Below are 288,358 nucleotides of genomic sequence, written 5' to 3'. Positions count from 1 at the left end.
TTGGGCAGAGGGCAGATCGAAGGGACGGCTGTGTGCGCGTTGTTTGGAGACTAGTTGAACGACGGTGCAAGCGAAGCGGGTTTTGAGAAGACAGCGAGCGGCAGTCCGTTCAGTGCGGGAAGATGTCAGACGTCCCGACTGCGGCGTCGCTTCGTGTCTTCGAACGTGTGTGTGCCCAAGAATGACGGCGGTGCCGAGGAGTATCGCCAATGCCATCCAAGCCACACGGATTTCCTCGCCTCTGCCGACCACGCAAGTTGCCGCTTCGCCCCCATCGCTGGCGGGACCCAGGTTCGCTTCTCTCGTCCGTGTAGTATTTTCGTCTGCTATTGCCTGTTTTTGGCCTGTGTCTAGTATTTTTTTCGTGTTGAGAGATAAGCAATCTGGTTTTATTAACATTGTAGACAATTTGCACCGAGAATCTGTGCGTCGGTTAGTACTGTGTCAGCGCCGAGGATGTGTAGCATTTGAGTTCATGTGAGGCTGCCGCAAGTACGAAAATAATAAATTGGATGCCGAGTTGGCTTTTCTGACGAGCTTGGCTTTTTTATTCTGTGTATTAATTTAAACAGGTTAAACTGGTTGGGAAGTTCACCAGCATGACCAGTTTAACAGCATGACCAGCATGCCAAACTGGGCATGCTGGGGCAATAACCCAGCTTGAAGCTGGGACCAGATCAACCATCATGACCAGTATGACCAGATCAACCAGCATGACCAGCATGCCAAGCTGGGCATGCTGGGGCAATAACCCAGCTTGAAGCTGGGACCAGCTTAAGCTGGTTTTTTCAATAGGGCAGTACCTCCACCTGAACATACGATTACAGCTGAGCATGACCTGCAGTGTCCCAGAATAGTGAATATTGATAGAAGATAGGACTGGAACAAGGATCCGTGACAGTATAACAAAACTAGCAGAAGAGAATCTATCCTGACCACTGAAGAAGCTGCATTGCTTTAGTGGCATTCTGTCGGAATAAATCCTCTCTTTCGGGGTTTGGCGACTGCCGTGGACGAACTGAACTGAAATGGATGTGGGACCACTTTTCTGGTAATGAGCCACTGCAGACTGTTGCCACAAAGCGGCGTGAGCTGGGTACGTAACACGCTCGGTGAAATGTCCGGACAGCTTGCAGTTCGCGTAACGAGTGTGGATGAAACGTTTGTGTTCACGAAACGTGCGACAGACCAGCGGGATCAATACCAACTGAAACACCTGTGCTCCGTGAAAGTGCACGTCTACGCCGGAACAATTTCGGAAGCAGCACAGCATCACCTAAAGCATGGCACAGGAACTACCAGCTTGAAGGCAGCTCTTCGGTGCGCCGCACACCTGTGCTCCGTGAAAGTGCACTTCTACGCCGGAACAATTTGTAAGCAGCACAGCATCATTCAGCACGGCACGGGAACTACCAGCTTCAAGGCAGTCTTCCGGTGCGCCGCACAACCGAAGTGAGCCCTCGGTCATTTGATCGAAGCTGCACCGCGATTTCACACCGCCAAGCACGACTCAGGCAATTTCCGTCGCTAAACTGTGTATCCAAATATATTGCACACGCTTCACTGCAAACCTCGAAGATTCCGATGGTCAACGAGAGCACAGAAACGTCGCCTTAAATTTTATCCTAGCGGTATCCGAATCAATCCGAGGTCCGAGCAACGTAGGTCAGATTGTCTCTTCCGTGGCAATATCCCGGTCGGTCACCAGCGAAATGCACACCGTTTCTCCGTATTTTCACGTTATACCTACGTCAAACACCACGCTGAACTCTGAACTCGCTTTCGACCGGCCTCATATGACGGCTTCCGCGTCTGAAATCAACTCGCCGAGACGAACGACAACCAACAAAGCATCCGACAAGCTCCGGCCCAGGTGGGGCCAGCTGCTGCATGGGCGCTGCCATCTTTCCTGTGACGTCACGTATTTGGTTTGGTCATGTGACGTGTGGTCAAATTTGCGTACAATGGCAGCCTCCTTATGGGGGTCACTTTCGAGTGCAGACCGGAACCCCGGTTTATCGCTCTAAGCCCCTCTACCTCGTTGTAAGGAACCCAGGTTTAAGAGGTCGCAAGCAGTCGCAAGAGTGTGAACGGGCCTTGAGTTTCGGTTGCCGGCCAACAGATAGTGGCCGTTGTCCAGGACATTGTTGACCCCCCAGATATCCTCTTGCAGGCCCTTAATTGCGCCAACATTCCTTTAGACGTTCCAGTCTCACCTCCATCTTCCTTGGCCCCTTCCTCGTCCTCCTCCCCCCTCTCCTCCTCGGAGACGGAGGAGGAGGACACTTGGGTCCTGGCGGCCGATCGTATCTTACGTTGGCTCCATGACCAACACTCCGATGAGCCCTCAGACGGGGACGACGAGTCACCCGAGGAAGACTCCCGCCTTCCCATCTTTCCTAGCCCCACGTGGCAACCTGTTCGAGCCAGTGCTCCCCCCCCCCCCCGCCCCCCCCCCCCCCCCATAGTCGACTGGGACCTCACTTCTAAGACATTCGGGTTCTTCCCCCCAGCCGACTATGGCAATCTGAGGATACGTTGTGCTGCAACCTCGGTGGTAAACAACCGTCCCCCCCCCCCCCCCTCAGACCAATTGCCGGTGCTTCGTGCTGCAGTCGCTTCCATGACCGCTTCCGGCATTCTGAAAAGAACTTGTCGCGGCCCCTACCTTAGCCCGATACAGTTAGCTCCCAAGTCCACCACTGAGTCGCGTTTCATTTTGGATGCCAGTCATCTAACACCGCATCTCCTTGCGCCACCCTTCCGTATTGACCCACTACCTACCTTCCCACTAACGCATACTTCAATAAGGTGGACCTGGCGGAGGCCTTTTATCATGTTTCCCTCCATCCTTCTGCCCAGAAACTCACTACCTTTCGCCTTGATGGCACCTACTTTTCTTTTACACGGTTGCCGTTCGGCCTCCGTCCGGCCCCGTTTTTAATGCAGTCTTTGGCAACTGCACTTGCACGAACTCTCCGTTCACGCGGGATCTGGGCGTGGGCGTATATAGACAACTTCCTACTTGCACACCCAGATCCCTCGTTCCTCCAAGCACAAATAGATCTTTTTGTGCGCCAGCTCACTGCTTGCGGTTTTCAGATTAACCCCAAGGACACTACCCTCGTTCCTTCCCAGTCCATTAAGTTTCTGGGCTTTCGCCTGGACACCGTTGCCTCCACCATAGGGCATACCCCCCAGCGTATCCAGTCCCTCGCGGACACTTTACCTCTTTTGCGGTCCCCATGTTACCCAGTCCAGTACCGCCGCCTTGCCGGCCTCTGGGCATTTTATTTTTCGTTGTACCGCTCAGGCTACAGCGCCCTTCGGCCTCTCTTTGAGTCCGCCCTTACATATAAACCTCCCCCCCTCCAGTGGCTTCTTGTGTTCAAGGAACTTTGGCGTTCACTGCCACACACCCTACCGCTCGTCCCCCAACACCCTGTGAACGTGCTTTACGCCGAAGCGTCCAACCACGGACTTGGTGTCGTCACACCCACCTCTGCGCTCGCCATCCTGACCTCCCCTGACCGCCACATCTACCTGAGGGAAGCTGTGGCCTGGACTCTTGCTGCTCTTCTCGCGCCCACTGCGTCATTGATCTTCACGGACAACAAAGCCCTCCGTTGTGCCATCACAAGTGGACATCTCCGTGCCCTGCCCTGGACCCTCACTGTAGCAATGACCTGTCTGTCAATAAAGAAGGACCTCAGGGCCAAGTGGCTCCCGACTGCGCAGAACCCCGCCGACATGCCCTCACGCCTTCCGCTCTACTTTTCCGCCCATTCCCTCTCGGGATTGGCTGGGGGCATGTCGGAGGGGGGAGAGGGGGCGATCGCTATATAAGCAATCGCACCTCTCTCTCTGCCAGTTGGTTGCTTCGGAGGCGGCACACTCCCGTGTCGCTCCCAGACCCAAGGTTTGAAACCTTGGGTCTGGGTATAGAGATAAGACGTGGCCTTAGGCAGGGGTGCCCGTTATCGCCTTTGCTGTTTACGTTGTATCTGAGAGGATTGGAGGATAGACTAGAGAAGAGTGGGCTTGGATTCAACCTTTCTTACAGTAAGCTAGGCCAAAAATTTCAGCAATCCTTACCGGGATTGATGTATGCGAATGATATCGTACTAATGGCTAACAACAGGACAGAGTTGCAGGAATTAATGAGCATCTGTGGTAGGGAAGGAGAGGAATTAGGTTTAGAATTCAGTAGCGAAAAATCAGCAGTCATGATTTTTAACGAGGATGAAGTTGAGAGGCTGAAGATAAGAATATTACAGTTGAGAGAGCTAGTAAATACAAGTATCTAGACGTATAGATATGTGATGGTGCAGAATATCTTAGAGAGCATGAAAAGTATATAATAGGTAAGGGCAACAGAAATGCAGCTGTAATGAAAAATAGAGCACTTTGGAATTACAACAGGTACGAGGTAGTGAGAGAGATTTGGAAAGGGGTCATGGTGCCTGGCTTGACTTTTGGAAACGCAGTGCTATGCATGAAATCCGAAGTGCATGCGAGACTAGAAATAAAACAGCGCGGAGTAGGTAGACTGGCTTTGGGGGCATATTGCAAAACGCCAAACCAGGGAGTACAAGGAGACATGAGATGGGCGTCATTTGAGAGCAGGGAAGCGGTGAGCAAGATCGAATTTGAGTATAGGTTGAGGCAAATGGATGGGGAGCAATGGGCACGAAAGGTTTTCAGCTATTTATACATGAGGAGTGTAGACACAAAGTGGAGACAGCGCGCTAGGAAATTAAGAGGAAAGTTTTTGGGCTATAGCAAAGATACGGAAGAGCAAGTCTCAGTTAAGAAGAAAGTTAAGGCCACGGAAAGAGATCGGTGGCTAGAGGGAATGCAGACAAAGACGGCTCTGGAAAGCTATAGATTAAACAAAAGAGTTATTGCCAAAGAAAGCATTTATGACAATTCTAGGGGAAGCTCATTGCTGTTTGAGGCGAGGACGGGTGTTCTGCGAACCAGAACATACAGAGTGAAGTACCAGGGAATGAATACAGTGTGCACTGTTTGTGGAGAGGAGGACGAGACGGCTGAGCACTTGATACTCTACTGTAAAGGGCTTCACCCTATGCCTACCGAACACAAGATAGATTTAATAAAGTCATTGGGTTTTAGAGACAGCGAAAAGAGAGTGTATTTCAAGACTGTAGAGATTACCAAGCAAAGATTAAGTAAATGGTGGCAGAAATCGAGAGAAAACTAGGTATTTTCTTATTCACTGATGGCAAGGGGTTTCATAGCCTCACTTTCTTTGCACTGCGGAATGAATATAGATTTCACATTTAAATATTCTAAGCTTAAATGGTAAAACAAAATGGCTAGGTGGCGTAAGCTACCGCCCGATCCAAAGGGCTCAGCCGTATTCATCCATCCATCCTGATCACCCAGCAGCAGTTGCGGTGAGCGGACGTGTTTCCTGGTTCTCCTCGAGCATCCGAAGCTATGTGCCAGTTTTTCTTCTTTTCTCTATCTTTTTTTTTTTTGAGAGTTGATTGGAAGTGACTCTGCGGTAGCAGTATTAGGTTTGAACAGCAGCAGTTAACGTTAGTTTCGCAAAGTAGGCTCTGTTTGAATTTTTGGCGGGAACGGACGGTTTGTTCCCGGACTTCGTTTCAGCTTCCGTCCGAGCGCAGCCAAAGCTACGTGTGGCCTGAGCCAATCACACGTCGGCAATAGGTCACGTGATCTTGCTTGCACTTTTGTATCACTCCGCTGCGCCGCTGGCTGTCCACGCCGCCCGCGCTTGCCGACTATTTCGTCTGCTACAGGTGTTTCAACGGTATCATCTGCTACAGGTTTAAAAAGTGCCCTTTCCCGTTCTGAAATTTAGTCACAGGGGATGTCAGTACATAGGCTAGCCGCTGGCGTCTGTGTCCGAGCTTTCCATCTGTTCGTCATTTCGGCATAGTTTCGAGATGTGAATACACATTGCAAGGTGCCCGATGACCCGGCCGTCGATGTTTCCTTGTATTGTCTGTATGTACCAAGCTCGATGCGCAGTGCTTTCCACCAGCTTCTCGGCGTTCAATGTGATCGGCCAGTAAAGGGGTGCCCTGATTTCGCCGCGTATCAGTGAATTGTAGTGGCCCAGACGCTTTTCTTGTTTACAACAGATTCGCGGCCAGAGTCTCCCGCCGGGTTTTAAAGTAGGCGTTCATCACGACCTCTCGCGCCTGACGCCCAAATGTGCCTTTGCGAAAGGACGTTTTGTAAAGACTCGGTGAGGAAAGCAGCGAAGCACATGATTCGGCCAATACCGGGAACGAAATCACACAGAAAAACCGAGCGCTGCAGCCGTGTTTTTATTTATTATTTATGAATACTGTTCACCCCAAGTATGGGGCTTTAACAGGTGTGGGGTATAGAAGAGCACTGAAACATACAACATCAGGTCTACAATACAGTACACATTCAGCGACATTCACTTAAAATAAAGGGGCTGAAATAACACAAACATTCAATATATTATATAGCACTCAACAAAATGAACACTCAGCACTCGAAATCTTTAACGAAGTTTCCAAAAAATATTTAACTACTATTTATCATTCCAAACCAGTCATACTCAAAAGGGCGCTCTCAAAATCATCTAAACAGTCCAATGACAATATATTTTGTGGGAGATCATTCCAGTTTTTCACAGTTCTAGGGAAAAAAGAAAACCTATAAGCGTCAATATTACATTTGGGTACTTCAAACTCATTAGTGCTAACGTATCTGAGTTCTCTCGATGCGCGATGAGTTAATCTATAATCCGGGTTAATGTTATACAGGTGATGAGAAAACATAAAGAAAAACTTTAGTCGAGCAATTTTTCGACGGACAGAAAGTAAGGGGAGGTTGAGGTTGTTCAGCATATCTGTGACAGAATCAAGTCGCTTGTATTTGGGCGTCAGGCGCCCAAATACAAGCGATGTTGCCAGCGGATGTACGCGTTTTCACCAAACCACAGGCATTTACATATATTAATACAAACATACACTTCAGATATTTAGTTCCTTTCGTTGCAAATGATTCTCAGCAGTACACATCTGGAATGTTGCGCAATGTTAAGAGGGCGCGGTACCTCTATTTATTCGTCCGTTTCAGCCACCAGATGGCGCGCGGATCGTAACGTGGTTGAACGAGCAACTTCTAGATGGCGCCAGTATCGAAGTCTGAAAAGGCCCGCGTTATCCGCTACGTGAAATAGATCCCCAAAATGTGTCGTGTTCTCCCGGCGGAGGAAGTTTCTCCCTCCCTCGCGCGCGCTTGGTACAGACAATGGTATGTCTGCGGTCAGTCAGCTCAGAGTGCATAGCATCGGACGTCAGTGATAATACGCGCGGTGGCCGAGTCCGGCCTCTACTCTGTGTGATGCAGTGGGTGGCGCTCGTTTCTGTTCGGAGGTAGGAATAAAAATGTCGGTCCCCTTTTTTACGACGCTCGTTTCTATAGCCTAATTTTTTTTTTTTTTTTTATTTCAAGTGACCTAGGGTACCGCCTCTTCGAAATCGTCCTTTGCGGCGAGCGATTGAGAGTCAGGTTAGCATTTTATTTTGGTCAGCACTACACGTCCAATGAAGACCTCGGGCGGCGATGTAATTATGTATTGCTTCCCAAAGTGTGTCCAAGGTGCGCAGTGACAATTGGAAATGGTATTGAAGGCGCGCGACCGTCGGTTGGTAAAATACGTGCGTTAGATTCACTTATTCAGTCTAATCATTTTTGCCAACGTCTTTTATCTGTTTCGACAAATGACATGGTCGAGTCTATTGATAACCTTAGCTAGGTTGGACGTACGGAGTGTCCGGGCTTTAAAAAAATTTGCTTCGTTTATGTGAATGAATACCTGTTTTCTCTTTTCCGTGCTCGGTGCTATGCAAAATCGCTTAGATGTTATGGTAGCCTAGTGTGGCAGCGTTTTGCACGCTGACTCTCTACTACATTCGCTGTGCACAGTTTGTGTTCAGATGGAATGTGTCAAATCGTATTTCCGATCGATATGATGGATTTACTTTGCTACAGTGTTAATTATAATTTCCTGATTTACACTGGTCTGTCCCTGATTTAAGCTAAGTTCAAATTCGAGGGTGCAGCCAGACTTAGCGTCGTAACAGCCGTAATGCGCAGAAATAAATTAGTACCATGAAAGAAAAACAGAAGGATAGGAGACGGCTCGGTATTATAAAAGTAATGAGTGTACGATCGAATGATGCCATCGCACGCTTTTTTCTTGTTGAACGGTCTGCATCGCTGGGAAACGCTCAAGGTACCAGCGAAGACAACGCGCAGGCGTGAAATTTCGGAAAACAAGCGTCACTTTCATCATGCGCTTTCATTTCGATATGACGCAAATTTCGCGCGAAATAGTAACAGGTAAGGCAACAAAAGGTAGACGTTAGGTCTGGAACACCACCAGACTCAGCCGTGTTGGGAGCATCTCTCGCGAGTCAATACGTGAAAGGTATTGCGCGTCGAACTGTACGAGCGAGTTATCCATTTCAGCGAAACCTTGATTTTGCAAAACTATTGTGTGTTAGAATATGCACCGTGTTAATCAGCTATGACCATATCCAATCTCAAAAGTTGCGCGCAGTACTTGGAAGCCACGAGCGAGAAATAAATAAAAGTTGATATTGTAGGACAATCGCGACGTGGAGACCCATAAAAGGGGATGAGGACGATTCGTCACATGCGCACTTGGCACAGGACAATTGGTCACATGACGATTCGTCACATAGGAACATTCGTCACAGGATGACTCGTCATGCGGGCAACTGGTCACATCGATCGGGCAGGAGACGATAGTAAATTGTAAATTTCAACAACTGCCCACATTCCCTGATGAGGAGTTTCACGACTTCCCACTGTCACATAAACGACTGGTTAAAAAACTAATCGTACAATACTCATCCGCTTTTCCTTGCATTATATTACGAGTCTTGAGCAGGTTGATCTCAGTTGCTGGCTTGAACGAGCAATAATGCGACTGGCAGCGAAATCAGTTTTTACTTTTGCCTTGCCTACACCTATCCGACAAACCCAATACGTATCGGAATTCTTTCTGTTGAATGTGTTCGAGTACCCTCGTGCAGCATCATGGCTCTACCTCTCTCTGTTGCGATCACCTCCATCCTTTTGAATGTAGTCTGAGTTCAAAATTAGTCGCTCTCATATGGCCTCCGCATTCACCGTTCGGGACGGACCCAGAAGTAAAACGTCTGTTACGAATTCTTTGACCTTGGGAAGCGAAAGACATACTAAGATAAGAGGTGACCCACTTTGTCAGGCCGAACCAACATTCAATGTTCGCGACCGAACCAGAAGCTAACACGTTTGTTACAAATTCTTCGGCTTTCAGAAGCTAAAGACATACTAAGGTATGAGGTGAGCCACTTTCTTCGCCCGAACCAAATTGAGCAATACATTTTGGGGGGGAGGGGGGGGGGACGAATTATCCTGGGACCGGTTGGCCGCGTGACGAGTCATCCTATGACGAATCTTCCAGTGTGACGAATCGTCCTGTGACCTATCGTCCTGTGACGAGTGTGCATGTGACGAATGGACCGTATCCCGCTTTTCAACGTTGCAAAACTGTCAGACGAATATTTGCACACAAGTATACACTGTTTGCAGAGCTATCTACAGCGCTAAAATTCAAAAGTGCTGTGTTGGATTCGGGAGCTGGTGTAGGTTTAGCTAATGAACTTTCCAGAGAACGATAGCTTAGTTTTCGGGGTTCTAGGCGACCGGACAGGCCGCAATTATTGGTTCATTAAAAATTGTATTTTATAATCACAATCGTATCATCAAGGGCACGCCATTTCCTCATCACTTCTTCTACGAACAGAGTTGCTGTATTCGTAGCACACGTAGACGGAAACGGAGACTGTGCCCAAATATCTTCTTTTGGCAGGTACTGCGCAGCGATTACACACAATGCCTCTAACATAAACATGCTGCTCCACATGTGTATTCACAAGACGCGATACATCGTTCTCCCAACTTCGTTGAAATGGGCATGAAAGCGCGTAACCGCCACTTGGTTGAAGTTCTACTTAGAGGTGAAGCGTTTACCATAAAAAAGCGTTAATAATTTGTTGTTGTTTTTTCGTTTCACTACAAGACTGGGTTCACTTCAATTTTTTTTTTTTCATGTCGTCTTCACAGCGTTTCTACGTCGGTACTTTCGCGTTAGAAAACATCACATAATGTGCGAGAAAAAAACTGTACGAACGATGCTGCATAGCCTCTTTTTTTTTGGACATTAAAAAAAAGTAGTTGGCTTCCCTTCGCACTGCATGTTTTAGCATGGAAGTTCCTATTTAATAATGATGTCTTCACTTCCTTAAAAAATATACGGTTATTTAAATTACCGAATTATAAAAACGTCGAAATTGCATAATTGTTTTTCGTTGGGACGCCTTGGCAACAGCGACACTTGCGTTCGCTAGTGCTTTTCGCCAGCATTTCTACGATGAATCGCCAGGACCGCGACAGACCACAGCATGACACTCCGGCTTCTGTGACGTCATTTTTTATCACTGCGGGACCACTTTCAATGTGTGGGCGGGATAGAACGCTAAACACACTAGTCGGAAACGCGCTCCAGGTGCCATAGAACTGCTCCTAAAAGTAGCTGTCACGTGCTTTGGTCCGCGACTGTGATTCCCTCACAGCAGCTCTAACTGAGGTTTGCCAAATTACGGTGAGACGGAGTATAGACAAAACAGACAGGAAACGAGCTGCAAGCATACGCTAGTCAAACTTACAACAAAAAGGATTGGTTTTTCCCCAAGCCGGACGACATTTATCGGGCATCTTTAGAGCTGCAACGACCAAAATCACGCGTAATCAATAAGATTTTTTTCTCTCGCGTGTTTGTGATTGTTACAACGCCCTGGAAGCAATACATATATATATATATATATATATATATATATATATATATATATATATATATATGATGAAGTCCATCTGAAGGGTGTGGGATGTTTGCTAGCTACCAACTAACACAGGTACCGATAGAGTAACCAAAGGGTTGTCTCAACAGCGGCGGCGATCTCAAAGGAGCCGTCAAACCTAGTAGCCCGCGGTCCCCACATCTCCGCGGCAATAATGTAGACGACGTTTAGGGCCACATTACCGCGGGTCGGTACGATTAATTACCTCCGTCGGTGCCAATGATCGCGCCCGTACGAAAATGTCAGATATGGCCCTGATATATTTTATATACGTTCAGATATGATAATATAAGCAGTCAAATAGGGCTGTATTTCGCCAGATATGGGTGCTAATACGGCCGTATTTCGACATATGGGTGGGCAAATACTGCCAGATCTGGCCGTATAAGTGCGTAAATAGGTCCATATATTACCATATACCCGTGCAAATATAGCGCCCCTGATAATTATATATGGGCCCGTTTTAGTCGTGCAAGCAACAAGTTATATGTACTCGCTAAGACACTCGTTGATTGATCTATATAGCATGAGTCTCATGTAATTGGTTAACTATTGTCAACATCCTGAACGTGAAGTTATTCCAGGTATTTGGAGCAATTAATCAATTGCGCAATTTGAAGATTGAAAGACAAATGAAATTTGGTTGTATGTTTGATGTGTGACAATATGACGAAGTGCGATCGGAGCGCCAGTTAATCAAATAATGGATTTTAGTCGCAGCTCTTAGGCACCCGTTTCCGAGTTAAGCGGTGTTGGCGTCGCCATCGGTGTAACCGCCCCGCTAAATTTAGCGAGAACGTGAATTGGTACGTATGTCACGTGACGTCAATTTTCCCGCGAAATCTGGCAGTGAAACTATTTTTTTTTTTTTTTATGTTTCCCCGCTAAATTGAGCGGGTAAACACGAACCGTTAGCTTACTCAAGATGCAAGACGCTACTTCGCCGTCCCGAATCCTTTTCCCTTCGAACGGAAGCCGTTGCGCCCGGAATACAATACGCAGCTCTTTCAAAACCGTTCGCGCAGCATCGCATCCGTTCGTTTGCGAGCGTCGGCGATTCATCGCGTGTTGAAAGTCGGAAGATGTGCTGTCCGTGGTGTCTTTTATGTGTAACTCTTTCGTAAGAAAATCTGAAACAGCGTACACGTGATTTTAAATTTATTGGTAGAAATACATATATATATATATATATATATACATATTTATTTATCCATTTATTTGTCGACATCATGCACAAAAACAGAGTCGCGTTAATTTTTTCATTTAAAATTATAATGGGGTTTATACAGCGTAAAACATAGTATCTTGAAACTTGCATCGTTTTGAGTTCAAAAGCTAGACTTCATAGAGCTGTATGTTCACTCGGTATTGACAGCAGGGCAGACGCTACGCGTGTTTTAGGCAAATCGTATCTCCGGTTAGGGTCACGTGACTACAGTCTAGAATCTGGTGACAAAGCAGGACATAGCACCTGCCTGGCGCCCAAGGCCACACATAGCATTCACAGCACTGTCAACCTTCGTTACAAGTGACACATCTCCTGGTTGTGGCCCCAAAAGATAAGCCTTTTGTTCGTGAAACCCCGTTTTGGCCGCTCCTTCGATCCTTTTCTCTCTCCCTAAGCTGAAAGCGTTGTAAATGGTGAGTGGTCACGTGGTTTGACGGATGACGCGTTAGCCGTTGCCGACCTCGGAATGCGTTTAGCCGGACCGATGTGGCAGATGCGTACGTCTGCTTCTGAAAGCGATTTCTTCAAAGAAGCCCAAGAAATTTTTGTGATGCGTTTAAAAGTTCGGTTCTACAAACGACAGCTTGTGTTACATCGTGTTGAATCTTCACGGGCACCTTCTCGTTTCTGTGTTCGAGTGGTGGTTTTGCCGTGGCCGTGTCGACATCTCCCTCGTACAACACCTTTCAAGTAGCGTCTCGTCAACGTAAGTGCGCTGCAACCTACTTCGTGACAATTGATCGTTTTTCCTAAATGCATTCTTCCAGATTACCTCTAGATTTAGGCCGTGTCTATCTCCTGGCAGCCTGGAGAATCATTGTGCAGAATGTTTCGGCATTGGTGCGATTGCGCTAAAAGCAGAAAGTTTCGACATGCCGCCGACAAAAAGTTTTGACGTGTCGCCAAAAAACAACAGCAGCACAGACTCTTAATTACGCGTTCCAAAATTTGACGAGCGGCTTTAGGAGTCGCTTGTATAAAGATTGTTACGGTTTTGCGAAATACTGGTAAACAATGCTAGGTCATCCGAGGGCGTATCCCTCTCCGCCCGCTTGTACTTTCTCTAACTTGACGGACACTCTGTCTCGCGGTTCATGCTGATGAAACGATCGTCGGGATACCGGGTAATTGCTACAGCCGAGCGCGGCACAGTTTACCAATGCTCCCGCTGTGGAGGGTCGAAGAGTCAACTACCAGCACGGTAGATACCGTTTTTTTTTTTTTGCTTTTATTCTTGCAGATTTGTTTTAAAAGAAGCCGTGAACGCTACACTTATGCGGTTTGTGCGAGAGTGATACGCCCAGGGGGACGTTATGTAGTTTGCTAATTTTTACGATAAGTCGGCTAATTAAATAAAATTCATTAATTAACTTTTAATTAGTGAAAATAGACATATGATTTCAATTAGAAACTTGCTGAGCGTCGTCCAAAACCCCTAAACCAGTAATTTTCAGAAAGGCTGAGCGCGTGTGAAGCGCAGTGGTGCGCTGAAGTTACCACTTGTGGACCAGGTACAAGGCTGGGGCGAGATAAGAGACAGAAAAATTGCGCGGTCGCCTTACCGAAACCGCTAGCCTTGTACCTGCTCCACGAGTGGTGGCTTTAGTGCGCTTCTCACGCGCTGAAAGACTTTTTGAAAATGACTGATTTAGGGATTTTGGACGACGCCCCGCTAGCTGCTTATTGGAACCGTATGTCTATTTTCACTAATTGAAAAGTTCATTAGTGAATTTTAATTAATTAGCCGAGTAATCGCAAAGCTTAGCGCCCACGTAATGTCCCCCTGGGCGTATAACTCACTCGCAGAAACCGCATAAGTGTGGCTTTCATGACTTTTTTTGAAAACAAATCTGCAAGAATAAAAAAAAAAAGCACCCTGATATGGGAGGCAGATTTGCCTCCCATATCAGGGTGCTTTTTGGCAGACCCAGATATGGATGTATAAAAAATTGGGCAGATCTGGTTATATAAGGCTTATATAAACTGATGTGCTTGATATGGCCAGATCTGCCCAATTTTTTATATATCCATAACTGTTTTTTTTTTATATAAGTCCAGATCTGCCATTTTCGTAAGGCCGTCTACCTTGTCTCACTCTCTCGAATATAGCGGAAGAGAAGACACACGTACCAGAGTAAGGACAGAGCCCAAGAGCATTTATTGGAACACTCTTAAAATGAACTGTTATATCCCCATCCAAAATGCCCCCGCGCCGGCAAGGTAAGAAAAAGGTCCTTACCTGGCCAAACGCGGGGTTCCGGAGAGCCAAGACCGGGGAAGCGTCGGAGAAGTCGCCGACACACTTCCTATCTCTTTCGCGGTCACCCGGACGACGTCCCTTTCCCGAAAGCGGGAAAACAAGAGGCGAGACCTCCTCGCCTGTCGGCAGTGATTCGCATCCGAGCGGGGGACGGAAAGAGGTCCCCCCGGGAGAGAGTGAGAGGAGAGCCCCCCAAGCCAGGCGGCCCTCCGCCTCACGAACAGGTCGGAGCTCACGGCGAAGAAGGCCGAGCGTTCCGACCCGCGGCCGTTATCACAGCCATCGGGGAAGGGAGACCAGAGGAATCCCCACAAGGGGTACCGATAACTGCGAGCCACGAACATGAAGGGTTCGCTAACATCCGTCAGTAGTGCGAACGGTAAATCGTCACGCAAACATATTCTCACAGGCTGCAAATATTTATTTGGCTTAGCAACTAGAGTATACTAACGGCGCGTGATTATTATAACCCCCCCCCCCCCCCCCCCCCCAAGATACTATTTCTCGGTTCTTCGAGACCATTTCCCTAGTCTTCAACGGCCGCGGCTGCATGCCCACGCCCCTGCCCTCGCCTACGGAGGTGCGTGGGCGAGGGCAAAAAGCCATGCCCTTGATAGACCACGGAGCTATGTCGTGTCGTCCGCTACTGTACCGCCAACAGGAGAGCGATAGCTCTGTGTGTTCCACATATGCGTGTTGCAGTATGACTCTGTACGTCTGTCCTGGAGGAAGATAAGAATATAGGGTATGTGACCCCCTCCTAAGCTAGCAAAAACAAACAGTGTGAACCAGCCTATAGAGTTCGTTTTGCATTTTATTGCGGTGCAGCACTACACGCTGGCTCAAGGACGTAAACATGTTTTGGTCCCCAAAGTGTGTCCAAGGGGCACAGTGGCGATTTATTGAAAAATCGTATTGAGGGCGCGCGAACGTTTGCTGGAAGATACCCGCGTTAGACTCACTTTCTATCCTAATCATTTTGGCGATGACTTTTACTTGTTTCAACACATGACATGGTGGACTCATAAGCTTAGGTGGACTGAAACCACAGAATGTACGGTCTTTAGATTACTTGCTTCGTGCATGTAATTAAATAACTGTTGCGTCTTTTTTTTATTTGACGATGTAACAACCGTAATGCGAGAAATGCCACGATGTTATGGAAGTAATGAATATACGACGAATGCTATCGTACACTTTCACTTATTGGAGGTTTTACAAGTTGAACGTCGCGTTTATATCCCGTTGAAAATAGTATAACATAGACAAGGCTTCTACATCTATTGAAGGAGCTTTTTCAAAAGAACTGGTGCTCCTACTTTGTTTGTGGTATTTGACGAGCTCGGTGGTTTTACAGAGCCGGGCGGCAGAGAAAAGTAGGACTTTGCATTGATGGCTCTTACGAGAATCACGATGGTCTGCATCAAACATAGAGATCATATAATAATATGGAGGAAAAGGCCCAGCATCTTTTTATGCTTTGCTGTCATAAACGCAAAAGCTGGTAAAACATGATTTGCAATGACAATATTTAGTGTCCTTTTGCTTTATTTCCGCAGAAACAACCGGCGAAAGTCATTGTATCAGAAACAAATCACGCTGACGAAGAGTTGAACAAAGATGTAAAGCCAGCTCGCTTCGCCTCGCTCTGTATCTCGGGACCGACGATGTCAGCGTCCGCATTGAATCCCCCCTCTCTCCGCTGCTGTCTGCCCCGCTGACCTCAAACTAGACGTGGTAACCGAAGTCACATTTTTCCCTCACTGCATGGCAGCCTTCCAAATACATCACGGCTGGAGAACTGCGGTGGGTTGCTAACTCCATAAAACAAATCTATTTACTATATAAAACATAAATCTCGGGACGCGCTGCAATATCCTGAGTCATTACCCACCCCAATTTTTGCGTCTCTTCTTTCAGCTAACGTTCAAAATCGAGAGTGAAGTCGCACCTGTTGCCATAACAACCATAACGCGCAGAAAGAAATATGAACGAGGAAAGGATAAAATACGAGGTCCCATGGTGTTGTGAAAGTAACGAGTGTACAAATTAAAAATAGAATATTGTTGTGTTGCCGCAAGGGAGCGGTTCCTTGTGCTTCGCTGGGGTTATTTGACGAGCTCGGCGGTCCTACGAGGCCACATATATTGGAGAGAGGTAGAAATTTTCTTACGACTCTTGTTACGAAAGAGGTTGGGTGTGTCACTCAAGTCTAAACAAAAACGTTCAAGAGTTCCTTCTTTCTTTTCTTTTTTTTTTTCTTTTTCTCTCTGTTTTGAGAACAACTAGGCACGAGACCCCAAGGATTAGTAGGCCACTTCACTAAGCGAAGCAATGGAATGTTGAGGGTGCTTAATTTTCTGTTAGGCACACAGAAACTCCCCACTTTGAACTTCTTTGTGCTAACTTCGGGAAACCGATAATCCGCAGTGCGAACAAAAACGACTTATCGGGGTGCCCAAGACATCGCTTTTGACCGCGTTGTAGATTATCATTTGCGTGGGCCAGAGTTTGAAAGGAATCGCGATCGTTGAGGCGTTTGCTATGCGTCGCTGCAAACATAACATATGCAGCACCACCTTCATGAGCATTTCTCGAAGGGAGGTTGATTTTCAACGCCCGGAAAGTTTGGCCGCCGTTTCGTCTGCGTGGCGTTACCAGTCAGCTTTGGAGATAGCGAGATTCAGCAGGCCGTTTTTCTCCTCCGTATCGGTATCCTCAAAGAACGCGTCGCAACTGAGCATGCACGCCTCCAGTCTTTTCTGCATAGTTCAAGGTCTCGTGGCGGATGACGCAGAGCTAAACTGGCGCTTAGCGGGTTGCGGAAACGATCTGCTGAAAATCCTTATTCTCCTCACTCTATTCTTCCGAACTACCTTTCCCCTCCCTTCCCTTTCATTCTCCCTTCTTTCTTGCCCTCGTCCAGTTTGCCTTGCAGAAATACGTTTCGAAGTCGAAGTAAATAAATATTGTTGCAGTTCAGGGTTGCCTTCCGGCGCTTTGGCCTTTTAGCAACTTCATTATCGTGTGTTCAGCGTTTCGATGTTTGTTATTTTGATAATGCGAAGTTTTGAACTCAACAAATCACCTCTACTCACCAAGAAAAAAAAAACACATAGTTTTAGGACAAACTTTATTATTCTGAGTTGATAAACATCCGCCGGTGACAAAAATACTAAATTGGTTACAACCGAAAAACTCAGGTGATTCGAAATATTCTATTCGGCCTGGGTAAAACCAAAACACTCCAGTCGGTGACTGTTCCCGCCCTAGCGACGGCTAGTTTCTTCGAAACGCCTCCTCTGTAGAAGTTTGTGAAACATTTTATCTCGTCAATCCTCCATCCTTCCAGTGCCTATTCAGTGGTCGGTGTGGTTCTTGGAAGACAACGTCAACAACATTAGTGTCGTCCGGAACCATTGACCTTAGAAACGCGCCTCTTCGCTTGGGGAATTGAGATCCGTTGATCGTTATTTGTTTCTTTTGCCTACTACAGACCATTCAAAAACTCATAGAAACTCTGTGATTTCACAGGAATAAAGAAGACAAAGAAGTAACGCCATTTTGTGTTATCGCGAAATCTGCTGGTTCTAGCGGGCAACAAGCTCCGCACATTGGCCAACCTCTCTCAGTATAAACGGCTCTGAGCCGGGGAAGAGCTTTGCACGCCAAAACTCTCAGAGGCCATGCTTGAGCTTACCCTCTGATTGCGAGCGATTTAACCTCCCTTCACGCTTTGCGATATTTTCTGCTTACCGTGCAACAAACCAAGTAGGTTGCTTCGAAATATTTATTATAAAAACGACTTTTCATTTCCCGAATGGTAATTACAACTCTTCGGTGATGTGTGGTGCTCACGAAGGAACTGTGGCTCCAGGAATAGGAAAGCTAAGACGTAAAGTGTGCGAATTGACTGGACATCGATTGACTCCGTCCAACATCACAGTGTCGACGACGAAAGAACTGATTCACTGCGTCGAATAGCAAGTTGCCTTATCTGCGTGGGTAGGCGGCTTCGACCACCAACACAATTCATGAGAAGCTCACGTTACGTCCTGTGTGCTGCTCCTGTTGCCTCCCGAGGCAGTGATTTTAAGCATAGCGGATTGCCGCTGACCTATCGATGGCGTTAGCTGTGGCTAGCAGACCCAGCATGCATCTCTAAGATCCGACCATCATATCGGCACTAGCGCGTGCTACTTCTGAGCTTTGTACTAAATATCCACAAACTACTATTCAGGTGTCGAAAAAACCTCCCAGAAAGAGGCTTTTCTATCGGGCTGCACCTGTCCGCTGCTCGGACCTTATTGAGCAAACTCCTTGCCGTTAGACACTTAGGAAAACTGATACTGTTGCATGCGGAAGAAAATGCGTGTCCGTTGTCTCCGCTGTTTACCGATTGATGCGGCGCGTTGTTAAGGAAATTAGAAACACCCTTCACGGTTTGTTGATGTCCAAACGATGCCATAGCGTGACAATGCTGCGGCGATATCGTTCGGGCTTTCCTACGTCATTTTTTGCAGAACCTCCGGTGTCGATATTCTAGAGTGTGTCCCAATCTTTCGTTATATCTTAACTATATGCTTGTTTCGAAGACGAGTGTATAATTTAAATTGTGATTCTTCGTCAATGTTTTTTTTCCCTGTTGTTTTATGCAGAATGTTTCAGTCGGTATCAGATTCGATAAGGAGACGTCCACACATGCGAATCAGTCAATAATATGCTAGATATATACTTATATATAAAAGGTAGCAACGGCGCTTTCTCCTCCCTTCTAGTGACGCCCTTCCCCCTCCCCTCCCCCTTCTTTTCCAAGCGAACACGAGAAGGGAGGAACGCGACCTTTTCTTCTCCTTCCTGCAGGTGGGAGGAAAGTTCCGCCCTCCCCCTTAATCTTTTTAGAGCCCAGCTCTTAGGCGCCCGTTCCCGGCTTGATCGGCGTCGTCATCGGCGTAACCGCGGTGACCTTTCGGCATGGTGACGCTTCGGAACGATGCCGAAACTTCACAAGTGACGTCACCGGTGATCTTGGTGACGTCGCGAGGGCCGTCACCAGGGTCACGGGCGGCGTCACGAGGGCGACGTTTCGGCATTATGGGAAACGTCCCGTAATGCACCGCGGTGACGTTTCGGCACGGCGACGTTTCGGTACCATGCCGAAAAGTCGGGGGAGGGGACGAGGCTGGTAGGAGGGGAGAGGAAGGGGGAGAAGGATGAGGGGGAAGGGAAGGAAAGAGGGGAGGAGAAGCGATGAGGGGGAGGAGAGAGGAAGATGAGAAGAGGGGAGGAGTAGGAGGTGAAGGAGGAGGAGGATGAGGAGGGTAGAAGGAGCAGCAGGGAGGATGAGGACAAGAGGAGGAGGGAAAAGGGGTATACCAAATACATTACGAGGGAGAATACAGGACAGTCCCCGCGAATACAATGGCCTCGTGGACGACAGGTTTTGCGCACTTCGAAAGGGTGGATTTGTCATGGGTTTGCGGTTTTCCCCTTTAGAATCGGGTGGTGAGTAGCGCCGTCTCTCGGTGCGGGATATTTTTCTACCGGCCGAACTTCTTTCAGTGTGTGCACGCTGTTCGGTGGCGGCGGCGTAGGTCGTCTGTTGAATAAAAAAACCTGCGGACACTTTATTGGTGACTCATTTGGAGGGCGTGTATACGTAGGATGAGCTCTATGTCTACGTTCTTTTATATAAACCGCACGCATGTGCGGTTTATATCAGCGAGTATCGAAATTTGAATGGGCGGTTTTGGAAGCTGCTCTAGTAAGTGTGGTTAGTCGCGGTCGCACTTCAAAGCAGTGCGAAGCAACTAATATTAAGGAACTATGTCGACACGAGAAGCACGTTTAGCAGACACAGCCATGTATTGTCATATACTTCACCGCAAAGTATTTGCTACTATGATTATCGCTAAAGCGCCTGAGAAAGCACCTTGAGTAAACGACCCTATTTTTGCGAGCTCGGTATTTCGGGAATTTTCGAAAGTGCTGGTTTCGGTAATGTCTGGCTGGCACAAAATTCTGATATCAGGAGTGGGGTTCTGTGTAAAAGATATGAGATGATTTAACCCAGTGATTCAATTCTCGCTATTTTCAAATTGCGAATAGATGGTGCTTTGCAGCAGCCCAAGGCAACACAAAACATATTCAGATATTTGGGAATATTTTTTTATTACTTCATGGATAGTCAACATTATTCCTAATAGACCATGCTGGCCTCGAAGAAAGTTGGTTTGGATTATTTTAGTATTTCTACAATAATATTTGAAGGTGCGAACTCAGATTCCACTCATATATTGCATTCGTCAATTTTCTGTTGAAACCCTATTTATTGCACCTTGAACAAATATGTACAGCTTTGCATTCAGCAAACACAGATCACTGTTTACGCAGAAAATAACACTTTGTACAAACATATACAGCTCAGCATTCAACAAACACGGATCATATATATGTTTTACATACACATTTTGAATAAGGAAGGTCAGCATGAGAAAGGCGACGCCGAAGTTGTTCACTTACGTGATTTGATCTGGAGGGAACCGAAAGAATGACAGTTTTTTGCCCTGTTCGATTCTTGCAGCGAAGAACGGAGCATACTGTCTCTCCTGCCATCTTCACTGACTGTTTGCAGCGGCGAACGCGTCATACTTGGTGCACTACAACAGGACACTGTGCCGTGTCATCCGCAGAGAAGGACGCCAGCATCCACATGCGGTGACAGGTCGCGTAATGGTGGCCGCTGATAGCCGTCGCGCCCGACCTACGCCGGCGCCCGCGTGATCGCCCGCCCGTGTTTGGCATCGTCAGTGACGCATATCGGTCACGTGTTCCGGCGGGAAGAGAAAATGGGAGAGGAGGGGAGGGAAAATAGGGAGAGGGACACACCCAAATTATCCCGCGCCACCAGAGAGGAATTGGCGCGGCCATCGCTCCGTCTAATGCAAATGAGCGGAGCGTCGTGTGTTCCCCCTAGTGAAGTATTTGGGTATACCTTCCCCTCAGTACACTTCCCTCTTTCTTCTCATGAGCTGCGCTCTCATTCGGTGTTACAGGGTGTTGTAACCCTCTTTAACCTTTTTTAGTCTCTCTGTTCGGGCACGTTGAGTTCGTTGATTAATTTACGTTGTTGAGCTGATTGAGCATCATGAGGCAGCGAAGGCCGCCTGTAATTCCATCTCCCAATCCATACGCTTAAGGCATCTCGGTTGCATTGACATTTTAGTGTGCAACTCTTAGGCGCCCGTTTTCGTCTTGAGCGGCGTCGCCGTCGGCGTAACCGCGCGGTGCATTATGAATTGCATGGCGTCACTGGTGACGTCACTGATGACGTCATCAGTGACGATGATGATGACAATGCCGATGACGTCACCAGTGACGATGACGTCATCAGTGACGATGACAGCATCACGATGGCGATGACGTCACCATGATGATGTCATCGTCATCGTCACGTGCCCTCACAGGGGTTACGTGACGCCTCGGGGGTCACGTGAACTTTCCTGCGCGCTTTTCGATCTTTACTGCTCACCGTGCAACGAACCAAGTAGGTTGCTTCGAAATATTTATTTTGAGAGCGGCTTTTCCATTGCTGACCAAGGAATTGTGGCTCCAGGAATAGGAAAGGTAAGACGCAAAGTGCGCGAATTGACTGGACATCGATTGACTCCGTCTAACATCGCAGTGTCGACGACGAAAGAACTGATTCACTCCGTCGAAAAACAAGTTGCCTTATCTGCGCGGGTAAGCGGCTCGACCATCGATGCAGTTCGTGAAAAGCTCATGTCACGTCCTATGTGCTGCTCCTGTTGCCTCCCGAAGGCAGTGACTTTTTCACATGTGTGCGAAGCTGCCGACTGCTTTGCTTGCGATAGCTGCATGCAAGCACTGAAAGGGCGGGGGTGACGGTGGGCGGTGGGGGGGGGGGGGGGGGGGGGGGATGGGGGGCGCTAGTAGTGCCGTTAATTCCTATTGAAAAACCGTCTCTGGGGTCCACTCAGATTTCTAAAACGTTTTGAAGTAACCTTTCGAAATGTTTGGGGGTTTGAGATGTTCGTCAAAGTTTTCTAAGGGGCCTGACGTACCCGTTAAGAATTTCTCAAGGGTGTAAGAGACCCGCCATAGTTCTTTTGGAGACTTGTGCGGCCTGTCCCAATCTTTTCCGCGAAAGCACAGCATCCACCAAGATCATTTTAACGGGTCTGTGGGAGAGCTCACGTGACCCTTCAGGATATTGTCACGGGTGGTGACCAAAAAGCAATAGATGAACAGGAAGAAATAAACGTTTAATGTGGCGAACTTGTGCCAAAAATAAAAGAGTACAAAAGATAATAATCGAGCGTCGCGGGCGTCGAAATCGGCGAAACCGCAGGATCGAGCGCTGGGGCGAGACTGACTGCGCTCGCCTGGCGGGATCCCTTATGTACCCTCGTGGGTTTCTGGATCGTTCGGCGCAGAAGGTTCGGCGCGTAGATCATTCTAACCGCGAATCAACAAGACGGTTCTCGAATTCACCAGAACATCAAATTACACTCTCAACAAAAATGTGTAGCCGCTGCCAGGAATCGAACCCTGGCCTTCTGCGTGAGAGGCAAGCGCGATAACCGTTAGGCCACGCGCGCGCTGCCTACTTGGCCAGCTGCGCGCGCGGCAATATAAACGTCGGGGAATCCGCTTGACCGTTTGTATCGGGCGGCCGCAACGAGTGTCGGAAATTAAGGAGGCGTTGCCCCGTCCCTATCCTGCCGTGGCTAAAGGCCGACGACCAGACTTGAGATTCTGCAAGGCAGAAGATCCTTCACACAATGGGGGAGAAGGAAACAGGCAGCGTGGACAAGGTAGAAGGGGGAGAAGAAGGCGCCAGGGAAAAGTGGAAAGCGCGAACTGGTCGTCGGTCTTTAACGCGGCCCCATTGCTGTGTGTGTGTGTCCTGCGTACGTTTCAAGGGGTGGACAGGGGACTCCCAAGGACGCCAAGTCCTCGCGCACGAGGGAGAGAGGGTGCGTGGGGAAAATAGGTAGGGACTTTTTGCTCTTTGTTTGAATGTAACCTGTTTTTAATCAGTCGAAATGCAGCCTTCGTCAGTTGCTGGTCGCCCCATTTTTTTTTTCGTCAGCGAGCGAATACTAAATGCGGAACAACTAGCAGACGTTCAGTGTTGGTTTCCCGTCCCATGCGTTGGACCTATCTTCCAGGGCAACTCGGTGTACGGATCAAAGGGCTCTCCGTGCCCTGTTTTTAGAGTGCAGCTCTTATGCGCCCATTCCCGGGTTTCGCGGCGTCGGCGTCGCCGTCGGCGTAACCGCGCTTGATTTAGCGGAAAAATTGACGTCACGTGACCTGGACACCGTTTCATCTTCCGCGCTAAATTTAGCGGGGAAAATGAACTCACATGACTTGTCGTCACGTCACCTATGAACAAATTCAGTTCCTCCGCTAGATTTACCGGGAAAATTGACGTCATGTGACCCTAACAGCAATTCCATTCCCCGCTAAATTTAGCGGAAAACATGACATCACCTGACTTGGTGGCACGTTAGGTATGAACAAGTTTAGTTTCTCCGCCAAGTTTGGCGGAAAGTTGACGTCACGTAACCTCAGCAGCAATTCAATTCCCCGCTAAATTTAGAGGGAAAATCGACGTCACGCGACCTCAACATCAATTGCTTCCCCGCTAAATTTAGCGGGGAAAATGACGTCACATGACTTAGTGTCACGTCATTTATGAACAAATTCATTTTATTCGCTAGATTTAGCGGGTAAATTGACATCACGGGACCTCAACAGCAATTCAATTCCCCGGTAAATTTAGTGGGGAATGGAATTGCTGTTGATGTCACACGACGTCAACGTTTCAGCTAAATATAGCGGGGAAACTGTGGGAGGAGGGGAGGCTATGGAGGAGGAGGAAGAGAGGGGATGGCACAAAGGAGGAGGAGAGAGAAGAAAGAGGGGGAGGGGAGAAGGAGTAGGTGAAAGGAGGCAGGGAGAGGAGAGGCAGGGTAGGGGAGGAGGAGGAGCAAAGGTGGAGAAGACGAGGAAATGAAGGGAGGACGAAGAGGGAGGAGAGAGTGCCAAGGGGCAGGAAGGGCATATCCTCCTCTCCGTACCCTCGCCTCCTTCTCCTCAAGAGCTGCGCTCTAATTTCGCGTTACTATAACACAGAAAACAAGCATCGGAACAAAGACCAAGTAATAGGCGGATTTACACTACAAATGTAGTATAAAAAAACAAGCCTCGGAGTAAAGCGCCAGAGGAGAAGAGGGAAGTGAATCTCGCTTTGTTTTAATGCCGAAGCAAACCCACATTTCGCACTTCAAAGGAGTGCGCACGAATGAACGTGGAAGGCAGCAGGGTTGGCCGCCTGCTAAACAACACGCCTCGAACTATAAGAAAACAATACCTAATCATCTTTCGACGGCGCCCGAGTCAACGAGTTTTCAGAGCTCTGCGAGTTATAAGTCGCTTCCGCTCCCAGATCTGTCTCTGCGCGCGCGTGCATTCTACAAACCGTGGCAACAACAACAAAAAAAGCATTACAAGAAGGACGATGAGGAGTGCATGGCGGTTTCTTTCTTTGCCACTCCCTTTTCTTTTGCTTGGTGCTTGGTTTCTTGTTTCGCTCTCGTGTAACGCCATCGAAGCCCGACGCCTGCGCGTTAGTGAAAGGCGCCACGTTACCCCCCTTTCCCCTTTTGCTCTTTGCTTTGACACTTGTTTTTTGTCTTGCATTTTTTTTGGCGTATAAGTCTGTTAGGGCTCCACGCGGGCTAGCAGTTTCCCGCTCATTTTATTTCTGAGCAACTGACCCGCTGACTGGCTCGGTTTAGCTAACCGTTAACACACACAAAAAAAAGAAGAACTGTGCTCATTTCATTCCCATTTCATTCCGGGCGAAAGGCACCTAATTCCGTTCCCATTCCATTCCTCTCAACGTTGCCGCCATTCCATTCCCATTCCTTTCGGGGGTCGTGAAAATGCGGAATGATTCCGGAATCATTCCAACTCCGGAGTGGCAACTCCGCGACCCTGGCTTGTACATCATACAAAAGACAGTCTGCGAACAGATTCACACTCGAGTCACCACGAGATCTGAGCTTCGAATGCTTCGCTGCCCTACACACAAGCCGCTTAGGCTTATCTGGGGTATGAATCTCAGTAAAATTGTATGTGGAAAAGATGAAATAAAGATTATTATTATTATGCCGTAAGGCAACGAGTTCAATTAGACAGTTGGCACGCAGCGTTAGAGCCACGGATATCGTGGTGACTGATATCTGCAGACAACACTAGCTCAGAGCTCCATAAATTGGAGGGAGGTCGCAACTTCCCCATCTGTCACGGGCCGATGTGGGGGGATGGCAAGGCCTGGGGAAGAGTCCTGAAAAAATATATACGCCCGAAAGTTGCTCAGAATAGGTGGTGTGGGGGTCACCAAACGGCGTTCAGATTCTGAAGGGATTGCGAGCCCAAGAAGTTTGCACACGACTGCACTAGCTTAATTTCTTCAAGCGTCCACTGTTTTTTTTTTTTAGCTTATGAGTTATCAACTGCATATACATTTCAAACAGGCTGTTTGTGAATATAGCCCTGAACTTCTGCTCCAGGTAATAAAAAAGCAGTAGTCTTTACATATGAGCTAGGGGATTATTTTCGTCATTCTTGTCCAGCTCGCTTGCACCTTTGCATTTAATTGCATTATATTATAACATAATTCTATTTCATCAGGTTGCTAGCTACCATATACATGGGGTGATAAAAAACTTCCGGGACTGATTTTGTAGCGTAGAAAGTGAGGGCAGTACAGTGATGCGCGCGCAGCAGTCAAAGTAAAGAACCTTTGTGTCTCGTTATACCAAAGGGCGTCGCTCTGTGAACATTTGGTGCTGCGCTACACTAGTTTGTTTGACCACATGCACGAGCATGATGGCGATCTTTCCATACAGTGCAAACCAAGGCGAGAACGAACCTCAATTTTACGTCAAGCTCGGCAAACATAAAACAGAGACCAATAAAATGATTGGTCATGTAAAAAAAAAAAAAAGTGAAGTGTGCGAGGTGTTTTGAGTGGCACTCGCGCCTTAAGAATTGCAGAACATCACCGAAGTCAAGGAGACGTCGGATAAAGTTGCCCTACCACTCTTCATCTTCCAGCGATGTTCTGTCTGAAGAGCGAGTCCCACTTAAAAAACTTGGCGAAATTCACTGCTTTTTTACACAAGCCTGCTGAATCATTTCGAAGGTCTCTGCTTTATATTTGTCGAGTTTGACACAAAATTGATGTTCGCTCTCGCTCTGGTTTGTAGTCTATAGTAAAATCGCCATTGTGCCCATGCACATGGCCACGAAAGCTCGTGAAACGCAGCTCCAAATGTTCACAGAGCGGCGTCCTTTGGTATAACGAGACACGAAGGTCCCTTCCCTCGACCGCTCAGCGCGCATCACTGTGCTGCCCTCTCTTTTGACGCTACAAAATCATTCCTTGGACTTTCTGATCACACCTCGTATTAACACCAGGTGTCAAAAATATTTGTAACATTTTTTTTACATTATTGTAGGAAGGTAGGGCTCATGAAAATGCAAACAAAAACAATATTTCAAGGAAATAACATGAACCACTACTACCTAGGTGCCTAAATGCTATCTACTAGTGGGGCTATGACAGCTGTTTCTACAGCTGACTGAACTTAGATCCTGAAGCAAATGGTATCATAACGTACCCTGACAGTGATTAGTTTTTGGCATCCTGCTGTGATTTAGCTGAGAGTGCTGTAAATACCCGAAGGAAAAATCCATCAATGTAACCCTGTTTGGCAGTCAATGTTTTCTAGTGGACCGCTGACTGTGCCTGACTGTACGTCAAGCATGTCTGATTGGCCAACAGGTTACTCTGACCGACAGTCAAACTCCAGTCAGACCCCGCTAGTCGGCTTTCTGATGGTTTCCTGGTGGCAGTCGGCCGCCGCGAAATGCCATCAGGATGTCTTGGTGGCGATTCTGACTGTACATCGATTGTCTCTGACTGTACGTCAGAAAGCTTTGACGTGCAGACAGACGTACGGTCAAAGGACGTAAAGTTCGTTCGGATACCACTATTTCGTCAAATCTATGAAAACGAAAAGTAATCTATGCACGAGAAAACGATTTCGGGACGTGAGCCCATAAAACCGCTGACGTTAGAGATATTACAAGCAAACCGACCGACAACCTTGATCAGAAGCCCGCCGAAGCGCCGAAAACGACACTTCGCACTTCGCTTCGCCCATAGAGGCTTCGCCGAGCTTTCATGAACGATTGCTCTCGACTCGTTTTGTTTGCCCGCTTGCTCCAACCTGTCGATCCTGCCCGGGCTCTACAATGTCTTATGTTTTAGTAGAATTTCTACTCGACAAGACCCAGCCTGTTGTGAGTTCCGACGATGTAAAGTACTTTAGCGGTGTAGTTGAAGACGACAAGGTGTACCAGGTCTACTGGGCCGGTGACGCGCGAAAAGGATACGACGCGAAAGTGCTCTACATGGCAGGTGAGTAGAACTGAAGTACGGCGAGTGATGTACGAGTGCTTTGCATAACATGCTAAATTCTTAACTGCAGTTGCAACCGAAGCATCTCGTATAAAACGGATGGTGAAATCTAGTTCTCTAAGAAGCGCGGCGTAGCATAGCGAACGCGGTAGCGTGCGCACGTGGAATGGATCGCTCCGCTGTGAGCTCGATGACGGCGGCTCTGAGCCGCGGTGATGCCGTACGCGGCGATGTTCCCAACGACTACGCAGTGATATTGCCTACTCTGCCGACAGGAGAAGCCATGAAATGCAGCCTTGTGCTGCACGCTGATACCCGGGGGCGGCCGTACCGTGCTGAAGACTTCGTAGGACCTCTGAACCAGGAGTTCGCGAAGACGTAGCAGGGCTTGGCGCGTTTCAAATGGGGCACGTCTGGCTGCTGAAGCTGCACACCGCCTCCGCCAAAGAGAAGCTTCTGCGAGAGGGGACCATGCTGGTGAAGGGGCGACCATGCCTGGTCATTGATCCAGAAAAACGAGAGCTGAAGGTAAAAGTCCACTGGGTGGCATTCGACGTAACTGCAGACGCCCTTCGACGGGCCTTCGAGACATACGGGGAGGTCAAGAGTGTCACCCGAGAGAAGTGGAGAATCGAGGGCCTGGCAGACGTGGATTCCACTACCGTCATCGTCCGCATGGTGCTCCGCGAAGGCGTAACACCGGAGTCCCTGCCGCATCAGCTCCGCCTCTACGGAGGCCCGCTCCTGGTTGTCGTCCCCGGACGGGCGCCGGTGTGCCTCCGCTGTCGACGCACGGGACATATACGGCGCGACTGCAGAGTGCCGAGGTGCGAGGAGTGTCAAGCCTTCGGGCATGAGGCCTCGGATTGCGTACGGTCGTACGCTCGAGCTGCTGCCAGCAAGATTACCGACAGCCAGGACAGAAACCTCGTAATGGACGAGGAGGAGGCCGAGGCGGCGGCGACTCCAACCGCGAGGATTTCTTCGCAAGACCGTCAAGAGTCTGGTGAGCAGGAACACGAGCTGACGGCGATGCCAAAAGGCCAGGTCTCCACCGTAATGTTGACGGCAGAAGGCACTGTCGGTGAAAATCAGCCAAACGCAAAGAAGACCAGTGAAACGACACCGGCAGCTAAGGATGCGACTGACGCACTGGACGCCGGAGATGGTACAGCAATGGACTTCGCGACCGAGGCGATCAAGCGGCGGCTCAGCGACCCGGAGCAGAAACCGACCAGACGCTCCAGCAGACTGAGGGACCCTGGTTCATAGTGACGAGCAAGAGGGGACGACGCGCTGGCCGCAGCCGTTCTTCGTCTCTTCCGAGGTAGGGCGAGAGGTGACCCAAACGTACGAGGTCTGAGACTCGCTTTCCGATGGTTTCCCTGGAAAACGCCTTGCGCGTGGCTACGTTGAACGTTCGCGGACTTGCAGCCAGACGACGGCAGCAACAGCTCTACCGGCTGTTCACCGAGCATGACCTGGACATTGTCGCTATTCAGGAAACCAAACTCGAGAGCGAGGACCAGACCGACTGCATGGTGCGGCCTTTTCTGGCGCGGTATGAAGTCTGCGTGAGTCATGCTGTTGGTTTCTCGGCTGGCTGCTGCCTGTTCCTCAGAAAATCTCTAGGTGCTGCCGTGCAAACCGTCACGACCTGCCCATCTGGGAGGTTTCTCATGTGTGATTTTTCTGTTATGGGAAATGAATGGCGTGTCATTTGTGTTTATGCACCTAATGAGGCTGAGGAGCGCCAGGTTTTTTTCCAAAACGTTTACCAACATTGCCAGTCCGATCGTTTTCTGATCATTTTGGGTGACTTCAATTGTGTCTGCCGAGCTGAAGACAGGTCCAACCGAACGCGCTATAGGGATGCCAGTACCCTAGAATTAAATAATATTATTGAAGATTTTGTTCTGGAAGACGTCGCATGTTGTGTGCCTCGGTCAAACTGTATGCCTTTCACGCACTTTCAGGGTGTCAGTCACGCGAGACTGGACCGGGCGTATATTGCATCGGATCTGGTATATTTGTGTCGGAGTTATTCTGTAGACTACGTTGCTTTTAGCGATCACTGCCTTGTCACATTCCAATTAGGTAAAAAGAAAGAGGGGGCCAGTTTCTCATGGGAATTATGGAAAATGAATGCGAAACTTTTAAAGGATGAACCATTCCTTTCCTGTATTAAGACAATCTGGTGGGACGCGCAACTGAAAGGAGGCAGTGCAAGCGAGCGCTGGGAAACATTTAAACAGGAGGTGAAATTAACTGCACTTGAAAGGACATGTCTCCTAAAGAATCAGGAGAAGAGTCAAGAATTGGAGTACCGAAAAAACTTAGACAAGCTGCTACAGGAAGAATGCCGGGCACCCGGCGTTTTCATTGAGGATATTAACCACTTGAAAGCCAAACTCGAAAATCTCGATCGCGACCGATACAGGGGGGCGGCAATACGGGCTCGTTCAGAGCGTTTTTTGGTGGGAGAGCAGCCGACAAAAAGAATGGTGGCGGCGGAAAAGAAATACGCGCGAGCTAATGATGTAGTTGAAATAGAACACTTAGGAGTTTTGTCCAGCGACAGAAGTCATATCGAAGGGGCGTTTGTTCAGCACTATAAAAAGCTGTTTAGTTGTAGCGCCCCACCACTGTCAGGATTTAAAGACGACTTTCTGCCTCTACTGCCGAAGGTTGACGGAAACGATAAGGAATTTTTGGAGGAACCAATCAGCTTGTCAGAGGTAACAAAAGCGATAGATGACTTAAAACCCGGAAAATCGCCGGGGCCAGATGGCTTAATTGCTGGTTTTTACAAAACATTTAAACATGAAATTTCATCCGTGTTACTCGAAGTTTTCACCGAGGCATATGAAAGAAAAGCTCTCCCCCCCTCATTTTCACGCACACACACAGTGTTAATCCCAAAGTGTGACGATCCCGTTAAGCTTCGCAGTGTTAACTCCTACCGTCCAATAAGCCTTACTAATGTTGACTATAAAATACTAATGAAAGTCCTCGCTCGCCGCTTGCAGCGTGTGATAACGAGTGTTGTTGGGCCTCATCAGACATGCGGCATACAGGGTCGGACTATTTTGACCAACATTCATGTTGCGCGCAGTATCTTGGAGTGTTGTGACGGTGAGCTGCGCAAAGTCGCCATGTTACAAATTGACTTGGAAAAGGCCTTCGATCGCGTGTCTCATGACGTTTTAAGCCAAATTTTGAAGCATATCGATATAGGACCTATTATTCTTGAAGGTGTGCAAATGGCACATTATAATTGTACAACGAGTCTTATTGTTAATAAGCGAGTCAGTGAACGCATTCCTGTAAAATCTTCTGTTAGACAAGGCTGCCCGCTCTCGCCATTACTGTTTGCGTTGTATATTGAACCATACTGCTTAAGTATCATTCGGAGTGAACATGTTCGCGGTTTTACCTTGAATGCGCGCGAGGTGCGCATTTTGGCTTATGCGGACGACATTGCTATTTTTTGCACAGATAGCGAGAGTATTGAAAAAGCCATCGAAATCACCAAAACTTTTTGTACTCGGACCGGATGTTCAGTGAACTGGTCGAAATGTTCGGGGTTTTGGCACGGCCGATGGGCATCGAAGCCAAACTTTCTCGCTCAAATTGCCTGGTCAACCCTTCCCACCCGTTATCTTGGCGTACCATTGGAATACTATCGTGACAGCGCGGGTCTGTGGAGCGAAGAGACAAATAGGCTGCGCGAGAAAGCGGCCCCCAGTGCAGGCCGCCATTTGTCTATTTTCGCGAGGGCTACACTGTGTAACTCATTTTTTGTCGCTAAGCTGTGGTATCTTCTACAGGTCTTGCATTGTTCTCGATTTCACATTCAGAAGTTGCATCGTGTATTCGCCGTATATGTGTGGGCGTCCAGCTGGGAGCGCGTCAGCCGGATGAATTTGTTTCGGCGCGTACGGCATGGTGGTCTTTCTTTATCACATCTTTTCATGCGCCAAATTGTTAACCGTTTTCTTTTCCTGCGTGATCAAGAGGATCCCTTTCTGCGTACTGTTCTGCAGGTTCAATTGTCGGGTGTCTTACCCAATTTCATCGTTTCATCCAGTGATGGTGCTACGGGACCACTGAGTGCTTATTTGAAGGAAGTTGTCGGTGCATACAAATTTTTAACCACGCGTTTCTCTTTAGAATATCTCAGTACTGTCTCTCGAAAGCGGCTTACAAGAAATCTAATAGAAACGTCATTTCCAACCCCTTTGTATCGAGCTATTTACAGCGAGACTTCAGGTCAGGATGTACTTCGACGCGTTAAGAAAATGCTGGTCCCGGCCACAATGAAAACCTTTCAACTTCACAGCGGAACGCTTCCGGTTAAAACATGGCTGGACGAAAAGAGCATATTTGTTCACTGGACTGTGAACTGTATCTTGTGCAAAAGGCCCGAGTCGATAGAGCATGTGTTTTTAGATTGTTGGGACGCAGTGTTCTACTGGGATGTACTGCAGCGAACTCTGAAAAAGGAACTTCCTCTAAGCGCACACGGGATACGTTTTCTGCCTGTTGCCCCAACCGACTCTGTACCGTATGATTTACTTATGGTTATTGGCTTACACAGTATCTGGAAGAGCCGCATGGCAGTGCGGCATGCTGATGTGGATGCTCGACCAGTATGTCACTATTTTACTCAGAGCATTAGTCAGATTAGAGAAGTGTATAAGGTTTTGGGAGAAGTGCCTGATTGGTTGACTGTTCTAGACGGACTGGTCACTTTAAGATCATGTTAATCAGAGTGCGTCAGTCGTAAGGCAGCTTCACCTTTTTCAGAAGTGCTTCTGAGGGTGTATTTTGTGAATGAATAAAGCCTGGCAATAAAAAAAAAAGCGGCGTAGCATAGCGGTTACCGTGTCCGATTTGTACGCAAGTGGTCGCGGGTTCGATCCGCAATGGTCCTGCTTTTTTTTCTTTTTTTTTCTCGAACATTTTGTTTTATTGAGGCATTTGGCGATATTTATAACTAGTATCTCCTTTCCCTCTTTGAGAACGTTGAGACCCTTGGGGGGCGGTTTTATCGTTGTGCCATTCTATGTTGTTGCTAAATGAAAGATGTCCTGTTCCCGTCCTCGTCCTCTCTGTTTTATACTTTCAAGTTTTGTATTTATGAGTGCGTATAGCTTTACTCTTATATAAATGCTGCCCTTGTTGATGAAATTCCCTTGGCAGTGGCAGTCAGACGTCATCTGATGGACCATCAGATGACGTCTGATGGTCCATCACGTTCCACCAAGGCTGCTGACTGGCAGTCAGTGTCCCAAATTACGTACCTTGATGGAATTTTCAATAGGGATAAAGATTTGTTTCTTTCTTTTGCTCTAACTTTTCTCAATTCTTAAAATTTTTTTTTTGCTTTTGGTGAGTTTAATGCCGTATTTACTCGCAGAATGAACGCACTTTTTTCCGAAAAATCGATGCAAAGTTGGGGGGGGCGTTCATTACGCGAAGTACAATTTTTGCGGCGTCCGTGTTTACTCGCATAATGAAGGGGTCTTTTATCATGAAAAACCGAGGTAACTTATCTCTTTGCGCGAGGAGCGCGACCACGTAACCAAACTGGGCTGTGCAAAAAGAAAGAAAAAAAAAGCTCCTCTTTGTTTTCTTTTTCTCTTAGTTCCTTGGGTTGTTCTTTTTTTTTTTTTTGCAGCCTTTCCCAAGCTGTTTTGTTTGCTTAGGCGAAGGCTTCTCCGCTTATCTTTCTTATCTCCTCGCGCGCAGCGCGCAACAAAAGAAGAAAAAATAGCTCTTTTTTTTCTCTTAGTTCCTTGGATTTTTTTTTCTTTTGCCGCCTTTCGAAAGCTGTTTCGTTGGCTTCTCCGCTTCTCTTTCTCACCTCCTGTGCAAAAAAAAGAAAAAAAAGCTCCTCTTTGTTTTTGTTTTTGCTTAGTTCCGTGTTTTTTTTTTCTTTTTGCCGCTTTTCGCAAGCTGTTTCGTTTGCTTCCAGGGCTTCTCCGCTTCTTTCTTGCCTCCTGGCGCGCGGCACCAAAGTCCGGACTGCTCAGTGCAAAAGAAAAAAAAACTCCTCTTTGTGTTTTTTTTTCTTGGTTCCCTTGGATCTTTTCGAATTCTTTAACGCTTTTTGCGAGGCGTTTCGTTCGCCCATGCATTTGCGACTTCGCTGCTCCAGGATAAAAGTGCGGTCATTTCGCGCGCGTGGGGGGAGGGAGTCAAAATTTTGACGTCCGAGTTGGGGGGTGCGTTTATTACGCAAGTGAAAAAAAAGTCGAAATTTTGAGCCGACTTGGGGGGTGCGTTCATTACGCGAGTGCGTTCATTGTGCGAGTAAATACGGTATACTGTAAAACCCTTTATTTTCGCAGACCCTATTTTTCGCAAATAGTACACAGAGGACATAACCACAACCACTAGATTTCGTGAATTCCAGACACCTGCAGTAGTACGACTTCTCCGAGGCGGATGGCTTCCTGATCTCAATGTGGCACCCGCCAGTGCCGCAGATCATGTTAGGGAGGCCTCTTTTGTTGCTAGTCTTGCTCCCGGAAGGCTCTGCTGCTTCGAGCATGCTCCTCTGGGGCCGGCCATCGGATAGCATCTCCGCCAACGGAGTTTAAAAACTTCAAAACGCGTCCAATACAAAGTTTCGCCGGTCTAGTGGCATGGTCAAAGCCTCCTTGGCACGCGAAGCGGGCGCTCCGTCTCTATGCCTTCGCATGCTTGGATGCTGATCAAGGATCGACACCTTGTGGATGTGCTTTGCGAGTGCAATGCGCGTGAGGCCGTATGTGCTGCTGGCAGGGTATTGAACCGAACCTGAACCGCAAAACAAAAACCGCAAAAAAACACGTTATTTTCGCGCAAACCGGAGTTCACCCGGAACGAAGTCATTTCTGTCGCTCCGGAGCGGAGCCAATGTTTTTCATACGGTTTTCGGTTCATACGCGAAGTCAGGTTGCGTGAAGTGTGTGGCGAAAAAAACACAGTAAGCTGAGAAGTAAACCTAAAAATGAAAGAAAAAGATTATTTTCGCGTAAACCGGAGTTGAATTGAACCAAAATAATTATTTTTTCGTTCCTGGGCAAAATTGATCAATTATTTTGGATGTGTTTCATTCATGTGGGAAGTCAAAAAGGGCAAAAAACTGGTAGCGGAAAGCTCTGTAACGTTCCATCATAAGGTTTTCACATAACGGTCGTCTTCATAATTTATAAAGTTTGTCTCGAGAACTGAAACGAAATGAGCACAGTAACTATAAATTCTCTGGGATTTCTGGCCTTATGGATTTCTTTAACAAACGCCCACATTCGTCCCAGCCTTTTCTTGGGGACCAAGATGGCTTATCAAAGAAAATTTAACACAAGGACATATCCAATTCGTACGTCAGCAAAAGTGACCAATTAATGAGCCTGTTTGGTGGCAAAACGATGAGTTGGGCTAGCTGGTTTTTCATCTCTGACTAAACGCAAAAAAAAAGTCAAAGCCGTTTACAACTCCCTGTAACGCCGAATTAGAGCGCAGCTCTTGAGGAGAAGGGTAGACCCCTCCTCCTCCCGCTCCCCTCATTCTTCAATGTCCTTCAAGGGGGGGGAGGTCACGTGACCTCGGAGAGGGGGGTCAAGTGACCTCGGGGGGAGGTTACGTGACTTGGGGGGCACATGACCTTGGGGGAGGGGGGGTGAGTCGCGTGACCCCGGAGGGGTCGCATGACCTTGGAGGGGGGGTCACGTGACCTCGCGGTTACGCGGACAGCGACGCCACTTAAGCGGGAAACGGGCCACTACGAGCTGTGCTCTAAAAAAGGACAGAGGTATAGACAATACGCCCATTGTTGTCAATACCTCTTTTTGTCCTTGTTCTTTTTTTTGCGTTCAGTTTAAGCTTTGGTGTTTTTGTCTTTAATTTTGTAGGGCTGTGTGCAATTTACTTTAAGCACCTTGATTTCATTGTACAACTGATCGGATAAGAAAGCGATACAAAGGCCGATGATATTTTAGAACCTGCACTAGTCGCCATACTGTGGCGCATTCAATCTGCTTTCAAAAGAACTCAGCGGATTTAATAATCTGTCCAATATTAAAGTCTAGCACCGGGAAGGGGAGGAGGGATTTAATCAACCGTTACAGCTACAGAAAGCAGCTTCGATTTCTGGTAGCAGAGACTGCAAGGATCAAAACGTTTTCTCCTCAGAAACACAAACATTGAGCCGCACAGCACTTCTGAGCATTGCTAGACAAGGAGCCGCAACTTTCAAGGGACGCTAACATGTTACAGTTTTGGGAGGAGAGAAGGGAACACACTCTACCCATTGGCGCAAGTAGCCCCGAGAGTGCCTGCGACCCAGGTCAGCGTGCAGCGACCCTTTTCTGCACTGGAGCTCATTCTATCGTCTCGGAGGTGCCGTCTTTCCCCGGATATGCATAACGACGTCCTGCTTCTGTGGTCAGCAGCCTGACGTCGAACTGCGCTTTCACCCACGTCCCGAGGTGCACCAGCACTAGCTCGTTTGTTGCAAACAGTAATGTGAGCATTCGCTTTCTATATGTAACATTTTTTTTTTAAATATGCATTGTTTATCTTTGGCTGCCGTCAGTTGTTTTTGTAGCATGAGTACGAACCGGTTTGAACCTTTATTTCTTCACTCCGGAGTTGAACCAGAGCTGAACCGTTTTCCCTGAACCGAAACGAAAACCGGAACAAAGAACATTTCGGTTCAACACCCTGGCTGCTGGAGCAGCGTTTTACATTACTCTGACTACAGTATTTGTAACTTGTGGCACTCACGGTCCAGAAACAAGCTTGATCCATGGTCCAGTGGCAACAAAAGAGGGGGGATCCGGGTGCGTCTTTTTTTCGTTGTTACAGTTCACAAAGTACCGCACACAACAGCTCCTTGTCACTGATCAGTGCGGGCTCATTATCAACTTACTTTATTGCACTTGACGTTTGAGTGCGGCTCGCCTAATCGGGAGTGGTCAACAGGTTGCACACGACCGTAGGGCCCGCGCTTCAAAACATTTCATTCTCACAGTCTTGTAGTTTTGCCTTCGAAAACCCTCCTTGCACCACAGCGTTGCTCTATTTGTGCTGCCATGTAATCCATTAAAGTAGATTTGGAACATAGCAATGCTTAATAGTGCATAAGAGCAAGCGTACAGATTGTTTTCCCCTCTATATTAATAGCAACTCGCCGGAACAGCTGGACGGTCAAGAACTCCGTGGCCGATATAAGATACAGGCATCTACGTGTGACACACCTTAAAAACTTTGCCGTGGCGCCGATTCTTGATCGGTATCCAAGCGTGCGAACGCGCAGAGACGCAGGGCTTCAGCGTGCCAGCCAAGGAAGCTTTGATCATGCTGCGAAACCGGCGAATCTTACTTTCGACAAACTGTGCCTTTTTCCTGCGGCACTGCACTTCTGTAAAAATTTCCACGTGTTCTCAACGGCAAGTTTCACGGCTTACATAACGTTTTAAAGAACGTCTTCAGCGAATGACGACGAACAAGTAGAAAACGTGTCTTCAGCACACTGCCAGCCAGCCTCGGCAACGCTCCAAAAACGCAGTTTTTCGACATACAAGATGACCGTCCGGTGGCTTTACTCGCTGGAGCGGGAAGCGCGAGTGGTTGACGGAAGTAGCAGACGTATTTTCGAGCTGCGGTCAACTTGCGAAGCTGAACAGTTGTTTTTTTCTTGTTATTTTGGTGTTTAAAGCGTACATGGTATAATAGAGGTAGATTTAATTCGCGGCAGGGTACGGGATTTAAGTTAGCCAAGGCGGCCGGGCATCCATGAGAAGGTAGAGAAGAGTCAGTCCTTGAGTAGATTTTGGCGGGCTTTTTCTTTGTGATAGATGCGCGGTGTTTTTCAGTAGCTAGGTGATGAGTAGAAAAGGGAAGAAGGTCAAGGGGGACATGAACATGGTGGAGTGTGAAGAGTGCAAGCGGTGGTGCTATTTAAAAGGAACGGAATTCGGGAGCGTAGCTGACGCAGAGAAAAGTACCTTCGTTCGCCAACTTTGTGAGATGATCGAGGAAGGTTTTAGAAGGCTAGAACGAGAGTGGAAGAATCAATTCGAAGAGGTGAAGGAGGAACTGAAGGAGGAGCGGGAAAAGCGGGTCCTGCTCGAGACGCAGGTCACTGAGTTGAAGAGGGGGGAGCGTGAAATGAGATGGCAGGAGCTTACCGAGGAATGTGAAAACAAGCTAGAGCACATGGGGGCTGAGCTTAACGAGCTAAGGGAGAAGTGGGCAGAACTTGAGAAGCAGGTGGAGAAGCTCAGGCCAGGGGAAGCATGAAAGGCAGGGCTAGAAGAGCGAAAAAAGGAGTGTGAGAATAGAGTGCAGCGTGTCATCGGTGTAATTAGAGAAGAGAAGTGGAAGAGCAGGGAAAGGACAAGCAATGATGGCAAAATTGCAGGGTCAGTGATGTGATTGGCCAAAGCCGTTTTGGAGCACCTTTCGGAGCAGCCAAAACAGTGTTTTGGAGCAGAAAAAGTGGCCTTTGGAGCAGACAAAACAATGTTGTGGAGCAGCAAAAGTGGCTTTTCAAGCAGCCAAAACAGTGTTTCGGAGCACCAAAAGTCGCTTTCGGAGCAGATATTCTTAGAAAAATAAAAATATTCGTTTTAGGTGCTGGACAAACGAAGGGCACTTTGCTAGCCGAAATAAATGAATTATGGTCAAGTTCGATCCCCTAGGAGTCTTTCAGGGTGTAACTAAAATGTCAATGACATGACACATTTTGTAATGCTTTAGTTAAATTATACATATATATGTACCCACTATGGATAGATAAGAACCAAACTTCACATATTAAAATTTATTTGAAAACCAAACTTTACATATTAAAATTTATTTGAAAACCAAACTTTACATATTAAAATTTATTTGACAATGACCAGCTGAATAGTAAATATCACAGCATTAGGTTGACTAGTGATATAATATGATAAATGGAAGCAGTCTCCGACTGATGAAACACATAGCTTTTGCAGTGCAATGCAAAATTGCACAGAATAAAAAGGTGCATTACAACTAGCGGCGAAACTTTCTGGAAAGCTGTTGCAAGCTTCGCTTTGGTTTAGGCTAGTAATGAATGTCCACTTTCAATGTCTCCAAAGAGACATTGAGACATCCCACAAGTGTACAGTGCTGTACGCGTTGCCGAGCAATTCTGAAAACCGCTTGCCACCGTTTTACTGATTCCCGACGTGCCAGATTTTCGTCCAAAGTAAACGTAAAACAGTGGATTGCAAGCTTCCCGGCTTTTGCCTCATTCATGCAATCATGTTTGCATGCACGTAAAGGTGTATCCACACGACGGGCCAAATTGCTGTTTTGGTCCGCGGGCCGCGCATCACGTGATCTTACGTCACCGCTTTTCGAGGTCCGCCGGCGGTCCGCGGCCCGCGCTTGTGAGAAATGCCAAGCGCTTTTCTCGCCCGGACCTTGGCGGCGGACCGCGGCGTTTTTAGCATAATTGAAGTGCTAAGTCTGGCAACAAGCTGACTTTTGTTTGGATTGGAATCCAAATCCAACGTCGTCTTCTTTTGGCGCCAACTGTTCAAGACGAAGAAGACGAACCTTTTGTTGTGCGACGATGGCGGCATGGTGCGACGATGCAACTTTTTTACTTCATCGCGCTCGTGGAGCAATTCCCCGCTCTGTGGGACAATAGATGCATGCCCTTTTCGGTTCACTTAAGTCCTCCTCGTCCTCAATAGTCAACGCCAGGGCCACCGCGGCCAAACTTCTCTTTCGTTCAACCTCCATCTTGGCTCCTTACAAATAGCCTCAAAGCAGCTCGCTGCATGCATTTGGTGGAGCTGTGAGGTCGAGGGTTAGACCGGCCCGTTCACACTGTCGTCTGCTCTTTTGGTCCGCCGTGTGGATGCCCATTGCAGCCGGGCGGTCCGCGGGCCGCGCATCACGTGATCAATCGGTCCGCGGCCCGGTCCGTCGTGTGGATACACCTTAAAGGGGTATCCACACGAAGGAGAAATCCGCCACTTTCCTCCGCGGATCGCGCATCACGTGAGACATGCGTCATCCCTTTTTGACGCCTCGCGGCGCGTTCTCCTCCGTGGCGGAGGCTTTGTGCTGACAGCACGAAAGCTCCGCAAGTGCACGCGGCGGAGCCGGGGACGCAGTTTCCCGGGATGTTGATGTCACGACATCCGTCCGCGGAGTTCTCTTTCGTGTGGATACCAAGGGGTATCCACACGAAGGAGAACTCCGCGGACGGATGTCGGGTATCCACACGAAGGAGAACTCCGCGGACGGATGTCGGGTATCCACACGAAGGAGAACTCCGCGGACGGATGTCGGGTATCCACACGAAGGAGAACTCCGCGGACGGATGTCGTGACGTCAACATCCCAAGAAACTCCGTCCCCGGCTCCGCCGCGTGCACTTGCGGAGCTTTCGTGCTGTCAGCACAAAGCCTCCGCGCCTCCGCCACGGAGGAGAACGCGCCGCGAGGCGTCAAAAAGGGATGACGTATGTCTCACGTGATGCGCGATCCGCGGAGGAAAGTGGCGGATTTCTCCTTCGTGTGGATACCCCTTAAAGGGGTATCCACACGAAGGAGAACTCCGCGGACGGAGCTCGTGACGTCAACATCCCTCGAAACTCCGTCCCCGGCTCCGCCGCGTGCCCCTGGGGCTTTCGTGCTGATGGAATTAAGCCTCCGCGCCTCCGCCACGGAGGAGAACGGCGCCACGAGGCGTCAAAAAGGAATGACGTATGTCTCACGTGATGCGCGCTCCGCGGAGGAAAGGGGCGAATTTCTCCTTCGTGTGGATACCCCATTAAAGGGGTATCCACACGAAGGAGAACTCCGCGGACGGATGTCGTGACGTCAACATCCCGAAAAACTCCGTCCCCGGCTCCGCCGCGTGCACTTGCGGAGCTTTCGTGCTGTCAGCACAAAGCCTCCGCGCCTCCGCCACGGAGGAGAACGCGCCGCGAGGCGTCAAAAAGGGATGACGTATGTCTCACGTGATGCGCGATCCGCGGAGGAACGTGGCGGATTTCTCCTTCGTGTGGATCCCCCTTAAGGGGTATCCACACGAAGAACTCCGCGGACGGATGTCGTGACGTCAACATCCCGGGAAACTCCATCCCCGGCTCCGCCGCGTGCACTTGCGGAGCTTTCGTGCTGTCAGCACAAAGCCTCCGCGCCTCCGCCACGGAGGAGAACGCGCCGCGAGGCGTCAAAAAGGGATGACGTATGTCTCACGTGATGCGCGATCCGCGGAGGAACGTGGCGGATTTCTCCTTCGTGTGGATCCCCCTTAAGGGGTATCCACACGAAGGAGAACTCCGCGGACGGATGTCGTGACGTCAACATCCCGGGAAACTCCGTCCCCGGCTCCGCCGCGTGCACTTGCGGAGCTTTCGTGCTGTCAGCACAAAGCCTCCGCGCCTCCGCCACGCAGGAGAACGCGCCGCGAGGCGTCAAAAAGGGATGACGTATGTCTCACGTGATGCGCGATCCGCGGAGGAAAGTGGCGGATTTCTCCTTCGTGTGGATACCCCTTTAAAGGGGTATCCACACGGAGGAGAAATCCGCCTCTTTCCTCCGCGGAGCGCGCATCACGTGAGACATACGTCATCCATTTCTGACGCCTCGTGGCGCCGTTCTCCTCCACTGGTTTCCAAAAATGTATGCAAAATGTAACTGCCCAGCATGTGACAATAAAGAGTCCAGCGGCGCGTGCTTGCAAGGCCGGCAGGCGAGGTACAAGCTAAACATACAGAAAAAAAAAGTGAAAGCCGTTTACAACTCCCTGTAACACCGAATTAGAGCGCAGCTCTTTAGGAGGAGGAGGGAAGGGAGCTGGGGGGGGGGGTGAAGTGACCTGGGGAGGTCACGTGACAATGCCGATGATGTCATCAGTGACGCCACTGATGACATCATCAGTGACGATGACGATGCGGACTCCAATGACGTCATCAGCGATGATGACGATGCGGATGTCAGTGACGTCATCAGTGACGTCACTGATGACGTCATCCGTGATGATGACGGTGACGTCATCAGTGACGTCACTGATGACGTCATGAGTGATGATGACGATGCGGATGCCGGTGATGTCATCAGTGGCGTCACTGATGACGTCATCAGTGATGATGACGATGCGGATGCCGGTGACGTTATCAGTGAGGATGACGTCATCCGGGGTCACGTGACCCTAAGGGTGGTCACGTGACCTCGGGGGGGGGGTCACGTAACCCCCCCCGAGGGTCACGTGACCTTGGGGGTCACGTGACCCTGGGGAGGGGTCACGTGACCTTGGGATGACCTTGGTTACGCCGACGCCGCTCAAGCCGGGAACGGGCCCCTAAGAGCTGCGCTCTAAAATAACCTGAGCGCATCGATGCAGGACATCGCGAGTCAGGGTCAAAACGTTCTTGGAGCGCTTTGTGCAACGACCGGACTCGAGACAAACAAGCGCGCTGTGCGGGTTCAGCGTGCAGATATTTCCTTCTTTGCTTTAGCTCACTTCTCTTCACCAACTTTCTTTTGCGACAGATTTTTCATGTGCCGGGGTCCCTCTCGAAAGAAAGCCAACCAGGAGAAGCCTACGTAGTCAATACTTCCACACAGCAGTCTTTGAGTTAAAGGGGCGGTGCAACGATTTTCGGACTTCGGTCAAAGATTTTTGGAAGTTGCCCGCTGACACTTCTGAAGTAAAGAACAGAAAACCGATTTCGCCTGCGTGTCCTAGTTGTTGCGTAAAAAAAAGATAAAGATTGGCATTTCGGGCACCCCTCAACTCACTCCCAGTCTTCAGGGTCACACCTGGTCGCACTCCCAGTGACGTCATTCGGAGTGCCATGTAGCTTCCCGTGTGCTATCTCGGAGGACGCTTCCCCTCCCTATCTCTGCGTACATTAGCGGGCGCTATGCTGCAGCTTAGAGCCGAGCGAGGTCACGTAATCTTTCCGCCGCAGTTCCTTCGGCTGCCACTTGGGGCTGCAGGTGGGGGAAAAAGCTCGACTTTTGCTTTGCGATTATGCAGCGGAATCGCGACATTTTTAATGAAGGAAGTGTTTTCTCTATCCTCTGGGACACGATAAACAACGTAAAAATGACGAGATGGAAATTATTTTAATCATAAAATCGTTGCACCGCCCCTTTAAGAGATTTTGGTAGTAGCGTATGTTTTAAACAACAGGAACATGCGGCGGTCTTTATGTTTCAGTTTAGGAAGCTCCATATCTGTAGTGACATGCGGACTGGCCGGCAGGGACCAAATAGTTTTCCCACGGCTGTTGCTTTCAGAAGCGAGTGCTTCAGTTCAAAAAGTAACTCCCACCGCGCACAAACGTAATTTCGTTTAACAGCGTGACGGCATGGCTGGTACCCACTACGTTAGCATCGGAGCCTCCGCACACGCCCGCATCTATCGCTGAAAAAATTAAAAAAAACGCGAGACGAGATTCACGAGACGACGAGAGTGTGAAAGAAGAGACGGCGGAAAAAACAATGCGAGACCGGATGGACGATTGATGTAACTAAAGCAAGGGTGCAGGCGAGCTGGTTCAATACTGACATTGGAGTTTTGTGCCTGTCCTACGTCCTTTCTTCTCCCCGCTCCAGAGATACAATGCCACGATTGATGCAGGGTACTTTGTGTCGGACGGCCGCTTGCGCCACCTAGCTAACACATGCTTAATTACGGTACTCAATATAGTTTCGGTTTTGAAAGGCGACCAAAACTGGTCCTTTGGCGCAGGCTTGGCGCATATTACCCATATTTTGACAAAATGTAGCAGGATGTAGCAGGGTTAGCCACTTGGCGCAGTTTGGCGCAATTGGCGCAGCAATCACATCACTGCAGGGTATTCTCAGAGTAGGGGTCGAGAGAAGGGTCGACCTAGAAGCACAGTGGGAAGAGATGAAGAGGGAGTCGACGGCGAGGTTAGTGCGATTGGTGCAAGGGGCTAGAGAGCAGGGAGTGAGAAGTGACGGAATGAAGGAGGTTTCTAGGCTCTATAGTGAAGCCGCGCAAAAGGAGAAGGAAACAGCTGGATTGCTAGAGCCCAACCTGGTACCGGTGGTAAATGGAAGGGGTAGCAGCATAGTGCCAGGAGGGAGGGCAGCGGTCGGCAGGTACGAGAGTCCAAGTAGTGGGAGACTCCAACGTGGCAAGGGTCATAGAGGGAGCGCTAGGCAAAGTGATAGAGGATCAAGAGGGTGCGAGTAGAGGCCCAGTCAGGAAAGTACATGGTAGATGCCACTGTCAAAGTGGAGGGGGAAAACGTAGTGTTGATCCATGCAAGACTCGATGACGTGTTGAACGGGAGGAGCCAGAACCTGGGAAAACAGATAGAGGCAGGACTGGGCAAACTAAGAGCGGTCAGTGAGGGGGTGCATGTGGAAATATGCACTATCCCATGTGTCGGGGGACAGTCTCTTGACATAGAGAGGCGGGTCATCCAGGCTAACTGGGTGATTAAGGGGATGAGCGGACGGCTTGAGTACAGCGTAAAAGAGATAATCTTGGAAGTTTATCTGGCTGACTCCTGCCCTTTTACAAGGGGTGGAATCCACTACAGTCCAGACACAGGTAGGAGTGGGAGAGAGGCTGGGTCGGCATTTTGCCGCTCTTCTGGGGACCCACAGAGCCCGGAGAGCACTAGTGTAAATGTACCAGTACCATACGTACCGGTACCAGAGTCGGGGAAAGCTCCTGGGTGCAAGTACAGCAGGGAGAGAAGGAGGAAGCCCTGTAGAAGTAAGAGAAAGAGTAGGCTCAATATAGGGTTTACAAACATGCAGGGAGGTAGAAATAGAATTAAGTGGGAGGAGATAGGTGAACAATTAGAGGCTGAAAATTTCAGTGTATGGGGTAGCAGAAATGCACCTTAGAGACAAGAAGGAACCCCATACATAGCAGGCTACTTCTGGATGGGATGCAACCGGAGGGGAGGTGAACGCAAAGGCGAAGGGCATGTTAGTTAAAGGACAAGAGTGGGAAAGAGAGAAGGAAAGCTGCAGAGAACGCTTATGGCTGAACGATTAAGTAGTCAAGCAGCACGGATTTTGGCCAAGCATTAGCCAATGGCTGGCGATGGTCTTTTGGCCAATGGCCAAAGAGTGGCCATTCACTGGCAAATGCTTGGCTGATGGCCATTGGCCAGAGAAAGGCCAGTCATCGGCCAATGGCTGGCCACTGGCGAAAGGACCATTGCCAGCCATGTTTGGTCAACTCTGTGCTGCTTGGGTAACAGGTCTGAACACCCTTCTGGGGCTTGCATACCTGAAAACAGGAAATGACTCAAGGGAGAAAAAAGTGAAAGCCGTTTACAAATCCCTGTAACGCCGAATTGGAGCGCAGCTCTTGAGGAGGAGGAGTGAAGGGTACTGAGGGGAGGGTAGACCCCTCCCCCTTCTCCTCCCCCTCCCCTCATTCTTTAATATGCTCCGGGGGGGGGGTGTCACGTGACTTCGGGGAGGGGGTCACGTGACCTCGGGGAGGCGTGACCTGGGGGTGACCTCAAGGCCACGTGACCCCAAAGGTGACCCCCACGTGACCTTGAGGGGTCACGTGACCTCGGGGGGGGGGGGGTCACGTGACCTCAGAGGGGTCACGTGACCTGGGGGTCACGTGACCTTGAGATGACCTTGGAAGGGGTCACGTGACCTTGGGGGTCACGTGACCTTGGGGAGGCGACCACGTGACCTCGGGGGTCACGTGACCTCAGAGGGGTCACGTGACTTGGGGGTCACGTGACCTTCAAAGGGTCACGTGGGGTCATCTTGGGGTCACGTGACCTTGAGATGACCTTGGAAGGGGTCACGTGATCTCGAGGGGTCACGTGACCTTCATGGGGTCACGTGGGGTCACGTGACCTTGAGATGACCTTGGGAGGGGTCACGTGACCTTGGGATGACCTTGGTTACGCCGACGCCGACGCCGACGTCGGCGACGGCGACGCCAACGCCGACGGCGACGCCGCTCAAGCCGGGAACGGGCCCCTAAGAGCTGCGCTCTAAAACACAGAACACTCTACATGTATCTCAAAAAAACATCAGAGAAATTCGCCTTTAACAGGAAATCATTATTATATTCGCGACTCCAGCGACCTATAGGGGGCGCCACCACCAAACAAACATGGCGGCTGAGTCCAGGTCGCGTTGGCTCGGCCGGGCCGCCTGAATGGGTGGCGCAATCAATTTAACAATTATTCTTTTGTTGAATGCCCAATTTTATGGGTATTTGAACTGAGACAGTTAAGTTTAGCCGGTGCGCATAAACTTGCCGAGCATAGTTTTGTTTTGCCGGTGTTTTTTGTTCTTTTCATGTCAAACTTTCGCTGCGGAGACTTCGATCAAAACCGAAACTATGGGCTCCGGAGAAACGGTAATAGACTCAAATTAGTTTTGATCATCTAAGGAAAGCGGCGAGGGCTACAAAATTGTTCCACCAAGAGTAATGTTTAGCTAACTCGCATGCCTCGATCATGCGACTTACCTGTCCGCGAAATTGAGCTTTTGCGCCTGTCCGCGTTTCAAGAAACAGCTGCAGTCGTGTGCTCGGTCAAGAACACAGGCTGCAGGAAAATTAAGAAAATTAAGCAAGCGCTTCTTGAGCCAAGGAGCATGTCAACTCGCTGGCACTTCACTAAGCAGCTGATACTCGTATTTCAATTAAGGTTTTAGTAGCAATCAAGAAGCCATTTTGATGAATATGCGGTTATGTACTATATTAAATCAAATCAAATCAAATCAAATCATTTATTTGCATCTGCAAGTACAGATGCCGGAGCCACGAACAAAAAAGCCAAACTTTGTTGGCTTGACGAGGTCCGGGCCCCGAGAGCTTGGCAGATGGTGACAGAGATGCAGAAAAAATAATCAGGGTAATAAATAAATATGCACAACAACACGTTAACTAAAAGGTTAACATAACCCAATACATTTTATACAAAAAGTAGGTACATTGATTTGCGATTTAAACTATAAATGTCAAGATGATCTAAAGAATATTTATTGAGTAATGTGGGTAGGTTATAGTGAAGGGACTGCAAGCCATAATTTGTACGATAACGGGACACCCTCCATTCCTCTGAGCAACGGGTGCGGATGGTGGTTATATTTCTGGTTAAATTTGATGTATGTCTCAAAAAACCAATCACTTCTGGTGATGAAAAACAAAATGACCTAGTCAGAAGGTATTCATATAATCGATATATATTGATAATTTTGTATTTTTTAAATAATGATTCGGTATGGAATGAATAATTAACGTTTGCAATAAAGCGTAACACTCTTTTTTGAAGCAATAGTATTTTGTTTAGATTTGATTTTGTTGTCGTACCCCAAATGAGATGACAATACGTTATTTGCGATTTAAATAGCGCATGATATATTTGTAATTTTATATTTTCAGGGAGAATGAAACGACATCGAGCAATAATACCGACGATTTTGCATAATTTACTGGTAATATGATTTATATGTTCATCCCAAGACAAGTTTTCTGAAAATATAACACCCAATGTTTTATGATTTTTCACTATTTCAACTGGCTTAGAATAAACTGGAGAGTTTTGTTTAGAGTTACATGTTTATTGATTGATCTAAATAATATTGCTTTAGTTTTGGTTTCATTAATATTAAGCCCATTTGAATTTGACCACATCGCAAATTTGGAGAGCATGACATTTCCTTTGATTATTAAATTATCCGCATCCACGTCAGAGAGGAACAGACTGGTGTCGTCCGCATACATTATGAAATGAGTGTCTTCATCAGTATTCATAATATCATTTATATAAATATTAAACAGTAAGGGCCCCAATATGCTACCCTGTGGGACACCATACCTGATCGGCATAAAAGATGATAAATGTCCATCAATGCACACACACTGCATACGATCTTCTAGATATGAACACAAAAGTGAAAGTGAGGGACCACGAATGCCGTACTGGTATAACTTGTCAACAAGTATTTTGTGATTAATACAATCGAAGGCTTTGCTAAAATCTATAAATATGCCTAACGTGAAAAGTTTGTGTTCGATGTTATGTAAAATAATTTCCTTTTGTAAGAGGAGTGCGGATTCCGTCGACTTTCCCTTTCTAAAACCGAACTGAGACTCAGAAAGTACTGAGTGTTTGACAAAAAAACTATCTAAACGACACAAAATAATCTTTTCGAGCCCTTTAGAAAAAATAGGTAGGACCGATATAGGTCTATAATTAGACAAATGATTCTTTTCACCACCCTTATACAGCACTGAAACTTTTGCAAGTTTCATTTTCCTAGGGAAATCTCCGCACGACAAGCACAAATTGAAGATGTGTACAAGATATGGCGCAATAATGTCGATAATATATTTAATGGGTTTAATTTGGAGGTCATCAATATCACATGTTTTACTATTTTTTAGGCCCATAAATGTTTTAAACACTTCATCATAACTAGTAGGATCAAGAAAGATAGATTCATTGATCCCTCGTGAAATACCGTCCACAGCTGCCTCACAGTATGAGCTGGACGCCAGATTTACGAAATGGGAATTAAAACATTCAGCCAGCGCGGCCTCGGATACCAAACTGCCATCTATGCTAAGTTCTCCTATCGAACTGTACGATCTACCGCGCTGTAAGATTTCATTTATTGATTTCCAAACGACATCTGGACGTTTCTTTGAAGCCTCATAGAACAGTTTATTATAATATTCACGCTTTGCCCTCCTTAGATCTGCTGTCAAAGTATTGCGATATTTCTTGAAGATAACTAATTTATTTAGGTCTTTCGTAGTGATATAATCTCTGTACAACCAAGTTTTGTGCCTTATCATTTTAATGTGAACAGGCGTAACCCAGGGCTTACGAATTTTTTTTGATGAGGTAACTGTCTTATATGGAAAACATTTCTTATAAACAGTGTTTAATCTATCAAGGAAGTTTTCATACGCATCGTTGATGTTTATCTGTGACAGTATCGGCGTCCAGTCTATAGATGATATTTCATTTCTAAAATACAAGAGGTTTTGTTCTGATATATACTGGTAAGAAAAAGGCTGTTTTTTTACCTTAGTTATAAGATCTGTACAATGAAAGGAAACAAAAGTCGGAATATGATCACTAACGTCGCAGCAAATAGTGCCTGCGGCCTTAATCTTGGTGTTTATGTTTGTAATAAAGAGATCGATGACACTAGATGAGCATTCAGTGTCTCTTGTGGATGACATAATTACGTTTTGAAAGCCATAGGAAGCGAGGGTATTATTCAATTGAGAAGATAGACCGGTATTGTTTTGCATATTCACGTTAAAATCTCCCCCCATTATAACCAAAAAATTATTTGCGGACGAAAATTCCAAATAGCTGTCAAAAAAAGACAGAAAATTGCAGAAAATTGCTGATGGTGGGCGATAAACAACAGAAAAAATTTGATTTTTGCATCGTACACTCAAAATTTCATAATCATCAGTAATTTCGGTAAATGAAGGAAGCATTTCACACTGAAGGGCTTTAGTGACCATGATCGAAACACCTCCCCCTCTCCGTTCACTTCTGTTCAGAAAGAAGTTATTATAGCCTGGCAAAACAAACATATCCTGTTCGTTTCGACACCAAGTTTCGGAAAACATTATGATGTCGAACTTAACTTCACACATTTCAAGAAGAGTGATAATGTCGTCTATCTTGCTTTTTATTGAACGAACATTCAGATGAAACACAGAAATATCTTTCGCATCAAGACAAGTTTTGATATTTGAAGGCAAAATTAGTTCGTGGTAGTGCATCAGAAAAAAAAAAGAAAAACACAAGATACCGGCCTTATAATAGGCTAACAAATCTGATCAAGATCCTCTTCATTTGTAATTGATACAATCGGAGTGCCAACCGATTTTCGTGCCATTATCTTGCAGTTTCGAATCCAAACGAAGCGCCATTGGCACTCTCGCTTTTTTGCGTGGGTCATTCCAAGCAGTCGTTTCAATGTAGGGCATAAGTGTTCATTTACAAACACGGGTGTTGACTCATCAAAACCTAGTTCAGAAGCAGATAACCGCTTCTTCTTTGCCTTTTCCAAAACTGAATCACGCTTGTTCCTTTGTGCAAACTGTACGACAAGGTTACTGATTGCAGCGATTCTAGTTGGCACACGGTGGCAGACCTCAACGTCCGAGCCGGTAATCTGCTCACCCACCAGGTTTCCTATCTTACTAATTAAATGCATGACGTTTTCGTCATCAGTTTTCGGAATGCCCTTTATTTCCAAGTTACGGTTTCGGGAGTACTGTTCACACTGGGTGAGCCTCATTTCAACATCTCGGGCACTCTTTTTCATGATATCATATTTATGATATCATGATATCATATTTTACGTACTATGGTCCCACTAAAGCGATATTAGTATGTTCTTCGGGTTGAAATATGAACTTAGTTGACTAACTATTAGGGTGAACTGCTGAATAAAAGTATATTTGAGAGACAGAGAGATACTACTTAAACTTAGCCAAATGGTTCTAGCCGGTAGAACGGAGACGAAAGCGGACAAGCTGAGGAAAGTCTTCATCGGAGATTCACTCAGACCTCTCTGCATTGAACTTGACTTCGAATTTTAAACAAATAAAATTATTATTATTTTTTAGAGCGCAGCTCTTAGGGGCCCGTTTCCGGCTTGAGCGGCGTCGCCGTCGGCGTCGCCGTCGCCGTCGCCGTCGCCGTCGGCGTCGGCGTAACCGCGCGGTGCATTATGGGTAAATTTCCCCGCCAAATCTAGCGGAAAAATTTCCCCGCTAGATTTAGCGGAAAAATTTCTCCGCTAAACCTAGCGTAAAAACTTTCCCCGCTAGATTTAGCGGAAAAAATTCCCCGCTAAATCTAGCGGAAATATTTCCCCGCTAAATCTAGCGGAAAAATTTCTCCGCTGAATTTAGCGGAAAAATTTCCCCGCTAAATCTAGCGGAAAAAATTTCCCCGTCAAATCTAGCGGAAACAATTTTCCCGCTAAATCTAGCGGAAAACATTCCCCGCTAGATTTAGCGGAAAAATTTCTCCGCTAAACCTAGCGTAAAAATTTTCCCCGCTAGATTTAGCGGAAAAAATTCCCCGCTAAATCTAGCGGAAATATTTCCCCGCTAAATCTAGCGGAAAAATTTCTCCGCTAAATTTAGCGGAAAAGTTTCCCCGCTAAATCTAGCGGAAAAAATTTCCCCGCTAAATCTAGCGGAAAAAATTTCCCCGCTAAATCTAGCGGAAAAATTTCCCCGTCAAATCTAGCGGAAACAATTTTCCCGCTAAATCTAGCGGAAAACTTTCCCCGCTAAATCCTAGCGGAAAAAATTTCCCCGCTAAATGTAGCGGAAAAAATTTCCCCGCTAAATCTAGCGGAAAAAATTTCCCCGCTAAATCTAGCGGAAAAGTTTCCCCGCTAAATCTAGCGGAAAAAATTTTCCCGCTAAATCTAGCGGAAAAATTTCCCCGCTAAATCTAGCGGAAAAAAATTCCCCGCTAAATCTAGCGGAAAAAATTTCCCCGCTAAATCTAGCGGAAAACTTTCCCCGCTAAATCTAGCGGAAAAAATTTCCCCGCTAAATCTAGCGGAAAAATTTTGGTCACGTGACCCGGGGGGTCACGTGACCTGGGGAGTCACGTGACCCCCTCCCGAGGTCACGTGACCTCTGAGGGGGCACGTGTTTGCCCCCACGTGACCCCACCAAGGTCACGTGCCCTCGGGGGGGGTCACGTGACCCCCCCCCCCCGAGAACACGTGGCCCTCAGTACCCTCCCCTCCTCCTCCTCAAGAGCTGCGCTCCAATTCGGCGTTACAGGGAGTGGTAAACGACTTTCACTTTTAGAGCGCAGCTCTTAGGGGCCCGTTTCCAGCCTGAGCGGCGTCGCCGTTGGCGTCGCCGTCGCCGTCGCCGTCGCCGTCGCCGTCGGCGTAACCGCGCCCCTCCCTCTCCTCCTCCTCCCTCTCCTTCTCCTCCTCCTCCTCCCCTCCTCCTCCTCCCCCTTCTCCCCTCCCCTCCTCCTCCGTCGCCGTGGGCGTCGGCGTAACCGCGCCCCTCCCTCTCCTCCTCCTCCCTCTCCTTCTCCCCCTCCTCCTCCAATCCTCCTCCTCCCCCTTCTCCCCTCCCCTCCTCCTCCTCCCCCTCTTCCTCCTCCCCCTCCTCCCCCTCCTTCTCCTCCTCCTCCCCTCATTGTCCGGCTTGAGCGGCAAGGAGGAAAGCAGTGCGAAGGTGGAGGAGGGGGGAGGAGAGACGAGGAGCCGGAGGCGAGGGGGGGGAGGAGCTTGAAGGACGAGGAGGTGGTAAAGGAGAGGGAGTGGGAGCGGGAGGCGAGGAGGACTAGCAGGCATGATCACGAGGGAGGAGGAGGAATATACCCTCCACTCCTCCTCCTCAAGAGCTGCGCTCCAATTCGGCGTTACAGGAAGTTGTAAACGGCTTTCACTTTTTTTTTGTGGCCGGTCAATTTGAGCAATGTAGACGTATATTGCTGCTGGATTCGACAGGGGTTATAAGTATTGGAGGCGCGATAGATCCTAATGACGTGACAGCTTCTATCTTTGCGAGACGCGTCCCCCACCTTTTGAAAGCAGATAATTTCCCTGATAGACCACATTGAAGGAGTTGGGCTAATTTCGCAATTACTTGATTCAGGAAACCTGCTCGCTGCATATGATTAATCAGGGAAATTATCTGCTTTCAAAAGGTGGGGGACGCGTCTCGCAAAGATAGAAGCTGTCGCCGAAAAAGACCACATTGAAGGAGTTGGGCTAATTTCGCAATTACTTGATTCAGGAAACCTGCTCGCTGCATATGATTATTTTCGGCGAAAAGCCGCCAAGATGAATAGCCAACACACCGGCCGGCGTTAGTGGCTCAAATTAACCTGAAGCTAATCGAGCACAACCAAACTCAAGGAAAGCAGCTATCGAACCTTCCCATTCACTTGACTGCAACATTGGTGTCCCCTCCAGTGAAACACTTCGTCTGTCGAGCTCAGTCTACTGTTCTACATCCTTATAAAGAAACTGCTTCTCAGTTACCAAGCAGTCGTCACTTTGATTGCGATTAGAGACAGACGACAAATCAAAACGTTTTTCCGTGATTCCTCCCCATCCAAAAAATTGAAAGCACGCGATCGTGTGTTGTGGAATAAACGGGCTTTCAAACACGTGATGGAAAGAAACAATCTACTGAGGCTTCACCACACTAATGAACACTCAGGCAAACTTAAGAAATTTTCGGACCTTCGTCAAACTACATTGCTCGCCGCCGCGCCGCCAGCACGCCTCCGCGAAAGCCATCAGAGACGCGGCGGGGCGCGGAGCGACCTGGACCGGCTGGTTCCCGGTTTTCCCGCTTGGCGGCGTCCGTTTTGCTGGAGTCGCGAATACAGAGACACGAATGCCTCCTTAGAAGAGTTTGACGGATTCACAGATACAACCGGAAAGCTGATAGAAGATTGCTGTGATGCCCTGGACCTAGTGTTAGTTAATGCGCAAGTAAAATGCGACAGAAAAATAACATGGAAACGAAACAAGTCACACTCAACAATAGACTACTGCCTCATGTCCCACAAACTGTATGACAGGTTAGGAAGTATGAAAATAGGTGAGGAAGGTACAAAAAAATGAAAGCCGTTTACAATTCCCTGTAATGCCGGTTAGAGCGCAGCTCTTGAGGAGGAAGATGGAAGCGTACTGAGGGATAGGTGACTCCTTGAGGTCACGTGACCTCAAGGGGGTCACGTGACTTCAGGGGGTCACGTGACCTTAGGGGGTCACGTGACCTCAAGGCGGTCACGTGACTTCTGGGGGTCACGTGACCTAAGGGGGTCACGTGACTTCTGGGGGTTACGTGACTTCTGGGGGTCACGTGACCTAAGGGGGCCACGTGACCTCGGTGGTCACGTGACCTAGGGGTGTCATGTGACCTGGGTGGGTCACGTGACCTCGGGGGGTCACGTGACTTTGGGGGGGTCACGTGACCTCGCGGTTACGCCGACGCCGCTCAAGCCGGAAACGGGCCCCTAAGAGCTGCGCTCTAAAAGCCAACGGAGTGACCACAAAAGAATTAAGATTAAATTTGGTGCATCTGAACCAGAACAGCAAGCTCAGGAACGAGCGGGTAAGCCAAAACTAAGTGAAGCTCAAACACAAAATGTATTGAAAAGCATAGAGAACATAGTCTCGGAACAACCAGAGAGTGGACGTCTGAGGATCTAATAGGAATCTTTAAACGAGAATTAAAGAAGCATCAAATTAAACAAAGATGAAAGCAAAAACAAACACCCTAACCAAAAAGCTGGTGGCATAAGCCAAAGCAGCCATGTTGTGGCACCAAGATGCATCTAAGGAGCACAGGTGGGCAAAGAAAAGGGGAGCCTTGCCAGCTGAAGTAGCATCAAAATGGGAGAACTTCGAGGATCGGAGAAGGGAAGCATCAGCTTTAATACAGGCCAACAATGAAAACACAATGAATAATGGAAAAAAAATTTAAATAGGACTGCGGCACAAAGGTTTTGGGAGCACATTAAAGTGCAGGGGAGAAAGACGGAGGGTTTTTTACACATACTGACCACACAGAAATGCACTACCGGAAGTAAATTTTTTAATGGTTGCCGTCTGCTTTAATTTGCTACAGCACACTAGCGCCGGTTAAACCTTTAGCGTACATTATAACAACTCTATGATCCGAGCTCGGCGTTCTGACGTCCCCACGCATTCTCGTTTCCTCCTTTCCCTCAGTTTCTCAGCACACAGGTTCAAGAATGCTTTAGAGTCTCGTGCTCCTTAAGCGCGCACACATTGCCAAATCGTGCCAGAAGACAAGAGCGCATACTGGAAGCTGGACGTTCAAAAGACACGTGCCAATGTTCTCATTTTGTCAGCGATCCTACACATCTTTCTCGCCTTCAGCAAATCCAGGGTGGGCCCAACACCTTTCAACTCGGTACAAGCGGCAAACGACAGAGACTGTGCCATCAGACTTTGTACATGCATATGCTGTCATTTTACACATGCTCTGTAACCGTATACTATCTGCAGTGTTCCTTAAGCTCAGAAAACAAACGAGAAACTGCAACTTCTATGACGATAGCCAATCTACAAATTCTGGTGAAGAGAGCCAGGAGCCACAACTACAGCCTTCCAGGAACAAGCGCCTAGTACAACAAAATATTCCGGTCACATAAGTGAAAGATAGTGATGGCTGAAATGAAGGAACTCTCATTTAACAATTTGGAATTACGAAGATGCCTGTGCTGGGGAGTGTCAGCCCAATGAAATCAGTTCAGAGTTCTCCTAGACTCCCAAGTCTCTTTTTCATACTATTTGAGACTGCAGCATGATGTCTTCAGATGCATTAAACAGCCGTACACAAAACATGTCACCTCCTGCATAAACCAGCTGGAGGGCAGGAATTGGGCTATAGTCAGAACTGACTCCCAAGGCCGCCACTCGCTTAACTGCTACAGCGAGATCCCAGCATCAAGCAGGATGGCAAAGTGGGAACATTCTAAAAAGCTACTCTGCCCGTGGCACATTTGCTTCAGGTAAGGTATGCAATCGCAGAGAAAAAAAATATAACAACACTGGAAACTTGACTTTAGACCTTTATTTCTGAGAAACGGTTAAACAAAACTCTGATTAGATATTTATTATCCACAGATTTTGTTCAAGTCAAACGACATAAAAGTAAAAAGACAAAAAAATCACCACAATAAGGTTAGCCTTTGAAATTAATTGCACAATGTAACAATAAACACATACTAAGCAACAATTCAAAGGACCTCATAACCAAAGCAAATTCATGGCTGAGTTGGTATTCATTAAGACTTGGCTTCACCACCCCCTCTCACTCTAGTAAAAATATAAGAATGTCATCAGAGAAACAAAGATACGAACTACTAACCTGTGTTACACAAAAACAAGCAAAATGAATTTTCCAGCATAGAAGGACCCCTAGGTACATCTCAAAGCAGGTGCCATATAAATACATAATTGCAAAGATGTGAATGTAAAGAAGGAAGGCATAAACACTTATAAGCATGCTATTTCCAAATTTCCCAAAACCTTTGTCAATACAGTCCAAAGGGGCATTACACTGCATTCAAAATAGGTACAGTGCCAATTTAAAGCAAGACCTGTTGGTCACTGCGAGGGATATGCAACTAGTGATGTCCCATGGTAGCAGGTAGTATTTTGGTGCACACACACACTCGGCGATCAGTCCCCCACTGAGGAAACCGCTAGAATGAGGTCTTAGCACGGTGCAGGATGTCAAAATAATAATCTTGGAAAAAATTACTTCAAACTACTTCATGCCCGCTCACACACTTGCGTTTCACTAAGACCAACTGAGGCCGGTTTTTAAGCCTCTTGTGACTGCCCATGACAGGCTGCATAGCAATGCAGTCATAAGCCTTCACTAGAAGTTTAAAAACCGGTTTTTAGCCTCTCTGGACATAAGCGGTCGCAAGGGCGTGAACGAGTCATTACCTCAGTACCGAAATCCGCCACAGCTGAAAGAAACAACAATGTAAAAGTTAAAACTGCCGTTTTTTGTTTTTTTTTTTAATGAGCAAGATTAAATTTTGCTCACACATTGACTATGGCAAGTTTGCATCTTCCTCATAGATAGTAGTAGCATCAAGAAAAAACGATAAAAACATTTTTACAAACATATTAGACCCTGCCTCGAAAAGCACACCTCGAGTGAGTTTAAGGGAGCTTGGAACCAAAGCTAGAGCATGACCCAATGTACATTCAGGTGCAGAACACAAAGCAGCTGCTCTGCAAAACATTAAACAATGTCTCTTAATTCATTGACCCAGCCTCTAAATCACAGCTGGAGAAGAATCATTTACTACTCCCCAATACATTAGTGTGATGACAAACGAGGGCGTTTCGACGAGAGGCTCCAAACCAGGGCCAAACAATTTGGCTCTGTGTTTACAGTCTAAGTGTCCAAGCAAGCTGGAATTCCGATTCAAGGTTCTCAGATATTGCTGGAATTCGAAAGGCCCACTTGCTTCAGGCTTTGCGCAAATGCCTTTAGGGTTTGCTTACCTCGTGTTAGCATGTGCCCAATGAGGCAAGATCGTTTAGCAAATGGCCTGGGACGCTGCTGGTATTTGTGAGGCTTATAGCGCATAAGCACTTCAGTGTGGCGAGCTTAACTATTTATCAAAGCAAAGCCTTCGGGACCTATGTTGCACTCAGGCATTTGTAGACTTTGATTCAAATCGCATAAAGTTCTGCGCATGCGTTAAATGATCACACACAAGGCAGGTTCAACTTACAAGTCAACCAGAAGGCATTCTACACATGTGCATCTGGTTTTGGTGGATAAACTCCTATTTTGAGCAAAGGTTTTGGGGCTTTGTTTGTACCTGTAAGGTTTTTAAACACTGCATTTCATAATGATGGATGAGACTCCTATTATGAGAAAAGGCTTTGGTGCACTGCTTGCACTTAAATGGCTTTTCACCTGTGTGTGTTCGATTATGCCTTTGTAGACTGAAACTTTGAGAAAAGGCTTTGGGGCACTGTTTGCACTTAAATGGCTTTTCACCAGAGTGCAAATGATTATGGCTTCGTAGATGGGAAGCTTGAACAAATGTTTTGGGGCACTGCTCGCACTTAAATGGCTTTTCATCAGTGTGCAATCGATTATGCATTTTCAGCTTGAAATTTTCGGCAAAAGCTTTAGGGCATTGCATGCACCTAAGTGGCTTTTCACCGGTGTGTGTTTGATTATGCCTGTGTAGAGAGGAATTCTGAGCAAAGGCTTGGGCACACTGCTTGCACTTAATTGGCTTTTCACCAGTGTGGATTCGATTATGAATTCTCAGATTGGAATTTCGAACAAAGGCTTGGAGGCACTTTTTGCACTTAAATGGCTTTTCATCAGTGTGTGATCGATTATGCAATTTCAGCTTGAAATTTTCAGCAAAAGCTTTGGGGCATTGCATGCACTTAAATGGCTTTTCACCAGTATGTGTTTGATTATGATTCTTCAGATACGAATTTCGAGCAAAGGCCCTGGGGCACAGATTGCACTTAAATGGCTTTTCACCTGTGTGTGTTTGATTATGGTTTTGGAGTTTGGAATCTTGAGCAAAGGCTTTGGGGCACTGCTTGCACTTAAATGGCTTTTCACCAGTGTGTGTCCGGTTATGATTTCTCAGATTGAAAATTCGAGCAAAGGCTTTGGGGCACTGACTGCATTTAAATGGCTTTTCACCACTGTGAGATTGAATATGATTTCTCAGATCACAATTTTGAGCAAAGGCTCGGGGGCACTGCTTGCACTTAAAAGGCTTATCGCCAGTGTGTGTTCGATTATGCCTTTGTAGAGAGGAATTCTGAGCAAAGGCTTGGGGGCACTGCTTGCACTTATATGGCTTTTCACCAGTGTGCATTCGATTATGAATTGTCAGATTGGAATTTCGAGCAAAGGCTTGGAGGCACTGCTTGCACTTAAATGGCTTTTCACTCTTGTGTTTCTGAATGTTGCCAAGAACTTGGGACTTACAGCCAGACATGCGAGGATGCTGGATCTCGGATTGTTCATCACCATGGGCAGCTAGGTGGCTCACAATTACATGCTGATCTGTGGTGACATAGGTGCAGGAACAGCATTCGATCCAGATGTCCTCCGTGACTTTTAGTGTGCAGCTGGTCTCCCCCAACAATGTGGCTCCATCACCTAGACGAAAATACCAGACTGATTTAAACACAAAGAAAGCACAACCAAGATAGCCATTTATTTTGGAAAAGAGTAGCACTGATGCCATTTTGCCACAACTGTACAGTTCAATATTTTGTTGCACTTAGAGATTCACTTCATGGAAGCACTCAAATGCAACTGGCATCACCAAGGGGTGTCTGTAAACTTGAAAAGCAAAAAAAATCATATTTTTATTATTTGGATTTTTAAATCATACTTTACATATATTCTCACTTTAGATATTTTGTGTTTTCTAAGTTCCTTTTTGTCAGAAGAAAATGTCTTCACCCAGTACCTTTTGAGTTAGAATCTGGATCTGAGTACTTTTTGGGGGTTGGCTACTTTATTCAGAAAGTGTAACAAAAACAATATTTTTGGAGATTGTTAGATATTGTTTTCTAATTGTGATTGACTGATTATGGCAGGTCATATCAAGACTTCCTTCAAGTTATCAGTAAGAGAATTTCAGCTTGTGGTGCAGTCATGTCCTGTTAATATGGGCACCCTGCTATATAAAAACAATATTGGGGGGTAATTCCTCCCCATGCAGCTCTGCCTCCTGAATATTAAGAGGGCGTGGTACCTCTATTTATTCGTCCGTTTCAGACACCAGATGGCGTGCGGGTCGTCACGTGGTTTATTGCGGGACTTCTATATGGCGCCAGTATCGAAGTGTGAAAAGGCCTGCGTTATCCGCTGCGTGAAATAGATCCCTGAAACGCGTCGTGTGATGACGCTCTTCTCCGGCGGAAGAAGTTTCTCCCTCCCTCGTGCGCGCTTCATATGTCTCTGGTCAGTCAGCTCAGTGTGCATTGCATCGGATACAGTGATAAAACGCACGGTGGCCGAGTCGGGCCTCTGCGCTGTGTGATGAAGTGGGTGGCGCTCGTTTCTGTTCAGAGGTAGGTATAAACATGTCGGTCCCCTTTTTAAGATGGTCGTTTCTATAGGTTGAGTTTTTATCTCAAGTCAGGTAGAGTACCGCCTTTTAGAAATCATACTTTGCGGCGAGCGATTGAGAGTCAGATTAGCATTTTATTTTGGTCAGCACTACACGCTCAATGAAGACCTCAGGCGTCGATAAAAAAATGTGTTGCTCCTCAAAGTGTGTCCAAGGTGCACAGTGGCAATTAAAAATGGCATTGAAGGTGCGCGACCGTCGGTTGGTAAAATGCGAGCGTTAGATTACTAACTCAGTCTAATCATTTTTGCCGTCTTTTATCTGTTTCAAGAAATGACATGGTCGAGTCTATTGATAACCTTAGGTAGACTGAACCTATGGAGTGTCCAGGCTTTAAATAAATTTGCTTCGTTTATGTGAATTAATAGCTGTTTTCTCTTTTCCGTACTCGGTGTTATGCAAAAATCGCTTAGATATTATGGTAGCATTGTGTGGCGACGTTTTGCATGCTGACTCGCTCGCCGTGCACAGTATGTGTTTAGATGGAATGTGTCAAATTGTATTTCCGATCGATTTGACAGATTCCGATCGATTTGACACAGAAAATTTGAAATTATTTGTGGGTTCTAATTTTCGTGAATCGAGTGTAGCTTCCGCCGCGTTCACATATTGCCTGAATTGTTTGCGAGATATTTCTCGCGAATTGTAAGCGATTCGCAAAAATTAGGTCCTCGCGAAAATTTAGTCGTTTACAGTATACTGTTTTTATTTGTAAATACTGTTGTAGCACATCAATGACAGCAAAATAAAAGAACTGCAACCACACCAATCTTTCCACGCGTTTTTTGCGATTCGTTGTAACCGTTGTAACATAGCCAGAAAATGAAAAAAATCAGTAATAATAATAATAATAATGTATTTTATTTCCCATTCTGACTGGTACAAAAAGGGAGGACGTCAGGACAAAAAGCTGCGGTTGCAGCTTGACGAGGTCCTGGCGACCTAACACATTTCGGCGGGAAAGCAGCATTGTAAACACAACGAAAACAAACACAAAAATGGGCACTAAAACACAATCACGAGAATTCACATTGTTGTACTCAGTTGAAATAGCAGTCAGTATCCTGCATTGGCGACACTGGCAAGCTATGTATTTTACTTATACTTCGTTTCATCTTATGTTGAACCACAGTGGAAGGTTCAGAAGCCTCTACAGCCAATCAAGCGCAAGTCACAAGTAACGTCACCAGGCTCTTTTTGGGCGTGTATCAGTGCGTGACATCACCTCTGAACTGGCGCTTGATTGGCTGAGGGGGCCCCCAGCCTTCCGATGCGAAAGGCTAAACGTCATCCCCCCTCGAGGTCACGTGAGCTGCGTCGCAAGTGCCTGTTCTTCCTTTGATTCCACGGGGCTTTCAGATTCTCTGAGACGAAGAGGGGCCCGCAGACTGGACAATGCCCCGAACAAAGGCACACTACTGGGGCTTGGGGTACTGTTCTTTCCCGTGGAGCATTCCGTTGAGCAGAACTGGAATATGTTTAAGGGTCAAGTCGCCATCCTCACCGACAAGTGCATTCCACTGCGATCTATAACGTCTCACCCTCAATCACCTAGGTATAACCCATTACTGAGAAGGCTATCAAGCAAGAAAATGAAATTGTTTCGTGCCGCTAAATCTTCCATTACATGTAACCGGTGGCAATCTTATCACAACGCCAATGCAGTTTACAAAAATGCTATTCAAGATGCGAAATAAGAGTATATTAATGTAAAGCTACTGTCTATGTTAGCCTCTAACCCAAAGCAGTTTTGGAATGTTGTTAGTAAAAAAGAAAAAGTCGTGATTTCACTCAAGGCTGCGAACGGAGATGTAATTTCTAGCAATGAATAGGCTTCCATTTTGAATGATGTTTTTATTGAGTCCTTTCAAACTGTTATTAACATGCCTACTTGTAGATTTGACGCAAGTGATTTTTCGCCTATGGGACCCGTTCTAGTCGATCCTATTGTATTATTAAAATAAGCGATAAATTAAAACTTCTTCCTCTGCTGGCACCGGCAGCATTAACTCAGTTTCTCAAAAACACAAAAATGTATTGGTCTTTGATATTATCTCAATTTTTTTCCCAGTCGCTTTCACTTGGAGAGTTGCCTGCTGATTGGAAGATAGGGAAGGTGGTGCCACTCCACAAAGGAGGTGATAAATATTGCCCGGATAACTATCAAACAATTCACTTACTAGCATTCCATGCAAGATACTAGAACATATCATCTACTCACAACTAGTTCAATTTTTAGAATCTAACCTTTTCTTAAGCACCGCTGAGCATGACTTTCGTAAATCCTTCTCTCGCGAAACGCAACTTTTGTCATTCACCCATGATTTGCAACTAGCACTTGACCGAGGGTCCCAGGTAGACTGCATTTTTTTGGACTTTTCCAAAGCATTCGATAACGTTTCACACAAGCAGCTGCTATTAAAACTTAACAGTCTTAACACTGACGCAAATGTTCTGCCTGGATAACTTGTTTTTTCACTAATCGTTCCCAGTTTGTAACCGCTGACGATGAAACACTACCCCTCGCCTCCGTCAATTCTGGAGTACCACAAGGTTCTGTATTAGGACCGCTATTGTTCCTTATCTATATTAACAATTTGCCGAATTCAATCTCTTCTGCAATTGGTTTATTCGCTGGTGACTGTGTCATTTACAGAGAAGTTACTAATGCCTCGGATGTTCTGAATTTACAAGCTGACATTAACCATGTTTCAAAATGTGAAATATGGGGGATGGAACTTAACACGACTAAATGCAAAACCATGAGAGTATCGCGTAAATGTAATGTTCTTTCTTATTTTCTCAAAAATGTCCTCTTACTTTTTGTCTCTTATAAATACTTAGATGTGTATATAACCTCAGATAATTCCCGGCAAATGCATGTTGAGTATGTTATTAATAACACTAATCGACTGCTGGGTTATCTAAAACAAAACTTTTCCGTTGCCCCTTCATCTTTGAAACTCACACTACAAAATGCTTGTAAGCTCTAAATTACAATATGCTTCTTCTATCTGGGACCCCGTCATTCCAAACTAACGCCGTGGTATCAGTTCGGAATCGCTCTGCTCGTTTTATTAATAACTTTCATCGCACCGTAAAAGTGACCTCCATAAAAACTAGCCTATCGTTGCCTAACCTCATTTTGCGTCGTAAAATAGCTCACATATGCCTCTTTCATATGATATACCATACTAACTCATTATTTCATAGCCGACTGCTGAATCATCCGTCTTATATTTCGCCATGCATTGATCTTATGTATAAAGTATACATTCTAAAATTTAACACTAATGCACTCCGAGATTCATTCATTCCGAAAACTTCAGTGGATTGGAACCACCTTCCCGCATCTATCGCAACAATTGTTCCTGACCATAAATAATCTACACTGCTCAGATTGAGCTGCAAAGTGTTCTACTGCCACTAACCACCCCTCCCCTCTGTAATGCCGATGGCCTTGAGGGTATTTTAAATAAATAAATAAATAAATACAGTACTGGGATTCGAGGGAAGACACATGATTTATTCCGAAATTAACTTACTGAATGGTTTCAGGTAGTATGTTTAGGCTCAAAATATAGCAAGGAAATTAAGGTCAAACAAGGAGTACCACAAGGTACAGTCTTGGTCCACTACTTTTTAATTTATATGTTACCGAGATAGCACAGGCTAGGTTAATAAGTAAGGTCTCTCAATTTGCAGATGTAATTACACTGTAATTGCATATGCCCATAGAAATTATGAAGTAGTGGCAATAACGATACAAGGTGATATCCGTAACATCATAAAATGGTACCGTAGAAACCAAATAAAATCGTAAATGTTTCTAAAACGCAGGTAATATGCTTTAAAGATTTTAAGAAAACATATTATAAATGAAATTTCGATAAAAATGCATGATCAGAACTGCAACAACAGCTTGTGTGTCTCGTTAAAATACACTGACAATGTTAAATATCTGGGTGATGATGGTGATGATTGGGGTTTTATGGCGCAAGAGCAACTAAGGCCATATTGTGCCAAACAAAGGTTTTTCCAAGGGGCTTAGAGGTATAATCTAAAAGAACTGAAATCTACAGCTGGTGTAAAAGGCCAGTGTTATGAAGGAACTTTAAAACTCGATCGAATGGTATAATTGGTTGATCGCCAAGCAGAAAATATGGATGAAAGGGAAGGTGATCTCTAAAGAGTTCAGGAAAACATGATCGGCGCTCCTGGGTTAAAGCTTTGCAATGCCACAGGATGTGCAAAACAGTCATATCTTTCCCACATTTGTCGCAAATTTTAACATCCTCACCACACAGAAGGTGTAAATGAGTCAAACGGGTATGACCAATTCTTAAGCGGCAAAGGAGAACCTCAACCTGACGAACTTAATTTAACAAACTCTCCCATACTCTCAGTTGGGGCTTGATATTGTGAAGCTTGTTCTCTTTTAGAGCGCAGCTCTTAGGGGCCCGTTCCCGGCTTGAGCGGCGTCGCCGTCGGCGTCGGCGTCGCCGTCGGCGTCGGCGTCGCCGTCGCCGTCGCCGTCGGCGTAACCAAGGTCATCCCAAGGTCACGTGACCCCCAAGGTCACGTGACCCCTCCCAAGGTCATCTCAAGGTCACGTGACCCCCTGAAGGTCACGTGACCCCTCGAGGTCACGTGACCCCTTCCAAGGTCATCTCAAGGTCACGTGACCCCAAGATGACCCCACGTGACCCTTTGAAGGTCACGTGACCCCCAAGTCACGTGACCCCTCTGAGGTCACGTGGTCGCCTCCCCAAGGTCACGTGACCCCCGAGGTCACGTGACCCCCAAGGTCACGTGACCCCTTCCAAGGTCATCTCAAGGTCACGTGACCCCACGTGACCCCCAGGTCACGTGACCCCTCTGAGGTCACGTGACCCCCCGAGGTCACGTGACCCCTCCAGGTCACGTGACCCCAAGGTCACGTGGGGGTCAACTTTGGGGTCACGTGGCCTTGAGGTCACCCCCATGTCACGCCTCCCCGAGGTCACGTGACCTCCTCCCCGAAGTCACGTGACACCCCCCCCGGAGCATATTAAAGAATGAGGGGAGGAGGAGGAGAAGGGGGAGGGGTCTACCCTCCCCTCAGTACCCTTCACTCCTCCTCCTCAAGAGCTGCGCTCCAATTCGGCGTTACAGGGATTTGTAAACGGCTTTCACTTTTTTTCCAAATCCCAATCCAACTGCCATGAGTTGATAATTGATTTCTGTATGATCGGTTTCAAGTCTTGGTGAGGCAGACCAAGAGGCAGTTTTGGGTATTCTTTTGCAGAGGCAGCAAGCAAGTCTGCTTTTTCATTGCCAGAAATACCCACGTGGCTTGGGACACAGCAGAATTTGATCTCGTGTCCTAGTTGAAGCGCTCGGTTTAGCCGTACCCCAAGACATTGCACGAGGAGGTCCTTGCTGTCTGCTAAGGACAAAACGGCTAAAAGAACGCTCTGGGAGTCGACAAACAGAATTGCTTTCATAATATTGTTCTCTAATAAGTATTCAACAGCCATTAAAATACCGTACAATTCAGCAGTAAAAATATTTGCAAGAGTGTGGAGTTGTCAAACTTTCCTGAAGGTAGTGGAGTAAACCGCACACCCCACGAAAGTCGATGTTTTTGATCCATCAGTGTAAAAGTGTGAGTAGTCCTTGTACTTCTGTTCCAATTCGGCAAACTCCCGCTGAAGTACGAGTGAAGAAATAGCTCTCTTTCTGTACTTGGACAGTGACCAGTCACAAGAGATTGGCAGAAGGTCCGAAGGCGCAACTCTCAGTGCTCCTTCCCAAGGCGCAACTCTCTCAGTGCTCCTCACCAAAGCAGCCTCACTAAAGGGGAGATGGAGCGATGTTGCCATGCTCTGTACTCTGAAACTCAGGGGCCGAACAATGCTTGGCTTGTTTTCATAGAGTCGGAACGATGTAGAAGGTTGAAGGGCATCAAAAGTGGGATGTTGAGGATAGCAGTATATCTTGTAAGCATAACAAAGACTCAAATATTGCCTTCGTCTTTCCAAGGACATTTGATGTGTATCAGCATACAAGCTAAGTACACGTGATGTTCGAAATGCTCCCGTGGCAAGTCTGAGCCCCAGATGATGAATGGAGTCCAACATTTTTAGGGCAGACGGACCCGCCGAACCATAAACAATCGCGCCATAGTCCAGGCGGGACCGCACCAAGGGGTTATAAAGTCGCAAGAGGCACCGTCTGTCAGACCCCCAGGACGTATGCGACAATACTTTGAGGATGTTTGATGAACGTAGGCATTTATGTTTTAACTCTTTCAAATGGGGTATAAAAGTGAGCCTTTTATCAAATATTATTCCTAGAAAATTTTGCGCCTCCTTTACAGAAATAGCCACATCATTTAAATGCAACACTGGATCTGGAGACAGGCCACAGCGGAGTGAAAAGGGAACGCAGACTGTCTTTTCAGGAGAGAACCTGAAGCCATTTTGATCAGCCCACATGCTCATCTTATTGATTGTGAGCTGCAATTGCCGTTCACAGCTGGACAGGTTACAAGAGGAAAATGATATCTGCACATCATCCACATACATTGAATAGGATACAGATGGTGGTATAACCTTAGCCAAACTATTAATCTTCACGGCAAAAAGTGTAACGCTTAGTACTCCACCCTGAGGGACGCCGTTCTCCTGGAGAAAGACATCCGAAAGGATGGAGCCCAATCGCACTTGGAAGGTCCAACCCGTCAAGAAACTTTGAATACAGCGAAGCATGCGACCTCGGACACCATATGAGTACAAGTCTCGAAGGATCCCATATCTCCAAGTCGTGTCATAAGCCTTTTGTAGGTCAAAGAAGACAGAAACACAGTGCTGGCGATGGACAAATGCCTCCCGAATAGAAGTTTCCAGGCGGACAAGGTGGTCTATCATGAAACGACCTGCTCGGAAGCCGCACTGATTTCTATCAAACACACCCTCTGTCTCTAAAAAATGTACAAGACGGCGATTAATGAGTCTCTCATACGTTTTGCCAAGGCAGCTTGTCAGTGCAATGGGGCAGTAGCTCGTCGGTATAGAGGGGTCTTTGCTAGGTTTCAGTAGAGGGATTATATGAGCCTTTTTCCAACAGTCAGGAAAACAAGCAGCATCCCACAGTAAATTAAAAAAAGTGAGCAAATTGTTTAAAGAGTCAGGCTATGGTCTCCTTAGCATCTCGTATTGGATTCTATCCGGCCCAGCCGCAGATTTTTTTTTGACGCCAAGAGCCAATTCAAGCTCACATCGTGTAAATGGCTCGTTATAAGGAACACCCTGGGCACCAGAAAAAGAAATAGCTTGTTTTTCTGCTGTTGCTCTAAACCTCTTAAAGGATTCACTATAGTTGGCTGAGTTAGAGACTTCCTGGAAGTGTTCACCAAGAACATTTGCTTGTTCCTTAAAGGATGTTGCTGATGGAAAAGGGGTATCCTGAAGGACCGGTAGTCTCCCCTGATCTTTCTAAGACGATCCCACACTTCCTTTGATGGAACAAAACTACTCAAAGATGTGACATATGTTTTCCAAGAACTGCCTTTGGCTTGCCTTCGTGTCCAGCGAGCTTTGGCTCTTCTTTTCTTGAATTCAAGCAGATTCTGTGGAGTAGAATATCGTCTAAACGTGCACCACGCCCTTTTGTGGTGCAGTCCTCATTCCACCACGGCTTGCACGTATTGGGGAGTCGTCCAGTGGTCTGGGGAATGCTGCGTGATGCGGCATCTATAATTGTTTCAGTAACGTACAGCGTGGCATCTTCGGGGCCCATATTTGAGAGAACAGACAAATTAATAAAAGCCGATAAACAAAAAAGAGACCAATCAGCCTTTTCCAGTTTCCACCTTGGAAGACTCGTCGGAATGGAGGGAATTGGCAACGTGCTTTCTAAAACAATAGGGAAATGATTGCTTCCAGAAGGGTTATTTAAAACCTTCCATGAATAGCATGGAAGTAAAATTGGTGATGCAATAGAAAGGTTAATAGACGTGAATGATTGATGTGCTGCACTAAAAAATGTAGGTTCCCTCCCATTTAAAAGACACAACCCAGATGATAATAAAAACCGCTCTACGACACCTCCACGGGAATCCTGGCGAGCACTACCCCACAAAGGGTGGTGGGCATTAAAATCGCCTAAAATTAAAAAAGGGTGAGGTAATTGTTTTACAAGTGACTCAAGTTCACTGATATGCAGTGGAGAGTTAGGGGGCAAATAAAGAAAAACTACAGTGATCAAACGGTCAACAAGAAGGCGCACCGCTACAGCCTCTAAAGGCATAGAAAGGGGGACCTCCGAGCAAGCAACAACACTCTGCACAACTAGTGCCACTCCTCCCGACATATTAGGAAAGAGTCTATCTTTTCTAAAAACTTGGGGCCGACGTAAAATCTGTGTATGAGTGCTATTTAAATGTGTTTCCTGCAGGCTGAGTGCAATGGGTCTCAACTCGTCCATAAAATAATTTACATCATCTATAATTCTGATTAGGCCACGGCAGTTCCACTGCATAAAATGGAAATTGGTCATCGTTTTAAAAAGAGGTTAAAATATGAATAAAAAAGAAACACTGGGAAAATAAATAAAAGCTCTAAAGCTAAGCCACCGCATGTGGCAAAGATTAATTTACAATGTCACGTTGGAGGGATCACAGGTTTTTTGCTCTCGTGTTTACTCTTAGAAGTCTGCCACCCCATGTCGTCCTGGTCAGGCGCATGCGTCGAGACTTCTCTACACTCATCCATGGCCTCAGTTTCCTGAGGTGCTTTTCCTCTAAATTTGTTTGGGTTTGGGGAAAGGGGCGCCATGCCCCGCCCACAACCAGCCAAAGGGGCAGAGGAGGTGCTGGGCGAGGCGTCACCCAGGTCCATCCGTTCCTGCCCCTTAGGCGCAGCAGGAGCGGCACGAGAGCCATGCCGCTCCTTTGATGATGCTCTCTCCAGGGAGTGTGGGCGAGTGTCGACCCTTCTCCCAGGAAAGAGACTGCGGAGGAGGGACGGTTGCGGTAGCCACCGGCCCATCCTGGGTCTGGGAAACAGCCTGAGAGAATGAAGGCTGTTGTCCCGTTGGAGTACGAAGGTTCGCACTCTGGCTGGGAGGGTCCGTGGACCGCCCAGCCGAGATTGCACGCCCCGGAAGCTGAATCTTCAGCTGGGGCATGGGGGACTGCAGTGGCCTCCCACAGTCCAGAAAGGATGTCTGGGTGGCCGCTGCTACTATCAGTGGTGCAGGTCCCCGCTGCACCACCTGTGTAAAACTGCCTTTACGCAAGAATCCAAAGCGACGGCGTGCCTCTGGGTAGGAGAGGTTTTCCTTGACTTTAAGTGCAAGTACCTCCTTTTCCTCCTTCCACGTTCTGCAGGATCGAGAATATGCAGGGTGGGGATCACCGCAGTTCACACAGTGTGCGTCACTGGTGCAAGCGTCTGCGAGGTGGTCATTCTTGGCACGTTTTGCACAAGTGGCTTTTCCACGGCATTGCTGGGAACCATGGCCAAACCTCTGGCATTTGAAACACCTTCGAGGATTAGGGTTATAGGGCCGGACCTTGCAGTGGAGATAGCCAGCTTTCACGGCCTCTGGAAGTGTGGTGGACTCAAATGTTAGGACTATGTGCTTTGTCTTGTGTTCTGTGCCATCACAACGAATTGTGATTCGTCGTGCAGCAACAACTCCTTGGCTGGAGAGGCCCTCCACCAGCTCTGTGTCAGATGTGTCTAGCAGGTCATCCTCCGAGATTACTCCTTGGACGGTGTTCAGTTTCCGGTGAGGGGCGACACTGACTTTATAGTCTGACACAGAGTTAAGACCCAACAGGGCATCACTCTGCTGCTTTGTACTGATTTCTACAAGGAGGTCGCCAGACGTCATTTTCTTTGCATTGAAGTTTTTGTCAACAATTCCCTCTAGAGCCTTAGCTACAAGGAAGGGGGACAGTTTGCCCAGTGGCTTTTCATTTTCAGAATGAAGAACAAGAAACCTTGGAAATTTTTCACAAACAAGTGACTTTTCAGACTGGAGCGGTACTTCGGTGCGGACCCTTTTTGGGGCCCGATCAGAAGGTCTTTTAGTTTGCAGACCCATAAAGATGGGGAAGAAAATTCAGTGCCCAGGTGCACCGCCCACCACAAAGCCCAACAAGGGGGTAGGTAATGTGCCATAGCAAGAAAGGCTTGGCTGACACAATTACTCTACCAGTGCTGCCCGGGCACTATACCCTAGTGTGGTTGCAGAGACAGGACCTGTTTCCACTCAAGGTTGGCCCTTGCCGCCTAAGAAGGTGAAAAAAGAAGGAAGAGAGTATAGATAAAAAGAGAAAGAGGTAAGATAAAAAGTGAAAGAAGGAAGAACAGGGAAGAAGAGGCGACTGGCTGAATCATCCTGGTCGGGCCAAGCCAGGACACCCGTCTACGAGAAGCAGGGGCCGAAGCGGTGTATTGCCTCGCTCGGGGGGCCCCGAAGGGTCCAAACATACCCCGGGCTCAGCTCAACCACCAGGGTCCCCTTTTCCCCAGACACGGGTTAAGCCACGCACAGCCAGACGTGGGTAGGCAAACCCACATGGCTCTGGGTTCGTAGTGACGCAACTGACCAAGCACCTACTAAAGTAGGTGCCCCCTGCGTGCGGGTATGGTGGCCCACGTGGCTGGGGTCCGTGGTGACGCTACTCACCAAGCACCTAGCACCTAAGGTGCAAGCGCCCCCTGCGGGGCTCGGGGTCCGTGGAGACGCCACTCACCAAATACCTGCTTTCACAGGTGCCCCCTGCGGGGTAAATATCTGGGTATGCATATAGACAGACATATTAAATGGGATATTCAGACAGACCAGGTTTGTAAAAATTAAGGGTATTAATGACATATATGTAGCATATCCAAGACCTAGCACCCAATCCATACTTAAAATGACATACAACGCACTGGGGAAACCCATACTTCAATATGGAATAACACTTTATGGGCCATGTGCCAAATATTTAAAACTCAAGCTAGAATCAGTTAAAAATAGGATAGTTAGGGATATTGGTTACTGAAGCAAAGAAACTAATCTCTCAGACTATATGCATAAAGAACTGGGAATGTCACGTTTCAGAGGTCAAATGAAGTATGATAGTATTATAAAACATTTTTGCAACAAACATAGGCTGGAAAATGTAAAAGAAAGGACATTAAGACCGAATAAAAAATTTGGTGAGCCATTTATAAAGACAAAACACGGAGAGGCAACAAGGAAATATTAGTAACTAAGCTTTTTAATAAATTACGGGATGAGCTAGATATTGGCCTCGAGATCGACCTAGAGGTGGTGCTACTGTCGCGGCGCTGTCATCATCATCAAAGCGGGGATAGAAGCATGGCCGCCCCAAAGGCTCTCCACGTTCACGCGCGAGACGGCATAGGTTTTTGCGTTTATTTTGTCGCATAGTATCAATGTGAAAACAATTCTAGTGGAAAATGGTGCGGTACTGTTCGGTGCTTCAGTGAAGGTTGAATCGTGTTACCAGCGTACAGCTTAAATTTAAATAATCGCTTGTGTGGATGCGTCTGCCCTAGGCAGACGATAGGAAGCGCGACGGATGCCTGTCTCCAGATGAACTGCACTGTTTGTCACTTTTTTTTTTAATATATGTATCGGTTTACCAGCGTGAGAATTCAACAAACTTATGCATTCCAACCCGAATAACATAATGCTGGTACTGTGGGCTGTGAAAATACAGGTTCAAGGCATTTCTTTTACTTTTATCTTTTGCAGTAATATAAATATTTAGCATGAAGAGAAGTTATTGCTGTATTGGAAATTACCGTACTATTGAGTTCCACTGCAGCCAATGTTTCCCTTTACTGTGCCATAGTGTGGGTAAGTTTTTTGGAGTCTGAACAATTCTACTACACTGCGATGAGTAGAGACTGCCTCTTCTAGTTACGATCCGCAAACTGCACGTTGGCAGGACAACTGATAACAAATGAAACAAACTGTTCTAATACATCTGCCGCGAATGTAATAAACAAGTGTAAACGAGCAACGTAGTAGCGTGCGTGTTATTAGATGCTTTTCGCGGTAGTGTGCGTTCACCCGCTTCAATGCTCGTGGTGAAGGACGCAAATGTCAAGAGGCTAATACTATAAATTTCTGGCTAAATAATCTTCCATTCAAGCACAGTAGAGTCTGCAACTCCAACAAACAACCCGCACCACGATACAGACAGCATCGGCCGTAACAACACTATTCTACTGATGAGGGCTAGCGCCCTCCACGAGGCTTTCCGATCACGCTCCGTCCCCACCTAATGCATATTGGGAGTGGGCAGTTCATCGATTAACCTTCAGATTATTCAAATGATACATTGATTTTGATTTTTTTTTTTTCATTTAATCGGAATCTCGTGCTGGAGAAAGTTAGCAAAAAGTACAAAATGCCTGCTGTACCATTTCTAATGTCTTTATTTCTTTTATGACACAGGCTTGCACGGTAAACCACTTCAGCGTGCTTGTGATTGTCATTAAGGGTGATTGTACTGTATAAATATTAATTTAAAAAACGTTCAGCCTTTCCACTCTCGTGAAGAAGGAAGACCAGCGGAGCTGTACTCTATACACTGTGTGCTTCTTCTTCGTCGTCTGCTTTTCGCGCTCTTTCCTACGATGAATTCCCACCAACGCGCCCAACTATCCATTCTTTTGTTATACCTGGAAAGGTGGCCGCCATCTACGAATAACGGCAGAAACCATACTGGTTATGTGCTTGCCACCGTCGCTTATAGATGGCGGTAGCTGTCCAGGTAGGTTTGTGTAGACATGCACGGACACAATCCTGGGGAACCTAGCCCTTAACAGCTCCGCTGTGAAATTACTTCACTTTAAAAAGCTTCCCGTGTCAACATTTCTGTAGGAGTCAGAACGTGAAGTTTAAAATGGGAATGCAATATGCCATTTATAACATAGCAAAAATAGTAAAAAAAGGGTAGTTTTCACCTCTTTCATGCAATATGACAGGTGAAAAATCAAATAACGGATTTATCGTTTGATTAGTTTATTTAAAGGTAGCGATCAGTCGGGTAAATTTTCTAATCAAACCACAGCATTCCATGTTTTATGAAAGCTATGATTTGTGCAAGATAACAATAATACGTGGCACCAGCAGTTGTATGCAAACCAACACACTACGATTTTGGAAGCACCCGACCTAAAGGCGAAGTCCACGAATTTTTCGGTAGACTTCAATTTGGCTGAAAATTTGCAGATCGCATCAATAACTCTTTCTGAAATGCTAACCAAAATATTTTTTAAAAATAAAATTTTTCCATTCCCCACTTTTCCCTACCCGCGTACGTCACGGATGTGCAGCGGACGAGCGACTTCGGCAGCCGCGAAGTGGCTTTCCGGGCGCCAGCGATCGAGATTATTTTTTTCGCAGCTTCAAAATTGAAAGTTCCTTTGCAATAAGTAGCAATCTGTGCTCCACGATAGATTGTAGAAACAGTGCCGAGAAAAAGCTTCTTTTTTACCCTTGTTTTCGTCGGAGAAAAAAAAAAAAGAGTGTTCCCCGGCAGCAATAGAGGCCAGCCACGTCAAGGTGCTTTTGCGCGAGCTGTGTGCCGAGAGAACTAGTGTCACGTGAAACATACTCACTTATGTTCGGAATACTTTATAGACCCTTTCAGGCAACATTTCATGGGCGCCGCCATCTTGACGTCACGTGACCCTGCCGCCATAGCCGCCCTTCAGTTACTCGCCGTTCCTCCGCGTTGTGTGCTGCACCGGCCACTACCGGAGCGTTGTTTTCGCGTTCTTTTACGTTCCGCGTTGAAATAGTGTGTGTTCTGTAGGTATTTTAGATATTTTGGGCTTTCATTTAATCATTTGATATCTATATTTCAACATAGCTCTTGCATTTTCTTATTTATAAAATGGAATCGGACAGCGAATGGTTCGACGATACAAGATTATGGCTGCAGAGACCATGTAAATTCATCCCATTCTAACGTTTTTCTCGCTAATAAATTGCAGTCAACATCATTGCGACATTAGCGAATTTCAACTGACGCAGCAATTAGGCTCTCACAGTCGTGCTTCTCGCTACATGTGCGCGCTCGTTTCCGTAAAGCCGACCCGCATGTAAGCGATATAGCGTTCGACAAGACGAGCGACGGCGACAACGACGAGAGTCAGCAATGAAGATTTCTCACTGTCGCCTGTTACATCGCTCGGTTTTTTGGATTTCTAGAAAACGTCACTCAACGTCTTGGTCGCTTGCTCCCGTCGCTTCCATGCGGTTTGCCTCGTCGCGCGACTGCCCGAGCGACAGCGAAGCAGGTCATTGTCGCTTGTCTCGTTGCTCGCCGAATCGCTTGCATGCGGTTTATACTTAATATCGAAGCGCCAATGGTCCAAGGGTGTGTGCATGGAAATTAATTGAGCATAAACCGCATGTAAGCGATTTAGCGAGCGACCAGATAAGCGACGGCGACCCACTTCGCTGTCGCAGTCAGTCGCGCGACGAGGCAAACCGCATGGAAGCGACGGAGCAAGCGACCAAGACAGTGAGCGACGTTTCCTAGAAATCCCAAAACCGAGCGATGCGACGGGCGACAGTGAGAAATCTCCGTCGCTCGTCTAGTCGCACGCTAAATCGCTTACATGCGGGTCGGCTTTACGGAAACGAGCACGCACATGCAGCGAGAAGCAAGACTGTGATAGCCTTACTGCGTCAGTTGAAATTTACATATGTCGCAATAGTGTTGATTGCCCTTTATTAGCGACAAAAACGTAAGAATGGGATAAACTTACATGGTCATTGAAGCCTCATAATCTTGTATCGTCGACCCATTCGCTGTCCAATTCCATTCCATAAATAAGAAAATGCAAGAGCTATGTCGAAATATAAATATCAAATGATTAAATGAAAGTCCTAAATATCGAAAAGACCTAAAGAAAATACAATATTTCAACGCGCAACGTAAAAGAAAATGAAAACGAAGCTCCGGTAGTGGCCTGTGCAGCACACAACGCGGAGCACCGGCGAGAAACTGAAGGTCGGCTATGGCGGCCCGGAGAGCGCGCGAAGGGCGCGCCGACTGGTGGCAGTTCGAGTAACTGACTCGCTGCGAGTCGAGTATCCTTCAGCAGCTGGAACAGCTTCAAGAGTGGCAAGCGCAAACTCAAGCCGGCTGTGACCATTTCGACATCCGTTCAAAGAAGAGCGCGTTTATAATATTGAGAAAAATAGTGAAGTAACGTAGACCGAAATACAAAGAAAAGAACGGCCGGTTTATTCGTGTGTCATCATGTCTGGCATCCCCGATCCGTCGGTCACGAGCCCCAGGCGCGAGAGCTCATATGCTGGTCATTTGTGTCGGCGTGTCGGCCACGTGTGTCGACGCGGCACTGAACACATGGTCCTTCAAGCTTCGTCATAACACTCCTTCCCCCTTACGGGGAGAAGCGTTGAGGTGGTTGGTGCGTCCTTGTCGGCCTCCGGGGTAACGGAGTCTCCAAAGGTGGAGGCGTCGACCTCCAAAACAGCGGAGTGTCCGGACGTGAAGGTGGAGTTGCCTCTAGATAGTCCGACTGCGCGTCTCGTTCAGTTCCGATATTGTTGGTGTGGGGTATATTGGGCGGCTCACCCTCGGTGCCCCCAGTCTGTGGGTCCGAGGCCCGTGGGTTCACGTCTGCCTTTGTGGAAGTTGAGATGCTGGGAAAAACTAGCGACCTCATCTGGTTGTCATGACGCCTATGCGGGTTTCCTTCAGTGTCTCGCAGGGTCACCATCCGGGAACCTTCAGTTTCTTGGATTACTCCTGGTCTCCAGTTGTCTCCTGCTCCGTAGATCCGGTACCATACCGGCTTGCCAACATTGAATTTCCCAGCCGATGTCTCATCAGCAGGAAGTGTTGGTCGGGGAAATATGTTGTCAAATCGTGAGTGGATTTCATATCCCAATAACATTTCAGCTGGTGTCCTACCCCATGGAAGGGGTGTCCTATGATACCGGTGTAGAAACCTGGCCAACCGAGCCTGTAGGGATCCGCGCGTATTTTTCTTTAACCCTTGTTTACCGTACGTACCGCCCCTTCTGCCAAGCCGTTTGATTGGGGGTGGTACGGGGCTTTGCGCAGGTGACCAATATTGTTTTGGAGCACGAACTGCTTGAAAAGTTCACTAGAAAATTGAGGCCCCATTATCGGATACCAGCGTTCTTGGAAGACCGAACTGGTTAAACAGGGTGCAGAGGGCTTCAAGGATGGTCGCCGATGTTGCAGTCTTGATAACCTGTACGTTGATCCACTTGCTGTGAGAATCCATCACCAACAACAGCATGTGATTATCGATGGGACCCGCATAATCCACATGTAGCCTAGCCTCGACCACTTTTCCCCGGTTTCCGGCCACGGAACGGGCGTCTTTGCTGGTGGCATCCTAGCAGCTTGAATGCAAACCGGGCAAGTCTTTCTGAGGTTCTCGATGCCCATATCCAAACCCGGGAACCAGAAAATTGACCGGGCCAGTGTTTTCATTGCGGAAATCCTTTGACGTGTGTCATGCAGCAGCCGCATCATCGGTTCCTTGGCGCTTGCGGGAACCACAGCCCGATGGCCCCAGTATATCAGCCAATGACTGATCGTTAGCTCTTCTTTGCGAGCAAAATATGGTTGCAGCGCTTCTTCGTTCTTTCCTAACTTGTTTGGTCAACCTTCCTTGATACATTTCCGGAAATGGCAGAGCACCGCGTCTTTGGCGGAAAGGTCAGCTAACTTTTTGGCTGACACTAAACCATCGTCGAGGTGTTCGGTGAGTAATACATACTCTTTTGAGTCTCTCTCTCTTGCCCGTGTTGTGGCGTCATCAGGGCTCCCTTGAACCGGCAGCCTACTCAAGGCATCTACGGGGACGTTCATCTTGCCCGGCTTGTACTGGACTTGGTAGGTGTATGCGCTGAGTAACAGTGCCCAACGTTGTATTCTTGCTGCTGCCATCGCTGGATTGGCCTTCTCAGGGTGAAACAGCCATACCAGGGGTTTATGATCAGTTAACAGCGTAAACTTTTGACCTAAAAGGTACTCGCGAAACTTGGTAACGCCAAAGACCAGGGCGAGGGCTTCCCGCTCGAGCTGTGAGTAGTTCTTGTCTGCCGCAGACAGCACGCAGGATCTAAATCCGATAGACCGATCTGCGCCATCGACTCGATGATACAACACAATGCCGATTCCACAAGGGGACGCATCACACTCTAGATACAGGGGCTGCTTCGGATCGTAATGAGCCAAGAAGTCGGCCTTCTTCAGGAAGTTCTTCACCTGTATAAAGCCTTGTTCCTCGTCCCTGTTCCTGTTCCAAGAGACACCATTCTTGAGGAGAACATAGAGAACCAAAAAGGTGGTTGCAATCCCTTGCAAGAACCTGTGGTAGTACGTCACGAGTCCCAGAAACGATCGTAACTCGACGACGCATGTCGGACGAGGTATCTCAAGAACCGCGTCAATGTTCTCTGCCTTGGGATGCAATCCTTTTGCGTCAATGCGGTGTCCCAAGAAATCTACCGCGGCCTGTCGGAATTTGCACTTTTCTGGGCGCAACTTGACTCCAAACTCCCGGAGTCGCTCTAGAACCTTCCGTAGCAGGTTGCTATTTCCTCTCTTCTCTGCGACGATAATGTCGTCCAAGTATACTTGAACCCCGTGTAGTCCCTGCAGCAGTGCTTCCATTCGACGCTGAAAGATCGCAGGCGCAGATGCGACTCCAAAGGGCAAGCGGTTAAAACAGAACAAGCCCTTCTGCGTGTTCACCACGGCTAGCTGCTTGGCGTCGGCATCCAGTGGAAGCTGGTTGTAAGCATCCTTCAGATCGATGGTACTGAAGACATCTCCGGTATTCGGGTCGGCGAAAATGTCTTGAATTCTGGGCAGCGGGTACTGCTCCTGCCTGCACGCGGAGTTCACTGTGATTCTAAAGTCACCACACAGCCTGATGCCCCCGTTCGCCTTGACCACAAGAACGAGAGGGGTAGCCCATTCTGAGCTAGTCACGGGTGATATTATTTCGACGTTCACCAGCCTATAGAGTTCTTCGTCCACCTTAGTACGCAGCGCGTATGGAACGATGCGTGCCTTGTGAAACCGCGGCGAAGCATCTCCCTGCACTTGTAGGCTAACGGGCAGTCCCTTGATTAACCCCAGGCCTGGCTCAAATAACTCTGCAAATTCCGTGAGTAACCCTTGGATGTTTACGTTGTTTTCCGAGCGTACAGGGATACCGGGTTCATCAGAATCTGTGCTCACAATGTTGATTGGTACTCCCTCCAGATGAAACGCCTGGATGAGATCCCGCCCACATAGATTCGGTCCTGGACATCCCAGGACTATGCAGCGTGCCCGCTTTGGTCTGACCTTGGAAAGACACTTGAACGTCCAGTCGCCCTCGTACAGGTAGTTTGCCCAAGAAACAGGACAGCTGCAGTGACGTCTTGTGTAACCTTGGCCAGTCATCCTGATGCTTGATATACGTGGGCCACGTGACAGTCGACACAGGGGCCCCAGTGTCCAGTTGCAACTTTAATGTCACGCCCCCGCAGTCAAACACTCGGTGAATCGGCTTGACTAGGCTGACACAAGTGACCGTCGAGACCTGTCTCTCAAGGGTGCACAGGTCATACAAGTCATTGCCTGACGCCTCTTTTTCGCAAAGGCCTACCCTGTTCTTCTGCACATAGTCGCCATTTGGGCACATCCTAGCAAGGTGTCCCTCTTGCTGGCATCGGAAGCACCGTGAATTCCGAAAACGACAACGTCTGGCTATATGGCCGGTCTTGCCGCACTTCTCACACCGCCCGAAACTGTCATCTTTCGCATCCTGGTCGTGGTAATTTCCTTCCTTCTTTCGACGGGGTTCTTGTCGCCTTCCACGGAATGCACAGACTTCTTGGTCGCCATGCGTGTTCTGCGGTTGCCCCTCCATTTGCTGGACGTTCAGCGCAGCCAACTCGGATGCCAGGGCGATTTCCTCTGCTTCCTGCCTTGTTAAAATAGGCTTGGCAAGCAGTTTGCAGCGCACTCCAGAATCGTGGAGCCCGCACACAATGCGATCCCGCAGCATACGGTCGAGCACTTCCCCGAAGTTGCAGTTGTCAGCGATCTTGCTTATCTCGAGAATAAATTCCTTCACTGACTCACCCGGCCGCTGACTCCGTGTGAAAAACTTGTACGACTCTGCTATTTCGTTCCTCTGTGGTGAGAAATGATTGTGTAGCGGTTGGACCACTTCGGAGTATTCCAGTTCATTAATCTTTGTGGGCGCGCACCGCCCTGCAAGAACTTCAACTGTCCGGGTGCTGAGCGCTGACACCAGTAAGGCTCGCTTCTTCTTTACCTCTGCAAGATTGTGTGCCTCAAAGTAGGTTTCTAATCGAATCTTGAAGGCGTCCCATCTGTCGGTGGTGTCGTCGAAATGCGGCAGACCATGGAATGTAGCCATGCACTCGTGCCTCTCTTACGTAGCCGTCGTGGATTCGTCGCCACTGAAGTAACGTAGGCCGAAATACAAAGAAAATAATGGCCGGTTTATTCGTGTGTCGCCATGTCTGGCATCCCCGATCCGTCGGTCACGAGCCCCTGGCGTGAGAGCTCATATGCCAGTCATTTGTGTCGGCGCGTGTCGGCCACGTGTGTCGGCGCGGCACTGAACACGTGGTCCTTCAAGCTTCGTCATAACTTCGTCATAACGTGAAAATACTCACTTATGTTCGGAATACTTTATAGCTGCGTGCTGCGAGTCGAGTATCCTTCAGCAGCTGGAACAGCTTCAAGAGTGTCAAGCGCAAACTCAAGCTGGCTGTGACCATTCCGACATCCGTCCAAAGAAGAGCGTTAATAATATTGAGAAAAATAGTACACAATCTAGCACTATAGTCAACATCTTGTACAGTCACATTTGTTATTCAAAATTGGCTCAGTGATTTTTTAAAATTTTTTATAAACACTATATCTGTTTTGGACGTCGAATCTAGGTCGGGCTACTCTCGGAGTTCCACTCGCGCGGCCGATATGTTGAAGACGAGAAGTGAAACGTCAGTTCAAGTCTGAATTTAGACATGACTTTCGACATATTGCTATTCCTGTCTGCTATTACAGAGGTTTATGAAGCAGGTGTTGAGCTCCATTAATATACAACAGAGCCTTTGCCTGGTTTGTCAAACGGTTGGCGTGCAATATTCTCTGCAGAAGAAGTGATGAAAACGTCTGTAATTTATTCTATTGCCGAGAAATTTTATATAGGGATGAAAAGTTTTTTTTTTTTTTTAAACCATGAAAATATTAATGTCGTTGAAGGCAGGCATGCGAATTCACAGCTGATGGAAACTGTGCTAAACCAAAACTTAATTTAAAAAAAAGATCTTATATAGAATTACCCCCTCCCATATGCTTTTGTGGATGGGTGTTTGAACGCGTTGCAATCTACTTCAAAAGAAGAAGAAAAAAAAGAGGGAACACATTTTTTTTAGTAACTTTAGTTAACGTATATTGAATTAAAAGTTTTATGATGTCTTTCTGTACCTTACACACTATTGTATCTTCAAGCAAATATTCTTTATTTGAAGATGAAAAGCGTAGTTGTGTATTTTATACGCATTCCATTACACCTTAATGTTTGGCTTGGTCGTTGCAGAGTTCTTTTAATTGTCATTTTTACACAATCTTCATGACCGGTAACGTGCCATCTGATCTGCACGAATACAGTTCATTCCATTCTATACACTTTATTGTTTACGAGAATCACAGTCTACATGTGTTGGGTCCCAGCCCAGCGCGCACTTGTTCGTCACTTTGGAAGGCGAGCAATGTACGCGCCACACGCACAAGCCCTGGAAATGGCATCAACCAGAAGCGCTTTTCAGAAATGACTTACAGATCTTTTGCTAAATTACTTAAGCACCAAGGAGAATATTCATGCCACAAGAGTAGTTACACGTGCTGGTGCCTGCAACAGACCCTTTTCTAAAGGAACTCTAAAACGAATGGCACGTTCCTTCAGGTTATACGAGCGTGTGGGGCATTTGTACCTACATTTCGAGCATTTTCCGTGGTGCTTTGGCAATTTGTCGAAAAATGTATTGCGTGACTCTTTGACCTTTGTTCGCCAGCCATCTTGTAATAAAAAGAGAATGGATTATTAGCGATATCTCATAGCTTAGGACATAGGCCAAGGTCATACTTTGTGCAAATATAGATAATTGCAAAATATATGTGCAAATAACGTTTTCTCGCCTTTAGACGCAAGAAAGGCGGCCGCGCGCCTCGCTGCACGTCCCTGACGTCACGCTTGGGTGGCGGGGAAAACTGGGGAGAAACTGAGGAGAACGATGTTTCGGTTTCGGCAGCAAACAAAATATCACTTTTTTAATTAACTAGAGTGAATCTGGGAGAACGAGATAGCATTTCGGACTCAAGAAGCCAACCGCATTCAGATTATACCTTTGGATTAGGTAGCTCGAAAAATCGGCGGAGTTCCCCTTTAATAATAATCGCTTTGCTGAATTTTCGCAAACGTGACACGGTACAACACAACCTTTAGTAGGAAGGAACGACAACAAAAACAAGCGTTAAATGAAAAGGGCTCAGCTCGGCCGGGAATGGGCATGCAATGTCAAGATCCATGCTTCTGACTGTACGCCCGAAGCAGACGATGCTGAGCGGTATCCCCGCTTTCGCATGTTCCCGATTTCGGCCGCACGGTGGCGACACGGTTCGATCACGAGGCGAATACAATCCCCCAGAATAAAAAAAAACTAGCAAAAACATGAGTAAATGAAAAGAGAAAAGAAGACCCATGAAATGTAATAGGATCAGATAATAGAGTATTCCCGAAAACACGTAATAAAAAAGGCTCTCTTTTCTCTAGAATTACCTTGCAAGTCGCAAACACTAGTATTTTTTATGGTATGTAAGATTCAATATTATTGGACATGTTTTACATATATATATTTCTAAAGTTACAGGAATTAATATTAGCCGTAAAAGGAGGTGGAACTGCAGTAATTTATACTTATATTGGTGTGCTCTGTTGCTTTTATTATTTGTGCAATACCAGTGGCTCCTGTTCTGTCCCACGCAAAAGCCATTATTGGCTTATGTGGGCTCTATATTTTATCATTTTCAAAGAAAGTAGACAAAGATGGTTTTTGTATTGTATATCATTGTATTGCATAGTCTAGATGCAGCCACTGTCCGGTTTACAAAAATGGTGGAAAAAAAAAAGAAAACTCGCCTTGACTTGAGGACTGAATTGGTTCCATTCGAATCGCTGCCCAAGGTCAGGTTCGTAGGGTGTCTTGTAAGGTCAAGAGGGACGCACGGGACCACTCGAGATGCTAGGAACCAAATGCAATGAGCAATGACTAATTAAGAACAAAGTGAGCACACCCTCCAAGTGCATCAAGCTAGTCAGACACATATGAGAATAACATGCAAGAGAAGCCAGGGATTTGCTCATTTCGAGAAAACAATGACGAATGAATGAGGAAAGGAAATGCATGTGCGCCTAGTAAAGGGTGGTAGCCTGTAAAACCTGACCTAGTTTGAAGGTATGTCAAAACAACCTGTTTGTTTTTAGCATTGCCAGTAGGGTAAAAATACTAAAGGTCTATTCACACGATGCATCTTGATGGCGAATCTTCTGTCGCGAAACTATGTTTCGGGGAACAGATTCCCTGTCTGAACACGACCGAAAAAGTGGCGCGCCTCCGAAAAAAGTGGCGCATGTTCCTTGCTTCTGGAGCAATTTTTCGTTGAAACCTCACCGAGGTCTGCCAATCGCCCGAAGGAGAAACGCGGAGGCTGCCAATGGCCGCTCGACTTCGCTCTGACGTCTGACCTTCGAGGAGGAGCAAGCTTTTGGAGAAGTCTGATTTTTGGCCGATTCCGTATCCGAGCCAAAGCCGAAAGAAAAAACAAACATGGTATTAACCATGTTGAATTAACCTGAGACTGGCGTAGAAAAGAAGCATCGAAACGTAGAAGGGAGAGAAAATAGACAGGACGACATCTCAAACTCAGCCCTGAGCTGAGTTTGAGACGTCTCAAACTCAACTCAGCTTTGAGCTGAGTTTGAGACGTCGTCCTGTCTATTTTCTGTCCCTTCTATGTTTTGATGCTTCTTCTCTACCCCAGTCTCAGGTTAATTCAACGTGGTTAATATTCACCAGCTCGCCTGCACCCTCACGATTTTTTCTACAAACATGGTGAGCGACAAGCGGAGAAGCGGTGCGTATGGGCGACGAGGCTTGGTCCTACTCGGTTGCAGGTGTGTGAACGGCGCTTTGGCAGTACGGGTTGGTGGCACGGCGCAGACTCAACAACAGTCGCAATGAGTGCAGCCACCGCATATAAACATGATGGCTGGGGGTGACTTTTTATTAGCGGTGCAAAAATGTCCGCCATTCTTCGATATCATCCGCCTGTTCTTTGACGTTCGCTGCCTTTCCCGGGTTTGGCAGGAATAGTAAACCCAGTGAGCCGAATCTGACAAAGTTCATGGAGTGGTATTTATAAAACAGACTGTCTCTTCACACTGCGCATACTTCATATCATTTTGATGCGAAACCCTTGGTATTCCCTGTGCGGACGACAAGGTTTGGCGAAATTCTCGTGAGTCAATATGTCACGGGTTTCGCGTGTCAAACGCCACGTCTGAACAGGCCGATTTCGCGAAATCTCGGTTTTGCTAAACTGTGGCACGTTGAAAAGATGCATCGTGTGAATAAGCTTTAACAGTTAAAGGTCAACTCCGCTCAATTCCAGAAAAGTTTAGGCTTACATGTGATTTCATTTCCTAAAGCACTACTAAACAGCTCTATGGCTTCGGATTTGCAAAATGTGGATTATTATTTCTGTAATCTTAATTTAAACATGAGCAGATTCTGAAACTGAAACTTTGGTTGCGTCAGGCAACATTGGTCTTGTGTCATCACAGTCATGTCTACGTCACGTCGAACCATGTGGTCTTGTGACGTTCTCGGGGGCATATCTTCACCTTTTCTTGGGGGGAAGGCTGTTCAAATTTTGGAACAGCCTTCTCCCGTAGGCAGTTTTGGCACTGAGTAGGCCTGTGGACTCTGAGGCAAATAAATTAACACTTAAAATGAATAGCAATAAATTGTACCTACTGCTGTTAAAATAACTGTATTTTTTTTTCTTAATCTTTTTGAAACAAACGGCGCCAAAGTTAACACACGTCACCCGATACCCAGAGCGGGCGACTTCCTCGAACCGATCCCGAACCGCGCGTCCACCTGTCGTTACCGCTGTGGTCGTGGTTGTGGCGGCTGGAGACCCCCGAAGACCATTCTGGGTGTCGTGTTCTCGCGGAGGACGCCATAAGGAAAGTTCAAGGTCCCGTGGTACTTGCACGTCCCAAATTTTGCTTTGCCTTTCTTTTTTTTTTTATACTGCATTAGATGACAAGCGAAGAAGTTGTGGTCCGTCTTCTAATGATTTCACCTTCCCCTACCTCTCGACCAATGTACCTACCCCTATTTTTGTGACGTGTATGACCCTTGCTTTTTCCTTGCCGCTTTTTCGCGTCTACACTCTAAGAAAAAAGGGAGGAGAAAGGTAGCAAAAGCGACTGTTCCTCCTTGTTGCGGACAAGTTGCCCAGAGAAGGGAGGAACAGCAGTTTAGATGAAAGGAGGAGGGCGAGTTCCTCCTTGTTCAGTTGGCGCAGGGGTAGAACACCACGCCACTGACTAAGTGGTCAAAGGTTCGATCCCCAGAAAAGTGGTTTTTTTTTTTTTTTTTTCTTTTTGTAAAGTTTTTTATTTTTTTTTTATTTTTGTTTACCAAAACACAGATAAACAAACCCAGACCGATGAAAGGAAAATTAAAGTCCTTATTATTCTCCGAGACGTTTTCCTCCTCCAGGCAGACCGGAGAAAGCTTTCGCCCTCCCGACCCATCTTCTTTCGGTTTCGTTTTTCGAGCACATCGCGCACGTTGTTTAATAAATTAATGTTGAGTTGATTGAGCTTCAGCGGCGGCGAAGGCCGCCTGTAATTCCGTCTTCTAGTCCAAACGTGCAGAACATTTCGGTTGCATTGACGTTTTTACCACTAATTTTATCAAACGAGCTAACGAAGCCGCTAGAAACAGCGAAGTTCCGGAGCAGTGCCAGCAGCGCTGCATACACTGGGTAAGACGGCCGTCTCCAATTTGCGAGACACACGCGGAACTACAGGAGCGAAACCACGAGGAACTGTGTCGACGTTTTCGAAGTTATGGAAATCGCGGGAACTGCGTCCAAGGAAGGCAGGTTTTCCTGCCGGCTGCCTGGGTGCCTTCTGTGCTGAGTTCGGTTCCGTTGTCCCGTGCCGAGTGCCAACCGGCGTTCAACGTGATTCTTCTGCGTGTCAGCAACATCGTCAACGTGGTTCTGTATTTCTTCGTGTCAGCGACATCGTGATGGCAGTGTTGTGGGTTGTGAACAGAAGACTGGAATTATCGCCGATGTGACCGTGTGTTCGCGTATCAGTGGTGTAACAACAAGATGAGATGACGTAAACTGTCGGGCATTGATGCCGCTGGTCGGGCCGTTATCGGAGGGGCCGGGGTGTCGCAGGATGACATTCCGCTTTACATTAAAGAGTTTAAAACCACTTGAGGGATTAGGTGCAGTCGATCGACGTGTGGATAGTCATGTTGGAACGCTGGTCTGAACGGTAAGCTCCTATCGTACAGTGGCCAATGTGACTGTCGGTCCCCGAGAGCGATTGCGCTCTGGGGAAAAGACAACACTACGAAAGTATGACGGAAAGTACGTATATTTATAATGGAAGTTTAGCATAAAAAAAAAAAGACAGGCAAAATCGAAAAAAAAAAACAAAAAACGCTATCCTTTAATTTACTGTTTAAATATATTACGGTTCCTGTAGAAACTGTCCTCTAAGTGCCGCACTGGGATGAGCGCTAGAAGTTTTCGAACTCGCAACGGCGCAGCTCGCAAGTCGCGGCTTTGACTGCATTCAAGTTGATCGAAAAGCGATTTCTGTGCCCGTAAAGCATCACTTCCAGCTGAGTGGATATCCGCTCTACAGAGATTAATTCGAGACGGCAATTGCAGCTTTGCGCGAACAGCACAAATAGAAAAACGAACACTACAATATAAATACTGGCTACGAAGGGCCATGCGGGAAAACAAACTCATGGCTTGGAACCACATTGGAGCGGCTCGATTTATTGGCTTTCAAATAATTATGGCATGATCGAGCGTCTTCTTTTTAATAAGAGATTCATCCCCTGAGCCATTAAAAATAGCCTCAGATATATGACATTGCTGGAAAAAAATGAACATGTTCGGAATATTTTTTTTTTGCTTAGGGAGTCACCGAAAAATTCCGTACGTTCAAAACGACCACTATAAGAGACGGAAACGCAGGGCTCGGTAGTAGTGATCGGGGTAGTGTGCTGTTGTATTGATGTTTGTATGTGCGATGCCTGTGTATGCGTTAATATATGTTGACCTGATGTTTGTAGTGTGCGCAACGTGTCTACATGTGTTAGAGATTCCGAAGAAAAGGAAACGCAATTGTGGCGCAAGGAAATAAAAATATTTTTTTGTAAAACATGAATTGGGCGGTACCTAGCGCCACCTAGCCTAGCTACGTGCGATTACTCTGCTAGACCCTGCCATCTGGTGGCAAGTGATTTAACATCCTTTTACGCTACGCGGCTACGCCATAATTTCGTGTTACCGTGCTGAGATAAGCCAAGAGGTTGCTTCGGATTTGTTTTTTTTTGAGAGCGGCTTTTGGTTTTGCGGGCGAATGATTTTCACTCCTCCGTGATGTGCGGTTGACGCAACGGTTGACGAAGGAATTGTGGCTCGAGGAATAGCAAAGGTAGGACATAAAGTGCGCGAACTGAGTGCCGGTTGTCTCCGTTGAACATCGCAGTGCTGACGATGAGAAGACTGAGTGACTGCATGCTTTCGAAACGTAAGTTTCTTTACCTGCAGGGGTAAAGAAACTTCGGAAATAAATACTGTTCGCGGAAAGCTCGTGTTACGTTTTTATTTCCTGCTCCTCTCGCTTCGTGCAATAGACATAGTGTTCTCGTTAAGCCTTACCGAGCTCGATTTGCTCGATTCGTGGCCGCCATAATGAGATGCAGTTGACGGAGGAACTTTTCCTCCCCTGCTTAAGGGACGAAAGTTTCTCCCTTTCTGAAGGAACATATGTGTCAAGAGCGTTCCTCCCTTTAGGGAGGACTATACTGACCCTTTTTTCTAAGAGTGTATTACTTGAAGAAGGGTGTCTGCCCGAAACATTGTGTATACCTTCCTGTCCACGTATTTTTTAGAGTAGCACAACCATATATTTGCGTTTTCGTGTTTAAGCTCTGTGTTAGTGTGGGTTTCTACCTCCAAGGCACCGCACCACACACCACGAATGTTTCAGCTCTTCGTTGCACCAAAAAGAATGAGATCGCTGAAGTCAACGCAGCGCTGTCGTCTTGTGGCAGTTGTGGACCCTGCCAGTTCCTTCGCTTTCGAAGCACGCACAATGATTGTGAATGATACTTTCCATCTTCCGGGAACATCACAGGGGCACTTCTCCAGTCACGTCTTTGCTACATGTGCTCGCAAACCGCGGAGCTTCTAGTGTCCTGTCAGACCAAAACACTACCGGCGCCATGTTAAACGTGCGTTGTTCCCAGATTTTCTTCGACCAAACAAAAACAACGAAAGCCAACCGGCTCTACATCAGCATTGCACCTTGGCCAGATTTTCTTTGTTAGCTCTAACTTAAAGATACCCCACAGATGCAGCAAAACTGGTACGGAGTTTTCATATGGCGGCCAGCACAGAGCGCCGTCAATTCTGAGGAGTTTGCATGGGAAGCAGCAGTACCTTCCCCCCTCCCCCCCTTTTTGACCTGGCGTATCCTCGACAAGGCGCACCGGAGGTCGAGACGCTGCGTACGTCGTTCAACTCCGCAGCCAAGTCAATCCACGAGTAAATTTAAGAGTGAGGGGTGGGGCGTACTTCTCCGCGCGCGTCGAAAGAGTGAGAGTTTCAAATGTGAGAAGTCGTGACTCCGACTAAATTAAATACAGCAACATAAATATTGCTAAAAATTTTTTTTTTCTCCAAAAGATTTGTTTTGCGACATGCTTGTCCCAATTAGGCTGTTTAAAAAAAAAAAAATTTTTTGTTTGCAGTTACCCTTTAAGGACACGTTCCTGCTCACAACCTACGGGCTCCGGCTCCGGACAGAGAACAACAATTTTCGGTTTGTCTTTTCGGCACCGAGTATGATGTCAGAACTACGCCCCACAGTGGGTGGCTGACAGAGGTGGGAGAGGCAACAAATGTGCGGTAAATCACAGCAATAAGTATGTTTAGTGCACAGTCGGGGTGGTCTATTGCATTCCGCTGATAGGCGGCCAAGTATACATAGGCCAGACTTGCTGATCTGTGAATGATCGCTGTGGTCTCCATATAGAGGGCACCTTCCTTTACACAGTTCAACATGCAAGACCGGCTTTATAGAGGCGACCAGGTTACCTGAGGCTGTCCCAGCGCGATGTATTTGTTTTGGTAGTTTTGTACTTTTTAGTTCACTCAACCGCCACCGCGCCTTCTGGCACTGTAACTCGACCACACACGCAGACGCAGCGACAGCCGACTGTGTGCATGCGCCGGCAGCACGACCGGCAGTGGATACTTTGAGTACCAGTGGAGTTTGTTTTAAGCTCCAGGTAACCCCCGTGATTGCATCTAGGTGTGCTGTCATGTGAATAGTTTTTCTGCCATTGCCTACGCATAGCAGCTCGCGATGGTGTGCTGCTGCGCTCCGCTCTGCAAGGCGACCGGGAGGATATCAAGCGGAGTCGCTTGCCCCGAGTTTCTTGTAACTGAGGTGCGGAACCAGTGGTTCAATAAAACAAGCGTGTGAATTGAGACAATTCAATTAAACAAATGTGTTAGGGAATTGAGTATTCAATAATTCAATAAAACGCATGTGTTTGTGAAACGCTAGCACTATGCGGCCTTTATAAAATAACTAACCTTGAAATGTTTAATATTGAGTAGAGCTTTTCAAGATGACACTTTCCTTGTGGATTGGTCTAACCCTCCGAATTAATCAACCTAAAAAAAATGTGTGCTTGTTATTTTGCAAAAGAATGCGTAGGAGCACGGATTCAGGAAGCATCTTTATGGACGTACGAATGTGTTAACTATGCCATAGTTCACGTAATAGTATTGAGAGTATTTGAAACGTGGAAAAGAAGAAAACGCGAAAAAGTATTATGGAGAACCTAATTCACACGAGCCACGGCCGTGAGTACAGCCTCTAGGAGCTTATTTCAGAATTCAAAGTATCGTGCTCGAGAAAACTATTGCCTAAAAATTCAGTTGCACCTAATGCTGCCTGCAAGATAGGTTTTAATAACATTGTTTTGTTTATTTAATAAGAATGGAGACGCCTGAAACCAACCTCGCCTTCACACGCCCCTTCAAGATCTCATTACGACGTGCGTGCAGATGCGCTTTTCTGTGGCGGGGTACTGGCGGCCCCTTCCAAGTGGTCACGTGATATTTCTGGAGACGCGCGCCCCCGTAGTGGAATGCCTCCTCTATACGGCAATGCCTGTCACATGAGTGCTTTCCCCCGGATCATGCCCTTTCCTGTTGCCCTCTCCCATTTGCTAGAGTTTGCCGCGTGAGGCGCTGGCACCTGACACTCGCGGCGGGCAGCACGTCTCCTTTCCCGGACCAGGTACGCCACCGTCTGCACTGCTTGATCGTCGCACGTCAGGCCCGCTAGGGCACTGCACGGGCCCGGGCCAGCCCGAAGACCAGTCTGTCTATGCTGGAAAAAGCGATGAAGAAACTTCATCGTGACGTCGCCGGTGGGAGGAGCCTAATCTCAATCGGCGGCGAACTCAACTGGCAGGGAACTTCATCGCGGCGCGTTGATGACGTCGACGGAGAGTGGCGATTGAGTTGTAACTTCATCGGGATTTGTCCCCAAAATATGTCCCTAGAGGGAAATGCGCAACGCCGCATCGAAGAGTCTTGTAAAAGCAACATTTTTAACTTCTGAAAATGTATAATGCGGTACAATCTAAATATAATTACCGGTGTCAAGTCTAGGTCGCATGAATCATGTCTTTTTACGTAAGTGAAACAATTTAGATCGCAATGCGTGAGCTGCATCGCGATCGTGATGAATCGTCATGGCCGACGGTGGATGTCGCGCGTAAAGTGCTCGTGTGTCTGTACGAAGATTTGCCTCACTTTTGGAATTTTGCTGTCAAGTCGGGCTTTTTCACGTCGCGATTACCACTCGGCAGTCTGGTGGGGGATGTGAACCAAGTGTCCTCGCTGAACTCGAGGAGTAGGACAGAATCTTGGCCCATATGAGAAAGGTTCCTCGCTAAAGCGCGAAACACATGTACGACGAAACTGTCCGATCCGACGTCCGACCGCGCAATACGACGGTCGGAGGCGAGGGTTTTCGTAGCATCGGAGAGCGTTGAAAACCCTCGCCTCCGACCGTCGTATTGCGCGGTCGGACGTCGGATCGGACGGTTTCGTCGTACATGTGTTTCGCGCATAAGACACGGAAGAAGGCGCATGATTTCGAGGGCGGACGCGCCTCGTCCGTCGCCACACGGCATCTCGGCTGCAATGTCGGTAAGTGCATGGCATCTCAATGGGCGGTTTTAGCGTACCGTTGCCGTGCGCAGCGAAATTGCTACTGGGAGCTCGCGGTGTAACTTTGAAGCATGCTTTTCAGCGCGCTTAAAGCCTTACCTGCCGTACCGTGGCCACCGCAGAACACGGTAACGGTCTCCTAAAACTTGCTACTTGTAGTAAACAGACACTGTGTTGTTTTTGGTCTTATTGACTTTGCACGAGTGTGCTGCCTCGTGATGTTTCTTTGAAAGCTCGGATTGTAGCGCTCAAGCTGACGAGTTAATTTCTCTAGAGCTGTGCATGAGGCACTCCGACCGCAATCCGATACCTGAATTCTAAAGTGTAGGCAATGGGCATTACATCAACGCGGAACCAGAAAGGCTGCTAATTTGTTGTGCGTTAACTTGTGTGCTAGTGCTAGTGAGGACCCAGCACAGATGGCAGCTCCACCACCACCAAATGGTAGGTATAAAAAGCAGTCTGGATTCATCTCCATAATACGTGGTTTGTGCCTGTGTCAGGACATATATTATGCAAGAGTGCCGTCGGTAGCCTCATGCAAACATGTTGTACATGTTTGCATGAGGCTACCGACAAAAACAAACATACAAAGAGGTAGCATCACAGGCATCGAAGGTCGGCGGAGTAGCACGATCGAGAGCAAGAGCGAGACTCTCTCTGTATCGCCACGCAGAGCCCCTCATGTACATGCGTGGACTTCTGGAACAATCGGCATAGAAAGTTCGGTGCGTAGAACATTCTTACTTTGAACAAGCAATGGGATTCTTGAATTAAACCAGAATGCAACATTTACAGAAATAACAAAAAAGGTGCATGTGCGGCCAGGCATCATACCTCAGCCCTTTGTGTGCAAGCTAAGCACAATAACCATTCGGCCACAGGCAAGCTTGCTCGGAGACGTGCATGGCAACATGAGCAGCCTCTGCCATTAACCACATCTGACATGTACCAAGTGGTGGTCACCAACACGGTGCCCTTGGAAGTACTCAAAGGTCTTGTCTTTTATACTGACATGACATTACCTGCAAACCATGTATGCATGCTACTGAAACTGTGTCATGTCAGCTGTGCACCAGTCATCAGGTAGAGCTGCAGCGGAAAAAGATAAGCACAAGCGACCAACGACCGGAGCAGCAAAATCGCGACGCACGGTGGTGGCCGGCACAAAGCAGCCCATCCTAAAGCTTGCATTCCGAAAGCTGTCTTATCCCTCAATTTTCTGGCAGCCACCAACGTTGAGACATGGAACATGACTGGCACTTGCTATCGGCGCGCTCGGGAACAATAGCGCTGCCTGTCGCAATTTTGCTACTCCGGTCATCGGTCACTTGTGCTAATCTTTTTCAGCTGCAGCTGTACACTGCCACCCTGGATGGTGAGGGCCTGAAGTGCCCCCAGCTGCACTGTTTAGGACCTCTCGCCCACTCAGTGGGAGCAGCTCGTTGCATTGCACATGCTGCTGGGCACCCAACATTACAGCATGAGTGCCCAAGATGTAGAGAAGTGCAGTCAAGGTCTAAAATTGGCTGGCAAGCATTGTTTGGAGAACCGTGGGAAGAAAACCTGTGTCATATGGCACTAATGAATTATTCCAGGCCAAGTTTCTTCGTCCTTGCTTTATTGAGTTACATCCAGAGCAGATTGGGCTCACAGTCTTTGTTGTTTGCTCAATGCAATGCGGAAGAGCTGGACTTCCACAGCACCAAAAACATTGACGGGAACAAGAGTTAACTTATCATTGGGAATCGGTTATGACAGACAGTTATAGCATAAAGGAAAGTGAATGCAGGACTCTTCTGTTTTCGCTCCTTTTCATTTTCGGACCTTGTGTTGTGTTTCGAAGTGAGTGATTTCTAACTTTCCACTTTCCATTTTTCATATGATGGACAGAGCAGGCCTGTCTGCTGCAAAGTAATTGGATCATGCTAGGTGCACATTGCTCAAGGTTTCTTGCTTCATAGGTTGTGTGTTGTACTGGAAGAACCACAGCATGAGAAGAAAAGAGGCCACAAGGAGGCGACGTCTCCTTGTGGCCTCTTTTCTTCTCGTCCCTTTTCCGAAATACCCCAGTCTCGGGTTAAACAAAACTATGGTTAACTTCCACCAGCTCGCCTGCACCCTTACAATTTTTTCACAGCATGAGTTTGCTGGTCTGAGCAGTTCCTTGGTTAGGAAGGTGCCCGCATAAACACAATTTCTTTCAGGAGTCTTGCATTCTTGATATTTCCAGCACTGCATAAGAGTTCTAAAAGAAGGTAAAAGCAGTGGTATGCCATACACTACTGCTCACCATACCCCTGGGATTCTCTTGTTCTATGCAATTTCTGTAACATAGTCTTTAAAAATGCTTGTTTTTATAAACATTCACCCTTTTCATGTACTTTGTTTGCAGGCTGTGGAGGGACAAGCAGCTGCAGATACCCAGCAGTCATCTTCACTGGCCACACTCGTGCTGCCCCTCATGGGGGTGCAGAATTCCCATGCACAATAAAACATGTTCCCTAGACACCATTTTGCGTCTGTCATGATTTCAGTATAGCATGGAAAAAAGGTTTGCAGCACTAACTTGGTCATACCCGACAAAATTGTCATACATCGAATACAAATTTTGGGTCAGGAAATCTCGGTGCAATTGTTTATGTGCCGGGACTCGTATCTCGACTTCAGATGTCGATGTATATTTCACATACAGGGAACCAGAAATTTCACAATAAACGGTGACACGGCGGTGCAAGTTCAATCGTCCAGATACCAGCAACCACAGTTAATTCTTCACCTTTTCTTCCTCTATGCTTGGAACAATATACTGTTAGAGCCAGAATGCTTATGCAGTCAATGGGAAACAAGATGCCACCCATGAGGAGGCCCTCTTGTATTCTCTATTGTAATGCCTCGACGTTTCGCTTATGCGGTTTGCATTTTTGCAAGGTTACCCTGCCAAAAACATATTGTTAAAAAGCTTTTTCAGAAACATCAACTTATTACAAACTTCCATTTTTAGGTGCCATACGAAAACTCTGCTTGAACTGTCTTTTAGGTAGACCACTCTGCAGCCAAAGGGACTTACCGTGTCTACTTGATTTGGCAAGTTACAAAGTATGACAAAACATTGCAAGCGGATATACACAAGTATATTTCGCAGATGTGACGAGAGACAAAGCTCGTAGTAGCCTCAACAGCTGCCAGGCTTCAAGTTTGAGCAGAAAGACCCTGGTAGGCAGCACATATTTGCAGAGGCGGCCACCTCTCAGATTTTCAGCACTGCACAGCATGTCCTCTGCTGACAAAGCTTACACCGTCCTCGGGGTCGGACTCTTGGGGCTCAAGGGAGAGGCCCCGAAATAGAGCTATACAAGCCCGCATTGTGCAGAAAGTCAAATGATGTTGCTGTGCCTAGCACCTTTGCAACCACCGGCACCTGCTTTTTAGCATCCTATTCACTCCTCTACGACAGAATCCTAACCAATGCTTTTTGTTAAGCTTGGCCTCAGAACAGCAGAGCATCCATTGGGGTTGCGAGGAAGTGGTGTGCAAGCATGGCTTCAGGGTTTTGTCGCTGTCACCTGCACACAACAGTGAGGCGGGATCTGACATGAATGTTTCATAACCTTTTCAGTTGTCCAAAAGCACATCAAGACTAGATAGAAATTCTGTATGGTAATGCAGCCTCTGGAGATAGTAGTTGCATAGCATCCCAAAAAGGCTGAAAATGTAATAATAAAAAAGTTGAAAAAAAAATGGAGATATTCCACTTGTCTCGCACAATACCCAAAATTATGCCTTCAGAGCAAAGAGGTGTCAATTGAGTTTATAATCTCTTTATTTTCCTTTATATACAAAGGTGGGAGATAGGGCATATAATGTCAAACATCAAGCTGCATGGCTTGCAGCTTGACGAGGCGCCCTACCCGGTGTGGCAGAAAAGCAGCAGAAACGTTTCAGACAACACAAGCAAAAAATAAGATACTGTACCAGTTTGAACCTGCAATCGTAAAATGAAAACGTACACAACGTGCTGCAGCAGAACAATTTCCAGATGTTGAGGCCCGAGACATTTGGATGATACATATGCAATCACGAGTAAGCTTGAATCCGTGCGACTATCTCACACGACACTCATCGCGGTGAACGAGGCACCCGTTTTCTACCGAGAGCTCTCGTGCAAGCGCATTGAGAAAATGCGTATTGAGCACTTACCGACAACACCGCTGAATTCGCATCGCTGAACTTCTTGGTCGTCGTCTTTCCGTCTTCACTTGACGCGCGAAGCCCACCCACCTTCAGCCCCGGGTTATCGATTATCGCCTCTGTAGCATCCAAAGAATGCGACTCGCAGCACACCGACGCACGGTGACGTCTTCGTCGCAGCAAAATGTGCCGCCAGCAACGCTCAAGGAGAGCACTTGCTGTTCGGCGGTCACCATATGGGGCCCCTCGCGACGCCGCCAAAGCTTCCACGGCAAATGTCAGCACCAGCGAGTGTCGGGCAATATTCCCCGATTACGTCCCTGACGAACTTTGAACGGCAAACACATAAAAAACGTAGCGATAGTCCGTGAAAGCTCGATTTGGTCCGCCCCATCCCCGAGCTTGAACGTCGCCATCTTCATTGACTTTGGCAACTTTTGCTGCCCGACTACTACAAAGTTATCTCCATCGCCAAACTCAATCGTGACGACATTTTGACGTCACCGCGAACTTCATTATTTCACCAGCATAGCTCGAACTCCATCGGAATCCGTAGGGAAAAACTCAATCGCAACGTCACATCACGTGACCAAAAGGGCAGCCAATCAGCGACCGATTGAGTTAACTTCATCGTTGAGTTTGCGATCTAGCATAGACAGACAGAGCCCGGCCCGGCCCGCAGGACGTACTATGGCCGGGTAGCACGCATTTTCTCGGGCCCAAACCAGGCTCGGGCTTAAAGAAAAACAATTTCGGGCCGTGCCGGCCCGACCGTGGCTGGGCAGTCGTGTGCCGCAAATTCCTAATTGTTGATAACAAAAAATGTGCTCACTGATCGTTTAGGTTCAGGAAAACAGTACACGCGCCGTTCGACTCTCTTTCGGACGGCACTTGTAGGCTGTAGGCGCGATTGGAGTGCCGTCGGAGTCGGACGGCTGTGTCAGCCTTTCACTAAACGTTCAGTTGAAGTTCGACACTCGACCAGTCCACTAGTCCTTTTGCATTTTTTGCGCGCTGATACCAGTTTGTAATCATTAACCAACGCGCCTGCATCGCTACATTGATGCGCTACTCCTTTGCCTGCGAGTATCCTTTAAACTTAAATTGTTCCGTTTATTGTTAAAAATGATCCAAGCGAGCGCGCCGTTTTCACAGCTTCAGATGACGCTACTCGTACCATAGGAGGCTATGCTCGTACGTAAAAGCCCGAAAAGTCGACGTTGAAGCAGTCTCGCATAAAGCCACGGCCGTGAGCGGGGCCTTGTGAAGTTTATTTCAAAGTTATCGCCTCGCACCTAACGATTAAGTTTCAGGAACGGTACCTGTTTGTCGAGCAGAGAAGTCTTTGAACGTGAAATCAACTTCACTTTCACGCGGGCCCCTTGTTGCTGAATGAGCGATGGATAAAAGAACATGGCTAAGGCCGAAGCCCTTGAATCGGGCGGCCGCACGCGCCCTCTGATCCCTGCGGAACGAGCGTATTCTACGAATCGCCGTGAACGGCTGGGCGAATTTTTGATTCCTAAAAATTATTATATTTAGAAATGAAAACTAAGGCAGTTATCTAGCCCGTGGAGCCGGCGATCACGGTGTCAAGTCAGTGAATAAGCTTTGAAGCGAAACTGAAACAGCGGACAAGCGGCGCGCGTTGTGTCGGCGTCGGGGGCGGTACAACATCGAGTCCAGGCGCTCTGTCGTGTCCCCTCCTTCTCTTTCTAACCATTTGCGCTTTTTCACATCATGTTTAACCAACTAGCCCAACAGTTAATTTTAATTTTAACATCACAGGCGTCGACAGGACGTTTGACAGGAACCTACCTTGAAGAAGACTGTTTCGGTCATGACGGGAACGACCAAGGCCAGGGAAGACGGTGGGCTGGCCAAATGCGGGGACTGGGGAAGGTGGGTAATTTCGGAGGAAACGCCGTTTAAATGGCTGACAATACGCCTGCACGCTGTGCTTGAAGATTATACCCAAGAGGTGCTAACGCAGGCAGTAGGCGTGTTCCATTTACCTACACCTCCTGCACCGGTGCAGAAGTGTGGCAAGTGTAGCTCCGAGCGCATTAAATTTGAGGGTACAGCGGTACAGCCCTGGGGGTCTGCACCGCGCAGTTCGATTTACCATTTACCACGGCTCTGCCATCTACAAAAGTGTAGCTCCATTTCTTCACCTGACATATATACACTTTCTGCACTCGCTCGTTTTGGCGGTGTAGGCGGGTGTATGACAGCAGACGACGTTGCAGACGACAAAATGGACTCCCAAACGATTCGCACTATCATCGGCAACAAAGAAACCGTTCTGTCTCGCGTTCACGGAGAGGATAGCGAGCCTGCACTCGACGGCGGCTTGCCGCTTTTTGTCGCGGAAGGTAAGTGGCAGGTCCTATTGTCAATCGGAGCAACAAGTAAATTGTGTCGTGCGTTTCCTAGACGGGATCCGGGTCCGAGGGTGGACGTGACTAGGGTGGACGTGACCGAAGACTAGACGATGAAAGCGGAGGAAACGTTTCGGAGGACAACAGTCGAAATATCTGATAGAGATGTACAAAACTTCAAAAGGCCCTGGAGCAAAAAATAAAAAAGTAATAATTGCCGTGCAAGTTAGCCGGCATTTCAAGCAAGACCGTCACGCACCTGCAAGTTCAAAACAAATGGACAACGTTGGAGCGGGCCTTCAAGCGAACAAAAAAGTGAAACGCGACGTCTGCAAGTGATCGGGTGACGTGCAAGTTCGAGAAATACTTAACTTTGCCTCAAACGACCGGCACCATGACGTGTGCACGCTTGCGAGCGCGGGTTTCTAAAAAATAACCAGCTGCACGTACCCGAATTGACGCAGTAAACTCGCGACTGTTCTAAAGTGCTCTTTCAAGAAAGGCCCTCGCTTTATTTAAAAAAAAAAAAAAATTAAATATATATGTATACTCTTTTTTTGTATGCACACCATTATTTAACAATGTTCGGAAATTTATCATCTTACGTTACAACAAAGAACAAGGGGGAGAATGTTTGTGCAATATGCGAAAATGTTTTTTGGCATGAGAACAGGTAAGTTGCAATTACTTGAACCGACTCCTGCAGTCTGACGAATCTATGTTTCTATTTCGCGAAAATGAAAGGAAATGATAGCGCACTATATTAAGTTCTGCAATTTCATTTTACTTTATTTGTCTTCACCATTAAATTCCAATAGAAGCTTCCTTTAAATAATGGAGGAGAGGTTAAACTATCAAAGTAAGGCAGTTCTAAATGAGCACTGAATTTTTTTAACGCATCTGAACCTGATATTAAATAGCAATATGGACAGTGGTGATACGACAAATCTTAAAGGGCAACGCCGCTCAATTCCGAAAAATTTAGGCTTACATAGGATTCCAATTCACAAAGCACTGCTAAACAGCTCTGCGTCATCGGATTCGCGAAATGTGGAATATTATTTGTGTAATCCTAATTTAAACATCAGCTGATACCGAAACCGAAACTTCGGTTGCGTCAAGCAACATTGGTCTCGGGTCGTCACAGTCATGGCACGTCACGTCGAACCACGTGGTCTTGTGACGTTCGGGAAGGAGCGAGAAACAGGATACGCGCCGCGGCAGCCGCGGGCAGGCGGGCAGGTCGCTTCGCTTGGCGTGGACGGTGATGGCCCGCAGGAGAGGAGGAAGGGGAGAAGACGAAAGAGAAGGGGAGCGGAGAAACAGACCGATAAGAGCGCAGGGCAGCGCAAACTAGCGCATCCGCGTTGCGGTGATCACGTGAACGCCGTTCAGCCAACACCGGGAGGCATAGAGATCATATACTAAATCTAGAGGAAAAGGTCCGCCATTTTCCCATACATTCTGGCTGCCGCAAGCGTCGGACCATGCAGGCAGACCCTCTGGGTCCCAAACACGGTTACATCATCAGAGCAGTTTCGTGAACTTCAACAATCCACGAACTTACCGGTGGAAAAATACTCGCGTTCCTTTCGAAGGTTTCTTTTTGCATAGCGCGCAGATGTACGGCCTCGCGTTAACGCTAAACTAATCCATATACCCGGCTTCGCTGGTGGGGCGCGGCTGGGCGCGGTTGAGGAATACGAAACTGCGCAACCACCAGATTTCCGAGATTTCGACAGAAGGGAAGTTAATGCAGCGTAATGACTTTATTGCTTTTTATAAGCGTTAGAATAGCTCAGAATTTAGTTTACAACGTTAAATTATCACTGTTTATATTGCTGAGAGTTTACACTCTTCGCGTTTACCGCGTTTACCATGGCAACGTTGCTTTCTTTCTCTCGTGTTCTGTCGCTCTCTTTCGCGATTGTTCACTCGGGACCCAGGATGTCGGCGCACGGGATTTGCCACTCCTCCTCACCCACCTTTACCCCCCTGCCGGGAGGAGAAACTCATGGCGCCATCGTTCAATTTCGCTCTCAGAAGTAAAAACAAACAAAATGTGAGAATGACGTTGACATGCCTCTGACGTAGTGGCTCAATGTCGGCTGCTCCAACTCCGTGGCATTGACTGCGCTGACGATTGCGCCTCGCGCCGCACGCTAGATTTGGCAGATTTCGGCGACTTGGCTCACTTGAAGGTTTGCTGGCAAGAGATCGTAATATTTGACATGGGGTCTTTCTATATGATACTGAAGAGGGCTACATAGTTTTCTAAATATCAAAAATGAAGCGGAGTTGCCCTTTAAGTATCTACTTTTTTCTTTTTTTCAGAATGACCTGTTTGGGCCGACTAGTTGAGTTTTGAGAGGATGGTGAGTGTAAAGATAGATGGGAAGAGCCTACTAGAGGCATCCTAATTAGGAAGGATGAAGCGATCAGCCTGGTTTTGTGCAGCATCCAGATATAATTCCAGACCAGTGATGCATATTTTAGCTGAGGACTAATGAGTTTTATACTCTATGCCGTTTAGCTTTTATGTGACCTTATAAAGATGATAAAGATCTTTTGGCTACTTTTTGCAGCGGTATATGTATCCGAGATTTCCATGATAAGGTGTAGATAATTTTTCTGTCAAGATATTTGTTTGTTGTAACAGCTTCAATTGATATGCTGAACAGTGAATGACCAAACTGGGTACTTCTGCAGTAAGCTGAAAAATTTAGCTTTGCTATAGTTGATCTTCATCTGCAATTCTCGACGCCAAATCACTTTGTAAAAGGGCAGCCAGACACGTTAAATCTTTTCCTATGAATCACATGGTCCTCCGCATATAAGTGAATAGTGGTGTTAGAAATATATATGGGAGGTGGTTTCTATGAATTGGAAATAGTAACGGCCCAGCTCTGTTTTCTGCAGTGGCCAGTGTGCCTGGTATAGATAGCCTACAGAAGGAATTTTCAGTTCACGTGCTGCACATACTTGGTTTTACGAGCAGCTCTCATAGTAAAGAGAGACGAGACACGATTTCTCAAAGCGAAATTTTATTTCTCAGTTTTTGAAATGAAATGCCACCACGTTTCATGATTTTCTGGATCGAGGAATGGAATCAGTGGTCTCCCAGAGAAGCAGGTAAAAACTGAGTCTCCATTCTTGTGCATGTTTATTTCAAGCGATGCTGAAGAAGTGCTCGGAAAGGAGCACAGTGTGAACCCTGTATTCCTGCTTGGCCCTGGACGAGTGCAGAGCCATGGCCAGTGGGTGACTGTACACTTATCTTTAATTGACACATAAACCTGTCTTAGAACAAGAGCGACATACTGTGGGGTAAAGAGAAGCCTAAATTGAGTGATGTTAACACTTCCTGAGACAAGAGAAAATAGTGTCTCGAGGCTTTTCAAAAACATTTGGATTGGATAAAGAGGCATGTTGGTACTTCATAATTAGGTTCCAGCCTCCTTTTGTCAAAAACTCAAATCCCTGACATCATATATTATCGTGAACCACTGATAAGTCTGAAATGTAGGTTAAGTGAAATACCTATGAATGTATGAAACATTGATTGGGTTGAAAGGTACTTTCAGTTATGACTACTGCAACATTTCAGCATTATAAATATTGAGAACACTTCAAAGATTGTGACTACCTAGCTAAAGAAAGGATGTTACTAAAATTGAAATACATACTGGGCTACATACTTCATTGTTGGTAAGGACTAAGCTTCTAAAATAGAAAGAGTTAGGCAGCAAAATTATATTGGTAATAGAAAATAACTACACCTACAAGCATGGTTGATACATCTGTGCATAGCAAAAAAAACAACAAAAAAAACAGGCCAATTTATTTACACAGCACCTCATGAGAAGCAACTTGAGACGGTGGATTAGTATATGCATTAGACAGTTCAGGTTTCACTCCCACCTCTTTTTCTAGAGAAGGATGTGTTTAAATATAGAACATTGAAAGCGGATTCCTCATGACCCGACATATAGAACCTCATGATCCTCACATTCTCATAACATTCTCTGTTTATCAGAGAGTTATTTTGAAAACTTACATAAAATGATATTTCTGTAGCAAAACTTGACTCAAAAAAGGCAGAGACAACGAGTTCACGTGAAGTGCATGTTACTTCATCAATCATAACATTTATGTTTCTAGTGGGTAAACTTGTGTATCAGTTCTGAGCTACTTCCGGAACTTCATAAACCATATATGAGGTGTCATAATAATATGGTCATAGAAACCAAAACTCGCGTTATTAAACAAGACTCGCCCAGTGTGGCTCTCATAGGAAAGCAAACTTTAGCTGTTTTTTGTCCACATCAGTATTTCAAACATCATTTGCTTAGCAAATTATATTGTATGATGTGAAGATGCCAGCATATTCATCATAGCTGGTAGCCATAATGACCTCATTAACAAAGTTAACTTGACTTTGACAGTTCTGGGTACAAGGGACCAGAGCGTTCATGAATTAACATACACTTGAGGATGCTTGGGCCTCCATTTAGTTTTAATGGCCGTTAAGCACGCTACACCACAATGCAATCGTACACTGCAGAGCAGCACACATTAAAATGTGAAGGAGCCAAAAGAGGGAAGCAGGGGACTGCATGTGGCAAATCCGTAAAGGAAATGGAGCCAGCGTGAATAAATCTATTGTTCATAAAATGATTAAGCTCACACTATCTCACAGTGCCACTATGTAAAATCTAAAGCAACCATTTTAGAGGTCAGCGAGTATATTGATTCAAGAACAATGCTTTAACCTTTCTTCACAAAATGCATCATGTTGATCCTACGGTACGACCTCCTGTTTCTTTGTAGTTTCAATTCTGTTATAAAAAGCATGGATATATTTTGTATTGTCCGGAGTGTGTTACCTGTGGATTGAAGTGCAAATATACTAACAGCTGGCTTGTACGATTTGCCTACATTGGTTCACATCTGTTAAAGTGCAAGAGGGAAATGGTGCAAAAACAGTTGAGCACAGTGCTTTCATTACCTGTTTTATGATGGACTACCCACACACTTTTAAACGAGGCAGCATTAACCCTCCCCCCCCCCTATGTAATACCCTCTCACGAGGGCCTTTAGGGGTAATATGAATAAATAAATAAATAAAGTGTGGAATGATGCAAGAGCTACAGATAAATCGAAATAAGTTAATTGATAATTAACTTCTGACAGTTGCATACAATACTATGCAAGGTGAAAGCAATGCCATCATGCAGGAAACTCCTTGTCTGCCTCTGTCCATGTCGTTTGGTGTCCCTGGTGTATATTAAAACAACACTGCTGTTTTCTTTGACTAGTGTACTACACAAACAGATGTTTTGCACTTCAATAACATTGATAGGGCTCGAATTTGTATGAATGATTTGTTTTCGCAGGAACCCTGCAGACCAAGGGGCTGGTACAAGTATGAAGATTTCGGCCATGATGGCGCAGAGGCTGGCCGAGTGCCACCACCAGTCTTGGAGTACCTTCAAGGCCCCACAATAAGGCCTGGAAAAACACAGGCCACAAGCTGCTCACGGAGTCTCTTGCCAGGAATGCCAACATAATAAAATCACAATGCTCGCACTGTATTTTAACCTGGATATCTGGGAAATATCTATTGAAATATGTAATACCATACTGGAATTAGCCTAATAATGATATTCACAATTTTTGCACTTCATTTTCACCACTCTTTCCCATTTAATACTTCAATACTAGATTTGTGTCTGTACAGCGTGCGACACTGTTGGCTGGAAGTAGTGCTCGCCGGTCTTTCCTGTGTTCTGTTCGGGAGTAAAGGGCTGTAACTGCCTGTTCGGAGCAACTTATGCAGTAGAATTTCATGCAAAGCATGAACAAATGTAGAAGTTATGCGCAGAACAACATGCCGTTAGCCTGCACAACCTTAGATACTTTCACATATTTATGGCAAATGAAACAGGTGTATAAAAACAATTGTACCTCGTTATATAAAAGCCTAAGAGGAGGACTATAGTGCCAGAAAAATCAGCAGAGTTGTGGGGTAAACTCAATGCGAAGGGTTAGAACAACAAAATGATGAACAAACAATGTTATGTCGTTTCTTCTGTAAAATTCCATGCGAACATCCATCCAAAATATTACAGATAATTTTGAAGAAGTGGGGTATGGGCAGCAAATATGAAGAAGGGGTTCACAAAACAGGGTTGGCTTCACCGCATCGCACGTGCGCGCGTGGCAAGCTTCACCACTTAGCTACGGCGTGGTCAGAGAGCTGATGAGTGTCTCGGTTCGCTGGTTGAGCTCACAACTCTGGGGTAGGCACCTGATATGTTCATTGCTTTATTTTTTTTTTACTTTTCATACGTAACAGATGGGCACTTATTGTGGCAAGTGATCGTGGTGTGGTGGTCGGCTGTAAGTGGCAATAGAAGGAATACACACATTTTATTATAGTATACTATATGCAGCTCAAAGACTAAAACCATGTCAGACATTCAAATGACCTTCACTATTGCTTGAATTAAGCCTCCACTTCTAAAAATTCACAAAAATTGTAGAGCCCATCTATAACAGCTTCGCTGGAGGACCAGCAAAGCTGTTATCTTTACGACAACTTTACGACATCTATACGATTTACATATGATTGCAATAGGAGCTGCACGTTGAGTGGCGGCTCATTGTTCCTGCTAGCGTGCACTGCTGGAGTGCAGCCATTGTACATGATCAAAAGAACACACCAACATTCTAGTTTCTTCGGTATTCTTTCCAAACATTATTTTAGACTTTCTTTCTAACTATTTCCAGATGCCTATCATAAAATAATTATGTGCCTTCCTGAAAGCTGTGAGGCTATTGATGTTCCTTCTGGGAGACGTTGGTTTTACGGCTTTTGTATCCAATGACACTTTCATCGTATGCGCTCCCTAGTAGGCCATCGTTTCCCTTCGAACTTCCATAGTTTTTGTTTTCTTGCTTTTTTTTTTTTTTTTTGAAAGCTCTTCGTAAGCATAAGGTGATATTCAAAATTGCTTGAAAGCCAACAGCCAAACGCGCTGACGATGTCTAGGAAGGAATATGCGTCTCTCGCAGCCGTGGTTACTGTATTTACACGTTCGTAAGTCGACTCTAGTCAACCCCTCCATTGCACATTAGCCAAAAAAAAAATTGTTTTTCTTTGCTATTGCAGAGGATCAAAGAAAGATGCCGGCATTGTTGCTTTTTCAGCATTCTTTCAGAGTATCGATTTGCGCTGCTATGTTCTGCTTTGCTAACTATTTTTAAATACCTGCCATAATTTGATTATGTGCCGAGACGTCTTTTTTTTTTTTAAATGGACATTAAGCACGTATTAGGTTTGAGGCGGAACCGAGGGCAAAGCTATCCGTGTTCCCTCCTATCATACACTCGGTTTTTGTAATACCATGCGCAGCGAAGCGATTGGTTTGTACCGAGGCTTTCCAGGCGTCAATCACCAAAACTCTTACGACATTTGTCAACCAGCTTCTATCTTGTGCCCATAAAAACTGGAAGCAAGATTCCTTCAAGTATACTGAACCTTGGAATAGAGCAAATATCAGCATCAGTGGTAATGTGCTTCCTTTGCTTGCACCATGAGCGCGAATTAGGGTGACCAGACGTCCCTTTTTGGCCGGGACAGTCCCGCTTTTGAGGTTCGCTTCTGCCACCCCGTCTTTTTGTTCCAATAAAGAATCATGTCCCGTTTTCGGAGGAGTGCAGAGATTCGAAATTGGCACCAAGCGAGTTGAAGCAAACCGAAACTATGCCTACTCGTTACAAGTATATTTTACAAAAATGACCGTAGGTACTTTAAAATATTTACTTGAGAGTAAAATTTAGAACTGCTTTTGCCCACAAACATCTTCCGAATGGGTGCATGGAGTAGATTGTTGGGCTAGATGGTTTTGGATTTCGGAATACATTTTAGCGCTCTGTTTCGCGCCTCTTTGTCCCCGTTTTTTGGGTGCATGGAACGAACTGTGAGTGTGACTGTTCCAGGGCTTAGTGCACTATGGTAAAGTTTTGAAATCTCAATCTTTAATAACCCCCCCCCCCCCCCCCCCCCCCCCCCCGGCCCGGTGGAATGTCCCGTTTTCTGCCTTGAGCATTATGGTCACCCAGGCGCGAATTCTCCTCCTTCGAAACAGCAAAACATCCGTCGGTGCATGCCCCGGAAGATTGGAGGTCTCAACCTGGAGTAGGAGAGTTTGCTCCTGCCCATGGATGACGACGCCACACCCGCAAGGTGTATTATATGCGCGAGCAGATTTACGGAGAAATTTGATCGTATCAGCACTGTCAAGCATCACACAACAACGCAGAAACAGGAGCAGAAGAACCTTGCTTCGAAACACTCGGCTGCTCTCACGAAGTTCTTTGCTCGAGCGACTTCTAGCACAAAAGATAAGGTGACTGACTTCAGAACTGGGCACCATATTCGACGGTATCAAGCATAACTAGTTATGCAGCTAGCTTTAGGTCTAAGCACTAATCATACCAAATCGGAGGCATAGTTATTATAATGTACGCTAGAGGTTCAACTGGCACGAGCATCCATGTAGAGGTTCAACTGGCACTAGCGTCTATGCGACTTCCACGACGCAAATTGAAGCAGACAGCAACCAGTCTACTTTTGAGGTGCACCTGTACATTCCTATGAAAAAACGCATGTGCATTTTATCTCTTCGCCGGAAAAAGACATGAAAATCTTTTATTTGGGTGGTACCAAACAAACTTCGGAGTTTATCCGATAAACTCCGAAGTTAGATATGCCATCCCCCCGCCCCGTAAAAAAAAGACAGTATTTTACACTTTCATCAGCGCAGGGTCAATCGTTCTAGGAAAATGCCACCATAATTATCTTTCAAATCTCGGACCATTGTCATAAATGGTCTTACCGCTATTCTCGTCAAGGTTCATTCAGTAGGACAGGTCATTCATTGTCAATTCAGCTCACGACAAGAGCCACTGTCTTGGTGTCCTGTTTGGGCTATACTATTTGTGCGAGAAATTGCGTTTTGGTAATAGTGTGAAGCTGGGGACCATAGAGATTGCATAAAATTAGTAAGAGGGGCTGCACAAACTTCTCGATTACATCCTTAAAGGGGTACGGAAACGAAAATTGAGATATAAAAATTTCGTTCGGAAATGTGTCAAGCATGACGGATAATGACCACAAATGATAATCGCATGTGTGTATTTTGAACGACTGTCTATATTTTTCGTTCCAAAGGCTGCACTCCAGGAAGCGCTCGAAGAGAAGCCAACAGAGAGCGTGATGCATCATAGGGATATCCAGCTCAAACAAAACAAAGATTCCTCGCATTCGTGACGTAGTAAGGCTGGCGTGAATATGAGCTTTGCCGTTGGTTGCGTTGTCAGCGTTCTGGTGGTGTGAATAGCGTCAACGCGTTCCAACAAAGCCGTTGAAAGTACCCGTGGGGTGCCGAGTGAGTGGCTGGCCCAAGGAGCACGTAGCTTCCACAACACTGTCAGCTTAGGGGTGAACGGGGTGGGGCAAGCAACTTTTGTCAGAGTTTTGAGTGATGGGCTAATCTTCTAGGGGGAGAATGGTGCGATTTGTGAGTTGAGAAAGAAAGCTAAGAAAAACTTGAAAGATTGTTTCATGGCCGTTTTAAACGGTTGAGCATACTTCCAGAGTGGCACTGCTCCGATGTTTAGTGCGGCACTTGCTATGTCATGACCTACGTAGCAAGATCCCCAACATTGGTAGCATTACTAGATTACCTCCCAACTAAGCTTCACAGGCATCTACCAAGTGCACATTGAAAAATAAGTTTAATTAGCTTTAAATTTAGTTTTCTTGTGCCTTTCAACGAAAGACTGGTGTTTTTGAGGTTACGCTGCAAAATGCACCACATTTAAGCTAGAAAACGAGGGCTGAAATTTCGTTTCTCTACCCCTTTAAAGCCTGACGTACAAAAAGTTTTTCCGCAAAGTATAAAAAATCCTCCTTTCCACGCTTCCCTTTTCCCCTCTTCCAGAAGGGAAAGGGGGACTCCTTCTGTTGCTGCATCTCAAGGCTGGATAAGCCGAGATAAGCTCCCGGCTTAGCCAGCCCCAAGATACAGCAACAAAAGGAGTTCCCCCTTTGTCCAGATACTGGGGGAGAGGAGAAATGACGAAGGGTGGTGAGGAGGATACGGTAAATTATTTTGTAGATCGGTCTTTAACCACACCTTGGGCAGCCACCGGATAGATTTATGGAATAGGATGGGATGAATACGGCTTACTGACTTCCTCCAAGAGTTTGATATTAAGTAATCGATGTTTATTTCATGAAGCAACATTTGTATGATACTTTTGATGTGGTACAAAATAGTATTGCCAATAGAAATGGCAGCAACACCAAATCCGACTTAAGAAATATTAATACAAGCGCGTTTGACTTCTTTGTCTGGCATACGTTTACATGCGGATATTATTTATTTGTTTTAACAGAAAACACTGCGTCATCAAACACCGAATTTTGGAGAATTGGAAATCAAACAAAAATAAACTTAGAATGTTTTGCCACAAAATGAACTTTGAAAAGTGCCCCCCGAATTCGACAAAAAAATAAACTTCGTAAACACGGAACCCTAGTCATAAAGTATGTGAACTATGAAAGGTGTCTGTTTTAAAATTATTTTCTATGCCCGGCAGTTTTTATTACACTTTTTCACAAAGATAAAGACCAAACGGGTGATGTTTCAAACATAGGACAAGCATCTTTGCACAGAGCAGAAAAAAAGCAGGACTTACTTATTGAAAATCGGACTATATTACGTGGCTTCAGTTTACTTCGATTGTTCATGCACAGGGAGCTACTGATCCAGTGCTACTGTGCAATTCTTGTCGTCTCTCTTGGTTTTCCAGATGTCCTTAGTTTGTTTGGCACGTACGTCAATCATGCTTGAAAGCGTAGACGTCGTGTTCGCACTAACAGTGTCCGACAGTGCACATCCATACATGTAGAAGCCGTTTTAGCACAGTTTTTAAGGGGATAAATTTGAAAAAACAAAAACAAAAACGCTGTAACTGACCAATTATTCGTCAGCCCGACTGAGAAATGCTCCAAGCTATTTAAACGTAGGAATCATTCCGGATGCGTGCTCACTTTTTCGCATAGGAATGCATTACCGGAAGTAAATATTTGAGTGGTTGCTGCCTGCTTTAATTTGCAACAGCACACTAGTGCCATTGAAACTCTAGCGTACATTATAATAACTCGATGATCAGTTTATCGACGAGATCATCGATAATAACTCGATAATCTCGTCACCTCCTCACACTCGGTTTCTCGACACATAAGTTCGAGAACGCTTTGGCGTCTCCTGCACCTTGAGCGTGCACACGTTGCCAAATCATGCCGGAACACATGGAGTGCATGATGGAGGCTGGGTGTTCGGAAGACACACGCAGACATTCTCAATTTGTCAGTGATCCTACACGTCTTTCTCGCCAGGCGGGCACTCAAAATTTTCTTCAGCGTGGCAGAAGATTCCCCCTCTTTTCTTTTTTTCCTCCTCCCCTTTCCTCCTCCATTTTCCTCCTCGCTTTTTACGGCCTTCTCGCACGAGTGCTAGTGGGCTTACCGGCCCCCCGACAAAATCTCTGTCACCATTCAAGGTTCTCCTTCAATCCCAAAACTCGGGGATTAGTTCGGCAGGCTCGATAAGAGCTCGGAAGGGTGCGGGCTGGTTCGCTTTTCTCCATTTTTTTTTTTTTTTACTTTTTCTTTTTACAGCTTTAAAACATGCTCAGACACTTCCGCATGCGGCCACATAGGCTACAATGCCGCATATTTATCTCGAGTGAACGGAACATGAACATCACAGCAGAAGGAAAAAAAGGTGGGTATTTTTATACCCAGGGAGTTGAAAATTGGTCGTTCTAACAACGGCACGCTGAAGTGATTGTATCAGTATTTTTTTTTTGTTCAAAATAATAATCATGAGTAAATAAATACAAGTCAAAAATATTGCAGTAAGAGGGCGAAGCATGTAAAATTAGTTGCATTTTGACAATATATAGTCATGTATCGAAATGAAAACAGTCTGACCATTCCTGGCGCATATATAGACCTTTGCAAAAAGAGCGCTCTGGCCGCCGCCATTTTGCGAATCGAGCGACCCCTGTCAGCCAGAAATTTCTGGCACCCACCTGAGCTGTGGAAACCCGGTCAGCGTGACTCCCCACCTGCATTTTGCATTCGGAGTTCGCCGGCTTTTTTTGGAAGTTTTTATTTTATTCGCCTGTTTAGGATGCTTACCCTTTGTATTTATCTTCCACTGTGAGAGCCAGGGAATACCAGGGCTCGTAGCCCGCTCGGCCTTCGCAGGAAACGAACGAAGAGAGCGAACGTCAAGCAGCCCGCGACGCAGGCAGTTCGACGTGCTTGGAGGATTATTTCCGTCAAGATAATCTCCAAAAAGCCTTCCAGGCTGTGTTCCGGGTCTTCGCAAAAACTAGTTGATAGGGTCGGGTCCGGGGTGTGGCGACGGAATAAGCACGTTCGTTCATTTGCTTTGAAGCTGTGCAAAAAAGGAGCTCTCTTCTACATGTCCCCCAAAACACGCCGGATTCCGTCCGATCGTCGTGAAGTGACTATCGTCGACACTGTGTATTGGATATGCTGTGTTATTTGAGAGTTGAGACCTTTCCCAAATCCTGTTTGGATAACGCGGCACCGTGGGGTACGTACAATATAGTTTTTGTTCGATTGATGAGACTCATCGATTTTTATGTTGTGTGCGGGGAATATCCTTGCAGTACGGATATCCTGTGTGGTCAAATATTTTGACCTTTATAGATTGACACGGCTGAGTGTACGGTGCCGTAAAACAATGAACATAAAATGAAACAAACATTCCAGTTGCATTTGTTCTGTCGCGCACGGACTCACCAAAACAGCTTTCATTTCTTTGTTTTTGTTCCCAAAAATAGAGCACTGCTTTCTTAAAGACCTCTATATATTATGTTCGCCCCAGAACACAAGATCAAAAAGAAAACGCGGCAATTCAGCCGCCACCAGCGTCCGGAATTGCGCCTACTCAGGCTGCGACGAGAAACTCCACAGCTCAGCGCAGTCGGGCAACACTGACGTACACTCTCAAAACCAGGGACACGCGCTGTAAATCGCTCCGTTCGAGACTGCCGCTGGAAAGGTCTATAGGTTCGTACTACAGGTGCTTTCTAGAGCGACGGCCACCTCGTTGAAGCAAATAAGAAGAGTAAAAAACAAACTTCCATAAAAAGTGAAACGGTTTATGGTATATCTTATGTATCTTCAGATTTTGAAAAAAACATTCTTCGCGGCCAAGCGTGCATTTAGTTTCTGTCAACAAATGCAACTGAAAAGTCGACAGCAGATACCTGGCGTATCAGCAAAGAGAGCGGGAAACACGGAGAATGAACCGCAAAATCACAATTTTCTTCGCGTAAAATAGTGCAACTAGCAATAATAGCATATTATGCCATTTATTAAAAGACAGCAGGTATTACGAAGTTCTCATTCTGTTATGTTCCCATTCGTTCGCAGATTGGGAAATGGAATGCCCAGATAGCCACTGCAGCCCTTGCATAATTGTTCGGTGCTCTGTCAGGGTGGGCAAAGGCCAGCGACCATCTCCAAAAAACTAAGGAGTTCTGAAGGTGTACTACCGCAAGTTTTGGGGCTGCTTCGCCAATTTAAGCGCTTGGCGTTGCCCGGCCTACTTAGAAAAGAAGCTGAACAGCGGCCAGCTCAACGTCATCACCAAACGGGAAGTCATGCCGAAATGTGTCCTTGAGCATGTGCGAGATCTGTACCTGAACCCAGCCGAGATTCGCCACAGTTTCTAATTAATCTATGAAACAAACTATAAAAAGAGGGATTTAGCAATTTTTGAATATAGACATGCGGGCTAACTGCCCACAAGTACAGAAAGAAAGAAATGCAGTAGAAAGGAGAGCTGTATTGTGTTCTTTATGTCCCTACTTGTCTTTCGCGCCAATTAAAATAAAATCTGCAAAATCTGTAGATTATGCCTGGTTATGTTGACTCTAAAAGAAAAGTAATCAAGCAAGTTCGGCATCGTGCCATAATTCGTGCAAATACAATTTTAGGTGGAATTCAACGTCAAAACAGTACTTCCGCGGGAAATAATGATTCCGTCGTTCCTCGTCTTCCAGAAGCTGTCAACCACCGATCTCGGCTAGAGGACTTTTTGGTCCACGAAAAATCACGCTCAGTAGAATATTCGCCTTTTCCATCAAAAGTACTGGAAATTATATATTTTTCAAACAGGTCGGGTGGTGATGCGTTTGAGTGTAGGACCGTTGACTGGGCACTCGTTTGCGCCAAGAGTGCAGTGCTGCCTTTCATGCTGCCTGCGACGAGTGTTGAAACTTGCATATGGTACAAATAAAATAAAATAACACTCTTAGAAATATTTTAAACTTTCACTCTATTCAGGCATTTAGTTTTGATCGTACCTTTTATTCATTGTCGTCTTCGATGAGGGGACAACTTGCCGAGGAGGCCGCGCTGTCCGCGGATGCGGCTTGACAGATAAGGTCGCGAATGCTTTTCACGAATCTTTAAAGACCAAGCATAAAAATGAAAGACGTTTACAAATCTCTGTAACGAGAAATTAGGGCGCAGCCACTTTAGGCCAATGAAACCAACTTTATGTTGTTAGCAAACATCTTGCGAGAGTTGCAGTATTTTTAATTATGCCTAAAAAATTTAATGTTTAGGACTAATTACCCAACTTTTTAAATGTATTATGAACCGAAATGTCAATTAGAAAGTTGTAGAGCTCCTTGAGAAACACCCGAATTAGCTGTTTGCAACGTGATACGGCTCGAGTGGCTTCCTTCTGACCAGTAATAAAGCTTATGAAACATGACAAAATACCCAGTGATAAAGCGCCCGCCCCATCATAAACTCAATTTGGAATGTCCAGGGATTTGTTTTTATAGGCGGGCACGATGCCTTCACATGTATTAGACAGTAAAAGAAACATAATGTCACCTCCTGCATAAGCCAGCTGGAAGGCAGGAATTGGGCTATTGTCAGAACAGATACCAGAAGCTGCCACTCTGAACTGCTACAGAGAGATCTCAGCATCAAGCAGGATGGCAAAGTGGGAACTTTCTAAAGAGCTGCTCTACCTGTGGCACATTTGCTTCACCTAAGATCTACAATGGAAGACAAAAGGATAACAGCACTGCAAAAGCTTGACTGAAGACCTTTATCTCGCAGAAACAGTGAAACAAAAGTCTGATTACATATTTATCATCCGCAGATTTCGTTCAAGCTGAACAAAAAAGAGTGAAAGAAAAGAATCATTGCAATACAGATATGCTTTCAAATTATTTACACAATAAAAAAATAAACACAAATTGGGCAACAATTCAAGGGACCCAGTAACCAAAGCTAATTCATGGCAGTGTTAGTATTCATTGAGACTTCACCGACCCTCCTCATTCTAATAAAAAAAATAAAAGAATGTTGGCCATGAGTGAAGCAGAGAAACAAACTATTAACCTGTGTTACACAAAAACAAGCAAGAGAAATTTTCCAACATACAAGGAGACCTACATCTCAAAGTAGATGCCATATATACACGATTGCAAAGACGCCACTGCAAAGAAGGAAGGTGAAAGCACTTACAGTACAAGCATGTTAGTTCCAAATTTTCCAAAATTTGCGTCAATGCAGTACCAAGGGGGCATTACACTGTATTCAAAATGGGTACAATGCTAATTTATAGCAAAATCTGCCCGGCAGTGCGAAGGATATTTAACTAGCGATGTCCCAACCAGTAGCAGGTGTTGTGGTGCACACACACACATACTCGGTGATCAGTCCCCCACTGAGGAAACTGCCAGAATGAGGTCTTACCGCGGTACGGGACGTCAAAAGAAAAAACTTGGAAAAAGTTACTTCACACTACTTAAGGCCCGCTCACACACTTGCACTTCACTACGACCGATTGAGGCTTAAAAATCCATTTTTAGCCTATCCGGTCGTAAGCAGTCGCAAGGGTGTCAACAAGCCACTACTTTAGTACAAAAATCGGCAGCCGCTGAAAGAAACAATGTAAAAATTTAAACTGCCAACCTTTTTTATTTTTAATAAACAAAATAAAATTCTGGTCACACATTAACTTTTGTTACATTGTATCTTCCTTGTAGATAGGAGTAGTATAAAGGGAAAACTATAAAGACATTTTTACAAACATATTAGACCTCACCTCAAAGAAGTTCAAATGGAGCTTGGAACAAGAGCTAGAGCATGTTCCAATGTAGATTCAGGTGCAGAACACAGAGTAACTGCTCTGAAAAACATTAAACAATGTCTCCTATTCACTGACCCAGCCTCTAGATCATAGCTGGAGAAGAATGATTTACTACTAATCAATACACTAGAGTGATGACAAATGCTGGTGTTTGGACAACAGGCTCCAAGGCAAGGCGAAATAGTCTGGCTCAGTGTGCACAGTCTATGCGGCCAACCAAGCTGAAATTCCGATACAAGTTTCTTGGATACTGCTGGTGTTTGAAAGGACCACTCGGTTCAGGCTTTATGCAAATGGCCTTAGGGTTTGTTAACCTCGTGATAGCATGTGCCCGACGAGGCAAGAAAGACCATTTAGAAAATGTCCTAGGACACTGCTGAAATTTGTCAGGCTTATTGTGCATTAGGGCTTCAGTGTGGAGAGCTTAAAATTCGAGCAAAACCTTTGGGACCTATGTTACACTTAATGGACTGAAATGGTATAAACGTCTGCGCATGAGTTAAATGATTACACACGGGGCATGCTCAACTTACGGATCAACCACAAGGCATTCCACACGCGTGGTGGATAAACTCTTATTCTGAGCAAAGCTTTCAGCCATTCTTTGCCCTTGTGAGGATTTTAAACACTGTGTGTTTGATGATGACGGATCAGATTACAACTAAGAGAAAAGGCTCTGGGGCACTGCTTGCACTTAAATGGCTTTTCACCTGTGTGTGTTCGACTATGGCTTTGCAGGGTGGAATTTCGAGCAAAGGCTTTGGAGCACTGCTTGCACTTAAATGGCTTTTCACCAGTGTGTGTTCGGTTATGCTTCCTCAGATTGGAATTTTGAGCAAAGGCTTTGGGGCACTGCTTGCACTTAAATAGCTTTTCATTAGTGTGTGTTCGATTATGCTTTCTCAGATAGGAATTTTGAGCAAAGGCTAGGGGGCACTGCTTGCACTTAAATGGCTTTTCACCAGTGTGTGTTCGATTATGATTTCTCAGACGGCATTTATAAGCGAATGCTTGTGGGCACTGCTTGCACTTAAATGGCTTTTCATCAGTGTGCACTTGACTATGACTTTTCAGATAGGAATTTCGAGCAAAGGCTTTGAGGCACTGCTTGCACTTAAATGGCTTCTCACCAGTGTGTGTTCGATAATGCCTTCTCAGAGTGGAAGTTTGAGCAAAGGCTTGGGGGCACTGATTGCACTTGAATGGCTTTTCACCAGTGTGTGTTCGATTATGTGCACTCAGATGGGGATTTGTAGCAAAGGCTTTGGGGCACTGCTTGCACTTAAATGGCTTTTCACCAGTGTGTGTTTGATTATGTGCTCTCAGATGGAGATATGTAGCAAAGGCTAAGGTGCAGTGCTTGCACTTAAATGGCTTTTCACCTGTGTGCATTCGATTATGGCTTCTCAAATGGGAATTTAGAACAAAGGCTTTGGGGCACTGCTTGCATTTAAATGGCTTTTCACCTGTGTGGATTAGTTTATGGCTTCTCAGATAGGAATTTAGAGCAAAGGCTTTGGGGCACTGCTTGCACTTAAATGGCTTTTCACCAGTGTGCAAACGATTATGCCTTTGTAGATCAGAATTTTGAACAAAGGCTTGCGGGCATTGCTTGCATTTATATTGCTTTTCACCAGTGTGCACATGATTATGCCTTTGTAGATCGCAGTGTTGAGCAAAGGCTTGGGGGCACTGCTTGCACTTAAATGGCTTTTCACCAGTGTGTGTTCGATTATGAATTATCAGAGAGGAATTTCGAGCAAAGGCTTTGGGGCAGTGCTTGCACTTAAAGGGTTTTTCACCTGTGTGTGTTAGATTATGATTTTGCAGATAATAGACTTGAGCAAATGCTTTGGGGCACAGCTTGCACTTAAATGGCTTTTCACCAGTGTGTGTTCGGTTATGACAGGTCAGAAGGTAATTATAAGCAAACTCTCGGGGGCAAAGCTGGCACTTAAATGGCCTTTCACTTTTGTGCTTTTGAATGTTGCCAAACACTTCGGAAATACAGCCAGACATAGGGAGATACTGGCACTTGGCTTGTTCATCACCATGGAAAGCCAGGTGGCTCACAATTGCACGATGATCTTTGGTCACATAGGTGCAGAAACAGCATCCGAACCAGACATTTTCGGCGACTTTTAGTGGGCAGCTGGTCTCCCCCAACAATGTGGCTCCATCACCTAGAAGAAAAGACCATATGTACATTGACAGACAAGAAAAGCACAACCAAGATAGCTACTTAGTTTGGGGAAAAGTAGTCATTAATGCTGTTTGCACCCATGACGTAGCCTTGACTGCGCTGTTTGTTTCTCCTGCTCAAGTCAGCCGATTTCGGCAAGTTGCAAAGTTTGCCGGACCGTTTAAAAAACATTTACACAGAACTGCCCTGTAATATTTGATGTGTGATCTTCCTAGGCGCTACTGAAGAGGACTGCATTGTTTTTCAAAACCAAAATGAAGCGGAGTTGCCCTTTAATGCAGTTCTGCCGCAGCTGTAGTTTAATATTTTGCAGCACTTTAAAATTCGATTCACGGAAGCACTCAAATGCAACTGGCACCATTAAGGGATGTCCCCAATCTTGAAAAGTGAAAATTCTAAAAAATAATTAATTTTGTTATCTCGATTTCTAAATCATACTTTACATATCTTCTCACTGAAAAAGTTTCCTCATTTTGCAATTTTTGTTTTGTCACAAGAAAATGTTTTACTTAGTACCTTTGGATCTACAATCTTGATTTTAGCACTTTTGGGGGGCTAGATAGCTAATTATTCAGAAGGTGGAACAAAAACAATATTTTTGTAAATTGCTAGATGTCGTTTTTTAATTATCAATGACTGATTACGGCAGGTCAAATCGAGTCTTCCTTGAAGTTATCAGTAAAAGAACTTCAACATGTCGTGCAGTCCTGTCCTGTTAACATGGATGCCCCACTATATAGACAATTTGAAAAACCAATCCTTCTGCAATTCTGCCTCATGAATATTAAAACTCGCAGTGTGGGCTATGGACAGCTAATTTTGGGAACAAACTGGGTAAATAAATACAAGTTTTTCTCATTACTACGGACACAAGAGGGTCCACTAATAAACAAAGAGCTTAGTTAAGAGCCTGGGCTTCACTACTTTCAGCCATTGTTTACACTTCTTTCGAAAGGCATGACCTTGGCACCAAATGATTCAATTTATAGGGGCTTTACACACAAATATGTAACATTTCCTTCTTTCCTTATGTTCTTGAGGTTTGTCAAGTCGCCACTTTCTAGCATGTCCAGCCTCTTTCCTCTATGCACATTTACAGGCTACCATGTTTTGGTTGAAAATTAGTCCAGTAACCGTGGGCACACCTTGGCAAGGCGATAATTCCAGAGGGAGAACTTAGCTGGCTCAGGCTAGAGTTCCAGTATAGGTTCCCTACGGAAGCCCGAGTTGCATGTCTGTTTTCTGCGGACCGCCGCACCAAATACCATGTAAGGCAATACTGGCAACTCCCGCGGATCGCGGGTGAAAAGTGATCGCAGCGCCTCTGGCGAGCTCGGAGTTTCCGCTAGCAGACAAATTCTCAAGAACGCATTGGTTTCGCCTATCTCCATGCGAGGTGACCAATGAAAAAAGATTGCCATGGGTATTCACTCTTTTGGAATGTTAAAAATAGGTTCCACCTCATGAGTCAAGGACATTTTCTTCACAAGGGAAAGATGTCACAGCTTGTAGGGTGCAATTTTCGGGCTCTCCTGAAGAAAACACTCTGTCAGCACTTATGTAAGACAGGCAATACACAAATGTACCCTTTGCCCTGTTTCTTTGAAAAGGGCAATGATTCTTTTAAAACATTGCTATGTTTCAACTTTACTGTTCATATTGATCAATTCGTTTTGTTGTTGCAATTTTAATTTCTCATGAATGTCTTGCTTAAAACCGTTTCGTCGAATAGGTGAGCTGGCTAATCCTGATCGTCCCCGGATGAAGAAGCAAAAGGCAATTTCAAACCATGTACCGTATATTGCTGCGTATAAGTCGACTACGAATATAAGTCGACCCCCATAATATCTGATTCCCTCAAAAAAAAATTTTTTTTAGTGAATAACGTAAAATTGTTTAAAGAACGTTTATTCAAACACGGTGCACGCGACACACACAAGAGGTCTTAGGCCTCAGAGTCGTCATCATCGCTGGTCGACACAACAACGCAGTCGCTGCTTTCTGTGTCTTGAGGGTCACTGGGGCCGGCCGGGTGAGGCGGCGCAGAGATGGAGCACTTTAAAAATGCGTCGCGGATCATGTTGGCAGGCAGTCCATACCACGCATCGTTCAACCACTGTGCCACGGTGCTGAGAGATGCACGCTTCATGCACCCCGTTGGTGTCTTCGGGTTGTCGTCCTGGCTCAGCCAGTCGTTGTATAGGACGCCCACGCGGTCCTTGAAGGGCTTGTTCAGCACCACGTCAAGGGGCTGAAGGATGGATGTCATCCCGCCCGGGATAACGACCAGGTCACATCCAGCGTTGGCCACAGTCTTCTTTACGCGGTCGGTGATGTGGCCACGAAAGGAGTCGAGGACGAGCATGCTTTGGGCCTTCAGCAGGGCACCCGGACGCCTGCACCACACAAGGCGGAACCAGTCTAGCACGGTCTCCTTATTAAAGAACCCCTTCTCGTTCACCCAATGACTTTTGGCGGAAACTTCCCATTTGCAGGCATCGTCTTTCGCTTGAAGACGAGGAAGGGTGGCACCTTGTGGCCGTCCGCTGTACAACACAGCATGGCGGTGAAACGGTTGAGCTCGTTGCCCATCATCAGCAAGTGCACCTGCCACTCTACCTTCTCGGAGACGGTCCTCCTGCTGGGCATATCGAACCAGACAGGAGTCTGGTCCGCATTGCCGATCTGGCCGAGCATGAAGCCGTTTTTCGTTTGCAACTCAGCGACATAGCGGTGAAATTCGAGCCGCTTCTCTTCGTACGCGTCCGGCAAGCGCTGACACACTGTTGTTCGCCCCCTTAGGCTTAGGCCGTTACGCTTCATAAAGTTTGCGACCCACTTCTTGGATATCTTGAACTCGTTTCTGTCTATGTCCAGCTCGATGGTGACGGCGTGTGCCTTTCCTTCGATGTCGTCATACGACACGCTCAGGCTCTTCGATCGTTGCTCGCTAACCCATTCTTTCACTGCTTCTTCCACTGCTGGGTACTGTCCATGTTTGGAACCACAGAACGACCGGCGCGTACCAGCGCACGCAAAAAGCTTGTCTTGCTGCTGACGCCATCCCCTTACGCACTTCTCCGAGACTCCAAAGCTGCGTTCGGCTGCAACGTTGTTTTTTTCTTCGGCGTGCAGTATCACTTTGCGTTTAAAAGACGCGCTGTACTGACGACGTGGCTGCGGGGGCATTCTTGCGATCGCCGAGAAAATCAACAAAGGGAAGTTTGGAATTTCAACAACCGCACCGCACGAGGATGCGTACGACTGATGGAGGTTTTTTTTTTCTTAGCCTTTCTTCTTTGAATATCTAGGTACAAATCCCTACATTTTTCCCCACAGAGTTCACGTTTCAGTTTCGCCAGCAACAACCAACGTGTTTCCTTATCGGTGGAATATTTATATGTTGTTTGAACATATTATTAAATGTTAAAATCTGTTTATACTTCAAAAAACATAGTTACTCGGTCGTTTTCTTAGACAAGTAATACGAAACTATCTTTAAACTGGGGAAAAGTCCCTAGGACCTGCATTTGATTGCTAACCAGTCTTTTCTGACGTTTCCGACCCGCAGATAGCCCGACTCCGCGTATTAGTCGATTACTCCACGTATTAGTCGACCCCCCTAATTTCAGATGCTCACTTTTTAAAAAAAGGTTAACTTATATGCGGAAATATACGGTACATTACTGCCATGTCAGTAAGCTCTAGAAGAAGACAATTGTGCACATACAAATTTGACACTATTATTGAAACTAATAAAAGCGGAGTTACAAAAAGGAACACCCAATGGACGGTCGTGCACCTCCTTCCATTTTGCAGTCTACTTTCTTTTTATTTTTGAGGCGACGCTACGCCGCTGCGGTTTTTCTTCTTTCTGCGTTTATGCTTTTTGTTTGCTTTTTTCTGTCTTGTGCTTACTTGATTTTTGAACCATTGCGTATTTTGCTTTGCCTTGTTTGGCTTAGTTTTTACTTTATTTCCTTCGCTTCGTCACTTACTACCACTGGTTCGTCTGCTATGCTATGCCTAGATATTTGGAGGGCCATCCGCAACTTTGTTGTTGCTGTTGTTTTTCCACTGTCATCTGTGATAATTGAGTATCTGATCCGAAATCTTCATATGTACTTTTTGATACTCAAGAATGTATTAAGAAGTGCAAGCTACATTTCTATTCGGATTTTTGTTTGAGTAAGCGGTCACGTCTGCTATGGGTCATCATTGGTTGATCAACTGGCCGCCTTCGAGCGTACACCAGCGCATACTAGGAAATGGCAGGGATGCCATGTGCCTGCCATCTTCACTGCAAAAACAAGTTTTCGTGATGTGGTGGAAAATCCTTCTTCCGCTTCCAGAAGAAGGAGCAAACGTGAGTAATTAAGTTACTTCAAATTAAACTGGAAGGGCTATCCAAGTCTGGCTTCGAAATCGCCACTTACGCCTCAACAGACTAATATTGTGTTACAAGTGAACCGAACTTGCTTCCCACCGGCCAACGTTCGTCGGCGGCAAGCGGAAGCATGACAGACGTGCCACGGTTCCAACACAACACTAAGTGAGGGAGCCGTGGGCCCGTTTAATATAGAGCGCCACACTTCCACAGATCGTCACACTAGGCCACCAGGGGACCTTGTGGCGCTACATGCTGGCGAGGAATATAACAGTCCTCCCCTCTAAGGTACAAAGACAAGCTACAGCTAAGGGGAGTACCGCTGCACGGCCCTCCTAGTCCTTGTGCTACGGCGCAGCTGGGGTGGACTGATGCTTGTAGGATGAGGAGTTACCTCAGTGCTTGCGACACTGTCGCTTGCATCCACGCTTGTTTTGCCTGGCTCGAACAGAGCGCCGGGAGCACCAGCAGATTGACTCTTATTTAACACTTCCGGTTCCAACTGCACTGCAGCACCAACAGGTTGACACGTCTCTGCCTCGGCCGTAGCTGCTGTGGTGGCGTCATTCAGTCTGAAACGCAAGTGATCACCGTGCCGATGCCACAGTGTGCCATCTTCAAGGCGGACTTGCACAAGAGATTGACTTGAGGCGCCGACGACTCGAGCAGGCACCCAGGGCATACCCTGGCGAAAGTTCCTGGCGAACACGTTCTCCTCAGGGTTGAGCGGTGGTCCCTGTCGGCAGCCTTTATCAGTATAATTTTTGTTTTAGCTGCTTGAGCAGCACTGAGGATTGGAGGCTAGGACGCAGGACATCCAACGGCGTCTTGAACATCCTTCCCATCAACAACTCGCATGGTGCTCTGCCCGTGACCTTGTACGGAGTAGTCCTGTAATGAAACAGGAATCTGGAAATTAGTCTGAAAATCCCCAGAGCCTTTTTTCTTCAGTTTGTTCTTGACGGTTTGTACAACACGCTCCGCTGCCCTGTTTGACGCTGGATGATATGGCGGCACGAGCATGCGGCGTATCCCGTTGCATGTTAGAAAGTTCAAGTACTGCTCACTTGCAGATGCAGGCCTATTGTCTGACACAATCAGATCTGGTAGACCGTGCTGAGCGAAGGCCATTCGCAGGGCTGTTATGGTAGCCTCTGCAGAAGTTGACGAGACAGGAAACACTTCGACCCATTTTGAAAAAGCATCCACAACGACCAAAAAAGTATGCCCCATAAATGGCCCTCCAAAATCAATGTGAAGCCTGGACCAAGGCTTCTGGGGGAACAGCCAGGGCGTCTGTTGAACTGGTTGTGGAGCCCGCTGATGAGCTTGGCAAATCGAGGAGCTCTTCACATGGTGGGCTATGTCGTTATCCATACCCGGCCACCAGACGTGACTTCTGGCGATCATTTTGCTCTTCTCAATGCCTGGGTGGCTGGAATGAAGCAGATCCAGGACTCGAGCCTGCAGCACTTTTGGGATCACCACGCGTGCTCCCCAGAGCAAACAACCCTCATGCAGGCTAGGCTCTGAACTCCTTGCACAAAAAGGGCTTGTGTCTGATGCCAGTGCAAGGTTCTCTCCCCTGAGAACAGCGAGAACGACATGTCCCAGAACGGGGTCATTCTTTGTAGCTTGAGCCACAACGGAGGGTGAAAGAAGATTGGGATATCCGTGCTGTAGTATGAAGACGTCAGCCAGCACGTTCTTTTCAACGTTGCTCCCAGGTAATGGAAGTCTACTGAGTGCGTCAGCATGACCTAAATTCCTTCCTGGTTTTGTAGGTCGGCTGGTCCTTGTACGCTGAAAGCTTGAGAGCCCACCTGACAAGCCGAGGTGACGCGTGGACAGGAACTGGCTTGTCAGCACTCAGCAATCCCAGCAGCGGCTTGTGGTCTGTGAAAGCTTGAAAAGGGGTCCCCCACAAGTACTGGTGGAACCGTTCCACCCCGTAGACCAAGCCTAATGCCTCTTTGTCAAGTTAACTGTAGTTTTGTTCTGCTCAGGACAAACTCCTTGATGCAAAAGCAACGGGTCGCTCTCGGCCATCGGCTTCATGGTGCGCCAGAACTGCACCGATCCTGTATGGCGATGCATCACAAGTTAGACACACCGGCTTTTCTGGATTGAAATGAGCTACAACCGGAGTGGACGTCATCAAGTGCTTGCTTGTGGTAAAAGCCTCTTCTTGGTCTTTTCCCCACTCCCACTTCCTCCCGTCGGTAAGAAGCAAGTGCAGTGGCTGCAGGCAATCAGACAGGTTAGGAAGGAAATGTCTGTAGAAATTAATCAATCCTAGGAAGCTCTGAAGCTGCTTGACGTCACGAGGAGCAGGAGCATGAAGTATGGCCGCTACTTTGCCCAGGCTTGGAGACAGCCCTTCCTGGTTGATAATGTGCCCAAGATATTCAGAATGTTAAGTTGGGCTAGTTGGTTGTTCATGACTAGAAGGAAGCGCCGAAAGACGGACAAAAGAAGTAGGTAACGACGACACGTGGCGCACTCGCAACTGAAGGTTTATTGGAAAATACAAAGACTTAAATGCTATTTTTAGAGAGAGAGTGGGGTGGCAGGAAATGAAGTGGTTTGTTATAGCATTTAAGTCTTTGTATTTTCCAATAAACCTTCAGTTGCGAGTGTGCCACGTGTCGTCGTTACCTACTTCTTTTGTCCCTGTCTTTCGGCGCTTCCTTCCAGCCAAGATATTCAACCTGCGGCACAAAAAAAATGGCACTTGTCAAACTTCCACTTCAGTCCGACATCACAAAGGCGTGTGAGAATGGAACGAATTTTGTGCAGATGATCCGAGTCAGTCGCGCCGGTGACCAGGATGTCATCAAAATACACAGCGACGTGTGGCAGCCTTCGGAACAAGTTTTCCATCTCCCGCTAGAAGATAGCTGGAGCGGACGACATTCCGAAAGGAAGGCGGGTGTACTGGAACCCCATATGTGTGGAAATGGTGACATACTTCCTCGAGTCCTGCTCAAGAATCACTTGCTGGTAAGCATCCCTCAGATCCAACCTGGTGAACTTCTTCCCCCCAGACAGCATGGCCCACAGGTCTTCGATCCTGGGAATCGGGTACTTTTCCAGGGTGGCCACCAGATTCACGGTTACCTTGAAATAGCCACAAATCCTCACACGTACATCCTTCTTGGCCACAGGAACAATGGGTGCAGCCCAGGCTGATGTCTTGATTGGTACAATAATGCCCTCCCTTTCTAGGCGTTGAAGCTCCTGTGCAACTCCATCTTTGAGTGCGAAAGGTAGTGGACGCAGCTTAAAAAAAGTTCGGTGGAGCATTTTCCAGAACATGAATACTGGCTTTGAGCCCCTTGAAAGTACCCAGGTGTTCCTCAAACACAGCAGAAAACTCTTGAACTAGAGTTCTGACGTCAGAGAGTGAGTGAACAGTTACCTCCACATCAGAGAAGTTGAGGCCCAGCTGCCGAATCCAGTTGCGTCCAAGTAGTGCAGGTGACTCATCTCCAGTGACGAGCAATGGCAGCACGGCCTTCTTGTCATGAAACTGCACGCTGACGTCCACCCTGCCTTGAACTTGGGTCAGTTCACCGGAATAGCTTCACAGCAGCACGCCGGATGGCATGACTCGTATCGCAGGCACTAGCACCTGCAGACGTTTCTTGGCGATGACAGAGAAACTTGCGCCCGTGTCCTCCTCCATGCAGAGTGGCTTGCCACACACGTAGACGGCGACTGTGAACGGCGGTGACGGCGCGACGCTGTCAACTTGCCACATGTCGAAAACCTCGGACGATGCGCTGTCGTCCTCAGCGTTGTCATCGACGACATTCACTGGATGCGTCTCCGTTGCTGGGAACGGGCACGCTTGTCCCAGAAAGCGTTGTCTAGTAGAACTTTTCCTGGATGACTGGGCGCCCCTCTGCTTCGAATTGCACACTTTCGATAGATGTCCTTATTTTCAGCAGTAGTTGCACGTACTCTTAACGGGCTTGCAGCCGGACGCGAGGTGTCCGTCTCCGCAGCGGTAGCAGGTGACGCACCCCGCAGGTGCCGTGACTCGATGCGTTGTGAACGCGACGATGCCGGAGCTGGTCTGGCAAATCCCCCAACGTCCCTTTTCGCCGCTTCCATGGCCACAGCGGTCTGCACAGCATCATCGAACGTCAAGTCTGGCCGTTCCAAAAGTCTGGTCTGGATTGCAGTGCTGTTAATCCCGCAGACGACACAGTCCCTCAGCATGTTTTCAAGCTCAGCTCCGAAGTTGCAGTGCTCGAACAAGTTTTTCAACGCTGCGACGTAGCTGCTGTCCGTCGGCGCGGGCACGCGAGTTGAAACGGAAGCACTGGACGACGGCGGAAGGCTTCGGGCAGTAATGGTTGCCGAGGACGGACAGGACCTCACTCAGAGACTTATCTTGAGGCTCGGCAGGCTTGACCAGGTCCCGAAGAAGAGTGTGCGTCTTCGCACCGCAGCAACTGAAGAAGATGGCTTGCCTCTTTGCCGCGACATCATTCGCTGAAAAGAAAGCTTCTAGACGCTCGTCGTAGGACGGCCGGTCCTCTCCTCCCCCTTCAAAAGGTTCAATTCTGCCGAAAGTTGGCATGACGAGCAGAACTAGCCCGAGCAGAATAATTCGCGAACTTATCATTCGCAAGGAACCGTGACAAACTTTGTACGAAGAACAAAACGTTTCCCTCGTCGCCACTGTTACAAGTGTAAACCGAACTCGCTTCCCACTGGCCAACGTTCGGCGGCGACAAGCGGAAGCATGACACACGTGCCACAGTTCCAACACAACACTAACTGAGGGAGCCGTGGGCCCCTGTTTAATTTAGAGCGCCACACTTCCACACATCGTCACACTAGGTCACCGGGGACCTTGTGGCGCTACATGCTGGCGAGGAATATAACATATTGCACCAAGCAAAAGTTCAGCTGAAAATGCACTTGAGGTTGCTGAACGAAACTCAAAACAAAGGTACGGTGTGCAAGGATTGCCTGGACATGTATGCCAACAAGTACTGGAATGCACTTTTGAACTCCTGCGCCAAGCGAGCAAACAAACAACCTGCCGAAGTCACTGGGAAAAGAAATGCAAAAGCAAAAAAAGGTCACACACTGCTAGCACGAAGCAGATTGCAGAGTTCGACTCTTATTTACCGGGCAGAGTGAGCTGGACTACGTTATTCCTTTCCTGTTTTGTTCTTAGTTCCTACCAACGCCTCGAAGGCAAATAAACATACGTGTAACGTGCAGCTAAAAAAAAAAGTGAAGCTCTTTTTTTTAATAGTTACGTCGTGTTGCTTCCGCTTTGTTTGTTGAGTTCAAATGGCGAGCACCACCTGCTAATTTTCGATGCTCCTACCGACGCCCCGTGCAATTATCGTCGTTGAAGGAGGTCTTGATGGATGATTTGTATCTTTGTATCGTCCGCTAACTTCTGCGTTTAATTCGCCGTTGTTCGCGACTGTTCCCCATTTCTTTTTATTTTCGTCTGGGATGGGGACCCCATCTTTTCTGCAAAATTTGGAAAGTGCTTGCACACTCAAATTTTTTTTAACTTTTTTTTTTGTAATGTTGGAAAGGCTGGTGCGCTTGCTCTGGTAATTTTGACATATTGTTTGCGCATGTTTTAATAATCACCTATTCAGGTAAGAAATTATGACAACGCAATTTGTAACGGAAAAAGAGCAACTTCTTACAACGTAGTTTGAGTAGCGAAACGCCTTTTTTCCGCTCCCCAAATACGCTTCAAACGCGTGTAATGTCCCTGAGTGGCGTTTGAGTCCTCTTAATAAACTGCTCCATCTTTGTTTATGCACGCGTTGTTATTTGTCTGTCATTGCAGTTGCAATCAGTAAATTCCGCTTTGCAAGCGGACTGACCGTAATGAATTGTTTCAGCTCTTAGGGTGACGAAACGGGGCTCGCAAAGCCCGAGGACGTCGCGGAGCCTATACTTTTCCATTGTGTCGTCTGCTTCCGAAGACTCCGAGTCCGCTAGAGGCGCCACTGTCACGTTTGCCGCCGCTCCCCGACGTTTTCGGAGGAGTTTCCAGTATCGGCGAAGCTATATCGTATTTGGCCGCGCCACTATTCACCAAGATCCGACCACGTGAGGAGCAGACTGAAATGCCGTGTAGCGCGGTGCGCTGCTTGGCAAGACAATGCTACAGGATGAACGCAAAACTCTGACTCCCGTAGGGAGCCTATACAGGAACTCTAGCTCAGGCCAGGTCAGGTGTCTTAAAGGGGCCCTGCAATCCTATTTAAGCGTCTACCTTTTTTGCGGTTTCCACGTCCCTTGGGGTTCGGGCAAACCAGCGGGCATGGAGAGAGTAATTAAATAGCAATGCATCATATTTTAACCGGACGACGCGGAAACCTTCTCCACCGACGAGGGCAACCCGCGGTACCGAAAACGTGCAAAATGTGACGTTTTTGGTCCTGGGCTTACTACTGGTCAGACCCACTAAAAGCTTTTTCTTTAGTCGAGATACAAAAAATAAGTGTCGCGAACCGTTTCAATTATGTATTAAAGTAGTTTTTGTTCGGTATTTTAGATCAGAAAAGAAACAAATGCAGTTCATAAAGTATGCAAACAAGAAAAGACCCTTTGACAACCTGCCACTAAGCGGCAGAAAAAACGGCGCATACTAGAAACGGCTACTGGGATGAGGCTCCGACGAACGGCCAGCGTAGAAAGGTCCCGGATGTACGCGGCGGCGCTGCGGTCGTATACCGGCTCGAGGATCCGACCGGTTCCGAGCGTTCCGAAGGCTTTCGGCACGGGCTTGGCTGGCGATTTGGCCATTTGGTGGTACGGCAGCACGCAGAGGCTCCCATTCTGAACTGATCCTTACCACGTGTTTGCTGTCGTTTTTGGCCAATGAAGTGTTATGCCGAATTAGTCTTTAATCGCGCAGCAAATGCAACGCGAGCCGCCCCGGCCGCCCGTTTCATACAGCCTATCCAACACCTGCTTTAGTGGCGCCCTCTCGAGCCGTCGACACGGAGTGCGGTAGCCGTGAGCGCTCGATGAGCTCTCTACTCCTCCTCTAGTTCACGGCCACTCAAGCCAGGACCTACAACGTCATGAGGGAGGTTATTTTTTGCTTGTTTTTGTGATTCTGATTTGCCTACAACTTTTAAAATAAAGCGAAATTTGAGAAAAGAAAAGTTTCTTTAAGTTACTAGGTTCAGTGCGCTCAGGTTCGGTGCAAATTAAAAACCAGTCAAAAAGTCCTTGCAGGGCCCCTTTATAGGGACACTGACACACCCCAAAAATTATTTTTATGTTTTCCATTATAGTGTCAGAAGACTACCCAATCGATATTTTGTTAGAGCGTCATATATTTTTGAAAGTAAAAAAAGGCAAGTGCTCGAAACCAAAACTGGACTGGGGAAGAAGAAATATAGAGAAAATTACCGGAAGTGTGTGCCTTTGATGACCCACAACTTTGAGTATCCTTGATGGTTCTGTCTAAACCATAGAAAATGGCACGCGACCACTGTGTTGCGCTCTCGTGGGCACGAGAGTGCAACTCAAAACGGCCAGTTCTCGATCGGCGACTTTTGGGCGGAAAGAAGACGAATTTCGAGACGCAAATTGTGTTTTGAGTTGTTAAACTCTAATATGTCATGCACAAATAAAAACCTTGGCAAGCATAAATACCCTGTCAGTGTTCCCTTAAGAATAAACAAAGACAGGGCTAAATTTGAAAATATAGACAAAATGTGCACTCTATGTAAAGTGGAGGCAAACAATTGAACATATGATTGTTCCATGTAAAAATCTTAGCGCTGCCCTTCCCAAAGGGGTGACAGAAGTACCGGGGGCCTACAAAACAAATCAAGGTTCAAGATATCACTGGCAAAACTGCGAGTTCAAAAGAAGCAGAGATCATGACCTCTTTCTAAAATCTTTCAACCTCCACCTCTTCCCCCCTTCCACTTCTGCCTTACATTGTCACTCGATTCGTCAAGGGGGGTTATCTGGCCCCCACACTCAAATTAATTTGAGACCCCTGACCTGGATCATATGATGGCCAAGAATAAACACAGTTGCCCATTTGACCTTTGCGCCGAAAGTAATATGTCCCTATGCGACAATGCATTGGAAACTTGGCCATTTACATGGGAGGCATTTAACGTAGTTGTGGCAAATCAATTGAGTCGTTTCTAATTATTTTGTGAATTCTTGAACTTGTCGTGGCAGTGAGTGTTCAAGCTGGTCAAATGCTACCACCAGCTTCTGAGCGGGAATTCAGTGTGTTGGCTGCTTGTCAAGCAACCTTGTGCCCTGATGTCATCTCCGCCTGGAAGGAGGTTTCTTGTTAGTACTGTTACTCCTTTTGCCATGTCTTTTGGCTGTTTCTAGCAATTCTAGCACACGATTTCTGCTTGTTATTTTCATTTCATTTATTGATACCGTCAGCCCATTGGGCCATCACAGGAGGGGATATACAAAAACAAAAAGATGAAAGTAACCACTATACAAAAAGTAATTAAGGGGAAACACTGCTTCTTGAGCTTTTTTTTCAATTTATGGTCCAATCCAAATGAAATTTATAGAGCAAAATCATCTTCCCATTCTGATGACAAATATGTACTTTATTTTAAAATAACTTGGTTACTTTTGATAAAATTAACTATTTTATTTGAACATTTTATAGGCGAGGTTCCAAAAAATTATGAAGACAAAACTCAAAAAGGAATGTATCTCTGTAAACTAGAAGGTCTACAGAAACCAATAAGGTATAAATGAAGGCTCCATGATTCTTTATAACATCTTTACGGCATTTCGAAATTTTCAGTTCATAAATTAATTTTTACAATCTATATTGGAGGTGCTAACAAAAAATACTGATGCCTAGGTTGATGCAATTAGACCCCTTATTGGATACCCCACTTATACACCTACCAAAGAAAGAAAGAATTAGGAAGATCGGTTGTGTACAGGCCGAGATACGGCTTCCGCAAAATAGCAAACTGCGCAAAAAGTTCATTTCAAGAAAACAGTAAAAAACGTTCACAGACAGATTTTTACTGCTACCGGCGGCGAACTCCACTCGGGTGCGACATCCCCGCAGATCTTGCAACATAGCTTGAGTTTTACTGCAAGTCCATACTCGCGATCGCATTTTATGAGTTCGACATCGCGGCAACAAGCTTTACACTTCGCGAGTTGAAGAAGCGAGTTCACGACGTCGAGGCTTACGACGAAACTCTCTGTACTCTCGGGAGCCTCTTGATCGGCGGCCGAAATGCCAGCCATCAGGGCAGCTTTCCGCGTCGTAGCGGACGTCGACAAAAGTTCTTTGAGTTTTTCCTCGGCTTTTTTTTTCTTTCTCGTCAATCTCGGAAGCGCTGAGCATCACCGTGTCGAGCCGCACTCGCTTGCTTGAAGTCAGGATGTCGACGGCGCCGTCGATGCGACATCTTCGTGTTCGGGCTCCCGCACCTCGTCGTCGACGTTCAGGCTCGCGGGAGGTTGAACTGCGCCGTGGATTAGCTTCCTCGGGCCCTTTTTTCGTTTTTTGCCGAACTTGTGGGCTGTGTGAAACGTTCTCCGTGGAGTTGTTGTGATCGGCATGGTCAGAGACGCGCACGAGAATCAAACAAGATGGCAGATCGGAAACAACGAGCAGACGCTTCGTAACCCTAACGGCGAATGAGAAAGCGCCATTTGCACACGTGATCCGAAACAGCCAACCACGTGGCAAGATTTAGTTTTTTATTTGTGCTTCGTTCTCGGCGGCCAGTCGCCGTCTAGCATCTTGAATGGCGGAAGAAGAAAGAGCGGGAGCGGAGCTTTCAAATGAGACCAAGATGCCCCCCTTCTATCGCGTTGTTCTCGCGAGCTACCGGCGGTCAAATTGTACCTTTTTTTTTGCTTTTTTCGGAGAAGGCATCTCTGTTTCGATACTTCAAATCAATACCCCAAAATAAATAGGGCGTATTTTGCGATAATACTTTGAGAAAAGATGCGAAAATACCTGTAGATATTAAAAAACATAATTTCAAAAATGTGATTTTTTGAAAATCACATTTTTGAAATGGGATTTTCAAAAAATCATACAAAACTGAAAGCAGCACAAGTATGAACATTTCACAACAAAGCAGAAACTTGGTCCGTATTTGTACAATTTGGGCTTTTCACGAGTGTCACATTAAACAATATTATTTATATTTTCTAAAAAGGCATTAAGGGATGTTGACGAAACAGCAGAATCGGACAGCATATTCCACTCTGATGGTTAACCATGTTGAATATACCTGAGACTGGGGTAGAAAAGAACATAAAAGTCGAAGAAACAGAAAGGGAAGAGAAAGAGCCGAGTTTGAGACGTCATCCTCTCCCTTTCTGTTTCTTTGACTTTTATGTTCTTTTCTACCCCAGTCTCAGGTATATTCAACATGGTTAACATCCACCAGCTCGCCTGCACCCTTACTATTTTATCTTTTTCACTCTGATGGTTCTATGAAAAAAAAAACTGAATTTAAAATAATCATTTCGTACAGATCGACTACAAATGAACATGCTATGGCAATGCCTTGAGGATTTGTTAGTTCTGATTTTGAAGTAATCCGAGTTGTTCTTTATACAGTTTCGTATAATTTGGAAAAGAAATTTCAACCTCTCATACTCGGTTCTCAAATCCAAAGTTGGGAGGTTTGCGAGTTCACAAAGTCTTGTAAGAGAAAAAGCGCGGCCGAATTTGTTAAAGATGAACCTGGAAGCAAGTCGCTGAATGTTTTTCGAGTTTATGGCAATTGGTTACAGTATGTGGATCCCACACAATTCTCGCATACTCAATAATCGGTCTTACCAGGGCCGTACAATTCAGGCTTTTTATTTCCGGAGGTGCACTAGTAAGGTTTTGCCTGAGGCACCATAGTGCTTTCTTGGCCTTGAGGCAGACTTTATTAATCTGGGTATTTCAACGTAGCTCAGGAGTAAATAATAAACCTAGCTACTTATGCTCTTTTACTCCTGCAAGCCCAACGCCGACTTCTTTAAGGCTGCACTCATTGTGCTTTTGACAATTCCTCTCAATGATTTTTGAGTGAGCTGAGTCGTACTGAAGCAGGCCTTTTTTGGTTCTTGGCGAGTATTTCCAGCAAGTGTGCATGTCTTTGAACATCAGATGAAGATCTAAAAATTGAAGGCTTAAATTCGTTAGAGTCTCATGGGTGAAATTGAGCCCTTGCCCCTCGCTTAAGGCGAGACACTGGTTCTAAAATGAACTATTTTATTTTTGCAGCTATACTAATGAAAATCACTGTGCATATGTGTTCCTTCTTCCTCAATTCAAATATGAAATCAGTTTCAAAATATCTCAATTAGTTTTCAAGTTATAAAAAATAGTGTTGCCTAATTTGGTTAATTTCTTACGGGTCGTTAAGGCCATTTCGAACAAAAAATATTTTTTTTATTGATGTAGATGCATAGCTAAAGGTCTGCCATGCATTATAAAGCTATTTATATTTTCACAAAATTACATTATAATATAAAAATGTACTAATTATGCTAATTATGACACTAATGAGGTCGCATTATTTATCATAAAATTTTCGTTGTCATTATAAACTGCAAAAAAATAGCTTTACTCCATAGTCCAGTCCTTTCTGAATAAAACGGTATAAAAAGTTTCAAAATGCTACGATAAAAACCTCATGAAAACCCCCGTAAGGCTAAGCACGTTGACAAAAAACATGAAAATGAGAAAATCAAAGTTAAAGTTTTGACATTGAACATAGAAAATTGTGTGAACAATGATAAATAATAATTGCCACCAAGGTGTAGTGTAAGTCTTCATGAACAACTTGACATAAAAGATGATGTAATCCATTTATGGGAACATTAGGAAAAAAAATATGAAAGAAGTAAAGAACGAGTGAAATGTTGATAAAATCACAATTTCCTGTTTCGACGCTGACTACAATAAATTATGTGAAAACCCTTATGCAATAATAGTTATCAAGATGTAGTGTAGTGCATTCTGAACAAATCATTTTAAAAATTGCAATAATTTGTTTTTGAGAAGATTGCAAAAATGGTGAAGAATTACTGATATAGGCTAAAAATTGCTTCTAAAGTGATGAGCCGACAACTTTGGACAACGGGAGAGGCGAGCAAGAGTTTCAAGCTCCAAACGTAATTTTGTTTGGCCCTGAAAAGGGCCTTTGTTCCACATGGCACTGGAAAAAGCCATTACAGCTGTCCTGGGCTGTAATCTCGTGATGCTCCTGCCTGGTGTCGCTTGGAAAACCTTTCCTTCACGCTACTGCTGCTCTGGTGCACCGCGTTTGCTTTACGTAAACGGAGACTGTCCTTTTCGATGCTTCGGCGGACAAGGCAGTCACCGGTGGCGTAGCCCAGGCCTGCAGCAATGGACTCGTTGGTCGCTCTCCTTCCCTGGTTGTAGACAGCAACAGCTTCAGCCGCAGCCCTCTTCACGCTGTCCAGGGAGGCATTCGCATTCTTTGAAGTCTGCGTCCAGATCACCGAATGCAGGCTCTCACTGGCATTCTGCGTCTTTCCCTCACTACACCGTGCCAACAGGTCTTCATTGCTGAGCCTTTCAAACACTGGCTCAAGTGCAGCCCGAACACAATCCGGAAGAGGATTCTTGTGCGGCGGCGGAGGCTCACTGTTTGCCAAGGCCCTGTTGTACTTGCACCAGGACTCCGCTCCCTCGGGGCACTTGCTGTGGTCTGGGGCACTGTCTGTTGAGGTCATGTGCAGGAGTGTGGCTTCCACCGCCCTCTTCATCCCTGGAACGTCATGGCTGTTGCTCCTGAGAGCATAGCCGTAATAGTTAGTGATCTTCTTGATCTTTTCCTGTGTCAGCTTTCCTCTCCCACCAAGTGACTCGCCTTGTGCCTTCTTCTTCTCAACAACGTTGCGCAAGGCAGCTCCCATCCTCTTGTGGACGTGGTTCACTCAATCCTTCTTCTCTATCTTGATGAAGCCGTAAACCTTCGCTTCAGACAAGGCATGGAATGTCCGGCTGTCCCCATCCGAAAGGACGGTGGTGTAGCGGAGACCACGCTTGGTCAGAGACCTCTGGAACATTGTGAGCGCAGCCTCCACCTCCATACGGCCAGCATTGCAGTCAATGTTCCTCTGGCAGTCGTGGGTTGCGTACCAGTCGCTGTAGCCATCGTCCTCGGGCTCCGGTCCCAAGGCACATCCAAGGCAGAAGTTGGAGTACACAACATGGTCGATGACGAGGCCAGAGTACAACTCCACAATGCAGCCTACACCAATGTGGGAGCTGCGTCCTCGGGTCATCCATGATCCGTCGAAGATGACATCGATGTTGCCAATGGGGTTCATAAAGCCTGTGTAAAGCCCCTTGACGACAGCAACACTGGCGGCTTCACTGTCGGTTGCTGCATTCTCACATGCCCGCACAAGCGTTTTCAGGTGTCCCTGGTACGTCTTGTGGTGCAGGCCCCGATGAGAAATGTTCATGGAGGCACAGAAGTCTGCCAAGGCTGTCACTCCTTTGCCAATGGATTGGATCCCCTTCATGGCCCTCATGTTCACTTCAAAGGGAGTGATCTTTGCTGTTCCAGCAACCCTGGGAGAGGAGAACTGCTTCTTCTGGAAGTCGCAAGTGCTGCAGACGAGCACAAGCTTGACGGCCAAGCCGTACTCCTTGTCCGCGGCCTTGCTGAGCGTGAGAGATCCCACACCGCAGCTTCCACACCTCGCGTGCGCGAAGAGGTCGTTGAGGACTTTCATGTCGACGATGACAAACTGGGTCCCGGCATCGCTTGTTTGGCATGATCCGTTGACTTCAAGCAGATCGAACTTCCGCTGGGTCGCCGACTTCTCCGATAAAACGCGCTTGCTTTGCTCCGATCGCTCGGCGCGCTGCGCTTGCTCGGCCGTGGAGTAGTAGGTAGAGTCGACGCGAGTGGTGCCGGCAAAACTTGAGCCATCCGGACCAGAGCTTGAGGCCGCAGCATCGTCAACGGGAAGGCTAGCCGATGGTCCCGGCAGATCCAATGCGTTCGGCAGTGGCGCAGATCGTAGCGGCGCACTTGCAGGTGTTGTCTTCCGCTTGTTCCACGCACGTCGCGTCTTCCTCCCGAACGTCCGCCGCGTACTCTCTTTCAATCGAGAGTCCCCCGGCATCTCGATCGCTCGAAATAAAACTCCCGCAACTTCGTAGCGAGAAACCAACGATGTCCGACGCGAACGCGCGAACGTAAACGATTTCGAAACAACGTGCACTCAGCCGCGGAACGAACAAAGCGACGGGCCAAAACGAAGCAGACGACGCTTCTCCACGATCCCCTTGCGCTGCTGGAGGCGCGCGCGCCAAGAGGAGGAAAGGAGCAAAAGTGGAAAGGGGCGCGTCTTGGCCTATGACAGGCGCGCGCGGCACGACGTACCCGTGACGTACGCGCGCGGGCCAATGAGCAATCGTTATTCCGGTCGTGAAAACACGCGGAATGCGGACGCTCTCCAAGGTTGTCGCGATAGTGAGTGGGATGAGGACGTAGGGAAGAGAACCAGCTCTCCAACAAGACCAAGATGGCCGCGATCCGACGATCGGTCGTGAAGCGACGCGGGCGCGCAGTTTGACTATTTTTTGCGTTTGATTCGCGATTTGAGCGTCGCGGAGGCATCGTATTTATCGTTTTTTTTATACTTAGACGTCAAATAGGACATTGAAACTTGGCAGGCAGGTACTTCAGACTATATTCTATCCAAACATGTGATTTTTGAAAAACCCCAAATTTCGCGATTTTTTACCATTTTAAGACCCGCGTCTCGCCTTAAGACCGCGGCTGAGAGTTTTCAAGCTCAAGAGCAGCGCCTCAAGACATCTGGGTTCCCGAGTTCGATTTTGCTTGAAGTCGCCGAATCATTACTCACCAACAGTGGACAACGAGTGCGCACACGAGAGAAGAACCAACGACCAGCAGTGCTGCCATACATTCTTCAGATTACACACAACTTAAAAAAGATTGCTTCTAAATATCAAGTCCAAGTGGCACTCTCTGCACCAGATAAACTTAGGCGGTTGTGTCCGAGAATTAACCATCTCCAACCACAGCAAGCTAAGTGCAAAGTAAGACACCAGCAACAATACGTTCGACTGCCAACGAGGAGTGGTGTACGAAATACCTTTCACCTGCGGCAAAATATATGTGGGACAAGCAGGCCGATGCATCAATGAACGCTTACGAGAACATGCCTTAGCCTTGAGATCATCACCAGCCGGCCATCTTGCAATACATGCAAGGGACTGCATGTGCTCAGCAGTGTTTAGCCAAACCAAAATCCTAAGACGTTTTAGGTCCAAAAGAACACGCGAGTTGTATGAAGCTCAAACAATTTTGTCCCGTGGAGCGGTGTGCATCAGCGCCCCATCGATCGCCTTATCTCCAAAGGAACTTTACTACCTTAATCATATGACTTGACGACAAGCATTCAGCCTGCAACCTCAGGTTCCTTTTAAGTCTCAAACTTCATCTTTTTTATCATCTACGATTTCCGATCGTGTACCTCGGCAATTTTCTAATTTTGTTTCAAAATTATTGCTTCCTTCTTTCTTTCTTTCTTATTTCTTACGTTTTTTGTTTTTTTTCACTCACATACCTCATCAGCAACTCACCTTTTTCATACATTTTATTTTAAATTTTTACGTATAACAACTTTGAGGGTGTACGTTTCTTTCTTTTAAGCAAAAACATCAGTAACATCTTGCTTCTTTCTTCTCCTCCATTAAATATTAAATGTCAGTTGTCAGTTTAGCGCCCTTCCTGTCTACCTCGTCCTTCCTTCCTTGTTGTTTTGCGCTATTTTACTAACGATGAACGACCAACTAGCCCGCCAGCTCACCTTTTTGCATAAAAGCTAGCTATCGATGTAAAATAACGGTCCACACGTGCTTGATCACAGTCCAGCCAGCGCGTGCCAGCCAACTGCGGCGAGTCAGAAAATGCTCGTGCAAAAAAGCATAAACACAGCAATGAAAGCGCCCTGAGATGCGTTTTTGGAAAGGTGTATAAAATGACCTCAAGGTGCGTTCACTGCTCTGTGCGTTTCGCAGGAGCACTCTCTGGCTCGAGGCAGTTGTGAGCGCGTGCTCGCTGAACCGTCATCAAGCCCGTGTGGACTCTGAGCTCGCTGTCAGCACAGCTTCAAGGAACTGACCGTGTCAAGGCGGTTACTGAAAAGCGACGCGAGCACGTTGCCTGTCGAATGCATTGCACAAGCACAGGCTACACGACATACGCTCGGAGAGCGGAGTTGGCTCTCGTAGCTTTCTTACGCGCGCATCGAATTCAGATTGGACAAGCATGATCGGTAAAAAATTGAGAGAGGGGAATTAGTGCGGGTGATTTGTCCGCTCTTAGTTCGACGCGCTATACGAACGCATGCATGTCAAGGCAACCAATTAGGGTTGTGTGAGTGCTGCATTGAATCGAATAGTGCATAGCCATCGTTAGCATTAATACTGCAGAGAAAGCCGGCACGCCTTGGACTGTGAAGGCTATGAATGACTCTCTATTTGATTCGAAGCACTATTCGCAAACCGTTAGCAATCATATTAAAGTTACTTGTTTTTAGACCAGAAAGCTACCGCAGCCGCTTGTTGGAGTATACGCCACAAGGTTATTAAAAGTTTTTCAAAACCAGCAATTCAGAAAGTGGCGTTTAGCCGGTACATGGAATGCAATTTGTTATCACGACATGCTCATGCCCAATACCTAACTAACGAACGAGCTGTACACGAGGAATTTTTCTTGTCTAGCCTTGTTGCAGTCTCAGCTGCAACGAAGGCATTGCGAGGCCCTATAGCAAGCGCATTATGGGTGCATAACATTGACGCACGGGCTTTTTCCATTTTCATGATTTGTTATTGCAACATAATCAACAGCAACGAGAAGATGACTTGAGTGAATGCCCCCGTCGAGCAAGAGCTCACTGACTGAAAGACCAAAAATTCGTGAAATGGCGGATTACGTAAATAGATTATCACAGAGACGTAACTTGACGCTTTGACGTTGTTGCGGACTCCGAGTCTCGGTGTCTCTCTCTTTCTCTCTCCTTCGCTCGCTAATAAATTACTGCTTATATGTTTCACTTTACTGTAGACACGGCGCAGCGTAATGGCAGAGTGTAGAGAATATTCAATTTCCTTTTGATGCTTTGATGGTGTCGGATTCAACCCCGTCTGATTACACCGTATAAATGTATTGCGCAGATGGCACGAAAGCAGACCTTGCTGGACCTCTGGTCACCAACCGCAAAAAGGACCAAGCCACTACCAGAGGAGCACAACATGCACTTGGAAGCGAGTAAGAGTATGCCCGGACAATGCCCATCAGCATCAACCAGTTCAGGCCCTGCAAAGGAAAGATTCAGTTCTCCTGACGCTGTTTGTAGGATTGAAACTAAGTTTCATCCCGGAACCTCATTCAGGTTTCCCAAAAATGACAACAGGAGCTGCCAGTCATCTTGGTTTATAACGTATCAATGGCTTCATTATGATGGGAAGCAGGACTGTTTATAATGCAATTAAATGCAAAGGTGCAAGCGAGCTGGACAAGAATGACGAAAGTAATCCCTGGAGAAGGGGAACAAGAGGGACAAAGGACAAACAGAAAACTCCAAAAACAGCTAGGTGACTGGTGCGCGACCGAAAAGCAGGACTGTGTTTTCTGTTTTGACTGTGCTAGGGCGTTTGAAATGAAGGGCTTGAAGTCTCTCAATGGTGTCAAGCCGGCTTTTCTAAAGACAGGCTTTCGAAACTGGCGGAAGGGACCTCACAAATTCAAAATGCATGAGAGGAGCGAGCATCACAGAGACTCGATTCACCATATTATCCAGAGAGAGAAAGGGGCATCCATTGCAGCACTCATCTCGAAGCAGAGTCTTCAGCAGCAACAAGAGAATCGTGCGGCTTTACGGGTTATTGTAAGCTCGTTGCGCTTCCTTGCTCGAAGTGGTTTGTCCATTTGCGGCCACCTTTCAAGCAACGGAGACCTGGTGCAGCTTTTGGAAGAGAGAAAAGAAGACGTCCTTGCGCTAAGAACCTGGCTTAACAAGCGGGACAGGTGGCTTAGTGGCGACGTGCAAAACGAAATACTCAAAATAATGGCGCACAGTGTCCAGCGAATGCTTGTCGACAAAATCACCCAATCACCTTTCTACGCCATCATGGCAGACTCCACGACCGACACGTCGGGTCAAGAGCAGTTTTCCGTGTGCGTAAGGTACGTTTCCCCAGACACACTTGATGTGCATGAAGCGTTTTTGGGCATGTACAACCCACCTGACACCAAAGCAGCAACATTATTCTCCACGATCAAAGACGTACTGATCAGGCTGTCTCTTAGCTTCCACAACCTCCGGGGACATTGTTTTGATGGTGCTGCCAGCATGTCTGGAAAGATTAGCGGGGTACAAAAGCTAATCAAGGATGAGCAGCCAAAATCGACATATGTTCACTGCTGTAATCACTCCCTCGACCTTGCACTTCAGGAGGCGGGTCGCAGTTCTGAAGTCATTTGTACCACATTAACGATTGTGAAGGACGTGTCCAACGCGATCCTGAATTCGGCAAAAAGAAAGTCAATCTACACTGGTATCGTGTCAGCTCCGTGCCCATCAGAATGCGAGATGGACACTCCGGTGAAGCAGCTGTTACCTCTGTGCCCAACCCGCTGGTCCGTTCGCGTGAACTGCATGTCGAGGTTCTTGGATAATTATGGTTGGGTGCAAATCACTCTTGTGGAGATCCTTAAAGAGAAAACTTCTATTCGAGACGACCGCCGTGCTGCATTCCAGGGCTATTTAAAACGTCTGCAGCGGTTCGAGACGATGTTTTATTTAATTGCATCGATCAAGGTCTTTGGTCCTTGCGAGGAACTCGCCCGTGCACTTCAGAGCTCCAGTTGCTCTGCCACCGCAGCAAGGAAGTCGGCCGATGTGCTCGAGTTGACCCTGAGAAATCTGCGGAGTGATGATGCTTTCGATGAGATTTTTCTTCTTGCATCGGCCAAATCAGATATACTTAATCTCAAATTTCCTTCCGAGACAAGGAAAAAAAGGCCACCAAAGAGACTGGAATCTACAAGCCGTCCAGGTTCACCAGCGTCATTAGACTTGAAAGATGCCTTGAGAAAGGATTTTTTTGAGCTGGTCGATACTCTGACGGCGGAAATTCAGAGGAGATTCACGCAGCCTGGACTCAACGAGCTTGTTCGTCTAGAAGGAATTGTGACTGATGCCGCCAGGGGGAAGCCTCCCTCTGCCGCAGTCTTGGAAGAGGAACTGGGGCTCCACACTTCTGATTTCGACGTCTCCCGGCTTGCTGCACAATTGATAATGCTGCCGTCACTTGGAAGCAGCAAGTGCGACACCATCCAAGATGTTCATGCATTCCTGAAGGATCAAGCTCCAAACGTGAAACTAATTTTTAAGGAAGTTTTCAAACTTGTGCTTCTCGTTGTCACGGTCCCCGCGTCGTCGGCATCATCCGAACGATCCTTCAACGCCCTGCGACGTATGAAGACTTGCTTTCGAAGCACAATGTCACAGGAAAGGTTGACTCATCTACTCTTATTGCACGTGCACGGCGCGCTGACGGCCACTTTGAGCTTAGATTCTGTAATTCAAACCTTTGTCTCACGAACCGCGGAAAGGAAGTCCACGTTTGGAACAGCATGACTGTGAAATGTAAAATGCCTAAGTGTGTTTGTGCGAGTTTTAACCAGTTCTAACATCACTCAGGAGGGTATATTTAAACTCTACATTTATTACAAGTAATTGTTATTAGCACCAAGAAGTTTGAGTGGCTCCTTTTGGCGGCCTGCCAGAGTGAGTCAAGGAGACAATATTTCAGCCGAGTCAACTTGCGAACAGTTGGATATCGACTGCTGATAACTGGGAAGATCTTTTTTGCTTTATTTTTCGATAGCGTGATTGTATTTTGATTTGTGCGATCATAATCTCACGAGAAAAATCTCTGTTCTCCCCATGACATCACGGTGGAAACTGTAGCGACGCTTCTGTTCGTTTTTACGGCCAATATTGTTCATTTATTTTTCTTTGTTTATAAAGTATGCACAAGATATGTAAATTATGTTTATAATTGCATTGACATCATTTTCTCGCTGATAATGTAAAGGCACATTACTTTTGCAATGTTACTTTAGGTCTACGATACAACTATGCGCATGTTGTAATTTTTCCTGGAGCACGTTTACAACATTTGCTTGTTCGTTCCTCCCAGCTGACGGTATCTCACGCGGAATCTCTTTTACGTTTCATAATATCCTATTGTATGTCTGGAGTTCATATTGTGATTAGTGAAAATCTGTGGTACTGCTGACCAACCTTCCTTTTTTTTATCTACATATACAGTGTAGACCGCATATAACGTATGTCTCGGGAGTCGCGAAAATCCGCACTATAAGCGGTACCGCGCTATAACCAAAACATCAATTTTTCAGGCCAAAATACATGCCATGAAACAACTTACCTTTGTAAAAGAATTTATTTTTATGTTAGATGAAAAATAAAGCTTAGTTTGAGGAAAGTCTTTATTTCACCAGTCTAGTACACTTCTCTCTCAAGTGTGTCACACATTTTGAAAGAAATGAGCGGCTTTTGCCTGGCGCAGCCTTTAATGGCGTCGCGAGTTGCGGACGGACGTTGCGAGCGTTCAGGATTGCTAACCCTAATCACTTTTCTCCGGAGATGAAAACGCGTGAAAATTCGCATCCTTCATACGTACGCGCCAGTAATACCTTGAACTTGAGCACACGCATGAAATGCGCCAAATAAGAAATCCGGGCGATGTTCGAGGACAGAAATGCTTAGAAATCACCACTGTAGTCGAAGTAAACAAACACGACGACACGGGCGTTTCTGCCGTCTTCAGAGCGCCGCCACGACATCGCCGCACGAGTAGGTGGATCTTCCCTTCTAGTACTACGTGCTGGGTTATCACAGCGACACACAACGAAAATTCACAGTCAATGATAGCGCTTTTACGCAGAACGATGAGATGCACGCCGTCTACGACGACGATCACAACCGACGCCATGTTTACGGAGAGAAGCAGCCGGCCCGCGACCGGAGAGAAGGAGGAGGAGGAGAAGCGTTGTAAGAGAGGTTGGGGGGGGAAGGAGAGAGCATGCAACGCGCGCGAACACTTCTCCTCGACCTGCGATTGGTCTGTCATTGCGGTTGTTTGTTTCTTTGTTTCCAACGCAGCGGAGGGACGCACGCACGTGAACGACTCGTGCGTGCGTCCCTCCGTCGCTGAAGCCTCTCTTCGCTTCTGCCCGCTTTTTCGAGCAACATCCTTGCCCCGCTAGTGCAGCGTGCGGCTCGCGCCGTCAGCGCCGTTATCTAGTGTCGCACAGGGAAGCGAGCTCGCTGCTCCGGTCGTCGGCGCGGTCGGCGGGCTCTGCCAAAAACCGCACCATAACCGGTATTTCCCTTCGCGCGCCTGCATTTTAAGCGGTATGTAATTACATGGAGTTCTATGGGAGGTGAACCGGTGGTTTAAAAAAACCGCGTTATACCCGGTCCTGCACTATAAGCGGTTACGTTGTAAGTGGTCTATACTGTATATTGGGGCACGTGGGCTGGCTTGTGTGTACGTGTGTAGCTTTTATAACTTTGATGTTGCTTCCAAGGCTGCCTCAGCGACAGGGCTACCGTGTCATCGATTTATAGATTTCTCAATGTTACCTCTGTCACGTTTAACTCGACCACTAGTTCTTCCTGAAATTTCTTTCTTAGATTTTCTAAGCAACAGGGACTGCTTTGAATTAGAGTTAATTTGCGCCATTAATGCGCATGTATCTTTCATATATCGCCTTTATTGCCCTATCTCTTCTAATTACAGACTCCTCTCTGGTATTTGGTTTCTCCATAATTATGTTAATCATTTATGAACACGGGAGAAACGTCATTGTGTCAACTAATGCATGTACATAAACAGTCAGTGTGGTCAAATAGAATATCGGCAACAAAAACTTGAGAAAACGTCTCACAGAGCATACATTTTTGGTTCTAGCTTTTTAATTATCTGTCACAGTAGGTGCGCTCACCTGTAGCGTGTTTATATTATGGCCTTATGACCGTGTGTTAACTGTGTTTATTTATTCATGTAATCATATGTACGACCCCTGTATTCGCGACTCCAGCAAAACGGACGCCGCCAAGCGGGAAAACCGGGAACCAGTCTGTCCAGGTCGCTCCGCGCCCCGTCGCGTCTCTGATGGCTCTCGCGGACACGTGCTGTCGGCGCGGGGGCGAGCAATGTAATTTGACGAAGGTCCGAAAATTTCTTAAGTTTGCCTGAGTGTTCATTAGAGTGGTGAAGCCTCAGTAGATTGTTTCTTTCCATCACGTGTTTGAAAGCCCGTTTACTCCACAACACACGGTCGCGTGCTTTCAATTTTTTGGATGAGGAGGAATCGCGGAAAAACGTTTTGATTTCTGGTCTGTCTCTAATCCCATTCAAAGTGACGACTGCTTCGTAACTGATAAGTGGTTTCCTTATAAGGATGTAGAACAGTGGACTGAGGTCGACAGACGAAGTGTTTCACTGGAGAGAACACCAATGTTGCAGTCATGTGAATGGGAAGGTTCGATAGCTGCTTTCCTTGAGTTTGGTTGTGCTCGATTAGCTTCAAGTTAATTTAGGCACTAACGCCGGCCGGTGCGTTGGCTATTCATCTTGGCGGCTTTTCGCCGAAAAAGACCACATTGAAGGAGTTGGGCTAATTTCGCAATTATTTGATTCAGAAAACCTGCTCGCTGCATATGATTAACGAGGGAAATTATCTGCTTTCAAAAGGTGGGGGACGCGTCTCGCAAAGTTATAGACGCTGTCACGACATTAGGATCTATCGCGCCTCCAATATTTATATTATAACCACTGTCGAAGCCAGCAGCAATATACGTCTACATTGCTCAGGTTGACCAGCCACAAAAAATACTCATTTTATCCGTTCAGGATTCGAAGTCAAGTTCAATGCAGAGAGGTTCTGCGTGAATCTCCAATGAAGACTATTTTCAGTTTGTCCGCACTCGTCTCCATTCTACCGGCTAGAACCATTTGGCTAAGTTTAAGTAGTATCTCTCTGCCTGTCAAATATACTTTTATTCAGCAGTTCATCTAATAGTTAGTTAACTAAGTTCATATTTCAACCTAAAGAATATACTAATATTGCTTTAGTGGGACATAGTACGTAATATAATACGTAATCTGCATATTCGTCAAAATGACTTCTCGATTGCTACTAAAACCTGAATTGAAATATGAGTATCAGCTGCTTAGTGAAGCGCCAGCGAGTTGACATGCTCCTTGGCTCAAGAAGCGCTTGCTTAATTTTTGTAATTTTTCTGCAGCCTGTGTTCTTGACCGAGCACACGACTGGAGCTGTATCTTAAAACGCGGACAGGCACAAAAGCTCAATTTCGCGGTCAGATAAGTCGCATGGTCGAGGCATGCGAGTTCGCTAAAAATTACTATCGGTGGAACAATTTTGTAGCCCTCGCCGCTTTCCTTAGATGATCAAAACTAATTAGAGTCAATTAACGTTTCTCCGGAGCCCATAGTTTCGGCTTTGATCGAAGTCTCCGAAACGAAAGTTTGACATGAAAAGAACAAAAAACACCGGCAAAACAAAACTATGCTCGGCAAGTTTTTGCGCACCGGCTACACTTAACTGTCTCAGTTCAAATACCCATAAAATTGGGCATTCAACAAAAGAAAATTTGTTAAATTGAATGCGCCACCCATTCAGGCGGCGCGGCCGAGCCAACGCGACCTGGACTCAGCCGCCATGTTTGTTTGGTGGTGGCGCCCCCTATGGGTCCCTGGAGTCGCGAATAGTGCCTGCATGAGCCCTCAAGGAAAATAAATGATGATGATGATGATGATGACAATTATGGTAGTATTTTTTTTTGCTCCCCCAGGGAAAAAATAGTTCCGACGCCACTGGCCCTCTGTAATTCATGCCCACCACCAATAGAAGCCCAACATATAGCTTGCCTGAAGTCAATTTGCCGCTAAAATGAACCTCTCCTGAAATTCAATTTCGCTGCTTGCCGCCCTCTCTTCGAAGGAAAACCCAATCACCCCGCATATTTTCATATGGGCTATCAGTTCCCCTGGTGGTGGATCTCCGAATTAGTGTGGACCCCTACGAGTGTGTGGACAGCTGTACAAGAAGCGCTGCTCTAGAGTATGACTGCGTTTAGTCTAGACACAGTCATTGTCCTGTTTATTAAGAGCTGGAAAAAAAAACGAAAAAAAACTCACCATGGCTTGAGGACTGAATTGGTTCCATTCGAATTGCTGCCCAAGGTCAGGTTCGTAGGGAGTCTCGTAAAGCCCAGAGGGACAGACGGGGCCACTTGAGATGCTAGGAACCAAATGCAATAAGCGATGGCAGTAATTAAGAACAAAGAAAGCACACCCTGCAAGTGCATCAAGCTAGTTAGAAACCTACAAGAATAAAAGACAAGGGAAACCAAGGATTTGGCCATTTTGAGATAACAATGACGAATGGACGAGGAAATTAAATGCCTTTGTGCCTTGTAATGGGTGGTAGCTTGTGCCACCTGACTTGAAGGGGCCCTGAAATCCTATTTAAGCATCCACCTTTTTGCGGTTTTCACATCTCGTGGTTCGGGCAACCCAGCAAACACGGAGAGAGTAACTAAGTATCAGTGCGTCATATTTTAACCTTTTGACGCGGAAGCCTCCTTCACCTACAAGGGTGCCCCGTGGTACCGAACGTGCGCGGCATGTGACGACATCGCGACAACATCGCGACGTTGTCAGTCTTGGCCAGCTCCTGCCTTACGACTGGTCAGAACCACTAAAAACTTTTTTCCAGCCAAAATACAAAGTATAAGTGGCGCAAACTGTTTCAATTATTTATGAAAGTAGTTTTTGTTCAGTATTTTAGATCAGAAAAGACACAAATGCAGTTTATAAAGTACGGAAACAAGAAATGACCCGTCAACATACCCGCCACCAAGCGGTGGAAAAGGCGGCGCATACTAGGAAAGGGTAGTGGGATCATACACCAACAAGTGGCGAGCATAGAGAAGTCCCGGGTGTACGCAGCAGTGCTGCAGTTCTATGGGCTGGAGGACCCGACCGGTTCCAAGCGTTCCGAAGGCCTTTAGCAAGCAAGTTTGGCTTGCGATTTGGCCGTTTGGCACCACGAAATGGCTCCCGTTCTGAACTGATATTGTCACGGGTGGTGACGAAAAGAACGATAAATAAACAGAAAGAAATAAACGTTTAATGTGGCGAACTTGTGCGAAAACTAAAAGGGTACAAAGATAATAACAGAGCGTCACGGGCGTCGAAGTCGGCGTAGCGGCACAGTCGAACGCTGGGGCGAAACTGACTCCGCTCGCCTTGCGGAATCCCTTATGTACCCTCGTGGGTTTCTGGATCGTTCGGCGTAGAAGGTTCGGCGCGTAGAACATTCTGGCCTCGAACAAGCAACATGGTTCTCGAATTTACCAGAACATCACTTTACAGAGTCAACAAAAATGCGCCTCCGCAGCCAGGAATCGAACCCTGGCTTTCAGCGTGGAAAGCACGCGCGATAACCGTTAGACCACGAGCGCGCTGCCTTCTCGGCCAGCTGCGCTCGCGGCAATATTTACCCCCTGTTTGCTGTCGTTTGAGGACAATGAAGTGTCATGCCGAATTACTGTCTAGTCGCGCAGCAAATGCAATGCGAGCCGCCCTGGCTGCTTGCTTTGTCTAGCTTGTCCAGCACATGCTTTCGTGCCACCCTCTCGAGCCGTCGACACGGAGTGCGGCAGTCGTGAGCGCTCCCTGAGCTCACTACCCCTCCTCTAGTCCACAGTCACCCAAGCCAGGACCAGAGACGTCATGAAGAAAGTCATTTTTTGCGTGTTTTTGTAATTTTAATTTGTCTATAACTTTTAAGATAAAGCAAAATTCAAGAACAAAAAGAAAAGGTTTCACTAAGTTACTACGTTCAGTACGCTCAGGTTTGATGCAAATTAAAAACCAGTCAAAACGTTGTTGCAGGGCCCCTTGAAGTATAAACCGCATGTAAGCGATTTGGCGAGACTAGACAAGCGATGGCAACTTGCCTCGTTGTCCCTCAGTCAGTAGCGTGACGAGGCAGACCGCATGAATACGACGGGAGCAAGCGACCAAGGCAATGAGCAAGATTTTTTAGAAATTCAAAAACTGAGCGATGCGACGAGCGACAGTGAGAAATCCCAAACGCTGTCGCCCGTCTCGTCGCTCGCTAAATCGCTTACATGTGATTCAGCCTTTAAAGTTTGAAGGTGTCGCAAAACAATCTCTTCATTTTTGCATTGTCAGTACGACATAAATACTAACAGCTAAATGAGTTAGGACTTGAACGATACAAAATCGGAGATAACTGTAAGGCTGGAACCCATCAGGTGTGCCTATACTAATGCTAAATTTGCTTCTTAAATTCGTTGAACCCCGGAACCCTCAAATCCACCTATTTAGAAAAACTGAAATGTTCCTCTTTCGTCAAAAAGTTTAGAGTTGCAGCGGGGAAAACTAAATTTTATTATTTAATATAATTGAATTAAATCTTCATAGCTTATAATGCTTGATCTCCTTTATATAAATCTTGTATGAGTTTTCGATATGGCTTGTTGCATATGTTTTGGATGCTCGGAACATGCAGAAAAAAACTTGTTCTTGCACACATGTGGGGCATGGCAACAGACTTAAGAGCCTAGTCAAACAAAAAAAATTTACTCTTTTTAGAACACTGAGTATAATTAACAACAAAAATACTGTGTGCTAGACCCCCTATCATATTTTAATATATACAAAAACCACGAAAACACAATTTTTGAAGGGCAAACAAACATTTTGTAATGTTTTTATAAACATAAAAAAATATATATTCCAATCAAACCTAGATAGTTGCAATTCATTTAATCTAAGGCATATGCACGTCAACATTAAAATAAAAAATTGTTGTACATTTTTTGTGAACATGCCCCAAAATTATATAGAGGTAAAAGTGTGTTTGAATGTTACCGCAGATGTGTAGCGACACTCTTACACAGTGGGAAAAATAATTTTTGTTAATATTTTTTAGTGAGAAATTGAAGCTACAGAAGAATGCAATGGAGCAGACACACTTTGGCCGAGAGGACGACCATTTGAAGAACCGCGCACAAAAATGGGTCAAATTTATACAGTACTGCCTTCTCAGTTTTTCAAGATGTTTAATTCACGAATTTCGGGATCATAACTAGTCCTTATACTTTTTATAATTAAATATGAAAATGAAAAGATCATGAAATGCCATAAAACCAAAAATCAATTTTTTTTAAAAAGAAGATTGCCATTTTTTTATTAGCATCTTCCCTTTACATAATGAGCAATCATATATAGTTAGCAATTAAACGATATATACTTTGGATAATGTTGTGTCCGCATCACTGCACAAGGACTCATGCCAGCAAGAGAAAAGATGTTACAGTGCGTTCGTAAATATCAAATGTACGCACCAAGCTTCATTGATGAGTGTTCAACATTAAAGAACCTGAAAGGAAGACCACGCAAAACCCGATCACTACAGCTAGCTATCATATTAACAAAGAGCTTATCTCCCGAAAGAAATTACAGTCTTCACCGCAGAAATAAATGATGCATTGTCGAGCGCTCAGTCTCTGCCTAAGTAGCGCCAGTGGCTCGAACCAGAAGCCAGACTTTCAGAACTCTCATTTTATTAAAAGGTTATACATGATTTTCTAAATATACAGATAGGAAAAAGGAGACAACCTGTTCCCAGTTACTGGGGCCATTCAGCTCCATGTATGTAGCTCCACTCTGCCATTGAAAATTACAGATGACTTACAACTTTGTAATTTGATAACGGTTCGTTCCGAAACTTTGGCATCTGGTTTGAACTGCTAGCACTGTATTTGGAAGGAGATTGAGCGCTCACCGAAGCAAAGTTTCATTTTGTAGTGAAGAAAACTCTAAATGTTTTTTAGGGGTTTCCACGTGAACTCATTGCACCACGCCATTGGTCACTCAACACTTGTTCTTGCCTAGAAGAATGAATTTGGTGGTGCAAAACGAATATTGCAGAAAATTGTATACTCAGCAGCAAGGCCATCACAATGAGACCTCGTGCGACAGCAATCCCTGCCACGTATACATTTCCACAAAAGGAAAATAATAAGAAAACGCTACGTGTGTAGTATGCAGTTGAGTATTTTGCTGACATGCTGTCTCTGCCGGTTTTACGAAACATAGGCATGAGCTCCAGACAACAGAGCCGAAGTTTGCAGCCTTCATTTCAGGCCACAGGCACGGCATCACGTTGCAAAATTTGAAACCGGGAAAGATGCTAAAAGTGGGTAGCAAATGTCTGCAGTCAATGTCTTGTAAGTCATTTTGGGTACCTTAATTTTTCCCAATAAAATTTTAAAATTATTTTAGTCACTGAGTGGGTGAGAAGGGCAAGGCACGTCTCTTTCGTATGCCCAGCCCCTAGCAGCACTCGTTGCCTTCGGCCGCGCTTCACCTGTGCGAACACACTCGAGGCTGACAAGGCGCGAAAGTGTGATCGATGGTAGGATCTCAGCGCCGCATATCTTTGTTGGGTGGATGCTGATGGTTGCACTTCTTATAACGGGAGGTAACTTGTTCCATCTAGCCTAGAAACCAAAAACGAGCAAAAGTATGGTTCCTCTCCTAGCCCTTCTAAGCCACTTTTCCTTCCCCTCTGCCATTTTTTAACTACCACATCCAGTCAAAGAAACTACAGACATCACACCCCGCCTTATCCCCTTTCCTCTCCCACCCCCCACTACCCCAGCGAGTCGTCAATTTTCCTCTGGTTACCCCAACACCTAATTGCCGAACCCCATGAGAGAGAGGGTGGAGGCATTTGGTTGGAGGCACGCAAGAGGGTGTCCCAGGTTTGCTCTGTCTCGCTTGTCCCCAGCTCTGCTGAATAGTTTTACTACTTCGTTCAATTTTCCCTGGATGATTTCCACCAATCTTCTAACCACCTCCTTGTGGGTGCAAACCTTTTTTTATCCGTTCTTTCATCCTTGTTCTTAAGAACTCCACAAACCGACGTCTCTCGACCCAAAAAAAAGGAGCGCCACTTTGAGGCTGTGCACTGGCCTTGAGTTGCGTGACTTGGAAAGGGGCATAAAGAAAAGCAATGTTGGATAAATGGAAGCCTTTTTCACGGCTAAAACCCATAAGGAGGGTTCACCTTTCAGGACAACTGTCACCGAAAGAGGGGCATGGTTGCGATTGGTGAGCCAATACAATTAACAAGCAATTAACTACCTTGCAACTTGGTGACCTATTTTTGGTGCAAAACTCGGAGGCGGTGGCTGAGTAATTGAATTGTGGTACCCGTGCAAATGCGGCTGCATTCTCTTTAGACTTAGTTGATTTGTTTTACTTTGTTCCCTACAAAGGCCTCTTCGCGTTGGTGTGTGAGTGTATCGACGACTACGGTGTGGTCTAGAGCACTATATAGCTCCTATGGAGCAGAGTAGCGCAATCCTTTAATCCGCGTGTTTTGCCGGCAACATGGCTGACAGAGCACCTCGGCGCGAGTCACGTGGTACTGAGGGTTCCCGGAGGCGGCCCGCCCTATGGGAGAATACATGGAGATCGACGCAACACGGCAGATTAAAAAATAAACGGCGAGTCCAGAATTTTTAAAACTACTCTGTCGTGAAGTTAGTAAAGCACTAAACACTTTATCAAAGTTTTAATAATATTGGATGTGTTTGCAAATTTTGAGAAGGCAATTTTCAAGGCAATGGCGTTTGAAGCAGATGATTTTTGCACGCAGCGGAGATGAACTTTATGTATTGGCCGGAGCGGGTCACGTGAACGCTGTGAGGTCCCCGCGTTGTCTGCTGCATGATGCCGCTCATGCAATTTTTAAAGTCTTTACTTGGCACACAACTCAGCGCAAATTATTCTAAAATGCTCCTTTATTATGTCAAAAACTGTTGTCGCTCTGTATATCTCCACCATATTGAAGAAACAACGATTTTTTCTTGTTCCCCATGCATTTCTGACCAAAGTTGTTACCCTCGGTTGTTCGCCGCTAGTCGCCAAGAGATGGCGTTCTAGATTGCGCTACTCTGCTCCGAAGGAGCTATGTAGTGCTCTAGTGTGGTCAAGTTCCAGAACTTGTTTCTTGGAACTGCTCAGGTTTCACTTTTAACCAACTTTCCTTCAGTTTGAAGGCGTGTATAAGTTACAAAGAGAAGGAATTTGTATAGAGGCATGCCTGGCTGGAGCGCTTGGCAACATTTTTTGTGGCAAAGATGGACCAAACCATTGGCGAGAATTTGGGTGCGAGCAGTGCCAGCAAGGTATTTCGATTTGTTGACGATTGCCTGGTGGTAACCAACACGCCTGAGGGGGCTTAGAACGATGGCACTGTCAATGCAGTGTTGGATGTATTCACGCGACACCGTGGGCCCATTTGCTTGAAGCCGGTTAACTTTAACCGCAGGGCGGGCGTCGGCGGTTAAAAAGCCTCCCAGTGATACACGCGCCGTCCGACTTTCTCCCAGGCGGCACTGCACACACAGCCTAATTTTAATTGGTAAGTTTCATGCTTAAAACGACCAGGCGAGCGCGCGATTTCACGGCTTCAGATAACGCTACTAGTGCGCAAAAGCGCGAAAACTCGACGTTGAAGCAGGCTCACATGAAGCCACGGCCGTGAGCGGGGCCTTGTGAAGTCTATTTCAAAGCTAGCGCCTCGCACCTAACGGATTCAGTCTTGGGAACAGTACCTGTTTGTTCAGTAGTGATCTTCGAACGTAAAACTGCGTATAACCACTGATGTATAACAAACTTCACGTTCACACGGATCCGTTGTTGTTGTTGCTGAGAGAATGCTAAACGAGCGGTGGACCAAAGAACACGGCTGAAGCTGAATCCATTGAATTGGACGGTGACTCACGCCCTCTGGTCCCGTCAACTAACGAGTAACCGCTACGCGAGTTCTTGACATTTCAGTAATCTATTGCGTGTTTTTATGAAAATTATTATATTTAAAACATAAACTAAGGCCGTCGTTGAGCCCGGGGAGGCGGCGATCACGGTGCAAAGTATAGAATCAGTGAATCAAGCGAAACTAAAACAGCGGACAACAGACGCGCGTTGTGTCGGCCAGAGCCGTATATGTAAAGTTTGGCCATTCGTTGAAAAGTATAGGAGACAAATGAGGAGGCGCCATTGGCCGAAAGCGAGCTGGGCGTGTTCCAGGGTGTCTTCAGAAATTCGAATGTGACCAACCAGAAGTCGGAAATAATACCCTGGCGGTGGTCGCAAGAAACAAACCTGATAACTTCTTTAGAGTAACTCTCGATGACTGAAAATATGGTACACGTGATGTTTCAATCACGCTCATCCAAAATGATGGTGAAGAGTGCGACTAGCGGAACGATCGACATAATCCGTAAGCCAAGCGTCGAGGGCCGGGAATCTACCGTCCGAGCGGTCACAGTCTGTCCGAACAAAACAAAGTTGAGCGGCGCATTCGTTTCTTACATCTTTTTTATTTATTTATTTATTTCAATACCTTCAAGGCCACACGGCATTACAGAAGGGAGTGGGGGAAAAACAAATGTACAAAAAATAGAATTCAACACATATTAGTTAACATAATAGTTTTCAATGGCAGACTTGAATGCAGGAGCGTCTGTGATTGTGGCGATGGAGGTGGGCAGGTGGTTCCAGTCATTAGTAGTTCTTGGGATAAAAGAATCAAAAAAGAGCTTCGTGCGACTGAAAGGAATGTTGACTTTATGGTGATGATCATTTCGATGGGATACATACGATGGTTCAGAAAAAAGCTCTTCACTTAGATGCTGGTTGTGATGATAAATTTTGTGAAATAAGGACAAACGAGATAATTTTCTACGCAATGAAAGATTCGGAAGATGTAAAGTTAGTTTCATAAATGATACACTGGAAAAACGCGAGAAATTAGACAAAATAAAACGTGCACCACGATTTTGTACGGATTCAATTTGATTAATTAGAAATTCAGGGCCTGGGTCCCACACCGAACTCGCATACTCAAGCTTGGATCTAACGAGGGTCTTGTACAGTAGTAGTTTTAATGATGAAGGAGCCCTTGAGAAGTTGCGGCGTAAGTAACCTAGCATGCGATTAGCGTTGTTAGCAATAAAATTAATGTGAGTTTGCCAGGAGAGGTCAGATGTTATATGGACACCTAGGTACTTGTACGATGTCACCTGCTCAAGAACAGAACCAATGTTGTATTGAGGAAAGTTAGTACAGGCAGCTTTCCGTGAAATTCTCATTACTTTACATTTACTGGCATGAAGGCGCATTTTCCAGACGTCACACCAGTTAGTAATAGAATTTAGGTCAGTCTGAAGAAAAGACGTATCAGTATCAGAATAGATTACACGATAAATGACACAATCATCTGCAAACAACCTTATGGATGACTGGACATTGTTAACGAGGTAATTTATGTATATGAGGAAAAGAAGGGGGCCGAGGACGGAACCTTGCGGCACACCCGAAGTAACAGGGCAGGGAAGAGAGTCTGAGTCGTTTGCAGTTACAAACTGTGTTCTGTTAGAGAGAAAATTTTCGATCCATGCAAGAATGTTAGAGTCAATGTTTAGTTTTTTTTAATTTTAAGCAGAGCAGTTGGTGAGGGACTAAATCAAAGGCTTTCGAAAAATCAAGAAATATGCAGTCGATTGAAAGGTTATTGTCTAGCGCAGAGAGAACATCGTTCGTGAAACAAACCAGTTGCGTTTCACATGAGAATGATTTACGAAAACCATGCTGACGATATGTGAAAAATGAGTTGGATTCAAGAAAGTTAACTAGGTTAGAATAGATGATATGCTCCAACATTTTACATGGGACACTAGTTAAAGATATAGGCCTGTAATTAAGAGGAGAGTGAGCATCACCTGATTTAAACAAAGGTACCACCTTACCCACCTTCCAGTCGCTGGGCAACAAACAAAGATCTAGGGACTGCGAGAAAAGTTTAGACAGTATTACAGAAGAGAGCATTTCAGTGTTCTTCAGAAATTTAGAATTAATCCCGTCAGTTCCAGATGAAGAAGAAACTTTTAAATTTTTTATTATGCTAAGCACACCAATGCAATCAGTTATAACAGGATCCATAAGTGGAAAGGCTGCAATATTATATTCAGGGCAAGAAACAAAAGACTGTGGCATAAAAGACTGAGAAAACACATCATTTAGTAAATATGAACATTCCGACCTTGGAACTGAGACTCCATTATCGTTGATTAGCGATATCACACTCTCTTTTTGTCCACCAATTATATTCCAAAATTTCTTAGTGTCATTTGTCAATAAAGATGGTAGGGTATCATTAAAAAATATGTTTTTGGCTTTTACCACTTCATTCTTAAAGAGGGTTGCAACATTCTGATACGCACACAACAAGTCCGGTTTATTGAACTGCTTTGCTTTGCGGAACAGTCGTTTCTTTTTATTTCGCAGGTGCTTTAAAGAAACAGTAAACCAAGGGGACCTGTTCGTGTACGGTATAATTCGTAGGGGTACGTATTTGTTTACAAGATAATTAACTTTGACTTTAAAAATAGACCAATTGGATTCTATAGTGCGATTAGAAAAATTCTGCATATATTCGTCCAGAAATTGCGCCAATTCATCATTGATGGCAGGGTAGTTAGCTTTGCTGTAATCGCGTATACGTTTAGGCATACTCTTAAGGCGATGAGAATTGCCTTCAAGTGTGAAGTGAACAAAGCAGTGGTCACTCAGGCCTGGTAAAAAACTTAGAGAATGAACGAGGTCAGGAGTAGTTGTGAGAACGAGATCCAATATGTTCGAACTTGACGCGGTGACCCTGGTAGGTTGAGTTATTAACTGAGAAAAATTAAAATCTGTGCACAAATTTATGAACTCAGATGTTTCACCGGAAAGGTCAGACGGAACAGGGCACATACCAGACCATAATATTTTCGGAAAGTTAAAATCACCTAATAAAAAAACTGGCGAGTGCGGAAATCTGACAACAAGGCTGTTTAAAACGTCATGAAGTTGTGCACAGAAAGTCAAGGAAGCGTTTGGTGGCCGATAACAGGCACAAAAGATCATGTCACGGTGATTAATGCGTACACACACGCATACCATTTCCAAGCATGATGCATGAGGGGAGGCACTCACTTGATCGAATGACGTTTTAGCGAACGTCCACGTTTCATCGAATGACACTTTAGCGAATAGTCGGACGCCGCGAAGCGGCGTTTTCGGGTGGGCCAAGTGAGTTCATATTTTTTTAATGAGTTGCCGCAGACTGTCGCCGCGAAGCGGCGTAAAGCGCAGCGCGACGGATGGGTTAACGCGCGCCCCCGTTATTCGCTAAAACGACCATTCGCTCAAATGTCGCCGTTCGCTAAAATGTCATTCGCTCTTGTGATATGGACCCGATGCATGAGAGATATGATAAGAGTGCAGATTTTCTGCGACGGCTATTAATACACCTCCTCCCAATCTATTGACGCGATCAGACCGATAAATATTAAAGGTCTTCTCACACTCAAAAACTTCTTTGTTATCAATTTTGGCAGACAACCACGTTTCAGTTAGTATTATTACATCGGCGCTACACGTGTCGATTAATGCTGACAGTTCCTCTCGTTTGTTAACGACACTGCGGATATTTGAAAAAAGAAAAGGAATTTTACTAACGGGAATTACGGTGTTACGCGATAGTTACGATAATGGTACTTCATTGTCTACGACATTGCTCGAATTTGGACTTGCGTGAGCAGGTGATTCCTTGTTGGCGTATAACTCACAGACACTGTCTGATGAGGGACAATAGATGAAGCATTTTCTGTTAATGTACAACTTATTGTAGCGAATTGAAAACTGCTGATTACTAGCTTTCCCATATTCGAGCAGTTTCTTGCGCGAGGTTCGAGTGGAAATGCAGAAGTCCTCACCAACACTAAAACCAAACGACTTCAACTTTGCCCTGGCTGCCAAAATAGAATCCCTTTCCTTTGAATTTGAAAACTTTGCAATTACCGGACGGCATTTATTGGGAAAGAACTTGCCCAACCTATGAGCGCGAGAGATCGCTTGATCAGATAGTTGCAAGTTCAAAGCAGACGAAACCACTTCAATTATTTGTTTTTCTGACTCAGCCCACGATTCTGATTGTTTGTCAGGAAAGCCGTGGAAAATTAAGTTTTCACGCCGAGATCTGTCTTCACAGTCATCTAAACGACGACTTAGAGCGACAGTTTCGTTCCGAACGGCGTCAGACACCGCACTAGCCACATAAAGGTCCGCGGAGTTGTCCGAGGCAGCAATTTTTTCTTCTACGACAGTAAGCCGATCGTTTATGCTGGTCATTTGTCTCTCAAGATTCAGCTGAATTTCTTTCACTTCATTTGTTTGAGACAAGACCTCAGCGTGGTTTTTGTCCATTTTGCAATGTAGTGCCCTCAGCATCGACACTAAATCGTTAGAGCTTTTGTTGGGGTCCTCCTTAGGTGGGCTGGGATTCTGTTCGATATCACCCCCCAAAAGCAATAGTTTCACAACATAAAGGCAATCACAAATAGTACCAAGAAGAACATCTTTCTGTGTGATCATGATCAAAACAACACGTGCACCCTATTTTCAACCACAAAGAGTTACTACACTTCACTCTTACGCGCTTATTAAAACCATTTACGAACAACCGTTTCTCGCTACCACCGCTAGGGGATTCTTTTCGGCTTCTGGTTGGTCAAGAGAGCATGCCAAGCCCTCTTTCCGAGTCTGGTGCACGCCCTGGCTCTGCCCGCCCTTCTTATTGACCAAACTCTCTACATATAAGGCGCTGGTGTCGGCGTTACGGGAGCGGTATGAAATCAAGTCTGGGGCGCTCTGTCCTGTCCCCTTCTTCTCTTCCAAACCATTTGCGCTTTTTCACATCAAGTTTAACCAACTAGCTTAATTTTAATTTTAACATCATCATGTCCCGTCGACCTTGAGGAAGACATTAGGGAGTTTTAGAATAACTTGAAGGTAAACATGTTCGGCAGATATCTGCCTGGTTGGGTGAATTTAAATGTAAAGAATAAAGAAATACGCCAACCAAAAAGTCGAAAAATTGTCCCAACGTTTCGAAACAGTTCGTTTCTTCCTCAGGGGCGACTAAACGGGATAATAGCTTCTTTGTCTTTCTAACAATTTTTCGACTTTTTGGTTGGCGTATTTCTTTATTCTTTACGTTTTAGAATAACGTATGCAATTTTAGCGTATGCTAGCGCTAAATTTAGCGCTTGTATTAGCGCATGCGACGCATTAGAGTTTTAGAGCAGCGTTTCTCCGCCGCGACGCAAAAGCCCAAGCAGCTCGCGCTTGCAACGCCACCAAGATACAGTCACAATTTTTATTTCACACGCGAAATGCTGTAACTTTAGAAAAAAACAAGTTTTTTTGGTTCAGAGTATTAATTTAGAATTGTTTAAAAATGAGAATGTAACGCGAGCGGTTGACAAGCCGTGTCCGCTTGCGTCGCCTCGGCAAGAGAGGTCTCGCATACTGACCTTCGCACATTGTACCTTCGCTGAGAAATGTTCGTGCATCGCAAGCATCAAGTTGCCGGGGGTCGTTGCCAAACCATGTATAATGTCGTCCCGCATTGAAATCGCAGTCGCGAGGGTGCCGCCGACGTTTCACTCACGACGCCGCCAAAGCAGCCGCCGACATAATCCTAAAGCCGCCATTTTTTTAACTGTGCTTGTCTTGGCTCCACTTGTAATGGAGAGGTCCCGGGTTCGATACCCGGACCAGGCGGATTTTTTCGGTCGCTCACCAGTCACCTAGCTGTGTTTGGAGATTTATGTTTGTCCCTTGTCCCTCTTGTTCCCCTTCTCCAGGGATTATTATCATCATTATTGTCCAGCTCGCTTGCCCCTTTGCATTTAATTGCATTATAATTATAACATTAAATTGCAAGCTTCACCTTTGTTGGTGTTAGACTGGTGGCAGCTGATAAAACTCGTTTGCTCTACTGACGTCTAACCCCTGGTTAGCTCAGTTGGTAGAGCGCTCCACTTGTAATGGAGAGGTCCCGGGTTCGATACCCGGACCAGGCGGATTTTTTCGGTCGCTCACCAGTCGCCTAGCTGTGTTTGAAAATTAATGTTTGTCCCTTGTCCCTCTTGTTCCCCTTCTCCAGGGATTATTATCATCATTATTGTCCAGCTCGCTTGCCCCTTAGCATTTAATTGCATTATAATTATAACATTAAATTGCAAGCTTCACCCTTGTTGGTGTTAGACTGGTGGCAGCTGATAAAACTCGTTTGCTCTACTGACGTCTAACCCCTGGTTAGCTCAGTTGGTAGAGCGCTCCACTTGTAATGGAGAGGTCCCGGGTTCGATACCCGGACCAGGCGGATTTTTTCGGTCGCTCACCAGTCACCTAGCTGTGTTTGGAGATTGATGTTTGTCCCTTGTCCCTCTTGTTCCCCTTCTCCAGGGATTATTATCATCATTATTGTCCAGCTCGCTTGCCCCTTTGCATTTAATTGCATTATAATTACAAATCCTCCTTGGAGAAGCGCAATGACTCTTTGCGTATGCACGCTATTTCCGAGAAATAGCGCATGCTAAAATTGCGCACACAAAGCGCAAAACCTGGTTTACGCTCGGAGCATGCGCAGTGGCGACGACACTATTCTTTGCGTACACAAAGCTTTAGCGTGCGCTATTCTAAAACTCCCTACTACTTTGAAGTTCGATCAAGACTGGAACGACCAAGGCCACGGACGACGGTGGGTTTGCGAAATGCAGCTACTGGGGAAGGTGAGTGTTTTTGGAGGAAACGCCATTTAAATGGCTGAATGAAGCTAAAAAACACAATACGTATGCACGCTGTGCGTGAAGAAAGCACTGGGCGCGTTCGATTTACCTACATATCCTGCACCGGTGAAGAAGAGTAGCCCCAAGCACCGTTACCCCCAAGTGCATTTCATTTGAAGGTGCAGCCTTGGGGTCTCCACCCAGTGTCTGCACCGCGCTGTTTGGCTCTGCGATTTACCAATGTTTTCTAGCGATTTAAAAAAGTGTGGCGCCATTTCTACACCTGGTGTACACTTTCTGCACACCTTTCCAAAAACCGCTCCTAGGCCACCGCCATGTTGCTGATGTGGCTGGTGCGACTCTCGCGCCCTCTATCAGCTAGAAATTTTCTGCCACTCTCTTGGAGAGAGAGAGAGAGAATATCTTTATTGAAACAGAGAGTTTAGTCTGAGCTTTGCGCTCTAACAGGCTTCTCTGTGGTGGGGAAGGGGAGGGGGGACAGAAAGACGATCGACAAAGGGTCAGTGATGATGAAATGAAATGTTAAAATATATACACGCTATAGTGTCTAGTTTCAGGATGGGAAATGAGAGAAAGACGATAAGAATAATTATAGCACTGTCAGTAAGTCAATGTCTTCGAGGAATTTAAAGAGGGCCTTTAAGGCTGTTCGATGTTTCTTAGCAGGCCAAGGTCCGAGAAGCTTTGGCAGATCAAAAGGTCTGCAGTCCAGAGCATTCGTAGAATTTTTGTAAACTTTGCGTTCATTTTCATATGCTTGACATGTGAGTAGAATGTGTCTGATGGTTTCCGGCGCACCGCATTTCTCACAGTCCGGAGTCGCGTGTTGTTTTATTTTAAAGCGATAGTTCTTCGTGTACGCACAGTTGAGGCGAAGTCTATGTACAAGAGTTTCTAATTTTCGTGGTAGGTCGCTTGGTAGTCGTGTTGTTAATAAAGGGTCTATGTCATAGAGAAATTTGTAGTTAGAATCCGGCGAGGACCAAAGCATTTCACGTGTACTTTTTGCAATTTGCCTTGTCAGAGATGTACAATCGCCTTTCGTATAAGGAACCATTCGTGTTGATACGTGCTGGTGGGCTCTCTTCGCTGATTTGTCAGCGCATTCATTACCTTGTATACCGGAATGTCCTGGTATCCATTGAAATGTAATTTGGTGACCGTATTCGAATGCTAGGTGGTGGTACTCAGCCATTTCTAGGGAGGAAATCGAATACATGGATTTCTTTCCAATAGGACTGAGCGACTGTAAAGCGCATTTTGAATCTGTAAATAAGGTCCATTGTTGTGGTGGTTGTTTACATATATACTTGATTGCTTCCTTAATTCCGTGAAGCTCAGCGGCTGTTGATGATGTATGATGGTTTAGACGACAAGATCTTGCAAGAAATCTTGATAGAACGAAGAATGCTGACGATGAAGTTGTCGCCGTTGTTGAGCCATCGGTATATATGTGCGTTGTTCTAGTGTAAGTTTCATATATGTAACTCATTACAAGTTGTAGGATAACTAAGCTACACTGTTGGTGTTTTGCAATGATTCCGGGGATGTTTAGATTAATATCCAGTTTTCGAAGCGTCCATGGAGGTATTTTGGAGTATTCGGTAAAAGTTGCGTGCTTTGGAATATTGTCAATATTTTGGCCTAAAGCATCCCCGTAGCTGGAGTTTGGACGTTTTATGTGTATTTTAGAAAGATAGTGATTCTTATGCTGAATTTTATGGCGTAAATGAATTCATACTATTTCTTGCTTCTGTAACACTTCCAGAGGAAGGCATCTGGCTTCTGCTACTGCGCCAGGTCCAGATGAACCTCTTGGTAGACCAAGGCAGATTCGAATGCATTTGTTAAGCGTCCTTTGAAGCTGTCGTTTACTCGTCAGGCTAATATTTGTTAGATGTGGAATAGAGTGTCTTATTAGACCTTCAACCAGAGATTTATACAGTAGAATCATTGATCTGCAGTTACATCCCCAAGCTGTTCCTGCGAGGCAGCGTAGTACATTGGTTGCTGCCGTGATTCGCTTTTTTAGAGAATTGACTTCTTTCATCCATGAGAGATTTCGATCAATGTTGATCCCTAGAAATTTATGTACTGTGACGTAAGGAACTGTATGTCCGCCTAAAAGGATCGGATACTTTTCCATAGATTTCTTCGTAAATGCCATGGCAACTGTTTTCTTGGGAGAGATCTGGAGGCCTTTGGAACCTAGAAAACTTGCCAATATATAGAGAGTCTTTTGCAGCCGCAGCTTTACAGTTAGCCTTGAGCGGAAAGTAGACCATACGCAGATGTCATCTGCGTAGATGCTAATACTAACTCCTCGGGGAAGATGCTTTTTTAATGCTATCAGTGTGATATTGAATAGAGTTGGACTTAGTATTGCACCCTGAGGTACTCCTTTGACAACATCAAAATAGTTGGAATTTCCTTCTGAAGTATCAATGTAAATTTTTCTGCACTTGAGATAATCGTATATCCATTTATAAATGCGTCCTCCAAGTCCTAGATCTGCGAGAGCCATTAATATTGCCTCATGCTGAACAGAATCGAATGCTGCTGTTATATCTAAAAACAATGCAGTGGTCGTGTGACCTTTGGCTCTGCCGTCTTCGACACTCATTGTAAGATCAATAATGCAGTCTGTGGATGACCGTCCGCGGCGGAAGCCATTCATTTGCTGTGAATAACATTTGTTTTGTTCTAAAAACCATGAAATTCTACCAAGTACCATTTTTTCCATTAGCTTTCCTATACAACTCAAGAGTGCAATTGGCCGGAAAGATTCTAGACAAGTGGGCGGCTTACCAGGCTTCAAAATCGGCACAATCTTTGCAATTTTCCACTCTTGTGGTAAGGCTCCTTTGATCCAGGAATCGTTGTAGTGTTCAAGAAGTCTGAGTTTTGAATGTTGGGATAGGTGTGCCACGGCGTTATACGTAATGCCATCTCTACCTGGTGCTGAATTAGTTGTATCTTGAATCGCGGCATTTAGCTCATCAATAGTGAAGAGCAAATTTAGACTTTCGTTTGTTGCAGCAGGTATGGTATCTCCCGGAGTCGAGATAGCACTACTATGTGTACCGCCACTTGTTAGGAAAGCACAGTAATTGTTCGCAGTATCGACTTCACTTTGATTTTCACTTAGTGAGAGTGCTTTAAATGGATGTTGTTGCTGGGGGCTTCTCCTTAAACCTCTGATAATTTTCCACATGTATGTGAAGGACTTACGAATATCGAGATTTCTACATATCTCCCTCCACCTCTTTCTTGCTAATTTTTCGAGATGTCTCCGAATATGTAATTGTGCCCGTCGTGAAGCTCGCATATCTACCGGGTCTTTTGTACGAAGAGCTTTCCGCTCTGCTTTCCGTCTTAAGGCTCGTAGTCGTGAGTACTCTTGATTGCACGCATTTTCAAACTGACGCACAAATTGAAAAAATGTTGCCTCAGTAAGGGAATATGATAAAGTTGGAATTAATTCATCATCACTCGTCGCAGCTGTTATGCCTTGGTTTGCCATTTCTCTATATTTGCCCCAGTTGATGGATTGTACTTGCTTCTTCTTTGAGGGTATTCCTTCTAATGTCATGAGGATTGGATAATGGTCGCTTCCTCGCGTTTCAAGGTCCGTGTGCCAGGACATTTTGTTGAAGAGGTCACTGGATACGAAACAAACATCGAGACAGCTTCCCGATTTCGCATTTTTTAGAAATGTTACACTTCCGTCATTAAGACAAAGAAGCCCATATTTCTCCATGAGGTCGGCAAGGGCTGTACCTCGAGACGTTGTTTTTCTATTGCCCCACAGTTGATTGTGGGCATTGAAATCTCCACAGACGACGTGAGGGGTTGGAGTTGTATGCAAAATTTGATCAAGTCTTCTTGAATCAAAAGGGACATTCGGTTGGATATACGCTGTGATTATAGTCAGTTTGGTTTTCCCAAGTCCTACTGTGGCACAGACATATTCATTTGTTGGATGGGGAGCAATAATGCGCTCGACTACTGTAACGTCAGTTCGACATCCGAGGAATAACCTACTTTGTTCCCCGCCTCTTTCGGAACGATATAGTTGATAGCCATTTAGACGAAATGAGTCAGCAACTCTTGACTCGGAAATAGTAATAAGTGGAAATTGATTTTCCCTAATTAGCTGACGGAAATCAGATAGCTTTGAACAAAGTCCACGTGCGTTCCACTGAAATAGTGTGCAAGACTTAAAATTTTGTAAGGATGACATAACGATAATAAAATAAAATAAAAATAATGTGAAGGCTAAGTGTTTTAACCACACCATGTCTCTATAATGGGTAGGAAAGAGTCCATGATCTTAAGGGCACTTAACGCGTAGGGGGATGTAAAGCGCTGAAGAATTTTGCGGATTACTTCAGAGATAGATTTAAGGAGAGCTCCAAAGCCCTCGGATTTTTCGGCTGGTGCAGATACCTTGAAAGCTTGCGTGGGCTTGTCACCAAAAGGTTGACTCTGATGCAGGTTTAATTGCTTGAGGGGTTCTACACCTGTGTTGTTTGGCGCCGGATTTGGATGTTGACCAAGTTTTCCCTTGCTTTGTCTTGGTTCTCCTTGTAGCGCTGTTGTGTACGTTTTCTGAGGAGTGGAGCTACAGGCAGCTGTTGGGACTTGTAGAACTGTTGACGGTGTCTGAGGAGTGCCGCACGATGGAATTGTTGCAATTTGGTTTGAACCCCGTGTAGAGCCAGATATCGACGGAGTTGTCTTAGTTCGTTGAACATTGCGGTTACCGGGCTCGGTTTTCCTAGCGAGGTATTCCACTGTAGGTTTCGAGTATATTCCAGAGCAAACTACTGTACGTGCTGTAATGTAGTCTACTTTCTTCTCCATCTGATATTGTTTTATTGCGCATTCCCGCTTCCAGTTCGGACATTCTGTGGATGTGAAAGGATGTGCTTCTCCGCAGTTTGCGCACTTAGGGTCTTCTTTGCACTGTTCCGTGGTGTGGCTTTCGCTTGCACATTTGCTGCACCTTGCAGAACGACAACACACCGCTGGGCGATGGCCAAAGCTTCCGCATTTAGAGCACTGGATAGGGCGATCCTTGAAAGGCGTCACAGGGTATCTTACATGTGCTAGCGTTACGTGCGTCGGTAAGCATGGGGATAGAAATACGATTCGTACAGCTTCAGTGCTCCCCAGGCGTCGGGCATTCGATATGGGGCAGCTTGCTTGTAACGATGTATTGAGATGAGCGTCTGTCACGTCAGAAGAGACGTTCTTGATGACTCCGACAACAGAGGAGCTATTCCGTGGTTCATAAGGCGTGACCGGAATTCCGCAGATGCTGTTAAGACGGAGAAGTGCGTTGGTTGATTGACCATTTCGAGTATCGACAGCGATGAGATTTAGGCGTAGGTTATATCGTATCAGTATGACGCCTTCGGGAATGATTTCATCGAGGGCTTTGGAAAGTTTTATGCTACTCAGTTTCGTTAGCACAGTTTCTGGAGTTTTAGGTGCCAACATGACGGTTAGACCAGTCTGGCGTTGTGGTTGAGACAGGATGGTGTCATCTGTTGAGTTGGAGCTGTTGCCGTTCTGGCGTCCTTTCTTTCGTTTCAAGCTCTTTCTGCTGCTCACCGTTTTGAAATCTGCGTCCAGAGATTCAGCATCGTTGGGAGCGTTGCCTTCGATTATTTCATCTACCGAGGTTTCTGTAGCTGAGTCGTCATGACTGGTCTCTGCGTCCAATTGATTGGTTTCCATTCGAATGCCAGGTTGGTCGGCCATGTTAGTTGAGTCGATGTGGAACCCCAAGCCTGGGCCGGCTTGACGGGGTGGCCCACCTTATGTGCTGATGAAGGGATATTCTCGTTGCTGATTATGTTAAGGATCCGAAAAAGGTTTTCGTCTTGTCCTGCCGGCGGTAATCCAAAATTAGGCCAGATTCCTTGGAGCGAGGTACGCAGATATCCTTTGGCTGTACTTCTTCGTCGTCCTCCGAGCTCATAGCATGCACTGCTCTCTCTTGGACTGTGAAGACCCGCTCAGCGTAGTTTTCTACCTACGTTTTCGCGGTTTTGTATTCGACGTTTTCTCGCCCCTCTTGAAAGTTTCCACTTAATTTTTTTTACGCTTGCTGTGTACCCTTTCTGTGTTATCTTCCATTGTGAGAAATAAGGCTGGTAAGTGCCTGCCATTTAAGCTTTTCTGATCGACATTCACGGAAAACGAAGGAGGTGAAGGATGTCGAACGACCCTCGACGCGATTTTGCAAACATTGTTCTCCCCCCTCCCAAAGATAATCCCCGTAGAATCCTCAGTCATCTCCAAAAATATTTGTCCGGGTTGGGGTGGGAAACGGGTCAGTCGTGTTCTTTGCTTTGACTTGGTGCTGTTGTGAAAAAGGAAGCTCTCCCCAAAGCGTGCCCCAAAACGAAGTCATCTCAGATTCCGTCCAATCGTCATGATCTGAGTGTCGTCGACTGTGACTGTTATTTGAGATCTTACTCAAATAAATTCTTTTCGGATGATGCTGCATCGTGTGGTATGTACAATATATTGTTTGAGTGTTAACACTTTCTAAATTGTATGTCCGTATCCTGTCTATCGCTAAACACATTATTTATGAGCGCGAAAAATGCATGCCATTCGGATTTCTATTGCAATTTATTTTTGAAAGCTAAGCGCTTTGTCGCTTGTCATGTGGCGAATAGCGCAGAGACTTTAAAACTTATCGTAAAAAAAACAAAAAACTAGAACTATACATTCAAGTCGCATTCGTTGTCGCGCGCGTACCGAACAAAAATAGTTTATAGGTTTTTTAATGCTTTTTTTTTCTTCTTCAAATGTGGTACAATGCTTTCTCAATGACCTCAAAAAAATACCTGCACCGTGAAACACAAAATATAGCGGGTAAATACAAGAATTTACCCGCCAGCGGTGTTTGAAACTGCGTCTACGCAGGCTGCGCCTATCGAAATCACAGTCCACTCGGTCAGGGTTAGCAGGGACACCGGTGAGAGTTTAGTCTCAAACCCAGTGACTGGGCTCGAAAACGATTTGCTGCCCCTGGGGTCGAGTGTTTCTTGGAAAGGTGTATATTTATACCCAACAAAAGTTGATCGATGTTTAGTGCGGCACTTGCTACGTCATGACCTACGTAGCAAGATCCCCAATGTTGCTAGCGTTGCTAAATTACCTACCAACTAAGCTTCACAGGCATCCACCAGGTGCATATTGAAAGATAAGTTTAATTAGATTTAAATTTAGTTTTCTTGTATGTTTCAACGAAAGACTGGAGTTTTTAGGTTATGCTGCAACATGCAACACATTTAAGCAAGTAAATGAGCTCTGAAATTTCAGTTCCGTCCCCCTTTAAAGCCTGACCAACAAAAGGTTTTTCCACAAGGTAGAAAAAATCCTCCTTTCCACGCTTCTTTTTTCCCCTCTCCCAGAATGGAGGGGGTCTCCTTTTGTTGCTGCATCTTAAGGCTGGATAAGCAGAGATAAGCTCCCGGCTTAACCAGCCCTAAGATACAGCAACAAAAGGAGTTCCTCTTTTGTCCAGATACCAGGGGAGAGGCGAAACAAGAAAGGGTAGTGTGGAAGATACGGTGAATTATTTTGTAGATCGGTCTTTAACCTCACCTCGCGTAGCCGCAGTATAGATTGATGGAATAAGATGGGATGAATACAGATTACTGACTTCTCGATGTTTATCGAAGCAACACTTGCGCGCAACATTTGTTGTGGGACAAATTAGTATTGCCAATAGAAATGGCAGCCACGCCAAATCCAGCTTAAGAAATATTAATTGATACAAGTGCGTCCGACTCCTCTATCTGGCATACATTTACATGTGAATATTTAATTTGTTTTGAAATAAAACACTGCGTCATTAAACACAGAATTTTGGAGAATTGGGAATCAAACAAAAATCAGCTCAGAAAAACTAAAAATTTTTGGCAAAAAATAAACTTAAAAAAACACCCTCCGAATTAAACGAAAAATAAACTTCGAAAACATGGAACCCCAGTCATAAGGTATCTGAACTATGAAAGGTGTCTTTCTTTTAAATCATTTTTTATGCCCGGCAGTTCTTATTACTCTTTTTCTCAAAGATTTCGAGCATGTGTGTGATGTTTTGAACATAGAACAAGATCTTCGCACAGAGCAGAAAAAAAGGAGGACTTATTGAACATCGGACTATATTACGTGGGTTCAGTTTATTTCAACCGTTCACGCACAGGGAGCTACTCATCCAGTGCTACTGTGTAGTTCTTGCCATCTCCCTGGGTTTTCCAAATGTCCTTCGTTCGTTTGGCACGTATATCCCTCATGCTTGAAAGCGTAGACGTGTTCGCACTAACAGTGTCCGAGAGTGCACATCAATACACGTAAGAAGCCGCTTGAGCACCGCTTTTAATGGGATGAAATTGAAAGAAAAACGCTCTAACTGACCAATTATTTTGTCTGTCTGACTGAGAAATGCTCCAAGCTACCTAATACGCAGGAATCATTCCGGATATGCACTCACTTCTTTCCATAGGATTGCATTACCAAAAGTAAATTTTTGATTGGTTGCTGCCTGCTTTGATTTGTGACAGCAGACTAGGGCCATTGAACCTCTAGTGTACATTATAATAACTCGATGATCAGAGCTCGGTGTTTTGACGTCCCCGCGCGTTCTAGTCTCCTATTCTCCCCAAGTTTCTCGGCGCATAAGCTCGAGAACGCTTTGGAGTCTCCTGCATCTTGAGCGCGCACACATTGCCAAATCACGCCGGAAGACATGGAGCGCGTGCTGGAGGCTGGGTGTTCAAAAGACACGTGCCAACATTCATATTTTGTCACTGATCCTACAAATCTTTCTTGCCTTCAGTAAATCCAGGGTGGGCCCAACACCTTTCAACTCACCAAAAACGGCAAACGACCGAGACTCTGCCATCAGACACATGCCCTGTAACCATATACTAGCTGCGGTGTTCCATAAGCTAAGAAAATGAACAAGTCTCCAACTTCTACGACAATATCCAATTTACAAATTCTGTTGAAGAGAGCCAGGAGCCACAACTACAGCTTTTTAGGAACAGGTGCCTGGTGTAACAAAATATTGTGGTCACATAAGTGAAAGATAGTGATGGCTGAAAAGAAGGAACTGTCATTTACCAATTTGTATTTACGAAGATGCCTGTGCTGAGTATCAGCCCTATAAAATCAGTCCAAATTTCTCGTAGACTCCCAAGTCTCTTTTTCATACCATTTGAGAATGCAGTGCAATGCCTTCACATGTATTAGACAGTACGAAAAACATGATGTCACCTCCTGCATAAGCCAGCTGGAGGGCAGGAATGGGGCTATTATCAGAAAAGGTACCAGAAGCCACCGCTCTCGGAATTGCTACAGAGATCCCAGCATCAAGCAGGAGGGCAAAGCGGGAACTTTCTAAAGAGCTACTCCGCCTGTGGCACGTTTGCTTCATCTAAGGTGTGCAACGGCAGACAAAAGGACAACAGCACTGCAGAAGCCTGACTGTAGACCTTTATTTCTGGGGAATAGAGAAGCAAAAGTATGAATACATATTTATCATCTGCAGATTTTGTTCAAGCTGAACGAAAAAGAGTGAAAATAAAAAAAAAATCGCAATAAAGATATGCTTTCAAATTAATTACACAATGCAAAAATAAACACACATTGAGAAACAATCCAAAGGACCCTGTACCAAAGCAAATTCATGTCTGAGTTAGTATTCATTGAGACTTGGCTTCAGTGACCCTCCTCATTCTAATAAAAAATATAAGAATGTTAGCTATCAGTGAAGCAGAGAAACAAACTGTTAACCTGTGTTACACAAAAACAAGCTAAAGGAATTTTCCAACACACCAGGTCACCTACATCTCAAAGTAGATGCCATATAAACACGATTGCAAAGATGCCATTGCAAAGAAGGAAGGCGAAAACACAGAGTACAAGCATGTTCCAAATTTTCCACAACTTGCGTCAATGCAGTCCTGAAGGGGCATTACACTGTATTCAAAATGGGTACAGTGCTAATTTATAGTAAAACCTGCTGGGCAGTGCGAGGGATATTCAACAAGCAATTTCCCAACCAGCAGCAGGAAGTGTTGTGGTGCACACGCACACATTTTCGGCGATCAGTCCCCCACCGATGAAACTGTTAGAATGGGGTCTTACCACGGTACAGGACGTCAAAAGGAAAATCTTCGAAGAAGTTACTTCACACTATTTAAGGCCCGTTCACACACTTGCGTTTCACTACGACCAACTGATACAAGACCTGTTTTAAGCCTCTTGTGACTGCTGCCAACCGGCTGCACAGAAATGCAGAAAGTCGCAAGTCCTCACAAGAGGCTTAAAAATTTATTTTTAGCATATCCGGTCGTAAGCAGTCGCAGGGGTGTCAATGAGACATTACTTCAATACAAAAATCGACAGTCGCTGAAAGAAATGTAAAAATTTAAACTGCCAGCCTTTTTTTTAACAAACAAGATTGAATTCTGGTCACACATTAACTTTTCTTACATTGTATCTTCCTTGTAGATAGGAGTAGTATAAAGGGAAAACTATAAAGACATTTTCAGAAACATATCAGACCTCGCCTCAAAGAGCAAAGCTCACACGAGTTCAAAGGAGCTTGGAACAAGAGCTAAAGCATCACCCAATGTACATTCAGGTGCCGAACACAGAGTAGCTGCTCTGAAAAACATTAAACAATGTCCCCCATTCACTGACCCAGCCTCTAGATCACAGCTAGAAAAGAATCATTTACTACTAATCAATACATTAGAGTGATGACAAACGCTGGCATTTGGACAGCAGGCTCCAGTGCAAGGCGTAATAGTCTGGTTCTGTGCCCAGTCTTTGTGGCCAACCAAACTGAAATTCCAATACAAGTTTTTTGGACATTGCCGGGGTTTGAAAGGCCCAATCGGTTCAGGCTTTATGCAAATGTCCTTGGAGTTTGTTAACCTCCTGATAGCATGCGCCCGACGAGGTAAGACCGTTTAGAAAATGGCCTGGGACACTGCTGAAATTTGTCAGGCTTATTGTGCAAGAGGGTTTTAGTGTGGAGAGCTTAAAATGCGAGCAAAACCTTTGGAACCTATGTTGCACTCGACTGAATGAAATGGCATAAAGTTCTGCGCATGAGTTAAATGATTACACACGGGGCATGCCCAACTTATGGGTCAACCACAAGGCATCTGTTTGTGGTGGATAAACTCCTGAGCAAAGCTTTCAGGCATTTGTTGCCCTGGTAAGGATTTTAAACACTGTTTTTGATGATGAAAGATCAAATTACAATTAAGAGAAAAGGCTTTGAAACACTGCTAGCACTTAAATGGCTTTTCACCTGTGTGTGTTCGATTATGCCTTTCCAGAGTGGAATTTCGAGCAAAGGCTTTCGGGCACTGCCTGCACTTAAATGGCTTTTCATTAGTGTGTTTGATTATGCTTTCTCAGATTGGAATTTTGAGCAAAGGCTTTGGAGCAGTGCTTGCACTTAAATGGCTTTTCGCCAGTGTGTGTTCTATTGTGATTTCTCAAATTGCTATACTGAGCAAAGGCTAGGGTGCACTGCTTGCACTTAAATGGCTTTTCACCTGTGTGCGTTCGAATATGGCTTTGCAAAGTGGAATTTAGAGCAAAGGTTTTGGAGCAGTGCTTGCACTTAAATGGCTTTTCACCTGTGTGCATTAGATTATGCGTTATCAGATTAGATTTTTTAGCAAAGGCTTGAGGGCACTGCTTGCATTTAAATGGCTTTTCACCTGTGTGAATTCGAATATGACTCCTCAGATAGGAATTTAGTGCAAAGGCTTTGGGGCACTGCTTACACTTAAATGGCTTCTCACCAGTGTGCAAATGATTATGCTTTCGTAGATAAGAATTTTTAGCAAAGGCTTGGGGGCATAGCTTGCATTTAAATGGCTTTTCACCAGTGTGCAAGTGATTATGCCTTTGTAGATCACAGTTATGGGCAAAGGCTTGGGGGCACTGCTTGCACTTAAATGGCTTTTCACCAGTGTGCTTTCGATTATGAGTTATTAGAGAGGCATTTCGAGCAAAGGCTTTGGGGCACTGCTTGCACTTAAATGGCTTTTCACCTGAGTGTATTCGATCATGCTGTCTCAAATGGGATTTTTGAAAAAAGGCTTGGGAGCATCTCTTGCACTTAAATGGCTTTTCACCAGTGTGTGTTCGATTATGAGTTATTAGAGATTCATTTCGAGCAAAGGCTTGGAGGCACTGCTTGCACTTAAATGGCTTTTCACCCGAGTGTATTCGATCATGCTGTCTCAAATTGGATTTTTGAAAAAAGGCTTGGGGGCACTGCTTGCACTTAAATGGCTTTTCACCAATGTGTATTCGGTTATGACAGGTCAAAAGGGAATTATACGCAAACTCTCGGGGACAAATCTTGCACTTAAATGGCTTTTCCCTCTTGTGATTTTGAGTGTTTTCAAATACTTGGAACCTAGAGCCAGACATGGGAAGATGATGGCACTTGACTGGTTCAGCACCATGGAAAGCCAGGTGGCTTACAATTACACGCTGATCTTTGGTCACATAGGTGCAGAAAGAGCATTTGAACCAGATGTTTTTGGCGACTTTTAGTGGGACGCTGGTCTCCCCCAACAATGTGGTTCCATCACCTAGAAGAAAATACCAAATGTATATTGACACACAAGAAAAGCACAACCAAGATAGCCACTTAGTTTTAAAAAAAGTAGTGATTAATGCAGTCTTGCCACAGCCATAGCTTCAAATTTTGTAGAGCTTTAAAATTTGATGCACGGAAACACTCAAATGCAGCTGGCACCATAAAGGGGAACTCCGCCGATTTTTTGGTAGACTTCGATTTGGCTGGAAATTTGCAGACCGCATCAATAACCTTTTCTCAAATGATAACCAAAATATTTTAAGAAAAGAAAATTTTCCGTGAAGTTATTGAATTTTCAAGTTACGCCGGCTGCGAGGGTTCCAGGAGGCGACTCTCTACTGGCAACAATGAAAAATCCCTACTTTTCCCTACTCGCAAACTTCATAAAATGTGCAGGCAGACGAGCGACTCGGGCAGCTGTGGCCCGCTAAGTGGCTTTCTGGACGCCAGCGATCGAGATAATTTTTTCGCGGCTTCAAGGTTAAAAGTTTTTTGGCAGTGGGTAGCAATATGTGCTCCGCGATAGATTGTAGAAACAGTGCCGGGAAAAAGCTTCTTTTTTTACCCTTGTTGTCGTGGGAAAAAAAAAGTTTTCCGGCAGCAATGGAGGCCAGTCACGTCAAGGTGCTTTTCCGCGAGCTGTGTGCCGAGAAAACTAGTGTCACGTGAAACATTTTCACTTTTGCTCTGAATACTTTATAGCCACGAGCTGCGAGTTGTTTCCTTCAGCAGCTGGAACAGCTTCAAGAGCGGCAAGCGCAAACTCAAGCCGGCTGTGACCATTACGACACCAGTCTAAAGAAGGGTGCTAATAATATCGAGAAATATAGTACACCATCTAGCACTATAGTCAACATTTTGCACAGTCACATTTGTTATTCACGATTGGTTCAGTGATTTTTTATTTGTTTTTTTTATAAACCCTATTTGTTTCGGACGTCGAATCTAGCTCGGGCTACTTTCGGAGTTCCACTCTTGCAACCGATATGTTGAAGACGCGAAGAGAAACGTCTAAACAAAGTTCAAGTCTGAATATAGACATGACTTTCGACATATTGCTATTCCTGTCTGCTATTACAGAGGTTTATGAAGCAGGTGTTGAGCTCCATTAAAATACGATAGAGCCTTGCCTGGTTTGTTAAATGGTTAGCGTGCAATATTCTTTGCAGAAAGTGGTGAAAACGTCTTTAATTTATTCTATTGCGGAGTAATTTTATATAGGGCTGAAAAGTTTTTTATTTAACCATGAAAAAATTAATGTTGTTGAGGGGAGGCATTCAGATTTACAGCTGATGGAAACTGCGAAACCAACTTAATTAAAAAAGAAATCTTATATAGAATTACCCTTTTCCCAAGTGCTCGTGGATGGGTGTTTGAACGCGTTGCATTTTACTCAAAATGTAAAGAGAAAAAATATGGGTACATATTTTTTTAGCAACTTTTGTTAACTTATTTTTAATTAAAAGATTTATGATGTCTTTCTGTACCTCACGCACTATTCTATCTTCAAGCAAATATTTTTTATTTTGAGATGAACAGCGTATTTGTGTATTTTGTACGCATTCCAAACCAGTCCCATGACCCGTATTCAACGCTTCTACAATACCCTCAGGGGAGCAGATATTGATGTTTTTAACCCAAATTTCGTAGCTTTCAAGACTGTTGTAACTAACCTGTGAAAATTTTGTTGTGCATCATTACCAAGGCGTCAAGCTGTTCATGAGCACTGAAAATAAGCAAATGAATGAATGAATGAATTCCATTGTACCTTGATGTTTGGCTTGGTGGTTGCGAAGTTCTTTTAATTGTCATTTTAACACGATCTTCATGACCAGTAACCTGCCATCTGATCTACACGAATGCAGTTCATTCTATTCTATACATTTCATTGTTTACGAGAATCATGGTTTACATGTCTTAGGTCCCAGCCCAGCACGAACATGTTCGTCGCTTTGGAAGGCCAGCAATGTACGCGCCACACGCACGAACGCTGAAAATGGCGTCGACCAGAAGCCCTTTTCAGAAATGGTCTACAGATCTTTTGTTAAATTACTTAAGCACCAAGGAGCATATTCATGCCACATGAGTATTTAATTTACACGTGCTGACGCCTGCAACAGCAACTTTTCAAAAGATCTAAAAAAATGGCAGGTCCCTTTCATTCATGTCATACGAGCGTGTGGGGCATCTGTACCCACATTCCGAGCATTTTCCGCGGTGCTTTGGCAATTCGTCAAAAAATGTATTGCATGACTCTTCGACCTTTCTTCGCCAGCCATCTTCTAGTAAAAGGAGAACGGGTTTACTGGCGATATTACGAAACTAGCGAACCGCGGCTTGAGCGTAGCGAGTTGCAAAAATGGTTTTATGAAAATTCCGATTGCTTCCTTATTTTTTTTACTTTCTTATAGTTAGGCACGTAGGCCAAGGCCATACTTTGTGCAAATATAGATAATTTTTAGCTTCAAACAACACGAACAGCCCGGTTCTTTTGCTATTAGACGCGAGAAAGGCGGGCGCGAGTGTACCCGATTGCCGGCAGCGCGCCTCGCTGCACACAAGTGACGTCACGCTTGGGCGGCGGGGAAAACTGGGGAAAAACTAGGGAGAACGATGTTTCGGTTTCGGCAGCAAACAAAATATCACTTTTTTAATTAACTAGAGTGAATCTGGGAGAACGACATAGCATTTCGGAATCAGGAAGCCATCCGCATTCAGATTATGCCTTTGGATTAGGTAGCTCAAAATGGCGGCGGAGTTCCCCTTTAAGGGATGTCCCTAAACTTGAAAGGCAAAAATCCTAAAAAAGAATTTTATTATCTTGATTTCTTAATCATACTTTACATATCTTCTCACTTTAGAAAGTTTTTCGTTTGCAAATGTTTGTTGTCACAGCCAATTGTTTTACCCAGTACCCTTGGATTTAGAATCTGGATCGTAGTACTTTAGGGGGGCTGGATAGCTAATTCTTCAGAAAGTGGAACAAAAACAATATTTCTTGTTGATTGTTAGATATGTCGTTTTGTAATTGTCAGACTTTGATTATGGCAGGTCAGATCAAGTCTTCCTTGAAGTTATCAGTAAAAGTATTTCAACATGTCGTAAATGTCCTGTCTCGTTAATATGGACACCCCACTATATAGACTATTTGGGGGACCAATCCCTCCCTATGACACACCCTCTCGAGAATATTAAAACCCGCAGTGCGGGCTATGGACAACTAGTTTTGGGAACAAACTGGGTAAAGACATGCAGGTTTTTCTCAATATTATGGACAAAGGATGGTCAACAAACAAACAAAGAGGTTAGTTAAGACCCTTGGCTTCACTTCTTTCGGCTGTTTGCACTTCTTTCGTATGACATAAGTAACCTTGGCATCGAAGAACGGTTAAATTTATGGGGCTTCACAGTCAAAAGTGTAACATTTCCTTCTTTCCTTATGCTATGTTCTTGAGGTTTGTCATGTTGCCGGTTTTTAGCTTGTCCAGCCTTTTCGTCTATGCACATTTACAGGCTGCCACGTTTTGATTGAAAATCAGTCCGGTAACCGTGGCCACACCTTGGCAAGGCGATAATTCCACAGGGAAAACTTAGCTGGCCTAGGCTGAGTTCCTGTATAGGTTCCCCACGGGAGCCAGAGTTGCATGTCTGTTTTCCGTGGGCCGCTGCGCTGCTATTAACCGAGATCCGATCATGTGAGGAGCAGACCCAAATGCTGTGCAGCGCGGTGCGCTGCACAGCAAGACAGCAGTACGGGGATGAATGCACAACTCTGGCTCCCGTGGGGAGCCTATACAGGAACTCTAGCTCAGGCCAGGACAGGACAGGTGTCTTAAAGGAAATCTGACATGCCCCAAAAATTATTTTTGTTTTACTAGGCGATCCATTATGGTGTCAAAAGTCTACCCAATCAATTTTTAACAGCGTCACATATATTTATGAAAGTAAAAAAAACGCAGGTATTTTTCGCATACTCAATAATCGGTCTCACCAGGGCCGTATACGTCGGGCTTTTTATTTCCGGAGTTGCACTAGTAAGGTTTCGCCTGAGACAACATAGTGCTTTGTTGGCCTTGAGGCAGACTTTATTAATGTGGGTATTCCAACGTAGGTCAGGTGTAAATAATAAACCTAGCTACTTATGCTCTTTCACTTTTGCAAGCCTGACGCCGACAATGTGACAGCTGAGTGCTAAAATATTCTTTTAGATACTGACATGAAGACTGATGTTTCAAGATTTAAAACCATCTGCCAACTATCACACCAGTGTTGAATTTTTTGTAGATTATGATTTAGTTTGTCCTGGTCATCTGGAGTTTCCATTTTATGGTATATCACATATTCATCTGCAAATAGTCTGATTGGAATGGTTATGTCGTTGTGCAGATCATTTATGAATATTACAAACAAAAGTGGGCCCAAAACACTACCCTGGAGAACCCCTAAAGATACCGGTGAAAGGCTAGACTTATGCCCCTCAACTTCAACAAACTGTTCCCTAGAAGAAAGATACGATGAAAACCACAGTGTAATAACTGAATTTTTAAAAATGGCGTTAATTTTTTTTAGCAATAGCTTAGAGTATGACACATTGTCAAACGCTTTTGCGAAGTCTAAAATACTCTATCAGTTTGACTGCGATAGTTAATTTTATATGAGAGGTCACATACAGTTTCGATAAGTTGAATTGTGTGGAAAGTCCTTTTCGAAAGCCATGCTGGGACAGAACGAAAATTCATAATCTTCAAGATAATTCATGGAATATTTAGATATATGTTCAAGCAGCTTCAAACATGTACTAACAAGCGAAATGGGACGATAGGTGCTCACATCAGACACACTGCCACCTTTGTGAATACGAACCACTTTTTCACTTTTAAGAACCGGTACCAACTTCACTAGTTGCACTGCAGTGAGCTTTAGACGACGAAGTGGATCTTTTCAGCAACAGGGCACCGCAATACTGCATACGACAAGGTAGGGGGCTTGCAAAACACCAAGCCTACTGGTGGCGAGTTTCAGACATTTCGAGAACGAAAATAACTAGAGCGGGAGGACACCAATAGGGTGCCTGGAATCCAGTCGCTTCACATGTGGAAATATAAAAATCAGATCAGGAAAATTCCTTATACAAGAAATGCAGCGTGGACACCGATTGAAAGAAGCCCCGAGTCCCTTGAATGTGTTCTAGCAGATTCCTTGTGCCCCCAGTCCGGCTGCGCCCGGATATGTTAGACTCCTCTCGCTGAATTACCCGGAGAACAACCCAGGCCTACATCACAGTTTTCCACATTCCTATGCCCTTCGATATAAACAAGACCCCGCAAGGCAAACGGTTTAAAGGCCTTCCTGCAACTGGTTTGATTTATCACACTTTGAACCACACTCTTTTCGTCTCGCACGAGATGCGACCTGTGTGAGCCCCAAGTCTGCTCTGGATTTGGAGCCGTGATATTCGATCTGCAGAAAAGCGGACAGAGCCCAGGAAAAGCGACAGCGGCTAGCCAGGTCTGTGTTAAGAAGCCTCCACAAGTGTGTGTGTGTGTGTGTCTGTGTGAGTGAGTGGTTGGCCTCATCAAGCTGCCCACTAGCCCATCTTGGAATCTACAGGTACCACGCCCTTCAGGCAATGCAACGGAAGAAGCCGCAACTCCCGGACAGTGACAGATTAGACACTCCCTCTACCCTCTAGCTCCTCAGTGTTGCAATATGGTTGGTAGTAATTCAGGACTTTAGGAGTTTTTCTTCTGTGTATTTGCTAGGTATTTTTGCATTTTGCCGCCCCTGCACCAGCAGCATCAAGTGCTAACACTATTTATTGCCATGTTTCGGTACTTCTGAACCCCATTATATTATTTCTGTTTCTATTTAAATCATTGTTTTAATTAAACTACCATTATTTTAAAACTTGCGTTACGTCCTACAATCCCAAAGCAATGAAAAAGTCTGCTTCAGTCTAAGTTGTGGGCACCCTGGCTGCTCCCCAGCCCCGTTGCCCAACTGCGAGGCAAAGGTGCCAAACTTTTCCCGCGTGGCGGCGACGTCACGCCAGCCACGTGCACATCGCGTGCGCCGCCTTGATAAGGAGGATCAGAGGCGGCGCACAGGGAGTCGCTGCCTGGACTCAGGCACCGGTGGTAACCATGTTAATCGTCTTGTCCATGTCCCATTAAATGTAGTTTCTTGTTGTTGAAACTGTTGGCTCCGTGTTATTCCTCCGGGTCGGGTATGCAGCAAGGCAAACCGACCACAAAGTGCGTACCAGACTTACCATACCTACAACACTCTCCTGTTGCCTTTGGCTGTCCCCATAGTGTACGATTTGTATCTGTCTTTTCAGATATTGACCAATAAATCCCAGTCATCAGTACCCTCCATTGCGACAGAGAGAGCAAACTTTTTTGAATTGTCAAAAAAGTTATTTTCTTAATCCAATTTTTTCTGCATAGTAGGCTTCTTTTCCAATCTCCAACTCCCTCATATCTCTTTCAGCTTTCTTCACTGCCCTCTTAACTGACTCGGTCCTCTTCATTCATTTCTAGCATTAGCCCAGTACCTGGTAAACAGCCGGCTTCCTCTTTTCTATCTCCACACACCCCGTGTATTGGTGATGAGATGTTTTGGTCGCACCACCTTTTTGTGACGCAGCTGGTAGGATGCGAGCAGACAACGCGCTATGTCAGAGCGTGGAGTGGCTATGTTATGACGTTTTTGTAAGTGATATTTCTAAGTAACAGTGCCCCAAAGTCACTTTATATATTAAAAAAACTTCAAAATATTCAAACATAAGCCTGGAGCTTCACATTAGCTTGTGCGGCGTGCATCAGGGCTATTTACACCCTCTCTGATCGTTGTTTTTTGCCGGATCTGTGAAGGCTACTGTAAAAAAAGGTTTTGCATTCACCACAGTAAATGACATACTGTCTTAGCTGTGCACACGTGCACTGTTGTGTTGCAAAGCGCTGCATACTTGTTTTACCGATACTGAGCTTGCCTATACTGCTGCTTCTATCCAAGTGTAACTCAACAGGTGCTGACGAGCACAAGCTCGTCAGCAACCGATGCTCTCCTCCCGCATTGAATACGTGGAAAAGAATTTTGTCACATCGCAACTTCTGCTAAAAAAAAGGCACAAATTTTCATAAATTATTAATTTGTATGACATGGCCCAGCCAATTCAGGGGATCGATTAATTTGTTTGATACAATTTTCACTAAGAATTGTGTACAAATTTAAAATCGCTCGCTGAGAAGCGCATCGTGCATTATGCGCGTTTGGGTCCGCAAAATGAAACATACAGCAGTAGTAATCCATAGCAGGTGTCTACCTCATTTTTTGGGACACTGAAGAGTCACCGACTTACTACATTTAAGTCTACGATCATGACGGGGACTTGAATGTTTTGGGTCGACCGGATGAATAAGTAGAGATTCAACTGAAACAATTCCGGAAGTCAGCCACCGCATCTTTGCCAGTTATTTTGAGGAAATGTTTGTTTACCGGTTTACAAAACTAAAAAAGGAATCAACTTGGAACTAATAAAAGACAAGAACTCACAGAACACCTTGGAACCAACAGGATACACGGAGTCGCTTTCATTGGAGTGTTTACTACATACGCAAGAGGTTCTCGAAGTTCGCTTTCCAATGTTCAATGTGGTGAGACATTCCTTCCTCAGTTTTATTTAGTCCAAATCATAATAAAAAAATACAGCCTATTTACTGTGGTAGACGTTGTCGAGGGTGTAAAGCACTGGAGATTCTGTTTTCACCATCTTGTTTTTTTTTTACTGATGCAGGGGTGGAAGCCAGCTTCAGGCTTTTGTAGCAGGTCTGGGAGCAGCTCAGGAGTTACAAAAGTCAAGATTCGTAACAGAATAAGTAAATCTTGGAGCCGGTCGCGCAGGTAAAACTTGAGGCTATAAGTGCAGAGGTGTTTTTCTAAAAACAAAAATATAACGACGAAAAAGTATCTCCATGCGACGTTCCAGAACCATTTCCGAACATACCCTTTCCTTAAATATAATCCAGTTCATAGCATCAAAAAGCAAAGAGCGTAAATGCAATATATTCGAATGGCAGCTATTGAGAGCTCTCCTGGTAGCGGGGTGGTTCCTCTTATTGATTTTCAATAGAAGGCATAGTCAACAAAAGGAGCACAACTTAAGCCTCATTAATGCAAAATGCTGTGCCTATTTATCGAGAGTTCCATAAGTTGAAAACAAAACCATTTCAAGATGCATTAATTGTATAGTATGAAATAAAGCCCAATACTTACTGACTACAGTCTTTATTATTAGAAAATACAAATGTTTCAAGTACCTGTTTAGCAAACACAAATGTATTCCAATACTGAAGTTAACAGAGCACAAATCTACTCTATCTGATCAAAGTACAAATGCAAAATATTAAAAATTTCATGATATCGACCTTGCTCGTACGTATGCGCTTAAAAGGGAACTTCGCCGATTTTTCGAACCACCTAATTCAAAGGCATAATCTGAATGCGGATGGCTTCGTTCTCCCAGATCCACTGTAGTTAATTGAAAAAGTGATATTCGGTTTGCTGCCGAAACCGAAACATTGTTCTCCCTAGTTTTTCCCCAGTTTTCCCCACCACCCCACTGTGACGTCACGGGTGTGCAGCAAGGCACGCAACCGGCAATCGAGTATGGTTGCGCCCACTTTTCTAGCGCCTAACAGCGAGAAATCCTGGGCGTATGTGCTGAACTATGAGAAAGTAAAAAAAAAGGGAGCAATTGTTAATTGGAGTTTTGATAAAACCGTTTTTGCAACTTGCTCAAGCCGCGGCTCGCTAGTTTCGTGATATCGCTAGTAAATCCGTTGTCTTTTTATTAGAAGATGACTGGCAAAGAAAGGTCGAAGAGTCATGCAATACATTTTTTTAACAAATTGCCAACGCACCACGGAAAATGCTGGGAATGTAGGTACAGACGCTCCGCACGCTCGTATAACTTGAAGGAACGTGCCATTTGTTTTAGATTTTCTCTAAAAAAGTTACTGTTGTAGGCGCCAGCACGTGCAACTACTCTTGTGGCATGAATATGCTCCTTGGTGCATAAGCCATTTAGCAAAAGATCTATAGACCACCTCTAAGAAGCGCCTCTGGTCGATGCCATTTTCAGCGTTTGTGTGTGTGGCGCGTACCTTGCTCGCCTTCCAAAGCGACGAACATGTTCGTGCTGGGCTGGGACCTAAGACACATAGACAGTGATTCCCGTAAACAATGAAATGTATAGAAAGGAATGAACTGCATCCGTGTAGATCAGATGGCAGATTACTGATCATGAAAATCGCGTTAAAATGACAATTAAAAGAACTCCACAACCACCAAGCCAAATATCAAGGTGCAATGGAATGCATATAAAATACACAAATACACTGTTCATCTTCAAATAAAGGATATTTGCTTGAAGATTCAATGGTGTGTAAGGTATAGAAAGACATCATAAAACTTTATTTCAAAATAAGTTAACAAAAGTTACTAAAAAAATGTGTACCCATATTTTTTCTTTTTTTTTTTAACTTTTAGAGCAGAATGCAACGCGTTCAAACACCCATCCACGAGAGCACATTGGAAGGGGGTAATTCTATATAAGATATTTTTTAAATTAAGTTTTGGTTTAGCACAGTTTCCATCAGCTGTAAATTTGCATGCCTCCCCTTAACGACATTAATATTTTCATGTCTAAAAAAATCTTTTTAGCCATATATAAAATTTTTCCGAAATAATATAAATTAAAGACGTTTTCATCACTTCTTCTGCAGAGTATTCGCGTCTCCAGCTCGACGCTCGCCCTCCCGCGGCGGAAGCGGGAAGCGCTCTAGTGAGGGTCCCCCGATTCTCCTGCTCAGCGGCAATGGTGGAACTGCTCGCGATCATGGCTCGCGAAATGTCATTTCCGAATGCAAACAACACTCTTCACTCTCCCAACGTAGTGCTGCTGCCGGTATGGGATTCTACCTCACTGGAGAGTTTTAGTATTGCGCGTAGAAGCAAACGCAAGCGGTGTCCGTTTGCGTTCGAGTTGCGTGCCCCACGTTTTGCGTGCGCCTCATCGCCATGCGCCATCCAAGACCGCAATTTTGGGCTCCGTGCACGCGCAGTGTGGAACACGCGAAGCCAACGCAAACACACAGGGCTTGAGTTCGCTCGTATACGTAATAGTAAAACTCACTACTCTTTCACCGGCTTCCAACGCCAACGAAATGTGCTGCAGTGAGCAGTCGTGCAAGCAGGTAGGCGTTCCTTCGAACTGGAAAGGCTGAGATCGGCAAAACGACGGAGCGTAAAAATGAAGGGAACTAAATGTTATAAAAAAATTAATATTGAAAAAATAAACATTTTTGGGGGCATTTGGTCTGGAAGAATATTGGCGGCGACTTACGTTGTGCCGATTGTCAAAAGTAGCGACTTTGATAGAAAAATATACTTTAACCACAATTAATGTAATTTTACGTGGATTTCTCACATTAGCTAAAATGTTTTCATTGACTTTAGACTATTTTTATTTTATTACTTGGTAATAAAAAATGCTGCAATTGGCACCAGTGATGATAATTAGCACACTTTTGGTTGTCATATTTGTTCGCGCGTTTGAAATGAGATCATAAGCAACGCTGGAAAAAAATTACGTATAACAATATCTGAATTTTAATATTAACATTAATACCAATCGCGGCAATGTATGCCCCCAATTAACGCCAGGATCACGAAAATATGCCATTTAACCATTATAGTCTTTCCAGAAAGGTATAATTTTGTTTCCTTTTTAGCATATGAAAAACTCTAACACCGTTATCAAGATAGACGAACAGTCAAACAGTGGATGGAATATAAAGTTCTATGCGTCACGCCGTTGCTATAAAAACACACACATACTTCAGCTGTCTGACTCGGATTCCGTCTTCAGGTTGTTGCTGTGAGAACAGCGTTTATTAATTTATACGGTTTGTGAACATATTGGAAACATTGGAATTATTATCTTATTGTTGTGCTGGGAATAATGGTAAACCAATTAATTATCTAAATACCAAAAACCTCATTAAAAGGCCCGTAGTTCATTATTTCTCATGGCAATTATCTGAGCAATAAAAGGGAGCTAGAACGCACAAATATCAGCACTGATTTTTCAACAACTACAAATATCAGCCTGTGTGTCACAAAATAAAGTTTCGACGAACAACTTCCTCAACCAAATAGCTACGATGTGTGACATATCTCGAGGTATGAAAGAATCCGAAATAAAAACCTATACCAAGAAATTCAATCCAAGATAGAGATCAGTTTCGGTTTCGCTCCGGAATTAAAACGCGCATTCTTGCGTAATTATTACGCTAAACGCCGTTCTTGTTTTCTGAGTAAAGAGGTGACCTGCGCCCATAACACCCTAGCTTCCTCGCATTACCAGAAATAATTTGTGTCGCTCGCTAAAGCCAGCACACTATACTCGGCGACAACTTTTCTTGGCAATGCAGTGGAAGGTACAGGCCCGCGTCCCCTCTCCCGTCTTGAGTGTACGCAGGCTCTCCTCTTCCCCCATTTCCGGGGAGAGGAGGAGAGCCCGCGCACACTCAAGATGGGAGAGGAGACGCGGGCCTGTACCTTCCACTGCATTGCCAAGAAAAGTTGTCGCCGAGTATAGACAGGCTCAACAGCCGGCACGCATCTCCGACCCTCACTATAACCGCCATTGTGGAAAGTGAGTGGCGCCACCTATAGTTAGTTGGAGTCGCGAATATTGCATGCCAACCATTTGACAATCCAGGCAAAGGCTCTATCGTATATTAATGAAGCTCAACACCTGCTCTATAAACCTTTGTAATAGCAGACACATACCCGCCAACCTAGCAACATAAAAATTCGGGAGACAGCCGCGCGGCGGGGGGGGGGGTTTGAAACATTATTATTATTATTATTTTTTTTTTTTTTCGTTCGACGAGAAACTTTGTGAAGAGGGACTCTGCGCCAATCGCACTGTCTTCGCAGTTGTTTTGGAGTAAACTGCCGGTGGTGCCCTGCCCTTCTACAACACGAGCATGGTTCTGATGCTTTCGTGAAGCGATGTGCATCTTGATGTCAAGCTTGCCGCCGTGCGAAACGCTCACACATCACAGGCACACATGGTACAGAATCCATACTTGTCAGCTTTCCGTGAAGCGACAAAGCACGAAAACTCAGTCGCGTATGATCTCAGAAATGCTTGCAAGTACTTCTCCTTGGCTTCTGAAAGTGCCATCAATCGTTCCAACAGATCAGTGGTTCCAACTAAACTCGGGGAAACACGAGGAGTAGTTCGGCGTTCCGCACCTCACTCGACGACCTGACAAAGCCAACTGAAGCCTAGCGCACCCATGGTCATATAAGCCGTGTTCCAAAATTCGCTCTAACTTCGACAGTAGAGGTTTCGTACCTTGGCGTTTGAAAATCTACCCTCGTTTTACGCTACTGCTCTGAGTCGTCACGTGGTAACTTGCCGGAGTAACCTAAACCTACTCTCGAGTAACTCGCAATGACACACGCGTGATGAATATAGCAATAAGGCGTCATAAAAAAAAAACAAAAAAATTATGGCAGATACTTTTCGGGAGATTGGAGGTCGCGCCCGCACAATCGGGAGATGTGATCAAAATTCGGGAGGCTCCCGGACAATTCGGGAGAGTTGGCAGGTATGCAGACGGAAATAGCAATATGTCGAAAGTCGTGTCTAAATTCAGACTTGAATTTTGTTTAGACGTTTCACTTCTCATCTTCAACATATCGGCCGAGTGAGTGGAACTCCGAGAGTAGCCCAAGCTAGATTCGACGTCCCAAAACAAAAATAATGTTTATACATAAAAAAAGAAATTCACAACCAATTGTGAATAACAAATGTGACTGTGCAAAATATTGACAATAGAATTAGATCATGTCCTATTTTTCTCAATATTATTAGCGCTCTTTGGACGTATGTCATAGTGGTCACCGCCAGCTTGAGTTTGTGCTTGCCGCTCTTGGAGCTGTTCCAGATGCTGAAGGATACTTGACTCGCAGCACACGGCTATAAAGTATTTCGAGCAAAAGTGAAAATGTTTCACATGACACTACAGGGTGAAACAAGGAGACGCCAAGCTCTTCAGATCGACCGGAAAATTCGGTTTCGTAACCTATCGCGCTACGACTTTGTGCAGCGTTGCCCACAGATGGTGCATTTTTTTTGTAAAATTTGCGAAGAGCGAACTTACCTGAGGAAAAAGTAAAGAAAGAAAAATGCCTAGCTCCTATGAAAACGCAGCGACGTCACCGGTCTGCAGACAACACGGCGCCGTTTCGCACGGGAGACAAGAGATGGCGCAAGCGGCCACGACGCCAACTGCCGCCAACGAACGAGCAGACGACGCCGAGAGCTGGCCCTTTTGCATACAAGGAACTGCAGTTGCTTGCTGTTATTGCGCCTGTCTTTTTTGTTTCTGCGACTGTCGCCGCCTGCGGAATGCAAGCCGCTTTTGAGTCGAAAAGATTGTCAGCTAAAAAAGCCTGCTCTCGGCGCCGTATGCTCGTTCGTTGGCGGCGTTCTTTGCGCCATCTCTTGTGTCCCGTGCGAAACGGCGCCGTGTTGTTTGCAGACCGGTGGCGTTGCTGCGTTTCCATAGGAGCTAAGCCTTTTTCCTTCTTTACTTTTTCCTCAGGTAAGTTTGCTTTTTGCAAATTTTACAAAAAAAAAATGCACCATCTGTGGGCAACGCTGCACAAAGTCGTAGCGCGATAGGTTAAGAAACCGAATTTTCCGGTCGATTTAAAGAGCCTGGCGTCTCCTTGTTTCACCCTGTAGTTCTCTTGGCACACAGCTCGCGCAAAAAAGCCTTGACGTGGCTGGCCTCCCTTGCTGCCAAGGAGTGCATTTTGTTTCTCGCAGGCACGAAAACAAGGGTAAAAAAAAAGCTTTTTCCCGGCACTGTTTCTACAAACGGTCGTGCAGCACAGATTGCTACCCATCACAAAAGAACTTTCAACCTTGAAGCTGCGAAAACATAATCTCGATCGCTGTCGAAGCGAAGTGGCTGCCCGACTTGGACAGCCACTTCGCGGCTGCTTGAGTCGCTTGTCTGCCTGCACACCCGTTACGTACGCAGGCAGGGAAAAGTAGGCATTTTTCATTGTTGCCAGTAGAGAGTCGTCTCCTGGAACTTTCCCGGCCGGCGTTACTTAAAAATTCAATAACTTCACGGAAAATTTTTTATTTTTATAAAATATTTTGGTTATCAGTTGACAAGGGATTCCTGATGTGGTCTGAAAATTTCCAGCCAAATCGAAGTCTACCACAAAATCGAAGCTATAACAAGCATGACTGTATAGAATAAGAAAAAAGCTTGTTTAAGAGTTTGATATCAAAAAGTGACAGACAAAACTAGCAAGTATGACCATAAAAAGGAAGGTTTTTCTCACAAGTCAATTTTTTCTACTGCATTCTAGCACAATGGTTTAGAGTTTGCATCGCTCAGCAGGACATTCTCACTGTTCTCATTGTCCTCCCGCCGGCTTGCTGTTTGTGTGCCAGCGATTGAATTCACCACATACATCATTTACAGGAAAGTTTACAGATGAGGCAACCAATTATCGCTTTTATTAGTATGCTTACGACAAGAATGAGCAGGGCGGAAGCGATCTCAGGAAAAACAAGCACCCTAAACACTAACAAAAAATATATAATGAAACTTGAGGAAGATAATGAGAAGGGACGGACAAACACAAAGTGAACGTTTGTGGTTGTCCGTCCCTTCTCATTTTTTCCTCAAGTTTAATAGTCCATAATAACCCACTCGTCCTGTCCTTAAAAAATATATATATGCCAAATGTTTAATTTTGTACAGTACTTGTAACTTTCCCCAGACTAGACGATAAGTGAAGAGGTGCCAGCGTGCTTTTAAAAATTGGGTTGTGTGTATGTTTATACAGCCTAAAACTTGGTCTGCCTCAATGGGCGATGAGTCTCCTAGCTATAGATGAAAAATTTAGCAAGTGCGGTACTTCAACGTGCACCACGCAGTAGTGATACACGACCGCACGCCAGTACGATGCTCATCCAGATCGAAATGAGCAGGGGTGGGGATTGAACCCAGGATCCCTGGGTTCAATCCCCACCTGCAGAACCCAGGGATCCTGGGTTCCGCAGCGTGAGCTTTCGCTCCGGCTACCTATACCCCAGCAGGCTTTTATGTACCTCTATATACCGTAAGGTCCTCAAAGAACGCCGAATCAAATACAAATAGTGGAAAGTATGGATTAAGCCATGTATCAAGATGTGACAGCGAAATTTTATATAAAACAAAATGGTGATAAGCACAGAAAAAAAAAGGAAAAGGGGGGGGGGGGGGGGGGTCCCTACAAGTTACGTTAGAAAGGAACTCTGTGACTTCAAAGTTTCCTAATTTTCACCCGCAACAGTCTCAGGTTTTAAGCATCATAATTAACTGTCACGAGCTTGCCTGCACAGTCTCCAACTTTTCACTAATGATACCACAGATGGTAGACATAGCGAATTTGCGTTGCACGGTGCGATATATACACACAAGAACCCGCTACAAATTCAGGTGTCACGGGAACCAACATAATGCGCGCAAATCACAAAAAAAAAACAAAAAAACGCAGGAATGGGTTAGAAATTTGCATGTCACAGACTGCAGACGCTGCAGATTCGCATATCACGGTCCAATAAGCACGAGGAAACCCGTGGTGAGCACGCTTGTCACACGCACCGATACCGCAGATCGCGCGGTTCGAGTGATTTGCGACGGACATCGCGTGATCAATATCCGGCGGGAATCGGGAAGGGGAGGTGGTCGTCTATGTTTTGGAAGTTTTACGTTACGGACATTCAGCCCAAAAAATGGGATAGGTGGTTTGTCGTGAGCAGGCGTTCATACGAGAATTTATGGTATACATGATTTGATGCGTGCAATTTTTTGTATTGTGTGAAAAAAAAAAAAGTAAACGATGAATTGTTGTTTTAGTACTTGTGACAAAGCCACCTATGCATGCCCCATTTTCGGAGATTATACAACCACATGCCGTTGTTGGCTGAGCTGTGGCGCTGATGGCACAAAGCAATGCGCCCAAACAAGTGCTTCGAAGGCACTGGTACGGGAAACAGAAAAAAACCAGACGACTTCTATTGTGTGCTGATATTCGTCCAAATACTTTCCGAACAACAATAAAAGCATTTACTTTTCCTCGCGTTCAGAACGGACTACTTGAACAACCAACTCGTGCGGTGTTGGCCCTTGTGCTGCTTACGCTTGACGGACTGTCTATTTACCTGGTCCGGAATAAATCATGGTCATTCTCACTAGATGAAAATAGGCACTTGGCACCTGTTTTCAACAAACGGGAATAACCTGCTTTGACGTTGACACGACCACATCAATGTGTAACAATAATAAAAAATAAAAATACTCTTTTGACTTGTTTTGGCGCAACATGTGCGCTTGGGAGCAGGATGGCTCAGCGACAGTGTATTGGCGCAAAATGGTGCAAGTGGCACAGCGCTTCCACCCCTGCTGATGCAGAGAACAGCATACCATCATTCTAACGCTTCGACATCTCAGTTGCAAGTGTTTGTTAGAACAACAAAATGTCCTACTTCAAATATCACTATACGAAATAAACATAACGCAAGGAACAGGCTTCGCCGCGCATTACCCAAACAGCGCATGAATCGAGTTGACGAGCCGAAGGATCCAAGGTGTATGCGGTCTGTCCCAGTCTGTCCTACCCATGACGTCACAATGATGATGATGATAGCTAGAGAGGCGCCCTCTGTAATTCATGCCCACCGCCAATAGGAGCCCAACAAGTAGCTTGCCCGAAGTCAATTTGCCGCTACCATGAACCTCTCCTGAAATTCAATTTCGCTGTTTGCCGCCCTCTCTTGGAAGGAAAATCCAATCACCCCGCATATTTTCATCTGGGCTCTTAGCTCCCCTGGTGGTGGATCTCAAAATTGGTGTGGACCCCTACGAGTGTGTGCACAGCTGTACAAGAAGCGCTGCTCTAGAGCATGACTGCGTTTAGACACGGTCACTGTCCTGTTTATCAAGAGCTGAAAAAAAAAAACTTACCACAGCTTGAGGACTCTATTGGTTCCATTTGAATTGCTGGGCAAGGTCAGGTTCGTAGGGAGTCTTGTAAGGCCAAGAGGGATGCACGGGACCACTTGAGATCCTAGGAACTAAATGGAATGAGAAAAGACAGTAATTAATAACAAAGTGAGCCCACCCTCCAAGCACGTCAAGCTAGTCAGACACCTACAAGAATAAAAGACAAGAGACACCAAGGATTTGGCCATCTTGAGATAACAATGACGAATAGATGAGGAAATGAAATGCCTCTGTGCCTAGTAATGGGTGGTAGCTTGTGACACCTGATTTAAAGGGGCCCTGCAATCCTACTTAAAGGGCAACTCCGCCTCATTTTTGGTTTTGAAAAAACAATGCAGTCCTCTTCAGTATCGCCTAGGAAGACCACACGTCAAATATTACGATGCAGTTCTGTCTAAATGTTTCTTAAACGGTCCGGCAAACTTTGCAACTCGCCAAGTTGCCGAAATCGGCTGACTCGAGCGGGCGAATTCAGGCGCAACCAACAGCGCAGTCAAGGCTACGGCATGGGCGGAGCCAACATTGAGCTAAACGTCATCATCATGGCCCCCTTTTGCTTGTTTTTACTTCTCCGATCGGGCGTAGCGCATGACTTCAGCAACGCTGCCTTTCGGCGCTCAGCGGTGTCCACGTGATTGGCGTACGCGCCTGCGCAGCGCGCTTCTTGGGAGCAGACCAAAAGCCCGCCGTGGTCCCGCCGTTACCGCCGTCTTCTGCGTCACAACCACCGTCGTCGTCTCACCGTTTGTGATTATTGCCTCTCGGAGTTTTGTCCACACTATGGACACCACGTGCGCAGAGTCGCAGACTTATGCCGCAGTTATGCAGACGTCGTTGAATGGTGTAGACACCAAAACATGGCGAAGAGTGCGGTGCAGACGACACTCGCGCCTGCCGCACGCCCGCCCCAATCCCGCCCGTCGTCGGGCCGAGGATCACGTGACATCTCGTACCACGTGATGGCCATGTACTTGGCGGCCGGACGGAGCCGAAGTTTCGGTTTCGATTTCCGCTCGTTTAAAATTAGATTTAAAAATATATATCCCATTTTCGCGAAGCAAACGACGTAGTGTCCTTTACTAGGGCTTTTTAATTCGAAATCACTCATTATCCCAAAATCTTTTGAATTGAGCGGAGTTGCCCTTTAAGCGTCTACCTTTTTTGCAGTTTTCACATCTCGTGGTTCGGGCAACCCAGCGGGCATGGAGAGAATAATTAAATATCAGTGCGTCATATTTCAAAAGGACAACGCGAAAGCCTCCTTCACCTACGGGGGTGCCCCGTGGTACCGAACGTGCGCAGCATGTGACGACATCGCGACGTTGCCAGTCTTGGCCAACTCCTGCCTTACGACTGGTCAGAGCCACTAAAAGCTTTTTTTAAAGGGACAATGAAGAGGATTTTATTTAATTTTTTTAAATGGTGTTTTAACGCTTCTTGGGAACATAGCATGCCGCCCAATTTTTTGTAGACATTTATGACGCGTATTTATGTGCCGACGAAAGAAGCAAAGAAACCGAAACTGAACCATCTCCAGTCTCGTTTCTGGGCCTCCAAAAACGGAGGTGACGTAGGGAGTGACGTCAAGTGTGAATAGTCGGTATCGGTAGTATTTAGGAGATCGAGACTCTGGTTACCACGGTGGGTTATAGCAGCGCGGTGGCGCGGTCGTTGCGCCGACTGTCAACATGGACGAATGCCGCTCTCGCGAGCGAGTTCGAGCTTCCGTTCAGTGACCGAACACCAACGGAGCGGGAGTATGTGTGTGGCGGCCACTGCCATCACCCGACGGAGACCGCCCAGCCGGCAACGAGCGGCCCGCATGCCGAAGGACGGACGCGGGGGAGACGCGGAGGGGAAAGCGGCAAAAAGGGGACGTCTGCGGAGGAACCGGATCCCGCCGTTCCGGGATCCGGTTCCTCCGCAGACGTCCCTTTTTTGTCGTCAAAGAACACGAACAGCTACCCACACGTGAAAACTAGCGTCACAGGAACGAATACTGGTCTTCAGTCGACCGTTAGAACAGCCATCTACAGCTACCATTTTGCAAAATCTTTCGAGTACCGTGTTCTTTTTTAATTTTATTGTGTTGGCCCATAGTTGCTCATTGCCGGTTTCGCGTCCATCGTAGCAAAGAAAAAAAACAATGAAGCTGCTTTATTTACGGTTTAGTAATCATTTCCGATCCGATTTATACTTTTGATAGTTATTCAAGCGGAAATTAGAACAGTATTTCTAAACATCGCGAACAAAAACGTGACCGAGGGCACGTTTCTTGTTTCAACCAATCGCTGACGCGTCTCTTGTGACGTCGCGCTCCTTGGCCCCGCATCGGTCACGTGAGCTCCGCTTCTCCTGGCTTCTCCCGCAACTCTTGGGGCGTCGCCCCAGTCGATCCCGGTACGATTCTTACCGCGACTGTTTAATTGAATTGTGCGGCACACAAGCGCCGGTTTCGGCTGAAATTTGGGCAACGTGGCCTGAGACGTGCCTGGAACCCAGTTCAATCGCCAAAAAGACATCCGAAATTGCCTTCATTGTCCCTTTAAGCCGAAATACAAAATATAAGTGGCGCAAACCGTTTCAATTATTTATAGAAGTAGTTTTTGTTCAGTAATTTAGATCAGAAAAGAAACAAATGCGGTTTATGAAGTACGGAAACAAGAAATGACCCGTCGACATACCCGCCACCAAGCGGTGGAAAAGGCGGCGCATACTAGGAAAGGCTAGTGGGATCATAGACCACCAAGAGGCGAGCATAGAAAAGTCCCGGATGTACGCAGCAGTGCTGCAGTTCTATGGGCTGGAGTAGAGCCACTAAATGAGCTGCGCTTAGAGTATCGGCACTCCGTTCCACAACATTGTTGTGGGCGCCGCCGTTTTGGCTCGTATGCGGAGCAGACGCAACTGCCGATCGTCATAATTCAAATGTACGACTTCCTCCGGATTAGATTCGGTGTTAAAAAGGTCATGTAATATTGCTTTGCTCTGCCGCGAGTTGTTTAAACATTTGTGCAGAGCGGAAAAGCGTTTCCTGTGATTTCAGGTAAAGCTTCAGATAACTGGCAACCATGATTTTAAGACACAATATGGTGAAGTGTTGTTACTTTGAAGCGTAGCTTATTTAGTGGCGCTAGGCTGGAGGACCCGACCGGTTCCGAGCGTTCCGAAGGCCTTTGGCGAGCAGGTTCGGCTTGCGGTTTGGCCGTTTGGCAGCACGAAATGGCTCCCGTTCTGAACTGATCTTTACCCCAGGTTTGCTGCCGTTTGAGGCCAATGAAGTGTCATGCCGAATTAGTGTCTAGCCGCGCAGCAAATGCAATGCGAGCCACCCTGGCCGCCCGCTTCATCCAGCCTATCCAGCACATGCTTTAGTGCCACCCTCTCGAGCCGTCAACACAGAGTGCGGCAGTCGTGAGCGCTCGTTGAGCTCACTACCCCTCCTCTAGTCCACGGCCACCCAAGCCAGGACCAGAGACGTCATGAAGAAAGTCATTTTTTGCGTGTTTTTGTCATTTTAATTTGTCTATAACTTTTAAAATAAAGCAAAATTCAAGAACAAAAAGAAAAGGTTTCACTAAGTTACTACGTTCAGTACGCTCAGGTTTGATGCAAATTAAAAACCAGTCAAAAAGTTGTTGCAGGACCCCTTGAAGTATAAACCGCATGTAAGCGATTTGGCGAGACTAGACAAGCGATGGCAACTTGCCTCGTTGTCCCTCAGTCAGTAGCGTGACGAGGCAGACCGCATGAATACGACGGGAGCAAGCGACCAAGGCGATGAGCAAGATTTTTTAGAAATTCAAAAACTGAGCGATGCGACGAGTGACAGTGAGAAATCCCAAACGCTGTCGCCCGTCTCGTCGCTCGCTAAATCGCTTACATGTGATTCAGCCTTTAAAGTTTGAAGGTGTCGCAAAACAATCTCTTCATTTTTGCATTGTCAGTACGACATAAATACTAACAGCTAAATGAGTTAGGACTCGAACGATACAAAATCGGAGATAACTGTAAGGCTGGAACCCATCAGGTGTGCCTATACTAATGCTAAATTTGCTTCTTAAATTCGTTGAACCCCGGAACCCTCAAATCCACCTATTTAGAAAAACTGAAATGTTCCTCTTTCGTCAAGAAGTTTAGAGTTGCAGCGGGGAAAACTAAATTTTATTATTTAATATAATTGAATTAAATCTTCACAGCTTATAATGCTTGATCTCCTTTATATAAATCTTGTATGAGTTTTTGATATAGCTTGTTGCTTATGTTTTGGATGCTCGGAACATGCAGAAAAAAACTTGTTTTTGCACACACGTGGGGCATGGCAACACACTTAAGAGCCTAGTAAAATAAAAATGTTTGCTCTTTTTAAACTACTGAGTGTACTGAACAACAAAAATACTGTGTGCTAGGCCCCCCCCCCTATCATATTTTAATATATACAAAAACCACGAAAACACAATTTTTGAAGGGCAAACAAACATTTCGTAATGTTTTTATAAACATAAAAAATATATATTGCAATCAAACCTAGATAGTTGCAATTCATTTAATCTAAAGCATATTCATGTCAATATTAAAATCAAAAATTGTTGCACACTTTTTGTGAACATGCTAGCACTACATTTGGGACGAGATTGAGCCCTCGCAGATGCATAGCTTAATTTTGCAGTGAACAAAACCCTGTCAATTTCTTTAGGGGCGTCCAGGTGATATCATTGCACCATGCCTTTGGCCACTCGACACTTGTTCTTGCGGAGAACGAATTCGGTTGTGGTGTGAAATGAATGTTGCAGAAGGTTGTACCCTCAGCAAGGCCATCACAATGGCAACTGATGTGACAATGTCTGCCACGTATATATTGCCACAAAACGAAAAGAGATAAGAAAAGGCTATGTGTGTAGTATGCTGATACTGAGTATTTTGTTGACATGCTATCACTGCTGGTTTTCAGAAACGTTTGTAGGCACAGGGATATGACCATGAGCTCCAGGCAACAGAGTCAAAGTTTGAAGCCTTCATTTGAGACCACAGGCAATGCATCCAGTTGCGAAATTTGAAACCGGGAAAGATGCTAAAAGTGGGTGGCGAATGTCTGCAGTCAATGTCTTGTGAGCCATTTTGAGTACCTTAATTTTTGCCAATCAAATTTAAAAATTATTTTAGTCACTGAATGGGTGAGAAGAGCAAGGCACGTCTCTTTCATATGCCCAGCTCCCAGCAGCGGTCATTGCCTTCGGCTGTGCTTGACGTGCGTGAACACGCTCGAGGCTGACAAGGCACAAAAGTGTGATTGAAGGTAGCATCTTAGCGCTGCATATCTTTGTTGGGTGGATGGATGGATGCTGATGGCTGTTTTTTTTATAACAGGCGGTAGCTTGCTCCATCCCGCCTAGAAACCAAAAGTATGGTTCCTCCCCTCGCCCTTCTAAGCCACTTTTCCTTCCCCTCTGCCATTTTTTAAGTGCCACATCAGTCAAAGAAACTAGACATGACACCCCGCCTTATCCCCTTTCCTGTCCCATCCTCCCCCTTCCCCCCCCCTCAGCGAGTCGTCAATTTTTCTCTGGTTACCCAACACCTAATTGCCGAACCCACTGGAAGAGAGGGTGGAGGCACTTGGCCGGAGCCACGCAAGAGGGGGTCCCAAGTTTGCTCTGTGCCGCTTTTCCCCAGCTCTGCTGATTAGTTTTACTACTTCGTTCAATTTTTCCTAGATGATTTCCACCAATCTTCTAACTACCTCTTTGCGGGTTTAACCCTTTTTAGAGCGCAGCTCTTAGGGGCCCGTTTCCGGCTTGAGCGGCGTCGCCGTCGGCGTAACCGCGAGGTCACGTGACCCCCCCGAGGTCACGTGACCCCCGGAGGTCACGTGACCCCCTGAGGTCACGTGACCCCCCAAGATCACGTGATCCCCTTGAGGTCACGTGGCCCCCTACGGTCACGTGAACCCTTCAGGTCATGTGACCCCCTGAAATCACGTGACCCAATGAGGTCACGTGACCCAATGAGGTCACGTGACCCAATGAAGTCACGTGACCCCCTGAGGTCACGTGACCCCCTGAAGTCACTTGACCCCCTTGAGGTCACGTGACCTCAAGGAGTCACCTATCCCTCAGTACGCTTCCATCTTCCTCCTCAAGAGCTGCGCTCTAACCGGCGTTACAGGGAATTGTAAACGGCTTTAATTTTTTTCCTACGTTCTTCCATCCTTGTTCTTAAAGGGGTAGTGAAACGAAATTTTAGCGCCGATCTTGTTGCATAAATATGGGCTAGGGACAGGCACCACCTCGGAAATATAAATATTGCGCTGTAAAAAAAAGGAGAACTAATTTTAAACATAATTAAACGATTTCAAATTCTCATCTGGTGGATGGGGGGAAGTTCTCGTGACATCACTTGTGCCAAAATAGCAGCGCCGTTCTGCGGCAATACGGCGTGCCGGCAGAATTCGCCTAGGCCTGAACGCGTTCGCAAAGCCTTGGCGGAGAAAGCCAAAGCGTAGTTGGCCACAGTGAGCTCGTTCTCGTTGCGGCTCTTTGCACGACACGGCCCGAGCATGCTTCTGGCACGGCCGTTATTAGTTGCTGCGAGTCGCGAGCTGCAAGCCGACGTTAAAAAGGATATGTTTGAACTACGAGGGTGTCAGCAAGAGCCACGCAAATGCCAAATACCTGTTCACACTCGGAGCGGACACGCGCGTTTGATCGAAGTGGTGGATTCGCTCTGTTAGACCGCGTTTCGGTAAGTGCTTCTGGACCGATCTTTTACGATTGCAACTTGATACTGACATGACACTCGGCAAAGAAAGGTTAGACCGACATCGCGTAGCTCCCACGAACTGCTATACACCAACTCATGTTTACAAACAAACCGGAGCGCCCCTAGCGGACGTCACCGGCGCCGCGCATGCGCCGTGGATGGTGGGCAAGAAGCCCGCCGTCGCCCATAAACAAGCCATTGAATTGCGTTGTTGTCGGCGTCGGTGGGAGTCCCCGTGCTCTTTTTCGCGTTGGAATTGTTGATTCTACGTCCTCCTAACAATGTCTGACTACTTGAGCGGCTTCAGCAAAACTATCGAGGCAAAACTTTGCGTGAATAATGTGACTTGTGGCGATTCATTTCACGTGGACGCCGCAGAATGGGCGCTAAGGCCTGACTCCCACGTCAAGATTCTGCTCGCTATTTTCAGTAGCGACGTCGCTCGGACTGCAAAAGCGTGGACCGTAGCTGAGATGGTGGACATCGATACTGAAAACCTCAAGTAGAATCGGGCATTACAAGTCGGTGATGGCCACTGGTAACAATGATCAACAACTTCTTGTATCTGTTTACACTTAGCCGACTTACCCCAACCAACCTTCAAAAGTGTTTTGAGGCCTGCACTTAGTTCTTATCGCAATTACCGGGTCAATGTTTGGTTTACGAGCCGCTGTCGTTTGAAAGAACTGACGACAAAAAGCAGCCAAGTTTGAAAGAGCAGACGACAGTTGGAACGCACGCGCAATGGAGTACGGGCAAGAAGCACCGCGTCCCGCGTCAACAAACCATTCGAATGTCACGTTGTCGGCGTCTGTGAGAGTCTGCATACTCTTTTTCGCGTTGGAGCTGTCGATTCTACGTCCTCATCGCAATGTCTTACCACTTTAATCGCCTGAGCGAAATCATCAAGGCTCGTTACGCTGCTAAACTTTGCATAAATAATTTGACGTGCGGCGATGTATTTGCATGACCGCCGCAGAATGGACGTACAAAACCATGATGAGACTCTTCTAGCTATTTTCGGTCGCGACGACCCTCGTGGTGCAAAAGTGTAGAAGGTAACGGCGATGATCGAAGTCGATACTGAAAATCGGAAGCGGGAACAGACAAAGCGTAACAAGTAGGTGATGGCCACCGGTACCAATGATCAACATCTTGTATCTACTGCTTACACCGAGCCTACTTAAGTCTTTTGAGGCCTGCAATTACTTCTTATTGCAATCACCGGGTCAAAGTTTGGTCTACGGGCCGCTTTTGTTTGAACGAGCAGACGACAAAAAGCAGACAACTTTGAAAGAGCAGACGAAAGTTCGAACAATCAGGCGGCCGTGTGAATTTGAAGACGCACTGAATCCGTGGGTGGTCCAGACAACTTGGGGGTTTTCTCTCGGTCATGTTGGAACAAAGCAAATACATCTGGCGACTACATATTGTGGCCCGCACACGCAATCGTAGTTCGACAGCGTCAGGTTTGCCCTTTTCACGGCTGCTATCGACGTTCTCGGACGAACGGAGGGTGCAAAAACACATGAAAACTGATCTTCAAACCTTCCCAGACTCTCTTTGTAAAGCCCCCATCGCAGCATTTTGACGAGAAGGCAGGTTTTTTGTCTCGTTTCTTCCAAAGGAACACAGGAATGCATGTCTGGCACGGCGACTTCTGCCCACCGCTTCAGACCGGAAGTGCGTCCGGCGCGCCACCACCGCGGCGTGACGTAGGAGAGTTGAGTTGGTGTATAGCTCGACACTGACGTAGCGTCGAGTCAGAATAAAAATGGCATACTAATAACAGAGTGTACATACCGAGTTGCCAAGGTAATCCGTATGGCGTTTATTTGAGCTCTATATCACACAAAACAAGGAGATATAATCAATGAGAGTCCCTTTTCGACGACAGCGTTCGTCACCGCTGTCTCGGAAAACAAGGAGATCGAGATGACAAGGGGGAAATATTGACCTCTGAAATTTAGTTCAGGGATCAAACTACTCATCCGGTAAGGGTCCACAAGGGTCGCGCGGGCATATTACATTCAGCAGGCCAGCCGGTCATGGACAGACGGTTTTGGCCAAGGACCGCCGGAGCAACGGTGCGCCGAGTCGATGTTGCTGCTAGGCCTACTATATTCTGCCGAGCTCGCTCGGTCGGCAGAATCGTGGCTGTTGTAGCTCTTCTCGTGTGTTTGTGGATCCTGCGTTCTTGATCGTGGTCTGTTTTAAGTACTCCTTCCTTTTTTCTTGCTGGTTGAAGTCGGGACGCGCGAGAAGAGCACGAAGAAAAATAAATGTTCGTTAGTGGCCGATACCAAGTAACTGAGCGACGCTGTCGGCCTTGTTGATTTGATCGTAAAAAGCGCGTAAGACAGCTTCGGAGCTGTCGTAGGATTCTGTCATAACCTGCGCAAAGGTTACGACAATTTCGTTTCGAGAGCACGGGTTTTCTCTCAAATTTGTCGTACGCACTTTTTTCGTCGTGAATTCGCTTTGAGAATCCGGCCTCAGAGCTGGTTTTGTGAGTGCTGCCGTGGTTGCCGACTTGCCGTGGTCCCGTGGTGCAGCGTGCGTGCAGCCCTTGCACATCTCAAACGGCCACGTTGTCACAGTCGTAAATCGTCGACGCGCCACCAAGTGGCAACGCTCGTAACCACAACATTCACGCCGTAGCCTTTCCCGACCGGCACAAGTGACGTCACGAATGCGCCCAATATCCCAAGACGCATCGCGCTCTCCGATGGCCGATTTTTGAGCGCGCGCCCAATCGGGCCCATCAGGGTGAAAAATATAGCCATCCGTTCAAAATACAAACGCGCGATTATGATTTATGATTATCATTGACCATATTGAACCTATTTCTGACCATAATAAATGTATTTCAAGTTTCGCTTCAGTATCCCTTTAAGAACTCCATAAACTGAGAACTCCATAAACCATAAACTCGACCCAAAGAAAAGGAGCGTCGCTTTAAGGTTGTGCACTGGCCTTGAGTTGCGCGACTTGGAAAGGGACATAAAGAAAAGCAATGACGGATAAATGGAAGCCTTTTTCACGGCTAAAACCCATAAGGAGGGTTCACCCAAAGAGGGGCATGGCAGCAATTGGTGAGCCAATACAATTAACAAGGAATTAACTACCTTGGAACTTAGTGACCCATTTTCGGTGCAAAACTCAGAGGCGGTGGCTGAGTACTTGAATTCTGGTACCCATGCAAATGCTGCTGCGTTCTCTTTAGACATTGTTGATTTGTTTTACTTTGTTCCCTATAAGGGCCTCTTCGCGTCGGTGTGCGAGTGTATTGACGACAACGGTGCGGCCAAGTTCCAGAATACTAGTGGTGGGGGTGTTGATTGTTTCTTGGAGCTGCTCAGGTTTTACTTTGTCAACTTTCGTTCTGTTTGAAGGTATATATAAGTTACAAAAAGAAGGAATCTGTATAGACGCATGCTTGACTGGAGCGCTTGGCTACGCTCTTTTGGCAAAGACTGACCAAACCATTGGCGAGAATTTGGGTGCGAGCAGTGCCAGTAAGGTATTTCGATTTGTTGACGATTGCCTGGTAATAACCAAAACGGATGAGGGGGCTTAGAACGATGGCATTGTCAATGCAGTGTTAGATGTATTCACGCAACAGTCTGGGCCCATTTGCTTGAAGCCGGTTAACTTTAACCGCAGGGCGGGCGGCGGCGGTTAAAGAGACACGAGCCGACCGACTTTCAGGCGGCACTTGGCAGGCTCGAGTGGAGTGCCGTCGGACGGCACTGCAGACACAGCCTAATTTTAATTGGTCCGTTTCTTGCTCAAAACTTTAAAACGATCAGGCGAGCGCGCGTCTTCACGGCTTCAGTTAACGGTACTCGCTTGCAAAAGCGCGAAAAGTCGACGTTGAAGCAGGCTCACATGAAGCCAGGGCCGTGAGCGGGGGGGGCCTTGTGAAGTTTATTTCAAAGCTATCGCCTCGCACCTAACGTTTCAGCGTGAAGATTATTTCAAATAAATTGCCTCGCACCTAACGGATTCAGTCTTGGGAACAGTACCTGTCTGTTCAGTAGTGGTCATCGAACGTAAAACTGCGTAAAAAGAACTTCACGTTCACACAGGTCCGTTGTTGTTGTTGCTGAGAGAATGCTAAACGAGCGATGGATCAAAGAACACGGCTGCAGAGCCGTATATGTAGAGAGTTTGGTCAATGGGAGGCGCGGGCAGAGCCAGGGCGTGCGGCAGACTCGGAAAGAGGGCTTGGCATGCTCTCTTGACCAACCAGAAGCCGAAAATAATCCCCTAGCGGTGGTAGCGAGAAACAGTTCTGAGCCGATCGATCATCGAAGGTCTCTGTTCGTATATGGTTTTAATAAGTCCGTAAGAGTGAAGTGTAGTAACTCTTTATGGTTGAAAATAGGGTTCACGTGTTGTTTCATCATGATCATGCAGAAAGATGTAAGAAACGAATGCGCCGCTCAACTCTGTTTTGCGCGGACAGGGTGTGACCGCTCTGACGGCAGATTCCCGGCGCTCGGCGTTTGGCGTAAGGATTATGTCGATCTTTCCGCTAGTCGCACTCTTCCACCATCATCTTAGATGAGTGTGATTGGAACATCACGTGTACCATATTTTCAGCCATCGAGAGTTACTCCAATGCAGTTATCAGGTTTGTTCCTCGAAGCCACCGCCAGGGTATTATTTCCGGCTTCTGGTTGGTCACATTCGAATTTCTGAAGACGCCCTGGAACACGCCCAGCCCGCTTTCGGCCAATGGCGCCTCCGCATTTGTCTCCTATACTTCCCAACGAATGGCCAAACTCTCTACATATACGGCTCTGCACGGCTGAAGCTGAAGCCATTGAATTGGACGGTGACTCTCGCCCTCTGGTCCCTGCGTCACCGAACGAGCGTCTGCTGCGAATCGGCGTGAATCACTGCGCGAGTTCTTGGCATTTGAATAAAATACTGCGTGTTTTTATGAAAATTATTATATTTAAAACAGAAACTAAGGCCGTTCTTGAGCCCGGGGAGGTGGCGATCACGGTGTCAAGTGTAGAATCAGTGAGCCAGGAGCTTTAAAGCGAAACTAGAACAGCGGACAACAGATGCGCGTTGTGTCGGTATCCGCCCTTGCTTACAGGCACGGTGGATTACAGGAGAGGTACGAAATCGAGTCCAGGCGCTCTGTCCTGTCCCCTTCTTCTCTTCCTAACCATTTGCGCTTTTTCGCACCATGTTTAACCAACTAGATTAATTTTAATTTTAACATCATCGAGTCCAGGCGTCGACGGGACGCTTTGCGAAACCCCTCTGCCTTGAGGAGGACACTACTTCGATCATGACGTGAACGACCAAGGCCACAGACGACGGTGGGTTGGCCTAGAGCACTATATAGCTCCTTCGTTGCAGAGGATGGATGGATGGATGGATGGATGAATACGGCTGAGCCCTTTGGATCGGGCGGTAGCTTACGCCACCTAGCCATTTTGTTTTACCATTTAAGCTTAGAATATTTAAATGTGAAATCTACCGGGTGAAACAAGGAGACGGTAGGCTCTTTAAATCGACCGGAAAATTCGGTTTCTCAACCTATCGCGCTACGACTTTGTGCAGCGTCGCCCACAGATGGTGCATTTTTTTTGTAAAATTTGCAAAGAGCGAACTTACCTGAGGAAAAAGTAAAGAAAGAAAAAGGCTTAGCTCCTATGGAAACGCAGCGACGCCACCGGTCTGCAATCAACACGGCGCCGTTTTGCACGGTAGACAAGAGATGGCGCAACGAACGCCGCCAACGAATGAGCATACGGCGCCGAGAGCCAGCGTTTTTAGCAGACGATCTTTTTGAATCAAAAGCGGCGCGCGTTCCGCAAACGGTGACAGTTGCAGAAATAAAAACAGGCGCGGTAACAACAAGCAACTGCAGTTCCTTGTCTGCTAAAAACGCCGGTTCTCGGCGTCGTCTGCTCGTTCGTTGGCGGCAGTTGGCGTCGCGACCGCTTGCGCCATCTCTTGTCTACCGTGCGAAACGGCGCCGTGTTGATTGCAGACCGGTGGCGTCGCTGCGTTTCCATAGGAGCTAAGCCTTTTTCCTTCTTTACTTTTTCCTCAGGTAAGTTCGCTCTTTGCAAATTTTACGAAAAAAATGCACCATCTGTGGGCAACGCTGCACAAAGTCGTAGCGCGATAGGTTAAGAAACCGAATTTTCCGGTCGATTTAAAGAGCCTACCGTCTCCTTGTTTCACCCGGTATATTCACTCCGCAGTGCAAAGAAAGTGAGGCTATGAAACCCCCTTGCCATCAGTGATTAAGAAAATACCTAGTTTTCTCTCGATTTCTGCCACCATTCACTTAATCTTTGCTTGGTAATCTCTACAGTCTTGAAATCCACTCTCCCTTCGCTGTCTCTCGGCGACTAGCGGCGAACGCCCGGAGGTTCCAACTGCGGTCAGAAATGCATGGAGAACGTGAGACAATCGCTGTTTCTTCAGTATTGTGGGAATATACGGAATGGCAATCGTTTTTGACATAATAATGGAACATTTTAGAATAATTTGCGCTAAGTTTTGTGCCCCGCAAGGGCCTGAATTTTTTTTAAAAATTGCTTGAGCGGCATCATGCAGCAGACGACACGGCGACGTCACACCATTCACGTGACCCGCTCCGGCCAACCCGAAAAGCCCATCTCCGCTGCGAGCAAAAATCGTCTGCTTCAAACGCCATTGCCTTGGAAATTGCCTTCTCAAAATTTGTGAGTGAGTGAGTGAGTGAGTGATTTATTTGCACTTAAATTGGTGCGCACACGGCGGCGCGCCAGGCAAGGCAGGGCAGATAGGCAAAAACCCTTACGCGTGTGCGTCTGCCAGCCTGCCGCCGTGTGCGTTGGGAGTTACAGCACTACTAAAGCACTACCCAGCTTTAGAAGCGTTAAAATTATGATGGAAGTGATGATGGAGGTGGTGGTGATGACGATGATGTTGCTGATGACGATGGCGATGGTGATGATTATGATTCAAGAAGAAGAGGGGGTGAGGGAGTGAAGATCATGATGGCAGCAGACGCGAAGGCATTAGTTTAGCGAATACCTTGCAAAGTTCCCGGGATTCATCGTGCGACGTGGGCAGAGGCCTACGAGAAGCTAATGGTATGGTCAAGAAGTCTCTAATGGCGGCAGGCAGCAGGGATTCAGTGTGACGAACAGTCCTGCCTCGAAGAAGTTCGGGCTGACCTGATCTTCTACCGAGACGTACGGCTGCCGATAGGCGAGTCCCCGAAAGAGATCCGTCGAGCAATCGGCACAGCACGCGAACTCGAGAAATCCGCCGTCTCTGATCGAGGGGCCGCCAGCCAAGGGTTGTGAGCCGTGTGTGGTGCGGCACGTCGGTCGTGCCAGGGGACCAGGCGCAGATTTTGCGGGTTGCGCGGCGCTGCACACTCTCCAGTCTCTCGATTAGGTGTTGTTGAGGGGGAGACCAAACTGCAGAGCAGTATTCCAATGAGGGCAGGACTACCCACCTGGCCTTGCGACGCGGGTGATGAAGCCAAGCGTCCTGCGGGACTTCGCGATAACGCCATGTATTGTACACGCATCCGATATTATTAAAACTTTGATAAAGTGTTTAGTGCTTTACTAACTTTACGGCAGACTAGTTTTGAAAACTGTGAACTCGCCGTTCATTTTTTAATCAGCCGTGTTGTATCGATCTCCATGTATTCTCCCATAGGGCGGGCCGCCTCCTGGAACCCTGAGTACCACGTGACTCGCGCCGAGCCGCTCTGTCGGCCATGTTGTCGGCAAAACACGGCGTTCAAAGGATTGCGCTACTCTGCTCCGTAGGAGCTATATAGTGCTCTAGGTTGGCCAAGTGCAGCCTGGGGAAGGTAAGTATTTTTGGAGGAAACGCCCTTTAGATGGCTGAAAGACGCTAAAGAGCACAATGCGTCTGCACGCTGTGCGCGAAGATTAAAGCTACCCAAGAGGTGCTAACGCAGGCAATAAGCGTATTCGATTTACCCACACATCCTGCACCGGTGCGGAAGTGTGGCCCCGAGCGCATTCGATTTGAGGGTGCAGCCCTGGGGATCTGCACCGCGCTGTTCGGCTCTGCGATTTAGATTTACAAAAGTGTAGCTCCATTTCTTTACCTCGTGTATGCTTTCTGCACACGCTCGTTTTGGCGGTGTAGGCGGGTGCATGATAGCAGACGACGTTGCAGACGACAAAATGGGGGAAAATGAGAAAGAGGCGAGGCTTCAAGGGAACATGGCTTGTGGAGGCCAACGTTGCTGGAGGCTATGCGGCTGACGTCATGCCCTCTCCTACCCTCTATCCTCCTCGGTTTAGGCGGGTGCACGATAGCAGACGAAGTTGCAGACGACAAAATGGACTCCCATTCCCAAACGATTCGCGCTATCACCGGCAACCAAGAAACGGTCGCGTTTATGGCGAGGATGGCGAGCCTGCACTCGACGGCGGCTTGCCGCCTTTTGTCACCGAAGGTAAGTGGCAGGTGCTGTTGTCAACCCGAGCAACAAGTACACTCAGGGACGGCGCCAGGCTTTTCACAGTGAGGGGGCAGTGGGGAGGCGCACGGCATATTTGGGGAGGCATGAGCTTTCGATCCGACTTAAAGAACAAATATTCAGGGACCATGACTTGGCGCTTCGGGAGTTTTTAATAGAAATCAGCTCAGTTTATTTCATTATTTTACAACCTATGTACAACTCTGGTTAATGTAGCATTTCACCGGCAAAATATTCAGGCATGTTTACATTCCGCAATACTAAATAAGCACGCTCACGCTTGTCGTGACTCATCATCTGCTTTTTAGGCAGTCCCCTGCACCGCGGGAAACCGGAGCACGTCAGCGATCATGTAGATGTAGTGACGATTCTCCCTTCTTTGCTGAATACGCCTGGCAGAGTTACACGGCGACTGATTTAGCCGCGCCACTTTTCTTCATCTGCTTGACGGAAGCCGATGATGTTTGGGACATCTTGCGTGCCGCACTGCGTCGTAGTCCGCCTTCCTTATGAAGTGCTTTCTTCCAGTTCCGATAGCCCTCTGTCCAAATACAGCACTTCCACTGTTTTACTCCCTCCCTCTCCCTCCCCCTCCCCCCCCCCCCCCCCCCCCCCCCCCCCCCCCCCCCCCCAAATACAGAAACACTTTCAGTTTTCCTCCAACCTCTTGGGATAGTCCCTCGAAGGGACTCCGTGCCCCAGGGTCACGAATGATGGGAGCATGGCAGTTTTCGAACCGCCAGACACACAGTCGCCATCACCAAAGTTGCTTCAAGGACTCCATAGAGACTTGAAATAAGCAGGATGACCTAGACACGTCAAAGCCGCCCATTGGGAACTCGGCAGTCGGCCCGAGCGTGTCAGGACTTTGGGAGATTTCCTCGGTCAGAACATGAACAGTGCCCTTGAGTTCCTTTGTCTGGCAGGTACGAAGCGACGGCGCAGTGCAGATGGGATTTCAACTCTCTCCGAGTAATCACTTGGGTGAAGCTACTTTCAGGAAGTCTTTTATGGTTGGCGACAGAGGAATTGAGAGGTAGACGACGCTCCTTAGCTTCGGCAAGCCATACAGATATTCATGCATCGTTCTTCACGGGGTGCGTAAAAAAAATATAGCGGACGGCACGAAAAAGTTCGAAACGTCCGGTATGAGACCTCTTTAGGCTGGCTATCCTTCAAGCCAATGGCTTTTCTATGGAAGGAGGAAATTAGGAAAATGACGAACCATGTAGCGTATGTGGGTCTGCGCGCGAAAATTAGGATGAGGAAAGGGGGGGAGGGTGTAAAGGCTGGCATGTTTTTTGGGGTGGCAGGACAAAGTTTAGGGGAGGCGCCCGCCACCCCTCGCCTCCCTTTGGCGCCGTCCCTGAGTACACTGTCCCGTGCGCTTTCTAGACGGGATCTGGGTCCGAGCGGCGCCATCAGAACTCTCCTCAGGCGTGACCGAAGGAGACTGACGAAAGCGGAGAAAACGTTTGGGAGGACAACAGTCGAAATATCAGATACACACGTTTGCAAGTCCGGTCCCAGGGTGCCGCCATCTTGCCCAGTGGGGTGCGCTTGGGAGCGGCAATAATCCGATTATGACGCCTTAGCAAGGCTTCGTAATCGGATTAGGACGTGTCCAAGCGCACCCCAGCGAGCAAGATGGCAGCGCCCTGAAGCCGGACTTGCAAACGTGTTAGTTGCTCAAAAATCCAAAAAACCCTAAAAAAAAAAAAAAAAAAATAAATTGTACACATACCATTATTTAACAATTTTTGGAAATTTATGAACTTACATTACAACGAAAAACAAGGGGGACTGAATTGTAACGCGAAATATATTGCGCGCCGTCGTTAATCTTTTTCCGACGACCAAGTTCTGTTAGCCAATTAAAGAAGCTGCCTTTATCGTCGGGTAATTATTCCCAGCTGTACGATTTTTTTTTTGAGAATAATTGTGCGATAAGCGAAAATGTGTTTTGGCATAAGAATAAGTGGCAAGTACCTGAGCCAACGCCTGCTATCTGACGAATATTTGTTTTTATTTAGCAAAAATTTAAGGAAATGATAGTGCACCATATAAAGTTTTGCAATTTCATTTTTTTTTTAATTTATCTTCATCATTAAATCCCAATGAGGAGGGGTTAAACTACCAAAGTAAGTCAGTTCTAAATCAGCACTGAATTTTTTTAACACATGTGAAACTGGTATTAAATATTAAATAGCAATATGGACAGTGGTGATGCGGCAGATCTAAGGTATTTACTTTTTTTTATTTCACAATGATGTGCTTGGGCCGACTAGTTGACTTTTGAGAGGACGGTACGTGTGCGCAAAAATAGATAGGAAGAGCCAGCAAAGAATATGTTTTTTTTTTGTTTTTTTTTTGTGTAGGAAAAATGTAATAAATTTACACATGGTAATTTTCTTTGTTTCCAGGGAAGAAACTGGTGCCAGCGATCAGCCTGGTTTTGTGTGCAGATCAGTGATGCATATTTTAGCTGAGGACTAAAGGAAGTATTATACGCTATGGGTTTAGTTTTTTGTCCTTATAAAGACGATAAAGGTCTTCTGGCTATTTTTTGCAATGGTATATATATCTGAGATTTCCATGATAAGGTGTAAATATTTTTTCTGTCGCCACCGTCGATCCGCCATCTTCGAGGTCTCGGTTTGACTGGCTTGGGTACGCTACGCGGTCGTCCGATGCTAGTGTGTGCTAATTTCATATCGTTGAAGCTTCGTTGAACAGAAGAGAGAAGAAAAGTTTGTCTCGGGGGCGGGCCGTTTTCCTTGTTGCCGCCGAGTACCGTGTGCAAAGGCTGAGCCGCATGTAAGCAATTTGGCGAGCGACGGGACGAGACGAGCGACAGCGACGAGACAAGCGACGACGACCCGCTTCGCTGTCGCTCGGTCACTCGCGCGACGTGGCAAACCGCATGAAAGCGACGGGAGCATGCGATGAAGGCGGTAAGCGACCCTTTCTAGAAATCCAAAAACCGAGCGACGCGACGACCGATCGCGAGAAATCTCCGTCGCTCGTCGCCGACTCCCGTCACTGTCGCCGTCGCTCGCTAAATCGCTTACATGCGGTTCACCCTTCACTGTCACTCGTCGCGTAGCTCGGTTCTGGGATTTCTAGAAAACTTAGCGCTCATCGCCTTGGTCGTGTGCTCCCGTCGCTTTCATGCGGTTTGCCTCGTCGCGCGAGTGACCGAGCGGCAGCGAAGCGGGTCGCCGTCGCTTGTCTTCCCACTCGCCAAATCGCTTACATGCGGTTTTTAAATCGCTTGGGCTTACGAAAAAGGCGCCGCATTTTTCATAAGCTGCGCACTCTGTGAACCGCACGGTATGCTTCTGCACAGGAACGAACACCGAAGGCACGACGTATGTACGACACAGCGGCGATGGAGCAACACGGTTACACGGCCGTAGTACAAAAAATCCGCTAGAGAAAAGCAATAAAGAAACTAGCATAACAAAACAAAGAGAAATCACACCGTGCTACAAAAGCACCGAAGTAGAAAAATTAGTTCTTGCAAGAGCTACCGCCGTCGGCACGGCGGGCGACACGGAGCGCTTCATGGAGCCGAGGGAGCAACGCGGCCGCGGTAAACGAGTCCGATAGCGACAAAACCGAACTAAAACACACAAAAAATACTCCCACGGCGCTTCAAAAGCACCAAAGTATAAGAATAACCCCTAGTTTTGATCAAAAAGACCCTCTAAAGTTGTAAAATACTGCTAAACCACGCTCAAAAGGTCCGGCCAGATGGCATTCGCGATAGCAAGAGACCTCGAAGATGGCGACCGTGGTGGGCGATGGCAGCGAACCTAGCGAGTGACGTCAAGTGAATGTCACCGTTAATGACGAAACTGGGTACTTCTGTACTAAGCTGAAAATTTTAGTTTTACTATTGTTGCTCTTCATCTGCCATTCTCGACACCATGACCAACCACACAACAGGTCACTGTGTAAAAGGGTAGCAAGATACATTAAATATTTTCCTATTAATCACGTGGTCCTCCGTATATAAGCGAATAGTGGTGTTAGGAATGGGCGCCGGAGAAAAGCTCACCGACCTTTGAGCGGATGCGGAGAAAAGCTCACCGATTTCTTTTAACTTAGCGGATTCTGGGTCAAATGTTGCAATTTAACATAATTCGCATTCATCACTTTATTAAAAATATGTCCACTTTTTTGTAATATTCTTGAAGTTCATTGGGCATATTTACTAATTCATCTAAAATTAATAATCACCCATTCTGTATACTAATGAAGCCGCTAATATAAAATAAGAACATCCTACTCTGGTAAAAAAGACAACAATTTATTGACAACTGGCAGTGATCATAATGCAATTAAATGCAAAAGCTACCGACGGCACACTGGCAGTGTGCCGTCGGTAGCTCCGTCAAATAAAGAGATTTGCTTTTTTGCAAGTTAATATGAATAGTGGTGTGTGAACAATTTCAGCTCCAAATATTGTGTAGTGCCTAATAGATAAGTAGGTGTTTGTTGATTTAATCAGTGTCGGTTACACTGTTTTCTTTGTTAATTTCACTAACAAAACTTTAGTTGCGACAACAGCTGCATCCTGTCGTGTTTGTTGTCTTCACCCCGTCGTCGTCGTTTGAGCGGTTTTCGGCAAGCATAACTTTTACCAACTCGCCCTATTCGCTACCTTACGGAAGATTAGTTCTTATATAGTGGCGAGTAACAACGATGAAAAGAAGGAACTGTCGTTTAACAATCTGCATTTACGAGGATGCCTGTGCTGAGGAGTGTCAGCCCAATACAATAACTTCAAAGTTCTCCTAAACTCCCAAGTCTATTTTTTTTTTACCATTTGAAAAGGCAGCACAATGTCTTCACATGCTTTAAACAACCGTAGTGAAAACATGATGCCACCTCGTGGAGGGCAGGAATTGGGCTATTGTCAGAACCGACACCTGAAGCCGCCACTCTCTTAACTTCTACAGCGAGATACCACCATCAAGCAAGAGGGCAAAGTGGGAACTTTCTAAAGAGCTACTCTGCCCGTGGCACATTTGCTTCAGCTGAGGTATGAATGTCGGACGAGAAACATAACTACACTGCGGAAACTTGACTGTAGACCTTTTTTCTGAGAAACGGTGAAGCAATATAGATACATGGTTATAGGGGTGTGCAAATATTCGAAACTTTAAATACTTCGCGAACTGTGCTTGCAATTCAATTCAATTCGCTTCGCACTTTCACTGTTCGAAGTATTCGAGTTCTTTGAATATTTGAAACTATGAATAACGCTGAACTCGCTGATCAGTTTCAACTCGCGGTCGAGTTCCGTGTTTTGTTTTTGGACTGTGCAGTACAGTTTCAAGCTTGGCAAACCGAAAAAGCCAACCTAAGTGCCTTTTTTTTAAGTATGAACCACTGGAAAGTTATTTGCACGCAGTAACGCGATCCGCCCTTCGCTTGCCGTGATGTCTGAATTACCGAATAAGCAAAGTGGTCGTGGCACAAACAACAGCAGAGCCTTCGCTGCGATAGATTTGACGAGGGACTACGATTTGCAACGGCACATGCGTCGTCGTGAGTACAAACGGCACGAACCACAGTCCTTCCTACAGTCGCCAAGCTGCTATGGATATGGGTATAGATTTACGACTGACCTCGTCCTCGGGTATCAACGATACCTGGTTCATGTTATTTTCCGCTTGATTTTCCGGTTCGCTGGTTCTTCAGTATTCCTTTCGTTATTGATTTCAACCCGTTTTCAATGGTAAAAGTGACAGACTTACTTCCCCTGCCAAAAAAAAAAAGTCGCATTCTTAATTTATAGTTTCTCAGTGGCAGCCTTGTTCAGCAGAGCTATCGCGCACGGAAAGAGATTGTGCATAGTCAGTGCGGCTGCACGGCGCGATCGTGCAATCTTTGACTTTCTTGTGGCCTGTTGACCCGCCTCCGCTTGTGTACTTACGTTTACTTTCACGTGCACGGTTACGCTCACCCGTATAAGAAAGATTGCACAAAGTCGGTGCGGCTGCACGAAGCGATCTTCAACTTTGCACTGTAGCTTGCCAACTTGCCTCCACTTGTGTACCGTATTTTCCGAGCTATAGTCCGCGGACTATACATGTTTAAAAGTTGAAATTTCTGGCTGTGCGGACTATCTACGCGTGTGGAATTGTTTTTCAAGATCGTTTATTTATGACGAGACGTGACGAATTTTGAACACGAAAGTGTATGTTAATGATGATTTATGCACATTATAGGCTTTATTGTGAGCTAAAAAGCAGACATTTGTAAACGTGTGCCGTCTATGAGAAGATTTTCGTGTCGACTAAGCACCAGGTGCGGACTATGCACCGGGTGCGGGCTATCTAAGCAAAATCTTTTAATTTTGACCCCAAATTTCCCCCTGCGGACTATAAACCGGGTGCAGACTATAGTCCAGAAAATACGGTACTTTCTTTTGCATTTTGTAACTCCTTAATTGACTGATTGATATTCTATTTCATCTGTTTTTCATCTGTCATACGTGTGACTTAAAGGGACACTGACAGGGTGTTTATGCTCGCCGATGTTTCTAGTTGTACGTGACATATGAGGGCTCAACTACCCAGAACAGAATTTGCGGCTCGAAATTCGGTTTCTTTCCGGCCGAAAACCGCCGATCAAGAATTCGCCGGTTCGAGTCTCGCTCACTCTCTTTTTCGCGGTCACGGGCCGTTTTCTAAGGTATCGATGCGACCACCAAATTTAATCAAAGTCGTGGGTCACTGAAGGCACACACTCAATATTAAAAATAGAAAAAAATATGAAACCCATTTTTTGTGGCTTCTAAAAAGCTGTAAATACGTTGATTGAAAAAAAAAAAAGTTCCACAGACAACCGGAAGCATTCTGTGCGTTCGTCGTTTACTCGCGGGGACGGCGATGGCAGCGGACGACGGGCGTGGGACCTCTATTTCAGAACTGTCGTTCGCGGTACCGGCTAATTCTGTCTACCGTTAAAAGAGAAATTTGGGACTGATCAAAAGAATTGGTATTCATCCCGTACGACACGCCCGGCCACCAAGCCGATTTGCACGAAGACGTCGCCGAGCCGCCGCTCCCTTCTCGTGGCTGAAGACATCGCTCGCGCAAACGTCAAGCACGACGTGTCTACTTCGAGTTGAATATGCACGCGTACGATTTCTTTACTAGGTGCGAATGTCCCCAAAGCGTGGTGCTTCCCGACTTCGACCCGGGAGTGCTTTTGCTAGAGAAAAATCGACAGCAAACTTTCACTTACAGTTTACCGGCTCAATTATTACTAAGGAAAGAGATCCACCAGAAACGAGATGCCCCAGTAGCTCAGTGGGAAAGACGTCCGCTTCACACGCCGTAGGACCGGGTTCGATCCCCCGTGATTTTTTTTTTTTTTTGCAAACAATTTTTTATGTTTACATATCTTTTTCTTTTTTTTTACAATCATCACTGAAGAAACAAACAAAAAAATAACAAACAAATGTTGTGGACGATACTTCGCTGAATTAAACGGTATGGGATTTCCGTTTTGACACCTGCGAACTCAATCTAATCACTTTCCACAAAATGCAAGGAGCATATAAATCAGGTAGCGTCCGCTTTCCGAGGTGCCCGTAAATGTTCTACAGGAATTGCAGCCAGCCATTGGTCCCGATCCCGTTGATCTTTCGACAATGCCACTTTTTTTCGGACGCAGGACATGTGAGCCAGCTCTTCACGCAACATCTTGGGTGTATTCTTTTCGGAGCCGATCATGGAAATTCACCACGGGCACTCACTACTCATCTCTAACTCCTCAATGTACAAAACAACTCATCTTGGAGTAGATAACAACGAGCGGAACAAACATAACTGCAAAAGAATCGCACGGCAAGCAGTTCCCGCACGCTGCATCGCACGCCGCATGTCGTGTCGTCTGCTACCGGAGAGGAGAAAAAAAAACGAAAAAAAAAAAACGCACGGCCTGGTGTAGCCACGTGACTTCCGCCAGTCACTCTCTTCTCTCCACTTCTCCGACCTCCGTCGGGTTTCGGTTTCGGTTTCGAGCAGTTGCGTCTTTTGGCTTTATTAAAGAAATACGCTACTCTGTTGCAAAATATTAATTGGGTAGTTCTCCGACACCATAATGAAGCGCCTGGCAAAAAATATAAAAAAATTTTTGGGGGGTGTCAGAAGGGACACTGACACCCCCCAAATTTTTTTTTTTTAATTTTTTGCCAGGCGTTTTATTATGGTGTCGGAGGACTACCCAATTAATATTTTGCAACAGAGTAGCGTATTTTTTAAATAAAGCCAAAAGACGCAACTGCTCGAAACTGAAACCGAAACGCGACGGAGGTCGGAGAAGTGGAGAGAAGAGAGCGAGTGGCGGAAGTCACGTGGCTACACCCGGCCGTGTGTTTTTTTGTTTTTTTTTTTTCTCCTTCCCGGTAGCAGACGACATGCGGCGTACGGGAACTGTTCGCCGTGGGATTCTTTTGCAGTTATGTATGTTTTGCTCGTTGTTCTGTACTCCAAGATGAGTTGTTTTGTATATTGAGGAGTTGGAGATGAGTAGTGAGTGCCCGTGGTGAATTTTGATCGGCTCCGAAAAGAATACACCCAAGATGTTGCGTGAAGAGCTGGCTCACATGTCCTGCGTCCGAAACAGAAGTGGCATTGTGCGACAGAGTTTCCGAAAGATCAACGGGGTCGGGACCAATGGCTGGATGCAATTCCTGTAGACCATTTACGGGCACCTCGGAAAGAGGACGCTATATTCGCGACTCCAGCAAAACGGACGCCGCCAAGCGGGAAAACCGAGAACCAGCCGGTCCAGGTCGCTCCGCTCCCCTCCGCGTCTCTGGTGACTTTCGCGGACACGTGTTGTCGGCGCGATGGCGAACAGTGTAATTAGACGAAGGTCCGAAAATTTCTCAAGTTCGCCTGAGTGTTCATTAGTGTGGTGAAGCCTCAGTAGATTGTTTCCTTCCATCACGTGTTTGAAAGCCCGTTTACTCCACAACAGACGGTCTCGTGCTTTCGATTTTTTGGATGGGGAGAAATCACGGAAAAACGTTTTGATTTCTTGTCTGTCTCAAATCACATTCAAAGTGACGACTACTTGATAACTGATAAGGGGTTTCTTTATAAGGATGTAGAACAGTGGACTGGGGACGGCAGACGAGGCATTTCACTGGAGGGAACATCAATGTTTCAGTTAAGTGCATGGGAAGGTTCGATAGCTGCTTTTCTTGAGTTTGGTTGTGTTCGATTAGCTTCAAGTTTGAGCCACCCACGCCGGTCGGTGCGTTGGCTATTCATCTTGGCTGCTTTTCGCCGAAAACGCCTCTGGACCACTCTGAAGGAGTTGGGCTGATTTCGCAATTACTTGCTTCAGGAAAACCTGCTCGCTGCAAATGATGAATGAGGGAAATTATCTGCTTTCAAAAGGTGGGGGACGCTTCTCGCAACGTTAGAAGCTGTCACGGCATTTTGATCTATCGCGCCTCCAATATTTATATTATACCCCCGTCGAAGCCAGCAGCATTATATGTCTACATTGCTCAGGTTGACCGGCAACAACAAAAAAAAAACTTATTTTCTTTGTTCAGGATTCGAAGTAAAGTTCAATGCAGAGAGGTTCTGCGTGAACTCCAATGAAGACTCTCTTCAGTTTGTCTCCGTGCTGCCGGCTAGAACCATTTGGCTAAGTTTAAGTAGTGTCTCTCTGTCTGTCAAATAGACTTTTATTCGGCAGTTCACCTAATATCTAGTCAACTAAGCTCATATTTCAACCCGAAGAATATACTAATATCGCTTTAGTGGGACATATAGTACGTAATATAATACATAACCCGCTCGTCAAAATGACTTCTGGATTGCTACTAAAACCTGAATTGAAATACGAGTATCAGCTGCTTAGTGGGGTGCCGGCGAGTTAACATGCTCCTTGGCTCAAGAAGCGCTTGCTTAATGTTCGTAATTTTACTGCAGCCTGTGTTGTTGACCGAGCAGACGACAGGAGCTGTTTCTTAAACGCGGATACGCACAAAAGCTCGATTTCGCGGACAGAGAAGTCGAGAGGTCGAGGCATGCGAGTTAGCTGAATATTACTCTCGGTGGAAGAATTCTGTAGTCATTGCCTATTTCCTTGGAAGATCAAAACTGATTAGTGTATTACCGTCTCTCCGGAGCCCATAGTTTCGGTTTTGGACGAAATCTCCGAAACGAAAGTTTGACATGTAAATAACAAAAAACACCGGGAAAACAAAACCATGCTTTTCAAGTTTATGTTCACCGGCTACACTTAACCGTCTCAGTTCAAATACCTATAAAATTGGACATTAAACAAAAGAAAATCTGTTAAATTGAACGCGCCACCTGTTCAGGCGGCCCGGCCGAGCCGACGCGACCTGGACTCAGCCGCCATGTTTGTTTGGTGGTGGCGCCCCTATGGAAAAGGTCTATAGGTCGCTGGAGTCTTGTGGAAAGTGATTACATTAAGTTCGCAGGTGTCAAACAGTGTTGCCAGATTGGGCTATATATAGCCAAATTGGGCTACATTTTTTTCTAATTGGCGTCAAAATTTCGTGGTTGGCTATGTGGCTATTTTTGGGCTATTCCTAAGGGTGCGGCGAACTCTTGTCGAACCTCAGGTTCGACGTCGAACTTTGAGGTTCGACTAGTTAATTTTCGAACTTCTAATCAGTTTCGAGAAAAAAATTGTTTCTCTTTTGGCTAGTCGAGAGGAGAGAGAGGAAGGATAATGGCTTCAAACTTCTACAAACTTCGGGGTTTTCACAATGCGCAGAGAAGCACGTGCTAGCAGAGTTCAAGCGGTCTCCCCACAGCGCAAAGGAACAAGTCAAACAAACATATTGCACTATTACCACAGGCCCGGTAGCGCGTCTTTTACCCGGACTTAGACTGAACTCTCCAAGCGCAGCTTTGGTGCTCATAGTAAAAATGCTTAGGCATCGCCCACTTTGAGAAAAGAAACACAATCAAAAATAGCGTGAACCAGAACGGGGGATGCTCATATTCTTGTTCTGAGTGTTGTGCTTCTGCATTCTGTTCTTTTAGTGTATGATCATATCTCCCGGGCTTCACAATACAGCTGTCCATGTATGTTTTCTACTTCTGAAAACCTACGAAGGATGGGTCATTGTTTCACAAACTTTCATCCTTCTGAAACTTTTTTTTTCATTTTTTTTTTTTTTTTTTTTATTAGGGGACTTAATGTACACAGAAACTGGCGCATCTGAGGGTTGAAAAATGGAATGTAACGTGTTGTTTTTACGCGTATGAAAAATTGTCAATAAAAGGCTTAAAAATGGTTGTTTTTAGTCTAGGCTATTTTGGGCTATATTTATTTTATGGCTTTGGCTATATTTGGGCTATACCTCCCAGCCGTTTGGCGGTTTTTTGGTGGGACCATCTGGCAACACTGGTGTCAAAAAGGAAATCCCACGTCCACCACATTTGTTTCTTTTTTTTTTGTTTCTTCAGTGATAATTTTAAAAAAAGAAAAGAAAAGTAGACATCAAAAAACATATGAAAAAAAAAAAAAAAAGGTTCTACGGGGGATTGAACCCGATCCTACGGCGTGTAAAGCGGACGTCCGGATGTGATGCAGCGGAGCTGGTCCTAAGAGATCGTAAGAGGCTTAAAAACTGGTCTTGTCTCTCTCGGTCGTACCGATTTTCCTTTAGCAAAAGCACTCCCGGGTCGAAGTCGGGATTGGCGACATTCTCACCTTGTAAAGAAATCGTACGCATGCATATTCAACTCGAAGTAGACACGTCGTGCTTTACGTTTGCGCGAGCGATGTCTTCAGCCACGAGAAGGGAGCGACGGCTCGGCGACGTCTTCGTGCAAATCGGCTTGGTGGTCGGGCGTGTCGTACGGGATGAAGACCAATTCTTTTGATCAGTCCCAAATTTCTCTTTTAAAAACAGACAAAATTCTCCGGTACCACGAACGACAGTTGTGAAATAGAGGTCCCACGCCCGTCGTCCGCTGCCATCGCGTCCCTGCGAGTCCCACGATACGCGAAACGACGCACGCACCGAATGCTTCCGGTTGTCTGTGAAACTTTTTTTTCAATCAACGTATTTGCAGCTTTTTAGAAGCCACAAAAAATGGGTTTCATATTTTTTTTTATTTTTAATATTGAGTGTGTGCCTTCAGTGACCCACGACTTTGATTAAATTTGGTGGTCGCATCGATACCTTAGAAAACGGCCCGTGACCGCGGAAAAGAGAGTGAGCGAGACTCGAACCGGCCAGTTCTTGATCGGCGGTTTTCGGGCGGAAAGAAACCGAATTTCGAGCCGCAAATTCTGTTCTGGGTAGTTGAGCTCTCATATGTCACGTACAACTAAAAAGCTCGGCGAGCATAAATACCCTGTCAGTGTCCCTTTAATATTAATATAAATTTGACCTTTTACTTAGTGTTTGCTAAAAAAAAGACCTAGTTGTGTTTTGATTGAGTACTGTTTAATTCACATTAAATAGAAAATATTTTTTTTAAATATTCATATTTGAAGCTATTTGTATTAAAAATATTTGATCCAATTCAATTAATAACCTTTATTATTCAATTCGATTTGCTTCGAAAGATTTTTATATTTGGACACCTCTACATATTTATCATCCGCAGATCTTGTTCAAGCCAAACATAAAATTAAAAAGAAAAAAAATCATTGCAATAAACTTTGAAATTAATTACACAATGCAAAAATAAGCACGCATTGAGCAACAATTCACAGGACCCTGTAACCAAAGCAAATTCATGGGATAGTTAGTATTCATTGAGACTTGACTTCACCGACCCTTCTTATTCTAATTAAAGATAAAAGAACGTTAGCCGTCAGTGAAGCAGAAAAACAAAACTACTAACCTCTGTTACACAAAGACAAGCAAAAGGAATTTTCCAGCATATAAGGACACCTATGATCTGAAAATTTTGATGCACACAGCCAGGCAACACAGAAACAACTGCCAGGAACATGAACACGAAGCAAGGAAATACAGGGAACAGCTAAACACCAGAGGTGACATCTCAAAGCAGATGTAATAAAAGTACATAATTGCGAAGATGTTGGTGAAAAGAAGGAAGGCAAAACACCGAGTATGAACATGTTAGTCAGTTCCAAATTATCCGCAACTTTCGTCAATTTAGTCCTGAAGGGGCATTACACTGTATTCAAAATGGGCGCAGTGCCAATTTATAGCAAAAGCTGCTGGGCAGTGCAAGGGATTCGATGTCTCAACTGGTACTAGCAGGAAGCGTTGCGTTGTATACATAAACTCGACAGTTAGTTGTCCACCGAGGAAACTGTTAGAATGAGGTCTTACCACGGTACAGGACGTTAAAAGAAAAATCTAAGAAAAAGTTACTTTACACTACTTCAGGTCCGTCCACACAGTTGCGTTTGACTACAACCAACTGAGACCGGTTTTTAAGCCTCTTGCGACTGCTCACGACAGGCTGCACGGCAATGCAGAAATTCGTTAGCCCTCACAAGAGGCTTAAAAACCGGTTTTTAGCTTCTCCGGTCGTGAGCGGTTGCAAGGGTGTGAACGAGCCGTTACTTTAGTACCAAAATCTGCAGCAGCTTAAAGAAACAACACTGTAAAAGTTAAAACTGCCAACATATATATATATTTTTAAAAAAGCAAGATTAAATTCTGGTCATACATTAACTATGGAAAGTTTGTATCTTCCTCCTAGATAGGAGGAAGATACATCAAGAAAAAGCAACACTCTGGTTGCCGTCGTCGCTCAAAGATGGCGGTAGCTGTCCAGAGTGTTGCGTTTGCCGGTTGTCTGCTTGACGCCGTCGCTCATAGATGGCGGCAACATTTCTTTGGAAAAAGACCGGAAAGGGAACGAGCGGCGATATGCACAGCAGTGCAAATGGTTTCGCAACCGCCGCGAGGCCGCTATCGCCTAAAATTACGCTGCATCGAGCGCTTCAGATTCCCTTGCCAAAGAACAGCAGATTGCACGCCTGGAAAGCCACCGCCGAGAACAGAAGCTACAGCTCCAATCCTCTTTCTTCTTCACCAGAGTGGAAAGGCTGATGAAAGTTCTTTTTTTTTTTTCTTTTTGCATGAGTGCAAAGTTTGTTCTTTTAGCTTATCTCCCCTTCTGAATAACTTTTCTTCGTAGGCAGCCGCTTTGGGAATAAGTTTTTTTTTTCTGTGCGTGCGTGCAGTGTTTTTTGTAACTTTCTCCCCTTCTGAATTGCTTCTGTTTGTCGATTTTGTTTGCAGCTTGAGCTTTTGGAATTTTCTTTCTTTCCTTTTGGAGAGGATGGGATAGTCTAGAGGACAATTGTTTGCACGTTTTTAAAAGCCTTCTCGGGGGAGAAAAGTTTGATATAGCCAATATGTTGTCCGTTATAGAAAGTACTTTTTACATGCATTTTTATTTGTATTTTCCGCGAGTTCGATATCAACAATAATTCGCTGTACGTCGGTTCGTTCTAAACGGGTTTCACTGTAGTGCAACAAAATATTCCGGTCACGTAAGTGAAAGATAGTGATGGCTGAAATGAAAGAACTGTCGTTTAACAATTTGTATTTAGGAAGATGCCTGTGCTGAGGAGTATCAGCCCAATACAATAACTTCAAAGTTCTCCTAAACTCCCAAGTCTCTTTTTCATACTATTTGAGACTGCTGCACGATGTCTTCACATGCATTAAACAGCCGTACGCAAAACATATGTCACCTCATACATGCACCCTGTGGAGGTCAAAAATTGGGCTAATGTCAGAACTGACACCCGAAGCTGCCATTTTCTTAACAGCTACAGCAATATCCCACTATCGAGCAGGATGGCAAAGTCGGAACTTTCTAAAGAGCTACTCTGCCCCATGGCACATTTGCTTCAGCTAAGGTATGCAATGGCAGACGAAAAAGATAACAACACGGCGGAAACTTGATTGTAGACCTTTATTTCTGAGAAACGGAGAAGCAAAAGTCTGAATACATATTTATCATCCGCTGATTTTGTTCGAGCCAAACGACATAAACGTAAAAAGAAAAAAAAAATCACCACAATAAAGATATGCTTTCAAATTAATTACATAATGCAAAAATAAACACACATTGAGCAACAATCCAAAGGACCCTGCAACCAAAGCAAGTTCTAGGCTGAGTTAGTATTCATTGAGACTTGGCTTCACCGACCCTCCTCATTCTAATAAAAAATTTAAGAATGTTAGCCGTCAGTGGAGCAGAAAAACAAAACTACTAACCTCTGTTACACAAAAACAAGCAAAAGGAATTTTCCAGCATATAAGGACACCTATGATCTGAAAATTTTGATGCAGACAGCCAGGCAACACAGAAACAACTGCCAGGAACATGAACACGAAGCAAGAAATTACTGGGAACACCTAAACAACAGAGAAAGTAATATCTCAAAGCAGGTATCAGATAAATATTTGACTGTGAAGATGCCAGTGCAAAGGAAGGCGAAAACACTTGGAGTATTAGTTTCAAATTTTCGTCAACTTTCTTCAATGCAGTCCCGGAGCGGCATTACAGAGCATTCAAAATGGGTACAGTACCAATTTAGAGCAAAAGCTGCTGGGCAGTGCGAGGGATTCAACTAGCAACGTCCCAACCGGTAGCAGAAAGCGTTGCGGTGCATACACAGACTCTGCAATTAGTTTCCCACTGAGGAAACTGCTAGAATGAGGTCTTAACACGCTGCAGGATGTCAAAAAAAAAAAATCTTGGGAAAAGTTAGTCCTCACTACTTAAGTTCCCACACTTGCGTTTCACTACGACCGACTGAAATAAGACCGGCTCTTATGCCTCTTGTGATTGCTCACGACCGGCTGCAAAGCATGGCAAAGAGTCGTAAGCCCTCACAAGAGGCTTAAAAACCGGTTTTTAGCCTCTTCGGTCATAAGCAGTCGCAAGGGTGTAAAGAAGCCATTACTTCAGTACCAAAATCCATAGCAGCTGAAAGAAAAATGTAAAAATTTAAACCGCAAACATTTTTTTTATATAAGCAAGATTGAATTTTGGTCACACTTAACTTTTGTTAAAATTGCATCTTTCTCATAGGTAGGAGTAGTATCAAGAGAAAATGATAGAAACATTTTACAAGCATATTAGGCCTCGTTTTAAGGAGCGCACCTCGAGCAAGCTAAAGGAAGCTTGGAACAAGAGGTAGAGTATGACTGAATGTACATTCAGGTGCAGAACACAAAGTAGCTGCCCTGAGAAAAATTAAACTATGTCTCCTATTCATTGACCTAGCCTCTAGATCACAGCTAGAAAAGAATCATTGACTACTCCCCAATACATTAGTGTGATGACAAACGGTGGCATTTAGACGGGAGGCTCCAGAGGAAAGTCAAATAGTCTGGTTCTGTGTGCACAGTCTATGTGGCCAACCAAGCTGGAATTCCGATTCAAGCTTTTCGGATAAGTCAAACCCGTTCGTATGGAACTCGCTTCAAACTGTCTACCAGTTCGATATAGCGGGCAATTCAATATAAAAGTTGTAATGAATTTGACAAGAAAGAAGCACGCCATATTTAGAAAAGTTCTTTACCCTCGAAGGAACATCTCTATGTTGGGAGGAATGCGCCACGTGGTTATTCAGTGCCCGCTTTTTTGTTTTTTGAGATCTTACACTCTCCACGCTCTCTTCACAAAGAGACTTTTTTTGTTCCAAAGGGTCTACGCGGCTGCTCAAAAAAAAAAAAAAAGTCAGTTTGCTCTGCAAGCTGGCTTTACACCACCGCGAATGCCCACCTTGGGGGAAAGCCAGCTTGCAGAACAAAACAGCGCTCTCTGCAGTTCAATCTATCGGGAGGCACTGCAAGTTCCATTCAATGTAACTGCATTTTTCGGTGTGCATTTTCATTGCAGCTACGAGTGTCTGTTCAGAAATAAGTTTCATACAAGGGACAATTTGAATTAACCGGGTTTGAAATAATCAGGTCTGACCGTAAGCTGGAATTTTGAAGGCCTACTTGCTTCAGGCTTTACGAGAATGCCTTTGAGGTTTGTTAACCTCGTGTTAGCATGTGCCCGATGAGGCAAGACCATTTATAAAACCGCCTGGGACGCTGCTGGTATTTGTGAGGCTTACCGGGCATAAGGGCTTCAGTGTGGCAAGCTTAACTATTAATCCGAGCAAAGCCTTCGGGACCTATGTTGCACTCAGGTATATTAATACTTCGATTCAAAAGGCATAAAGTACTGCATGAGTTAAGTGATTGCACACGGGGCAGGCTGAACCTACGAGTCAACCACAGGGCATTCCAAACTTGTGCATATTGTTAAGGGGGTAAGCCCCTATTCTGAGCAAAGCTTTTGGGGCCTTGTTTGCAGTTGTAAGGTTTTTAAACACTTTGATGATGGATCAGACTGCTATTATGAGAAAAAGATTAGGGGCCCTATTTGCACTTAAATGGGTTTCCACCTGTGTGGGTTCGATTATGGCTTCTCAGATAGGAATTTTGAGCAAAGGCTTTGGGGCACTGCTTGCACTTAAATGGCTTTTTGTCAGTGTGTATTTGATTATGCTTTCTTAGATAAGAAGTCTGAGCAAAGGCTTTAGAGCACTGGTTGCACTTAAATGGCTTTTCACCCGTGTGTGTTCGATTATGGTTTCGCAGATCGGAATCTTCAGCAAAGGCCTTTGGGCACTGTTTGCATTTGAATGGCTTTTCACCAGTATGTAAATGATTATGCCTTTGTAGATGGGAATTTCGAGCAAATGCTTGGGGGCATTTCTTGCACTTAAATGGCTTTTCACCAGTGTGTGTTCGATTATGATTTCTCAGATGGACATTTTGAGCAAAGGCTCGGGGGCACTGCTTGCACTTAAATGGCTTTTCACCTGTGTGTGTTCGATTATGTTTTTGCAGATCGGAATTTCGAGCAAAGGCTTTGGGGCATTGCTTGCACTTAAATGACTTTTCACCAGTGTGCAAATGATTATGCCTTTGTAGACTTGAGTTTTGAGCAAAGGTTTGGGAGCACTTCTTGCACTTAAATGGCTTTTCACCAGTGTGCATTCGATTATGATTTATTAGTTGGCAGTTATGAGAAAAGGCCTGGGGGCACTGCTTGCACTTAAAAGGCTTTTCATGAGTGTGTGTTTGATTATGTATTCTCAAACTGGAATTTTGGGCAAAGGCTCGGAGGCACAGCTTGCACTTACATGGCTTTTCATCAGTGTGTGTTTGATTATGCTTTCTCAAATTGGAAGTTTTAGCAAAGGTTAGGGGGCACTTCTTGCACTTAAATGGCTTTTCACCAGTATGTGTTCGATTATGACGGGTTAGAAGGGAATTATAAAGAAACTCTTGGGGGCAAAGCTTGCACTTAAATGGCTTTTCAATCTTGTGCTTTTGAGTGTTGATGAGCACTTGGGACTTAGAGCCAGACATGGTAGGATGCTCGCACTTGGATTGTTCACCATGGGCAGCCAGGTGGCTCACTATTTCATGCTGATCTCTGGTGACATAGGTGCAGGAACAGCATCCAAACCAGATGTCCTCAGTGACTTTTAGTGGGTAGTTGGTCTCCCCCAACAACGTTGCTCGATCACCTAGGAGAAAAGACAATTGTATTGCAATACAATAAAAGCAAAATCAAGACAGTCACTCATTTTGGAAAAACTTGGTTATTAATGCAATTTTGCCGCAGCTGTAGTTCTGCTGCACTTTGATATTCAAATCACGGAAGTTCAACTGGCACCATTACCAGCTCACAAATCTTTTTCTATTCATTTTTTGCAAGGTAATCCATTCTGGTGTCAGAAGACTACCCAATCAATATTTTGCTTCAGCGTCACAAATTTTAATCAAGTAAAAATATGCAACTGCTGAAAACCAAAATTGGACTGGAGAGGATGAACACAGAGGAGAAAGTTACCAAAAGTCATGTGGCTGTGCAGCTTTTTATGCAACCAACATATTTCGTTTTTTAAATGCCACAAAAAATGAGTATCATATTTGTCGATTTTTAGTATTGAGTGTATGCCTTCGATGACCCATGACTGATTATCTTTGGTGATTGTTTCTAAACCATACATAAAAAATGGTATGTGACTATAAGGAGAGTACGCACTACTCAAGCCAGTCATTCTTGATTGGCAGTTTTCGGGTAGAAAGGAAACAATTTGAGCGGCATATCTTCTCATTTTGGAAAGTTTTTCTGATTTCTAAGAATCTTCTGTTTTTTCACAAGAAAATCTTTTTACCACAATACATATGAATTCTGAATCTCGATCTCAATACTTTTTGGAGGCTGGATACCTCATTATTCAGAGAGTCGAACAAAAACAATATTTCTGAAAATTGTTAGATATGTTTCTGAATTGATGACTGTTCAACAGTGGTGGGTCAGGTCAAAAGATTTCTTTCAAGTAATCAGTAAAAAAATTTCAAGATGCGATGCAGTCATGCCTCGCTAATATGGATGCCCTACCATATAGACAATCTTGGGGGACCAATCCCTCCCTATGCAAGCTCTGCCTCAATAATATTAAAACCCACAGTGCAGGGTGTGGACAGCTAGTTTTGAGAACTGGGTAAATTCATGCAGGTTTGTCTCATAACGGACACAGGGGGTTCACTAGTGATAAAAAAAGCTTAGTTAAGACATTAGTTGACCAATGGTTTCTTTACTATCTGCTGTTGGTTGTGCAATATGCAAAAGGCATAAGACCTCGGCATCGAGCAATGGCTCAATTTATTGGGGCTTTCCAGCAAAATGTGTAAGCTTTCCTTCTCTCCTTATGTTATGATGTGCTTTAGGTTTGTCATCCGAGGACACTTTTCTAGCTTGTCTGGCCTCCTTGGTCTACGCATATTATGGGCAGCCACATTTTGGCTGAAAATCAGTCTGGTAACTGCGGGCACACCTTGGCAAGGCGATAATTTCAGAGCTAGGATTCTAGCTTAGCTAGGAGGCTCCGGCCAGGATTCTTAAGAATAAACACATACAGGGATAAATTTGAAGATATACTTGCGATAAGAAGTAAGTGCAGGCCTCAAAAGACTTACGTTTGAAGGTTGGTAAGCAGGCTCGATGTAAACAGTAAATACAAGAAGATGTTGATCGTTGTTACCACTAACTTGCTATGCCTAATTGACTTGGTCCGATTCTGCTTGCAATTTTCAGTATCGACGTCGACCATCTCAGCTACGGTTCACGCTTTTGCAGCCCGAGCGGCGTCGCGATTGAAAATTGTGAGTGAAATCTCATCATGCGAATCAGGTTTTAGCGTACATACTGCGGCGTCGACGTGAAATGAACCGCCACATGTCACATTATTCACGCAAAGTTTCGCGGTGTAACGAGCCTCAATCATTTCGCCGACACCGCTCAAGTAGTCAGACGTCGCCAGGAAGACGTAGAATCAACAATTCGAGCGCGAAAACGAGCAGGGGGCTCACACCGACGCAGACAACATCGCATTTCAATGGTTTGTTTAAGGGCGACGGCGAGCTTCTTGCCCACACCCCCATCGGGCATGCGCGGCGCCGGTGGCGTCCGGTAGGGGCGCTTCGGTTTGTTTGTAAACATGAGTTTGTGTATAAAAACACGTAGTTAGCGCTTCAGCATGATCTCGACACTCTATCAAATGATGAACCATGAATTGTGCGAAAAACTGCGAAAATTTGCCGCGGGGAGTGGGCCAGGAGGCTGTTCCAGCGGCCTCTAGAGTGGCACTGTTCACCGCCGTACATTCAGGTTAATTTGGGAATTGCTATCAGTACTAATTTTTGTTTGTGCAAATAAAAAAATAATTTGTAAAATGAGTGCACAGAATAGCAAAAAATTTTCCCCGCTAAATTTAGCGGAAAATTTTACTAGCTAGATTAAGCAGAAAATTTGACGCGCTAAGTCTTACGAAAAATTTTCCCCGCTAAATCTAGCGGAAAATTTTCCCCGCAAAATTTAGCAGAATATTTTCCCCGCTAAATCGAGCGGAAAAATTTCCCCGCTAAATCTAACGGTAAATCTTCCCAGCTAGATTGAGCGCAAAATTCGCCCGGCTGTCTAGCAGAAAATTTTCGTCGCTTCATCTAGCGGAAAATTTTCCCCGGTAAATTTAGCGTAAAATTTTTCCCGCCAAATTTAGCGAAAAATGTTTTCTGCAATATTAAGCGGAAAATTTTCCCCGCTTAATCTAGTGGAAAATTTTCTAAGCTAGATTCAGCGGAAATGTTGTCCCGCTAAGTCTAGTGGAAAATTTTCCGTGCTAAATATAGCGTAAAATTTACTCCGCTAAATTTAGCAGAAAAATTTCCTGCTAAATCTAGCAGAAAATTTTTCCCGCCAAAGCATCATCATAATTTATTAAAGCCTTGAAGGCCATTGCTGGCATTACACAAGGTGGGAGTAACTGCTGAAGAAACATTATATGAAGGAACAAACAAAAAAGTGGGTTACATGCTGGAAAACATTGTTATATAAAGCAGCAAAAACAGGAAAAAAAAAAAACACAAAAATCTAGCAAAAATATTTCCTCGCTACATTTAGCGGAAAAGTTTCGCCGCTAAATCTAGCGGAAAACTTTTATAATGCAATTAAGTTTTCCGCTAAATTTAGTGGGAAAAAGTTTCTGCTAATATAGCGGGGCAAATTTTTCGCTAAATTAAACAGGGAAAGTTTTCCGCTAGATTTGGCGGGGAAATTTATCGCCAGACAACGAGGCAAATTTTCCGCTAAATCTAGCTGGGAAAAATTTCCGCTAGATTTAGCGGGGAAATTTTCCGCTAAACTTAGAGGGGAAACTTTTCCGCTAGATTTAGAAGAAAAATGTTTCCGCTAAATTTAACGGAGTAAATTTTATGCTAGAATTAGCGGGAAAAATTTTCCGCCCAATCTAGCTAGGAAGATTTTCCGCGAGATTTAGCGGGGAAAATATTTTTTCTAGATTTAGCGGGGAAACTTTTCCGCTAGATTTAGCGGAGAAAATTTTTCGCTAAATTTAGCGGGGAAAATTTTCCGCTAAACTTAGAGGGGAAACTTATCCGCTAGATTTAGCGGGGAAAAGTTTCCGCTAAATTTAGCGAGGAAATATTCCCGCTAAATTTAGCGGGGAAAATTTTGCGCTAGATTGAACGGGGGAAATGTTCTGCTAAACATAGTGGGGAAAATTTCCCGCTAAATATAGCGGGGAAAATTTCCCGCTAAACATAGCGGGGAAAATTTCCCGCTAGATTTAGGGTTCCGCTAAATTTAGTGAGAAAATATTTCCGCTAAATTTAGTGGGAAAAATTTCCCGCTAGATCTAGTGGAAAAATTTTTCTGCTATATTTAGCAGAGTAAATTTGACGCTACATTTAACGCGGAAAATTTTCCGCTAAACTTAGCGGGGCAACATTTCCGCTGAGCCTAACTGAGAAAATTTTTTGCTAGATTTAGCGGGGAAAATTTTCTGCTAAATATAGCGGGAAAACATTTTCACTAAATTTAGCGGGAAAAATTTTCCGCTAGATAAAGCGGCGAAAATTTTCCGCTAGACAGCGGGGCGAATTTTGCGCTACATCTAGCTAGGAATGTTTTCCGCTAAATTTTGCGGGAAAAATTTTCCGCTACATTTAGCGGGGAAAATTTTCCGCTAGACTTAGCGCGGCAAATTTTCCGCTTAATCTAGCTAGTAAAATTTTCCGCTAAATTTAGCAGAAAAAATTTTCCGCTAAATTTAGCGGGAAACTTTTGCTGCTAAATTTAGTGGGGCAATTTACCCATCATGCACCGCGTGGTTACGCCGACGGGGTGCTCAAGCCGGAAAGGGGTGCTTAAAAGCTGTGCTCTAAAAAGAGTAACTAACATATCAATTAAGCCTTGTCAATAGTGGGACTAGTAACTCAAAGTAATCACATTAGTGATCAAATCATCAATTGCCCGCCAAAAATTCTAATTGTATAAAGAATTGTTCTAAGTTACCAAATGTGTAAGCAAAACACGACCAGTGAACACAATAAGTGCATATATATATTTTGGATTAAATTGACTGACCCCGGGATTAAATTGTGTGGCGCTTGGACTAAATTCAATGGCGCTTGGATTAAATTGAGTGACCCCTAGATTAAATTGGTCGTTGTTTGGAATAAAATGAGCGGGAAAACCTGTAGTAACAAGCTGGGGGGTTCTTGATATTGCGATTATTTCATCTTTGTCGGCAGTGGAATGCTGTGTTTTTACTATAAGTCGACCCCCCCTTTAGACTTTAAAAAATTGAAAAATGGGTCACTTATATTCGTGTAAATACGGTATGTGTTCTTATGTGAAAATGCATTGGAAACCCAGCCACTTACATGGGAGACATTTAAAGAAGTGTTACCAAATCAATTAAGGCTTTTTTAAATATTTTGTGAATGGGAAATTAGTAGATGCAGCAGCACACATCGCTTCCTCAATTGCCTGCGTGTCGTGGCTGCGGGTGTTCAAGACGGTCAAATGCTACGACCAGCTTCTGAACGGGCATTAAGCGGGTTGGCTATTTGTCAAGCAACCTTGTGCCCTGATGTCATCTCCAGCCTAAACTCCGGCCAAAACTGAAAATGAAATAAATTACTGGTATCGCTGTAGTGACACAAAATACGACCGCAGCCAAGATATTACGTCAGGGCGACGCCGCATTCTCAACTAGTGCCGATAATAAAAATGCAACCCGCCACGAGCCGCTGCTCCTTAGTGACGGCCAGCGGTTGCCGATCGCTAAAGCAACATTGGGCCATGGCGTCAGTATCATTCTCCTTTTTTCCTCCGGTCCGGGCGTCGCGCGGAGTTCTCTTCTTTGAGCTGCTACCACCGCTACTTCGGCTTTTGATTGGCGTGTTTAGCCGTTGCTTTTATCAGTAGCCCGTGTAGCTTCGGTATAGCCTTTTGTTTATTTGCTTGTGAGGACTCCAAGACTCGTTTTAGCGAGCAACTCGGAGCGCCCAAGACTGCCCAACTGTTCCTCGAAACATGCCAAGTACAACTTGTAGCGCTGTGGGCTGCTCAAACAACCCGCTGCGCAACCCGGAGGTGCTTTTTCACAAGTTTCCAAAGGACCGGAAATTGGGGAAGGTGTGGGTGAACGCTGTTCGACGAGTGGACTTTGGAAAGCCTTGGACGCCGACCCCCAGATTGAAGCTCTGCTCCGATCATTTTTCGCTGGAGAGTTATGAACGAAACCTACGGGTGTTGGTTGCTTGTAGCCTGTCAGCAAAGGGCTCGAGGCTTAAAAAGGAAGCCGTGCTGTCGCTCTTGGCCCACCGTCCGCCCAGTACTGTACGTCACCGGCAAAGCGGCGTAGGGCAACGCGGCCCCATCCACGGAGTCCCGATGACAATTTAGGCCTAGTGACTAGAAGGAAGACCGCACGCACGACAACAGCCGCCAAGTATGGCACCGAACGAGTTCACTCTTTTTCCAGTCGCTAGCTTTTGGGTATACAAGTGACGAGTACGGCATAGCGCACGCACGGCGGCACCGTCGAGTACGGCACCGCACGAGTTCACGGGTTTTCCAGTCGCTAGCTTTTGGGTATACACATTAACTCTTTCTACATATGCTGGATAACTACCACGTATACAGAATTAAAACAAAATCAGCTTACCTTCTATCTTTAGACGGCTAGCACAACAGAGGTAGGTGCTGCTCGGCCTGCGTATCCGTTAAACGAGAACGATTCCGACGTTACGTCCACATAGCGGCTTATTTCCAGTGTTGCCGGGGCCTCGAGCGGCTAGTTTCGGTTTTGTTGGCCGCGCCTCAAACAAAACTTTGAGGCGTCGATATCTTTAAAACTACGCACAATAACAAGAAAAAAATGAGACCTTGCAATTTAGGGACGCTGACTGCGCTAAAAACAGTCATAATCCTAAAATCGAAACCATGGACTGCCACTTCTTTTGCCACATCTTTTTGCTCCGTTTTTAGCCGTTCCAGCCGGCAATTTCTGCTTGTTATCTTATGTCTTAGCGGCAGTAGTCTCCAAGTGTTCTTCGGCAATCGTGCATCAAGATTATTGACTCCCTGCTCACTCAAGTGCATTGTGGCGGCAAAGATGGCATTCTCTGGTGGCCATAGTTTAGTCAGTTCCTGCTCAGCGTGAGCTTACGATCAGCTTCCACAACTCTTCTGCGACATGCATTGCACACCACCCAGATTCTAGTTCTTGGAAGTGGGGGCTCGTTCTGAGCCTATATTCATCATTGCAAACTCTGTTTTTGGGTGGCAACTTTATGAATGTCTATTAATATTTGCTACAAATGCTTGATATCTGAAAAGCAAAGCAGTAAAACCGCCAGAAACTTCCACCGCGCTTACCAACTTACTTCATGGACCACCGAGCACAGGTTGCAGTCGTCAGTGGCATCCACGACGCAAATTACGATGGCTATGAGAAGTAACAAAGTCGTGCCTCTGTCCTAGGGTATGTGCGCATTGGGCGATCATGCTACAGATATCGCTTTCGTTGATTCGCACATTGTGGATGAAAAACACAAGATTTTTTATCCTGGATTGACGGATAAATTAGGGAAAGGACTTTGGTTTGAACAAACCCTTGAGCCACTCTGTCTAAGTTATAACTAAATTTCCTCCTCGTTTTATTGTTGCTGTTTCTGTCACTTTCCTGAGCCCTCCTTACCATTTCTCCAGTCATCTCTTAGTTCACTTAAACTTTTGGAAACCTCTTAATCCTTCATAAACCCCTCTAATCCCAAAGCAAAGAAAAAGTCTGCTTCGGCCTAAGTATGTACCAGACTCACCATACCTACAACGCTCTGCTGCTACCTTCGCCTGTCCCCATAGTGTATGATTTGTATCTGCCTCATCACGTTTTGACCGATAAGTCCCGGTCCCTAGTGCCCGGCTTTGCCACAGAGAGAGTAAACGTTTTTGAATTGTCAAAATAGTTACCTTTTTAATAAAAATTTTCCTGCGTAATGGGCTTCTTTTACAATCTCAACTCAATATGGGTGATTTCAGATAAGATCGACCCAAGGGTGGCTGGCCGACATTTTTAAATTAATTGATGTTTTTATATGCTACTGTCTAGTGTCTGGTGTAAATGAATCCAACCTTAGTTTTGACCAGAAAAAATATTTGGGGACCGGAAAAATTGTAAGGCGTGAAGAGGTGGACAGTTGCATAAACACATACTGATGGAGGGGGCACATTTGAGAGTGAATAACCAGAACGATAACGTTAGGAGAATCCTAATACTTCTTAGATGCAAACTATGAGTATAGCTTGCTTGTTGTAATTTAAAGTAATAATATTTATACAAATTTTATTTATTTTGGTAAAAATTTCCAAACATGCCTGCTCGAACAACAAATGGCAAAATTTGGAGGCCTGTATCACGTAAAATAATTTAATCATTACTATATAATTTCTAGATATTATTTTACTTATAGATGGCTATTATTTAAAAATAAATAAGGTATCTGAATGATACAATAGTCGGGATATATTTAAGCAAACATAAAGAAAAAAATCAAACAACGAAAAATTTCGATGCGAATGACAAAAAAACACCACTTTCGATTTTTCTTAAATTTGGGTACCCTGTTATACTCTATTTGAGCATTCATTTCTATTAAAAACGTGTTGCAGTATTTTATTGAGGAAGAAACAACGCTTAAGAGTAGGGTCTTTTTTCAAAGCCTACACTTAGCAGTGCCCTATACAAGAAGTGACTCTGAGTTCCAGTTGCATGAAACTAACATGCATCTTTTATATATTTTTATTCAGAGGAGGCCCATTGATAACTATAGAAATCATTTACACACTAAAATTGTGGAGGAGCTACTGTGTGCAAAGAGCTATCATATTACGAAGTAGTGAGCCGAGAAAAGATCCTGCAGCCATCGGTGACTGGGAACTTTGTTTATTTTTCTAGGGCACTATATGCTCCTCTCTCTTACCCTCTATCTCCACCTCTCTCTCATATATATATCCCAGACTTATATCTAGAATAAAAACATATTCAAGTACTCCCTTTCTGCGTAATGATGTTCTGTGGCTAGCAACAATAATTTCCTCGCGAAGATCACGATTATGGCGCAATAGTTGACGGAAGTAGCACGCGACACTCGTCGCTAGTTCTGGCAAAACGGCCGACACAATCTTTTTTCGCATCTCCCCGCTCGCTGCCAAGAATGAGGGAGTTCGCCTCAACACAAAATATGGCCGCCGATGCCTGTTTACTGAGCAATCGTGCCTGTCGCCATCCCACTCGCTGGTTTTGCGGGCGATAATATCAGGTACAAAAAGGCACACCGACAGAGAGCAGAACCCCCAAATGCTCGAGCCCCACCTAAATACAATAGAGCGTAAACAGTGTCACCATAACAACCTAGGAAAGGTTAACATGACGACAGTGTTTATGTTTTAGGTAAGGAAAAGCATGGCGCGTGGTATGAGCCGGATCCTTACACGACGTGCAAGGTGAGCCCTGGGAACCTGTCTGCTGCCCTAGAGTACTTCACGAAAGACGAGCTACGATGTTTGCGCCAAGGTCCGAACCAGAAGGACGTGATCTCTGTCATGCTCGACGGGGAGAAAACGTTCATTCCAAAGCACTTCCTGACACGCTCAATCCGAGAGGCCTTTCGTGTACACAAAGACAAGCATCCCGATTCCGGCGTTGGGCTAACGAAACTTTATTCCTTGCGCCCTAGATGGGTCAAATGTATTCCACACCAGAAAGTGTGCGTTTGTGTGCACTGCGCCAATTATTACATTTGTATTGCCTCTGTAGAGAATGTTACAGGCTCAACATTCAACACTGGTGAAATGAGCTCAGCATTTCTGTGCGACTCACTAACAAGTCTGTGTCTTTAAGGAGACTGTTATCACTGTCCAAAAGGCCAGTCTATTACACTCGAGGAACTTCATATCCCAAACACATGAAAAAAAAGTTTGTATGTGGATGTAAGCACCCCCCTTCCAACAACCAACAAGAAATTTGAGATCGGAGACTCCGGTAGCGCCAAGCGCCGGAGTCGCAAACGGCCGCTGGCGCTTGTTTTCAACGTCAGTTAATAGATGGCAGCACATACTGCCGTATTCCAATTTCGCAACCGTGCAGGTAATGTAGGGAGTGCGTTGCAGAGCCGTGGTGCGTTACCGCACCCTCTATCGAAGATGTTTTGTCTGTTTGGTCTCCTTGTGCTTGTTGCAGTAAGCCTATACACCAACTCATGTTTACAAACAAACTGTTTACTGTCATCATGAGTGCGAAGAGAACTCATACAAGATGAAGTTCAAGAGAATGGTTATTTCTTACGCAGAAGACAACGGACATCACGGCACTGCTGAACAGTTCGGAGTGGACAAAGCATCCGTGATTCGGTGGAGGAGACAGCGGAATCAGAATGTCAAGGGGGCCGCGACCCGCAATAAGTTTACGAGACCGCGCAGGGGCTGGCACCCTGAGCTCGAGAAGGAGGTCTGCGAATTCATCCGCAGCGAACGATGCGGCGGCTTTGCCGTCACGGCCGATTCCATACAAAGGGAGGCCATGGAAATCGCCACACAGAAGCAAATTTCCCGAGCGGCACTCCGCACAAGCCGAGGCTGGGTGGAGAGGATGATGAAAAGGAACGGTTTCTCTTTGGGACGCTGCACCACTATCTGCCAGAAGCTACCAGTGGACTTCGAGGACAAGCTTGTCAACTTCCAACGCTATGCGATGAAGCTGCGTTGCGAGTTGCGCTACGGACTCGGGCAGATCGGCAATGCCGATGAGACCCCTGTGTACATTGACGTGCCAAGGACGTGCACCGTGAACAAAGTAGGCGCTCGAGAAGTAAAAGTGCGTACGACTGGCTATGAGAAGCAGAGGGTGATCGTAATGTTGTGCATCACAGCCGACGGTCGGAAACTTCCGCCGTACATCATCCTCGGAAGGAAGAACATGCCGAAGAACGAGACTTTCCCGAAAGACGTCATCGTGAGGGTAAAGGGGAAGGGGTGGATGACGAGTGAGCTGATGCAGGACTGGATCAGAGTTGTGTGGCGGCAGCGGCCAGAAGCATCACTTGGCAATCCCAAAGGCACCAAGTCCATGCTGGTGCTTGATGCGTTCCGCGGTCACCTAAACCCGGAGGAGAAGGCGGATCTGGAGTATAACAACTGCAACCTGGTGGTCGTTCCAGGGGGGACGACGTCTGTGCTACAGCCCCTGGACGTCTCTGTGAACAAACCGTTCAAGGAAAACTTGCGGCAGGAATACAGGGAGTGGATCCGTAGCCCCGACCTGAAGGAGATGCCAACGGGAAAGCTACAGAAAGCCTCTCTATCGACCGTGGCGACGTGGATCTCAGACGCTTGGAAGAGGGTCCGTGCCGATGTTGTGGTCAAGTCAAGAAGTGCTGCATCGCCAGTCGTCGTGATGGCACCGAAGACGACCTCTTGTGGAATACCGACAGCAGCAGGAGCAGCAGCTCGGGTGGGGACACCGACTTGTGTCGTCGAGTGATAGCGAGAGCGATTAGTCGACCGTTGTGCAAACCGGCGGCAAGCGGGCTACTCTCCAGTCTTTACTTTATTTCCTTTAGAACATTTATTCTTTCAGTTTGATTATAATAAATTCATATTTCTTGTGCAAATTTCGTATTTTCGAGGCATGTTCCGAATCTAAGCCCATTTTATTTGAATTACTACTTTATAAAACATTACTTCACACTAAATTAAAATATGCAGCTTACGTCTGGGATCGAGGTGATGAATCACCAGGTCAGAATTGGAATCTTAAAAATCGTGCATCTCGTTTTATACTTTCTATCATAGTATGTCTAGTGTGATGCAATAAAATCAAGCTTATCATTACCTCTCCTTTCACAACATAGAAAATTGTTTTGTCTATGCTTGTTACATAAGATTCATCATAACTCAAATCTGAAAGAAAGGCTACAACAGTACCTCAATATGTTTCAGCATGCATCGATCACCATCACAAAGTTGGCATTCCGTGTAGTCGCACGGGACATTTTTTCGACTCTTTTATTCCAAGCACCTCAACAATCTGGAATCACCTTCCCGAAGCCATTGCCGAAATCCATGATAGTACGCTTTTTAGAACCCTCATAACTAACCTCTTCTTTGTGAAGAGCCCCAACTACTGTAAAACCTTTTTGCTCCATGCTGTTTTTTTTTTTTCTCTCTTCTTTTTTTACTTGTGTACCTCACTGCCTGCTGTAGCACCTCTGACCCTGAGGAAATAAACAGCAGCAAAAGAATGACCCAGTGTACATTGAGGTCCAGCACATCGAGAGTTAACTGCTCTGAAAAAAGTTAAACGATGTTTACCATTACAAAGCCCTGCCTCCTGATCATAGCTGACAAGGAATCGTCACCTACTCCTCAATACCTTTGTGTGATGACAGGCACTGGCATTTCGATGAAGCGCAAGAGCAATGCAAAATCGTCCATGTGTGCACAAGCTATGCAACCAACCAAACTAATTCTGACAAAATCTTCTAGTATATTGCTGGAATTTAAAAGTTCTATTTGCAGCCAGTGTGTTTAAACAAATGTTCTTTGGGTTTGTAAACCTCACATGATGGCATTTGACTGATGCAAAATTATTTAGAAACTGACCTGGGTCGCCACTTGCATGTTTAAGGGTTAATGCATAAGCGCTTCAGTCCAAGCAAAGGCTTTTGAGCGTTGCATAAATGGGGGGACATGTATTTTTAGATAAAATAGCATACAATTCTGCACAAGTGAAATTACATACATTATAAAGCATGACTGCTCAACTTATGGGCCAACCATCAGGCATTCCACAAGCGTGCATCTGACTGTGGGGGATCAGACTTCTCTTCTGACCAAAACCTTTGGAGCACTGTTTGCACTTGTAGTTTTTTTTTTGTCACTGTGCGTTTGATTATGGGAGGCCAGACTCTTCTTGTGAGCAAATGCTTGAGGACACAGCGTACACTTAAATGGCTTTTCACCAGTGTGTGTTCGATTATGGTCTTTCAGATGTGAATTACATGAAAAGGCTTTGGAGCAAAGTTTGCACTTGTAAGGTTTTTCTCCAGTGTGTATTTTATTATGACGGGTCAAATGGGACCTCTCAGAAAAGGCTTGGGAGCACACCTCACATTTGTATGGCTTTTCACCTGTGTGTGTTCGATTATGGGCATCCAAATGTGAATTCCGTAAAAAAGCTTTGGAGCAAAGTTCACACTTATAAGGTTTTTCACCAGTGTGTGTCTGATTGTGGTAGACCAAAAGGGAATTATAAGCAAACTCTTGGGGGCAAAGATTGCACTTAAATGGCTTTTCACCAGTGTGTGTTCGGTAATGGCTGCTAAGGTGAATTTTCCTAGCAAAGGCTTGGGAGCATAGCTTGCACTTATACGGTTTCTCTTTCGTGTGTGTTTGATCATGGCAGAGTAGATTGCTATTGTGAGCAAAGGTTTGGAGGCACAGCTTGCTCTCACAAGGTTTTTCACCAGTGTGTGTTTGATTATGGTCTCTCAGATGTGAATCCAGAGAAAAAACCCTGGGGCAAAGCTTGCACTGCAATAGTTTTTTCCCCATGTGTGTTTGACTGTGGCGGAGCAGACTGCTATTGTAAGCAAAGGCTTGAGGACACAGCTTGCATTTATAAGGTTTTTCACCTGTGTGTGTTCGATTATGGTAGGTCAGATTGGAATTACAAGCAAATTGTTGGGGGCAAAGCTTGCACTTAAATGGCTTTTCACCGGTGTGTGTTCGACAATGAATGGTCAGATGCATTTTCTTACCAAATGCTTTGAGGCATAGCATGCACTTATAAGGTTTTTCTTTTGTGTGCGTTTGATTGTGCCGGAGCAGACTGCTATTATGAGCAAAGGCTCGGGAGCACAGCTTGCACTTAAAATGTTTTTCACCACTGTGTGTTTGCTTATGGCGGGTCAGAAATAAATTATGAGCAAACTTTTGGGGGCAAAGCTTGCACTTAAATGGCAACTCCCCTGTATGCAATCGATTGTGGCGGAGCAGGCCTCTATTGTGAACAAAGGCTTCGGGGCACAGCTTGCACTTGAACAACTTATCACTCTTGTGCTTTTGAGTGTTGCTGGGCACTTGGGACCTAGAGCCAGATGACATGGGAGGATGTTGGCACTTGAATTGTTCATCACCATGGGTAACCAGGTGGCTCACGATCCCACGATGATCTCCAGTGACATAGGTGCAGGAACAGCATCCAAACCAAATGTCGTCAGGTTTCAATGGGCAGCTGGTCTCTTCCAAAAGTGCAGCTCCCCCACCTAGAAGGCCTCATGTGTATTAGGGCACACAAGGAAAGCACAACCAATATAGCGACATGTTTCAGAAATAAGCAGCCATCATTGCAGTTCTGCTTCAGCTCAGTGGTTTAATTTCTTTTTGCATTTTTATTTCAGCTGAAGGAAGCACTGTAAAAGAGTTGATTCTATTAACACCTTTTCTTCGTTACTGTGAAACCATGTAAACCTCTTTCAAGTGCTTATTTTCCCCATAAATGCTGTTTTCTTTTATAGTGACCAGCTTTATTTTAAAAACTCATATAAACGCTTGGCCCTAGAGATCAGCTATCCCAATTTTTTGGAGTTGAATATCCATAACAAAGAAATTAAAAAGCAACTCCCACCCCTAATTCCCACCGGATATCAATCATACAATGTCCGACGGGTATCACGCGAACAATGCGATCTGAAGCACCTGTGTGACAAACGTGTTTGCAACAAGTTCCCCTGTGTTTATCACACCATGACACCATGGAACATGACCTGCGGTGGCCGTTCCCTTGACATGCAAATTCATAGCTCGTTCCCGCATATTTTGACCACAATGTCCGCTGGTTTCCGTGATACACAATTTTGTTGCGGTTTCCCCCATACTTATGGCATTGTGAAATGCAAACCTGCTTTGTCCACAATCTGGTGCTTGTTCCTGCGATATATGAGTGTGTAGTGGGTTCTCATGCTTTTGTCCGAGATCTGCGAGTGCGATATCGCTTCCAATGACATCTGTGTTTGTCGCGAATTTTAATGTGTTTATCACACCATAAAGCATGAATCTGCTGCGTCCACATTCTGCGGTATTCATTTCCATGACAAGTGAGTTTGTAGCAAATTCCTGCGTGTTTATCACAGCGTGCAATGCGAAATTTTAGTGACCGCGAAAACCCCTGGGCTGAAGCAGACCTGTTTCACGTGGCATCCCTATCAAGACATCGAAAATTAGAACACTGAACATCAAAACGCTGAAAAATTATAACACCGAAAAATCAAAATCCTGAAAAATGTGAATGCTTACATGTCTGATCGCCCATTTTTGGGCAATAAGACATGTATTTGTTTGCATGTTTTTGTTGGGTTTGATGTATTCTGTATTCTTTCCAATGACACTCGGCTATTATAGTAAAATGCCTCGTTGGCATCACATGGTCATGCATGTCTCATGCACAGCACATTGCAGTGCCAGAAAGCTTTTAGCACATAGTACAGCAGCAGATTGCAGTGCCACAAGGCTTTTAGCACATAGTACAGCAGCAAAGCACTGTAGATGAAAATAATGTAAAATTTTCTCTTCGCTATCTCTAGGGCATACCAGCCAGACAAGAAAATTTTGGATGGCCAGAAAAGAAAGCAGTCGTGCACAGATCATATGTAGTGTGCAAAATTAATTTTTGGTGGTTTACGAACCGAATAAACGAGGCTGCAGTTGTTATGTGTTCCCAAAAAGAAAAAAACAAAACTTAGCTCCAAATATGGTTACGTGATTTCGAGATTTTTTTAACAACATCACACAAGAGCCGACCGGCCGGTAGATCAGTGCATCATCACGGCATGAAGTGGCAAAATCAATGAGTAAGCGCATGTGCAGAAGGCAAGCCTCAAAGTCGGTGTCATCTTCTAGGCTGTTTCTTAAAGCATGACCCACCCCTGCCCCTGCTATGTGCGCCATTCTCTGCACCACTAAGCGCTGAGGAGATAAGGGGTCAAGCGATTTTAACATAAAAGAAAGCGATCAGTGGGAGATATTTGCACCTAAGTCAGCTTTTAAACTTAACACATTTTTACCGAAGAGCTCCCTTTATCTGATCGCCATGTTACACCTACAATCGTCATTCGAAAAATGGACAATGTGCAAATTAATAATGAAAGTGTCATCAGTGCCATCGACCGCTTGCCGACAAAATCCAGCCCGGGTCCTGATGGTGTATGCTCAAAGCTGCTTAAAGGGGCGATGCAACGAGTTTTGTATTTTGCAGAAATACTGCTTAGAGCGGATCCCTGACGTTAATGACCTGTTAAAAACCCATTCGTTTTTCACCACACGCAATCGAAGTCGCAGAAAAAAATAAAGAAAAGCAAGCAGTGTTCACCCCCTCAACTCGCAGCCAGAACAAGCGGCCATGTGATCCGGAGCCGATTATATGCTGCCAATGTTGATCATAGCCACGCTCCAGGGTTGGCAAGGCACAGGACACGCGCTGCGTTCCCGACATTGTTATGGTTCGGCTGTTGTCGTCATTGCAGCGATTGGACACAGGACACTACCCGAATGCTTTTCGAGCTACAGATTATCACGAGCCCAAATCGAGTGTCCACGCCATGCTCGGGTCCAATCTATGAGCCGCATTCAAATATCGTCACTGGGCGGTACTGCTACCGCCCAGCTACGTCATCAGGTTTTGCGAAGGAGAGATTGAATGAAAACGCTCGGTTTTGTCCTCGAAATTACAGTGTAACAAAGGAGTTTCTTGGTCAGTGGCGTTGCGTGTGAGTATCCTTGAGTCCCACTAGTGCCACTAAGCTCGTGTAAAGTGGAAAACATCCCAGTTGAATATCGTTGCACCACCCCTTTAAACTAAGAAAGAGTGCGTCAGGTGCCATGCCCGCCAGCTTATTCCAGCAATTGCTTGATACCAGCTGCATTCTGGACTAATGGAAATCAGCTAATGTCATCCCGATTTATAAATCTGGTAATCCAAATTGTCCAACAAACTATAGACCAATTTCATTGACCTCGGTTCCTGGTTAACTTTTACAACATATACTACATGCATCTGCAATGAAGCATCTAGTCTCAAATAACCTGCTATTTCCCAATCAGCATGGCTTTCAACACGGTCTTTCCTGCGAAACCCAACTGTTTGAATTGGTGACGTATGCACATACCTGTATTCTCTCATCCTCACAAATCGACGCTATTTTTATAGACTTTTCAAAGGCCTTTGATTGTGTACCACACAGCCATCTAATAAAAAAACTACAATATCTTAAAATTAATGATAAAGTAATTACTTGGATTCGTGAGTTTTTGCACGATAGAAATCAATCAGTAATTGAAAATAAAATCACGTCACCACCTATATATGTCAAATCTAGTGTCCCTCAAGGATCCGTTATTGGACCACTTTTGTTTTTAATTTATATAAATGACCTCCCAAACAACATTTCTTCAAAGATTCACATATGCGCAAACGACTGTGTGGTATACCGTCAAATAGCTAGTCAAAGCGACTGTTTAACTCTTCAAGTGACTTGGATATCGTACTTTCATGGCGTGACAGGCGGCAAATGCAGATAAATATAATAAAACCAAAACAATGGCATTTACCTATCGCGGCTCATCTTTTCAGTACGACTCCAAAGTTATAGATTCAAAATTAGATAAAGTATCCACATATAAATATTTAGGGGTCCATTTAACATCCAACCTCTCCTGGAACACTCATTTAGATTATACCGTTAGGAAGGCAAACCAGTCTCTTAGTTTCTTAAGAAAGCATTTATATATGGCAACAGCAGAAACCAAACTACTTGCATACCTACCCTCTTCAGGCCAAAGTTTGAATAAGAAGTAATAATGTGGAACCCGCACCAAAAATATTTAAGTAATCTAAAACCGCTGCAAAACCGGGCAACCAGGTTTATACTGCAAACATATGCACCTATAAGCGTCACTCAAGTTAAGAGTTCACTTGGTTTACTGACTCTGCACCAGTGAAGATACCTCGCAAGGTTATCCCATTTTCATAAACCCTATCATAGTTCCTCAGATTTCCGTCAAAACATTCGCCCATCGGCTTGCATTTCCCCTCGTCATGATCATTGTTACAAAGTTTATATTCCACTTGCAAGAACTCATCTGTTCAAGTATACCCCGTTCGTGCAAGTGGCGACCGAATGGAATGAGTTGGCAAGCGAAATTGCGACGGTCACTGATCATGATACATTTATGTTGTTATTGCGTGAATCCTTAGAGTAAATGAATTATACCTTGTCCTGTATGTTTACTCGCTCGCTGGTAGTCTTTTGCTTTATTGTTGTTTCTGGCATGTTGACCGCCTCCAATGATGTAAGTGCGTGTGTTTTTTGTTAAGCAATGTCTACGTTCCTTTCATGGTTCTGTTTAGCGTGACACAATGTTTCCTATTTTTTTTATTTTTCCTTGTGGTATCTTGTAGGATTATGTAAAAATTTATATGACACCGCCCTCTATGTAAAGCTCTTTTGGAGCCTTCAAAGGTATGTAAATAAATAAATAAATTATCATCAGTTAGTTGTTCAGAGGTGGTAGTGTGGATAACAGGACCAGGGATGCGTCATACTCCAGAGCTAGCAGACGACACTGACCTTGGCATGTGCCTTCTGCACACGCACTTACTCTTGTTCAGAGTTCTAAGTAACTTAAATACTCTACTCAGGTTACTGTATCTTCAATACTTTTGTGAGTAACTTGTTATCTTGCAAATACTTTCGAAAGTCAGTATTTAGTACTCTAACTTAAATACTTTTTCACGTAACTTGTACTCATTTTAAAGTTACTTTTAAGTTACATTCTATTTTTTATTTTCTTTAGAGGTGGGAAGCTTGGAAAATATATAACTCCAGTTATTTTGGCTAGGCGCCCTGTCATTGCAGATACATTTCGTGCCAGGCAATACAGTGCACTTCCGTGCTTCTTCTGAAAGAGGTGACACGGAGAAGCAGGTGTTGCAGCCTCAAGCCGAGCGGATGCGCGTCGTGTCTTCTAACTGGGCAAAACGCCAAAGCGCATTTTCTTACAATTTGTTTGTGGCCAAGCCCAAGAGCAACAGAAATTCTGAAAAAGAAGGGCATGCGGGTGAAAGCTTAAGATGTGCACAAGGCTACAAGCCAAAGGGAGTGCACTTGTGTCGGAGAGAGGGTGGGTTCTACAAGTGTCTGGTAAGAGTCGACAGTAAACCGGAGTTTATTTTTCTATGTTATGAAGTGAAAGCACATAAAATAAAGCCTTCCAGCTTCAGAAATGCCTTTGCATCCGCACGCAGTCACACACACCGCTCGTTCGCTTCGCTAGGCTCTCTCCGCACACAAGACTCGTAAGACGCGACTACACGGCTCCAATCCGCGGCCCATCGCTCGCGGCGCATGCAGCATTGTCTTCGGAAGCACGAATGACCGCCGGCGCCCACCACAGCAGTGTTGTGAGATGGCCGAACCGGAAAGTCCTTACGTCCGCGGCAAAACCTTCCTGTTTGACCCTACCCGGGTGTGCAAATGTCCGTACGGTTGTCTCAACAGGGGAACAATAGTTGTTTTTTATTTATTTTGCTTATTTCAGTGAGCCTCCCTTCTTTAACTCTTCGTGAGCGCGTTACAACTGACTACTTAGCTATTTCTTGTTTTACAAACATGATATTGAATATGTAAAAGGAAAAATATAAGTTAATCCAGGTATTCAGTATAACAAATTAAGAATTTTTGTGTTTATTGCATAACATACAACAGTCACTAAAACTTGAACAGCATTTTTAAGAACACCCTGGTTATTACGACCTAACGTTAACAAACATTTGCAACAATCGCCTGCGCGCAGCCATCTTTGTCTGCTGTGCTGTGGAGCGCTTTCTGAGCATGCGCTATTGCTTTGCTGTGCGGTATATAAGTATGCGTCCACAGTGCAGTGACTGCATTTTTCACCCTGGGGATAAGCGATGGAAAGGTCTATGACCCACTTTTTTCAGGGACGGTCCGCTCCACAATTGGTTGGTTGGTGCAATCTGATGGCACAGGTATTTCCCAAGCCAAGCTCAATAGCACATCACACGATACACATATAATCAAGACGATAGGCTCGAACGAAGACGATGATCAAGACGATAGGTAACCTCGCGAGCCGAGTGCCGCGCCTCCAATGAACGCTTCCACTGAGGCAAACCTTTGGATTATCGTAACTCGAGCGAGCGTAGCAAGCTCAACTCGATGCTCCGAGGCCAGGGCCCCCGTTCGGGCTCAAGTGCACCTGCACTCAACACCCCCCCCCCCCCTCAAAAAAAAAAAAAAAGAAAAAAGAAAAAAAAAAAAGAACACCAATGAGCGACGTTGTTAGCGTAGCAGCCTTTCAAGTTTTTCATCTTGAAAGTCCCTGGAAACTCCTCAAAGTCAAAATCCGTCCCTACAGCGTAAAAAAAAAAAAAAACGCTAATTTTTTTTCACTTTGGTTGTGCTTGACAATGAATTGCAGAGAAAATTATAACTTAAGAGTATCTTGAAAGTAATAAGCTACTTTTTGTAAGTATTTTGAACTTTACTCAATTGCATTACAAATTTGAGTATTTAGTGCTCTGCTCAGTTATTATTTTTTTCGGTACTCAGTAACTTAACTTAAATACTTTTAATGAGTATCTTGTACAAGCCTGCTCTTGTTCATATGCCACTTCACACCATGATCATGCACTGATCTATTGGCCGGTCTGCACTCGCGTGGTATTGTTAAACAATCTCTAGGGTGTACATTCTTGACAAAGCCAATAGGTATGGCACTGCTGGAGGTATAAAAAATAAATGAGTGCAATGCCAGACTGATTAGCGACCATTCCGCAGATGATATTCACAAAATTATTTCGAAGACAACGCCCCATCAAACTCGCTCCCTGGACCTCTGCAGGGTTACGGTTCTTTGTGCGCGAGAAAGGATTGAGGCTCTGGCTACATTCTCAGGCGAGCCTCCTGTGTAGATTGTACTAGAAGTCACGGCTATACTCCGTCTTATCCTACAACGGACTAAAGCCCAATGCTACAGGCCACCGGGTCCAATCACGAGTCTGTTAGAAACCACGTGGTATATTTGCTCCAAGGTATGTATCAGTGTGCCAAGACGCGTCATGCGGAGGTGTTTTTCGCCTGCAGATCAAGCCCTCACAGTCGCTCCATCTGCTTGCTACTACCGAAGACTACTGAAGGAACTAAATACCGCCTGGAAGCAATGGGGCAAAGAGAACCCAAACCCAAGATCAGACCCAGTGGCCATTAAGAAATGAAGATAAGTCGGATAGAGTGTCCGACACGGAAGCGTATGTACAGTCGGCAGCGAAAGTTTTCGGGGCATGGGAGCGCCAGCCACCGTCTCACGGCAGATTGTCGCTCTCAAGACTCATGCTTTGCACATGTGCTTCCTCTCTTGTTCGCAATCATGTTTTCGTCTCACTTCCGTTCGATGTCCACGAGGTAACAGGAACTGGCACAAGGTGCCGCGAGATATTATCTGTAGCATAAGCGAGCTTCATCACCCGTCACGGTGGCTGAGGCAGACGCGTGGCATGATGGCTGTCAAAGTGGCACCTTGCGCCAGTTCCGGTTATCTTATGCATGTCGGGTGGAAGTAAGCAAAAATTGTGAATCTTGAGGGTGGTCGCGTGCCTTCAGAAGGTGCAACCAGTGATTTTTGGCTGATATTCCCGCACCCTGCAAAGTCTTGCTGCCGAATGTACAGATCGCATGCGGAAGGGAGATGTGAGTTTTGTGTATAAAAACGTCTATAAAAAGAAATGTCTTCCGAAGTTCTCTGAACCTACAAAGATCAAGGTTCCTATGTCATAAACTACAAAAACGGCCACTGAGAAGTATTATGAAAAACTACAGCTGGTGTTTTAAAAGGTAGCACTGCGCTTTAGCTGCGCTGGAGCCAGAGTTGAGCCAAAGTTCGCTGCCCTTTCAATTCACTGCTCTACGAGAACTACCTCGACTGCTGTATTTATTCAAATACAGGCCAGCGTTTCTTTTCTTTTTCCCCTTTCTCGGCTTGGTTTTTTCTAAATTACAGGACCACCTACAGTCAAGTGCAACCTGTAATATTACCGAGCACAATCTGCGTCCCTATCGGGCTATGCCAGACGCTCTCCCAGGTCAGCCGCTGCTCCTAGCACTTCGGTGCAAAGCGGTGAAGCTCGACACACACACTCTCGTGAGACAGAGGCGGTGAAGGTTGACATGAGGGGCTCAAGTGCCAAGGTGAGTTGTAGCTACACCATGCAGGCATGCGACAGACATAATAATCAAATCATCTCATCAGGATTAAAGGGCCCTTGGTTATGTTTTATTGTAGTCGCCACCATTCTATTATTTTGCAAATACGTGTCTGGCAACTTTTAGCTCCTGACATTGCGTCTGAATTTTGAGACGCTGATGAGGCTAGTGCTGATGACGAACGACCTCGATACTTCGATTCATCTTTGGTCAATGCTGGAATGAATGAAACAGCGTCAAAAGCGCGATATCACATCGTTCGTCGTCTCTCTGTGCATACTCATTGATCGGCTAAACCAATTAAGAGCAGCGAATGCCCCGAGACTTGAGCTTTTACTGTCTCCGTGTGTTGGCAAGTGTGCGTGTTCGAGCCTTTGACTATGCTCTAACATAAGATTAAACAAACTGTTTGGCGAGTAAAGACACTGTGGAATACATATTTGAACCAATTTCCTTTTCTTCTACTTGTCTGAATATTAGAATCAACCAAAAATTAAATATTTTTTGTACAAGCCCATCTTGACACAGGTGACGCAATTGTTAGCAAAAATGGGATTTTGGCGCAAGGCATTGCAGACTTTCGTTCATGGTGCAATATGGAGCAGAACTTCCATCACTGTTATGTTTGCAAGTGACAAGTGCTCTATTATTTCTTATGACCTCTCTGACGCCTCAAACACTTTATTTAACGCTGGCAGTTTGCACAAAAATAAAAAAAATATACAAAAACATTCGCTTGGCATTTTGATGTACTTTGTTGTTCCTGAATGTTTGCAAGAGTACCACATGCTTAAAAAGACAGAAAAATGGAAAAAAATTTAATAAAGGTTTTAGATGGGACACTATTTTTGTAAATTTTTGCCCAAGTTTTTTTTTAGCAATATTTACGTTGTAAGACACAATTTAGGTGAGGGTGGTTCTGCTCTAGGGACCTTTTCCCAGCTTTCATTGGTTGGCGAGACGATTGATGTGTGAAATATTTGTTCTAAAATTGTTTCTCCGTGCCGTAATGGTATTTTTATCGGCAATATAGTTATGTTTCCGAAACATATAATTTAAATAAAGTCGAGTGAAGAGCAACATCCGAAGGACAAGTGAATGCTACTCTAATGTCCTTGCAAATTAGACATTACATAATTCTTGGTGGCACATTTTATGAGAAAAAAAGTTGGGAAGCAATGGCTGACTTTCTATACTGTTCATTGTTTCCCAATGTTACCCTAGTACCTAGGAAATAAGCTTGCTTCCACTATCTCATCTTCACCTTCCCAAACCCCAAATTCACCATGCCCAAAACTCTTTCCCCACTGCCATGAACCTCCTCTGAAATTCCACTTTAGCTGCTTGCCACTCGTTCCACGAAGCCCAACCCACATCACCCTGCACACCATCATCTAGCCTCCTGGCTCCACAGAGAATGCGTCCATGGTGGAGGATCTCTGAATCGGCACGGACCTATAGGAATCTGCAGACATCTGTACAAAAGGCGCTGCTCTATATATGACCACCATTAACCTAGACACCACCACTATCCTCCGTTTATGAAAGAGGTTGAAATGAAAAACTTACCCTGAAGCGACGACTGAATCGGTTCCATCGGAATCGCTGTCCGCAGTCAGGTTCGCAAGGAGACTCGTAAGATCACGAAGGATGCACAGGACCACTCGAGATGACTAGGCGTGAATGCAGAGCAGGGAGAGTAATTAAGAACAAAGCAAACAGACCCTCCAAGATCATGAAACTAGGGAGATGGCCACGAAGATAATACCTACTACACACACCCAGAATTTTTTTCATTTTGAGATAACAATGACAAATGGATGAGGAAATAGAATGCTCGTGTGCCTAGCATTAAGTGGTAGATTGCACTGTCTAACAAACTTTAAAGGTATGTTCTGAAGGTATGTTAACACAATTTGTTTTCTTTTTTTTTCTGCAACATTACCAGTATAGTAAAAATCCAATCAGCCAAAGGGGTGAGGACTCGCAAAAGATAAAACCTGAGATAACTATGTCGCTGGGACGTATTAGTTGTCCCCATGATTTTGCTAAATTTGTTTTGTAAACAGCACTTGAATTTCGCCGATAACTTTGAAAGAACTGCGGGACCATCACATCTAGGGCTGGGCAATTGATTGATTAACCTTCCGATTAATCGATTAAGGCTTTAATAGCAATCAAACATTTTAACCAGTCAACCGGCTTTTTAATCAATATTCAAAAGAAGTCCCTTCACAGCCAGGTGCTATGAGCAAGGTTCAATTCTCGCGCTCGCGAAGCGTCACGTGTTCGAGGATATACATTACAGTTCTGCCGAGGCCAGACGAACAAGCCGGGCCCGCAATTGATCCCCGTGCGACCGCGAAACTTCACGCGTTGAGGATCTGTTACACATCCTCCCCAGGCAAGACAAACAAGCAGAAAAACAAGCTGGGAAGCTAACAACGCCATGGTTACTTGTTCCAGTACTCGGCACGTAAAAATGGACGAGTTCACGATTATGAAAGGCAATCTCGCTGGAAAGTTTGGGTTTAAAATAAACTGCAGCGATGAAGTTTTTGACTCGAAGGAAGTCCACTGCATCATCTGCAAAAAGCCGTTTTCGTACAGTGCAAGCGTAAGTTTGCTTCAGTATCGCCTACGAGCGAAGCACCCATGTACCTGCAGCAAGGACCGTCCGCCAAAACGCAGACAACAAAACAATCAACGCCTTCTCATCAAGGTTCCTTTCTTGAAAGAAGAAGAAAGCATCGCCCAAGCTCTGACTTCTTGTCTTCCTGTCGGAGAATGTGGACAAACTTCTTTGTCTTAGCTGGAGCAAAAATATGCGAGTCTTTGAATCGTTGAAGTATATGTATCCTCAATTCTAGATGTCCTTTGCGCCGTGTAACAGGGAGTAAAATAAGTCTTCATAGGCAAGACGAGTTGTCGCATTATTTTTGATATATTATTTATAAAAATTAACGCAACCGATTAATCGGATAATTAATCGATTAAAGGGCGGCGATTAATCGGATTAAAATTTTTAATCGATGCCCAGCGCTAATCACATCCACTCAATCAGTAAGGCCGCCACGTTTCTCTTTCCACAAAATGCTTAGAGTCTGGACTTTGGGGCATACTGCATCCACATCATTGCACCAGGTCTCCTGCGAGCAGGGGAGCAGACAGATGTTACAGTGACCTTGTAAGCACCAAACATACGGTCCAGGCTTGACAGATGAGTGTTCAACATTTACGAATCTGAAATGCACACTGCACAGAGCCCGATTGTTGCAGCTAGTAAGCACGGCAGTGCTTAAAGCCAGCATGTGACATCATTGCACCCTGCCCATGATCCCCTAATGGCAGCTGACATGACATCAATGCAAGCTAGGTACTGGCTGTTTAAGAGGGCTAGCCGGACAGAAACTCTTTTTTTATAAATAAACAAATGACGCTAGTGCAATGAAACTCTTCACAAAGGTGTCTTTGGGTGGGGCTTTTATGGTACTCAGATTTCATGAGTATAGATTCTGGAAAAATAATTTAAGCTGAAAAATTCCTGTTTTTACCATACATGCTTGGATCTGCTTTTGGGTGTTCAACTCAAAGAAACTTTAATGATTTTGCTTCATGTCGTACCATCTGCGAGGAGCATCAACCAGACAGTTTTGCTGTTTTCCTCCTTGCGCGTAAGCAAAAAATTGACTTTTTACAGCTTAAATTTTTCAGCCAATACCTACGCTAATAGAATTGGGGCACAGTAAATGCACCATCTAAAAACGCCTTAGTAAAAGGTTTAACTGCACTCAGTTCATATATTTTTTTTTTTGTGCCAGAATAGAGCTAAAAAAATTATATTCACACAGAAAAAAAAAAAAAAAGTTGTGCAGGATAGTGCGCAGAATTTAACACAGATTAAAGCTTGATGCCGTGCCATGCAGTTCACCACCGAGCCGAAATGACGAGAGCGGCTGATGTCGGTGGCAAACGTTTGTGGCCGACGTCTTGCGAGACACTTAGAAAGCCCCGACTTTTACTTGCGACTAGCGACGTGCAACCACCGACGTTCACACTGCAAGCAATCGGCGAGTGGCTTCTCAGAAGCTCTTGAGAGCCGCCATCAAATCCATCATTCCCGTTGCAGCTTGGGTTTGCGTTACACTGCTTTCCCATTTTCATTGTCACGTGTTTCGTTTGCACCCCGAGAGAGAGACTTGCGGTGATATTGGCCTGGCGAGCTTCCGTGGACCTGTCGAGCCAAAAGCCGAAGATTTGCCGCCGGGCCGAGTTCCTTTTCGGTTGCTCGTTCAAATAGGGGTGCTACTCATTATAAAGAAACGGGTACTCTGACCAGAGCCGCCGCAGAAGACTTCTTTGCTCTGTATCTATGGCCGCCACCAGCAAGCCACTCTTCGGAAGCTATCACGAACCACCATCGATTCCATCCTCCCCACCACGGTTCACTGTTTCCCCATTTTCGTTGTCTCACAACTACATGTGTGTCACCGTTGCCATATAAAAAAAAGTCTCGTTATGTTGGCCTGGGCCCTTTGGAACCGTACAAAGAAGCACAATTGCTACATCGCTCTGCATTTGCTCGATTGACCGCATAGCAGTATGTGCGTATTGAGACAGAAGTGGCACGGGTTTGCAGCCAGGCCAAATTCTTTCTCGGGGCTCGTTCAAATCTAGGTGCTGCTTTTATATAAAAAAAAAAAGGATATTCTTTAATAGCTCTGTATCTACGACCGCCATTGCGAACCGAGGCTTGGGATGGACATGCTGGTTGTAAGAAAACGCGAGGTGCACCTGACTGCTTTAGCCGCCGGGCAACTCAGCAACCGATCGAAAAGATAAAAAAAATTGTTGCGCGAGAGATGTGATTTGCCAGTGGGAACGTGCCTTAAATGTGCGTTTGCACTTTTAAGTCGCACCTGTCGCGCGACAACTTTTGTCGCAAAAGCGACCGTCACAAGCTGCGAAAGCAACCGGTTTGGAACAGTCGCTTCCAGACCTATTTTTGCGACAAGTTACAGAGTCAATCAGCGTGCCTCGGAAATGACATGTGGTGTCAGCACTATTAAAGAAGACCCATTTCTTTATAAAAGCACAACCGCGATTTGAACGAGCGCTCCCAAAAATACTGTTTGACAGCAAATCCGTGCCACTTTCGGCTCGACGGGAATGTGCGGGGAGTTCCCGAATAAAAACAAAAGCAGTGTTTTTCGGCTCGGGTAAATAAACTAAGCATCACAGAAAGCTCGGACTTCATGAGAATGTGACTCTAGCAGTTGGGATAGAGTGCAAAAATTTGAGAACATGAGTCACCTAAATCAAAAGATAACTGAGACAAATAAATTTTTTTCTATGAGTAGGCGTTTTAAGAGTCAACAAGCCCAGCATCGTCAAAACAAGCAAAAACGCTTTAAAAAACTTGCAAGCAAGAAAGAGAATATAATTGTTCTTGCCGAGAAGCTTTTTCTTTCACTGAAACAGATATGCTACATGCTCCCAGTGTGTAACTTCTTGTTTTAAAGATACTACGCTTAGGCAGACGTCGGCCCGTAGAGAACTTTCGTTTTGCTCCATTCTCTTTTGATCCAAGTAACGTCATGCTCTCGAACTTTCGCATCGACGGCGGCTCCCGAAGGCTTTCGAGAAGCGACTCGCCGGTAGCGGTGTCTGCGGCTGCTCCGATCAGAGTACCCATTTCCTGATAACAAGCAGCACCCCTATCCGAACGAGCGCCCGAAAGAGAACTCGGCCTGGCAGAATGCTTTCAGCTCGACACCCCTGGTGAAGCTCGGGCGAGTGCACGCCGGTGTAGCGACTACTTTCATCGTACGCTTCCGAAGGTCTCAGGCCAATATCGCGAGTCTTTCTTTAGTGGCGGAAACAACGCACGAGAAAACGAAAATGAGAAAGCAGTGAAACACGAACCCAAGTTGGGACGGGAATGACGGAATCGATGGCGGCTGCCGAGAGCTTCCGAGAAGCGACTCGACGATCGCCCGCAGTCTGATCGGTAGTGGTCGCTTGACGCTGCTGCGAGTGGCAAGTGTGAACGCTTGGGAACAGTACCTGTTTGTTGAATAATTCGAGAAGCCTCTCTACATCTCTGTACGAATGTTCATAATAACACAGACTCCACTTGTTGCTTTGTTTTCAAATGCGAACCGCTGCCTGGATGCACAACGGCTCAGAACGGCTGTATTAGCCACCCTAGCTGTATGGCTGTATCCAGCTGTATCCTTTATAGCGGGTGGTAGCTTGCGCCACCTAGCCAAAAACAACAAAAGCCAATAACGCTTGCGGTATGCGCCTTTTTTACCCAGACGGAGCGAGACCGCGTCGTGTTCATTGATCCCTCGTTCGTTTAGCATTCTTTTAGAGCACCAGCCGCACCGCGTGAAAGTGAAGTTGATTTCACGTTCAAAGACTTCTCTACTCAACAAACAGGTACTGTTCTCAAGATTGAATCGTTAGGTGCGAGACGATAGCTTTGAAATAAGGGAGTGTCTGCTTCCAGCATCACATTCTCACGGAGCTTGAGCTTGAATCCCTCTCACGGCCGTGACTTCATGTGAGACTGCTTCAACGTCGACTTTTCGCGCTTTTGCGCACGAGTAGCGTCATCTGAGGTCGTAAAAACAGCGCGCTCGCCTGACCGTTTTAAGCATTAAATGGACCATGTAAAATTAAAAGGAGACTCGCAAGTAAAGGAATAATGAATCAATGCAGCGATGCAAGCGAGTTGGTTCATGATTACAAACTGGTAGCAGCGCGCAAAATATACACAAAGGGTGGAATGGGCAAGACGAGCGTCGAACTTCAACTGAACGTTTAGTGAAAGGCTGTCAACAGTGCCGTTCGACGGCACTCCATCGCGCCTTCAGGTGCCGCTCACGCTTATGCTGACACGGTTCCATCAGCCGTTTGCCGACTATCCGTAAAGAGCGAGCAAGTCAAACGCCACAAAAATAAACAACATAAATTTAATAAAAAAAAATTAATCTCACGTTTTGCAGTGGCAACAGCAACCTCTACAAAACACACAAAAAAACTTTATTCATTTCCATTTTGGTGAGGAAGGAAGAGTAGCGGAGCTGTACTATGTGACACTGTCGCTCATAGATGGCGGTAGCTGTCCAGAATGTTGTGTCAAGATTTATTTGTCCACGGACACGAAATTGGGAGAAACTATAGCCCGTAACAGTTCCGCTGTAAAATATCATAAAACTTTTTCGTAGGGCACGCATATTGAACCTGAATATTTGTGAGACCATAGCTGGGTCATAGAGTTATTATAATGTGCGCTAGAGGTTCAAGTGGCGCTAGAGTGCTGACGCAAATTGAAGCAGACAGCAACCAGTCGAAAATTGACTTCCGGTAATGCATTTCTATGGGAAAAAGTGACTGCATTTTCTCTCTGCGCTCGATCATAAGAGCAAATATCCCGAATGATTCGTACGCACTAGATTGTTTGGAACATTTCTGTGTCAGGCCAACGAAAGGATTGGTCAGTTACGGCGTTTTTCTTTCGAATTCATCGCACTAAAAACGGTGCTAAAACGGCTTCGTACGTGTATTTATGTGCACTGTCGGACACTGTTAGCGCGAACGCGGCGTCGGCGATTTCCAGCGTGGGGGATATACATGCTAAACGAACGAAGGACGAAAATTAAGGGAGACAGCAAAAACTATGCATCAACACTGGATCAGTAACTCGCAGTGCATGTACGATCAAAATAAATTGAAGGCCACGTAATCTATTCCGATTTTAAATAGGTGAGTACCGCTTTATTCTTTCTGCCCTGAGCGAAGCTGCTTGTTATACGTTCAGAATATCACCCGCGCATCGATATGTTTGAGAACAAGTGCGCGATAAAAGCTGCCCGGCAGAGAAAACAATACGAAGAGACACCTTTCATAGCCCACGGACTTTATTCTCTACGTTTTGAAGGTTTTTATCCGCTCATGTATGACGGGATCATTTTCATTTGGCTACAGGGCAGGCATATCATCAATATATAAGCGTCACCGGAATGCTGGCGAGCCTTGAACACACTTCATATTCATTTCGATTGTAATTTTGCATTGAATCGTCGCTTGTTTTTACACACCTACTGCGGAACACACGTTTGGGACTGAAATGTAGCGATGTTAAACATAGCTCACTGATGAAGAAACATGCGCTAAGTAAAGTAATTACTCTTTGACAATGTTAATTAAGACACATATTATTCGGTACGACCGAAATGACCAAAGTGTTCCATGTTATTTTCCGGCGAAGAGATAAAATGCACGCGCGTTTTCCCATAGGAATGCACAGGAGCACCGCAAAAGTAGACTGGTTGCTGTCTGCTTCAATTTGCGTCACGGAAGTCGCATAGACACTAGCGCCAGTTGAACCTCTAGCGTACATTATAATAACTCTATGAGCTGGGTATCCTAACCATTATGCAGCAGGAACGAGTCGGGGATGTCATTTGTTGATTTTAAAATGTTTGTTATAAAGAAAGTTTTATGGAATAATTCACAAATTATTCACATAATTAGCAAATTTAGCACACAAAAATAGCATGGCAAAAGTAGGCAAGCAAGACATTCTTCACTAATGGACGTCATTTGCTCGGTAGGACTGCACCAAATGCGGGCATAAAGTGCCATCGGACGACAGTCTAGACACTGCATTAATGAGAAGAAAACACTCAGGTTAACAACCAACACCGTCATAGCGTCAACCCGTGCTCAAAAAAGTTGTCTCTTTCTTGTGTAGGTACAAAGATGTTTGACACAGTTATCACCGTCCTTTCCTATCTTGCAGCTTCCAGCGATTCCCCCGCAGTTTTGTCAGACCCTTTGCTCAAAGTTGTGATGCTGTCGAAATTCGGCTGACGCGTGTGACGCAGAGTAAAGGAAGATGCCCCCCAGTGGTACACTGCAGCGAAAGTGCATGTTCGCATGCTAGGATCATTCACAGGTCGGCCAGTCCGGCCTGTTATGTATACTTGGCCGCAGTTCGGCGGAATACGATAGCCCACCCCAACTGTGCACTCAACGTACTTAATGCTGGGATTTACCGCACATTTGTTGCCTCTCCCTCTTCTGTCAGCCATTCTGGGGTAATTGCGACACCTTACTAGACGCCGAAAAGAAAACTCTTACATCGTAGCGCCCCACTTAATGTTTTTATATTAGGGACTTTTCGTAGACCATGTTTCCCCCTTCAAGCCCTCCGCAATGGTAAAGCCACTACTGCGCCTATGCGCTGATGGCCTCAATTGACTGTAGAGTTCAGTGTATCGTAGCGGGTTGCGAAAAGTGTTGCGAGATGGCAAAAACAATCTATGGAAACTCCCTATTATCAGAGATCTTGTGTATATAAGAGATTACTTCTGGTCTCTTGATCATTCTCTACACGCACCCTTACTACAAAATTCAATTGGGAAACTCGCCCTTGAAACCCGGACCGCTCGCGTCCACTGAGGCCATACTAAATACAATAACAGCGCCTCCCTTTATCGACTAGTCAGAACATAGAAGTTCATTTATATTGCTAGTGCGAAATGGCACTGCGAGATGGCGCCACCGGAGGGGGGGGGGGAGGAGGCTGGATTGATGTTTTGTAGGGTCTTTGACTGATTCGATAGTTAAAAGAAGGCTGAGGGAAACGCAAAGTGGCTTAGCAGGGCAAGGGGAGGAACCATACTTTTGGTCCTTTTTGGTTTCTAGGCTCGGTGTCTAAAAAGTTCACCCATTAGCATCCATTCATCCCCCCAACAAGAATATCCATTGCTAGCCTTCTGCCTTCGATCACACTTTCGTGTCTTGTAAGACCCGAGCGTGTTCGCACAGGTGAAGCACGGCAGAAGGCAACCAGCGCTGCTGGGGGCCAAGCATACAAAAGGGACGTGCCTTGCCCCTCTCACCCATTCAGTGGCAAAAATAATTTTTAAATTCGGTTGGCGAAAATTGAGGTACTCTAAATGGCTCAAAGGCATTGGCTGCAAACATTTGCCACCCACTTTCAGCATCTTTCCCGATTTCAAATTTTTCTACTTGGTGCCTTGCCTGTGGCCTGAAATGAAGGCTGCAAACTTTGGCTTTGCTACACACTTAGCATTTTGTTATTTTTTTTCTTTTGTGGAAATATATACGTGGCAAAGATTGCTGTCGCATCAGCTACCATTGTGGTGGTCTTGCTGCTGAGTGTACAACCTTCTGCACTATTCATTTCGCACCACCAAATTCGTTGTCGTCGGCAAGAACAATTGTGGAGTGACCACCGACATGGTGTGATGACGTCACGTGGAAGCTCCTAAAAAAAATTACAGGGTTTTTCTCACTCCAAATTAAGCTATGCATTGGCGGGTGCTCAATCTCCTTCTTAATGTAATGCTAGCAGGCTAAACCAGGTGCCAAAGTTTCTGAACTAACCGTTATCTAATTCACAAGTTGTTTGTGGTCTTCTGAAATTTTCACTGAGAAAGTGGCAGAATACGTGGAGCTGTATGGCGCCAGTAACCGAGAAGGGCTCATCTCATTTTTCTCTCTGTATATTTTGAAAATCACTTATAACCTTTTAATAAGATAAAAGTTCTGAAGCTCTGGCATCTGGATCGAACCACTAGCGCTTTTTGGGCAGAGACTGAGCGCTCGGCAATGCATCATTTCTGTGGTGAAAAAGAAGAGAAAATTCTTTCGGGAGATAAGCTGTTGTTTTAATTTGATTACTAGCTGCAATGATCAGGTTTTACGTGGTTTACATTTGAGGTTTGTAAATGTTGAACACTCGTCAATGAAGCTTGGACCATAGATTTGATATATACAAATGCACTGTAACATCTTCTCTCTTGCTTGCATGAGACCTGGTGCAGTGATGCAGATGCAGCATCTTGCAAAGTATATATCGCTCCATTGGAAACTATATATGATTGCTTATTACTTTTAAGAGGAGATGCGGTTAAGAAAACATTAAGCTTTTGCAAAAAAATGGATGTTAGGTTTTAGGGTGTTTAATTGTCTTTGAATGTTCTTATTTAATTATGCAAATATTAAGGACCAGTTATAATTGCAAAATTAGTGAAATAAACATTTCGAAAAACTGAGAACTCGGTACTGCATAAATTTGAGCCATTTTTGTGTGCGGTTCTTCTAATGGTCGTTTTTGCCATCAAAGTGTCTCCGCTCCATCGCACATTTCTGTAGCTTCAATTTCTCACAAAATAATATTAAAAATTATTTTTCCCACTGTGGAAGGGTGTCGCTACGCATCTACGGTAACATTGAAAGACATTTTTCTCTATGTAATTTTGGAGCATCTTCTCAAAAGCGTGCTAAATTTTTTATTTTTTTTTTAACATTGTCCTATACAACCAAATTTGATATGCTTTACAGTAAATTAATTGCAACTATCTAGGTTTAATTAGAATATATATTTTTTATATTTATAAAAACATTAAGAAACATTTTTTAGCCCTTCGAATTGGGTGTTTTTGCGGTTTTCATATATTTTAAAAAAGGATAAATTTATCACTGTATTTTTCTTGTTCATCACATTCACTGGTTTAAAAGAAGAAAATTTGTTTATTGTACTAGGCTCTTTTAAGTGTGTTGTCACAGGTCCCACATGTGTGCAAGAACATGCTTTTATCTGCACGTTTAGAGCTTCCAAAACATAAGGAAAAAGTTACATCAAAACTAACACAAGAGTCATATAAAGGAGATCAAGCATTATAAGTTGTGGAATTTTAATTCAATTATTTGAAATAATAAAAAGATAGTTTTCTCTGGTGCAACACTTAACTTATTTGAGAAAAGAGGAACATGGCAGTTTTCCTAAAAGTTTAGTGTTGCACCAGGTCTCATGCAACACTAAACTTATCCGAGGGTTCTGTGGTTCAACTAATTTACAAAACTAATTTAGCATTAATATAGGGACACCTAATGGGTCCCTGCCACACAGTTACCTCTGATATTGTATCATGCAAGTCCCAACTCCTTCAACCATTAGTATTTTTACCGTACAAGCAATGCAAAAATGAACAGGTTATTTGAGATGCCTTTGAACTCTAAAGGCTTAACCGCCTGTAAGCGATTTAGCGAGCAACGAAACGGGCGACAGCGAAGAGAGTCAGCGGCGAGCGACGGAGATTTCTGTCTGCCGTTCGTCACGTGTCTCAATTTTTGGATTTCTGGAAAATGTCGCTCATCGCCTTGGTCACTTGCTCCCGTCGTTTTCATGTGCTTGGAGGGTGTGCTCACTTTATTCTTAGTTACTTTCATTTCTCATTCCATTTGGTTTCTAGGATCTCAAGCGGTCCTGTGCGTCCCTCCTGTGCATGCCTCTTGATCTTGCCCGACTCCTCACAAACCTGACCTTGGGCAGCGATTCAAATGGAACCAATTCAGTCCTCAAGTCGTGGTGAGTTTTCTGTTTGGTGGTACCTCTTTTATAAACAGGGCAGTGACTGTGTCTAGACTAAAGGCAGTCATAATCTAGAGCAGCGCTTCTTGTAGAGCTGTCCACACACACCTAGGGGTCCGTGCCGAATCAGAGATCCCCCACCGGGGGAGCTAAGAGCCCAGATGAAAATGTGCAGAGTGATTAGATTTTTCTTTGAGGAGAGGGAGGCAAGCAGCAAAATTGAATTTGAGGAGAGGTTCATGGTAGCCGCAAATTGACTTTGGGCAAGCTAAATGTTGGGCTCCTATTGGCGGCGCGCGTGAACTACAGGGGGCGCTTCTCTAGCTATATAATCATTGTTTGTGATGTCACGGGTAGGAGAGTCTGTGACAGACCGCATACATCTTGGATCCTTTGGCTCGTCGGCTCGCTTCATGCGCTGCTTGGGTAACACGCGACGATGCCTGTTTCACGCATTGTGTTTATTTGGTATTGTGATATTTGTAGTAGGACATTTTACCAAAGCTTGAAACCATGGCATGCGAAGTCATGCTAACATTTTTGACGCTGAGGTGTAAAAGCGCTCAAATGGTGCTGTGCTGTTCTTTACCTCAGTACAAAAAACTGGATGACGAAAATAGGATATCCAGCGCCTTACCTCACTACGTCTACCACAGCAAATAGGCTGTATTTTTTATTATGATTTGGACTAAATAAAACTGAGAAAGAAATGTCTCACTACATTGAAAATAGAAAAGCGAAATTCGAGAGCCTTTCGTGTATGTTATAAACACTCCAGTGAAAGCGACTCCACGTATCTTGTTGGTTCCAACATGTTTTGTGGGTGCTGGTCTCTTATTAGTTCCAAGTTGATTCCTTTTTGACTTTTGTGAACCAGGGTACAAACATTTCCTCAATATGACTGGCAGGGAGAAGCGGTGGCTGACTTCCGGAGTCGTTTCAATTAAATCCCTGCTTATTCACCCGGTTGATGCGAAATGCGTGAGACCCCCTCGCACTCGAAGTCTTAGTTGGTGACACTTCAGCATCCCAAAAACTGAGATTTACACCTGCTATGAATTACTAGTGTTGTATGTTTAATTTTGTGGACCCAAATGCACATAATGCATGATGCACTTCTCAGTGAGTGCTTTTAATTTTGTAAACAATTTTTAGTGGAAACTGGATAGAACAAAAATAATTAATTACCTTAATTTGCCTAGCCATGTCAGACAATTTAAGAGCTTATGAAAATTTCTGCTTTTCTTTCGAGCAGAAGTCGCGGTGTGACCAACTTCTTGTGATGTTCGCGGTCAGACACAAGCATGAAGCGGTAGAACGCAGCGAAGTGCCTTATTCAGCGGCATCCAGGCTCTTCTTTTTTGTCGCACATGGCAGTGTGGTCTTTTTATAGCCCACTGGTTACGTTATTCGTGTCTCCAGCTCATTGCTCGCCGTCCCACAGCGGAAACGGGAAACGCTCTAGTGAGGGTCCCCCGATTCTCCTGCTCAGCGGCATGGCAGAGCTGCTGCAATCATGGCTCGCAGAATGTCATTTTCGAATGCAAACAACACTCTTCACTGTTTCAACGTAGTGCTGCAGCCGGTATGGGATTGTACGTTATTAGAGAGTTTTAGTATTGCATATAACAGCAAACGCTGTGCGTTTGCGTTAGGGTTGAGTGCTCCACGTTGCGCATGCGCGTCATCGCCATGCGCCAATCCAAGACTGCAATTTTTGGCTCCGCGCACGCGCAGCGTGGAACACGCCAATCTATCGCAAACACACCGTGCTTGCATTCGCTCGTATACGAAATATTAAAACTCACTACTGTTTCACCGGTTTTCTAAAGCCAATGAAACATGCTGCAGTGAGCAGACGTGCGAGAAGGTAGGCGTTCTTTCAAACTGGAAAGGCTGAGGTTGGCAAAACGACGGCGCATAGAAATGAACGTAATTAAAAGTTATAAAAAAACTGGCTAAAAAAAAAGGAAAAAATTTGAGGAAAAGGGGGGGGGTGGCATTGGTCTGGAAGGATATTGCCGGCGACTTTGGAAGTTTTGCCGATTGTCAAAAGTCGCGACTTTGATAGCACCATATGCTTTACCCACAAATAATGTGATTTTACTGGGATTTCTCCGATTAGCTAGAATGTTTCATTGTTTTTAAAATATTTTTTTTTATAACTTGGTAGTTAAAAATGCTGCAATTTGCACCAGTAATGATAATTAGGACATGTTTCATTGTCATACTTCTTTGCGACTTTGAAACTGAATCATAAGCAACAAATCATGCTAGAGCTTGAAAAAATATGCAATAAAACATCCTAATTCTAATATTATTATTAATACAAATCGCGGCAATGCATGCCCCCAATTAACACCGTGATCAGAAAATTATGTCATTTAATCATAATAGCCTTTCCAGCAAGATCTCATTTTGTTGTCTTTTCATCATATGAAAAACTGACATTGTTATCAAGATATACCAAGAGTCAAACACTGGATGCAATTTGAAGTCCTTTGTGTAACATGTTGCTTTAAAAACACACTTCAGCTGTCTGACTCGGATTCCGTCTTTGGGGTTTTCTAATGAGAACAGCGCTTGTTAATTTTTTTGTAACATTTTGTAAAAATTGGATTTATTCTGTTATGCTTGTGCTCGGAATAATGTTAAAGCAATTAAACATCTAAATATTCAAAAACCCATTAAAAGGCCCACGGTTTATTATATCTCATGACAATTATCTGAGCGAGAAAAGGTAGCAAGAACACACAAATATCAGCACTGACTTTTTCTCCAAATACAATATTCTATGCTACCTCTATGGTGCATGAAAAACCCGGTCTTTACAGGGACACTGAAATCTCCGAAACATTTTGAAGTGCCTGGATCAAACAAGTGTGTCACAAAATAAAATTTCCGTGAACTAAATAATTACGATGTTTAATTTTTTAACTTTAACTAAATAATTATGATGCGAGACACATCTCGAGTTATGAAACAATCCAAAATTAAGACCTATACCAAATACCGTGGAAGCCAATACTGGCAACTCCCGCGGAAAACGGGCGAAAAGTGATTGCAGCGCCCCTGGCGAGCTGGGAGTCTCCGCTAGCAGACAAATTCTCCAAAATGCATTGGTTTTGCCTATCTCCGTGCGAGGTGACCAACGAAAAAAAATTGTCACGGACATTCGCTGCTTTGAAAGTTAAAAAATGGGTGCCAGCCCATGAGTGAAGGACATTCTCTTCGCGTGGGAAAGATGTTACAGCTTTCTGGGTGCAATTTCGGAGTTCTCCCGAAGAAAACATTCTGTCACAACTTATGTAAGCCAAGCAAAACACGAATGTATGCCTTCGCGCTGTTTCGTGAAAAAGGGAAATGTACAAATATTTCAGAACATAGCTTCGTTTCAACTTTATTGTTCTTATCAGTCAATTCGTTTTGTCGTTGCAATTCCCATTTCTCATGAATGTCTTGCTTATAACCGTTTCGTTGAACAGGCGAGCTGGCTAATCCCGTTAAGATCGTCTCCGGATGAAGAAGCAGAAGTCAATTTCGAACCACGTACGTTACGGCGATGTCAGTATGCTCCGAAAGAAGTCGTTGTGCATATGCAAATCTGACGCGATTATAGATTAACAAAAGCAGAGTTACGAAAAAAGCAGACTTCTCGCGCTTGCAAAAAAAGAAGGGGAGAGCGTCGTAGCCCCGCGAAAAAAGGTGATTTCAGTCACGTTATTTACAGTACACAAATTCCGATTGTTAGCGCGGGGACGACCAACATCTTCTGCTTCGCTGCTTCTTTACTTCTACGATAAAGGCCGACACCCGTTGAACCGTCTCCACTCTTTCCATTTTTGAGTCTTCTTTCTTTTATATTTTTGAGGCGACGCCACTCTGCCGCGTTATTTCTTCCTCCTGCTTATATGTTGCTGTGTATATTTTTTGTTTGCTTTTTGCTTCTTTTTTTTTGCCCGACGTGTAAACTATCGCGTACCTTGCTTTGTTTGGCTTAGTTTTTACTCCCTTTCCTTCGCTTCGGCGCTTACTATCCCCGGTTCGTCTGCGCTAGGCCCGGGCATTTTGAGGGCCGTCTGCAACTTTGCTGTTGTTGTTGTTGTTTTCTTCCACTGTCGTCTGCGATAACCTCCTATTTTCGCCTTCGATTGAGTTTCTAATCTAAAATAGTCATACGTGCTTTTCGATATTTATTAAATATATTAAGAAGTGTAAGCCCGTTATACATTTTTATTCGAATTTTATTTGTGTACTCCGGCCGGCACGTCTGCTACGGGTCATCGTTTGTTGATCAACCAGCCGCATTCGAGCATACACCAGACCATACTTAGAGATGGCAGGCATGCTATGTGCTGCCTACCATTGCAAGAACAATTTTGTGCGATGTGGTGGAAAATCTTTCTTCTGCTTCCTACGTCAACCTACGGACACCTACGTCAACAAGTACTTGAATGTACTTTTAAACTGCTTCGTCAAGCGAGCGAACGAACAACCCGCCAAAGTCACTGGAAAAATAAATTCGAAAGCAAAAAAAGGTTACTCACTGCTAGCACATATAGAAGATTGTTGCCTGCGACCAAAACATTTCTGTGACACTTTTTTACCGGGCAGTGTGAGCTGCACTACGTTATTTATTTCCCCTGTTTTGTTTTTAGTTTGTACCTACGCCGCGAAAGCAAATATAGAAATGTACAACAAGCAGCTGAAAAAAAAGGGACGCTTTCTTCTTTTTTCATTAGTTTCGTCTGTTGCTTCCGCTTTGTTTGTCGTGAACTCAACACCGGTGGCGACCACCAGCTATTTATAAACGAAAGGGGGACAAAGCGGACATAAACAACTATCGTCCTGTAACGGTGACGTCAGTGATTTACAGGGTGGTGATGCAGATTATAAAGGATAGACTGCAGGCATGGGTGGAGAGCGAGGGGGTGCTGGGGGAGCTGCAGAATGGGTTCCGGAAGCAAAGGAGGTTAGAGGACAATCTGTTCTCTTTAACGCAGTGTATCGAAATAGCAGAAGAGGAACAAAGGCCCCTATGGCTAGCGTTTCTGGATATCAAAGGAGCCTACGACAGTGTAATCCAAGAGAATTTGTGGGGCATACTGGGTACATTAGGGGTAGAAGCTGGAGTAACTAATCTTTTAAAAGATATATATAATAGCAACAAGGTGCTTATAAAATGGGAAACAAATGTATCGGAGCCTATAGAGATAGAGCGGGGGCTTAGGCAAGGCTGCCCTTTGTCGCCTTTGTTGTTCATGTTATACTTACAGGGATTGGAGAACAAACTAGAGCGGAGCGGGTTTGGCTTCAACCTTTCTTTCATCAAGCAAGGTGAATGGATTAAACAATCACTACCGGGGCTGATGTATGCAGATGATATAGTGCTAATGGCCGACAACAAAGAAGATTTGCAGAAATTAATGGATATCTGTGGTACAGAGGGAGATAAACTAGGTCTTAAATTTAGTCAAGAAAAATCGGCAGCGATGATTTTTAATGATAAAGATGGTGGCGAGCATAGGATACAAGAGGTCATGTTGGAGGTAGTGGATAAGTACAGGTATCTTGGGGTATGGATAAATAATAGTGTTGAGTATCTAACGGAGCATGAAAAACATGTAGCGATGAAAGGTAGCAGGAATGCAGCCGTCATGAAACATAGGGCTCTGTGGAATTACAGTAGGTATGAAGTGGTGTGGGGGATTTGGAAAGGGCTCATGGTTCCCGGCCTGACCTTCGGCAATGCGGTCCTGTGCATGAGACCAGATATTCAAGCAAAGTTAGAAATTAAACAGCGGGGCGTAGGTAGGCTTGCTTTGGGAGCTCATGGAAATACGCCGAATCAGGGGGTACAAGGCGACATGGGATGGACGTCATTCGAGGGCAGGGAAGCTAGCAGCAAGATAGAATTTGAGGAGCGTTTGAGGGAAATGGAGGAAGAGCAGTGGGCTAGGAAAGTTTTCAGTTATTTGTACATGAGGAATGTAGATACCAAATGGAGAAAGCGAACTAGAAAATTATCAAGCAAATATTTGGGCGGCAGTGGGGGCGCCAACCAAGAATTACGGGTTAAGAAAAGGATAAAAGAAACAGAGAAGGGTCTGTGGGAAACGGGTATGCAGACAAAACCAGCACTGGAGACGTACAGAATGTTCAAACAGGAAATTTGCAAAGAAAATATCTACGATAATTCTAGGGGAAGCTCTTTGTTGTTTGAGGCCAGGACAGGAGTATTGCGGACTAAGACGTACCGGGTTAAGTACCAGGAGATGGACACTTTATGTAGTGTGTGTGGGGAGCAGGAGGAAACGGCTGAACACTTAATACTTTTCTGTAAAGGGCTTCACCCAACAGTTAACAGTGACCGGGCGGATTTAATCAAAGCATTGGGTTTTAAAGACAGTGAAGGAAAAATAGACTTTACACGGGTAGAAATAACCAAGCGGAGGTTATCAGACTGGTGGCTAAAATCGAGGCAGGGGTGAGATTTAATCTTGGAATTCAAAACATATAATTAGATTTATAATGTTGGCTAGGTGGCGCAAGCCACCGCCCGATTCACAGGGTTTAGCCAGATCCATCCATCCATCCTTTGCTGCTTTCCATTTTTCTTTCTTTTTTTCTATAAGCGCCGCAACGATCGTCGTCGTTGAAATAGTTTTTTGCTAGCTTCTTTGTTTTATTCGCCGTTGTTCGCCTCTTTCCCTTTTCTTTTTATTTTCGTCGGGAATGGCGACACCATCTTTTCTGCAAAGTTCGGTAAGTGTTTGCACGGTCATCTTTATCTTTACTTTTTGTTTTGTTTTTATGCTCCAGCAGCTCGTGCGCTTGCTCGGGTAATATTAACATGTCGTTTTTGCATATTTTAATAATTACGACGTAGTTTGAGTAGCTAAACGCCTTTTTTTCGCTTCCCAGACGCTTTTCAAACGCGTGTGATCCCCTGAGAGGCGTTTGAGACCGCTAAATAAACTGCTCTATCTTTGTTTATGCGCGCGTTGTTATTCGATTGTCGTTGCAGTTGAGATCAGTGGATTCCGCTTTGCAAGCGAACTGACCGTAATAAATTGTTTCTGCTGTTAGGGTGACAATACGGGGCTCGTAAAGCTCGAGGACGTCGCGGAGCCTATACTTTTCCATTGCGACGACTGCTTCCGTAGACTCCGAGTCCGCTAGAGGCGCCACTGTCACGTTCGCCGCCGCTCCTATGTGTTTTCGGAGGAGTTTCCAGTATTGGCGAAGCTATATCGTATTTGCCTATACCGAGAAATGAAATCCAAAATGTAGGTTATTTTCAGTTTTGCTCCAGAATTAAAACGTGCCTCCTGGCGTAAATATTATGCTAAACACCGTTCTTGTTCTTAGGATAAAGAAGTAACTTGCGCTCGTAACACTCTAGCTTCCTCGTATTGCCAGAAATATTTTGTGTCGCTCAGTGAAGCCAGCACACTAGATAGGCTCCCTGTGTCGTCTCCAAATACAGGGCCCATGTGGTGTCCGCACCTTGACCTCGTGGAACACTGGGCCCATTCTCTGAAGGACTGTAGTATGCAGCCGTCTCGGTACGCTCTTGGTTTTCCAGGTCTTTCTCCACAGGGCCACAACATGTAGCTTCGGGCGAGTTCCTTGCTCCGCTCAATTCCTGTCTGTCCCTGGTGCAGCTCCTTCAGGACCAGCTTTTGCAATTTCGGTGGCACGATCACTTTCATGCTGTCCATCAGTCATAATTTGTGAACCGTGAACTCCCTGCGCCTCTCAAAATAGGGTTTGAATCGTTTGTCGTCATGGTGAGAGGGGCAAACCTTCTTGATGAAGTCCATTACAAGACTGCAAACTGGATCACGCTCTGTGTGACGTGCCATGCCCTTGCTGGTTACTGGTAGGGATGCTAAACATGGTGTGTAAAATGTCTCGGTTTAGCTGTTGCCTTCATCTGTAGTCTCTAACGGGAGTCGCGAGAAACAGTCCCCGTCCACGTTTTCCACTGATGTTATATATAGCAGTTGGTGCCTGTAAGCTGAAAGCGTTGCAGCCTATCGTTGAAGTCTTGCTGCGTCTATAGCCGGGATGTCGCTTTTCGGCCCAAAAATTGTTTGTAATGGCTAATGGTCTGTGATTAAAGTAAATTCCCGACCACAGATGTAGAAGTGAAATTTTTTTACTCCAAAAATTAAGGCTAGCGCTTTGTAAGTCTGGCTATAGTTCTCCTCTGCTTTCGACAATGTTCTGGAAGCGTAAGCGATTGGTCTTACCGCACCATCCTTCATAGCGTGTGACAGCTCTGCTCGGAGGCCACAAGCCGACGGATCGCAAGAGAGCTGCAGTGGCCGTGCCGGGTCAGTCTGTCAGCACCTCCACTGATGGCAAGACTGCCTTCATGGCTTGGAGGAAGCCTTGACATCTGTGATCCCAGCTCCAGGAGCTTTCTTTCTGTAAAAGCCTGTAGGAAGGTTTGGCAAGCGTCGCTAAACATGGCGTGAACTTCCCGTAATATTCAATGTGACGAAGCAGCGAACGCAGCCGTGCGATAGTGTTTGGAGGTGAGGCATTCAGGAGAGCTTGTACTTTCTCATTTGAAGGCTGCACTGCTGCCTCAATAATGATGCATCCGAGGAACTGTTCCTTGAAGAACTCTCCCTTGATGTGGACACCTCTGCGAGGGTCTGAAATACTGCTTCAAGGTTCCTGAGGTGTTCTTCAGCAGTAGCGCCTGTGACTAAGATATCGTCTAAATAGCATTTGGCACATGGTAGTCCTTTCAACATGTTCATAATTCGTTCGAACAACGCAGGTGCAGGTGCTACTCCAAAGGGATGTCTGTTCACAGCAAACAATCCTTTGTGCGTATATAACGTGAGTAGCTTTTTAGACTCGTCTGACATTTCTACTTGGTGGTAGGCCCTGTTGAGATCCAGCTTCGAAAGGCATTTGTCATTGGCAAGCGCGGCTAGTATCTCGTCAAGCTTGGGCGGCGGGTACCGCTCAGTGTCTAAGACAGGGTTGAGGGTTGTTTTGTAGTCTCCGCACACACATACAGTTCTCCGTCTTTTTTAACAACCGGGACAATAGAAGTGGCGAACTCGCTTCTGGACATTTGCGTAATTAGCCCCATTTGCTCAAGCCTTCGTAGTTCTTCCTCTAGTGCTGCACATAGTGCATAGGGCATGTTTCTCAGTTTGAAGAACTTGGGGCGGCTTTCTTTCAAGAACAAAGTAGCTTGCTCACCTTCAATCTTGCCAAGGGTGCCGTCAAAGATGACGCTGTACTATGCTCGAAGTTCTCTTAAATGTGCCTCGTGCTCGTCGTGGCTTGCCTCAAGCTGAGACCCAATAGACAGCTTATGCACAGCGCATATGTTTTCCCAATCCAAGCGAAGGTTAGCGAGCCACTCGCGACCGAGTAGGGGTGGCCCGCTGTGGTCAACGACGTGGAGGGGAGGGACGTGCAGTTCGTCTTTGTACCGCACGGATGCATAGACGACACCACAGGGTTGCACGATGTCAAGTTAGTTGTGATTCAGAGATGTTAAGTAATCGCACAGAGACAATTTGGATGCGTTTAAATAACCTTTCACTGGGAAACGAAAGAAGATTGAATAAGAAGGAATATGTGCAATGCTAATTATGTTATTCGAGCACAAAAGTCTTACTTAACGCATACATACTGTTGTTGATTGGTAGAGTGAGGAGACCGTCGGGCAGTCAGCAAGGTGGTCAGATGGTTAGGTCGGAGGGCAGTCCATCAGTCGTTCGAGTCGAGCAGTCAGTCACTTAGGTAGCCGGGTAGTCAGAGAGTCGGATGGAGTCCGGGGCTTAAGGTTCCGATTGTTGTCGCCGGTTGCTTTCTGCGCACCTCAGTCGACCTCGTAAAGGCCGGCACCTCGAGCGCTTGGAAGCAGCGCAATCGTATCTCTCGGGGTTTGAGAACCTTGATGGAGGTCGATGGTGTTCGTCCCAGATGGTATGCGACTCGACTTCGACTGTCTCGAAGCCTGCGTGTCGCCCCCTCTCACGAGCACCTCATCCTCTTTTTTTTTTCCCTTCCGTTCTCTTTTTTTCTCTTCGCTCTCTGTCCGGCAACAACCATGAGACGGCCCCCTGTCTTCAAGTTTTTTTTTTCTTTTTGAAAAAAAAAAACAAAAACAGCTAACCTATGTGCGTCGGCTGTGGACAGAATATAATGCACAGAGTCCAGCAGTTTAGCACAAATGTTTCAGTTCGGGGTCAAACAACTAGCCACAACTGAGCCCGGTGCACACATGCAGTTCAGAATCTATAATTCGCGGAAACAAATCAGATCTAAATTTCCTCAAGTCAGGTTGTATACGAGGTCACTTTACACGCTATATTTAACTTTGAAATATTTTACGACACTAATCTTTGAAATTAAATCATCAACAGAGACTGAAAAGGTAAGGCCGTACCAACTCCACAAAATGACAAAAACATGAGAAATAAAATACGAATACGGCTGGCCAGTAACTTCTCTTTATAACTGATACAGAAATCAGACACCTCACCCTATCTTGACTTAACGCCCTAAATAGTGCCATTAACCGCTACTATTCTATGAATATTATACACGGCTGAGGTAGTCACCGCCCACGTTTTCAACTCCCTTAATATATTGAACTGAAAACTCATACTCCTGCAAAAGCAAACTCCACCTCAGCAGCCTGCTATTTGAAGCTTTCATTTTGTTTATATGCTGCAAAGGCTGGTGGTCGCTTTGAACTACGAATTTCTTGTCCTACAGATAAAGGTGGAACTTTTGAATGGCCCAGACCAAGGCTAGAGCTTCCTTTTCAATGGTGGCATAGTTCTTCTCCCTGGGTAGCAATATCCTGCTAGCACACGCGATAGGATGCAAAAACAACTCATGCTTCTGCATTGAGATAGCTCCGAGAACAATCTGTAGCGTCAGTTCGAGGTACAAACTTCCTGGTGGGATCCACTGCTTCCAGGATCGGTCCCTCTGATAGTGCCTTCTTCTATTCGTGGAATGTCTTTTTTTGCCTGTTGGTCCCAACAGACGTTCTGTCTTTTTTGTCAGTTCATCCAAAGGCAAGCTTTTTTCTGCATAATTCACAATGAACTGCCGGTAATAACCGGTGAGTCCCAAAAATGACCTCATTTGTTTTTTCGTTGTGGGTCGCTGAGATCCCACCACCTTGTCCAAAGTTTCCGGAAAAGGGGCGAGCTCACCGTTTCCTAGTCAATGTCCAAGAAAAGTGACGTGCCTCATTCAAACTTCACATTTGCTAGGCTTTACGGTTCACCCCGCGTCCACAATCCTTTGAAAAACTCGCTAGAGTTCAGGCTGTCACAAAAGAAAATTTACACGGTCTTTTTTAACGTAAAAATAAACTAGGCATCGCCGAACGCTCATTCTCCGCCTAAAGGTAGAGCTAGAGGTCACAACCCGATGCCGAAGTTTCAGGCCGATCCAATAACTTATTCAAAAGTTAGAATTGATTTTCTGAAAATTTCAACGGGAAAATGGAGCTTATTTTTGCCCGTTTTCGGTTTCTGGTGCCATAGAGCCCCATGTGTTTGAAAACTCCGTCGGGCGCCATTTTCCCATTGAAATTCTTAGAAAATCAGTTATAACTTTTAATTAAGTTATCGGATCAGGCTGAAACTTTGGCATCTGGTTGTGACTTCTAGCGCTACCTTTGGGTGGCGAATGAGCGTTCGGCGATGCCTATTTTATTTTTGCGGTAAAAAAGACGGTGTAAATTTTCTTTTGTGACACCCTGTACACAGACATGCTCTTCCAAGTAATGGTCTTAATCAAGACATCATTGATTTAGTGTCGGACCGAGTTGATTCCTGACAGCAGCTCTCGCATAAAGACGGCAGATGCAGTTTTAATACCAAACGGCATGCACCTAAATCGATACAATCCCGACGACGTGGAAAATGCAGTCTTCTCCTTCGAGTCATTCGTAAGGGGGATTCGCCAGTACCCCTTGGAGAGATCTAACTTGGAAAAATAAACTTGATTGCCTACCTCGGCAAATACGGCATCGGAGGTTAGGTTGTCGTTGAGCCGATGGAAGTCAATGCAAATCCGGTAGGTCTTCTCTGGCTTTTTAACCAGAACCAAGGGCGAACAGTACGCAGAGGTGGACTTCTCGATTACCTTTAGTTTAGCATTTTGTCTACCTCCTTTTCAACCACGCGCTCCATGGAAAACGGAATCTGGTATTGAGGCGTACGAATGGGTTCATATGTGGTTAGCTACAGCTTACATTCCAGCAGATTTGTACGCCCCGGTACATCCGAGAATATTGTAGCGTGTTTCTTCAGAACGTCTGTGATATCTTCCCGCTGTTTTCGACTGAGATCGTCGGCTAGTGCCACTTCCTTTACTCCCTCTGAACTTCTCAGGTTAAGGCATGGAAGTGGTTATCACTTGTGTCCTCAATGGCTATCGCTGATGACACTTGCTCTGCGGCGCCCACTGCCTCACGTTCTTCATACCGCTTGAGCATGTTGATATGAAAGAGCTTGGTGGAGTGTCCTAGATCAACCTCATAATCGGCCTCGTTCCTTTTTTTCACCACCCTGTAGGGACCCTTCCATTGCATTTGCAGCTTGTTCTTCGAAGGTGTTAAAAGCAGGGCACGGTCACCTATTTTCAAGTCTCTCTTCCCACTTTTCTTGTCATACATCTTTTGATATCATTTTGCTGACGCTAAGTTTTTGTAAGCTAGTTCCATGGTTTTCGCGAGACGGCTGCGCAGGTCAAGAACGAATTTATAAGTTGTCTTGAGGCTGGTTCCTAGTTCATCTCGTGTCCACACCTCCTTTAGGATCAACAGCAATCCTCGAATATGACGGCCGTAAATAGGCTCAAACAGGGAAAAGCCCAGGCTAGCTTGGGGTACCTCGCAGTACGCAAATAGCAAAGGTGCTAGGTACCGATCCGAAGAGCGCGGCTTCTTCTGGCTCATCTTGGTCAACATCTGTCTCAAAGTGCTATTTTACCTCTCAACCAATCCATTACAGATTGGGTGATCTGAGTTTGTAATTTCTTAATCGCTAAAAGTTGTGTCAATTCCTTCATCAATTCGGCCGGATGTGAAGCTAGTTCCTTGATCCGTTAAGATCTGCCAGGGAAAACCCACTTGGGAGAAAATCTCTACAGTCGACCCCGGTTATATCACACCCGGGTATTTCGAATTATTGTTTATATCGAACAGTCTAAACATCCCCTTGAAAATCACATGTAATAGTATAGGACCATTGTTTTTCTGTATCGAACTCTCATGGCAAGGACACTCTATAAAGCGAACTAGCAAATGAAGCACGGCCGCTCCCACGGGCGCCCGTCGCTTCTCCCGCGGTCGGATTGCGCCGGCGGCCAGTACGTTGTGGGGCTGGCAAACCGGGGCTGGCAAACCACCAAGCCAGTATACACTCATGGGGATACACAGCGAAAGAGCAGTTGTAAAAAAGAAAAGAGCAATTGAAAAAAAAAACGAAAATAAGTGGAGGATGGCAAGGGGAAAGGCATGCGTGCGCGTAGGGAGGGCAGGGAGTGCCCGCTGTAGCGTGCGCTCTTTCCCAGAACGCCGCTGTTACTGCACAACTCCTTAGCCCCAAAATAATATAAGCAAGAAAAAGAAAAAAGCCTTGGTCAAGTTGAGTGTGTCGACAACAACGGTTGAGCAATCGCACTTTGAACCCCTTATCTTTGTTTACCTTTTTCTTTCGCTTTTTTTACTTTGCCCATTTTTTTCTTTTTTGCCTTTCTTTTTTTTGCTGCCTAAATTTAGTAAGGTTTCTTTTTTCTTGCTTGCTTAACTTTATTCTATGGATGGAGAGTTTTGTCTTTATGCGGCTCCCTTTTTCTGTTCTTTATTTTTTTTTATTATTTTCATGTTTTGTTGCCGGCGCTGCGTAAACGCGGCAGTGGTGTTTGTGATCTTCACCAACTAAGCTCTACTGTATTTAGCGGCTCTTAGAGGCTCTATTTGGTAAGGTCCCAGTTTTCGCGGCTTTCGGTATCAGCAGAATTGCGCGGAAATTTCAACTGCAACTTAACATATATTTGTATATCAGATTATCGATATATCAAACTATTTTACGATCCCCTTTGAATTCGATGTATCCGGGTTTGACTGTAGTAATTCCTTCGCAACGGCGTGAATCACAAGATGGTAACGCAACGGCATCGGGATATCTCGTTGCAAAATCCGCCATTGTAAGGATGTACCAATTTCCACTATCTGAGGTAACTGGGAGTGGACCTATGAGGTCCATGGCCACCCTCTCAAATGGAGTATCGATCACTGGCATTTTCTCAAATGGCGCCCTTTTTAGTTTCTTCTTCGGGGTGGCACTCTGACATGTATTTCATGATCTGACATACCTCTTAATGTCGGCTTGGACTCTTGGCCAATAGAAAGCCTCTAACACTGTCAATGGTTTGTTTGATCCCCTGGTGGCCCGCCATCACACTATCATGCGCCACCTCTAGAACATATTGTCTCAGTGTGGTTGGAACGACCACCTGCTTGAACGACTTTCCCCGCTTGTTCGAAACGTCCGCAAAGTACTCCTTTCGAGATGTAAAAGTTGTACCTCGATCCATCCTTCGTGTTGCACACTAGACCTATTTTGTTTCTACAGACCTGTAACGTTCCGTCCGATTTCTGTCTCTCCTTCAGTAACTCAGAGGTCACTTCTTCTCTCTTGACCTTGCGTGATGCGTTCGTCCTATCTGATAGGATCAATCTATGTGCAGCTGATACATTGTTCACCGATTAAGTCCTTTCGGGTATCAGTCTTCTCTCCTTCTGAGATTGGTTGCACCTCTTGGCCATTCCAATTAAGATTTGGTTCATTGGCTCTTCAGGCTCCCTCAACGTTTCCTACAATTACGTCATAGAGCGGTGCTTCCATGCACTTCACAAGTAAATCTCCAGTAAAATACAGGGAGCAGAGCTTCACTCTCGCCTCTGGCAATTGCAATGGCGCTCCATTTACAAAGAACACTACGCCCGTTTTACCCGTGAGATTGGCATCTTCCACTAGGTTACTTCGAGTGATTACTGTGTTACTGCTTGTATCACGCAGCACACTTACCGGTCTTTGGTTTAGCAAACCATGTAAGACAGGCATATTGTTAGCTTCGATCAACCTCGTCTGTTCATGGACTGCACTAATTAGCCCAGTCTCGCTATCTTGGATAGGCAGAGGGTTTAATTGCTCTGTAGTGTGCACTGATGAGGTCAGTGTGCTCTTATTTGATACCGGATCAACAAAACACAATACATGTGGTCTATCTTGACGTTTCTTGGGACAATCTTTCACGACATGTCCTTCCCTTTTGCAGAGCGGGCAAGATGGAATCTTTTGTTTGTATCCGCTTCGGCACTGAGGTGCTTTGTGGCCTAGCCTGCCACATAAGAAACATTTCGGCTTGGGAAGCATTGACTGGTCTGAGCTTCCTCTGTGGGACGACACGACTTTAGTATCATCTCTGAAGGAGGTTAGATTCTTCTGTTGTGCCTCCAGAAATCTATCGGCGGCTTCAACTATTGATTTAAAGGTCTTAAAATCTTTCTTTTAAAAAAACTGAGCTTTGTGTGGCATTGCGACATAAATTGTTCTGTCAGGATCTTATCTCGCAGCACTTCGTACGTTGAAGGCGTCTTTCTTACTTCCATCCACCTATCAAAGTAACCTTGCAGTTGGGTGGCGTACTGACTAGCCGTTTTCCCCTCTTCGGGTCTCAATCTCCAGAATTTCTCCCTATATCCCTCTGTTAAGAATCAAAACCTATCAAGAAGAGTTTCCTTGGTTGCTTCATAACTCAAAAAATCCTGTGGGAATAGTCTGCCATACAGCTTCAGAGCCTTTCCTGTAAAACAGATGCTCAGAGCTGTCACCCACTTTGCTTCCGTCCACTCCTCTCCCCCAGTGATGCATTTGAAACACTTCAAGTATGCGTCGAGATACTCTCTCCTGTCATCAAAAGGAGGAATAAGTCTCCGGAGACAGAGATGAGCGGAGTTCATTCTCCCATTGCCATGTCCCTTGGAGGCCTAGGTAGTGGTGGCCGCCGCCGCCATTTCAGCTAGCCTTATGCGTAACTGCAATACCCTCTCTTCCCTCTCTGCCTTATCTCTAGTCGCGAGTCTCTCGGCAGCTCTTTCCTCCTGTTCATGCACATAATTCTGTTCCGCCCAAACTTTTAGTTCATCGGCCTGGAGGCCCAATGCCTTGCCAACTTCCACAATATCTTTTAAATCCATTGCTTTGTAGCTACTTCTGAACAATCCAAAGTGTCTGTCCTGTCGCAGACACCAAATTGTCAAGTTGGTTGTGATTGAGAGATGTTAATAATCAGACGGAGACAGTTTGGATGAGTTATATAAGCTTTCACTGGGCAATGAAAGCAAACTGAATAAGAAGAATATGTACATTGCTAAGTACGTTAGTTATTCGAGCACTAAAGTCTTACTTAACGCATACATACTGTCGTTGATTGGTAAAGTGAGCAGACAGTCGGGCAGTCAGCGAGGTGGTTGGGTGGTTTGGTCGGAGGGCAGTCGGTCAGTCGTTCGAGTCGAGCATTCAGTCACTTAGGTAGCCGGGTTGTCAGAGAGTCGGACGGAGTCCGGGGCTTGAGGTTCTGATTGCTGGTGCCGGCTGCTTTTCGTGCAGCTGAGTCAACCTCGTAAAGGCCGGCGCCTCGAGCGCTTGGAAGTAGCGCAATTGTATCTCTCGGGGTCTGGGCACCCCGCCGGAGGTCGATGGTGCTTATCCGAAATGGTATGCGACTCGACTGCGACTGTCCCGAAGCTTGCGTGTCGCCCGCTCTCACGAACACCTCACCCTCTTTTTTTCCTTCCCCTCCATCCTCTTCTTCATCTTCGCTCTCTGTCCGTCAACAACCATGACAATAATTTCCCTGATGTATATCTTCAGACGGATATTCCATTGGTTCAAGCTTTAAAGCCGGTCGAAGCTTCTGGAACTGTTGCTTTGGTATGACAGACACAGTGGTCCCCGTGTCTAGCTCCATGGTCGTAAGCATACCTTGAACTTGTACGTCGGCAGTGATGGCATTCAGTGTTCGCGGCAACATCTTTACATTTTCCGTGTTGTTAATTTGATTGTCCGGATTCACTTCTTTCTGCTGACTGGTTTCTTTTCGCTGCTACGGCATGCACGCTGAACGTCGCCCTTTTTTCCGCAATTCGTCCACTTACCTGCAATATGCAGACATGCCTGGGCAAAATGCTGATCAGATCTGCACCGATAACACTCGAATGACTGCTTCTTTTTCGTCATGAACGAAGCAAGTCTTTGCTTGCTTTTGCATGCGCTTCCTGTATATTTTTCTTGGCTTCTTCCAAATACAGTGTACGCTCAACGGCTTTTTAAAATGTTAGTGTCTTGTCCTCGGCAAACAGGTACCGTTGTATGTCACTGCAAAATAAACCGCAGACAAACCTGTCTCTCAGTGATTCATCCAAAAAAGTACCGAATTCACAGGTTATCGCAAGTTTCTGGAGCTCTGCTACGTACTGTGCGATGCTTTCATGTTCCTGCTGATTCCGTCTATAGAATTTTGCTCGCTGTCCGATCACACAAACTTTTGGCGTTAGATGATTACGCAGCAATTCCACGAGTTCCTTGAGCGGCACTTCCGACGGTCTGGCTGGTGCCGTTAGTTTTCAATAAACTGTACCGTATTTACTCCAATCTAACGTGCACCTTTTTTATGAGGAAATACGTCCAAAAATTGCATGCGCGCTACAATCGAGTGTGACCCAAAACTGCGCTACCATATCACCATCGACATTTCAAAATGGCCACTCCATTACGCGCTGAGAAGCTGAGAGGCTTAGAACATAGCCAGCTTGTGTGTTTCTTGCGTTCGTATCAGCATGGAAGTTCTCACTGCAAAGACAAGCCGCGTTCACCATGATGCTTGATTCAAAAGAAAAGTGATATTGTGCGCAGACAGCGATGTAAATCGGGCCGCATCACGTGCGTTTAGTGTTCCAAAAAACTTGCGTGTGGGACTGGCGCAAGCAGAAAGAAATGAGTTTGGCCAGCAAGTCAATGCACAAGGGACTCAGTGGATCGAAGGAGGGCCGATTCCCTGAAATAGAAGACCCGCTTGCAGAATATGTCGTCCAACAGCAATGACGAGTGATGCATACTGTCCCACGGGTGCTGCCCCGGACCGGCGTCGTGATGACTACCTTGCCGGCGAAAGACAGCGCCGTTCATTTCATCGCAAGATTGAAGCATTTGGAATAAACCAGGGGTGGCCAGGCTAACCCGGCCTAAAAGCCGCAAACAAAACCACGAAACTTCCAAGAGCCGTGGGGGGGGGGGCACACCTTTTGTTGAGAGCAATAAACGAAACTCAAACTACTTTCAATCTATCCTAGTCAAAAGCAGATAAGACTACCAAACCGCAATCTGTCTTTCGATTTAAAACTTGTTCTATTTGCTTGGGGAAGTGTGTGTGTGTGTGGGGGGGGGGGGGAGGAGAATGTAGGAGAGGGAGCCGCGAGCCGCACTTTAACATGCGAAGAGCCGCATGCGGCTCGGGAGCCGCAGCTTGGCCACCCCTGGAATAAACCGTTTTTCCAAGTGAGAAAAAGTTTAATTTCTGTGTCCAACCTACAAAATCTGGTGCGCATAACAGTCGAGGTCATCGCAATTTTTCTTTTTTTTTTTCGCTCTTCGAAAAATGGCTGCGCGTTAAAATCGAGGGCGCATTAGATTCAAGCAAATATGGTAGGTCTTGGGCCCAATTACGCTTAAGAATGCATGCTCCTTGAGATTGTCCTTGACTTTGTTCACATGTAAAAAAAAAAGTGAACCTTTGTTCATATAAAGGCCAGTCACTCACATTTTCACTGAAGGCTTTTATGTGTCCTATGTGATTGGAAGATGTCATAGTGAGAAGTGCGGCTGCTGTGCTGGGTATTCAGCTGAGTTCTGGCTGGCAGTGCTACGCTGTATCCTTCGTCGCAGTTTCACGGCTTCCTTTCTGCGTCTTGAGTCCACTTCGTCATCCTTGTCACCATTTGTTATGTTCGCGGTCAGATACAAGTGTGAAGCGGTAGAATGCTGCGAACTACTTTATGCGGCGGCATCCAGGCTGTTCGCTTTTGTCTTGCATGCTGCTGTGGTCTTTTTATAGCCCCCTGGTGACGTCATACTCTCGGCGTCGATAGCGGGACAGCAGCAGCCTCTAGCATTTCTTTGCCCGATATCCTATGCAGGAGAAGGGCGTATGTTGCTGACGAACGTTTGCTGCTCAGCACCTGTCGAGTTACACTTGGATAGACGCGTCGTTATCGACAACCTCAATGTTGAGGTTGCCGGCGGCGCTTTGCAACACAAATGTGCATGCGTGCACAGCGAAGAAGACAGCACATCATTCACTTTGATGAATGCAAAACCTTTTCTTACACCAGCCTTCACAGATTCAGAAAAAACAACAATCGGAGAGGCTGTGAATAGCCCTGATGCACGCCACGCAAGCTAGAATGTGAAGCTCCAGGCTTATGTTAGAACATTAATTTTTTTAATATAAAAAGCAACTATGAGGCATTGCTATTCTTTAGGAAGATCACATATACAAATGTCATACACGTTCCTTTAATAAATAAACCATTATTAATCGGCCTAGATCCAAACTCTTATAGCCCCTTCAGGCTTTGACAAAGCTTGTCGCCAGGAGTCGTCCTTGAGGTCGTCCTAGACGTCCTTGAGGATGCCCTTGTTCGTAACCATGAGGATGTCGTCCTCGTTACGAAATGAATAACCTCGGATCATTACATATATATGTCTGATTTTTTATTTGTTCAAATAACCAATTACACCATCACAACTTAATCCTTACATTTATAAATACTTCATTCCCACCATAGTACAGCTTCGCTGGTCTTCTTCACCAGAGTGGAAAGACAAAGTTTTTTTCAGTATGGCAGTAACAGGTCCATATTATTTTGGTGAAGTTAAAAATGTTTTGTTGGCAACGTTTCATGCATGCACGATTTTATTGATATTGTTGACGTTTCATGGAAACTGTTTCAGCCTTGCGACATTTCGTCAACAAACTTTTTCTTTTCTTCTGCTGGGTCGGTTGAATTTAATAGTCGGCTTCATTTCTTTTCATTCTTTTTTTTTTTCATTTGCTTAATACCAGAAAAGAAAAATTAGACTGAATTTACTTTTTAGCAAATGAACCACCGACGGCGGGGCAAGCTATGTCCCAAACATACCACTTGATCACACCTCGCTTTGTCCCTCTGCTTGGAGCCTCATTGAAACCGCCAAGGGTTCAGCAAGCTAGGGAAACACATCGGAGGAAATTGGAACGGGATGCTGGGTGCCAGAGGCGGGGCAAGCTGTCGACGAAACAAACATTCATGAAGCAATCTGTTGATGAAACATTGGATGTCGACAAAGAGATCAGTTCATGAAACGTTTCAAAAACTGGTTGCCACCAGCAATAACTGCCTGCTGTTACAGACTTTAGTGATTTTGTCAGTTGAATAGCCAAACAAATCTTATACTTTTGCCGATGATTTGGCTTACCTCCCTCTGGGACTATTTGTCGCTCCAGGATTTGTGAGCGGAGTCATGAGGAAAGGGAGACAAACATAGCCCATGTCCCCCAGCAGGACACCGGGCACTCTGCTGTCCTCGTAAAGGGCCGGTGAACGACTCCCATCAAAGATGCGGCTGTCGTTCACATATCCTGGAAAAATTGCCACAAAATCGAAAAGTTGCAGCTGTGGGACAGCGGTTGCCTGCAGGTAGATAACATTGATCTGTAAAGCCAGTGATTTACACAGGCCCTAAAATGCACCTGCTAAATGTAAGAGTACATGAAACCTATGGTACGTTCATGGCTCGCCCAGTATCAACCTCACAAATTTGTAGCACCTACCGTAGTGACGATTCTAGTCGACCCCCCGTTAATTTAATAGCTTGCAAGCGTCGCCATTGCTGGGTACTGACGGTGATTTCTACTTACTGGTTTCTTCGAACTACAATTTCTGCGGTCTGAAACTAACACGGCAAACCAAATGCTTGTGGCACATTTAATACTGGCGTGGCTCATGAATGATGCCACATGCAAGCTATGTGTGCACTGCGCCATCACTATTTCGAGTGAGCCCAGAGGTGCACGATGAGCAGCAACAACACAGCTGATGAAAGGGTATCCCCATGTTTTACAATATTCGGGTTGAGCAGCTGAAATTGTCTTGCATGAGTATTATCCATGCTTCACAGCCTGGCAGTTTAGTCAGCAAGCTATGTCCATAAGGTGGACATTATAAGAAATAAGGGTGCACCTGCACTTTCAAGAAGACCCCTTTCAATTTCGGTAAACTTCTGCATCATCCCCGCCGAGGCTCCTGATGCACACGTGGGTGCAGTCGATGCAACCCGTGACGCCAGGGAACTGCCCCATTCTGTACAAGTCGAGCATGACGGTGTGGCACTCCGACGCAGCTGGGAAATGCACCAGACGTCTGAAGAGCACGCTCACGATGAGCATCATTATCATCCTGACTATGTGGTAGACCGTTGGGTGGGAGACATGCACCAGGTCTCCCGTCACCGTCTGGAAGGTGCCGGCGCCGTAAAAGCGAAGGGTGACAAGCAAATGGAGCAGGGCTGTGAGCGAGTCCTCAGTTGTTGCCGCTTTGCTGGAGAGGCAGCAGCATCAGCAGTTACCTCACCGTCGCCTTCGTTAAGTGATATCTTGCGAAGAACTGTCATTATATAGCTCCATCGAGTTCAGGTGGTTCGACAGATTCCGTCGCGGCGCCGATGGACCAAGCGGGTAGATAATGCCAAACACAAGGTCGCACGCATGAGTCGCAAACTCAAAAGACACAATCCTGCAAGCGGCATCGCTCCGGTAACCCACCCTCTTTTGTGATGAAGGGAGCTCGATGTGTTTGAGGCGAGTTGAAGGGCGGCGCCACCACTCACTTGAAGTTTTTTGAGAAAAGTTGGAATGAAGTGCGAGGCGAGGGAGCGTTTCAAGAAAAGGGGGATTTATGAAATCTGATGATACCCACTTAAGGGCATTGGAAATTAAGTTCAAGTGAAGTGGGATCTATGAATTCGGCAATAAGACTCCTGTCCTGGCCTGAGCCAGCTAAGTGCTCCCTCTGGAATTATTGCCTTGCCAAGGTGTGCCCACGGTTACCAGACTGATTTTTGACCAAAACGTGGCTGCCCAGAAATGTGCATAGGTGAAAGAGGCCATACAAGCTAGAAAGTGGCCACAGACTACAAACTGGAAGGACATTGTAACATAAGGAAAGAAAGAAATTTTATACATTTGGCTGGAAAACATTGATAAATTGAGCCACTTTCGGTGCCGAGGTCATTCCTTTTGAAGGAGGTGCAACCAACCACCGAAAGTAGTGAAACACTCGGTGAACTCTAGCGCAAGGTCCTAACTAAGCTCTCTTTTATTAGTGGACCTCCTTCTGTCCGTAATAGTGAAACAAACTTGCATGTATTTAACCTGTTCCGAAAACTAGCTGTCTATAGCCTGCACTGCGGCTTTAAATATTCATGACGCAGAGCGGCATAGTCCCCTAAATTTCTGTTTATATTGCGGGGCGTCTATATTAGCGGGACATGATAGCACCACATGTTGAAATTCTTTTACTGATAACGTCAATGAAGACCTTAATCGGACCTTTCATAACCGGTCATCATGAATTATAAAACAACATATCTAACATTCTCCAGAAATATTGTTCTTTTTTCAACTTTCTGAATAATTAGGTATCCAGCCCCCAAAAAGTATTCAGAACCAGATTCTAAATCCAAAGGTACTGTGTAAACAGATTTTCTTGTGACAAAAAAGAAAAATTTGTTGAAAACAGAACTTTCTAAAGTGAAAAGATATGTAAAGTATGATTTGGAAATCAAAATAATAAAAAATGTATGAACTTTTTGTGGAATTTTCACTTTTATAGATTAGGAACTTCCCTTGTGGTGCCAGTTGCATTTGAGTGCTTGCATGAGTCAAATATCAAAGCACAGCAAAATATTAATCTGTACAGCTGTGGCAAAACTGTGTTAATGAAAACTTTTTTCCAAACTAGGTGGCTATCTTGGTTGTGCTTTACTTGTGTGCCAATATACATACAATTTTTTCTTCTAGGTGATAGAGCTACATTGTACAGGGAGTCCAGCTGCCCACTGAAACTTGCCGAGGACATCTGGTTTGGATGCTGTTCCTGCACCTATGTCACCAAAGATCAGCGTGTAATTGTGAGCCACCTGGCTGCTCATGGTGATGAACAAGCCAAGTGCCAGCATCCTCTCATGTCGGGCTCTAAGTCCCAAATGATCGGCAACACTCAAAAGCACAAGAGTGAAAAGCCATTTAAGTGCAAGCTTTGCCCCCGAGAGTTTGCTTATAATTCCCTTCTGACCTGTCATAACCGAACACACACTGGTGAAAGGCCATTTAAGTGCAAGCAGTGCCCTAAAACCTTTGCCCTAAATTCCCATCTGCAAAGCCATAATCGAACATGCACTGGTGAAAAACCATTTAAGTGCAAGCAGTGCCCCCAAGCCTTTGCTCGAAATATCCATTTAAGAAATCATGATCGAACACACATTGGTGAAAAGCCATTTAAGTGCAAGCAGTGCCCCAAAGCCTTTGCTCGAATTTCCTATTTGAAAGATCATAATCGAACACACACAGGTGAAAAGCCATTTAAGTGCAAGCAGTGCCCCAAAGCCTTTGCTCAAAATTCTAATCTGAGAAAGCATAATCGAACACACACTGGTGAAAAGCCATTTAAGTGCAAGCAGTGCCCCCAAACCTTCGCTCAAAATTTTCATCTGAGAACTCATAATCGAACACACACTGGTGAAAAGCCATTTAAGTGCAAGCAGTGCCCCAAAGCCTTTGCCCAAGATTCCCATTTGCAAAATCATAATCGAACACACACTGATGAAAAACCCTTTAAGTGTAAGCTGTGCCCCCAAGCCTTTGCTCAAAATATCCATCTGAGAAATCATAATCGAACGCACACTGGTGAAAAGCCATTTAAGTGCAAGCAGTGTTTCAAAACCTTTGCTCAAGCTTCCCAACTGAAAAACCATAATCGAACACACACAGGTGAAAAGCCATTTAAGTGCCAGCAGTGCCCCCTAGCCTTTGCTCAAAATTCCAATATAAGGAAGCATAATCGAACACACACTGGTGAAAAGCCATTTAAGTGCAAGCAGTGCCCCCAAGCCTTTGCTCAAAATTTCCATCTGAGAATTCATAATCGAACACACACTGGGGAAAAGCCATTTAAGTGCAAGCAGTGCCCCAAAGCCTTTGCTCAAGATTCCCATCTGCGAAACCATAATCGAACACACACAGGTGAAAAGCCATTTAAGTGCAAGCAGTGCCCCGAAGCCTTTGCTCGAAATTCTAATATGAGAACTCATAACCAAAGACATGCTATGAAAAACCATTAAAGTGCAAGCAGTGCCCCCAAGCCTTTGCTAAAAATATCCTGAGAAATCATAATGAATGCACACTGGTGGAAAGCCATTTCAGTGAAAGCAGTACCCCAAATCCTTTGATGAATATTTTTATCTGAAACCATAATCGAACGCACACAGGTGAGAAGCCATTGAAGTGCAAGCAGTGCCCTAAAGCCTTTGTTTAAAATTACTATCTGCAAAATCATAATTGAACACACACAGGTGAAAAGCCATTTAAGTGCAAGTAGTGCCCCCAAGCCTTTGCTCGAAATTGCCATCTGAGAAATCATAATCAAACACACACTGGTGAAAAGTCATTTAAATGCATGCAGTGCCCCGAAGCCTTTTCTCATAATGGCAGTCTGATCCATTATTGTCAAACACACAGTCTAAAAGCCTTACCAGTGTAAGCAAAGCCCCAAAAGCTTTGCTCAGAATGGTTTATCTGCCAGAACAAGATGCACGCGTCCAGAATGCCTTGTGGTTAACCCTTAAGTTGAGCCTGCCCCTGGTGCGATCATTTAACTCGTGCAGAACTTTATGCCATTTCAATCGAAGTATTCATTACTTGATTCCAACATGGGTCCCAAAGGCTTTGCTCAGATTAATAGTTAAGCTCGCCACACTGAAGCCATTATGCACATTAAGGCTCACAAATACCAGCAGCGACCTAGGCCGTTCTCTAAATGGTCTTGCCTTGTCGGGCACATGCTAACACAAGGTTAGCAAACCCTAACGGCATTTGCGTAAAGCTTGAGGCAAGTAGGCCTTTCAAATGCCAGCAATATCCGAGAAGCTTGAATCAGAATTGCAGGTTGCTTGGCCGCTTAGACTGCACACAGAGCCAGACTATTTGGCCTTGCTCTGGAGCCTTGCATCCAAACTCCACCGGTTATCACACTAATGTATGGGTTAGTAGTAAATGACTCATCTCCACCTGTGATCTAGAAACTGGGTCAATAAATAGGAGACATTGTTTAATGTTTTGCAGAGCAGCTACTCTGTGTTATGCACCTGAATGTACTTTGGGTCATGCCCTAGCTCTTGTTCCAAGCTCCCTTGAACTCGCTCGAGGTGTGCTTTTTGATGCAAGGTCTAATAGGTTTCCTCTAACTATGAGGAAGATGGAATGTAACAAAAGTTAATGTGTGACCAAATTTTATGTGGTTTATTAAAAAGAAAAAAGGTTGGTAGTTTAAAATTTCACTTTGTTTCTTTCAGCGGCTACCGATTTTGGTACTGAAGTAACGGCTCGTTGACACCCCTGAGACTGCTTACCACCAGATAGGCTAAAAACCGGTTTTAAACCTCTTGTGAGGGCTTACGACTTTCTGCATTTCTGTGCAGCCGGTAGGCAGCAGTCACAGGAGGCTTGAAAACGGGTCTTGTCTCAGTCGGTCGTAGTGAAACTAAGTGTGTGAACGGGCCTTAAGTAGTTTGAAGTAACTTTTTCAAAGATTCTTCTTTTTACGTCCTGTAACGTGGCAAGACCTCATTCTAGCAGTTTCATCGGTGGGATACTGATTGCCGAGTATGTGTGTGCGTGGACCACAACACTTCCTGCTACTGGTTGGGACATCGCTAGTTGAATATTCTTCGCACTCCCCAGCAGGTTTTGTTATAAATTAGCACTGTACCCATTGGTATCTTTGCAATCATGTGTTTATATGGCATCTACTTTGAGTTGTAGGTGTCTTGGTATGTTCGAAAAAAACCTTTTGCTTGTTTTTGTGAAACACAGGTTAACAGTTTGTTTCTCTGCTTCACTGATGGCTAACATTCTTATATTTTTTATTAGAATGAGGAGGGTCGGTGAAGCCAAGTCTCAATGAATACTAACTCAGCCATGAATTTGCTTTAGTTACAGGGTCAATGTGTGTTTATTTTTGCATTGTGTAATTAATTTGAAAGCATATCTTTCTTGCTATGATTTTTTTTTTCTTTTACTCTTTTTTGTTTGGCTTGAACAAAATCTGCGGATGATAAATATGTGAATTTGCTTTGGTTACAGGGTCCTTTGGATTGTTTCTCAATGCGTGTTTATTTTTGAATTGTGTAATTAATTTGAAAGCATATCTTTATTGCAATGTTTTTTTTTCACTCTTTTTCGTTTAGCTTGAACAAAATCTGCAGATGATAAATAGGTATTCAGCCTTTTGCTTCTCTATTTTGCAAAAATAAAGGTCTACAGTCAAGTTTACACAGTGTTATCCTTTTGTCTGCCATTGCCTACCTTAGCTGAAGCAAACGTGCCACAGGCGGGGTAGCTCTTTAGAAAGTTCCCGCTTTGCCATCCTGCTTGATGCTGGGATCTCTCTGTAGCAGTTAAGAGAGTGGCGGCTTCTGGTATCTGTTCTGACAATAGCCCAATTCCTGCCCTCCAGCTGGCTTATGCAAGAGGTGACATCATGTTTTTTTTGTGCTGTCTGATACATGTGAAGGCATGATGCTGCATTCTCAAATGGTATGAAACAGAGACTTGGGAATCTAGTTGAAATTTGGACTGATTTTATTGGGCTCATACTCCTCAGCACAGGCATCTTCCTAAATACAAATTGTTAAATGACAGTTCCTTCTTTTCAGCCATCACTATTTTTCAGTTATGTGACCGCAATATTTTGTTGCACCAGGCACTTGTCCTGGAAGGCTGTAGTTGTGGCTCCTGGCTCTCTTCACCAGAACTTATATATTGGATGTTGTCGTAGAAGTTGGAGAGTTTCTTGTTCGTTTTCTTAGCTTAAGGAACACAGCTGCTAGTATATGGTTACAGCTAGGGCATGTGGGAAATGACAACTGATACATGTACAAAGTCTGATGGCAGAGTCTCGGTCATTTGCCGTTTGTGGCGAGTTGAAAGGTGTTGGGCCCACCCTAGATTTGCTGAAGGCGAGAAAGACGTGTAGGATCACTGAGAAATAGAGAACGTGGGTGGTGTCTTTCGAACGCCCAGCCTCCATCATGCGCTTTATGCCTTCCGGTTTAATTTGGCAATGTGTGCGCGCTCAAGGTGGAGGAGACTCCAAAGTGTTCCCGAACCTATGCGCCAAGAAACTGAGGGAGGGGAGACGAAAGTGCCTGGGGACATCAGAACACCAAGCTCTGATCATCGAGTTATTTTAATGTATGCTAGCGGTTCAATGGCACTAGTGTGCTGTCGCAAATTAAAGCAGGCAGCAACCAGTCAAAAATTTATTTCCAGTAATGCATTCCTATAGGAAGAAGTGAATGCATATCCGAAATGATTCCTATGTACTAGTTAGCTTGGAGCATTTCTCAGTCAGGCTGACGAATAATTGGTCAGTTACAGCGTTTTTCTTTCAAATTCATGCCGTTAGAAGGGGTGCTTAAACGGCTTTTTACATGTATTGCTGGGCAGCGTCGGACACTGTTAGTGCGAACACAACGTCGATGCTTTCAAGCATGAGGGACGTACGTGCCAAATGAATGAAGGACATCGGGAAAACCAAGGGAGATGACAGCTATGTAGTAGCACTGGATCAGTATCTCCCTGTGCATGAAGGATCGAAATAAACTGAAGCCATGTAATATAGTCCGATTTTCGATAAGCAAGTCCTGCTGTCTTTCAGCTTTGTGCGAAGATGCTTGTTCTATGTTTGAATTCCCACACGACAACTCAGTCTGGGCGAGGACAAAAAGAGCTGTGTTTTCTTGTGACTCTAGTTGCTCGAAGGTTGTAAAGAGAGGGATTGGCAGAGGTTGTATGCAAACGGCCCGGGTGAGGTCTTGCCCTCACCAGATGATGGCTAGTTTTTTCAACCAGGTCAACAGGCTCACACAGGGTGGGTACCCGATGGAGGTCCTTGTCAGTCTGGCGGAGAGCCTGCTGAAAAGTTTTCGACGCCCCAAGTCCCAGCCTAGAAAGAAACCCAACGTGAGACCGGTGGTTCTTCCTTATATACATAAGGTTACGCGCACTCAAAATGGTAACACAGCGACACGGAGTCCCCGTGCTGTTCTCCGCGCCTTCGAAACTGGGACATCTATGTGCTAAGGTTGAGAGGGGTCGTCAGGAAAAACTCGGCTGTGGTGAGAAGCACAAGAAGGCGTTTGTGCCGTGCGCGGTCGGCGTGGTGTACAAAATTGAGTTGTCCTGTGGGAGAGTACTTTGGCCAATCAGGGAGGTGTATCAATGATAGGCTCGGAGAACTCTCATTTTCAATATGATCTTCACCTTCGGGTAATTTGGCCATTCATTGTGATAGATGTGGGTGCTCCCCTCTTGGATAAGACTATGATTGTTGCTTGGCACAGTCAGCAGGTGACACGTGAAATTATCTAGGCCTATTAGATTTCGAAGTATGAGGATGAGTGCGTCAGTGCTCCCTCGATTGCGCTCTTTGATAAGGAAATTCTGTTTTTGGAGAGTTGTGACACGGGCCCTTAGGCGATGGTGCAATGTATGTTTGTCTTGTGTTTTTATGCCGGTAAGTGGTTTCCAGAAATAAACCAGTTGGCAGTCAGCACTCGGTCTGTGTGTTCCTCGTTCTTTGTACTTTTGGCGCTGTTTCCCTCTTCGTAACGATATGCATAACCAACTCGCTCAATTTTCAACGGTCCCAGAAGGCACAACTGTAGGGTGGGCCTGTCACCAAGTTTCACGCCGGCGTCTTGTTTTTTCTCACTTTTTCTCATTTTCCTGCTTTCTAAGGCGCTCCCGGTGGTTGTTCCATTTCTGAAAGAAAGATACACATTGATTATTACTTACATGCAGATTCAGTGAGGTGCACACTTTTTTGCGAAAAGTGTCTTCCGTTGCAGATCTTCTGGAGAGATGCCGAAAGCTACTGTCTGAATAAAATAATTGAGTGGTGTGATACATCCACTTGTTTTTTAATTCATTTATTTGAGATTGGGTTTCACTACAGTGAACTAGAGAGGAGTAGTGAGTCCACATGCTGGCCGGCAAGGTTACTCTTTCTGTGAATGCTGGTAGACGGCGCCACCGCCGCCTTCCCCCGAAGTTCTCCGGCCCCTCTGGCTACACTCCGTTGACTCGTTGAAAGCTCTGTGCGATGACCGTCGTTTTGTTTATATTTCTATAAAAAGAATATTTCCGAAATCATATGTTTGAAGAGTATTATAAAACTACCTATTATTCCCGTATTTTACTGCTGCTTGTCATTCTCTTATGTTATGGAATGGTATGCAAGTACTTAGATTGCAGAAATATAAAATGTCTGTGTAAGAGGGTCACGTAATTTCATATCATTTCGAGCCATAACAGAACAATAATTTGTGGGCTCTACCGTCAATAGCACATATTGACACACTTATTTTAAATTGCCAACAGGGCGCACTTTACAGTGTATGCATATGTTTTCAGCAGAATCTGTGTGCTTTGAATGAAAATAAAACTACAAAATAAACAAATGACCTATTCATGATGCTATAAAATTGTTTAGTTTCTTTATAACAATGAAGGAGCATCACCTTTTTGTGTACTCCACCACAACATATCAGAAGAGAACTCTGCTTGTAAAATATATTCAGCTACTGTGTATTGTTTTCGTCAGGTTTACATATACAACCAAAACAAAATTTGCAACTGCCTCAAGTGATTGAGCCAGCTCATTCAAATGAAACTGTTTTATTTCTACAGCCAAGCTGTTATGGGTGCTAGGATCTGGGAAAAAATGTGTCCATGGATGTTAACAAAAAACTCCCATTTAGATGGCGCTCCTTCGTTCCGACTGGTCTTGGCAAGTATAAATAAAAAGAGGGGGCAACCCGCGTGAGTCAGTCTTCCTTGGCATTATTAGAGAGTGAGGTCCTGATCCCTTGTTATCATCTACGGTCACGGACTTATCTCAGCTAAGAGTGCGCTGCGACGAGGCTGAGGGCAGAACGCACCAATTGCGTTGTGCCTCAGCAGTTGGGTCTCACATGAAAAACATTTTCATGTGAGACCCAACTGCTATCTTTCACGACTGACCTACATCACATTCTGGACCGAGGATCCCAGGCGGACTGCATTTTCCTGGATTTCGCCAAAGCATTTGACAAAGTTTCTCACAATCTTCTGCTTCTAAAACTTTCCAAACTTAACATAGACAATAACGTTCTCGCATGGATACAGTCTTTTTTAACTCAACGGTCTCAATTTGTCACTGTGAATAACAATAACTCCTCTTTTGTCAAAGTTGCGTCAGGGGTTCTGCAAGGGACAGTCTTGGGGCCGTTGCTATTCTTAATTTATATTAACGACCTACCCACTAGTGTCTCTTCGTCCGTGTCTCTGTTCGCTGACGACTGTGTACTTTACCGCGAGATTCTCAATCATAATGACACCTGTATACTCCAATCAGACATTAATGCTATTTACCGTTGGTCTGACTCGTGGTCTATGAAGCTTAACACTAACAAATGCAAGGTCATGCGTGTGTCTCGCCAGTCTCAGGACTCTCCTAACTATTTCCTTAATAATGCTCATCTAGAACCGGTATCTTCGTACAAATATTTAGGCGTACATATAGCTTCTAACCTTTCATGGAAAACACATATTCAGCATATTTCAGCTAACGCTAACCGCATGTTAGGTTACATCAAGTGAAATTTTTCATTAGCCCCTGTCTCACTGAAATTAACTCTTTACAAAGTTTTAATTCGTCCCAAGTTAGAATATGCAGCTTCTGTCTGGGATCCCGGACTAGTCACTCTCGTATCTACATTGGAAGCCGTTCAGAACAGATCCGCTCGTTTCATCCTCACAAACTATCACCGCACCGCTAGCGTCACCTCTATGAAAACAACTCTCTCATTACCACCTTTATCCCTACGTCGTAAAATTTCTCGTCTTTCCCTATTCCATAAAATGTATCACCATAATTCTTTCCTGCGCGACAAATTAATTGCTCGCCCTGTTTATGTTTCCTCCCGTCTTGATCATCAACATAAGGTGGGCATTCCTAACTCTATCACAACCACGTTTTATTCATCTTTCGTTCCCCGTACATCCCAGGAGTGGAACCACCTTCCCCGGTCGATCGCCATTATCACGGACTCTGAGCTCTTTAAAAGTACAATAACTAATTACTTTATTACTGAGTGTGTCTAAATATGTATTATGTTATTTGCATTAACCTTCTTGTTGCTCTCCCCCTCTGTAATGCCTTCGGGCCCTGAGGGTATAATAAATGAAATGAAATGAAATCTAACTTTCTTTTCTTTTGCTTCCACAATGCTGGTAAAAAGACTTGGGCTCGATCGAAAAAAACTCACCTTGAGGTGTGCCTCGAAAAATTGCCCATAAGTAACCATAAGGCAATGATCACTCTAGACACCAAGAATTAAATAAACACAATTAAACAGAGTGGTGTACCTGTCTTTATTGCAATCGTATGTAAATCCTATAGATGTCGTAAAGTTGGCGTAAAGACAACAGCTTTCTTGGTCCTCCATCTTAACGAGAAGTGGATGGGCTCTACAATTTTTGTGAATTTTGAGAAGTGGAGGCTTAATTCAAGCAATAGTGAAGGTCAGTTGAATGACATGGTTTTAGTCTTTGAGCTGCATATAGTATACTATAATAAAATGTGTGCATTCCTTCTATTGCCCCTTACAGCCGACCACCACTACCACTTGCCACAATAAGTGCCCATCTGTTACATCTGAAAAGTTTAAAAAATAAAGCAATGAACATATCAGGCGCCTACCCCAGAGTTGTGGGCTCAACCAGCGAACCGAAATGCTCCTCCACTCTCCGAGCACACCGGAGCAAAGCGGTGAAGCTCGTCACGCGTGCACGTGCGATGCGGTAAAGCCCATCTTGTTTTGTATCGCTTCATATTTGCTCTCGGATCTAGCAATTGCCCATCCCCCAGTTTTTCAAGATTATCTGTAATATTTCGGATGGATGTTCACGTGGCATTTTACAAAAAAAACAACATAAAATTGTTCACGGTTTTGTTTTTCTAACCCTCCGCATTGAGTTTACCCCACAACTATGCTAATTTTTCTGACACTACAGTCCTCATCTTAGCCTTTATTATAACGAGGTACAATTGTTTTTATACACCTGTTTCATTTCTCATAAATATGTGAAAGTATCTGGGGTTGTGCAGACTAACAGCATGTGGTTGTGCACATGACTTCTGCACTTGTTCATGCTTTGCATCAAATCCTACCGCATAAAATGCTCCGAACGGGCAGTTACAGCCCTTTAGTTCTGAACAAAACACAGAAAAGGCCTGCGAGCACTAGTTCCAGACAACAGTGCCACACACTGTACAGACGCAAATGTAATATTGAAGATATTAAATGTGCTAGACTGCTGAAAATAGAGTGCAAAAATTGTGGATATCATGATTAGGCCAATTCCAGTG

General features: G+C 45.5%; 5 protein-coding genes and 1 long non-coding RNA gene across 18 annotated transcripts in view; 3 read left to right on the top strand and 3 right to left on the bottom strand.

Annotated features, from left to right (window-relative positions):
• LOC115314386 (vegetative cell wall protein gp1-like) overlaps positions 1–2,531 on the top strand; it is an 8,551-nt gene extending 6,020 nt beyond the window's left edge. Inside the window, exon 2 of the mRNA XM_040208178.1 lies at positions 2,514–2,531. Within this exon, the coding sequence (XP_040064112.1) occupies positions 2,514–2,531 (18 nt within the window). The remainder of the gene's footprint in view (positions 1–2,513) is intronic.
• A 54,173-nt stretch (positions 2,532–56,704) lies between these two features.
• LOC121046458 (zinc finger protein 431-like) lies at positions 56,705–78,388 on the bottom strand. Its single transcript, XM_042294746.1, has 4 exons — positions 78,049–78,388; positions 58,241–58,672; positions 57,704–58,171; positions 56,705–56,754 (listed from the first exon to the last, which is right to left on the bottom strand). The coding sequence occupies exons 1-4, from the start codon at positions 78,386–78,388 to the stop codon at positions 56,705–56,707; spliced, it is 1,290 nt and encodes a 429-aa protein (XP_042150680.1).
• Positions 78,389–112,171: 33,783 nt separating this feature from the next.
• Positions 112,172–150,709, bottom strand: LOC121838417 (zinc finger protein 431-like). Of its 4 annotated transcripts, none has more exons than XR_006078495.1 (4): positions 150,664–150,709; positions 144,140–144,242; positions 120,224–120,720; positions 115,351–115,422 (listed from the first exon to the last, which is right to left on the bottom strand). XR_006078495.1 is itself a non-coding variant. In XM_042294667.1 (2 exons), the coding sequence occupies exons 1-2, from the start codon at positions 138,231–138,233 to the stop codon at positions 113,861–113,863; spliced, it is 1,626 nt and encodes a 541-aa protein (XP_042150601.1). In that variant the 5' UTR covers positions 138,234–138,268; the 3' UTR covers positions 112,172–113,860. The 4 variants fall into 4 exon arrangements, 1 of the variants encoding a protein (XP_042150601.1); XR_006078497.1 differs by lacking the exon at positions 150,664–150,709 and adding an exon at positions 147,382–147,418; XR_006078496.1 differs by lacking the exons at positions 115,351–115,422; positions 120,224–120,720 and adding an exon at positions 138,693–139,165.
• A 16,549-nt stretch (positions 150,710–167,258) lies between these two features.
• Positions 167,259–249,254, bottom strand: LOC115314388 (zinc finger protein OZF). 9 transcript variants are annotated; one of them, XM_042294671.1, is made up of 6 exons: positions 249,147–249,236; positions 244,650–244,753; positions 234,939–235,067; positions 221,283–221,392; positions 187,531–187,640; positions 167,259–170,405 (listed from the first exon to the last, which is right to left on the bottom strand). In XM_042294671.1, exons 2-6 carry the CDS (start codon positions 244,675–244,677, stop codon positions 170,402–170,404), a joined length of 381 nt encoding a protein of 126 aa, XP_042150605.1. In that variant the 5' UTR covers positions 244,678–244,753; positions 249,147–249,236; the 3' UTR covers positions 167,259–170,401. The 9 variants fall into 9 exon arrangements, with proteins under 9 accessions (XP_042150605.1, XP_042150604.1, XP_042150603.1 ...); XM_042294672.1 differs by lacking the exon at positions 167,259–170,405 and adding an exon at positions 177,984–178,353; XM_040208171.1 differs by lacking the exons at positions 167,259–170,405; positions 187,531–187,640 and having other exon boundaries at positions 217,748–221,392.
• LOC120838313 lies at positions 202,100–205,342 on the top strand. Its single transcript, XR_005715075.3, has 3 exons — positions 202,100–202,180; positions 202,644–202,798; positions 205,246–205,342. It is a non-coding gene; the product is annotated as an uncharacterized LOC120838313 (long non-coding RNA).
• A 6,161-nt stretch (positions 249,255–255,415) lies between the features above and the next one.
• Positions 255,416–282,214, top strand: LOC115314380 (zinc finger protein 433). 2 transcript variants are annotated; one of them, XM_042286085.1, is made up of 3 exons: positions 255,416–255,492; positions 264,293–264,354; positions 278,689–282,214. In XM_042286085.1, exon 3 carries the CDS (start codon positions 278,853–278,855, stop codon positions 280,005–280,007), a length of 1,155 nt encoding a protein of 384 aa, XP_042142019.1. In that variant the 5' UTR covers positions 255,416–255,492; positions 264,293–264,354; positions 278,689–278,852; the 3' UTR covers positions 280,008–282,214. The 2 variants fall into 2 exon arrangements, with proteins under 2 accessions (XP_042142019.1, XP_040356142.1); XM_040500208.2 differs by lacking the exon at positions 264,293–264,354 and having other exon boundaries at positions 255,428–255,492; positions 278,689–279,573; positions 279,658–282,214.
• The last annotated feature ends 6,144 nt before the right edge of the window (positions 282,215–288,358 follow it).

Source organism: Ixodes scapularis, unplaced genomic scaffold (genome assembly GCF_016920785.2).
Source record: "Ixodes scapularis isolate PalLabHiFi unplaced genomic scaffold, ASM1692078v2 PGA_scaffold6__148_contigs__length_123643588, whole genome shotgun sequence".
Lineage (NCBI taxonomy): Eukaryota > Metazoa > Arthropoda > Arachnida > Ixodida > Ixodidae > Ixodes > Ixodes scapularis.
The sequence above is the reverse complement of the archived record's forward strand: the minus strand, read 5'-3'. Positions and strand labels throughout refer to the sequence as shown.

Bases quoted from the DNA above. Each gene is read 5' to 3' on its own strand.
- LOC115314380 (XM_040500208.2), top strand. From the start codon at position 255,465: ATGGAACCAATTCAGTCCTCAAGTCGTG. The intron at 255,493-278,688 runs GTGAGTTTTCTG...TTTTTCTTCTAG, and splicing joins AATTCAGTCCTCAAGTCGTG to GTGATAGAGCTACATTGTAC. The intron at 279,574-279,657 runs GTGAAAAGCCAT...GAACACACACAG, and splicing joins TCATAATCGAACGCACACTG to GTGAAAAGCCATTTAAGTGC.
- LOC121838417 (XM_042294667.1), bottom strand. From the start codon at position 138,233: ATGCTGGCAGCACCATCAAAACAATGTCCCCGGAGGTTGTGGAAGCTA. The intron at 115,423-138,169 runs GTACGTCTTTGA...CTTTTCTTCTAG, and splicing joins GCTAAGAGACAGCCTGATCA to GTGATGGAGCCACATTGTTG.
- LOC121046458 (XM_042294746.1), bottom strand. From the start codon at position 78,388: ATGTGCCCAAATGGCGACTATGTGCAGAAGAACAGGGTAGGCCTTTGC. The intron at 58,673-78,048 runs GTCAGACCAAAG...ATTTTCGTCTAG, and splicing joins CGTTCAAGTGTCTTTCCAAG to GTGATGGAGCCACATTGTTG. The intron at 56,755-57,703 runs GTGAAAAGCCAC...AATGTTTTGCAG, and splicing joins GCATAATCAAACACACACCG to AGCAGCTGCTTTGTGTTCTG.
- LOC115314388 (XM_040208169.3), bottom strand. From the start codon at position 244,677: ATGGAACCGATTCAGTCGTCGCTTCAGG. The intron at 235,068-244,649 runs GTAAGTTTTTCA...GAGGCCTTCTAG, and splicing joins GATTCAGTCGTCGCTTCAGG to GTGGGGGAGCTGCACTTTTG.